The 285,056-nt window shown below is 42.4% G+C and overlaps 5 protein-coding genes and 2 pseudogenes across 9 annotated transcripts; 4 read left to right on the top strand and 3 right to left on the bottom strand.

Moving 5' to 3' along the window:
• Window positions 1–6,162: 6,162 nt before the first annotated feature.
• Window positions 6,163–36,561, bottom strand: MANBAL (mannosidase beta like). 3 transcript variants are annotated; one of them, XM_079784794.1, is made up of 3 exons: window positions 36,526–36,547; window positions 21,351–21,549; window positions 6,163–6,963 (listed from the first exon to the last, which is right to left on the bottom strand). In XM_079784794.1, exons 2-3 carry the CDS (start codon window positions 21,498–21,500, stop codon window positions 6,859–6,861), a joined length of 255 nt encoding a protein of 84 aa, XP_079640920.1. In that variant the 5' UTR covers window positions 21,501–21,549; window positions 36,526–36,547; the 3' UTR covers window positions 6,163–6,858. The 3 variants fall into 3 exon arrangements, with proteins under 3 accessions (XP_079640920.1, XP_079640919.1, XP_079640918.1); XM_079784793.1 differs by lacking the exon at window positions 36,526–36,547 and adding an exon at window positions 36,060–36,437 and having other exon boundaries at window positions 21,351–21,552; XM_079784792.1 differs by having other exon boundaries at window positions 6,164–6,963; window positions 21,351–21,552; window positions 36,526–36,561.
• A 30,330-nt stretch (window positions 36,562–66,891) lies between these two features.
• On the top strand, window positions 66,892–70,173 carry GHRH (growth hormone releasing hormone; the record flags this gene model as incomplete). Its single annotated transcript, XM_079784726.1, has 4 exons — window positions 66,892–66,971; window positions 67,277–67,381; window positions 68,777–68,896; window positions 70,134–70,173. The coding sequence occupies 4 exons, from the start codon at window positions 66,892–66,894 to the stop codon at window positions 70,171–70,173; spliced, it is 345 nt and encodes a 114-aa protein (XP_079640852.1).
• Window positions 70,174–81,358: 11,185 nt separating this feature from the next.
• RPN2 (ribophorin II) lies at window positions 81,359–143,436 on the bottom strand. Its single transcript, XM_079785020.1, has 17 exons — window positions 143,281–143,436; window positions 139,402–139,595; window positions 127,240–127,335; window positions 124,467–124,642; window positions 120,184–120,259; window positions 119,088–119,222; window positions 116,849–117,025; window positions 113,755–113,873; window positions 111,555–111,660; window positions 99,014–99,105; window positions 95,550–95,664; window positions 93,006–93,200; window positions 91,674–91,760; window positions 90,049–90,144; window positions 88,418–88,493; window positions 86,351–86,480; window positions 81,359–81,670 (listed from the first exon to the last, which is right to left on the bottom strand). Exons 1-17 carry the CDS (start codon window positions 143,291–143,293, stop codon window positions 81,658–81,660), a joined length of 1,896 nt encoding a protein of 631 aa, XP_079641146.1. The 5' UTR covers window positions 143,294–143,436; the 3' UTR covers window positions 81,359–81,657.
• On the top strand, window positions 143,411–187,080 carry MROH8 (maestro heat like repeat family member 8; the record flags this gene model as incomplete). The annotated part of the gene is made up of 21 exons (XM_079784725.1): window positions 143,411–143,427; window positions 146,073–146,191; window positions 149,897–149,994; window positions 152,638–152,760; window positions 159,050–159,129; window positions 159,911–160,055; window positions 160,922–161,017; window positions 162,166–162,270; window positions 165,013–165,148; window positions 165,921–166,039; window positions 167,016–167,168; window positions 169,263–169,423; window positions 172,965–173,100; window positions 175,694–175,884; window positions 176,736–176,873; window positions 177,140–177,254; window positions 177,587–177,727; window positions 179,091–179,255; window positions 181,241–181,396; window positions 183,999–184,121; window positions 186,949–187,080. The coding sequence occupies 21 exons, from the start codon at window positions 143,411–143,413 to the stop codon at window positions 187,078–187,080; spliced, it is 2,649 nt and encodes an 882-aa protein (XP_079640851.1).
• Window positions 152,222–154,621, top strand: LOC307107656 (histone H3.3A-like; annotated as a pseudogene). Its single transcript has one exon. The product of its transcript is annotated as a histone H3.3A-like (transcript).
• Window positions 187,081–201,307: 14,227 nt separating the features above from the next.
• On the top strand, window positions 201,308–284,660 carry RBL1 (RB transcriptional corepressor like 1). Its single transcript, XM_079785019.1, has 22 exons — window positions 201,308–201,607; window positions 207,908–208,041; window positions 217,645–217,845; window positions 218,221–218,285; window positions 218,385–218,513; window positions 218,623–218,783; window positions 220,925–220,974; window positions 221,768–221,954; window positions 223,259–223,425; window positions 228,918–229,030; window positions 229,659–229,762; window positions 238,000–238,137; window positions 242,695–242,859; window positions 243,615–243,747; window positions 249,562–249,828; window positions 250,605–250,816; window positions 257,452–257,628; window positions 259,052–259,123; window positions 260,944–261,034; window positions 280,055–280,203; window positions 281,737–281,901; window positions 283,365–284,660. Exons 1-22 carry the CDS (start codon window positions 201,452–201,454, stop codon window positions 283,533–283,535), a joined length of 3,207 nt encoding a protein of 1,068 aa, XP_079641145.1. The 5' UTR covers window positions 201,308–201,451; the 3' UTR covers window positions 283,536–284,660.
• LOC307106977 (E3 ubiquitin-protein ligase RLIM-like) lies at window positions 202,772–207,546 on the bottom strand (annotated as a pseudogene). The gene has a single exon. The product of its transcript is annotated as an E3 ubiquitin-protein ligase RLIM-like (transcript).
• Window positions 284,661–285,056: the final 396 nt, after the last annotated feature.

The following is a 285,056-nucleotide window of genomic DNA, read 5'->3' as shown; positions in this document are numbered from 1 at the left end:
TTCTCCTAGGTCAGCCTGATGTTGTCAGGGAGCCACAGGAGAGAAGACAGGGATAACAAAGTGTCCAGGGGATTGGACCACAGAGCGTCTAGAGCTGACTTCAGGCAGTGTGGTTAGGGCCCTCTCTGCATTCCCAAAGTCCCTCAGACAAAGAATCACCAGGCTTGCCACATCTCTTATCATCGACTGTGTGTCTACCTGACCCCACAGACTGAAGGAAGGGGCCATGTCTGATCCATTTCGGTGTCCCCCGTGCCCAGGTCAGGGTCTAGACAGAGCAGGGACTTGGGTGTGTTTGTTAAACCTCAACTGAAATGAGCTGCTTGATGCCTTGTGAAGGCCACAGGCCTTGATGCTTCTCTGGCTTGAGAGGCAAGGTACCACATTTCAGATTCGGCACTTCTACCAGGCAGCCGTATAGATGCACAGAGCCCCTAAATGATTAACAACCAGCAGGGACATCATTTTCCCTGCCCTCATTTTCCAGAGGAGGAAGTTGAAGCTCGGAGCAATGAAGGCACAATCCACGGGTCCACGACCAGTGGGGATGAATCGCGCTCACACACATGGCCCTGACTCTGCCTCATAGCTCCCCTTCCATAAATGCTAAGGCCTAGGTACCCTTATCTGCAAAACCAGGTTAGACCCAGCAGTCTCAGAAAGCTCAGCCATGGTCCCTTTCTATGAACTCACAGGCCACAGGCCACTGGCCCCACAGTGGGGGGTGAAGAGATCCCTCAAGAGGCTGTTTATCATCTTGTTGTACCCACCCCCACCCTTGAACTCTTGGAGCAAAACATTCCCAGAAACAGGGTGATTCATTCACAGCACTATTTGCCAGTTCCAGAGAAAAGACAGAACATGAAATACATTCTGCAACTTTAAAAAAAGGAGACAAAGAAATTTCAAGATGAAGTTTCCCTTTAGTGGACAGAGGCTGAGGGAGCTGGGACATACATATTTTTCCTTCCAGAGAGCAAGCTTTGGGGGGAGGAAAAGATCATGGTTTGAGCCAACTTCTCCCAAAACACAAGGTGGTACCCTCTAAGACCACCAAAGACAACAGTGTTTTTTTAAACAACATGATGGGCTGAACCTGGCAACCACTGTTAATGTTGACTGGATGTGAGTTAAAACCAAATTAGATTGGCTGTTTTTTATGCTAATCCATGCCAGAATTCCAACTGATTGCTCCTTTTAAATTAAGCAGAGGGAAGCTGCTGAATGTTGGAGGGTTTGGACATCTGGCTACCCAAGCAGGCATGGACAGAGGTTAACAGGTGAGTCTGGTGGGGTCTTGCGGGTAGAATTATAGGGAGAGTGACTGGTAAACTTCCACAATCCACAGAAAACCAACCCAGAATGACTGTAGCAGTACAAAGAGAGGTGGAAAGCTGTCTCTCATTTTGAAGGTACAGGATATCTGTGCCTCAAGTTTCGTCTCCTGAAACATGAATTTGTACTCAACTCTTTAAAAATTATATTTTTAGCTCCCAAACCCAATATGGGCAGAAGTAGGAGTGAGCTTGATCTCTTTGCACAAGTGAGAATGTGATATAATAAGAAAGCTCAAGAGATCTGGGTGCTAGTTTGATTCTGATTCCAAAGAGCTAAATGGTATTGAGCATGTTTCCAGCCCTCACTGGGACTCAGTTTCCCCATCTGTAAAATCTCAGGGAAGAGAATGTGTTGAGGAAGAAGGGATCCTTGAGGAATGGGCTTTCAGATCATACTGCCTGGGTTCTAATCTAATTTTCTAGCTGTGTGTCCTGAGGTAAGTTGATTAACCTTTCTGAGTTTTCTCATCTCTAAAGCAGAGACTATGATATCTACCTCATGGGATTTGCTGACAACTTAAATGACATAACGTGTACCAAGAGCATAGCGTAGTACCTGGCCCACAGGAATATTTTTGGTTAAGGTGTAATTTACACATAATGAAATGCTCAGATCTTAAAACATTCCATTTTGATGACTGCATATCAAGATAGAGAACATTGCAATTACCTCGGAAAGTTTTCTCATGCTCCTTCCTGGTCAATCCTCCCAGGAACAACCCCTGATCTTATTTCTATCACCCTAGGTTAGTCTTGTCTATTTTAGAATTCTCTATGAATAGGACCAGGCAGTATGCATTGTATTTGTGTTTGTGGGTATGTTTGGCCTTTTCCCCTTAAAACAATAGCTTTGAGGTTCATTCCTGTTATTGGGTGTATGAGTAGATCATTGCTTTTGGTGTGTAGCATTTCACCGCATAAACACACTGCAGTGTTTCCATTCTGTTGATCAGTATTTGAGCTATTTTCAGTTTTTGCCTATTATGATGAGAGTTGCTATGAACATTCTAGCTAGAATTTAGTACAAGACTTTCATGGATAAGTATTTTCATTTCACTTAAGTAAATACCTAGGAGTGGAATGCTGGATCAGAAGGGTAGATATATGCTGAACTTTGTAAAGAAACTCCCAAATGGTCGCTAACGTGGCTCATTTTACACTTCCACCGGCAATCTTTGAGAGTTCCAATCACTTCACAGACTCTGCAACATTTGCAGTGGTCAGTCTTTTTTATTTTCGTCATTCTGGTATCACATTGTGGTTTTCATTTGCATTTCCCTGATGACTAATGAACTCCTTTCGTGAGTTTATTTAGAATTTTTTTAAAGGTAGTTCCTCTCCCCTTTGCTACCATGTAGCTTTCAGCCTCCATGATTTGAAGGACTGTTGAATAAATGAGGAAGGGAAAACTGAAGACACAATCCACCAGAAATCGAAAGAGCTCTCCAACTACAAAAGCATGAGCTCAACCTGGGAACCTTTCTCTTAACTTTGGTTTCCCAGGACTGTGGGTAAGGACGTGCTCATCTTCTGAGGAAGCCAAGATCATGTTTTAATGACAATAATTTTGTCCTGGATTGAATAATCGTTTTCATTGCTCCCATTTATAAACTACTACTATGCTGTAGGCACCATATATGCACACAGTGTGTCTAATTTTTCAATAGCCCTGCAAGGTTGTTATATGATCTCCATTTAGTGAACTTTGAAAATCAGAGATGTGAATTCCTTTGCCTAACACCACATAGCTACATCTCCATAGAATCAGATTCAAAATATGACTGCTCCAAAATCACATTCACCAAGCTGCCTTACACACACACACAGGAATATTATTCAGCCATAAAAAGGAACAAAGTGCTCATATGATACATGAACCTCAGAAACATCATGCTAAGTGAAAGAAGCCAGACACAAAAGGTCACATATTGTGTGTGATGCCATTTATTCAAAATATCTAGAATGGGTAAATCTACACCTATCGACAGATAGTAAATTGATGGTTGCCAGAGGTTCAGGAGAGAGGAGAATGGGGGAAAACTACTTAATGGGGCCTTCTTTAGGGATGACAAAGTTAATTTGGAACTAGATGGGGTGGTGGTTACATAACATTGTGAATATAATAAATGTCATTAAATTGTACACTTTAAATAGTTCATTTTATGTTTGTTTACTTCAATAAGATTTTTTAACTCCACTCTAGGGCATAATTTTACCATTGGTGATTTAGTCCTTTGGGTAATGATGGCTCCAGAACCTGGGCCAATCTTTCCCCCCCACAGAGAGCCCTCCTTGAGAATTCCAGGGTGAAAAGGGAGGAGGCAGCAGGATGACTCAGAGAGTGGGGCCTGGAGTCAGGCTGCCTGAGTTCATTTCCAGGTACCTCCATGCCGTCAAGTGTAAAATGGGGATGATCATGTTACCATCCTCATGGGGTTGCTGTGAGGATGTAATCGTGTACACAGAGTGTCTGGGCACATGTAATGTTTATTCACTAAGCTATATTGCTAGGGCAGGCCACCTTCTCCTAATATCATCCATGCTGCAAATATTTATTGAGCATCTACAATGTGCCAGGCACTCTTCTAGGCCTTGGGGACTCATCTACAAGCAAGAACAATAAAATTCCTTTCTTCTTAGAGCTTACATTCCAATTGAGATATAAGAAAACACACCAAGTAAGTAAAATACATAGTATATTGGATGATGGTATATGCTCAGAAGAAACAATTTTAAATTGGGTTTGAGAAGGCTTCCCTGAATAATGATCTGAGGGAAGTAGGTATATTCATTTCCTATTGCTGCTGTAACAAGTACACAAACTTAGTGGCTTAAGACAACCCAAATGTAGTGTTTTACAGTTCTTAAGGTCAGGAGTCCAGAATGGGTCTTGCTGGGCTAAATTCAAGGCGTTGGCAGAGCTGTTTTCCTTCTGGGAGCTCTAGGGAAGGTCCATGCCTTGTCTCTTCCAGCTTCTAGAAGCCGCCCACATTCCTTGGCTCATGGCCCCACATTACTCCAACGTATGCTCCCATCATCCCATCACCTTCTCTTTGACTTTCCTGCCTTCCTCTTTTCCTTATAAGGACCCTTGTCATTTTATTGGGCCCACCTGGATAATCCAGAATAATCTCCCCATCTCAAGATCCTTAATTTAATCAGACCTGCAAAGTCCTTTTTGCCATGTAAGGTGATAGTCACCAGTCCTCACGACTAGGATGTGGACATCTTGGGGGGCCATTATTCTAGCACTTGGGGCGTAGTATCTAGAGAAAGTGGGAACAGCAAGTTCAAAGGTCCTAAGGCGGCAGTTGCCTGGCATGTTTGAAGAAGATGGCGGCCAGTGAGGACGCAGTAGAGTGGGCAAGGGAGGAGTGGTCTCTCACAAGGTCGGAAAGGTGAAGGAAGTGGAGTGGCACTTGCAGGACTTCAGCCTTTACTTGAAATGGGAGCATGTGAGGGACGCGATCTTACGGGTTTTAACAGCATCCCTCTGGCTGCTGTGTTGAGTACAGTCTATCATGAAGAGGTTGCTGCACTATCTGGGCAAGATGATGGTGGCTGGACCATGGTAGTAGAGGAAAGTGGTGACATAAGGTCTCATTCTAGATTCTGAAGGTCAAGTAACAAGGAACCACTTAAGGGTCAGAAGTGGAGTGTCACAGAATGAGGGGAGTCAAGGATGACTCCAAGGTATTAGGCCTGAGCAACTGGAAGAATTAAGATGCTCTTTAAGATGAGGAAGACCACAAAAAGATCGGACTTGGGACGGCTGGTGAGAGAGCTGGGATTTGCTTTGAGATGCATGTGAGTATCCAATGGAGATACTGAGTGGGAAGTCAGATATATGAGTCTGGAGTTTAGAAGAGAGGTCTGGAGGGATTTGTTTGGGAGACACGGTAGTATTTAAAGCCAGGAGCCTGGATGAGATAGTCAAGGGAGTGCATGCAGAGATAAGAGAACCACGGGCCCCTCTGAGGAGGAGAACCCAGTGATGTTGGAGGAAAACCAGGGGAGGGTGTGGTCCTAGAAGCCAAGAGCGCCAAACGTTAGGAACTGTCCAGAGTAAGTACGGAATGGGGCGGGTGCAGTAGAGGATGACCACCCTTGCTTTCCTAGGTCTGTTCTCTGGCAAACAGCCTCTCTGGGAGGTAATTTAAGGGAGACGGACCTGCTGTGGTGGAAAATCTTGCCAGGCCCACTGTAGCAGTGCAGGGACCCTCACGGCACCGAACCTACTGACACTCACTGAATATTTGTTAAATCCCGAGGAAAGGGCCATGGACTTGAGTTCTGGCACTCTCAAGAAGTCAGGGTTTCAGTTTCCCCTCTCTAAAATGGAGATGATACATGCTCACTCCTTAAGCTCCCCCTCATCAGCCATGACATTTGGGAAAGTGTTTGGCAAACTGTAAACCAGCTGGGCGAATCGGACTTAGGTCGAGGCTTTTCCTTGGCAGCTGACTCAAGGTACATGGCTGGACCTGTGTGACCCACCCCACGTCACGTGAGGCCTTTGACTTGATTTTTCTCAAGTCACTCTAAGGACAAGCAGCTCCTTCCTCAGGCAACAGGAACTGGGAATGAGTGGGACCTGGTCCCAGTGGAAACTCTAACACATACACGGACATTCACAAGTGTTTCCAATGACTAAAGACCACACAAAGCAGCTGGCTAAACCCTTCCTGAAAAGTTTTCCCAGGATGACTGCAGAGCTGCCCTCACCCCTGGCCATCCTCAGCCACAATGTCCCACCTCTCCAAGGGTGAGCCCTTCCTTCACCCCTAAGGCAGGAACCAGGCTCCCCCTTTCCCTCAGCAACAGACAGCACACAGGAGGTTCAGCATGCAGGCCAGTTTATTCACATTTACTTCCCCCAAAGACTTTTCCACACCGGTCAGGGAATGAAAGAATTGGGGGGTTAGGGAAGAGAGACATGGGATATTGTAGAGGTGGAAGCCAAAAGGCTCACCTTGAATGTGCTATAATGGGATGGAAAGACTTTGGTCTGAGAATGACAGGCCTGAAAACCAGGCAGTTTTCAGACCAGGCCATAGCACTACAGGCCGTGGTGTCTTGACCTAAACAAAACAGGTGAGGCCTGGCTCCACCTGCACAAGCGGAGGAGACAAAGGTGACTGATTAGCAGGTCTGCGGTGCACAAATAATGGGAGAGGGCGGTGCTTGTCAGCATTAGATAATGGCTCTGAAACATAGTATAAATCCACAAGGTGGGTAACAAAAGGCCAGACTCCATGATTAAGTAGAAAATATAATCTGACCGGACTTGTGAACAGACTTCTCAGACAGTCTCTGCTCACAGGGTATTTCAGTCTCCTTGACTCTAAACCACCAAGGAAGCAGGAGGAAGAGGAAGTGGTGGTCTGCCCAGCTGGGACCTGGGACTGTCATGATTGTCCAGATCTCTGAGCCTGGACGGAGTGCGGGAACAGGATGCTGAGTCCCCAGAGGGCCGCCTTCAAGGTCTCACCCCTCCCACCCGGCTCCACAGCCTCGTCTTCTAACGTTTCTTCTTGGCCTCCTTCTTGGGCCTCTTGTTTGTGGAAGGAGCAGCAGCCTTGGGCTTCCTCACTTCCCCACTTCTGGGCTCAGATGGTTCTGTCTCCTGCATGGTGATAAAACAAAGAGTCCTGCTTAGATTAATCAAGCCTGACATCAGCAAAATGAGATCATGTCTGAAGGGACTTTGCAGACAGAAGCATGCCACAGAAACACAAGGGATGGAAACCATGATGGCTGGGACCCAGGACGGATATGTGTGCAGGTTAGTCCCTGGGAGCTGGGCAGTTCTTAATAAAGAGAGGGGGAGGCCCTGAGGGCAGGACACAGTCTTTGGAGTCTCATAGGCCTGGGTAGAATCTAGGCTCCTTCATGTTCCAGCCAAGTGACCTTGTGGGCAATCCGCTTCCCTTTTCTGTGCCTTGGTTTACCCACCAATGAAATGGAAGTAGCGATGCACAGCTTGGAGGACTAATATAAGTAGGCAATAATGCATAAAACGCACCCAGTAAATGTAGTTGCACCCAGTGGCTGGCTGGTCACCCTGGGCAGGGTCTGGGCAGAATTTGGGTGAAGAGTCAGCTGTGGGGCAACACCACTATGGCCTGCTCTCCCTTCTGGCCCTGCTATTCTCCTCCTACCATTCAACCCACAGAATGCCAGGGCCACAGGGGTGGCGTGCTAGCAGGTAGGCAGCCATTGCACTGTTCTGTGGAACCTGGCAGAGGTACCCCATGGGGTGGGCAGAAGGCAGCTTCAGGGCAGAACTCCAGACTCTCGTGACGCCTGGAGGAGCTCTGGTTTTATCTGTCGTATACACTGTGATTTCTCCCCAATAAGACTTGGTTTAATCAAAGGTTCTGCGGCTTAAAAGAGGTTCAAACTGCCGATCCAACCCTGGCCTTTGTTGTGCTGATATAAAAAGGGGGCTGTGGGGAAGGGCCTCAGCCTCCCCAGCCACCCAGGCTCATGTCAGAAGTATCTGGAGAGGACTCAGTCCTGTCGAGTATCCCTTCCTCCCCTGGGTGATCAATCACAGTGCCACAGCCAGGCAAGACGTCAGCAAGTTCCATCCAGCTCAGAGAGCACTAACCACAGCTCCCAGCCTCATCTGGCCCACAGGCGAACTTCACTTGGCCTACGGAGTTTATTTTTAAGAATTTAAGCCAATTGGGAGATTTCCCATTCAATCCAGACCCATAGCTTTTTTGAAAACTTTAAACATCCGGTGACACTAGCCCCGAATCCCCTTGTGGAAGAAATGGGCTGAGCTGCAGCTGCCCCTTTATTCATGTGCCCATAGCCCCCACGACCCTGGTGCCCCCAACACTACAGAAAGAAAATGTTTCTCAGTACCTGTGTTCTTTTATTAAATAATTTAAAAACAACAAAAAAAAACAACTAAGAATATTAGGAGAGAACACACTTTTTCTGGAAGAGAAAAATATTTTTCCCTGTTTAATTGGACAACTCCCAGCTTCAGCTTGCTTAAGCTCTATCCTTCCAGCTCACCCACTGGCCCCTGGTCTAAGTCTCACCCTACAGAAGAGGCAGGACCTTGGCTGGGGAGGGGCAGTCCCCGCCAGAAGGCTCAGTCCAGAGGTCTGTCAGCTCCCTCTTATCAGCCAGTATTGTCTTCTCTCCACCCTGCCAGCTGAGACGTCAGATGTAAAGGCCCAGCCTCAACCCCAGGAACCTACAAGTGACCTTCTCAAGATAATAAGCAGGCCGGTCTCTCCTCTGGCCAAGTCTCTGATGACAACTCTGGACCTCCCCAGCTTGTCCCTCAGTGCTGACACTGTTGACGTAACTTGGCAAAAAAAAAAAAAAAAAAAAAAAAGTCCCATTATAAAAGCAAACAAAACCAAACTTCAGAGGAGCCAGTGTGTCAAGTGCACAGGCTGCGCAGGCTGCAGAGCTCAGCGGGAAGGCTACTGTTCAAGGCAAACCTCACAGGGCACAATGCCTCGGGAGACCTTGGGAGCAGTACTGGTCAGTCCCTGGAAACCAGTGGGTCCCTGAGTGCCCTGGGCAAACAGGCCCTGATTAGGCCAATGGTTTATGCACAGGGCACCTGCGGAGGCCTTCCCGGATCTCTAGGTGGAGCCCACTCTGAGCTTGAGTGCCTCCTCCGGTTTCAGAGGGGCCCAGTTTTGAATCCACAGAGAAGATGACATCCAGCTGCCGTCCCTTTTGATTCCTTCATCCACAGACCCTCTCTCAGGTGCCTCTCCCAGACCCTCCCCTGATCTAGCTGCCTGTCAGATGACTAAGACTGGAGTCTCCCAAGCACCTCCAACTCAGATGTCCTAGACCAAGCATGGTCCCTTCTCCAGCAGGCCAGGGCCTTCCCCTCTCCCTCCTCCAACCTGTAGGCAGAGCAACCAGAGTCCCAAGGAACCACTCTCTCCCTCCTCCACACCGTCCAGTTAGTCACCAAGTCCTTTGATTCAACCTTCCCTACCTCTTGACTCAGCCCCTCTTTAGCATCAGAGTCCCTACTTCAGTTCCCCCTCTGCTAACCAACCTCCCTGCTCTCTATGCCATTCCTTGTGTACCTGCCAAAGGAATTTTTTTTAAGTGCATATGCCCCCACCTTGAACCTTCCAGTGGCTTTCCATCACCCACAGTCTCATGTCCCACACCTGGGATGGCATCTAAGGAGACCACCTCTCCAGCTTCAACTGTGCTCTTCTCCACCACCACCCCGCACACACTGGGTCAGGCCCCAGATTCCCAACTGGTCACCCCTAACAAGAGGAGCACCCTTCTTTCCTTGGCCTCCCAGTAAAGCCCTCCCCATGGTTTGGTCCGGTAAGTAGAACACACTCCTACTCACAGTCTAATCTTCCTTCTCTACTCCTCTACTTGTAGCCAAGTACATCCCTCCTCCACCCCTACCCTGCAGGGCCCCAGGAACCTTTTAATGCCACTATTATCTTATCATATTTACATGTTCTCATGTTGGTCTCCCCTATTAGCTTGTGAGCTCCCAGGGACAACTTCAATTGTTGCTGAATGAATGAGTGAGTGAAATGAAAGAACAGGCAAGATCTCCCATAACCATGAGAGATGCCCATAACTTAAGACTAGGCATCACTCTTTCTATGGCACAGAGGACACAAGCAGATTTTAAACCCAATATACATAACCTGAAGCATGTATGACTAGACATAGCAACCAATAATAATAACAACAACAGCCACAAAAGCTGCTCATATTATTTACAACTAGTGACCCAGTGCACAAAATTCATGCCGGGGGTAGGGGTGGGGGTGGGAGCGTGACCCTCAGCTCAGCCTGCACCCTCTCCAATCTGGGACCCCCTCGGAGGATGTCCAACTGCCGGTTTAGGCCCGACCCACAGGACGTCCCTCTCACAATCTGGGACTGCTGGCTCCTAACCGCTCACCTGCCTGCCTGATTGCCCCTAACCACTCTGGCTGCTGGCCTGCTCGCCCCCAACTGCCCCCCCCCGCCAGCCTCCTCGCCCCCAACTGCCCCCCCTGCCAGCCTGATCGCCCCCAACTGTCCCCCGCTGCCGGCCTGCTCACCCCCAACTGCCCTCCCCTCCTGGCCTGATCACTTCTAACCACCTCTGCCTCGGACCCGCCACCATAGCTTTGTCCGGAAGGACATCTGGGAAGGTCTCCCAGAAGGTCTCCCAGTCTAATTAGCATATTACCCTTTTATTAGTATAGATATGCCTGTGTTCCATGGTTTGGACATATCTTATTTTAGCCTCACAAAGTGCCCTAATGAGCCCATTTTATAGATGAAAGAAGAGATACCCAGAGAGGTAATGTGACTTGACTAAGGTCTCAGTTGGTGAGCAGCAGAGCCAGGATTTGAACCTAAGCTCTTAATGGTTATATTCAGGATAGCCTCTCCAGCTTCCTAAGTGACCTCAGGGTTATAGAGACAGAGAATTTGAGTCAACTGTGAAATCTACTTTCACAAATTGACACGGACAACTGGTTCTAGATTCTGTCTGTCAATGGGTCATCCAGAACCCGTTTGTGACTAAAGTTCTGCAGGAGTCGGGAAAGTGGGTTAGTGCTCCTCGAGCCAGGCTTTACTTTCTACAGATGAAAGCAATTCTCTGTAGGTGTGTGTACATATTACAGTCATCGAGTCATCTGAATGTCTTACCTGTCTCCTCACCCAGACCTCCTCCTCCTTTTCCCATCTCAATTTCTGGCACTGTCACCCACCTAGTTACCCAAGCTAAAAAGCTCCAAGTCATTTCTGAGTTCTCATCATTCCCTGATGCCCCACATCCCACCTGTCCCCAGGTCCTGTCTACTCTGCCTTCCAATGGGCTCTCATTCTACCACCCCCTTTGGGCACATACTACTGTGCCAGATCAGACCCCGCAGCCTCCTGCCTGCCTCATTGTATGAGCCTCCCACAGATTTCCCTCACCACCTGCCACATTGCTTTCAGAATCTAAAACTGTTGTTTCAGGAGACCACGTCTGTTTTCTGCTTTAAAAGTGTCCCTGGCTCCCTCTCAATATAATTCCTAGAGCCTAAGCGTGGCCTCCAGGGCCCTGTCACTCTAGCCCCAACCCTATCTCAGGACACACCCCTTCATGCAGCCCACTCTGTCACTCTGGGTTACTGATCAAGCTAGCATCTCCCAGGTATTCAGCTCCATGCTCAGCACAGGCACTCCGCATTCATCACCCATCTGTCTCTGCCCAGTGTAAACAGGTTCTGTGCCGGGCACCATAGGGTAATGAAGAAGATAATGCATACTTAGTGATGTGCACCATGTGGGTACTTCACAAACATCAGCTCAGTGAGCCTCCCATCACCCTGACCAGCCAGCCACTGTAAGCTCCATTTTACAGGAGAGGAAACTAAGGCTCAGAGACTGGTCCACTGAGGCACAGCTGCCTTCCACACAAGCTGTGGGGAGCAAGGCAGCTATTACACACGATTCGGCTGCTGGGGCCCTGGCCACACTGAGCTGGAGCTCCAAGTCCTTGGCTGGCAAGAATGACTCTGAACGAATGGCTGACTTAATTTCTCTTCAACTGCATGTTGCTGGTACAAGCCTGGCAGGGGGCAGGTTCCAAAAGCTACAGCCCCACCTTTAAATCTTGGAACACCTCTCTTCCTCTGAAGCAAGTTTTAAGTTTCCTCGACAATCACACTACCGGGAGTAAAAGAAAATCTCTCCTGCCAGGAGGGCTCCTGGGTCTGCAGAGATGTCCTCTGTGGACAGAGGCCTCATCAATAATGAAGCAGCTCCACGACCGCTTACGAGGCCAGAAAATTGCTGCTATTCATCAGCTTCAAATAATCGAATCTGTGCCACAATGCATCAAATCCCTTCCAGCAGGGAAAGCGCCCAGAATTTTATGGTTTCCACTACACAGTTCAGTGCGGATTTGGTCCTATAAATCAGGACCAAATGTCATTCTGCACAGACTGAAACCATGCTTTCCTCTAAAATGGTCCAGGAAAGAAAACCACTGTGCTCAGCTCAGAAAACCCCACACACCTTATCTCACTTGATCCTCAAGAACTCTGTGGGCCGGGCATCCGTGCCCTCCTTTTACAGCTCAGCACACAGGCTCAGGGAGATGAGGGTGGGCCAGCACCCAGGCCAGGTGTGACTAGTGCTAAAGCTCCTGCTGCCCCACTGTGCACTCCTGCCCAGGCCCCTGGGCAGGTTGGGCACTGAGAAGACCTTGCAGAGATGGAACCAGCTCTGGCCTTGAGGAGAATAGGACTAGCTGAAACAGGGAGCAGGGGAGGCCGTCCATGTGGGCTCGACAAGGCAAACAGAGACATAGCGTCCAGGACGTGCTTGGCAGGCAAGGAGAACTGTGATTAGTGAGAATAGCCTTAGGAATTCATTCCAGACACAAGTCAGCACAACGCAGGCCCTTCCCACCGGCTGGTCTGTGGTTCCCTAAGTGTCCCACTGTCTCTCCCACAAGCAGGTATACATCTCGAGACCATGTTTATACTTTACGCTGCCCACCACACACCAATCTCTCAGAGACGACTCACTAAGTGGAAAAATACCTGCTGCCCATTTCAACTGCAAACGCCTCCTAAGCTTAAAAAAAGTACAGGGCAGAATTGCACAGTTGGTTCTGCAACCTGTCTCCTAAGGCCGTGGTCGGCAAACCGCGGCTCGCAAGACACATGAGCCTCTTTGGCCCCTTGAGTGTGGCTCTTCCACAAAATACCACGATTTTAGCAAAGGCCAGCTTAGGAGTACCCTAATTAAGTTAATAACAATGTACCTACCTATATAGTTTAAGTTTTAAAATTTTGGCTCTCAAAAGAAATTTCAGTCGTTGTACTGTTGATATTTGGCTCTGTTGACTAATGAGTTTGCCGACCACTGTCCTAAGGCATTGAGAATAGGAATACACTTGCCCAGGTTATTTACTAGGGCAGCCTTCACTGGCAATCGGGGGCCTACTATAAAATCAACACCCTCATGCAGAATTTCCCAGCAGGGTCCTGAACTTCTAGGCCACTGCCCCTAGGAGGATGCCATCCAAACACTGGTTCCAGGGCTCCAACACTGTAGGGTTTTCTGGCTGATAGTAAAGTCTACCTGGGCATTGCATTGAAAGCCATCACTCTTGTCATCAATTCTGGTGAGCTGCCCTCCCCTGGATCACAATGCTGGGCATAGATAGTCTTTGTCTGCCCAGCACCTCCTTTCGATTAGGGCCCTTCCCTTTCTCTATCCCGTGTGGTTCTGGGGCCTCTCAGTCACTGTGGACATAGGAATACTAGTAGACAGTTAAAGTTGCCTGGCAGAAATGGTACCCATTGCCCTTCCCACCTGTGAAGAAGGTGCAAGCATGAGTTTGGCCATGGGCTTAGAGAAATGGCCCCTCTTGCTTGTAAATAACGAGCAATTGGATGCAGACTGGGGCCGCTGCAGCCAACTTCCTGACACATGGCAAGGGCCTGAGAATGAAGTCAACACTTGCAGGAAAGCCTCCAGGAATGAAGACACCAAAGAACCCTATTGAGCCTCTGAACCCAGCTGTGCCTTGAAATTCCCAGTTCGAAGAGCCAATACCATTTTCTGGGGAAACTGCTGGAGCTGAGTTTCTGAACTTTCAACAGGAAGTGTCCCCATTAATACAAGAGACTGTGGCAATCCACAAAGACATCAGAGTGAAAATGAAGGCAGCGGGTGGCTGGGGGGATGTGACCTAAACATCTGAAGGTATTAGAACAGTCAGCATTTAATCTACTAGGAGAATTCGTGATTAACTGCCAGATGAACTATTACTACCTGCTGCATGAGTCGCTGAACTACGTACACACCCACTGGCTGAGGGCTGAGTGGATCCATATTGTGTGTAGAAACTGGTCCAAAGGAGGCTTGGGAGTCAGCTCAGGCAGGCTTTCAGGACGAGAGGGGAGAGAGCTCCCTACCTTCACTATCTTATTAGCTACTCTTGAAATTCCTGGATCTGGGCTCCTACCTCATTAAACTACAGCACTCAACTTTGAGAAAAGGTTTGGACTATCTTCCCAGAAAATGTGCATGAACATGAAAATGTCACATATTTGTACACGATTCTAGGGAGCTCACAGACTTCTAAAGCCTATCTAGGGACCCCTAGGGACTCAGGAACTCCCCATTAAGAACTCTGTTCTACTGAAACCAAACTGAAGGAGCAGCCTGAACACAGCATTGTCGTCAAACTGAGCAGCTTCTCCTCAATCACGCAATTGTTTTCATCACCCGGTCTCTGTGGGGACTGGGTTTTCCACATGCTCTCCTTGAACCACTGGGTGGTTTTCAGGGAGACCACAGTCTCCTGTTTGTCTGCCCACTGCTCAGCCCAGTCTCCTGAGAGAGTGAGAGGAATGCAGACCCCTGCTTTGTCTGCACAGCACTCCTGCTCCTTTGAGAAATGACCTTCCCCTCCGCTCCTAAAGGTCACGCCACAGGACCCTCACCTTCCCCCACACTGGCCACAGCTGTCCCAAGTTAGGCCAGCTACAGTTCCTTCTCTGGGGATTTGGAAATTGGGACCAAGCAGGAAGCAGCCTCCAGATGTTGCAGCTGAAGGACGTCAGCTCTGGGAGCTGTTAGTGGCCATGTTTCTTCTTAACCACAACGACAGCACACAGAGGAAGCAGGGCCCAGGTAAGAGAAGTGAAAGGCAGGAGACAGAGAGGAGAAGCCAAGGGGATGCAGATGGTGAGTGATGGGGTCCCAGGTTCCCACCCCTTCCAGAGGCCCAGCTGCATCCCTGCTTGGGCACAGTACCCCCATCTTTTCAGTACATCTACACTACACAGAAGCTACTTCAAGTAGTTCAGGCAATGCCTTAAGTTCAGGCCTCTCCTGAATTTTAATTTCCCTTGAAAGGCTTAACAATTCATTCTTAGGGTTTTAAGAAATAATGCTATGCTGATAAAATAATTCCCAGGTTTCTATTCCCAACTTCTCACTTGGATGTCTTGCTATCATTTCACGCCTAACACTTGTAGAACTGAACACCTCCTGTCCCGAAATTGGTTTATGCTTCAGGAAATGGTCTAAGGCAGTGGTTCTCAACCTTTCTAATGCTGCGACCCTTTAATACAGTTCCTCATGTTGTGGTGACCCCCAACCATAAAATTATTTTCGTTGCTACTTCATAACTGTAATTTTGCTGCTGTTAATGAATCGTAATGTAGGCGACCCTGCTAGCGATTCTCAACCTGTGGGTCACGACCCACAGGTTGAGAACCGCTGCTGTAGAGCCTAAGACCATCGGAAAACACAGATATTTACATTACGATTCACAACAGTAGCAAAATTACAGTTATGAAGTAGCAACGAAAATAATCTTATGGTTGGGGGTCACCACAACATGAGGAACTGTATTAAAGGGTCACGGCATTAGAAAGGTTGAGAACCACTGGTCTAAGGACTATTCCAATGACTACATAACAGAATCACCTGGGTATTTGAAGAAAATACTAAGCCAGGGCCTCAGAGAACAACTGAATCAAAATTCCTATGGGGGCAGCTCAGGCTCAAACAAATGTTTGTTTTCTTGGGTCTTAGTTTAATGAGGTGTCAATGAGGGGGGGTGGAAAAGTCCTCATTTGGCTTAGGATTCTAGGACCTTTAGTTTTGATTTTACCAATTGGTTCTTGCTCCTAATATGAAAAGGAAGGGGGTGGGGTGGGAAGTATTTGTATGTGTTCCTTTTTTCTTCCCTGATTACCCTCAAAAGAGCTTTCAAATAATCTCCTAAGTATTGAAGTACAGAAGTCATAAACTAGTTGCAAAAAATCAGCTTACTGGAACAACAGGAAAGACATTCTTTTGCTTTGCAAAGGCTTTCCCATCATCTGGAGCCAAAAATATTATCTTCTGACCCAAAAAGCTACTAATAAACCTTGTTTCTTTCTATAGGCCAAGCAAGAGAGATGATTTTGCCCTAAGCAACAAAGCAAAAAGAACAAGATTGTTCTCTGGATCCTCCCACCCCCACTCCTGCCCTCTCCCACCTCCAGCCACCCTCCACTTCCAGGTACCCCCCTCCTGCCCTTGGGCTGCCTGGAGTCCCACAAACTGTCCCCATTCCAACAGACTCCCTTCCTTCCTAAGATCTGCCTAGCCCCAAGTCAACCCCCGCCCCTATTTTTTCCCTCCCCATCCAAATTCCAAATCCCACTAGCGCGCTCGCTCTCTCTCTCTCTCTCTCTCTCTCTCTCTCTCTCTTTCTTTGTAAGATTGTTTATGCACAGAATATTGTGTTCCCTCTCCATTTCTTCAGTAGTCTGAGTGAGAGAAGGCTGCAATTATGGAGGCACACAGAGGAAAGCTGGCATAACTGGGGTCATTTGCTAGTGATGCACCAATAAGAAATTAAATAAATGGTACTGTATTTTTTGTTACTGATCCATTGGAATATTGGGGGTGGAGCTAAAACAGTAAGCTTCAGTTATGAAGACAATTCACTCATGTGAGCCTCACTCCTCCTAAATTGCAAAGATAATTAAAAATAAAACTTATGTACTATATTTATATTTTGAAAGATGAGACTGTTGTCCCAAATTAATCTCTAAATGGCAGGGTAAGTCAGGGGAGGGAGAATGGAGGCATACTGTAAACCCTTTGTCAACTTGTCAACTCCCTGCCTCAAAAGACCTCAATCAACTGCACCACTAAAAACCTCAGAGATCAGTAAAGGACACCCCTCTTTCTGAAAGTTTGCTAAACTGACCCAGGCCTCTGTGGCTAGCCTCGTAGGGTGAAGACACAAGCAGCAGCTCTCCAAAAGGCCACACACCTCTGACTTTACATCTCTGCCTATAGAACAAGAACATTTATCACCTCCCTCCTTTGGGACTCTTAGCTGGCTTCACCAGTGGCCAAGGACAATAAAAATGTTTATTATTTATAATGCCCAATAGTATGCCATGTCTGAGGACAAAGCCCAAAGCACAGGGATTATGTTTTTAGAATGTGATACAATTGGGGGTGGAAAAACTCCAATCACTACCTCCTTCTCAAAATACCAGAATAAGAAATAGAGATGGACAGAACAACCCAGAGGCCACGAGCCTGTCCATATTTACCAAGGTTCCCCTGCCCCCACACTGCTCCTCCCTGCCTGTTCCCTATGTGCTAGAGCTCCTCAAGGCCCCTCTTCTCCTCTCGCTCCATATTCTCTCCTTAGGAGACCTCATCCTCTCCTTTGGCTTCAGTTACAAGTCATCAATTCCCAAATGTTGATCAACCCTCAGCCCAGGTGATTCTCCTGATACAGACGTGTACATCTTAAAAGCACCTGTTTAAAACTGAACTCACCATGTTCCTTTTCCATCCTCATCTAAGCCTGCTCCTTCAACAGGTTCCCCACTGCATCCAGTAAATTCCCATCATCCTCCCAGTTATACAGCAGGCTCTCTGAGACACAGTCATCAACAGGGATCTCCAGAACATATTGTATTATGTTAAGCGAAAAAAGAAAGATGTGAAACTGTGTTTACTAGGTGTACCGGTTAATAATGTGGATTTTGTAATCAAAGAAAACATGATAATTTCAAGAGAAATATCAAAAGTGCTTTATTCAAAGTAATGTCCATCACTAGCTACACATTTCCCCCATCTTTCAGGTAATTTGTGGACACCGTCTCAATAGAACTTTTCTTGTTTTGAGGCAAACCATTCAGAGACCCAATTTTCCACTTCTTTGTATGTTTTGAAGTGCTGCTTAGAAAGTGCGTGTGCCATCGATCAGAACCAGGGGTAATCTGAAGGAGCAAGGTCTGGTGAATACGGCGGGTGGGTTAATACTTCCCAGGCAAGATCTTTTAACGTGTCTTTAACTGGTTTTGAAGGGTGTGATGATGCGTTATCATGAAGCAAAATTACTTTGCCGTGACTTCTGGCACATTCTGGTCATTTCATGATCAAAGCCTGGTTCAAATTGATTATTTGCTGTTGGTAGCGATCAGCATTAAGGTTTTCACCTGGTTTTAGAAGCTCATAATACACCATACCTTCCTGATCCCACCAAACGCAGAGCATTGTCTTCTTTCTGAAGAGATTTGGCCTTGCAGTCAATCTTGATGGCTGACCTGAATCAACCCATGATTTTGTGTGTTTGGGATTCTCAAAATAAATCCACTTTTCATCGCCACAATTCAATGGAAAAAAGACTTTCTTTCATGCCACCGAAGCAACATTTTACTGATAACTTTTCAGTTTTCCATTTGTCTTTCGTTCAGTTGATGTGGCACCCATTTTCCTTCCTTTAAAATCTTTCCCATTGCTTGTAAACGATCGGAAATTGTTTGTTGAGCAACGTTTAATCTTTCTGCAAGTTGTTTTTGAGTTTGACACGCATCTTCATCCAATAATGCTTGTAATTGTTGGTCTTCAAACTCTTTTGGTTGACCTGGACGCTCTTTGTCTTTCACATCGAAATTATCACTTTTAACCTTTTGCACTTGGATGTCGAGTGTGACTCGACATGGTTAGCATTAGAATAAAGGAATCAAGAAAAAAGCAAGCGAGTGCAAAGGGTTAAAGCATTTAAACCAGAATTCACAAGTATCTTGAGATGGAATATGTTCACCATAAGCTTCCCGAAGTATTCAGCAGCACTTTTCTTGAAAATAATGAATTAAAACTTCCCGCAAATGCTCTTTTTTTGGCACAAAATTAGACATTTTTAAGCATAAAAATAACTATGATGTTAACACCTTCAGAAAATTTGACATATGAAGTTTTGAAGCTTGTTGTCAGTACAGCAAAATAGCATACATATCAAATTGCATATATATAAACATATGTGTAACTTCATCTATTGAAAAAAATCCGCATTAACCGCTACATTAGTAATAGTATGCTACCTTGTGTGTATCAAAGAGGGAGTATACATATATATATATATATATATATATATATATTTATTTATGATATATAGATGTGAAATATACATATATCACAAATATGCATTTGTGTATGTTTTCAAAAAGAAACAAAGAAAGGATAAATCTAAATAATAAAAATGGTTACCTAGTTGGAGGAAGGATGGGAAAAGGGTGAAGAATACTGAGATTAAAGGAAACTTCTGTGACTGTATCTTATTATACAGTTTTGACTTTGGGAAATGCTATATATAAATGTTTTATATAATCTTAATTAAATCAAAAGAAAAAAAGCCCTAAAGATTAAAAACAAATTAAAGCAAATTAACCTAATTGTATGTCATGATGGAAGTACACTTATATGAAGAAAAGAATTACTAAACGCAGTACTCTAACCAGACATCCCTACTGGAACGTATCTGTAGGCCAAAATAGAACCACAAAGAAATCTTAAATTTCACTCTGAGTCTTACTATTAGTAGTGAAACCAATATAGTTATTTTAAAACTATAAAAAGTATATCGTAGGTGTGCAGAATAGAGTATCATTTAAAAAGCTGCTATCCTTAGAAAAGTCAGCTTGTAAGGTTGGCCCTTGGCTGGCATCTGGGAAACTGGATTTGGGGTGGTTCCCACCATTCCCAGAACTGGTAAGAGTGGCTCACTGTGTCTAAAAACTGTTTGTGCAAACAATAAGGTTTATGCTGAATACCTGCTTTCCTTCCGGAAGTCTGGAAGTTTAGTCTGTGCTAAGCTGAGGGTGCTTATGTGACCATCCCCAATAAAAACCCTAGGCAATGAGTCTCTAATGGCCTTCCCTGGTAGACAATATTTCACACAACTCAATGGAGCTCTCACTGAGACTATTTGAGCATTAAAAAAAAAAAAAAAACACCTAAAATTAATTAAAACATAACAAACATAAATATACAGTATATGTTCAAAATATATGAAAACCAAAGCTTCACTAGTTAAAATTGGAGACTGCTAAAGCCCAAACTCACTACTCTGAAAATTAATAAAGAGAAAGATCCAAGCATAAATCGTGCCTTTTAGTATGAACAGCATTTCAGAGTAACCACACAGACAATAAGGAAAAGGCCTTCTTCAATGAAGAATTCCAACAAATAAATGGAGAAAGAAATAATGGATCTAAGCAATGATCATCAATGAGTGCTAAAACCATCTAGGTGAAAGACTTATGGGATTTTATAATAGAGGGATCAGCTAGCTTCACCTTAACCCAATGATCAATCCTAGAATCTTTAAATGTGTAACAACCAGACACCATCTGCCTATTGATGACATAGGACAGGAAGTACACAGCACCAGCTATGAGGTGTTCTCACCAATAACCTGATCTGAATTGAAACAAGCCTCTATATCAAATTTTCTATTGATAGGAAATATGCGAAACAGAAAAACAGGGCAAGTGATACCACAGAGACGCAATCAGCCAAATCCTTGATGTGGATATCACAGATGACAATGACCTGCTTTCACCAAGATATTAATATCTTGAGAAAAGTAAGGGTGGTGGTGGTGGTGGTGGTGGTGGTGGTGGTGGTGGAAGGAGGGTGTATAACTATAGAATAAGAGTCAAAGCAACAAAAAAGCCAATCTGATCATGTCATTCTCTTACTTAAAACCCTCTGGGCTCTGCCGACTCTTCTGCACCTCTCTTATCATGTCCCCTCTGAGCTCTAACCTCCATCACCTGCATTCAGTTTCTTGAACTAGCCCCTCCTTTATTCCTCAGGTACTTTCCATGCAGTTCCCTCTCCCTTGGGGAGGAGAAGTGACTAGCCACTCAGGTCCCCTCTTGCCATACACCCTCATAACACCCTGTACTTCTCAGATGTGTATGTTTCACATCTGCCCTTGAGGACAGACACCACATCTTTTAGCAGAGTGTAACACTAAATAAAAATCTGCTTAACACACAGGTGAACAATAAAGTATTAATCACATGGCTCAATGCCACCAGGCAGAAAGTTGGGGACACATTATCAATAAAGCCCAGCATAGTCCCTGCAGATCTTCATTGCTATGATATCTATTTTACTACCCAGAACCCAGCCTGAGGAGCTGAGGGACACAGAGAAGGAAGGACTCACCGCCTCGTGGGACTTGGGAACAGGTATGATGATGGCCAGCACACAGATGAGCTGGAAGATGGCCCCCAGGAAGAGTCCATACCGTAGCAGGTTCTCCAGGAACGTGGGCTCAGGCACCTCAGGAGGTGAGAAGTCCAGGTCAGAGGCCATGGCTCCTGCTATCTGAGGTCTCCTCTGACTCACCACATTCCAGAGCCAACTTCTAAAGGCAAAGGGTAAGTGTCATTTTCTACAACTGACTTTTAAATGGTCCTATTACACAACACGCACACATATATATATGCAAGAATATATAAAACAATTGTGGTGAAATCAATTATTGAATCTAGGTGGAGTATATATGGATAGTCATTGAACCATTCTTTCAACATTTTGGTATGTTTGAATTTTTTCCATTTATAAAGTTAGGAAAAAATAAGTAAGTAAATGCAAACACTTCAACAAAAATCTCAAATTAACACACATTTACTGAAGGCTTGCTATGTTTCTTATGTGTTCATTTATTCATCTAGTCATTCATTCAACAAATACTTATTGAACACGAAGCATTGAAGAGTGAGCACAACAGACATATCTCTATTCTCGTGGGGTCTACATCTCAGGAAAGAGGCAAAAAACACATCCAGATGTGAAACACCAGCTATTTAAAACTGTTTAAAAAAAAAAACAAAACCTTAAGAATGGCATCATTTATTTTGTATAGAGTGACAGGAAGTGCTCTCTGAAGGAGAGATGGGAATAAAGTGGCAGAGATCTGAAATGTGCTAGTAAACCATAGGAACATCTCAGGGCACATATCCCAGGAAGAGAAAAAAGCAAGTGAGAGGCCCTGGGGTAAGAATATGAGTCCAAAAGGGCCAGAAAGGGGAGCTCAGGAGGGAGAGGGGAAAGAGGTAAGATCAGAGAGGAGTGGAAGCTGACCTTGCAGAACCCTCACACTTTTGATTTGATTAACATGTAAAGCCATGGAAGCACTTTGGGCAAAGAAGTGACATGACTTGACTTACACTAATGAGGGGAAGTGGGGTGCAGAGAGGACATGGAGATCAGTGAGGAGGCTATTGCCAGTAACTCAAATAAGAGATGCTGGAGACATGGATGACAGGGGCAGTGGTGGAAGGTCTGGCTTCAGCCCACCTCCAGCCTCTCCTTCTACCTGGGCACCCCACTCCTAATATGCTGGTCAAACTGAAAGAACTGCCTGTAATTCTCTAAGAGCACCAGGCTCTTCCTCCAAGGATGAGCTCTCAAGTGCCACCTCCCAGGCATATCTTTCTTATTGCCGCCTTCCTGACTGAACTACTCCCCCTCTACCACAGCACTCACAAGTGGCTTCCTTCTGCCCACCTCAACGAACAAGGGGCTAAATTACTTTGGAACCAGGCCCACCTGACTCCAAAGCCTTTTGTTTTTTCAGAGATTTGTGTCACAATGCAATTTTCTGTGAAATCTGAGCTAATATGGTGGCCAAGTGTCACATGTGGCTATTGAGAGTTGAACTATAGCTAGTCCAAGCTGAGAATGGCTGGTAAGTTAAATAGACACTCAAATTAGAAGATGGTATGAACATAAGAATGTAAAAGATCTCATTAATAATGTGTTATCTTGATTACATGTTGAAATGATATACTGGGTTAAATTGATTACATTATCAATTTCACCTGATTTTGAAAAGAAAGAACAAAGTTAGAGGATTCACTTTCTGATTTCAAAACTTGTTACAAAGCTACAATAATCAAAACAGTGTGGTACTGGTATAAGGATCTAGGCCAATGGAAGAGTGCCCAGAAATAAATCCTCACACATACAGCCAATTCATTTCCAAACAAGTGTTACAAGACCATTCAATGGGGAAAGGGCAGTCTTTTCAACAAATAGTGCTAGCAAAACTGGATATTCACATACAAAAGTATAAAGCTGGACCCCTACCTTATACCATATACAAAAATTAACTCAAAATGGATCAAAGATCTAAACTCAAGAGCTAAAATTATAAAACTTATGGAATAAAACATAGGGGAAACTTTGTGACATTGGATTTCTTGGATGTGACACCAAAAGCACTGGCATCAAAAGAAAAAAATAAAATGAACTTCATAATAATTAAATATCTTTTGTGCATCAGAGGACATTACCAAGAGAGTGAAAAGACAAACTGAAAAAGTTTGGTGATGTCTCAAAAAGGTAAACATAGAAATTACCATATGATCCAGCAATTCCACTCCTTGGTATATACCCAAAAGAATTGAAAGCAGTACTCAACCAGATACTTGTATATAAATATTCACAGCTGCATTATTCATAATATTCAAGAGATGGAAATAGTCAAGAGTCTATCAACAGATGAATGGATAAACAAAATGTGCTATATGCATTCAAAGAAATATTATTCAACTATTAAAAGGAATAAAATTCTGATACACAAATGAACCCTGAAAACATTATGCTAAATCAAATAAGTTAGACACAAAAGGATAAATGTTGTGTAATTCTACTTATATGAGGTACTGAGAGTAGGCAAATCCATAAAGACAGAAACTAGAATATAAGTTATCAGGGGATAAAGGAGAGGAGTGGGGAATTATTGTTTAACTAGAGGCCCGGTGCATGGATTCATGCACCGGTGGGGGTCCCTTGGCCTGGCCTGCGGGGAATCAGGTCAAAACCACCTCTCCAACATCCCCCCTCAGAGGGGTCCCAGATTGCGAGAAGGCGGTTCTCGGGTGGCATCCCAGAATCAGGCTCCCTCCTCTCTGGTTCCAGGTGTGTTACCTGAGAAATACAGCTGCCAAGTCACCGCAGCTCAGCAGCTCCTGTGTTGAGCGTCTGCCCCCTGGTGGTCAGTCTGCATCATAGCTACCAGAGTGTCTGCCCCCTGGTGGTCAGTATGCGTCACAGTTACCGGTTGGACAGTTGCTTAGTCTTTTATATATATAGACTAGAGGCCTGGTGCACAAAATTCATGCATGGCAGGGAGGGGTGTCCCTCAGCCCAGCCTGCACCCTCTCCAATCTGGGACCCCTCGAGGGATGTCTGACTGCCCTCTCACAATCCAGGACTGCTGGCTCCCAACTGCTCGCCTGCCTGCCTTCCTGATTGCCCCTAACCACTTCTGCCTGCCAGCCTGATCATCCCCTAACCACTCCCCTGCCAACCTGATTGATGCCTAACTGCTCCCCTGCCAGCCTGTTTGCCCCTAACTGCCCTCCCCTGCAGGCCTGGTCCCCCCCCCAACTGCTCTCCCCTGCAGGCCTGGTCCCCCCCCCCAACTGCCCTCCCTTGCAGGCCTGGTCCCTACCAACTTCCCTCCTCTGCTGGCCATCTTGTGGCAGCCATCTTGTGTCCACATGGGGCAGGATCTTTGACCACATAGGGGCAGCCATCTTGTGTGTCGGAGTGACAGTCAATTTGCAAATTACTGTTTTATTAGATAGGATAGAGGCCTGGTGCACAGGTGGGGGCCAGCTGTTTTGCCCTGAAGGGTGTCCCAGAACAGGGTGGGGGTTCCCTTGGGGCATGGGGCGGCCTGGGCGAGGGGCCTGTGGTGGTTTGCAGGCTGGCCACGCCCCCCAGCGACCCAAGCGGAGCCCTGGTATCTGGGATTTATTTATCTTCTATAAATGAAACTTTGTAGCCTGGAGCGGAGCCAAGCCTCCTGCTCACTCCATGGGCACAGCCATTTTTGTTGGGATTTATTTATCTTCTATAATTAAAACTTTGTAGCCTTGAGTGGAGCCAAGCCTCCTGCACTCTCCGTGGCTGCCACCATTTTTGTTGGGATTTATCTTCTATAATTGAAACTTCGTAGCCTTGAGCAGAGCCAAGCCTCCTGCTCGCTCTGTGGCTGCCGCCATTTTTGTTGGGATTTATTTATCTTCTATAATTAAAACTTTGTAGCCTTGAGTGGAGGCCTGGGCCTGCCAGGGTGTGTGGAAAGCTTGGCTTCCTCCATTGCTGGGGAAACCCAAGCCTCCTGCTCGCTCCGTGGCCGCAGCCATCTTAGTTGGGGTTAATTTGCATACTCACTCCTGATTGGCTGGTGGGTGTAGCTGAGTGGTGGTTAATTTGCATATTACTCTTTTATTAGATAGGATGGGTACAAAGTTTCAGTTTGGCATGATGAAAAAGTTCTGGAAATAGAGGATGGTGATGGTTATACAATATTGTGAATGCCACTGAATTGTATAGTTAAAATAAATTTTATGTTATGTATATTTTACCACAATAAAAAATAATTTTATCTGTTTCTTTTTACTTTTTAAATTTTGCTACTAGAAAATTTACAATTACACCGTGGCCTGCATTGTATTCCTATGGTATAGCTCTGGCTAAAGACTGTCCTAAGCCCTTCCTCCACTTTGGCTCCGCAGCTTATTACTTTGCAACATTTTCCAACATGAAAGAGGAGTGACTAAAGCATAACAAAAATGACCTTCTAACTAAAGAGACTGGGACTTATACAAATGTATATTGTATCTTTTTCAACCTGGTCCTATGCTGTGCCAACAAGGTGGCCACCTTTTCACAACACTTGTCTTCTTTGGGAATCGCCTTCAAAGCCTGAGCCCTCCTCCCCCTTTTTTTCCCCAAAGTTCTCAGAGCTGGCAGATCTTCATCCTCCCAGGAAGAATTTGATTTCTGGAAAGCACCCAACATCATCTGGATCCAAGTGTGGTGAATCAGGTGGGGCCGCAAGCTCAGGAATACCATTTTTGGTCAAATATAAGGTATGATGCTAAGACACCAGGCAGATTTTTTGGGGTGGCTCATAAACTGGCCCTGAAATGAATTCCAATGCAGCCTTGTGAGGAGAGCTTCACTGGAGGAAACCTACAACCCCAACAGGGCTGTATATACTATGCCATGTAAATAACAAGGTGTAAGAAAGGCCCCTCATTTCTTCATTTGCACCTTATAAACACATTTTTTTAAATGCCTCAGAAGCGCGCTCTCTCTCTCCCTCCCTCCCTCCCTCTCTCTCTCTCTCTCTCTCTTTCTCCCTTTCCCCATGCCCTCCCCCATGCTCATTTTCCTTGCCTCTTTCTCCTAACTCCAAGGGCTCATTTTCTTTTTTTTCTTTTCCCCCGGTAACTTATTTCCTGATCTCATTTCTTCTGCAGCTCACTTCTTCTAACTCTGTGATTTTCTAAATAAACTTTGGGGGGTGGGGGTGGGGAATGCGTTCAACCCCAAGCTTTACCCTTAAGGTTGTAACAAGCCTACTTGGCTTATCGATATTTAGATTTATTAGTGTTACCAACAACAACACTGTTTTATTTGCAGTACAATAAAAACATGGGCCCTAGCTGGTTTGGCTCAGTGGATAGAGCGTTGGCCTGTGAACTGATGGGCCCGGGGTTCGATTCTGGTCAAGGGCATGTACCTAACTGCAGGCTTGATCCCTGGCCCTGGTAGGGGCACATGCAAGAGGCAAGCAATTGATGTGTCTCACTCACATCGATGTTTCTCCCTTCTCTAAAAATCAATGGAAAAATATCCTCAAGTGAGGATCAACAACAACAATAAAAGACATGAGACCAGAAGTCAGGAATCCTGGGCACAAACCCTGACTCCATCAGCAATTAGCTACACTTTGGGCCCATCTCTTGACCTTCTATTCTCAGGAGTCAAACAACAATATCCATTCAAAGCCATAATGCATTTAGTCTTTTTTCTTTCTCATGGCAATTAGGCAATATATAACAAGAGCCATAAAAGTGATTATATCCTTTGACTGAATAACTCACTTCCTAGAATTTACAGTAAGGAAACAATTCAAAAGAAGAAACAGGCTTCAGGTATAAAAAAGTTCATGGCAGTGCTATTCATAATACTGAAAAACAGGAAGCAATGAAAGTGTCCAACAATAAAAAACCAGTTAACCCAATTATGGCACATCATGGCATATTCCCTCTTCACTAAAAAGACAAATATAAATGTGTATCAGGTCAGGGGAAAGTCTTTGCAAAATAACATTAACTGAAAAAAGAAAACAAAAATGGTGATGGAAGGAGACTTGATTTGGGATGGTGAACACACAATACAGTTTAAGATGATGTGTTGTGGAACTGTGTACTTGAAACCTATATAATTTTGTTAACCAGTGTCACCCAATAAAGATATAAAGCATATAAAAATACACAAATATGTCCCTCCCAAATAAAAAACTGTATTATAAAAAAAGAGAAGAAAAAAGTAAAACAATTACATAAACACTGAGATGGCAAACACGTAGAAACTGTGATTTCTTTGGCTAAAGATCAAGAGGCCATAGGAAAATGTAAATAGTTGCTGTTAAAGTGAAGGAGTCATTAGTTTCAATTTTTTGGAATAATATTGAAACAATGAATACAATTTACAAGGAAAATCCTGCCCTGGTCAGTATGGCTCAGTTGGTTGGAGCCTCATCCTGTATACTGAAAGGTTTTGGGTTTGATTTCCGATCAGGGCACATACCTAGGTTGTGTGTTCAATTCCTGGACATATATGAAGGCAACCAATCGTTCTCTCTCACACCTATGTTTCGCTCTCTCCCTTCCCCTCTAAAATCAATAAGAATATCCTCCAGTAAGAATTTTAAAAATAATAATTACAAAATTAAAAAAATAAAAGGAAAATCCATGCCCTATGTACTTCCTTCACAAGACTTTCACAGGTTTAATGAAGCACTGTCCAATAAAACTTTCTGCAAAGATGGAAATGTTCTATATTTGTGCTCGTTAATATGGTAGTCACCAGCAACACCAGCCTGCCTGCCAGTATTTCTGGGTTTCCTTTCCTGATTACACAAGTCACAAGAGTCCTACTCATCCTTTAGTTCTCAATTAGTAGCATTACCCTCAGGCTTCCTGTGACAGGCTTTGTTCACTTCCCATCCCCCCAACATACCCTGGCCACTGTCACAGCAGTAGCAGTGAAAAAAAAATCATTTTCCAGAGTACACACACACTCACCTCATTCACCTTACAACCAGTCTGGGAGGCAGGCATTACCAATGAGGATGAGGAAACCAGGGCTTAGAGAGCTTCCATGGCCCTGCCAGGGATTACTTGGCTGAGAAGTGGCAAAGTCAGGATTGAAACTGGCTCACTCCTCCAGACCCTGAACTCTCATCCACTAGATCAATGGTTTTCAAACAGCTGTGGGAACCATTTCCAAAGCTGTAACCAGCACTTTTTTCTTTTTAACTTTATTAGCCAGCACTTTAAATAAATGACAATATAGAGCAGTGGTTCTCAACCTTTCGCGACCCACAGGTTGAGAACCGCTAGCAGGGTCGCCTAAGACCATCAGAAAACACAGATATTTACATTACGATTCACAACAGTAGCAAAATTACAGTTATGAAGTAGCAACGAAAATAATTTTATGGTTGGGGGTCACCACAACATGAGGAACTGTATTAAAGAGTCACGGCATTAGAAAGGTTGAGAACCACTGATATAGAGGGATCATACCTCAACATAATAAAAGCCTTATATGACAAACCTACAGCCAACATCATACTCAAAGGGCAAAAACTAAAACAATTTCCCCTAAGAACAGGAACAAGACAGGGATGCCCACTTTTACCACTCCTGTTCAACATAGTACTGGAAGTGCTAGCCATAGCATTCAGACAAGAAGAAGAAATAAAAGGCATCCAAATTGGAAAAGAAGAAGTAAAACTCATTATTTGCAGATGACATGATATTGTACATAGAAAACCCTAAATACTCCATCAAAAAACTACTAGACTTAATAAATGAATTTGGCAATGTAGCAGGCAATGATACAAAATTAACACCCAGAAATCCATAGCTTTTTTATACACCAATAATGAACTCACAGAAAGAGAAACTAAAAAAACAATCCCATTTACCATTGCAACAAAAAAATTAAGATATCTAGGAATAAACTTAACTAAGGAGGTAAAAGACCTGTACTCGGAAAACTACAGGACGTTGAAAAAAAGATAGAGGAAAACAAAAACAAATGGAAGAATATACCGTGTTCATGGATTGGTAGAATCAACATAATTAAAATGTCCATACTACTCAAAGCAATCTATAGATTCAATGCAATCCCCATTAAAATACCAACATCATACATCACAGAGCTAGAACAAACCCTCCAAAAATTCATATGGAATAAAAAAAGACCCCAAATAGTCAAAGCAATTCTGAGAAAGAAGAACAAAGTTGGAAGGATCACAATACCAGATATCAAGCTATATTACAAAGCCACTCTTCTCAAAACTGCCTGGTACTGGCACAAGAACAGACATATAGACCAATGGAACAGAACAGAGAACCCAGAAATCGACCCAAGCCATTATACTCAATTAATATTTGACAACGAGGCAAGGAAGGATGGCAGGAAACCATAAAAATCTTAGAATAGCCCTGGCTGATTTGGCTCAGTGGATGGAGCATCGGCCTGCGGACTGAAGGGTCCCAGGTTCAATTCCGGTCAAGGGCACACGCCTGGGTTGTGGGCTTAATTCCCCATAGATAAGGTGACCAGATCGTCCCACTTTTGGAATCTTTCCAAAAATAGGGACTTTTTTAAAACGCCGTGGGACGCGGGACAAATTGTTAAAAATCGGAACTGTCCCGCCAAAAGTGGGACGATCTGGTCACCTTACCCATAGAGGGTGTGCAGAAGGCAGCCAATCAATGATTCTCTCTTATCATTGATGTTTCTATCTCCCTCTCCTTCTTCCTTCCTCTCTGAAATCAATAAAAATATGTTTTTAAAAAAATCTTAGAAGAATACATAGGCAGCAAAATAGCAGACATATGTTGTAGCAATATCTTTATCAATACAGCTCCTAGGACAATGGAAACTAAGGAGAAAATAAACAAATGAGACTACATCGAAATAAAAAGCTTCTGCACAGCAAAAGAAACCATCAACAAAACAACAAGAAAGCCCACCGCATGGGAGAACATATTTGCCAATGATACATCTGATAAGTGTTTAATCTCCAAAATTTATAGGGAACTCATACAACTTAACAAAAGGAAGATAAACAATCCAATCAAAAAATGGGCAAAGGACCTAAATATACACTTTTCAAAAGAGGACATACAGAAGGCCAAGGGACATATGAAAACATGCTCAAAGTCACTAATCATCCCAGAGATGCAAATCAAAATGACAATGAGGTACCATCTCACACCTGTCAGAATGGTTATCATCAACAAACAACAAGTGCTGGCAAGGATGTAGAGAAAAAGGAACCCTCGTGCAATGCTGGCGGGAATGCAGACTGGTGCAGCCACTGTGGAAAACAGTATGGAGTTTCCTCAAAAAATTAAAAATGCAACTGCCATTTGACCCAGTAATCCCATTTCGAGGAATATATCCCAAGAAATCAAAAACACCAATCAGAACGGATATTTCCGCCAAATTCTCACTCTGCCATCTGCATGATGCAACTGGAAATGTGATTCATCGGACCACATGACTTTTTTCCAATGCTCGACTGTCCAATCCTTGTGTTCCTGTGCGAATTGGAGACGTTTTATCTTAACTGCAGACAGCAAAGGTGTTCGAACAGGCCTTCGGGTTCCATATCCCATACGATGCAGTGTACGGCTAATTTGCCTACAAACGTCAGGTGGTCATAATAATCTGGCCACTCAGTGTATTGTTTGATAAATGCTACACTGAGTCTAAAGTTTTTTACTTGCTCCACTATAAGCTCCTGGACAACAGGGACCCTAGGTCCATCTTGAGTTTGTTCCTGGGCCTGACTGAAATATTTGATAAATAATAAAGCCTATGCCTGTTTTCCACCTTTAAAGCAAGAGCAGATGCCTCAACCAACTGCTTCATTTAACAGTGAGGAGGAGCTGAGAGGCATGGGTCTTGCTTAGGCTTTCCCAGTGAATCAGAGCAGAGATAAATATCCTGCAATCTCTCTAATCCTGTGGTGCTTAGACTTGCTAAAGAGCAAAGGGGCACCTAGTCAGCGTGGCTCAGTGGTTGAGCATCGACCCATGAACCTGGGCATGTGCCCTGAACAGGAATCGATCTAAGAGGTCACAGTTCAATTCCTGGTCAGGGCACATACCCAGGTTGTGGGCTCGATGTCCAGTGTGGGATGTGCAGGAGGCAGCCCATCAATGATTCTCTCCCATAACTGATGTTTCTCTCTCTCCCCCCTCCCTCTCTCTGAAATATATATATATACTAGTGGCCCAGTGCATGAAATTCGTGCATGGGTGGGGGAGGAGGGGAGTTTCCCTTAGCCCAGCCTGCACGTTCTCCAATCGGGGACCCCTTGGGGGATGTCCCACAGGGATTGGGCCTAAACTGGCTGTCAGACATCCCTCTCGCGATCTGGGACGGCTGGCTCCTAACCGCTTACCTGCCTGCCTGCTTGATCACCCTAACCCCTCTGCCTGCCTGCCTGATCGCCCCTAACCTCTCTGCCTTCCTGCCTGATTGCCCCTGTCTCTGCCTGCCTGATCGCCCCCAACTGCTCTCCCCTGCCGGCCTGATCTCAACCCCAACTGCCTCTGCCTGCCTGATCACCCTTAACTGCCCTCTCTTGCCAGCCTGATCTCACCCCTAACTGCCCTCCCCTGCCGGCCTGATCTTGCCCCCAACTGCCCTCCCCTGCCGGCCTGATCTCACTCACCCCCAACTGCCCTCCCCTGCCGGCCTGATCTCGCCCCCAACTGCCCTCCCCTGCCGGCCTGATCTCGCCCCCAACTGCCCTCCCCTGCCGGCCTGGTTGCCCCCAGATGCCCTCCCCTGCTGGCCTGATCTCGCCCCCAACTGCCCTCCCCTGCTGGCCTGATCACCCCATGCCTCTGCCTTGGCCCCTACCACCATGGCTTTGTCTGGAAGTAAGTTGGACGTCCGGAAGATGGCCGGTCAACCTGGTCTAATTAGCATATTACCCTTTTAGTAGTCTAGATAGATTATATAGGATAGGATTGCTTAAATGGAGGGGTGGGGGGAGCCTTTTTCATCAAGAGGAGATGCTCTTGGCAGACAAAAATACATAATCTCTGTATCTGGACTGATAGCCAGCCAAATGCACTATACTGCCAAACTGGTCATTAAAAAATTGAACCGCTTTCTTACACCTTACACCAAACAGCTGTTGCCCTTAAAACGCCTCCTCAGCCCCCACCTTAGGTTCTGCTTTCGCAGTTCACCCAGATTAGGTTATGATTGGTCGAATTCTATGCCAGTCAGCGTCAAAAGCTCCGCCTCCTAGGCAGCCATTGGCTCCTCGCACTTCACCCAGATTTGGTTCTGACTGGTTCATTTCTATGTCAGTCAGCATCAAAAGCTCCGCCTCCTAGGCAGCCAATGGCTCCTAGCACTTCACCCAGATTTGGTTCTGATTGGTCAGTTTCTATACCAGTCAGTGTCTCCAGGCCTATCAATGGGCCTGATCAGAGAGGCAGGGCTGATCAGCAGCCCCAGCGGAGGCCCCAGAGAAAGAGAGAGGCAAGTGCTGATCAACAGCTGCCATGGAGACTACAGATCAGACCCTGCTTCTCTCTCCTCCCGGGCCTCTCTTCAGGCCTAATCCGCAGCCCCTTTGGCAGTCAGTGCTGGGTCGCCACAGCCACCCAGCACTGACTTCCAGTCGGTCAAGCCTTCAGTCGTTTTGGATGTTACAACCCTGGGTTTTTATATATTAGGATGAGTAAAGGGGAAATTTCATACCCCTACCAGAATTTAATAAAAAGTGCATACTAATTTATTACCAAACATGGCAAATAATTTCATTACTAGACCCCTTGAGGTTCATTTCTGAATGCCAGACACTAGTAGTCAGAGGCATTCATTTCAATATTTATTGAAAACCTACTATGTACATTCTAGTTTTTGCCATGGAGTTTCCATCCAGTTAGTGGCACTCACACATATACACATATAATGTAATGTCAGGGTAAGTATTATAAGAAAATATAAAAAGAGTTTTTATATGGGGTGGTCAGGGAAGGGACTCCCTGAGAAGGTGACATTTCAGCAGAAGAAAGCAAAGGAACAAGTAATTAAAATACCTGTTAGGGAACCCCATGATGAAGGAACAGCAAGGGATAAGGTCCTGAGGCAGGAATGAACATGATGATCAAGAACAGTAGAGTAAGCAAACTGTGTAGGGTCAATAGGCCATTATAAGGACTTTGGTTTTTCCTCTAAGTGAAAGGGGAATCACTTGAAGGTTCTTAGAAATAATGATGATGATGATGATGATGATGATGATGGCATGGTCTGACTCATCTTAAAATGGTCCTTCTAGCTGTTGTGTGGAGAACAGACTGTAGGGGACAAGGAGATCAGTTAGGAGGTAACTATAATAGTCAAACAGTCACACTTGCACCAGGGTGGCAGCAGTGGAGGTGGGAAATTCTCAGGTTATAGATATATTTTGAAGAGAAAGCCAACATGATTGCTGAGGTGAAATCTGAGAGAAGTTAAAAATAATCCCTGAAGGTGAAACTATTTTGTATGCTACTATAATGGTGAATATAGGACCTTAAGCATTTGTCAAAACGCATAGAATTTTATAGCACAGAGTAAACTTTTGTGAGTGCAAATATTTTTTTAAAATATATTTTATTGATTTTTTTACAGAGAGGAAGAGAGATAGTTAGAAACATCGATGAGAGAGAAACATCCATCAGCTGCCTCCTGCACACCCCCCACTGGGGATGTGCCCGCAACCAAGGTACATGCCCTTGACCGGAATCGAACCTGGGACCTTTCAGTCCGCAGGCCGACGCTCTATCCACTGAGCCAAACCGGTTTCGGCAGTGCAAATATTTTTTAAAAAATCATTTAGGAGGTCAGGGTATCTCAGATGCAATACAGAATGTGATATTCTGAATCTAAATGTATACAAATGCATTAAAAAATTCACTGAAGGGGTCTGTAGAATCAAATACTGACCTCAGTAACTTCAGAAATGAGTCTATAAGACGAAAGGCAAAAGGAACAATACATGTGCACTATACTCCAGTCGATTAAGTTATTCCCACAGGGGATATACAGTAGGTTAATAATTCTGAAGCCACTATATATGAATACTGGAATTGAACAATTAAGTAAATGAATGGGAGATGGTGAAAGCTAGGTTTATCACTGTTGGAGTGGGAGGTTACAGATAACCCAGGAGACTAGAATGATTCACATGGAATGGGTAAGAGTTGCAGACACAAGTAGGAACTCATGTTCAGCTTAATATAGATACCAGTGGCTACGTATAGAAATATTTATAGATATGTAAGTATATACAGAGACACACACATATCTCTTGCTATCCACTGAGAGGGCTTTAGAAGCATGAGCATCCCAGTAGCAATGAGTACACCTAGTACCCAGATCTTGGTGTCTAATACCATTCTCCAGTAAAAGGAACCAGGACTCCGTGGAGAAATTATTAATTCTAGGGCTGAGGCAGAAAACATGCAAGATAATCCTGGAGCAGAAAGTAAGAAAGTGTTCAACAGAACAAAACATTGATTGGGGTATGTCAAAGGGACATAGGAGAAAATTGAAAGGGAGTAACTATTGTAGAAAAACTTGACTACTTCAAGCAAATCATTCAAATGACTATCAACAGTGATAACTTATATTTGGTAGTATGTGCCCTTGATGTGATGTGATGTGATGTGATAAGAATGGCACTTTATCTCTGTGGTCTTCCTCCCTATAGCTTATAACTCCAATCTAATCATGAGAAAACAGACAAACCCCAATTGAGGGCCATTTTATAAAATATCTGACTAGTAATAATCAAAACTGTCAAGCTTATCTAAAACAAGCAAAGTCTGAGAAACTATCATAGCCAAAGGAACCTAATAAGATATGACCACTAAAAGTAATGTTGCATCCTGAATGGAACATTAGGGGGGGAAATTGAGCAAATCTGAATAAAGCATAGACTTTAGTTAATAACTTACTAATATTGGTTCATTAATTGTGAAAAATGTACTTTACTTATGTAAGATGTTAATAGGGGAATTGGGTGTGGGGCATATGGGAACTCACTGCAGTATCTTCACAATAATTATGTAAATCTGAAATTGTTCTAAAATAAAAATTTATTGAAAAAGTCAACATTTCAAAATAAATAATCCCGGAGACGTTTATAGCTCTCCAGACTTAGCAAATAGAAAGAAATAAAATCTTCTCTAAGACTGAAAAACCCAGATTCCATGTGTGTTGGTAGGGGATTCTTGGCTTCTAATGAAGCCATTTTAAAATTCTGTTCTGAGCCGACAGGCGTAGCTCAGGTTACCGGAATTTGCCAGGTTTGTCCCCATTGTGGGACGTGCAGGAGGCAGCCGATCAATGATTCTCTCTCATCATTGATGTTTCTATCTCTCTCTCCCTCACTTCCTCTCTGAAAACAATAAAAAATATATATATTTTTTAAAGGCATGCCTCATTTTAAAAAATAATAAAAATTCTGTTTTGAGAAGTCAACTGAAACAGACTAGGGAATAGAAAATCAGTATCATGAGTTGGTCACTGTCCTATAGCAATGGGCTGTGTATAGCCAGACCCATCCCATTACAACAAATCCCCAAGAATGCTCCAAAGTGGGTTAAAGTTTTGCAAAATGTCATCTCCCAGAGCACAGTCAGACTGGAAGCCAGTAGGCTGAAACAGGGGTCCAGGGGTCCTGTAAAATGTAATTAACAAACTAGCATTTGTTACACCACTTAAAAAGTGTGAGGTTTCACATACTCGTTTCCCAGTTGCTCTGAAAAGAATTCACCCAACACGCACTGTGCACCTTCACCGACTGCTTTGCATTCACCATCTCATTTAACTCTCAGGTCAAGCCGAGGAAGCCAGAGATGGCCCGCGGGTACACACAGCACCACGGGGCACTCAGGCCTCGAACCCCGGAGTCTGGCTCCTTTCCTCGGTCGGAGGAAAGGTCCGGTCACGACCGCGAGGAACGCGGGGTTCTGGCCGGGACGGCACCAGGCGAGGCCTCCGCCTCCCGGGAACTCAACTTCCCTCCGCAAGTAACTTCCTAACGGCCCCTGAGAAGTTACGCTGGCCGCGCGCAGAGCCTGAAGCCAGCGGAACAGAGCCGCCGGGACCGCAGAGCCGCGGGCCCCACCCTAACCCGCGCTCCCGCCGCCGCTGCGACTCCGCCCCGCCCCAAGCCCCGCCGGGCCGGCAGCGCTGCCGCCGCACTCACCTCCCGCGCCGCCGGCGCCTCTCCCCCGGAAGTGGTTCTCTGCGACCGCGGTTACCGGAAGTGACGCGCCTGAGCAACCAGCGGGCTCAGCTCCGCCCGCGTTGCTAAGGCTGGTGGTTTGTTAGACTTTTGTCCCTACTCTGTGGGTGTGAGCCAGAGGGACAGGCCTGGGGAAGCAAGATCAAGACCCCCTCTCGCTTCTCCAAATCTATCACTCAGCCCGTGTCAGCAAACGTTTATAGATGTTTATAGAAGAAGCCTTAATTCTGTGCCAGGCCCTGAGCTAGGAACCTACAATGCAGAGGGGAGACAAACAAGCGCATTCCTATAATTCTAACAGAACCAAAATATTAGAATGTGTTCAGAACATTCACGGAGCACCAGCTCTATGCCTTGTGCTGGTTACCGGGGCTACAGTGCTAAAGAGAACAGGTGCAAACTCTGCCTTCATGGAGCTGACATTCTGGTGGAAGGAGATAGACTAAAATAATTAAATGAACATGTAATCATATAATGTGATAAGTATTTGAAAGCCAAAGGATAGGATTCTGTGACTGAGTATGGGTGGGCAAATAGGGGGGAAGGAGATCTAGTTTAGTGTGTGGTAACCAGCCTCCAGCATGGACCCCCATGATTCATGACTCCTAGTATCCATGCCCTTGGGTAGTCCCCTCCAACACTGAATAGAGCAGACCAGTATAACCAATAGGATATTGTGGGAATCATGGAGCATGAATTCCAAGATTAACACATAAAAGACATTGCTCTTCCTCTTTTTCTCTTTTGATGTCTCACGGGAAATTCCTGTTGTGAAGACAAGCAAGCAGCCCTAGAAAGAGGCTCCCCTGGGTAATAAATGAAGCCTTCTGCAAACAACAAGCTCTAACTTGCCAGCCATGTGTGTATGCTCGACCTTACGAGTGGATCCTCCAGCCCCAGTGAAACCTTCAGATGACTTGCAGCCCTGGCCAAAAATCATAAAATATAATCGCATGAGAGGCATTGAGCCAGAAACACTCAGCAAAGTCATACTTGAATTCCTATCCCACAGAAATTGTGAAATAATAAATGCTACTATTTTAAGCTCCTAAATTTCAGAGTAATTTGTTGTGCAGCATAGATAACTACTTTGTAGAAGATCAAGGAGGAGAGGGGGTTGAATGCTGAAGATTCAAAAAAGAATTAAGACCTAATCATATGCCCTCGCTGGTTTGGCTCAGTGGATAGAGCGTCCTCCTGCAGACTAAGGGGTCCCAGGCTCAATTTCAGTCAAGAGCATGCACCTTGGTTGCAGGCTCCTCCCCAGCCCAGGCCCTGGTCAGGACTAGTGCAGGAGGCAACCAATTGGTGTGTTTCTCTTACATCGATGTTTCTCTCTGTCTTTCCCTCTCTTCCACTCTCCCTAAAAATCAATGGGAAAATATCCTCTGGTGAGGATTAACAACAAAAGAGACCTAATCTTACCCTAAAAGAGCTCACTCTCTCTTGGAGGATACAGACAGAAATTATTATAATTCATTCAACATCCACTAATCCCATACTATGTGAGGTTAGTATGGAGGATCCATTCACTCATTCATTCATTCATTCATTCAACAAATATTTATGGAGTTTCTATTCTCAATCATGTGCTATGGAACTGAGAAGACAATGATGAGTAGGTGGGTCCCTACCGTCACTGTTCTTACAGACTAGTGACAGCTCCATTAATCAATCACACAGAGAAATATGTTCAAATGAACCATGAGGTGGGGGAAGAGGAAACCATGAGAATAAATGACATGGGCTATACCATCAAGAGAGGGTAATCAGGAAAGGCCTCTCTGTGGAGGTAACATGTAAGCTAAGAAGTGAAGAATGAGTTGGAGTTTTCCAGGCAAAGAGAAGAGCATGGTGGGAGGTGGAAAGGCTGTGGGAAATGCTTGGAGCATAAGAAGGCCTGAAAGATACAGATATTTAGTACAAGACTTGCTACTTGCCCAGAAGTGGTTAACTGTGGGGTGTAGATGAGGAGGGTCATAGGAGATAGAGATGTTTTAGGAGTTGAATTGTGGCCCCCAAAAAAGGATAGGTTGGAGTCCCAATCCCAGTACCTCAGAATGTGATCATATGGAAATAGGGAACCTATAGAGGCAATCAAGTTAAAATGAGGTCACTGGGGTGGGTCCTAATCCAATATAATTGGTGTCCTTAACAAATAAGGGAATTTGGTTACAGATGCACACATAGAGAGAATGCCATATGAAAATGGAGACAGGGATCAGGTGATGCTTCTACAAACCAAGGAATGCCAAAGATTGCCAGCAAACCACCACAAGCTAGGGGAAAGCCATGGAACAGAGTCTTCCCCACAGCCTCAGAAGGTGCTGACACACACCTTCATTCCAGACTCCTGGCCTCCAGAACTGTGAGAAAATAAGTATCTGTTGTGTAAGCCACCTACTTTGTGTTACCGCAGCCCTAGCAAACTAATACAGATGTGCAGGTGCTTTGAAAACTGTTACTCTCCGTATCCAAATGTGAACGATCCTCAGTGCGGCTGCTGCAGGCACAGCTACTTTCTCAAGCTTCTGAAGGGTTCCAGCTGAGTCTTGCTCATCTTTGAGCTATGCATGGCTCCATTAGCACCGCAGCACAATGGAGAGCTTTGTGGCATGCTTGTTTCTATCCATCATACCTACTCGAGGCACACTGCTTGCCCAATGAAAGAGAAGAGATTGAAAAAGGCATGGTCTCTGCTCTGAAAAAAATGCTAAACTAGATTAACACATGATGGGGTTACCCGGTTTGCAATTATTAATTATAGCTGCCATTTATGGAAGATTCACTAGGTGCCAAGCACTTTACATATGTTAATAGTTTCCCCACAGCCATCCGATATTGCAGGTGTTATTATTCCCATTTACAAGCGAAGAAACCTAGGGCTGGAGAAGGTAAGCAACGTCCCCAAGGCCTCACAGAAGCTGTGTCCGTAACCATTGTACTCCTCAGCCAACCTGTGCAAGTCAGATGAGCAATTCAGGCATGAGTGCTCCAGGAAGAGGGAAAGATCAGCAAGGGCTGAGGTATCTGGGAAGGCTTCATGAGGGAGGTGGCTTGATGTGGTTCCCAGATGCTTAGTCAGATTTGGATATGAAAAAGGAAAGTAGAGTAGAAAGATTTTGTTTTCCCACCTCCAAGCCGTTGCCTTCCTCAGTCTCTTTGCCTGGAATGCTCTTCTCTCCTGGATCTTCACAAGAAAGGCTGTTCTCATCCCTCAAAACTTAGCTCAGATACCACCTTTTCAGGAAGGGCTTCCTTTATCACCCTTTCTAGCTGATTGGGGTTTTTTTTTAAAGATGAAGCCATCCCATACGCTCTTCTACCACATGCCTACCTTCACCAATAGCATACCATGGAAGTCAGTCACCATGTAACAAGTGTGACTAGCCTGAGATCACTGAGCTGTGAGAAGCCCAAAGCACACGGGAGGAAGAGAATTCAAGAAGCAGGAGACACCTGATCCGGGAATGAAAAAGCCATCTTGGACAGGTGGAGAGATGCACAGGTATGCGATAAAGATGATATACTGTTAAGTGGAGAATCTGGGTGGTAGGTATAATGCTTCCTGTACAATTCTATCAACTCTTAATTATTTTGTATATTTGAAAAATTTCACTACAAAATTTGGGGCAAAATATAAACCATCTTGGAAGAGGATTCTCCAGCCCCAGGCACCTCAGCAAACACCACATGGAGCAGAGATGAACCTCCCAGCCCAGCCTTTCCCAAGTTCCTGATCCACAAAATCACAAGCTAAGTAAAAGTGCCGTAAGACTAAGTTTTGGGGTCCAGGTTACAGAAACTCTCTCTATATACTTACTTTCTTTCACAGCTTCCTGCCCATTTCTTTTATAGTATCATCACATCTGTAATTACTTTGTTTCCTTACTTATCATTAGTCTCTCCCCCAGTAGAATGTAATCGCCATCTCCTTTGTCCTAATACCTAGCACACTGCCTGGTACATGTGGGGACAATAACTGTTTGTTGAGTGATAAACTGGGACCAGGAGATGGGGCCCTTCTGAGGAGTAATGGGAGAGAATGTGGACTTCACAGAGTGGTGAGAAAGCTGGTTTTGGTCACTTGGGCTGCCAAACATCTGAGTCCCCATTTGTGGGAATCCCAAGAAGCAGGAAGAGGCAGCCCCCTTTCCCACTGTGGCGGTTGGATGGGTAGACACACCCTCTCTTCAATCCCTGCTAGAGGATGGATGCCGGGCCTAATCAGAAACCCCCACCCCAGACTCTGAATCTGGAAGCAGAAATGCCAGCTGCAAGGTTCAGTCAGAAACTGTGGTGAGCCCAGAGTCTGGGGTCTTGTTCAGAGCAGGTGGTTCTCGGGGCAGGATCTTGGCCACACCTCATCTTGGGTGGTTCCATCAACCCCTTAACCCCTTCTCTGCCTTAGGTTCAGCTCTGGGGTGGAACAAAGAATGCTGGACCAAAACAAGGGGCTGACTTCCTCCAGGCAACAGGGACACTTCTATGTGCCCAAAAAGGCCAGGGACACATTCCTCCTGGAGCCAGCAGAGCCCAAACAGCAATGGAGACTCATCATATTCTGGACCTCCAGGAACCTCACAGCAGATAACCAACTTTGATTGTTCAAGGCCTGTTCTTCTCTTGCTTTCTAAAGATGTGGACTCAGGGTTGGATTCCATTGTCAGGGGTCTATAAATACACAGTGCCCATTCTGCTACAATGGAGGAAAGGTTCACATTTCAACACTGGGCTCATTAGAAAGGTCATCAAACAGGATTTTCATCAGAAAATAGATTACATGTCAACACGACAGAGGGTCTGACCGTCTCAGGAAAATCCAAATGCCCTAACTGTTCTTGAGACCCAAAATCTCCCAGAGTTCTAAAACCTGAAAAGCTTTATTCAGCAGACATTCATTGAATGCCTACTGTATATCAGGTACATACTGAGGACAAGATCTTGGACCTTGGTTGTAGAGACACATAGAAACAAACTAATACAATAGGATATTATATTACAGAAGAACTACAAAAGAAGTGTGTGCATTGTGACATAAGAACACAGGAGATGCATCAGACTCTGCCTTTGGCAATCATGGAAGGCTTTCCAAAGTAGGTGATATTCAGTCTCCAGGAGGAGATTACAGCAGAAGCAAAGACCCAGGCCAGGGCTTTCACTTTCTGTTCCTCCTGAGGAGAAAGTCCAGAACATTATCTCTGAAATGCTTCAGTCATGGAAACAGCACAGACTTTATATGCATCCAGCATCTGGATGCTATTAATTACCTCCACGTTTATTAAGTGCTCCATTAAACTTGACTCTAACTAACAGCGCAGTTGGCTCCCTGGGTTAAATCCACACTAAATATTCAATTACACACAGCACAAGCAGAATCATATTTGGCAGGGATTACTTCACTTGTCTTGTGAAGGCACTGTTCCAGCTGAATAATAATGTTGCCTTTTAACTGAGTGGAATCTTCCTCTGGGGGGAGTTTAAGCCGGACCATCTCCCCAGAGGGAGACAGAAACTGGGTGTCATCATCTCCATTTTGTAGTTGAATGAACTCAGTAAAGCGTTCTGGCCCTAGCCACACAAGCTGGAATCTTACTCCTGCTTCAGGGCCCAGCTCAAATTGCCTCCTCTTTGAAGGTTTTACAGTTCCCCCATCAGAAGTTCCCAGCAGTACATGACAGTGAAAGAAGCTAAGGGAAATGGCTGAGCCCTCACTGTGATAGATACCTGACCTGCATTCTTGTATCCCAACCCAGTACCTCAGAATGTGATTATATGGAAATAGGGTCTTTCCGTGCCCTCTGATAGATACCTGGCCTGCATTCTCTCATTCCATCCTCCCAACAACCCTGAGGGAGCATTTCCATTTCACAGCTAAGAAAACTGAGGCATAGAGAATTTGAGTGCTGGGTCTTGGATTACACAATTAATAAGTGTTATAGTCAGGATTCAAACCCAGGCCTCCAAGCCCATTGTCTTAACCATACACACTTTTGGCCCATTCTTTCAGTGAACAAGTATTTACTGAGCACCTATTGTATACTCAGTACTTGCTAGGAATATAGTATTTGCTAGGGATGCAGTAGTTGGGAAAACATGGTCCCTGCCCTAATATAGATTATCATCTAGCAGGGTAGGCAGATAAAAAATATTTTCACAATTGCCTGCTTGGCATGGCTCAGTGGTTGAGAATCGACCTATAAACCAGGAGGTCACAGTTCAATTCCCAGTCAGGACATATGCCTGCGTTGGGGGCTCAGTCCCCAGTGTAGGGTGTGCAGGAGGCAACTGATCAATCATTCTCCCTCATCATTGATGTTTCTAACTCCCTTTCTCTCTGAAATCAATAAAAATATGTTAAAATATTTCCACAATTATTTAATTACATGTCAGGCAATATTAGCAGTATTTAACTGAACTAGATAAGACACTAATAAGGAGAGAGATGAAATCAGGTCTCTAAATGGCCCTTTCTTTTCTGGAATTCAGAAGTCAGTCAATTCTCCTTTCTTTTTTAGATTTTGTAGCAATGTCTATGGATGCCAACATTGTTTTGGAAATTGGCACATATCACTTCCCTCTCTGAATCACAGCTTTCCCAGCTGTAAAATGGAAATGAAAATAGCAAAAGACGAAGCAACCCAAATATCCATCAACAGGAACTGCTTAAATAAATAATGGCAAATCTACACCATGGAATATGCAACTATGAGAAAGCACAAAGCAACTCTAAATGCTGGAGAAAGGTTGCTAAGACATATTGAGTGAAAGGACAAGGTACAGAGTGTTGGGTATAGAATGCTGGCAATTGTGTAAATAAAAAAGGAGAAAGGATTTAAGAGAACTAAGATGGCAGCATAGGTGAACACCAGTAATCACCGCCTCCCACAACCACATCAAAATTACACAGCTAAAATACAGAACAACCATCATTCAGAACCACCTGAAATCTAGCTGAATGGAAGTTCTACAAGTAGAGAAGTAAAGAAGAAACCACATGGAGACTGGTAGGAGGGATGAAGGTTGGGAATGGGCTGGTCCGACACCCACGTGTGGCATTTTTTTAATTGGGAGGGATATCTCCAAGGCCTCCTGTGAAAAGCAGGGGATCCCAGCCCCATACCAGACCCCCAGACCATGGTTCCAGAGCTGGGAAGAGAAGTCCCCAAAACTTTAGGCTGCAAAAACCATTGGGGATTGTGGCTAAGTGTCACGGAGGCTGCGGGAGTCCCAGGTGTTCTTCTTAAAGGGCCCACACACAAACTTACATGGTCCTGATTTCCCTGAGCTCCCGCACTAGGTGGCAGATTTGGGGGAATCCAGGCACATAGGGGGAGGAGCTCGACTGTCTGGCATCAGGGCAGGAACTCAGGGGTAGCTTCCTCCCAAATAGGGGTGCTGGGACCTCCCCCATTGCAGAGCTGACTGGAAGCCATATCTGAGTTTCCATCAGCATGGCCCACACTGTTCACTCCACCCTGGTGATTCCCTGAGACCCTGTCCCATTCAATTTGCAGCCCCATCCAACCTGTGTGCAGCTGCTTTTCCATATTAATGGCCTGTCCTTGCTCAGACTTCAGACTTTGCTAAAACCTCTTAAACAAGCAGCAGCTGGAGTCAGTGTACCCTAAATCTATCAATAAAAGGCCCAAGACCCAGCACTAGCACCAGCCTGCCTTACCTCACAGCTGGGCCTTGCCTGGGCACCTCCTAGCCCAATACAAATAGCAGTCATCTGAAGATCTCTCTGTAGCTCCTGCTGGGTGGCCCCAGGCAGTGACTGACTTTGCAACTCCCAGGAGGCCCCAGAGCCAATGACCCAGTAGACAGCTTCAGACCATACCAGATTACAACTCTACACATCCACAAGCAACACACTCAAGGGGAAGACTCAGTGAGGACCAAAGCCCCACTGAAGCAAATCCTGCTCCATGGGGGTGTCTCCTACATAACATCTCTTCCATTGTAGATGCAGGTGGTCCTCACAGCCAATTGTCCTGGAGGCCAATTCCTCCCAGTGACGTCAATTAAGGTTCAACTACAACAAGACTGTGCACACAGCCCACACAGGAGTGCACCTACAGTGCCCACCTCGGGTGACTGGGGAGGTTGAGTCACTGGGCCCTACAGGACACCTATTATACAAGGCCACTCTATCAATTCCAGGAAACATAACAGCTCTACCTAATACATATAAACAAACACAGGGAAGCAAACAAAATTCGGAGGCAAAGAAACATGTTACAAATGAAAGAAATGGAAGCAAGCTACTGGATACAGATTTCAAAACAATGGTTATAAGATTACTCAAGGCTCTTAATGAGAGCTTCAAGGGACTTAGTGAGAGCTTCAAGGAACTTAGTGAGACTTTCAAGGATCTTAATGAAAATGTCAAAAACAAAAAATGACCAGTCAGAAATTAACTATACACTAACTGAAATAAAGAATAATTTACAGGGATTCAACAGTAGAATAGAGGATTCCGAGAATCAAAGCAACGATTTGGAATATGAGGAAGCAAAAAACATCTAGGCAGAAGAACAAAAAGAAAAAAATCCAAAAATATGAAGATAGTGTAAGGAGCCTCTGGGACAACTTCAATAATACCAACATTCGCATTATGGGGGTGCCAGAAGGAGAAGAGAGAGAGAGCAAGATATTGAAAATTTATTTGAAGAAATAATGACAGGAAACTTCCCCTACCTGGTGAAAGAAATAGACTTACAAGTCTAGGAAACACAGAGAGTTCCAAAAAAGATGAACCCAAAGAAGCCCACATCAAGACATCCTATCTAATAAAGAGGGAATATGCTAATTGACCCTCACACCATTGCAAAAGATGGCAGCGCCCACAGCCAATAAGGCGGGAATATGCTAATTGACTGCCCCACCCTTAAAGATGGCAGTGCCCACGGCCAATAAGGAGGGAATATGCTAATTGACTGTCCCGCCCTCAAAGATGGCAGTGCCCACAGCCAATAAGGAGGGAATATGCTAACTGACTGCCATGCCCTCAAAGATGGCAGTGCCCACAGCCACAAGATGGAGGCGCCCAGTCCCCTCAGCCCCACTGGGACAGCAGGTGCCTGGCCTTGCTGCGCACCTGCCTCCAGAATCCCCCAGTCCCCTCAGCCCCCCAGCCACCCAGGGCTGGCATGAGGCGCAGGCAAGCCTCAGATGGCGGCTACCCAGATGCCCAGGGCTGCCCGAGGCTCAGGTAACCAGGGCCGGCCGAGGCTTGCGCTGCCGGCAGTGGCAGCATCAGAGGTGTGATGGGGATGTCGCCTTCTCCTGATTGCCGGGTTGTCTCCTGCCCCTGAGGGCTCCTGGACTATGAGAGGGGGCAGGCCAGGCTGAGGGACCCCCCCCCCCCCTCGCTCCAGTGCATGAATTTTCATGCACCGGGCCTCTAGTATCATAATTAAAATGTCAAAGGTTAAAGACAAAGAGAGAATCTTAAAAGCAGTAAGATAAAAGCAGTTAGTTGCCTACAAGGGAGTGCCCATAAGACTGTCAGCTGATTTCTCAACAGAAACTTTGCAGGCCAGAAGGGAGTGGCAAGAAATATTCAAAGTGATGAATAGCAAGGACTACAATTAAGACTACTCTACCCAGCAAAGCTATCATTTAGAGCTGAAGGTCAGATAAAGAACTTCACAGACAAGAAAAAGCTAAAGGAGTTCATCACCACCAAACCAGTACTACATGAAATGTTGAAGGATATTCTTGAAGAAGGAAAAGGAGGAAGAGGAGGAGGAGGAAGAGGAGGAAAAGATAAAACTATGAACAATAAAATGGCAATAAATTCATATGTATCAACAATTGAATCTCAAAATAAACAAGAAATCTAATGAACAAAATAAACTGATGAATAAAATAGAATCAGAGGCAATGAAACAGACTCACGAATCTCAGAGGGAAGAGGGTTGAGGGAGTGGAAAGAGATTAACCAAATATCTTATATGCATATATGCACTACCTATGGACCTAGGTGGTGAAGGCCTAGGGTGGAGTGGGAACTAGGTGAAGGGGGGCAATGGGAGGGGAAAAAGGGACATCAGTAATACTCTCAACAATAAATATTTTAAAACATTTTTAAAAGGAGAAAGGACATAAAGGAACATGCTTATATATGCATGGGCTGTCTCAGCAAAGATGCACATGAAACAAGTAATGGAATACCCGCCTCCCGGAGGGTCCTAAACACTGAGGGTTATAGGGAGACTTGCTCTTAATGTGTGCCGTATTGTACCTTCTGAATTTTGCACCCTGTGCGTGTACCTTCTTGAAAGATAAGTCAATTAGTTCAAGAAAATTTTAACACAACATTTGATGAGGATAGAAATACAGTCAAACAGACCTGCTCACATCCACCCACCTCCTGGTGTTATTGTTAGTTTCAAAGAAGAGGCCAGATTTGGCAGCACTTGGAAAATCTAAAACAATTAGAACACATGTTGCTCTTAATGAGACTCAGGAGGAATAAGAGCCAGAGAAGAAAGGAGGAGAAAGGAAGAGAAAAAGAGAAGAGAGACAAGAGGCCATGCATAGATAGAATGACCTGCAGAGAGAAAATCCTCAATTACTTTAGTGCCACTGAGACCCCCAAGGCAATTGTGCTACCTGCTTTTTTTCTAGCCAGCTGTCAAGTTGCCGTGGTAATGCAATCGCCTGTGATAAGCTTATTTATGATCCTGAAAACATTAAAAAAGAAGAAAAAAAAACGAGCAAGCTGCTGATAGGCAGCAACGAGCAGAGAAGGTGCTAGTGAGTGTGAGAGGAGGCACCAGGGTGACCTTCCTGGAGCTTGAGGTGGCCTCTTAAAAACTGGATCCACCTAAAGCTGAGGGTTGAAAACCTGAGCATGTATCCAGTCACCTGGGGTGCTAGTTAAAACACAGATGGTTGTGCCCATCCCAGAGATTCTGATTCAATAGGTCTGAGGTGCAGCATTTCTTAAAACTTCCCAGGAGTTGTGGATACTGCAATTGGGGACCATATTTGGAGAACCACCATCACAAATTTTCTCTAAAGTCCTCTCCAAATCTGGATTCTGTGAGCTGCGAGCTTCAGATTCCACTTGCCCCGAGCACATCCATTCCCTCCATCAGCTCCTCTGTTAATTAAGCAACTACGACATCCTGACAGAGGGCCAAACATGAGCTCTAAGGTAGCCCAAAGCACCTGGTGGGCCAAGAGCTTAGAGGGCAGCTTCCAAGGCAAAGGCCAGTGCCTCATATAAGCAACTGCAGGAGAAGATTGGCCAGCATTCCAGCTGTCTGTGCCAGAAATCTCTTGTGGGACCAATTAACTGGGTGTGATGACCAACAGGTGCTACTGAGCCAGAAAAAGGCAGCTGCTAGTCAAGACTGGCAGAGCTGGCTGGGAAGGCTTTGAAAATGACAGAAGCCAAATCTTCAGGCACTATAATTTGCTGCAGTGGGATCCCGATTCCCCACAGAAATGGAGACAGGCAGACACGTCGGAACGTCCAACCCCATCCAATACACACTGCATGCTGAGTGAGAAAGCTCGGAGCTAGGGTAGAATGCAACATTGGTAACAAGTCTCTCCAAATTCAGGATTTCCTGTACATTCAACAAATATTTGTAAGAGCGCCAACTATCTACCAGTCACTGTGCCAGGGGGTGCACACATGGGGCAGGTAGCAAGAGTGGCTCCTGCTCTCACAGAGCCTGTGTTTAAGTAAAAGGAGACAGACGTTACTCAAAGAATCATACAGTTTAATCGTTCTGTGGTTATGTAAGTGAATGATCTTGTTCTTTGGAAACAATTTTTAAGTATTTAGGGGTAAAGGAGCAAGATGTCTGCAACTTGCCCTGGCCCGTGTGTCAGTGGTTAGAGTGTTGGCCCTCACACTGAAGGGTTGCAGGTTTGATTCCGGGTCAAGGGCATGTACCTCAGTTGCAGGTTTGTTCCGGGGCCCCAGCCAGGGCATGTTCAGGAGGCAGCCAATCAATGTGTCTCCCTCACATCGATGTTTCTCTCTCTCTCTCTCTCTCTCTCTCTCTCTCTCTCTCTCTCTCTCGCTCTCTCTCTCTCTCTCTCCTCCTCCTCCTCCTCCTCCTCTCCTTCTCCTTCCCTCCCTTCCACTTTTTCTACAAAAGCAATGGAAATATCCTCGGGTGAGGATTAAAAATATAAATTAAATAAATATAAATAAATTTAAAAGATGTCTGCAACTTATTCTCAAATAATTCCCCCCAAAATAACAATCTTATATCGTATTATATTACCTATATATGTATGCGTACATAAACTATATTACATATACGTCTGTATATATAGAGAGAATGTGACAACATGTTAACAATCGTTGAATTCTGGGCAGAGTATGTGGGAGTTTTTTGTATTATTCTTGCACCTTTTCTGAAAGCTTAAAATTATTTCAAATTACAAATTTAAAAAGTCACATAAATACATAAAAATTATGCCAGTGAGGAGTGCTATTTAAAAAAAATATTTAATTGTATAAGGACCTAAAAATGGAACGGTATGTCTTAGATAGGGAGGCCAAGGAGGGCTTCCTGGAGGTGGCAGGTTTGAGCTAAGGTCTGAGCAGAAGTTGACCAGAAGAAGGAGGTTGCCTTCCAGGCAGAAAACACAGCTCCAGAAAAAGCACTGTCATGGGAAAGAGCAGAGCACCTTAGAGGAACTGAAAAAAAGAAATCAGGGCAGCTGGAACTGAGAGCCACCGCATCCTCTCCTTCCTACGTGACGGCGAGGGGCTGGGTCAGGGGCACGGTTTGTGGGAAGGGCTGCTCGTCTCTTCTGGCCCAGGATGGGGTATGTTTTGTTTCTCCCCTACCTTTTCTGGTTCACATTCCTGTGTGTCTTCCTCTGGCTCCCCTCCAACCTCAGTGCTTGAGATTCTACTCAAATGCAGCACCCCAGGCCCAGGCCCAGGGTCCCAGCAACGTATGGACACGTGATCCATCAGCTTCTCACAGCCCCCATCCGTTTCAGCCCCAAATCCCTGGTTGCCATCAACCCCTTTACCTGCCATTGAACACACACACACACACACACACACACACACACACACACACACACACTGGGCTGTCATTTAAACTTATTTCTACAGTTTGCTTCCTGGGCCTCAGGCAACCTGCTCCATCTGGGAATGGCTCGCGCAGTTTCCATCTGCGCTCCATCCACGGCTGGTTTCCTGGGAGCTCACGTGGAGCTGCCGCTGGACCTCCTCCAGGGGTCCGGCCAAGTACAACCCAGGGTGACTCTGAAGCATGAACTTGCATAATAGACGTGGGGCATCTCCATGGCATCCTTCGTGGAGGTTATCCAAGCGTTCTGCAGACACCGGGTAACATCAAACGAAATCCTGGTAACACCGTGGAAACTCCAGACGATAAGCACCATTTCATTAGGTGTTCACTGAAGCAGGGAATTCAGAACTTAAGGGGACTTTGAGTTCGCGCGGCCTAATACTTTCATGTTGCAGATCAGCTCAGAGAGGTGAAATAACGTGACCACGGTCGCAAACAAGCGTGTAGAGGCACTGGACCTAGGAACCAGGCTGCCTGACGCTCCAGGGAAGGGCAGAGTCTAGTTAATAAACCAGGAAACTAACCGTCTAAACAGCAGTCATGTAACAGTCCTTATCTATGAAATAAGCAGTCTGGAAAGCCTTGGTGGGAGACGAGCCCCATAAATCTGTTTTATTGCATTTAACGTCTACTCATTGTGTTATTTTTATCCTTTTGGTTTCATTTTAGCCCTGGTTCCTCTGTCACAGTATGACTAAAGGCTGAGGGTGAGGAAAAGGGAAGTCGGAAAGAAGATTCTTTCCTTTTGTACTCTGCCAACCTTTCGGAGTGTTTCTTTCTTTCTTTCTTTCTTTATAACATTTCCTTTCCAGGGCCCCGACAAGCTTCTCAGAGCTCCTTCCTTTGCAATCCCCTGTTCACCATCACTGCAATTATCTTGGGAAAATTTAAATTCCTTATCATGGCCTTGTGACAATACCTGCTCAAGATAAGCCTGCCCGGCTTCCATTCTGAGCTCTTGTCAAATTGCCCTCAGATAGACTGACTTAATAGGAATGATTGTTAGATTTTTTTTAAGTGTGATAATGGTATTGTGACTGTGTTAAAGAAAGAGCCCATATCTTTTTGAGATACATACTGAAATATTTATGGGTAAAATGATGTGAAGTCTGGGATTTGCTTCAAAATATTCTGGGGGTGTGCAGGGAGGTAAAGAAAAATGTGCTCCCTTACCACACGTTCTCCACGGCCTTCCTCTTGCAAGTTCTTTTTGCTGCATCCTCCCCAGCCCCACCTTCCCACCCCAACTTAGGAATCTGTTGACTTTGTACCTGGGGATGGGGTTTGCCTCCTGGAGTCTCTGCAGAGACAAGAGTGTGGGGGCTGGAGCCAAATAGGCTTGGGTTCGAAATTTCAGCTTCACCCCGGCAAGCACAGTGACAGAGAACAAACCATTTACGTGTCTTGGCCCTAGTTTTCCCATCTGCAAAGTGGAGATGGGAAATTGGTAACAGACAGCCTGCTTTTCCACTTCGCTCTTCTTCCCCCCACCCCCGCCCTTTCCCGCCCCCCCTCGTTCTGCCTCCACCTGTCTTGAAAATGTGTCCTCTCCAAGGGTCCACCCACAGTTTCCCCACTTGCTCGGTGCCTTGGCCCAGACTGGACCCACTGTTTGTTAGCCACCTTCTCCTGGAGGTCCTGTGTGTCCTAAAACCCACCACATGCAAATCAGAGCTCATTGTTCCTCCTCCAACCTGTCCCCAACCGAAGTATCTGACCACTCCTTAAGGCCCCCACCTGGAAATGTCAGCTTGAGCTCAACATTTCCCCCTCCTCCACTGCCCTCGTCCATCTACCTCGGATCTGTGGTCCCATCTTCCAGAGCCCTCTCAAATCCACTCCCAAGTGTTCCTGCTACTTCCTTGGTTGACCTTGGCCCAGGCTGTCAGGGCCGTGGGTTTGGTCAGCTGTAAAAGCCTTGTAATAGGCCGCTCCCCGTTCCAGTACCCCTCCAGGTTGCTGGCAAAACTCTCCTTCCAAAATTGTTATTCTTGGGCTTGAAAGCCTCCTAGGCGCTATCTCCACTGAGGAAAAAAAGGTCCAAATTCCTTAGCACAGCATTTGACACCCTACACAGCTTGGCCTTCATATATTGTTCCAGAATCATCTTCTACATTTCCTGCCAGTAAAGCCCTAGGCCTGGATTCCTCAGACTATGATCTCTCACCCACATCAGAATCACCTGGGGTCTTGGTTAAAAATGCAGAACTCTGGACTCCGTCAAACTGAAAAGGTTTTGTGCAACAAAGGAAACCATCAACAAAATGAAAAGATAACCTACTCAATGGGAAAAGATATTCACCAAAGATACATTCCATAGGGGTTAATATCCAAAATTTATCAAGAACTCATATAATTCAACACCAATAAGACAAATAATTCAATTTGAAAAATGGGCAAAGGACCTAAATAGACACTTATCCAAAGACATACAGATGTGCCCCTGGGTCCGGGTGAAGCTGGATCCCGGGTCCGGGTGAGGCCGTGTGCCCCTGGATCCGGGTGAGGCTGGATCCCAGGTCCGGGTGAGGCCGCGCGCACCTGGGTCCAGGTGAGGCCACGCGCCCCCTGGGTCCGGGTGAGGCCACGTGCCCCTGAGTCCTGGTGAAGCCGTGCCCCTGGGTCCGGCCGAGACCAAACCAGAGGGAGTCGGACCTGCATTACCACCATTTGTCCACCATCCAGAGCTGAGGAGTCAGTGCCGACATGTACACATAAGGAACTGGTGGACATTGATATTGGGTCTCAAAAGAACTGTTGGTCCAGAAAGAAACTCACTACAGACTGATTCATTTGCCTGTCAGCATAACTATTATTGCTCATCTCACATTCAGTTCATATAAGTATATCTCTAGTGACACATGATCTCGCTCATCTAGGGGAAATGATGAACAACATAGACTGATGAACAAGAACAGAACCAGAAACAAGGAGGCATCGATCGAACTATCGGGCCTCAGAGGGAGGATAGGGGAGGGTGGGGGGAGGGGGGAGAGATCAACCAAAAGACTTGTGTGCATGCATATAAGCCTAACCAATGGTTAAGTTCAACAGGGGGTTGGGGCATCCGTGGGGAGGGGTGTGGGATGGGAATGGGGGGATGAGGACAAATATGTGATACCTTAATCAATAAAGAAATTAAAAAAAAAAAACAAAGACATACAGATGGCAAATAAACATATAAAAAGATGCTCAATGTCACTAATCATCAGAGAAATGCAAATTAAAACCACAATGAGATATCACCTCACACCTGTCAGAATGGCTGTCATCAATAAATCAATTAAAATAGGTATTGGCAAGGATTTGGAGAAAAGGGAATCTTAGTGCACTGTTGGTGGGAATGCAGACTGGTGCAGCCACTATGGAAAAACAAAAAATTAAAAATGGAACTGCCTATGACCCAGATATATTCCACTACTGGGTATATATCCTAAGAAACTCAAAAAGATATATGCACCCTTATGTCATTGCAGCAGTATTTATAATAGCCAAGATATGGAAGCAACACAAGTGCCCATAAATAGTTGAGTGAATAAAGAAGGTGTGGTACATTTACACAATGGGATATGTATTAAAAAGATTGGCCCTAACCGGTTTGGCTCAGTGGATAGAGCGTCGGCCTGCGGACTAAAGGATACCAGGTTCGATTCCGGTCAAGGGCATGTACCTTGGTTTTGGGCACATCCCCAGTAGGGGGTGTGCAGGAGGCAGCTGATCGATGTTTCTCTCTCATCGATGTTTCTAACTCTCTATCCCTCTCCCTTCCTCTCTGTAAAAAATCAATAAAATATATATTTTTAAAAAGATTGGAATCTTGCCATTTGTGACAACATGGATGGACCTAGAGGGTATTGTGCTAAGTAAAATAGGTCAGACAGAAACACAAATAGCATATGATTTCATTTATATTTGAAATCTAAAGAACAAAACAGAAACAGACTCATAGATGCAGAGAACGAACTGATGGTGGCCAGAGGAGAGGAGGTTAGGGAAATGGGTGAAAATGGTGAAGGGATTAAAAAGTACAATTGGTAGTTACAAAATAGTCACAAGGATGTAAAGTTCAGATAGGGAATATAGTCAATAATCCTATATAATAAAAGGCTAATACGCAAATTGACCGAACATCTGAACGACCGGTCACTATGATGTGCACTGACCACCAGGGGGCAGACGCTCAACACAGGAGCTGCCCCCTGGTGGTCAGTGCGCTCCCACAGGGGGAGCACCGCTCAGCCAGAAGCTGGGCTCACAGCTGGTGAGCACAGCGGGGGTGGCGGGAGCCTCTCCCGCCTCTGCAACAGCACTAAGGATGTCCGACTGATGGCTTAGGCCCTCTCCCTCCAGCCTAAGCCATCAGTCGGACATCCCCCGAGGGTTCCCAGACTGCGAGAGGGCACAGGCTGGGCTGAGGGACCCTCCCCCTCCCCCAGTGCACAAATTTCGTGCACCGGGCCTCTGATACTGTAATAACTATGTATAGTGCCAGGTGGGTACTAGACTTATCAACAGGATCACTTTAAGTTATATAATTATCTAACCACTACATTGTGTACATGAAACTAATATAAAATAATATTGAAAATCAACTGTGATTGGGGAAAAAAAGATTAGTAAATTAAATTTTAAAAATGCAGAAAACTGGGCCCTACCCCAGACAACTGAATCTAGGGGTCCAGGCCCGATGTACACAAAAGCCTGAGACCCTCAGTCTGGCCCCATGAAACACCTTGCCATGCACTGATTATGCCTCCAGGCCTCTGCTCATGCTGTATTAGCGTTTCCCCTTTCTTCAAGGCCCAGCTTAAATGTCATCTCCTCTGCAAAGCTTTTCCTGCTCCCTAGCAGAGCAAATGTTCCACCGACTCTGCTCCTACAGCACCTGGCGCACACCTCTGTTACAGAACATGTGTATTACTGTATGTAATTATCTGTTTGCTAGCATGCCTTCGTAGCTAGAATGACATCTCCGTCAAAGTAAATCCACAGACTGCCTGGAGTCCTCAGTCAGCACAGTGAATGGCACCCAGCAGGCACTTGATAAATACCAACTAATTTGAGTTGCATCTTACTATTTCTCAACTCCTGGATACTAAACATAGCGCTTGGCACCCAGCAGGTGTTATTCATTGATGTCCGATGGATGCATTATCTAAGGATAGACGAAAGTGTGACTGAATGATGAAATGAGTAAATAAATTAATGATGCATTTTCATCATCGACTAATAGTCTGGAATGCTTGTGCATGCCTGAGACCATCCCTAACCTGAAGGACGTGTGAATTGGGTCGGAGGTGAGCCTGGGACCTTGGGTTCCTGATCCACTGGTGGAATCACCAAAGTTCTGATGGTAATTAGAAATGTCATTATTGCCACGATGAGTGCATGTGAAAAGTACAGTGCCATCTTGCCACACAACTTCCCTGGCCTCGGCCATAGGAACTCCTCACTTATTACTTGTAACACTCCATCTTGTAAGGTCCACAGAGACCCTATGGTAGTGCTGAAAGGGGAATCTCACATCCGTTGTGAGGAGCTGGCTGAAATCAGCCTGAAGACACGGAGGCTATAAGCGGGTGGCACTGCTCCAGGGCAGTAGGGATTGTCCAGAGTCAGACAAGTGCCACTTCTACCCCTGGCTTTCCCTGTTCACTGTCTGCATGAGGCTAGACAAGCTACCCAATGGCTCCCACACTCAGCCTCTTGCCCTATAAGAGGAGATCACTTTGTGCTCCTCACCTTTATGGTTATTGAATGAGATCACAGATGTTATGTGACCTGCACATAGTAATCATCTAGGAATGTTACTGGTTTACTGCTGTGATCAGGACAACTAGAATCCTGAAAGCCAGTGGTCGGCAAACTCATTAGTCAACAGAGCCAAATATCAACAGTACAAGGATTGAAATTCCTTTTGAGAGCCAAATTTTTTAAACTTAAACTTCTTCTAACGCCACTTCTTCAAAATAGACTCGCCCAGGCCGTGGTATTTTGTGGAAGAGCCACACTCAAGGGGCCAAAGACCCACATGTGGCTCGCAAGCCGCAGTTTGCCGACCAGGGCTGTAAGCGATTGGGGGGTGCTGCGTGGGGCTGACCCAGGGGCTGGAGTGACACAAGTTAGGCAGAAGGCAGGGTCTCAGCCCTGAATTAGGGATGGATTCTGGGGTTTAGAGGAGAGTTCCACCTCCAAGGTTGGTGCTGAGCTTGGAAGCTGATCTTTACTCTGCTCTGTGGCCTGGGGGTTCCCAGACCAAACGATGCGGAGTGGGGAACAGCCCGGAGGATGTGGCTAGACTAGGAGCCTTGGCCCTGGAGGGAAACTCCAGTGACTTTGCTACGAGTTTGGAGTGAGGACTCTTTGGCCCTGACGCTGGAGCCCAGATTTGCTGCATCTGTAGGTAACGCAGCAGGCTTAACTGCACGATAGCCGCAGAGGGGAAGTGAAGCCATAACCTGGCCCCTGACACTGGGCTCCTGTTTCAGGCAGGAAACTGAAAACCAGAGTCCCACGCACCCTTTGGGGTTTTCCTGTAAGACATTCAAATAATGGGAACTTCCTCTCCCTGGGTCTGCAGGTCCTGTTATCACGAAGGTCCTCCAACTCAGACTCCACGTGGGAAGAGGAGCCTCCTCACCAGGCCGTGTTCTTGCCTGATGAGCTGGGCTACAGGCAGGCTCCATACACTGAGTTTTCTCTTAGGGATCCTGGGGCAGGAGCTGAGCTTAGGGATACACAGACTCCCCTATCTGGAAACATAGCTCAGAACCCAGGGCGGGAACTGGGCAGAGAAAGATGGGGGGCCGGTGGCGGAGGAGAGGGTGACCTGATAGTTGTAACTGGCCTGGGTCCCTCGGTGCTCCCAGGATTTCACAGCGAACAAAGCGGGGCACGTGGCGCCTCTGGCGTTCGTAGCAAAGCCTGGCATCGCCAATGTCTGGGAAGCAGCGACATCTGCCGGCTGCCTGCCTCCACGGCCGTCCTCCCAGGCAGAGACCCACAGGGCGTTCGGAGACCCGTCTCAGGTGCCCCACGCCTTGGGAACAGCGACTTTCAGCCCTCTTCATCTCGTGGCACACAGGAACTAATTATTAAAATTCTGTGGCACACAAAAACGTGTTTTTACCCATCTGACGAAATAATAGGTATAATTTTGATTCCTTCACGCCGAACAGCTATTTGTTGTGCTGGCTCTTGTCTTTTTTGTTTTTGTGGGTTGTTGTTGTTTTTTTAACAATCTAAGGGAAAAGAGATTAGTGCCCCTGACTAGTCAGGCATTGCATGTTTTAAAAATTCCTGCGGCTCACCGGCTGAAATCACTGCTTTGGAAGCCTGGAACAAAGAGGGTTTGGCCTCTGATTCAATTGGTCTGGGGTGGAGCCCGAGAGTCTGCATTTCTAACGAGCTTCCAGGTGATACTGATACTGCTAGTCTAGGGACCACACCTTGATTAGAAAGCTTTATGTATGTCCATGACATCTCACTAAAGCTGGGGGTGGGGGTGGGGAGAAAGTTTAGAGGCTCAGAGAGAAATCAGATCTGGTCTCAGATATCCCAAGAGTCTCAGGAAAAGAGACTCTTCCACGTATAAAATCCGTCAACCCCAGGCCAGGCCAGGTGACAGGAGTAGTGTGTGGGGATGCTCCTTGGAGAGGTGGGATCTAAAGGGATCTTTACCAGGGAAAGGTTGCTCTAAGGATAGGCTGGGGACAGCCTTCCTGTGCCAGCATGCCTGGCTCCTGCACCGCGTCTACCAACCCAGAAAAACAACCTGGTTAACATTGATCATGACTGACTCAGGGCAGCCCCGAAGATGCCAAGCAAGGTGACGGTTTAAAATAAGGGAGTAACACCCTCGCTGCTTTGACTCAGTGGAAAGAGCTTCAGCCTGTGGACTGAAGAGTCCCGGGTTCGATTCCGGTCAGGGCACATGCCCAGGTTGCGTGCTCAATCCCCAGTGGGGGCGTGCTGGAGGCAGCTGATCAATGATTCTCTCTCATCATTGATGTTTCTATCTCTCTCTCCCTCTCTCTTCCTCTCTGAAATTAATAAAAATATATTTTTAAAAATAATAAAATAAAAATTAAATAAAATAAGGGAGTAACATTTCCAATCAACCCGGAGTCACTTAATTGATTTACTAAGTACAATCAACTTCACCTCTTAAAAAGAGCTCTTCTAATGATCTTCGCAAATGCAGACCTTTCCAGAAAGAAATGGACTTCTGAATCACCACCCAATCACAGGCCCTTGTGCTTGGGTAGGATGTGAAGTAAGAGAAAGGAACCTCATTGGCCCCATTTTATAGAAGAGGAAACTGAGGCTCAGAGAAGTCAAATGGCTTTGCCTGAGGCTACCCAGTAAGACAGGGGTGGGGAATGTCCCGCCCGAGGTCCCTATAAGGCCCTATACAGCCCGAGAAATAATTTGGTCTGGCCCTGCCCATGGCCCAAGGCATTAAGGGTGATTTAATTGTTTGCTCAAATGTAGCAGGTTAATTTTTAAGTTGATAATTTTGTATGGCCCGAGAATGGTGTTGTAAAAATCCAAATGGCCCTTGGCAGAAAAGTGTCCCCACCCCCGCAGTAAGGCCAGCCACTGGGACCCTAGATCCTCACTCTACACAGCACGCCTGAGTACTCCTGTGATATGGGCTGCTGCTGAGCCCATAAAAACAGGCCTGGAAGGCGGGGTCACGGGAACCTGGGAGTCTGGGGTCCAGGCCCCCCTTCCCTGCACGGTGGCCTCAGGCTGGGAATGCTGCCAGCATCCAGGGAGGGTGGTGAAAGCAGCTTTCACAAAGCAGGGTCTGAGGCCCTCAGACAGGCCCCCTTTGTGGACTTCCTCTGCCCTCCCCACCCCCGTGCTTATGGCCTTTAGCATCATCCTCTTTGAATGGCTGGCTCCAACACACTGGAGATTTGCAACACAAATGCTCGGCTTGTCTCTCCCTGGAGCCCCACGGCCCTAGCCTTTTGGGGCCTTTTAAAGCCTGCCTTTCTCTGGAGCGCTTTCTTTCCACAGCTCAAGCCCCCAGCCCCTAGAAACAGGCACAATTGCTAATTAACGCTGGGTTAAACCTGCAAATAAAGCTTGTCACCCAAGATGGCTCCCAGCCCTCCTTCCCACTGGCTTCCAGAGCTCAGCGCTGACCATGAGAACTAGAGTAACACCTACCGTTTGCCAGATGTAGCAGACACTTTACATGCATATTTCTTTTTAAAAAAATATGTTTTTATTGATTTCAGAGATAGGAAGTGAGAAAGATAGAAACATCAACGATGAAAGAGAATTATTGATCGGCTGCCTCCTGCACGCCCCCTACTGGTGACTGAGCCTGCAACCCTGGCATGTGCCCTGACCGAGAATTGAACCATGACCTCCTGGTTCATGGGTCCACGTTCAACCACTGAGACACACTGGCCAGGCTACATGCATATTTCTGATCCTCACAATAACATGGGGAGACAGGTATTATCACCCCCATGTACAGATGTGGTAACAGAGGCTCAGAGAGATTAAACACCTTGCCATAATCAAACAGCTTGCAAATGACAGCTGAGTTTCAAATCCAAACCCATTTGCCACCCAAACTCCTGCCTCCTGTTTTAGGCTTTTCTCTGCTCCTGTCTAATGCTCTCCCAGCTTCACTGTCTTTGCCCTTCTCTCCATTCCTATGTCCCTCTCTGGGTGTACCTGCCCGAGGTAATTCCTCAGCTCCTCACATGCCGCCTCCTGAAGCGCTCTGAAACCAAGTGCTTGCCACTTTCCTCTTAGCACACAGGAAAATGCCACTCAGGGGAGAAAAGGCCCACCCACTCTCCTTACAGCAGAAATGAGACCAGGCCTCTGGAGATGGACTCTGTGTGAGCCTAAGTAGGCGCTTAATAGGTGTTTGCGGGAAGAGGAAATAAATGCTTATTTAAGAACTGGTGGGGTGGCTCTTCAGCACTATTTGTGGGGCATGTATATGGCACTGCCACTTTGGAAAATACTTTGGCTGTCTCTTAAAAGGTTAAATCTTCACTGACCCAGCAATTCCACTCCTAGGTACCTACCCAAAAGCAAAGAAAGCATATGTCCACCCAAAGTACATATATGTTCGTAGCATCATTATTCATAATAGCTTCAAACTAGAATCAACCTCAATGCCCAGCAGAGTGAATGGGTAAAAAACTGTGGTACATCCATACAACGGAATACTGCTCAGCCACCAAAAGGAACTGATTACTCACACATGAGTCAACATGGATGAACCTCAAAAAACATTAGGCTGAGTGAAAGAAGCCTAACACCAAAGAGGAGATGCTATGTAATTCCATTTCTGTGAACTCCCTAGCAAAGCAGAGACAAAAAGCAGATCAGTGGTTGCCTGAGACTGGAGACAGAAGTGAGAATTGACACCAAATTGGCTGAAGGGAACTTTTGGGGCGATGGGAGGTGTTCTAAAACAGGATTGTGGTGATGGTGGCACAGCTATGTAAACTTACGAGAATTCAATGAACCATAGCTTCAAACAGTGGCATAGTATGTGAATTACTCTTCAATAAAACTGTTAAAGTTCTTTAAAAAAAAAAAAAAGTAGCAAGAAGAATGGGTAAACCAAGGAAGGACCTTAGGAAATCATCAGGTTGGTATGGGACACTGAATTGTTTGAGTCCTGACTCTCCCACTGCCCAGCTGTGTGACTGTGGGTAAGTGGGTAACCTCTCTGTACTTCTGTTTCCTCATTTATAACAACAATAATAGCAGTGATAAGAGCTAGTTTATGAAACTGACTCTGAGCCAGGCTTATACTGTATGAACTGTTACATTTAATCTGCACTCAACAGCCCATTTCACAGATGAGAAAACTAAGATCAGGCATGAAGTCCTTAGTGTAATATCTGCCACATTGAATTCTGATTCCTATGGCAACTCCTTGTGTCCTACATCTGCACTCTGGCCTGGTGTCCATTCTGGCTCTATGTGGTCCCCACCTTGCATTTGCTGAGATAACGCCATACTTCCCAGCTATATAAGAGAGCCCACTGGCCTGGGGCCTCCCAACTATACCATCTGCCACCTGCTGCTGTGACCCATCAGCCCACTCTTAATCCCTGGGGATCTGGCCTGACCACTTCGTGTGCAGACTGGCAGTGTGACATGCCACTCAGTCCCTGATTCTATGGGGGAACAACCCATGTTTTCTCTGCACCAAAAACATGGCTCAGTGCAGGCTATAAAGCAGGACCATCAAATATCATTGCTAGGAGGTTCCTTCAGAAACCACTGGTTCTAACTGTGACCCAGAGGGGTGTCTTAGGTGCCGGCAAAGGGAGTCTCCACTCCTCCCTCTTGAACCAGAGCAGCCCAATTCATTTTTAAAATTTGTTTTCTATCTTGCGCCTCCATAGAAGATTTCCAAAGAAAGGGATGTGTTACTTTTTTTAAAGTTTGGGAGTTGCTGTTGTCTGCCACCTCTGGACTTTCCAGGTATAGAAACGGAGGCCTGGAGGGTAGAAATAACTTGCTCAGGTCACAGAGGTCGTGATTGACAGACACAGGCGGGTCAGCAGGTCTCTGTATTTGAAGCTGGGAGCCCTCCACAACAGCCAAAAGGGAAGACAGTGTGTCTGCCTTGCACACTTTTATGCCACTTTTTTCGAGGATCCTTTAGCTACAGGCTAGAGAAATCTGGAAGCACGACAACTCTCCCAGGATTTTCCATCCCTTTCCTCTCACTTCACACAGCTCTGAGGCAACTACCAACTTGGCTGCCTTGACACATGTCGATGGATGCTCCCCGGGCGAGCTGCCTCCACCAGCCTGGGACCACCGCGCGTGTAAGTCAAATAGAGGGAAATCTCGATAATTGGACGACAAGGGAGATGGCGAACAACTTTCCTACTAAGGAAAGAAAAACACTTAGCTATAATGTTGACTCCCCTAAAGTCAAATAAAGTTGCACACGGACAAAACAAAACTATACGAACTGTTTAAAAGGCACATTGATCTCAGAAGGTAAACGAGCCCTTGGTGTTTTCACCGTAAGGAGTACTCCAATTATTGGAGTAGCAGTACTAGACTCTCTGTTCTCCCTGGAATCATATTATAACTTTGCACGCTGTCCACTCACTCAGAGGATAAGGGAGAGTCCAATCTGAGTCTCAATTTGTAAGGGGCAAACCTCTTTCCCCTGTTAGGGCTTGTCAGTGTGATGCTAAAAATGGTCCTTTGGTTGACTTGTGAGTAATTGATTCTCTGACGCTGACAACACTTAGGAAAATGAAGGTATAAATGACGGCAGTGCTGCGCAGCCACCGAAGCAAACGCCGAGCTGAGGTCCGCGGAACTGGAGCAGCGCCTCATAGCAGAGGGAGACCTGCCACGTCGCAGGTGAGAGGGGGTTGTTCCTAGGGGCTGGGCTGGATGGGAGCAGGAAAGTTGACCTTCTCACCAACTCAGAAACACCAGGTCAAAGAGGCCTACCACCATGCTCTTTGCCGTGGTCGGGTGAGTACACTGAGGCCCCTCGTTAGGGGATGGGGAACATGCTTCTGATGGTTGGCACCATACTGAGGTTGCCTGGGATGTGCGGCACCTCCACCCATGGAGAAGTGGCGGGCGGACAGACGTCTTGAGGTGTCTGTGGAGGCGGTGAGGTCTCCTTTAAGTGTGTAGGCAGGCTTCTGGGGCAAGACGTGGGCTGGCTACATTCTCCTGTCAACGGGATTCCGTATGGGTCGGAAAGGAGCCAAGTGGCGGTGCAAATCAATACCGCGCATCGATCGCTCAGAACCGGTTCAACCTAATTGCCTGGAAATTGATAACATTTCGCTTTCTTGCTCAATTGCAGCCGCAATCATTCCTCTAGGTTTTAGACACAATTACCTGCCCTTGGAGTGCTCCATTACCCTCGTGCTTATTTCCCGATCTTTGCTTTAATGGTCTTGAAGTATTTGTGTCTTTCATCATAAGCCACCTCAAACGCTTTCTGAAAGGAGGTGGGGTGTCACTCTCTTGGGTGACAATTCTAGACAATTCCTCATGAAAAACGTAGATTTCCTAAGACTTGGAGCACTATGGGTGAAACAGTTTATAAACTGGACCAGGGTCCTTATAATACAAATATTAAGAAAGGTAAAAGGCCCTAGTTGGTTTCGCTCAGTGGATAGAGCATTGGCCTATAGGCTGGAGGGTCCTAGGTTTGATTCCCGTCAAGGGAACATGCCTGGATGTGGGTTCAATCCCCAGTGGGGGAGGGGGGCGTGCAGGAGGCAGCCCATCAGTGGTTCCCTCTCATCATTGGTGTTTCTGTCTCTCTCTCCCTCTCCATTCCACTCTGAAATCAATAAAAATATATTTTAAAAAAGAAAAAGAAAAGGAAAGGTAAAATATTTTCTCCTTAGATGTGGAAAAGTGGCCTTGCTAGTTTGGGCACTTGAGACCTGACGTCTGTCATTAGCTAAAGGCACTTCTGCAGAATTCTCACGGCATTTGTGGCATGAAGGCTGGCCAAAGGTAGCACCTGATGTAGATAAGTGCCCATTTACCTGAATCCAGACTACCTCACATATATCTAATCCCAGAATTCATTTGTAAGCAGTGCGGAAAGCTAACTGATCCTCATAATGACAAATAATAAACTCTAAAATGCTTTGGAGACATTAAGGAGTTGTCGATGATATTGTTGGATTCGTGCTACACTTAAATCAGTGAATTCTAGCTCTTTAGACTGATCATGTGGAATGTGTCTGTCAACAGCTATGTTATCCTTGGTGATGCAAGCTCTGTTCTACTCTTAGCATAAGCTGGATAATTCTTATTGTTTCCCATCTCTGTCCAATGGGATTTTCAACCCCATGGATTGGGTTCTCACAGCCCAAAGGGCACAGTGGTGTCTTGACCCACCCCTGGGGCACTTGGTTTATGGCAGATGCTGTGCCTCTTGATTGACCAGACTACCTAGTTGCTCATTCTGAATGAGCAAGGGGTTACTGTATTTACTATGACTTGTCCCACAAAGTCTGCCCTCTTACCAGGTTATTTTCTACTCCCTGAACCAGGGGTGGGGAACCTTTTTTCTGCCAAGGGCCATTTGGATATTTATAACATCACTCATGGGCCATACAAAATTATCAAGTTAAAAATTAGCCTTCTATATATATATATTTTAAATACATTTTTATTGATTTCAGAGAGGAAGGGAAAGGGAGAGATAGAAACATCAATGATGAGAGAGAATTATTGATTGGCTGCCTCCTGCGCACCCCCTACTGGGGATCGAGCCTGCAACTCAAACCCAGGTATGTGCCCTGACTAGGAATTGAACCTGGGACCTCTTGGTCCATGGGACAATGCTCTATCCACTGAGCCACCAGAGCTGAGCCTGCTATATTTGGTAAACATTTAATTAACTTACCCGTAATGCGTTGGCAGGGCCAGACCAAATGATCTTGTGGGCCTTTATGGCCCATGGGCCGGACAGTCCCCACCCCTGCCCTAAACCACTGAGTGTAAGCACAGGCCAACCAAGCAGGTGTTCCTGTTTGTCCCCCTTTCTTCCCCAGAGACCAGTGACAAAGAGCAAAAGCTTTCCGTTTCCTCAGACCGCTTTCCCACCTGCAGGTGATGAATTCTGAAGCGCCCCGTGAATGGGGAGCGCTGTGAATAGGGTATTGTATCTGGGAGGCTGCCCAGCGGAACAGGAGGAAATCAGGTGGCCTGGGAATTGCGAGGCCCATTCTGAAGTGCACACACCGAAACTAATTCGATGGAGAACCATAGGTAAAGGCCCTCTCCTCTCCGGGCTCATTTCCTCATTTTTTATAAAATGAAGATTGCCCCGAAGGAGAAGGTGAAGGTGGGCTGGGCAGGCCAGGAGGGCACAGGGGCTGAGAATCACTTGTGCCAGCGCCTGGAGAAGGGGCAGGAGGTGAGGAGGCCAAGGGAGGGATTTTGGCCCACCTTAGGCCAAAAGCAGGGATTTTGGCTTGTTCTGGAGGGAGTGGGGGGCGGGCAAAGACTTCTGTACAGGCGAGTGGGGTTGTTAGGGGCATAGATGTGCTCAGGTCTTTAAAAGATCAGCAAAAAGCCCAGCTGGCGTGCCTCCGTGGTTGAGCATCAAGCTATGAACCAAGAGGTCGTGGTTCAATACCGGGTGAGGGCACATGCCAGGGTTGCAGGCTCAATCCCCAGTGGGGGGCGTGCAGGAGGTGGCCAGTCAATGATTCTATGATCATTGATGTTTCTATCTCTCTCTCTCCCTCTCCTTTCCTCTCTGAAATCAATAAACAAGTATTTTAAAATATAAATAAATACATAAAATAAAAGATCCACAATGAAGAGGAAAGCCCAGGCTGAAGCTGGGAGACGGAAAAGGCCGTGGTTGTGTCCAGGGGCTCTCCTTGCCTCCAAAGGTCTGCCTGCTTAGGAAACTCTGGAGGTGGACTCAGGTTAGCAAAGGGCAGCCACACGGAAAGTGTGCTGAGGAGGACAGAAGACTGAAGGTCCTTGCTTTGGGGATCAAAGGCCTAAGTTAGATGCAAAACACATCCGAGGGGCTTGTCGCGTGGATGAAGGTGCAGGAGCTCTGGGTGGCATGGCAGGTGGATATCAAAGGGCAGCCCTCAGGGGCAGATGCCCTGTTCTCATCTTTTCTCTAGCCCAGTCCTTATCAGAAGCTTAGCAAGTATTTGCAGGATAAGGGAACTTGGACTTGACACCATGAGAAAAACTTCCTAACGAGAAGAGCCGCCTCGAAATAGGACAGACTTGCTTAGAGGCAGTGAGCTCCTGTCTCTCACTGAGTGTTTGAGCAGGAACTGGAGGGTTGTCTGTGGTGGGGTGGAGGGAGGGTACACATCAAGAAGGGGCTGAAGACAGGCCTGGATGGTGGCTCCCTCCAGCTCTGGAGGTGGGTGTGGGGATCCGCCCGCATTGAGCTACCCCATGCGTGCTCAGGACCCAGTGTCTGGGAGAAGGGGGATGATGCCCTGAGAGGGCAAGTGAGCCCAGGAAAGGAAGGTGGACCCTGCCGCTGCTGAACCTGCTGGTGTGAACTTGCTCTGAAGCAGGGCCAGGGAGGAAATCGAGCAATGTGGGGTAACCGTGGGAAAGGTGGGGTCCTGCCTTCTGGGGGGCAGGGGGGTGCTGGTGAGGCTTCTGGATGGGTCTGTATCCCCATGGAGTGGATATCCTACTGAAGTGGGGGGAGGGAGCCATGGGAGATGGAAAGACCCAATTCCTTGGTGACTGAGTCACACCAGGGCAGAACTGGGTTGACAGCAAAGGCACCTCCCCTCCCCCGCTCCCGCTGAAAAAGAGGAGGGTTCTTTCCCTGTTGACAGTTCTTCCTCTAATTGCAGAGTACCGTGTCAGCAGGCCCCAATTACGGGTAATTACGTGATCTATGAGATAATTCTGCTGCACAAGCTCCCCAGGCTCCTGGGTCTCTTTCAGGACTCAAACTTTTCAGTGACATCTAAGCTTCTAGAGCAAGATTTATAGACTTCCCTTCCCTCCAATTCCACACAAAAACAAAGCAGCCCATGCCTAACCAGACCACCTGAGCAGGTCTGATATTAGATCAGCTCAGCAAAAGTTTGTGGCGAATTCCCCACACTGCAGGGGCCTTGGTTCATCGAATGCTCACAAGGACCCTATGCAGTAGGTAGAGTTATCGATTCCATTTTATGGATAGGGAAGCTGAGCCCCAGAAAGGAGAAGTCACTTGTCCTGGGATGCACAGCTAGTGGTGGCAGAGCCTGAATATGGACTCAAATTTGTCTGACTCAGAGACTAAACTGTTAACCCGCTCAGTTCTGTCAGTGCCACACGGGGGGTGGGGAGTGACTTAGGAGAGACTAAGGGAAGGTAATTGCTCCTTCCCTATCCCTTGCTGAGGCTTGAATTCCATGTATAATGCCTTACAGGAAGGGGTAGTTCACCATTATTTTTAATTTTCTGTTCAACCCTATGAGGTCAGCAGGATAGCTTTATCATGCCCATTTTACAGATGGAGAAAATGAGGTCAGAACTTGTGACTGACTGGCAGAGGCATAACTTGAACCCAGGTCTGTCTGACTTCCAGAGTCTGGGTTCTTCATCCTACCCCACTCTTCCAAAGGACAAGGACCAAGGCTTGCACGAAGCCAAGTCTAGGGTTGGGCCCCGCCAGCAAAGGGCATCCCTGTGACTATGGCTACATCTGACCTCCCCTCCTATCGCTTTCCAGGTGCCACCACAAAGGTGAAGGATGCCGCTCTGGGTGTTCTTCCTCATGGTCCTAACCCTCAGTGGTGGCTGCCACTGCTCCTCACACTCCCCGACCCTCAGGTAAGCGGTCCTGCCAACAGGGCCTGGATTTCCGCCACCCCAAAACCACCTGCTGGAGGAGGGGTGCTTAGAGGATGCAGAATCCAGCCATCAGGTGGCCTCCGCCATCTCCTCGGGCAACCCCCACTGCCATCTCTGGGAGGGGGACAGACTCTGAGCTCCAAAGAGGTTGTCTAGCCCAGGTTCCAGCTCTCTCTGGGGATGAACAGGGGAAAGAGCAATACAGAGACCTAATGAATGCAGCCACCTCTGTCCCCACACCTGGGCCCACCACCACCCTTTGACCTTTGACTCCTCCCGCATAGGATGCCACGGTATGCAGATGCCATCTTCACCAACAGCTATCGGAAGGTGCTGGGCCAGCTGTCTGCCCGCAAGCTGCTCCAGGACATCATGAGCAGGCAGCAGGCGTAAGCAGAAGTTCTGGGAATTTCTTTCCACACTGTAACTGCATTAGAGTTTGGAGGGACTAAGTTTGGTTTCTTCCTCTGCAAAGCATCTGTCATTTCTGGACTAGCCACAGCAGAAGGACCCCAGTGTCAAATCTCAGCTTACCTCTAGCTATTAAATGACTGTCATGTGCTTCTCCCTATGCTGGGCTCCAACAGCAACAATACTGATGGTAGTTACCAGTAGATCGTTACTCTGTGCCAGAAACAAAGGCTGTGTTGGGATATTTACATGCACTTGGCACAGTGCTGGACACAGTAAGCCCTTGGAACTGTTAGCCATTATTCCTCATTTCTTATTTGCTCTAACAACCCTATAAAGTAGGACTCTTACCCTCATCATCTGGAGCCATTAATAGCTTCTAAAGGACACACACCAAAGAGTGGCAGATCTAGGACCCAAGCAGCCTAATTCCACAGCCCGTACATTTTTCAGTTTTCATTTTGAAAAAATTTCAAACTTACAGAGAAGTTGCATCAATGGTACAAAGGACTTCCACATACACTTCCCTATATTCAATGATTTCTAACATTTTTTATCATATTTGCTTACTCTATAGCTGTAGTTAGATATAGACCTATACATACACATGCAAACACACATTATTATTATTATTATTATTATTATTATTATTATTATTATTGCAGAACTACTTGAGAGTAAATTACAGTCATCATGACCCTTTACCCTTAAATACTACTATGGGGGTCTCCCAATATCTAATGAAAGAGCATTCTCTTACTTAATCACAGTATAATTATCACTTAGGGTCCCTATTCAAATGTCAGCAGTTATCCCAAAATGTCCTTTCAGGATCCAACCCAGGATCATGGGTTGTATTTAGTTGTCATAGCTCTTTAGTTTTTGTCATCAGGAACAGTTCCTGTCTTTTATGCCATTGACGAATTTGTTTAGTAAAGTCCAGTTGTTTATAGAATGCCTCTCATATTGGACTTGCCTGATGCTTCCTCATGATTAGGGTCAGAGTGTGCAACAGAAGTGAAGTGTCCTTCTCAGTGCATTGTCTCAGGAGACACTTGAGGTCCATTTCTCCCAGTATTGGTGATAACTGATCACATGGTGTCTGCTGGGAGAAAAGTTAATATTTTCCCTTTTGCAATTAATAAGTAATCTGTGGGTAGCTATTTTGCAAACGTCTATTTTGGAGTCTATACTCTTCACTACATGTATACTGCCTTCCTAAATGTTGCTACATCTAATTCAGTTGGATTAGATACCAGATATCAGAACAGGGACACACCCTGCTCTGCTCACTTTGCCCTGGCCCTTCCCAGGCCTCTCCACGTCCTACCCAAAGAGCAACCTCAGCTGTGTCTCTTTTTCTAATGGAATAGAGAGAGAAGCCAGGAGCAAGGAGCAAAGGTGTGGCTTAGGCGTCAGGTGGACAGCATGTGGGAAGACCGAAAGCAGACGGCATTGGAGAGCATCCTGGCGGCCCTGTCGCAGAAGCTCAGGTGGGAATACATGCATGTTTAAGTGTATGTATGGGTATGTGTATGTGTATGTGTGCATGCACATGTGTGTATATGTATATCTAGGGAGCTCCAAGGCTTCCTTCCCCAAGGGTCAGCAGGAAGAGGAAAGAATCTCCTCCTCTCCAAAAGCACGGGGCTCTGCCAAGCCCTCCTGACACACATCAGGAACTGGAGGAAGGGGAGAAAATGTGTGACAGCGACTGGATCTTATCCACTGCTGTGCCTCCTGTGTAGCAAGAGGCTGGGCTCAGCGTCTATGTCCAAAAACATAACTCACCCAGTCGTTCTGGGATAGGACCCAAGAACCTGAATATTAACAAGTGTCGGGGCGGTTCTGTTGGGCGTGATCTGAGAGTGTGCTCTGGGTTCCTTGCCAAGTTCACAAAACTATAAAGTCAAGGGAAGACCAGCCCCTCCCAACACCCTCAGGTAGACTAGTGTGTGCAGCACTCAAGCCGGGGAGAGATGGGAATGACACCCCATCTCACTGACCTTCACATTCCCACTGGGAGTCAGGGAAGATGAGGAATGAGCTTTCCCATTTTACAGAGGAGGAAAACTGAGGCAAAGGGGCAGCAGCTGGCTCCAAGTCAGGGTCTGGTAGGCCCAACCGAGACCTGCTGCTTCTTTTCAGTTCTTCACAAGAAGCCCACTTAGTGGACTGTTTCCCAAGAATGACACAACTGTTGGGAGAAACTCTGCTATATTTTTTAGTCTGATTTTCAACTGTGAGCACAAATGTGTCCCAGCATGACTTTGCCAGGCACTTCTGGACCTATTAAGCAAATCCAGTTCCCAACAGAACTCTCCATGTGCTCCCTTACCTTCCTTCCAACCTAATTAGACACCAAGAGCTCAGAGATCTCACCAACCTCAGTCCTGTGGAGATACAAGCAGCAGCAGGCTGATGGGCAGCGGCAGGAGGGGTGAGAACCAGGCCGGGAGGCAGGATGCACACCTGAGCCCCAGGTCTGGTTCGGCAGCCAATTCACTGTACACAGCAAGCTGGCTGCCTAGTTTCCTCCTCCGTGAAAGGAGGGGGTTAGCACCGACTACCTCTAAGGTCCCTAATGCCTCTAAGAATAATGCCTACCTTGTGCCTCTCATGCTGGGATTAGGTCATCATTCCCCTGCTTTATGGCTCCCACAAGGCCCAGTAGGGTGGAGTGGCCCCAAGGAGGGCCAAGTCCTAAGAATGCAGGCTTTGTTCCTGCAGGTTAAAAGCCAGAGGCTTCACAGAGCTCAAATTCACCTAGCAGCGGGAAGGGGCCTGGAGGCTGCTATGGCCATTGTTACCCCTCCAGCTCAACTGCTGCAAATACCAGGGTATCACTGGTGGGCCTGGGAAAACATAAAATAAGAGTAAGTTCTTCTACCTCGATAGTGCAGAGTCGAATGATTTGGCAGATGGCACACTTTTGCACCCACCACCCTTGCTGTCCACCTAACAGCCCTGTAAAGTAACTGAGGAGCAGATCTGTCTGTCCTCCTGGCCCGTAAAAACATCCAATGCCTTTCATGTGCCAGTCTCTGAGCTGAGTGAATAGCAGGGAATAGGACAGCAGTGGTCCCTGCTCTCATGGAATTCATAATGCAGTGAGACGGACAAAACTTAAGCAAGTACTTATACAGTGGATTATTTAATTTGTGATAAATGGTAAGAGACATAAGGGTGAATGTGTGTTCCGGAAGGTGTCTTCAAGGGAAGTGATCAGCCTGGGATCTCAGCGGAAGATCAGCAGAACTGGGGCTAACAATGAGGTTCTTTTTAACATTTACTTTACGGCATTTGTTTTTGTCTGTCTGACTTACTTTACTTAGTATAATACCTTCTAGGACCATCCATGTTGTTGCAAATGGTACTATTTCATTCTTTTTTATGGTTGAGTAATATTCCATTGTGTATATGTACCACCTCTTCTTTATCCAGTGGCCTACTGATGGGCACTCGGGTTGCTTCCATAGCTTGGCTTTTGTAAATAACGTTGCAATGAACATAGGAGTGTATATATCTTTTTGAATTCATTTTTTGGATTTCTTCAGGTAAAGACCCAGAAGGGGGATTGCTGAGTCATGGGGTAGCTCTATTTTTAATTTTTTGAGGACCCTCCATACTATTTTACATAGTGACTGCACCAATTTACTATCCTACCAACAGTGCACAAGGGCTCTCTTCTCAAGAATGAGGTCCTTTTGGGACCCAGACAGTCAGTCTTAACACTGGAACATCCATCACCCTGGTTTCAACCGGCCGTGCCCTAACCTGCCGTTTCTTCAGTCCCCATGATTGAGCTTTTTCTTTCTTCCTGCAGCAGGAATTCCCAAGGATGAAGATTCGGCCTGTGTTTTATGCTGCCTGGAGCCAAAACACAACTGCATCCAGTTCATCCTATTTAATTTTTGACCTACTTTTTCATTTATAAATACAATAAAATTCCCCTATCCTGGTCTGCAGTTCAATTTTCTTTAGTCTTCCACCTAATTTGTATGTGTTTTACATAGTTACGTTTCCCAAAGTGGTATTACATGGTATAATAAAAAAAATAACTAACTTTTACCAGACTGGGCAGTACCACCTGGGCAGCTGCATGCCTAGAATCTCATATGCTCCTCACACAGCCCAAAGGGAGGTATTGGCACCCTTCTCATTTCAGAGACAAGGAACCGAGGTACAGAAAGATTAATGGGATTGCTATGGTCACAGCCAACAAGGAGAGAGCTGGGATTTAAACCAAGGCAGTACAGCTCAGAACCAGCCCCTTAACCATATTCTTCTACTCTGGGCCAAACTCATCCTTCATTCATTTGATGACTTGTTCATCTATAAGCAGTATCATTTATTCATTCAACATATATTTATAGAGTACCTACTATGTGCCAGGCACTGGGAATGTAGTCACAAACAAACAGACAAAGCCCCTGAGTTTACATTCAAGTTAGAGTGTACATTCAAATTAGGGGAAGAATAACAAAAACAAGTAAATATAGAATGTCAGATAGTGGCAATTACAAAGGATAAATATTTAAGGGGATGGGAATGCTGGAGGGCATTATTTTATCTATAATGTATACCTGTGCTGTGTAGTGGTCAGGGAAGGCCTCATTGATAAGGTAACACTTGAGTAAAAAGGCCTGAAGGAAGCAGGGTGTTGGCCTTGTGAATATCTGGGTCAAGAACATTCCATACAGAGTGAAAATCCAACACAAAGGCCCTGAGGCAAGAGCGGGGAAGGAGGAAGAATAAGGAGGTTAGAGTGGCTAGAATGGAAAGAAGGTGTTAGAGGAAGGAAAGGAGGCCCAGATGGAGCAGGAGGCCAGATCATGAGGACCCTGCGAGGCATGGTAAGGACTTTGGACCTCACCCTTGGTGAGACTGGAGTCATCACAGAGTTCAAACAGAAGAATGACCTGATTGGACCTGCATTTAAAGTCGCTCTGAGATAGGGTCAAATTCTGAGTACATTTTCTTTTTCTTTTTCTTTTTCTTTTTTAAATATAATAAAAATCTTTATTGTTCAGATTATTACAATTGTTTCTCCTTTTTCCCCCCCATATCTCCCCTCCACCAGGTTCCCTCCCCCCCGTCCTTACCTCCCCCCCCCCCCCCCGCTGTCCTCATCCATAGGTGTATGATTTTTGTCCAGTCTCTTCCCGTACCCCCCACACAGACACCCCTTTCCCCCTGAGAATTATCAATCCACTCCCATTCTATGCCCCTGATGCTATTATATTCACCAGTTTATTCTGTTCCTCAGATTTTTAATTCACTTGACTTTTAGATTCACTTGTTGATAGATATGTATTTGTTGTTCATAATTTTTATCTTTACTTTTTTCTTCTTTTTCCTCTTTTTAAAGAATACCTTTCAGCATTTCATTTAATACTGGTTTGGTGGTGATGAACTCCTTTAGCTTTTTCTTATCTGTGAAGCTCTTTATCTGCTCTTCAATTCTGAATGATAACTTTGCTGGGTAGAGTAATCTTGGTTGTAGGTTCTTGCTATTCATCACTTTGAATATTTCTTGCCATTCCCATCTGGCCTGCATGGTTTCTGTTGAGAAATCAGCTGATAATCGTATGGGTGCTCCCTTGTAGGTAACTGTTTTTCTCTTGCTGCTTGTAAGATTCTCTCTTTGTCTTTTGCCCTTGGCATTTTAATTATGATGTGTCTTGGTGTGGTCATCTTTGGATTCCTTTTGTTTGGGGTTCTCTGCGCTTCCTGGACTTGTAAGTCTATTTCTTTCACCAGGTGGGGGAAGTTTTCAGTCATTATTTCTTCAAATAGGTTTTCAGTATCTTGCTCTCTCTCTTCTTCTGGCACCCCCATAATTCTGATGTTGGTACGTTTGAAGTTGTCCCAGAGGTTTCTTACACTATCTTCAACTTTCTGAATTCTCTTCTCTTATTGCTTCTCTGGAGGAGTGTTCTTTGCCTCTTTGTATTCCAAATCTTTGAGTTGATTCTTGCGTTCCTCTAGTCTGCTGTTGGGTCTCTGTATAATATTTTTTATTTCAGTCAGTGTATGTTTAATTTCTAGTTGGTCCTTTTCCATATCCTCGAGGGTCTCATTAAATTTATCGGCCTTTTCCAGGAAATTCTTGAAAAACCTTATAATCGTGGTTTTGAACTCTGTCCAGTCGTTTGTTCTCCTCCATTTCTTTTGTTTGTGATCTGTTTCCTTATCTCCTCATTTTCGCCATTTCCCTGAGTTGGTAGGGTAGCTTTGTGTACTATTTGTCCTATTGGTTCAATGGGTCAGCCTCCCAGTTACCTGAGGTGGACACTCTTGGTGCACCCCTTTGTGGCCTGTGTGTACAACCTTGTTGTAGTTAAGTCTTGATTGCTGTTGGTGTCACTGGGAGGAATTGACCTCCAGGCCAATTGGCTGTGAGGACCCGCTGTGTCTATAACGGAAGAATTGCTGTGCTGGAGACACGTTTATGGGGCAGGACTTGTTCCAGTAGGTCTTTGGTGCTCACTGAGTCTGCCTCTTGAATGTGTCCCTTATGAGAGTAGTTGAAATCTGGTGTCGTCTCACACCGACCACTAGATACACTAGTGTCTGGATCTCCAATGGGGTGCAGGTCAGCTACTGTCTGAGGCCACCCAGCAGGAGCTACAGCAAAAACTACAGTTTTCTCCTCTTTGCTTGGGGTTTGGCGGTTTTGGAGCAGTCTGACTGGAGCTGCAGTTTATTTGGTTAAGCTTCCACAGAACAGGCCATTTATATGCAAAAGCCGCTGTGTGGAGCCTGGGCGGGTTTGTAGAATGTGCGGGGCGGGGTCTCAGGGCAGGGCGAGGGGGGGGGTCTCAGGGCATCACTAGGCTAGGGCGTGGCAAACTGGCAATGGCTGCCGTCAGCCGTCTCTGCCTTTCCGCGTTTCCAAGTCCCCGCATCCCGCACTCCAGCGCAGTAAACAATGATTTCTGGGCACACTTCTGCAAAAAAGTCACTCTCACTTTCCGACCCAATGGCCTACAGTCCAGCTTCTCCCCATAGGCGTCTGGGTCCCCCGCGTGTCCCCAGAAACTGGATTTCAGAGTGATCAGGAGCTTGTCTCCCTTCGGGTTGAAAAAAAGCCGCGCGCCCTGTCACCCGCCACCAGCCAGATTCGCATGCCTCCATACCTCAGCTTTTCAGTGTTTGTGCTCCTTTCTCTTTCCTTCTTAGTTGTAAAACTTCCACTCAGCCAGCTTTCCCGTGGTTCTGGGTGGTAGACGTTTTGTCTTTTAGTTGTAGTTTTGAAATTGTTGTGCGAGGCGGCAGTTTAGTTGTTTACCTTTGCCGCCATCTTGGTTCTCCTCTCCTGAGTACTTTTTTAAAAATATATGTTTTTATTGATTTTAGAGAGGGAGAAAGGGACAGGAAGATAGGAACATTGATCCACTGCCTCCTGTACAGCCCGTACTGGGTATCAAGCTGGAAACCCGGGCATGTGCCCTGACCAGGAATAGAACTGACCACCTCTGGATGCGTGGGATTATGCTCAACCAACTGAGCCACACAGTCCAGGGCTCTGGATACATTTTTAGGGTAGAACTCATTTGCTGATGGATAGAGTATGGGGATTGGAGATGGGTCAAGAATGACTCCAAAATTTTTGGCTTGAGCAACTGAAGAATGGAGTTGCCATTTAGGAGCTTAGTGGGTGGGAGAAGAATTCAGAGATAGGTTAGACATGTGGAAGTCTAAGTGAGGATGTTGAGTAGGCACCTGGATATCCTGAGTCTGGAGACTGGAGTTAGGAGAGAGGTCTGGGCAGCTGGTTTGGTTTGGCAGCTGTCACATTTAGATGGTTTTTAAAATCAGGAAAGTGAGTTAGATCATTAAGGCAAAAGTACAGAAAGAGTAGAGAAGAGCTCCAAGAATTGAACCTGGGGCACCCCCACATTTAAAGTTTAGGAAAAAGATGAAGAACTAGCAAAGAAGACTGAGAAGGAGCAGGCAGTGAGCTACTGGGAAAACTACAAGAGAGAAATTTCAGAAGTCAACTGAAAAAAAGTGTTTCAAGAAGAGAGTGATCTGCTATACAAAGTGCTGCTGATGGGTCAGGTCAGTTGAGAACTGACCATGGAAGACATTAATGACCTTGGCAAGAACAAACTGGGTGGAATGGTGGAGGCAAAAGTCTGACATGAGGGGGTTCAAGAGCAAATGGTAGGAGAGGAATCAGAGCTCGCGAGTATAGACCTAGCTGTCCAATATGGCAGCTACTAGTCTCAGGTGGCTACTGAACACTTGAAATGTAGCTAGTATGAACGGAGACATGCATTAAGTGTAAAATAGACACTGGATTCCAAAGACAACATAAGAAAATAGCTCACTTTTTTTTTGGTATTGATTACATGTTAAAGTAATATTTTGGATATATTAGGTTAAATAACGTATTTTAAATTTTTCATCTGTTCCTTTTTTAGTTTGTTACTAAAAATTTTTTTAAAATCACCCACATGCCTTGCATTACATTTCTATTGGACAGCACCAGTAGAGATAATTCTTTTATTTTTGCTATAAAAGGAAGATGAGAACTGAAGTCACTGACCAGAGGTACTTATGTCAGTGATTGTTGCCGGTGGAAATGGTATTCTTTCACAGAGTCTTGAGAAAAGCATGGGAGGATGAGGTCTGGTGGTAAGATTTATTTGGGTGAAAATAGAAGGCTACCCCAGGTTCTCGGTGTCTCATCTCCATCCATCCCATCATGGAAAAAGTCCTACCTGGTCTTTATCAGGGCCAGAAATAGGGCCAGTGTCCAAACATTTTGTGCCATTGGTTTAGCCCATGTTAAAGCTGAGTCCATTCCAGTATTTGTTTGTCCCCATCCGGCTAGCATAGCCTGCTTCCAGCTGCACTTCGGCTGGTGCTGCTGTACCCAGGCTCACACTGTCTGCCATGGGCCCCAGGTGCCTGCTAGGGCCACATAGCTGCAATGGAGAGAAAACGCACAAGCCAACTGGGCAAGCACGTGTTACCAGGTGAGAGAGCACTTTGTTAAGCTTGGGTTATATTATCTCCGGCTTGGGGAGGACCAGGTGGGCTTTCAAACTAACCAATCAACTTCCCAATCATTTGGGGTTCTCTCCCTAACCAATACATTTCCTAAATCTTCCCTGGGGGTTTCTGTGTCCCTTATTCAATCCGACACTTTCCCCAGGCTGGACAGGCAGGCCTCTGTGGCTACCATCTTGGCTTTTACTGTGCATGCCTCATAGAAGCATCTCCCCTGTGCCATTTTGGTTTCTATTGGGCATGCGCCCAACAGAGGAATTTTCCCTTTATTAAAGTTCTACCTTTCCCCCCAGTAATCTTCAGGTAACTGCCCTTGGGACTGTGTGAAGCTATAGCTCTCTAGTGAAACCGGCCCAATATTGGATTCAGCTTTCCAGTTTATTAGGTTTAATAACGTTTGATTCCCATTGTTCCCTTCTTTTATTAATATCTAGCCACCTACACTAATATAGTACTCAACTTTTTCTATTTATGAATCATTTCACTTGGGCCAGATATTTCCACACAAAACCTGCCTCTTATTAGAATCTGTGAACTTTCTAGGGGGATCAATATGTTATACCGGTGTCTCAGAAGTAAAAATTCATTGAGCTGCACACTTAAGATTTGTACGTTTTACTATAAGTATATGAAATCTTTTTTTAAAAATGTGAAAAGTCTGGATGATGGGATGTAAGTTTGATTAAAAGTAGAAGAATCGCAGATTTTAGTTGGGGGAGGATTCAGAGATGAGCAATGCCACCCCCATCATTTTCCAGCTGGGAACACAGTCCCGTGAACTTCCCTGCCAGCACGAGAATAGAAACCCACCTTGGTTCTTCACAGCAGCGGTCACCAACCTTTTGGACTTCATGGACCACCAGTGGTCCGCGGACCACCGGTTGTCGACCGCTGCTTCACAGGGTTCAGACCACCTGCTCTCCCTGGAAGCCCAGTTTACCTTCCAAGAAAGGATGTGAATCGTGGCAAAGCCTCGGCAAGGGGCCACTATGGCAGAGGAGACAATACGAACAATGGAGAAACCAAAGCCCCCTCAAGAAAAAAAAAGGCTGGCATTGAGGTCGGGCGGTCCACTTCAATCAAGAGCGGCAGACAGCTGAGAACCTGCCAAGGAACAAAGGAGGGGACTGCTGAATAGGGGACAGCCCCACGCCCACTCCGTCCCCCAGACCCACCTGCTCATCTCTTTCCTCCTCCTGTCTCCACAGAAGCAAACACGGAGGGCTCTCTGAACTTCCACTTAGTTTTTCAAATGAAATCGTGACCATTTGGGACCCGCTGCTACTTGTGGTTTTCGAGGTGAATGCAATTATAAAGGCAGAAACCATGATGGCAACAATTCCGGTGCTTTATCACCATTAACAATGACACTAATGGAGTCTTAAAAGACTTAACCCCTCTCCACAGAGGTGCTGGGAGCTTCCCGTCCCATGGGGATCTACTTAAGACCAAGTGCTATCTTTCCCCCTAAAGAAATGCCCTAATCAATGGGGACTGGTTGCTTTCGATGATAATCCCTTATGGTTGTATTAAAGTTCACAAAGAGGTTTCCCAGGCATTACTTCATTTGCTCCCTACCACAGCCCTCTGGAGAAAGGCAGAGCAGGGTGCAGGCCTCACATGGAGGCCAGAGGAGCAAAGCCAGGAACTGATTCCTGATGCCAGGGTAGTGCTCTTTGTTGTTTCAAGACTCCCAGCCCTCAGGAAATGTAAGTTGGGCAACCAAGTGAAATAAAGAACAAACAAACATACATGGACCGAGTATAAACTGTTTCCTGGGCGCCGGCTAAAAGCACACAGGAAATAATAGTATCTACTCTAATCAGAGCAAACAGAGTCAATGCTAAGTGCCAGGCACTGTGGCATGTGCTTCAGGTGTGAGCTCAATTAATCCTTAGAAAGCCCTGAGAGGTATTATTCCCATTTTACTGATGGGAAACTGAGGCCCAGAAAGGTAAAAAAAAAAAAAAAAAATGTCTAAGGACACACAGAGTGGGTCAGTTGGACTCTAAACTGCTGTGCTTAGTACTCCTTAGAGAAGGCCCAGCATGACTGTGGTGTCAAAGAAAAACCAGAGATGCACAGTCGTAAAAATGTGGCTAAAATAGATTTTACTCAGGACTATTGCAACAGGGAAAAAGAGACCTCAGTATAGAACTTGACTCAATTCCAAATACTGCCTAGGCAAGTGAGAACTTATAGCCAAGGAGCAGCGTGGGGATCAGGGGGTGGAAACTTTAGGAGGAAATGCCAGGGGTCAGTGGGATTCTGGCTAAACCGACCTAACAGGATTCCTGAAGGCAGGTGAGCATGATCAGTTACCACTTGGGAAATGGTGGAGGAGGAACCAATCAGATATCAAGGTGATCAGATATTGAGTGTGGGGGTTTCTGGTTAAACTGACTCAGCAGGGTTCTCCCTAAAACTAGATTTTACAAGGAAGTGCACAGATGGGCCTCGGAGTAGATTTGGAAGCCTGACTAAAGGTTGGTCAAGCAAAGTATCTTTATCAGTAGTAATTTGGGCGACAAATCCAGTGGATTTCATTAGCTATAGCAATTAGCCTAGTGTCAGCTCCGGCCTTCCCAGATTCTCCCTGCAGCTTGCTCCAGGGCTGGGCGCCAAGAGCCCTTCAAAAAGCGTCACCAGGTGGGAAGCCAGAGAGCATGTGAGGGGCGTTTCTGCCTCTGCCATATCCCAGCATAAAACCCTTGTTCTCTAGAATGCATCGTTGGTCCTAAAATAAAATCTATTCCCTTCACCATGGCCCTTAAAAGCTGTATTTGACCCCGGCCACTGTGGCTGATGGTTGGAACATCTTCCTGTTCACAGAAGGGCCGCTGGTTCCATTCCCAGTCAGGGCACATACCCAGGTTTCAGGTTGGGTCCCCTGTCGGGGTGCATGAGGGAGGCAACAGATTGATGTTTCTCTCATATGGATGTTTCTTTCTCTCTCTTCCTTCCTCTCTAAAATCAGTAAAAGCATATTCTCGGGTTAGGATTTAAAAAAAAAGAAAGAAAGCAGGGAGCATTTTCCTAATCCTTTGAGGAAACTAGTCTCCTTGCTAACTGCGCCCTAATTGCACTGGCCTACTTTCAGCTCAAATATGCCAAGATCTTGCCTCAGAGCCTTTGCATTTGTTAATTCTCTGCCTAGAGTCTCTGCCCCAGCTCTGCAAAGGTTCCTTCTGGTCCTTCAGGGCAGTTTAGCTTTCCCAACCCCTCTAAATAAAACTGCTTCCTTTAAAGCCCTTCTCGTTTGTAATCCTTTTGCTCCCTTTCCCCGTACCTTCCAGGTTCTAAGTGGACCAAGGGCAGGGAATGTATGTCTTGCTCACTGCTGTAGTTCTGGGCAGAGCACCAAGCCTGGCACGGAACAAATGTGTGTGGTTGCTTGATTCTCCTCTGGGTCTGCAGGCCAGCCCTGCCTCTAGGAAGCCGTTTCCTGACTTCCTTTCTTCCAGCCACTGCACTTCTATCATCAGGCCCAGTTCCCTTTCTCCGTAACGCTGTCCATCAGGCCTCATCCGGTCTGTCTTCCAGAACTCTACAGGTCTGGTTACAGGAGTAACCAGCAGCCCGCCCAGCTCTCAGCTTTCATCCCTTCCACACCACTCTGAGCTGAGGTCCCTAAGGGACACCAGAAGCCACCCAACAGCAATGGGAGGTCAACATCACATTTCCCCTCAGGGTGGGATAAGCTAAAACTTTTTTTAAAAGCAAGGCTTCCAGTCCTTTGTCCACAGGAGTGAAGTGGCAGGTGGAACAGCACATTGTGCTGTGAGGACTGACACCTGTGAGGGACGGGGCTCTGGCACACTGGGGAGTGCTGGCCCCATCCATTGGGAGGAGCTGCTATTCAGTTCCAGCTGATTATTGCAACTCTGAAACCAAAACCCCAAACCTAGATTTTTACATGAATCTTCTCAATTTGTAAACGTTAGCTACTAATTCAATTAAAAAACCCCCACTATGGGTCAAATAAAACATATCTATGGGCCACCAGCTTACAACCTCTGGGAAGGTGAGGCCGCCTTCTTCCCATCTTAGAGGCATCCCTGTAATTGCCCACATGGCCCTCTTGTCTGCAGAATCTCATTCAGAGCTAGCCCAAAGTTCCAGGACCTCCTTTTGCTCTTTCCCAATCAATATCTCAATTTCCTCACTGTAATGAAGTCCAGCTTGGAAAGCAATCTGAATAAAAAACACTCTCTACCCCCAAATTCAATACTGATAGGATTAGCTGCATTTCAAAAGTTATCTAAATGTATTAGTTATGTTTCAATTAATAGAATTAGAAGCACTGAGCCAAAGTACATGACTTTGGGTCAGTTAGGAAAGATGCCAAGCACTGAGCCAAGTGCTTAAAATGCATGAAACTGCTTCAGTCAGATGAGGTTATTATCTTTTACTGAAGAAAAAAAGGAGGCTTGGAGAAGTTCAGGCCCTTGCCCAAAGTCCCTCACCCTAATAGTGGTAGCAGCAGGTCTGCCTGACACTGAAATCTATACACTTAACCACACTAATTCAATGTTACTTCTCCAAGTGGTATTATATAACCCCCATGTAATGGTGGTCCTGGGCACAACCTCACAAGGGATATTCTTGAGATGTGTGTGATCCTCTAAGAGCCTAAGATAATGCATGTGGACAGCCTTCTTTTGAGACAATGCCTCCCCTTCCCCATTGCAACTGACACCAAACTTTCAAGGCAAAAGCAAAGCCTTCAGATACCAACAGGGCCCCTGTGCAGACGGCTGGTACCCAGGGCTGCAGAAGAAAGGACACTGGCTTTTCCAGGTGAGAAGGACCAATGTGAAAGGGCCTGAAGAAGCGTCCAGGCTAGTGTGTCAACAACACTTTCCAACTAAGTCCTCGTGTGTGTGCCCCAGGAGTCCCACAGTCCAAAACTACTAGAATCAACTCTCAATCAAGCCTTTGTTCCCATTATTCCCTTTATTCCAAAACAATTTTATTTGGGTAAGTTAGGAATATTCACAGCATCCTGCTCGGGCATCATGCCAAAGAAACAGAATATCTGGGCTCACAGGAATCTGCTCTATGTTGGTTCAATTAAAAAAAAAAAAAAAAAAAAAAGTCTAACCACAATTTCAACTTATTTCTTTTTAAATAAAGTTTGTTTTTCATTCCTCTTTTCAAACTGAATTGTTCTTGACTCCTCTTCTTGACATTCATTTCAGGTTTCAGAGTTTCCTTTAGACTTCTGGAACTAATGTGCTGTTCTGAAAGAAAAGGGAGACAAATGCAAAATTACTGAAGGTTTCAATTTACTGCCATAGTTCCTAACCGGTGACAAGAGAGAGACCAAGGTACTCTCCCACTATAAGTTCCCATTAATAAAGGAATAGTCATTTTTCTATGAATTCTATTTACTTATGCCCCATCTCATTTCACAAGAGTAAAAGAGCTAGCTCAAACTAAAACTGATGGTAAGTTAAATAAAAATAATGAAACAAACCTGATAACTAAGAGAGTGATATGTGAAAATTTAAGAGGATGAGGTAATTCCAGGCACACCTCTCACAGTGCAAGGTCAAAAAGACAGTGCAATTTTTTAAAAGATTTTTTGAGTTTTAGAGAGAGAGGAAGGGAAAGGGAGAGAGAGAAACACTGACGTGAGAGCAAAACACTGATCAGCTGCCACACTGGCCAGGGCAAGACAGTATAAATTTTTATTATGTGAACAGAAAAGATGATTTACAGAATGCTCATCTTCAACTTCCCAGACTCCAGGTCCACCAACCAACATTTGGCCCGCATATAGCTAGGAAGACAACATTCTGACCACTCAGTACAGAATCCTGCCTCTGGTCAGAATCTAAATTTTAGAAAGAATGATTCTCAAAAATGGGACTCAGCTCACAGAAAAAACCGCTTGATCTCTTTATTCCTTCTTGCTGTAAGGCTGCCTGTCCCTAGACTCAAAGAAGTAATGGGGAAACACAAGAACAAAAATGACAATCTAGACAGACACGGTGCAACCAGGAGGGTGACAGCAGCAAGGAAGTGATTTGGTGGCTCTGGCAAGCATAGGCTGGGTGCTGACACACACACCGTCCTCAGCAGGCAGCTATATCCAGTGGTGAGGGCCGATGTGATGACACAATCTTGCAGAATGGCTGCCTTCTACTCAATTAATTAACAGTTCCAAGGGGCAGGTACAAGCACAGAACTAATCCTGAGGGCTGAAGTGAGTGCTCTTAACTCCCTACCAACACTCAGGTACTTTAAAATGTGTGCTCCAAATGTTCACGTGGAGAGGATTAGCACGAGTATGAAACGAGAACAGCTGGAAGGGCAGTGGCCCACAAGCCTTTATCCTGCCCCGATCACATCAATGTATGTCCTCAAATAAAAACCACCTAGCTACCAGGGACTTCCCTTTAAAATCCTAGGTCCCGCCCTAGCTGGTGCGTTCAGTGGTTAGAACGTCAGTCCTCACACAGAAGGGCCTCGGGTTAGGGTCAAGGGCACATACCTGGGCTGTATCTATCCCTGGCCCCAATTGGAGTGCATGGGGGAGGCAACCAATCACTGTTTCTTTCTTACATTGCTATTTCTCTCTCTCTCTCTCTCTCCTCCCCGCCTCCTTTCTACTCTCAAAGAAAATATCCTTGGGTGAGGATTAAAAAAAAAAATCCTAGGTCTCAACTTCAGAAAGTCCTAAACATCCAAATAATCAAGGATTATTGCCTCTCTTTCAAGCAGTATGATTTGGGGACAGTAGGGTGAGGGCAGGCTATCTAAAAATCAAGAAAGACAAAACGAATCTTTAAAGAATTAAAGAGCTCAGTATTTAGCAGAAAGGACCAGTTCTGAAAGCAAATCTCAGATAGAGCAAGTGTGTAATTTAGGGTAAAACCAAATGGAAATGGCCAAGGAATGAGGATGGGGAGGAGGGACTCAAGAAAAAGGGACACAGGGGCACTTTTTTGGAGTGTGGAAATAGGCTGTATCTTGATTGAGGTGGTGTTTACACTATTGTGTATGTGTTAGTCAAGATTCACAGAATTCTACACTAAAAAGGGTGAATTTTACTGTATATAAGTTAAACCTGAAAAAAAAAGTTTCTTTTTGTGTTGAGGATGAGATGTTTCAATTTATGGTCACACATCAGTGAAAAGGCTCTACAGTCTATGCTTTTGTTGATTTTTTTTATTTCCAGAGGATTAAAAATTAGATGGCTTCATTTCTCTGGCAGGAAAGCCATTTCCACAGAAAGGGATGAGAGGTAACATGACTAGAAAATTCAAATACTTCCCCCCTCTTTTTGATCTAGTACAGGGGTCAGCAAACTATGCCCCACGGGCCAAATCCAGCCCACGGCCTGTTTTTATAAGTAAAGTTTTATTGGAACACAGCCATGCTCATTTATTTTCATAGTCTGTAGCTGTTTTCACATTACAGTGGCAGAGCTGAGTAGTCCTAACAGAGACAGTATGGTCTTCGAAACCTAAAGTACTATCTGGCTCTTTCCAGCAAACTTTTGCCGATCCCTGGTCTAGAGGAGTTGATCAATGAATCATCAAACACTCTCTCCTCCTTGCTTCCACTTCATCTTTGTTCTAGGACTAATACCTGCATGGAGAATGGGTGATATTTCACACATTTCAGTCACACAGGGAGCAGCCCTGATCCATATCCTAAACTCTAGGAATCTGGGTTCTGATACTGGCTTTGCTCTGTGGCCATCAGTCCATAATTTAGAATCTCACCAAAACAACAGTTTGACCCAATCAAAAATTAGTGTTACAGAAAGGCCTAGAAACCATGACAAGGTGTGCCAGGACTTGTCATCAGACCATCATGTAATGAATTTAGATGTTCTGAATGGGGTTCCCTTTTAAAAAGTCCAAGGATGGACCTGTCTTATCTCAACTGTTCTCCTATAAACACAGAGAGAGGGACTATTATCTAAAAAGTACCCCATGAGCCCGGCCAGCACGGTTCAGTAGTTGAATGTCAACCTATAAACTAGGAGATCCCAGTTCAATTCCTGGTCAGGGCACATGCTCAGGTTGTGGGCTCAATCCCCAGTGTGGGGCATGCAAGAGGCAGCTGATCAATGATTCTCTCTCATCATTGATGTTTCTATCTCTCTATCCCTCTCCCTTCCTCTCTAAAATCAATACAAATATATATTTAAAAAAATAAAAAGTACCCCATGAGACATTAGGGAGGATGGAGTTATGTAGTTAAAGCCAGGTCAAGGTTGCTCTGCTGCAAAATTACCCCACCCACTGGGCTAACTCAAGGGGCAGTCACAACCTGGGCCAGAAAGTGGGAAAACGGCCTCAGGATTCAGCTTTGGTTTAGGGATGGGTGGGGAGGAATGAGTGGGCTGCAAACTAGATAAGTAACTGACATGCATGAGGCAGGCAAGGGGGAAAGGGGCCCTACTTCTGGATGAGACCGCCCTTCATCGTTACCGTAATGTCCTATATTTTGCCAATCTACTGCTCTGCTCTGCAGCGATCCTGCCAAAGGAAAGAGGGATTGAGAATCAAGAAAGGACAGTGAGAAGAGAAATAAGCCGAGGAAAGAAACGGCAAACACCCAACCAGAGCTTTCTTTAGGGTCATTGACTTTCCCATTGTTTGTTCTAGGACTCACACATGGCAACAAACCTTCTGTATGGGATGTGTGTGGGGCAGGGGATAAGAATCATAATCTCTTTCTCCAAAAAAATGTACACAATTTTAGGATTCCATATTAGGAACTCATGCTAAGTGGGATTTCAATAAAATGGTTTCCACCCTTATCTCCCCTTGATTTTGTTTGTCTTGTGGGGCAACTTCCAGAAATAAGAAAACTCAGCAGAGTATGGCCTTGAGCTCCCTGGGGCCTAGACTTCTTGCTGCAAGGTAACAGGGCTTAGAAAAAACAGCTGAGTCCCTGGCCCTTTCTCAGATGCAATGCATAGCTGCCAAGTGAAGGCTGCTGGAGGGGCAGCAAAATGAACAGCTGCCACTGCTGGTGCTAAGGGAAGCTCTAGTGGAATCTGGATTATTCAGGGCCGTCCAGGTGCATATCGGGGCTGGACCTCCACGGTGAGGCCCTAGAAAGCTCACAATGGAGACTCAGGCAGGGATGAGATGTGTGGCTCTCGCGCCCACTAATGATCTCTGAGAGGCCTCCCTGATCTGACCAACTTAATCAGCAGCCGTGTTGGAGGGCACACTACTGAATTACATTCTTCCAGCAAAAGTCCTGGAGAGGAGAAAGCAGGACATGTCTAAAAATGCTAACTTCCAAAGGTGAAAGCAAGTCTGACCTTCTTTTACTGACCTTTACATGGCTGACATCACCCAAGTTTAATAAAGTCAAATCAATGAGAAACACCTATGTGACATTTAAATGTGCCCCTAATCCAGGTTCAGAAGTCAAGATGCCATCACATGAGATCTGATCACTGTGTGAACCTAAGATTGTCTGGTTCTTGGGGACGTGGTATGGGCTACTGACCAGTGAGGCTGTTTCTGGGGGCGAAGAGCATGGACCTTCATGCTCAGGAGGAAAAGCTCCGGGAGCCTGTGGGGGTTACAGAGAAGTAACCCTCTGGGGCAAGGGAGGAGGTCAGGGTTCTCTGGGACAGAGAGAACATTTGTATATAGGCCAGCACATTAACAACCATCTTCTAATCCATTTTAACCTCCATAAAACAATTATTTTCTTCTCATGTTCTAATTTGTTAGGATATAAATGGCTGGGATTTTAAAACATTTAAAGTTGACCACCAAGGCCCTTTTCTGACTTAAAAAGGCTTCTGTATTGAGTTGGATTAACGTGCCACACTTGCCCCTAACGATATAAATGTTTTACCACATACCGTTGTTCAGAGAGTTGGGGGAACAGAGCTAACAAAACATTTCTAATGGACCGTGGCCCATCCCCATCCTTACCTTTTGATTGCCTGCTGGGCCAGCATCCGATTGCCAGCCAGAAATGTCACACTACCCAAGATGGCCAGGTACTTCAGGGTCTGGAACATGTTGAGCTGAGTCCAGTAGACATACATGAGCCCCAGCATAGCTACAAGAACAAGCACCGTGTTAGCCAATTAAATGAAATAGTGACAACAAACTAGGGCAGAGGACAGTGAGGAGGAGTAATTGCTAGATCCAAAAAAGGTCTGTATTTCTAGATCAGCTTGTTTTATTCCTTTTATCTGATACCAAAAAAAATAGATAACTCAATATACTTGCCTCTCAGCCTTCGCCATCAAGAAATCCAGAAGTAAAAACCAGACCTCAGCTACTGTATCTTATTCCACAGTCTGGCTCACATAGATTTTCTTTAATGTAGATTTTTTTTAAACATTATTGTTATACTTGGGTCATTTTGAAAATTCTGAATAAAAATATACAGGATTAAATAAATATATAAATCATTTCCTTTTTCTTAAGATTTTTAAAAATATATTTTTACTAATTTCAGAGAGGAAGGAAGAGAGAGAGAGAGAAACATCAATTATGAGAGAGAATCATTGATTGGCTGCCTCCTGCACGCCCCACACTGGGGATTGAGCCCACAACCTGGGCATGTGCCCTTGACCGGAATCGAACCTGGGATCCTTTAGTCCGCAGGTCGATGTTCTATCCATTGAGCCAAACCGGCTAGGGCAGGGGTCCTCAAACTTTTTAAACAGGGGGCCAATTCACTGTCCCTCAGACCGTTGGAGGGCTGGACTATAGTTTAAAAAAAACTATGAACAAATTCCTATGCACATTGCACATATCTTATTTTGAAGTAAAAAAAACCAAACGGCAAAAACACCCGCATGTGGCCTGCGGGCCGTAGTTTGAGGACGCCTGGGCTAGGGCCTTAAAATTTTTTTAAGGATAATTTGCCACTATGCCTAGGAGGACTGAGGAGGAAGGCTTAGTGAAAAGGGCTCAGGCCTGCACATTAAGAGTCCAGGGTTCTGGTCCAGGCCCTGCCCTTCCATCCACTTAATTTCTCTAAGCCTAAATTCCCACCTGTCAAATATGGATCATAATTCCTGCCCTGGTCACCCCCATCAGAATTGTGATGAGAATCAAATGAGGGGATGTGCACACAAAGCATTCTGGCAAGAAAAGTCATGGCTCTAAAAAAATTTATATTCAGGTTTTGTTCTCAACCTGACCCAGGAGGTTATCACTCAAATCCAGTATCTGGGCTGGAGAGAAAGGTCATCCTATCAATTTTGCCCGGAAGGATGATAAATGAACTACAGCAGGGGTTCTTAACCATTTTTGAGGTCATGGACCACTTTGAGAATCTGATAAAAGTTATAGACTCTCTCTTTCCCCAGAAAAGAATAGATACACATTTGCCTAGAATTTCAAGGGATTCCTCTGTGGACCCTTAAAGAACCCACGCACTATGGACACAGGAGGGTCTCCTGAAAGAGGCAAAGAAATTAGAAAAGAATATGAAAGTGAAATGCAAGGCAACACCGATCCAATGGTGTTGCAAGCCTTTGAAATGCTTAGCTGATTTGTGAATTGACAGTTTAGGTCCTAAGTTATCAAGAAAACAATGCAGGACAGGATGTCTGACTGTGGAAGAAACTGTTTTCTATTACTGTGCAGACACAGCTGCCAGCAAATGTGAAGATCGATACCTTGGGGAAAGATAACCTCTGGAAACTACATTAATGCTCTTTGTCCAGGAAGATGGCTCAATGTAAAGATACGATAAGTGAGTAATCTCTGGAAATGAACAGGGCTATTAAATGAGGGTAAATGGCCTGCCAACAGCAGCCTAGTACAATGAAACCCAATATAATGACAGCTGTTCTAAGCTGATGGCCCAAACAGGTTTATCATCATATTAACTGTCCTAAAAGGCCAGGCGGAAGAGGGAAATGTTATACTATTAAGTCATTATAGTTAATAGGTTGTGGGTCTACTTAACAGGGCGTTTGCGTGGGCAGGCTAAATGTCAGAGGAGGTTAAATGGAATTAGCAGCCGGGAGCACTTACCAGCATGTCCCAGGTGAAAGATAATCGTGCTAGGAGCAAAAGTAAAGTTGGATATATTGGCACCAATCCGGATCCACTAAACAATGGGGAGAAATAAATTAAAAAGACATTACAATTTGAAAGCGAGGCAACACATGGCATGTCAATGCTAGTCCAATGAACAATCCTAAGGGCTTACAAGTTCATGCATACTTAGACAGGGAATTTTTCCAAGTGACAATTACCCTATTCTAAGTCTTTAGGAAAAATTGTCCCCCCCTCCTTTTTTTTTTTTTTTTAGAAAGGCATTCCAACACCTGCACTCAAATGTGCTTGGTGTTGGAATGCCTAACCGGTTTGGCTCAGTGGAAAGAGCATCGGCCTGTGGACTGAAAGGTCCCAGATTCGGTTCTGGTCAAGGGCATGTGCCTTGGTTGTGGGCACATACCCTGTGTGGGTGTGCAGGAGGCAGCTGATTGATGTTTCTCTCTCATCAATGTTTCTAGCTCTCTATCCCTCTCCCTTCCTCTCTGTAAAAAATCAATAAAATATATTTTTAAAAAATGTGCTTGGGTAACTCAAACCTGAACATCATATATTGACAGCAAACTTTTCTATTTTAAAACAGGTGAAGCCATGAAGCTGAAAGGTCAGAAACTGAATTCATGATAAAGTAATTGGCACCCCTGCTATTTTCTCTAAGTATTGGTAAGATAAACCCCTGGCAGCTGGTAGGATGTGTGCTCTTGCTGTGGGTGCCTTGGCTTTTGAAATTCTGATCACTCAAATATGACAACAGGTACCCATATCCTAGGGTCTGGTTTCTGAAAGCTTGTGGCATGCCTTTCAGATTTATATTGACCAATAACTATTTTATTAATATCAATGAATGAATTAGGAACAGGCAATTTTCCAAAAGTAAGATCCAATGAGTTTCTAATTTTCTGAACTTTGATTATATGAATCTACGTTTATAATTTTTAAAAAGAAAAAAATTTAATTGGTAAAAAATTTTCAAATAGTACTTTAAAGTATAAAAGGTAAAAATTTCCTTTTTCAATACTCCTTAAAAAGATCTCTCCTTAGAGGTAACCCTATCCTAACCCCTTGCCTTCTTCACTCAGTAAGACATCCTAACAATCTTGTCATATCAGCATATAAACCTATCCATTCTTTTAATAAACTGCATATTATTCCACAGTATGGACATACCATAATTTATTTAACACTTGCTTTTATAAAGACTCTAGGTTGCTTATAGTTTTATGCTACAGTGCTGAAATGCACAGCCTCTGTACTCTATTTTTATATAGCTATAGGCATTGGGGCCTTGCTTTTTGTTTTGTTTTTTTCCACACTTACCTCATCTGAACATTCCTAGATAGAGCATCCCAGTCCATACACCTTTATCATTTTCAGTGGCCATTGGGTACTTTCTCATGCCCCTTATTAATGGAGTGGTTTATCTGGCTGCTTCCCCATAGTGGGGACTTTTAGTTATTCTAAAAGTTTTTGACCACTGGCGCAGGTCACAGCTGCTGAACCCCTTTGGAGCTGTGCTGAGGCCAGAGCACAAAGCCTCCTTTGGAACAGCTACATCTGCTAAGTCTGGCGCCAGACACATGCTGCCCATGCTAATTACAGCTACTTACCAGAGCAAAGAGCAGGAGCAAGGGCGAGAGGATCAGGGCAGTGAATGTATTAGACACCACTGTGGGGGGCCTCTTCTCAGGCTCACGGAACAGGTGCTGCCAAAATAAGTCACACCAAGAATATTTAAGAACATGCCCTTCCCAGTAGGAGCTGCCGTTTTTACCAGGGTCCAAAATGCCAATGACAGTCAAGATGAGGAACTGTTTCTCAGAGGCTAAAACCCCCTGGCAATGAATGGCCACTTGGCCTTTAGCCTCATCTCAATGCTGGCTTCTGATCCCAGAGGTCTCCTTCCAAAGACAATACACTAGTCTCAGCTCACTATTTGGCCAACCCTCTTTATCCCTTCAAAGACTCATTGCCATTTAGAGGTGGGGGAAATGCAATCCATCAAGTGGCATTTGCCTAGTATCAAAGAGGGAGCCCAGGCATATGAATGGCTTGAGCAACACACCCAAGGCAGGAATCTGGATTTTGTAATGCTCCTGGGTCCCCAGGGTGGGACTATCCATCATATGTTACTCCTCCACTTAAGTCAGCTAACTGGTGTTAACCTCATTCTCTTTATCAGTGTTAACCTCATTTTCTTTATCAGTGTCCTACTACTCTACCCTTGAGGCCCTTGTCTTTTTTTTTTTTAATAGTGAAATAAGAGTAGTCTGCTTGGAATGCTTCAACATTAATTTACACGTAGGTTTCCACATTACTAAGATCATTTCTCATGAATGCAAAATAATTCACTGAGTGGATCACTTGTTTTCTTAACCAGTGATGAAACTGTTGAACAATTCTTATGCTTATTTTGTAAAGTGTTTTAGAAACTTTTTAAAGCCTTTTTTGCCTTATCCATTTTCATTATCTGTTGGTTGTTTTGTTTTTTAAATCCTTACCCCAGGATATTTTTTCCATTGATTTTTATAGAGTGGAAGGGGAGGGGAGTTGAGAGGAAACATCAACATGAGACACATTCATTAGTTGCCTCCCGAATGAGCACTGACTGGGGCAGGGGATGGAACCTGCAACGGAGGTATGTGCCCTTGACCGGGAATCACACCCACGTCCCTTAGATCCAAGGGCTGATGCTCTAACCACTGAGAAAACCGGCCAGGGCTATCCATTATCTGTTTTGACCCTCACAGCAGTCTGTGAGCTGTGCTGGGCAGGGATGGCTAATATTTGTGTGCAAGGAAGGTGAATCCCAGAAGAGAGGAAGAATTTGCCTCGGGGAGGAAAGCCCTGTTGTCCCAGTTGAGTTTTCCACCAGTCAGCCCCATCAGCCCTGAGTTATGCAGGAGCAGACAGAAAGAAAGCCAAGCTCAGTTTTGCTATAGCTGTCAGGCAGTAATCTCAGGCTGTACTCCTGGATGTTTAAGAAAAATAGACTCGATTTCTGAGATTGTCTACAACTACCTGCTTTCTGGGAGCTGGTCACAGGGCTCTTTGAGTCTGTTTTGTCAGCTCTAGGACGCGACTGATATATGCTCTGCCTAATTCACAGGGTGGTGACGACCAAACTATACAGCATTATATAGACAGGTTAAAGAAGGGACCAGAGCCACCATCCAGAGGTCTGCTGCCATTTCACATTTCCTTGTGCTTAGTGGAGAAGCCTCTTGAAATATACCTGAATTTCCTGTTTGGGGGTGAAAAGGTTCTTGGATAGGACAGTCGATGGAGCATCTTCCTCAGGGAACTTGATGACCACATCAGCCTAAAAGAGTAAGAGCATCTTTAAAGTCACAGGGACAGAGAAGGGGGTAAGATTCACCAGCACAATAGTACTCCCTAACTCACATCCAGGACCATAACTGGAAAAAGCTCCAAGCAGTCCAATCACTTCTAAGTCAGCAAACTGAGGCAGTAAAAATTTCAAGAACAAAATAATAATTTGTTGAAAATGCATTTTAGAGCAAGAGTTCCAATTTTCTACCAGCCTGGTGAGTTGCTTAATATAAAAATCTCAGCTGGTACTCAGGCTGTTATAGCTGCAATCAGAAAACACTCAGTGTCCCTGGGAAGTGTGATTTAGTCACAGAAAAAAAAAAAAAAAAGAAAGAAAAGAAATGAAAATGTGCTCTCATACAAAAAGCAGCCCAAAGTCCAGGAGAAGAAAAAGAGCTTTGAATACAACACAAGAAACACAGCTGCTCCTTTGTCTTGCAAAGGGAGCCAACCACCATTCAAGGATGCAATTTGGCCTCGGTTACCTTTCCAACCTCTTTGTCTCCTGCTGCTGACCAGATTCATCAGGTGCTCCAGTAAAATAGATCAAACACATTGCAGTGAAAGTACCTCAGGCTTTTCTGCAGGCTGTTCCCCAGTGGTTAGCCCACAGCCTCATATACTATTCTGATAAACCCTTGCAATTCTTCAATACCTAGCTCAAACGCCATGTTTTTTAAGACGTTTTCTCTTATCAATTGAGATACACAGGTGAAAGGCACTATGTAAACAGTAACATGTTATGCAAATGTTGATTATTAGTTTATTAGCATTTTGAATATCCTATAATTCAATGTTCCACACCATTCTGAATTGTTACTGGAACTCAAATCTTACCCCAAACCCCATCCCACAAGGTATACCATATCTCAAAGGCCAAGCCCTTTATCTCTAGCATTTATGTATTCTACATAGTCCTTTGATGTAATATGAAAACCTTCTTCCAGTATAACTTTTATAGAAATTTGCTAGAACCCACAAGGGCAAATGTATACTTCATTCATTCACTCGATTATTATTTATTAAGCGCTTACTATGTGCCAGGCCATATCACGCCTCTAAGACTACTAATAGCAACAGCACACAGCCCCTCACCTCACAATGCATATTTGTTGCCCCGTGAGAGGCATAGGCAAGGTTAGGGTAAAAAACCCAGGCCCCTGAAAAGGAACTGTCTGTGTCTGACTGTGGCATAGCCACTCTTGCCTAGGTCAAGGTGCATTTAGGCACATACCACATTCCAAAGGATTGGGTTCTTCAAAGTGGCATCTCCGATGATCAAGTAGAGAGTGTAGATGCCAGATGCAGAGTCAAATTCGATCTTTCTCTCAGAAGTATCCAGTTCAAACTTGTACACATTCTTGCTGTCCGGCTCAGCAACAAACACTACTTCCTGGCCAGTCTTCTGGTTATGGAGTCGGACAAATGTCTGGATGAAACAATAATATTGTATCTGATAATTTAAAAACTCCCTCAGGGCCCCATATTGAATCAATGAGGTAGCAGACTGCTGGCTCTTTCAACACAGTGAGAGCTCCTGCCTGAGAGAGCGGACGGAGTGGCCAACCCACCCTGGTTCCTGGCTCAGAGATAACTTTTGCTAGTATAAGAAATTTAACTTAGGGATGCAGCCAATTCTTGACACTTGGAGGATTTATGCCCAGTTTGTGGATGATTTAGCGCTTTGCTGTTGCTTCAATTTCTTCTTCCTGCCAGCCTTTTGGCCACTTCACTGCCCAATTAACTTCTTCACCAGAGGATAAAAAGAAGGGAAATGAGGTGGAACTGTGAGAGGCCCATTTTCAATTTCCTACTGCCTCCAGCTAAAGATTCAGTAGTGCAGGCTTGGAGACTGATAGCAAGGCAGAGTTCTAATCAAGCAGAGCAGCCTGGTGTCACCGAGAGCGCCCAGGCTCTGAAGACAGACAGACTTGGATCCACTACTTATTAACAGAGCAGGTTACTTAACTTCCTTAGGCCTTGATTTCTTCATCTTTATGACAATAAGAAGATTAACTTCAACATGTGGTATATCTGTGTGAAGATTCCTGATAATGTATGCAAAGCATTTAGCACAGTACCTCATGTACTCTAGCATGTATGCAAAGCATTTAGCACAGTACCTCATGTACTCTAGCATGTATGCAAAGCATTTAGCACAGGACCTCATGTACTCTAGCTGGTCAACAACAAACAGCAGCCGATATCATCAATATGATGGTACCAGTCTAAAAACTTTATCCCCCCAATGCCATAAGAAACTAAGGTTTCTGCACATTATAACTGCAGCAAAACTTAGTATCCACTCAGAGCTTTTCTTCAAAATAAAGAATTCAACAAGGCAAGTAGACTTGTTCCATTTTACAGATCATAAGGCATGCGGATTAAATGAGTTTACACAGCTAATGCTGGATCCACAGAAAAAAATACAAATCCCAATTGTTACTCTATACCTGGGCAACGAACCCTCAAAAGTATTTAGGAAAAGGGTCCAGAGTTGTGAAGCATCCTGGCTAGTCTTGGCCAAGAATGGGTTTCAGGAGCTCAGATGCCTGATCTTCCTCCTGTCAGAGCCAAGTCAGCTGGCAGCCAGGCTTGTCTGCAAAATGCTATTATACCTGGGAGGTCTCTAAGCCATGGTTTTCAAACCAGAATCTTAGATGAAACAAGTATTCAGTTAAAGTTATATTTCCTCACTAACTTTCCTACCCTAACCCAAATTTCACCAATTTACTAGTCTTATAATTTCCTTTCTTCGTATTCTTTCTTTCCTTGTGCTGTTTGGTTCGTAAATATCATTCTGAGAAGAGCTGCGAAATGCTAAGAGGCTAAGTACTTAACAGCTGGTTAGCCATGGTCCTGATCAAGTACACAAACCAAGCTCTCTGGAGCCTGAGGGTGGAAGGGAGAGAGGAACAGAGAAGTGCTGGGATGATGTTCCTACGGGCAGTCACGCTGGGGGCTGGGCACAAGCGCAGCCACTGCAGCTACAGGAAACAGAAAGCAAAAGGTTTCCAAGTAAATTCACCCAACTCAGAGGTATGCTCTGAAGCTGCCCCTCCAGCATGGACACAAGTCTAGTGGCTCTTGCCAAAGCATTGCTTACAAAGCACCTAAATCAAGCCCATTAAGTCCCATACTCTTTCCTGTCTTTCAGTATTCAGAGTATTTATCTGAATTTTCCTTTACAATACAACCGTGGATGGGACAGGGCTGAGGGCAATTACTGCCAACTATAGGGGATGACAGAGGTGCCTGAGAGGACAGGAGGCCATATCTGATCCTCTAGGGAAAGGACTTGGTTTGAAATCTTTCAAAGAATATTATTACTTTATAAAACCGAAACCTATCGCTTTCATAATATGACCTAGGCACAAGTTAAAAAGAACTGTTCTTCAGATTCCCACAAATAGAAATCTGCTTTGGCCAGAACAAAACAAATGCTTGGGCCCATTGACTAGGTTTTCCTTTTTTCAAAATTATTTTAAGACATGGTTTTTGGCGGAGGTTTTTGTCAGAAAGAAAAAGCCTCAATTAAGTGCTAATCTGTCTTAAATATATCTTCTCAAAACCAGCTAATATTTTAAAAAGAAGAGTGTATGCCAGGTTCAGGGTTACAACCAATATGAGAAGGGGCAGAGTGTCATGTGGGAGAACCGGATGGACCTTCAGGGTGCAGAGTGAAGATCTGAAAGCAGGAATTTGGAATCTTCTCTAGCCAGTTATATAGTTGACTCTAATGTTCCAAGGCAAGAGAATGCCTGGGCTTTTTCCTGACCTGGTGAGGGGTGAGCTCAGCACCAGTATTCACATCTACCAGCTGGAAGAACAAAGCAAAGTTCTGGTGGCTGTCTGCGATGAACGTGCCCTTGGCCTTGGCTGGGTAGGTCACCCTGAAAGAGACATTTATACAGTAAATTTATAGAGAGGATCTGCACATATCTAAGAACAGAGTAAAGAATGCAAACTTCACTTCATTTTTAAACTTCCCGCTCTCATTGTTGTGGACAGACAGACATGGAGAACTGTTTGTGACCTGAGGGTTAACTGGATTGATAAAACCAGGCCCGAGAAAAGCACAGAATAAATTTTTAGCAGGGTCTGGAGAAATGCTATGTTATGTGTCCAGGCTTTCTTTCACTTCAAGGACCTAAGGACGTCAACCAAGTCAAGCTCGGATCCCGGCCGCCTGCAGCGCCGGTCAGGCCTGACTTCCGCAGCGGCCTGAGAAGTAGGCAAAGGACAGACCACTGAGGGTCTTATGCACGCGTCCTCAAACTACGGCCCGCAGGCCACATGCGGGTGTTTTTGCCGTTTTGTTTTTTTACTTCAAAATAAGATATGTGCAGTGTGCATAGGAATTTGTTCATAGTTTTTTTTAAACTATAGTCCGGCCCTCCAACGGTCTGAGGGACAGTGAATTGGCCCCCTGTTTAAAAAGTTTGAGGACCCCTGGTCTTATGTACCATAGCAGAGAACTTAGATTTTATTCCACAGAAGGAGGAAAAGTGAAGAATGTCAAGCATGGGAGCATCCTGGTCTTGCTTTCATTTTAAGTGAACCATTCTGGTGACTGTGGGAAGGATCACTTTAAATAGCTGCAGTGTTTTTGGGCCCAAGAAAAAGAGAGACTGATGTTGGGAACTAGGACTAGACAGAGGCAGTGGATAAGAGACATATTTATGAGGAAACCTGATGGAACTATTGGGCTGATTACACAGGGATGAAAGCAAACAAAGCAAATGGTATTAGCCCAGGTTTTCCAGTTTGGGCAACTTCGTTGAATGGGTGATTCTAATAATTGGGAGAAGGTATCGAGGAAAAGGAACAATGTAAGGGAGCTTGCTTAGTTCAGCAATAGCCAAACAATTAGGACAGAAGACAGACTTAGTGCTCTTTCTTTGCTGCAACGTTTGTTTTTCTGCCTTCAGCCACCACCATATAAGGCTAATTTGCCATCTTTTTTCCTAATCTAGGATATTATCTATCTACTACACATTCCTATCACCTAAATTAGCTTTCCTGCATGATCCCTTAAAAATACTTATCGAAGTCATTCAATGCTCTGTGAGTATGGGGCCTTTCAAGATGTGGGAACATTATGAGCCTATATATTGATCAAGAGATATTGGGTGCTCAATATTGGGAGGGCAGTTGGGGGTGACCAGGCTGGCAAGGGAGGGAAGTTAGGGGTTACTGGGCCGGCAGGGGAGGGCAGTTAGGGGTGACCAGGCTGGCAGGGGAGGGCAGTTAGGGGGGATCCAGGCCTGCAGGGGAGGGCAGTTGCGGGGGACCCAGGCCTGCAGGGGAGGGCAGTTGGGGGGGACCAGGCCTGCAGAGGAGGGCAGATGGGGGCAACCAGGCTGGCAAGGTTGGGCAGTTAGGGGCAATCGGGCCGGCAGGGGAGGGCAGTTAGGGGCGACCAGGCCGGCAGGGCAGGATAGTTAGGGGTGACCAGGTCGGCAGGGGAGGGCAGTTAGGGGTGACCAGGTCGGCAGGGGAGGGCAGTAAGGGGCAATCAGGAAGGCAGGCAGGCGAGTGGTTGGGAGCCAGCAGTCCTGGATTGTGAGAGGTATGTCCAACTGCCTGTTTAGGCCCGATCGGGCAGTCAAACATCCCTCGAGGGGTCCCAGATTGGAGAGGGTGCAGGCTGGGCTGAGGGACACACACACCCCTGTGCAAGAATTTCATGCACTGGGTCTCTAGTCCTATATAATCCTATATAATAAAAGTGTAATATGCAAATCGACCGAACAGTGAAACAACCGGTCAGTGGGGGGCAGGGCTGGTGAGCAGATGTCGCCAGGCCAGCCAAGGCACATGCCAGTGGACAGAGGGAGGCGACAGTGGGGGGTGGGAGGCAGCAGCAACCAGCGGCAGTGGGGCAACTGGGGCTGGCACCATCCCTTGATCGCCCTCCTGGTCACCTCCTGCAGAGGGAGGCCACGGGTGGCAGCAGCGGTGGGGCGATTCGGGTCAGGGCTGCCCAGCAGCATCCCCAGATAGGCCTGCTGGGGTTGCCTCCCACAGAGGGAGGCCACCAGTGGCCATAGCTCAATTGGGGGCAGGGCCGGCCGCTCACTGCCCACACCATCCCCATCGGCCCGCTGGTCACCTCCCGCAGAGGGAGGCCAGACTGCAGCTTAGGCCCACTCCTCGCTCCCCTAAGCCGTCAGTAGGACATCCCCTGAGGGCTCCCAGACTGTGAGAGGGGGCAGGCTGGGCTGAGGGACCCCCCCCTCCCCAGTGCACGAATTTCGTGCATCGGGCTTCTAGTATTTTATACTTGGGCTTTATATTTACTTATGAGTACTAAAACTCTTCATTTGTATAGAACATTAAACTTTGCAAAACACTCTCACAGATATTATTTCAGTGGTTTCTCAAAAGTGCTCTCATCTCCAGTGTCACTATGAAACTATCCAACCCAGAGGAAGAAGGGCCAGCACTTTCACAGGACTTAAAGGGTTTGCTTCTAGGTTCCAGCTAATATCCCATCTTCAAAATTGTCTTGAGGACTCATCTACTTTCTTTGGCATCGATATCCACCCAAGTTAAGATGGGGGTCTGACTATACCCAAAGGTATAGATGGCCCCCCAAAGTTAGGATCTATGAAAAGGCTGACAAATGGGCTTCATACAGTGTTCTGACTGAACCCTGATCAATTACTAATGGTTACTTAGAAGGCTGTGTTAAAAAAAGATTCTGAGTTCAGCAGGAACAAATGCTGTGACTGATCAATGATGTCTTTCATGAACTTGAGAAAGGGTATCATATCCCTACTGCTAGGTATGTTGCCATCTCAGTTCTAAGAACCTATGAGGCTTCCAACATTTTCCAGAGACACTGTGGGCCAAAGAGAGTTGCCATGAGGCCACTCAAAGCAACTTCAGGACTGTAAAGACAAAGAGATTACCCCAGAATATAAATTAATATACTGCTTCCTTCACTGAGAAAGTTTTTCTTTTTAAAATCACCATCTTAACTAAATAATGTGCTTTGTGATGTAGCTGACTCAGACTTACTCCTTATTTCATGGACCGGTTTGCTCAGACACTGATAGCTGGTACAGATATCTCCCCAAACTGCTTGGATGCCAAGCAGCACCCCTGGTGGTGTGCCAGCAGAACTACAGCCTCTTTAATTTGAAGTGCAAGCTGGATCACTGATGACAGAAATGACAACTAGAGGAGCTCAGTTCAAGCCTGAGCTCCCCTGTGCCCAGGAGGCATCCCACCTACCGTGTGGTTTTGGGTGCAATACTCTGATCCTTATCCACAGTGGAGAGATCAACATTTGTGATGCCAACTTCAGTGGAAATCTTGACCCTGAGCTAGAGTGAAACACAGAAGAAAATCGCCAAGTCAACGGGTAGATATGTCAGGAATTAACACACATACCCAAACTATGAACCAGGAGGTCACGTTTCAATTCCAGGTCTTTTCTTATGTCCTTTAAAATAAATAAGGGGGGAAATCCTTAAGCAGTACCCTTCAAATAATTTAAATCAAAATCAACAGGTACTCAATTCTAATGATAGCTAACGTTTATTGAGTGTTTACTATGTGAAAGACACTGACTTTACAAAGACTATCTCATTTAATCCTCACAACTCTGTAAGGCAGTGCTATTTCAGATGGGGAAACTGAATCCATGTTAGGCACCTTGCTATCCAGCTTCTCAGCAACACTTACTCTGTGCCAAGCAGACTAAGGCTGCCATGAAGACCTAAGAAGCCATGGCAGCCATCTGTACTGTTCATCAAGTACTTCTGGTTCTCCTGAGCATATGGTAGAACTGTATTTTCCTGCCCCTCTGGAGTAAAGCATAGCCATGTGACTTGCTTTGGCCAACGAAATGTGAGCAAAAGTGATGTGTGTCACTTCCAAATGAAAACTTTAAGAGTCAGTGTGTGATTCTTTTTCCCTCAGACATAGCAATTTACAGAGAAAGGTTTGCCCTTTCAGCCTGGGTCCTAGAATAAGGAAAACATGAAGCAGAGCCTCCAGTTGACAGATTAGACACCTAGCTTGGGCCAAAAAGAAACTCTTTTGTTTTAAGCCAGCGGTTGCCAACCTTTCGGTCCTCAGACCACTGGTTGGCGATCGCTGCTCCAAAGATTTCCTTAAACCAGCGGTTGCCAACCTTTTGGACCTCACAGACCACCACTGGTCCGCAACCTCAGGTTGGTGACCGCTGTTTTAAGCCACTGAAATTTTAGAGTTTATTATAAGCACAAACCAGTCCATCTTGACTCTTACCATGTTTGAATTCTACACTGAGTGGCCAGATTATTATGATCGCTGAATGCATAATAATCTGGCCACTCAGTGTATCCTATATAATAAAAGACTAATATGCAAATTGTCCCCTCAACCAGGAGTTCGACCAGTAGGCAGGCCGGCCAACCGCCCATGTCCCCATCCCCTGGTCAGGCTGGCAGGACCCCACCCATGCACGAATTCATGCACCAGGCCTCATACACACACACACACACACACACACACACACACTGAGTGGCCAGATTATTATGCATTCAGAAATCATAATAATCTGGCCACTCAGTGTATACATGCCTTATAAACATCTTCACAAAGAGGAGCTCACTGATGCCAGTACACAAATTTTTAAAAATTAAAATATAAAATTCCAAAAAAGATAGAAAATATGCTAACTGTCTATTCATGGAGAATTTTTTATTTAAAATCTAAATTCGAATGTGCAAATTATGCAAACACACCAAAGGCACTTATGTGCAAACATCTGTGAGACTTCCAAATATTTGATAAGCCTGAATGCAATACTTAAGGAAATCTTTGCCAAAATCCACTGGTTTATAGTCTAAGTCAGGATCAAGGAATAGAGATAGAGGACTGGATAAATAAATGAAGGATAGTTTCAGCATTTTTCTAAAATGTACTATCAAGGTGTGACAGCCTCAAATCAAGGACAAAGAAGAAAAATGAAAAAAGAATAAAGATAACTATCAAGTAATTCCTTTTAAAAGCCTTTTCTTCTGTCATCATAACTATTTTGTGACAAGAGCCTGCATTATAAGATTGAATAGGAGTGTTCTGTTTTGCTTAAAAAAAAAAAAAAGAAAAAGAAATCTGAATGTAAAAGATTTATTATCAGAAGCTGTAAGGCTATTACCTATTTTTTGAATACATAGCCACCTATTGGCAGAATTATATTTAGTATCACTGCTTGTCACTGAATCTAGGCAACTGGGTGAATTAGGCAGTGTGAGAAAACAGTCGGCCTTTAAGTTGAATAAACCCCCCAAGGACAGAGCTGGGAGCCTCTACTTTGACTCTTTGGGCTCTCTGCTGAGCAAACAGCTTCACAACTCGTACCGGGCTCAGAAATAGAAGGCTCTCTTTCTATATAAAGCTCAACCCAGAGACAGACTGACACTACTTCCATTTGAAGAAAAACTGGAGTGGAAGATTCATCTGGAGCACCTAGGCACAGGGGATATACAGAAATGGCAGATGCACTCCCTGTCCTAAAGCGAAGCATGTATGCAAAGCTAAATTATAAGAGACCAGGCTGCTTTAATGGAAGGATGAACAAAGTGCTACAAAAGCACAGAAGGACCATGACTCAAGTTGGCCTTGGGGTATTCCTGGCTGGGAAGTAGACAATATAAGGCAGGAGTTGTTTAGCAATACCCCATACTATTAAAAAAAAAAATCTGTCTTCATAGTAACTACTCTACAATCTTCATCAACATTAAATAAGTCCCTCTTCACGCCAGTGACTCATTCTCTTAAGGACTCACTCATTTAATTTGTAAATGTGATCTTGAAATCATCGTCCCACCTAAACGTACATAAACAGGAGACAAGTTAAGTAAATAATGGCACATGTATACTATGAATTACTATGGAGCAATTCAAAAGAACAAGGTAGATGTTCACGGACTCCTACTTTTGAATACACAGCCATCTATTGGAAGAACTTAACATCACTACCTGTCATCAAGTCTAAGCAACTGGGTGAATTATTGGGGGGGTTGGGGAAGGGAGAGGAGGCCATTAAGTTGAATAGACCCCCCAAGGAAAAAGCTGGGAGCCTCTACTTCGTGACAAAAACAAAGAATACAGCTGCTTATAGAATGAGCAAATACTGTAAGAAAGGCTATGCAGACATTCATTGATACATGCATCCTTCTTTTTCTTAAAGTGAACAGTTAACTGTTAATAATGGATTCTCAATAAGGAGAAGGACTGGATTGAGGGTTTGAGAGAAGGCTCTTATATTTCATTGTATATCTTTTGGTACCTTGAATTTTTTTAACTACATGCATATTTTACTATTTTTTTAAAAAAAGAGATTAGGAAAAACCAAGATGGTGGCATAGATAAACACGTGAAATTGCTGCCTCGTACAACCACTTCAAAACTACAACTAAAAGACAAAATGGACATCATCCAGAACCACAGGAAGGCTGGCTGAGTGGAAATTCTACAACTAGAAGGAAAGAGAAAAGCACACTGAGACTCAGAGGAGCTGCGGAAGTAAAGTACAGAGGTACAGAGACGCGCACGCGAAAAGGGCTAGCAACTGAGTACGTGGCTGTCTTTTTCAATCCAGAGGGAGACACAAGCTCCCGACTGCTCTGAACTCCAGTTCCGGGCGAGGCTCTGGGGACTCAGACTCATACGGGGAGAAACTAGACTGTCTGGCAGTGGGTGGAACTTGAGGGCGGCTTTCTCTCAGAGGTGCTTGCAGGGATTACCAAGGGACACTGAGACCTGGGAGCCTCTTAGGGCAGGGCTGACGAGAAGCCATTGCTGTTTGCTCCACCCTGAGACCTCACCCCACACAAGCTGTGTGCAGAGATTTTTGCATATGAATAGCCTGGTCCTTTGAAATCTAAAATTGCCTAACAAACTGCAGCTGAGTCAGAGAGACCCAGAACATCCAAAAGAAGGCCCAAGGCCCTGCACCAGCTTGCATTGCTTCTCAGCTGGGCCTCATCTGGGCACCTCCAAAACCCAAACAAAAAAGAGGAATCTGCAGATCTCTCCATAGCTCCTGCTGGGTGGCCTCTGGCAGAGGCTAAATTTGCACCTCCTTGGAGACCCAAGAGCCAGTGTACCCAGTGGTCAGAGTGGGACCATCCAGATTACAACTCCTCAGATCCATAAGGAACACACTCAGGGGGCAGACTCAGTGAGCACCAAAGCCCCACTGAAGCAAGTCTTGCCCCATAAGGGTGTCTTCAGCACAGAAGTTCTCCCATCACAGACACAACTGATCCTCACAGCCAATTGGCCTGAAGGTCAATTCCTCCCAGTGATACCAACAACAATCAAGGCTTAACTACAACAAGACTGTGCACACAGCCCACAAAGGGGTGCACCAAGAGTGTCCACCTCAGGTAACTGGGGAGGCTGAGCCAATGGGCCCTATAGGACACCTAGCACACAAAGCCACTCTATCAACACAGGGAAACAGCCAATATGCGGAGACAAAGAAACAGGTCACAAATGCAAGAAATGGAGGAAAGCAAACGACTGGATATAGAGTTCAAAACCACGGTTATAAGGTTTTTCAAGATTTTTTTAGAAACAGCCAATAAATTTAGTGACACCCTCGAGGACATGAAAAAGGACCAACTAGAAATTAAGCATACACTGACTGAAATAAAGAATAATATACAGAGATCCAACAGCAGACTAGAGGAACGCAAGAATCAAGTCAAAGATTTGAAATACAAAGGAGCAAAAAACACCCAACCGGAAAGGCAAAAAGAAAAAAGAATCCAAAAATATGAAGATAGTGTAAGGAGCCTCTGGGACAACTTCAAGCGTACCAACATCCGAATTATGGGGGTGCTAGAAGAAGAGAAGAGAGCAAGATACTGAAAACCTATTTGAAGAAATGACAGAAAACTTCCCCCATCTGGTGAAAGCAATAGACTTACAAGTCCAGGAAGCGCAGAGAATCCCAAACAAAAGGAATCCAAAGAGGACCACACCAAGACACATCATAATTAAAATGCCAAGAGCAAAAGATAAAGAGAGATTAAAAGCAGCAAGAGAAAAACAGTTAGTTACCTACAAGGGAGTACCCATACGATTGTCAGCTGATTTCTCAACAGAAACTATGCAGGCCAGAAGGGAGTGGCAAGAAATATTTAAAGTGATGAATAGCAAGAACCTACAACCAAGATTACCCTACCCAGCAAAGCTATCATTCAGAATTGAAGGTCAGATAAAGAGCTTCACAGCTAAGAAAAAGCTAAAGGAGTTCATCACCACCAAACCAATATTAAATGAAATGCTGAAAGGTATTCTTTAAGAAGAGGAAGAAGAAAAGGTAAAAATAAAAATTATGAACAACAAATACATATCTATCAACAAGTGAATCTCAAAATCAAGTGAATAAAACATCTGATGAACAGAATAAACTGGTGAATATAATAGAATCAGGGGCATAGAAAGGGAGTGGACCGACAATCCTAAGGGGAAAAGGGTGTGGGGGGGTGCGGGAAGAGACTGGACAAAAATCATACACCTATGGATGAGGACAGTGGGGGAGGGGGGGTAAGGACAGAGGGTGGGGTGGGAACCAGGTGGAGGGGAGCTATGGGTGGAAAAAAGAAGAACTGTAATAATCTAAACAATAAAGATTTATTTTAAAATATAGGGATTATTTGAGTAATAAGATTGCATGCCATATACCTTCTTTTTTAAAAAAAATACATTTTCATTGATTTTACAGAGAGGAATGGAGAGGGATAGAGAGTTAGATACATTCTATGCGAGAGAAACATCTATCAGCTGCCTCCTGCACCCCCTACTGGGGATAGAGCCTGCAACCAAGGTACATGCCCTTGACTGGAATCGAACCCGGGACCTTTAGTCCGGGCCAACGCTCTATCCACTGAGCCAAACCGAGTAGGGCTACCTTCTTCTTTATAAATGTTTTTGTATCAAAAGGCACCACCACCATCCCAAAAGTACCACCCAATATATATGATTTTTAAAATAATTACTCTCCTTTTCAGCGGATGGATATACACAAACTGATGTTTAAAGACTTGTGTAAGGCTCTTCAATGAATGCTAATTTTACTGACAAGGAAGCCATCAGGTTTTTGCTTAGATTCCCGGCTATAAACTTACAACAATAAGATGATCACTAAGGCCTACTAATCAAGATTCAATTGTGTTTGTTCTAAGAATATTATTATTCCCAGACAATACAGACACACAAATGACAAAAGGGCAAACTGCAGTGAACTAAAGCCAATTGGGGTTTGCTCTCAGCCCTAATTTTAAAAGGCACCCTAAGTTGCAGCTTTCTTTATTGTACATAAATACTGTAGGGCAGTTCTTAAATAGGGAAATTTTTGAAAAGTCCTTCTATTCCTAAAATCTTACTACAAATGGGTCTCTGAAAACACTGAAAAGAAAAGCATTTTTATGCTACTCTTTTAAAGCAAATTGAGAAATAAAAACCATCATAACTTTTTTCAAAGCCCTGTTATAAAGAGTTCAAAGTAGGATACTTGTTGGTTAGCTTCTTCCTCCTTTAACCAACCACTGCAAGACTAGTTTTTATAAGAGGGAGAGGATTTGTTTAGCCGCTTTAAATGCAGCTAAACCTGTTTTATGGTGAATCCTGCTAAGTCCTTTCTTTGACTGTGCTGCATGCCACATACACCTCAAAAAATGTTTTAACTCCAGGAAATGCGGTATTTATGCTGAGTAATAACCCCTCTGTTTAGCTCATTATTGTCAAAATTGATGGTGCATTAGGGGCAATTAATGCTAAAGACAGTTCTAAAACCGATGCTTCCTCTGACAGCAAGTCCAATGTCAGTGAGTGCTATTACAAGCCTTTCACATCAAACCACTGTAAATGCACTCTGACCAACATCAAGCATCCCTCAGAAGAGTAAATAGGACCTGCTGACCCACTCTAAGGCTATAAGTGTGACTATTACTGAAATTACAAAGTAAAGCCACCTATGCGACAGAAGTCAGAGCATGCACACACACAAATATGCACATATAAAGCTCTAATGTAATGAAAATGGAAAGAGGAGATTTTGAAATGTTTACCCCATCACTGTGAAGTAAAAGGACAGCAATGGCCTCAATGGGGGCTTATTTCATTGCACGAATAACAGCTATTAACAATTCTATTTCTGCTATTTTGTACTTCGATAATTTTCCCAACAACCACAGAAACACTTGGACAAACACCAAATTTGATGTTTGTATAAAATGCCAAGCTGTTACAGTAATCAAGACAGCACAGTATTGGTGGTATAAGGGTAAAAATACGGGCTAATGAAACCGAAGTGAAAGTTTAGAAATTAACTCTTAAATTTATGGTCAACTGATTTTTGACAAGGATGCCAAGGCAGTTTAATAGGAAAAGAAAAGTCCTTTCAACAACTGGTGCTGGGACAACTGGCTATCCACATGCAAAAGAAGAAAGTTAGACCCATACCTCAGACCATACATAAAAATTAACTCAAAATGGATCAGAAACCTAAATGTAAGAGCTAAAACTACAAAATTCTTATAAGAAAACAGAAGTAAATCTTCATGACCTTGCATTAAGCAATGTTTCTTAGGTATAACACTTAAAGCACAAGCAGTGAAAGAAAAATAAAGAAATTGGACTTCATCAAAATTAAAGTTCTTCATGCTTCAAAGGAAACAAGGGAAAAGAGGGCCTAAAGACTGTGAGAAAGTATCTGCAAATCATATATCTCATAAGGGACTTGTACCAGAACATAAAAAGTGCTGCAGCATGTAATAGTTCATGTGTACCATGAGATGAAAAAGGTTGAAAATCAATGCTCTAGATAAACAAGACATGCATAAGGAAACATGTACTAAGATGTTCATAGCAGCATTGTTTGTAATAGTGAAAATTTAAATGTCCAACAATAAGAAAATGAATTAATAAAACCTGATTTATTCACAAAATGATTACTTTTATAATTATCCCTATTTATGCATATAGCTCTACATGTATAAATATAGCTAACTGTCATAAAATTAATATTGAGTGAAAACAAGCAAATTACAAATGGAACATATAGTGTAATGCAATATATACATTTTGAGAAGATGCAAATCAATGCAATATATTGTTTAAAAATAAATACTTTAGTCCTGGCTGGTTTGGCTCAATGGATAGAGCATCTGCTTGCAGACTGAAAGGTCCCAGGTAAGATTCCAGTCAAGGGCACATGCCTGGGTTGCAGGCTCGATCCCCAGTAGGGGGCGTGCAGGAGGCAGCTGGTCAATGATTATCTCTCATCATTGATGTTTCTATTTCTCTCTCCCTCACCCTTCCTCTCTGAAATCAATAAAAATATATTTTAAAATAAAATAAATAAAAATACATACTCTACATCAGTGATGGGCAACCTTTTGAGCTTGGTGTGTCAAACTTTGCCAAAAAACTGAGCATAACTCGGGTAGTGTGTCACTTTGAGGAAAAAACTAACTCCAAGACTCTAGTCGCAAATGTTTCATCCTCAGGAGCAGCAAATGTTTCATCCTCGGCATGCGGCCGCATGTCATCAGAAATGGCTACGTGTGTCAATGCTGACACCCGTGTCATAGGTTCACCATCACTGCTCTACATGTAGCAGAAATGTAAAAACTGGGATTGGAACAATAAACCCCAAATCTGGGGAAAAAGAGAAGAAAAAGTGTTTGAGAAATACAGAGAGCTTGAATTTAATCCACAGGGGTTTTATTTCTTCCCAAAAAATGGAGCAAATACAGCAAAATGTTAGGGTTTGAAAAAGATGCATAGCTGGAAGTACATGGGAATTAATTGTATTATTCCCTGCTCCTTTCTGTGTATTTAAAATAGTACATACTGAAAAATAAAATTAAGTTCTATGGAAGCACGATGAAGGGGCAACATTCGCACTGAACCAGAATGAGTAGTTCAGCATGTGAGCAAGGAAAGGGAAGAGCACAAGAAAGGGAGGAAACAAGAGAAGTCCAAAGGCATGAGCATATTTGGGGATCAGTATGCAGTCAAAAGCAGCTAGAGCTGAGGCGATGGGGATGCACCCACACTGAAGTATGTGCATGTGCCTTGTCGAAGACCTTCTAAGTCATACTGAAGAGTCCAGACCTCACTCACAGACAACAGGAATCAATGAAATGTTTAAGCAGAAGAATAATGTGATTTTGCCATTCTAGTGGCACTTACGGAAAATTAAATAAAAGGACAGAAATCAATGACGATGAAACTAGTTAGAAACTATCTTATCAGTCTAGATAGAGAGTATAGGGCTCTACCCGACTAGGCACACTGCGACTGAAGAACAAAGGGCTCATGCAAAGGCCACTCAAAGGTGGGATCAACAGACTTGGTGTCAGAGTGGAAAGAAAGGAAGAGGTTAAGAATGACTGTGACGTACAGGTATGGCACTTAAACTGCGTATGTTATTATCAAGATTGTAAACGTAGAAGAGGTTACAGTCAAGAAAGAAAAAAAATTGCCTTTTAATGTGTTCACTTGCAAATAAGGCCCCTTAAGGAAGGAAACGAAATGGAAAGAATCTAGATTTTAAATGTTAAAGGTACACACTACAATAGTTCCTATCCAAATTTTGTGTTAGTGAATGGACTAAGATCAAATGCCTCATGCCCAAAAAGGTCAGGCATGAAGTTGAGAAAAGGCAGAGACTAGAGTTCCATAAAAATATCTTCCTTTCTGCCAAACTTTAAATATAAGTGTGTAATCTACCTATGTTAAGTAATGCCCCACTTTTGAAAGGTCAAACTTTCCAGCTGTCTTGTCCTACATTTAAAAAAAGGTGAGTGTCACAGAAGCCAACCTGAGAAGCTCTCCAAAGACCAAATCTGGGATATAAGCAACACAATAAATGACAGTAGAGGACCATAATCTATAGAGTAAAATAAATATTCACGAGTCCAAAGTGTTATAAATAATTGAATGAATAATTAAATTGGGGTGGGGTGAGGCATCCTTTTTTTTTTTTTTACCATAGAATTCCAATTAATAAATGTAAAAGAAATGAAAGGAAAAGAAAATCACCTTTTGGCAAGTACAATATTACTAATTGTTGCATGCAAGATTATAAGGACCGCCCTAACCGGTTTGGTTCAATGGAAAAAGCGTCATCCTGCGAACTGAAGGGTCCCAGGTTCGATTCCAGTCAAGGGCATGTACCTTGGTTGCAGCCACATCCCCAGTAGGGAGTGTGCAGAAGGCAGCTGATCGATGTTTCTCTTTCATCATGTTTCTAACTCTCTATCCCTCTCCCTCTCCCTTCCTCTCTGTAAAAAATCAATAAAATATATATTTTTAAAAAAGATTATAAAGACATTTGCAGAGTCTCAAGGTATCACTCCACCAGATACTAAATTACAAAGCAGAAAAGCAGCAACTTTACAGTGGAGAAACCTAGCAGACATTACCTTCACCAAGTGAAGCCAAGATTAGCACATCAATCTCATATACTTGTGTTTAACAAGATGCACTGACAAAGCCAGAGTGTCCCTTTTGGAGTATTCTTGCAAAAAATGCATGACCTAAATTTAATTATGAGGAAATTTCAGACAAACCCAAAGTGAGGGACATTTTGCAAAATAACTAGCCAGTATTCTTAAAAAGTGTCAAAGTCACAAAAGACAAACTATCTTAGATTGGAGAAGGCTAAAGGGATATGACAACTAAAGGATTATGTGATCCTAGATTGAATCCTGGATGAGAAAGGAACATTAGTGGGATAACTAGCAGAATTTTAAATAAAGCCTGTGGACTAGTTAATAGTATTATATCAGTATAAACTTCTTGGTATTGATAATTATTTTCATTATATAAGATGTTAATATTTGGGGAAGCTGAGTAAAGAGTATATGAGAATTCTTTGTACTATTTTTGCAACTTAAGATTGAAATTATTTTTAAATTTTTTAATTTAGAAGTGAGTATAGTCTGGCTATTGTGGCTCAGTGGTTGAGTGTTGATCCATGAACCAGGAGGTCATGGTTTGATTCCTGGTCAGGGTACAAGTTGGAGTTATGGGCTCAATCCCCAGTAAGGGGTGTGCAGGAGGCAGCTGATCTTGATGACTCTCTCTCATTGATATTTCTATCTCTCTCTCCCTCTCCCTTCCACTATCATAAATCAATAAATAAGTATTAAAAAAAAAAAAGAACTAGAGCTTTAAAAAAATACATTAAAAAAAGAAAAAAGTGAGTAGAAAATGATATTTGATAGTGAAGAAAAGAGTTGTCACAAACAGAATATATTTAACTGTTCAGGAAAGGTACAGTTCCTCTGACCCAATAGAGTACATGACAATGTAGTTGAGTAGAAGCAGCAAAGAACAGGGGCAGAAACATTGAGAAATTACACTTAAAAGGAGAAAGCAATATCATAAGGACGGTTGCTGGAGCTGCACAGGGCTCAGCCTCTAGACTAGCTCTCTATTTACCAGGGCACACTAACTAACCTGGTACTGCACAGGAGATCCACCCAAGTATAAGTTGGATGTCCTTAGACAAGTTACTCTACCCCTTTGAGCCTCATCTATGAAATGAAGGTGACTCCATCCATCTCTAGTGGTTGTCCTAAAAATAACATAATATACAAAGTACACAGAACTGTACTTCTCATGTCACATGCATTCAATAAAGGATTCATACACATGATCCTAATTCAGAGTAAGAAAAGGCTAACCCATATACCATAGTTTAAGAAAGTAGGAAAATGCATAATTCATTGTAAATGTCTATCCAAAAAGGTTAAAATGAAAGCCACAGTGCCTGAAAGGGTCAACTTCAATTAGCTTAGAAAACCACTAATGTGAAATACCTCATGCCCACAAAGCATCAGATAAATGAAGCATAGCTTTCCATCCCTAAAACCACTTGGATCTTCAACACAGCTAGAGTCAGATAAACATCTGAAGCACATTTGTAATAATAAAAGTGTAATATGCTAATTACACCAGTCGACTTTCTGGACGAAGCCAGGTCTGCAAGGGCCAAGGCAAGCCACTGTGGCTGCGAGGGCAGAGTTCCTTGCACGAATTTCGTGCTTTGGGCCTCTAGTTTCAATACAAAAGATTACCAATTTTGCCCTAGCCAGTTTTGTTCAGTGGTTAGAACACTGGACTGTGGACTGAAGGGTCTCAGGTTCAATTCCAGTCAAGGGCACGTACTTCGGTTGCAGGCACAAGCAGGAGGCAACCAATCTATGTGTCTCTCTCACATCGATGTTTCTCTCTCTCTGTCTCTTCCCCTCCCTTCCACTCTCTCTAAAAATCAATAGAAAAAATATCCTCGAGTGAGGATTAACAACAACAAAAAAAGATTACCAATTTTCTGTTGTACTTCACCCGGAGAGCTCACTACAGTGCTATCTATCACTTGATAATTTTCATTGCCCGATTAGCATCAAGTACTGTTCTAAATCTATCAAGGCCCACCACACAAAACATTTTAAGAATACTTATGCCTCAGTGGAGTTATGGGTGATTTTTATTTTTCTTACTTCCCAATTTTGTGTACATTTTTAGTAAGTTAAATGGAAAATGAATTAATTTATAAATAAAAGAAAACTTGCTATAATCATGTTCTTGGCTAATTCTGTCAAATAGAATATTTCAAACCTATCCCTCTTTTAATATAGTCACATTAACATGACCGTAAAGTGAAGTTAACATACCAGACAATCAATGCCGTGTGCCTATTCAGTCATTTCTTTGGATATATCAACATGGCAACGGGGATGACAAGAAAAGCACTTACCTCTAAACTATTTGCAATATAACGATTGTCACCTTCAACTTTGATAGAGAAGTCATAATAACCACTGGACAACTTGACATTCACAAAGTTTAGTTCAAAAATATTCCTGTTAAGAATGACAGCGGGGTTAGCAAGCACTCACATGGGAAAGTCATAAATATAACAAATGGGCTGCAAAGAGAGGCAGTTCTTGAGACAGTCCAGGGCTACACATTTTTTTGTTGTTATTGTTAATCCTCACCTGAGGCTATTTTTTCCCTTTGATTCTTAGAAGAAGGAAGGAGGTAGGGAGAGGGAAGAGAGAAGGAAAGAAACATCTATGTGAGAGAGACACATCAATTGGTTACCTCTTGCACATGCCCCGACAGGGACTGGGGATCAAACCTGTAACCCAGGTAAGTGCCCTTGATGCATGGGACAACATTCTAACCACTGATCAATAGTGCCCAGGGCCCAGGACTACACCACTTCTTCCCTTTTGATTATAATGTGAGAAAAACTTTAAAAACAATTAGAAAATCAACTCTTTCAAAAAAAATCCCACCTCTCTGGGGTATAGCCTTTCACAATGAAATGCCAAACAGGTGAATCTATAATATGATCCCTATTATGTTAAAAAAAAAAAAAAGAGTGAATGATTAACTCTAACTACATAGCAAAATCCTCATTGTCTTTTACATTCCACTGATCATCCCTAAAAATGACTATGCTTTTTTATTTCACATATAGCCTATATATCTTTATCACTAAGAAATGCATTTTCTAAAACTCAAAGTTCCTGATCTCATTAACTTACTAATTTAACATTTAACAAAGTTTCACATAAAATTGACCTTTAATGTTTAAAAATTTACATAACAATATGTAGCCATTAAACATAAGGCTATAAAAGAATATTTAATCCTACTGGGGAAATGGTCATGACACATTGTTTCAGATAAAGCATAATCTTAATTCAATTTTTAAAATATATTTATATGCATAGAAAAAAGCCTACAGAAGAAGATAGCAAAATGTTAATAGCAATTATCTCTAAGTTGTACAATTATGGGTGACTTATATTTTCTTTTTTGTGTTTTTCCATATTTTTTCCTATAATAAACATGTATTACACATCAGAAAAAAAAAATTAAATTTAAAACTGGCTAGTTATATAACAACTAGAGGCCCGGTACACGAAATTCTTGCACATATAGGTTTCCTAGGCATGGCCGCGATCAGGGCCAGGGCTAATCGGGGCCTCTGGCTGTCGGCCGACGGTCGGGGCCTTCGTTTGTTCCGCGCCACCCCCGCTGTTCAGTGCACATCATAGTGAGCAATCAAACTTCCGGTCTCCCTAACTCCCAAGGGGACAATTTGCCTATTAGGCTTACACACACACACACACACACACACACACACACACACACACACACACACACACACATTAGAGGGCCGGTGCATGAAATTCATGCACAGAGTGGGGGGGTCCTCTCAGCCCAGCCTGCACCCTCTCCAATCCAGGAATGTCTCCTCGGGGAATGTCTGACTGCCGGTTTTGGCCCGATCCAGGGAATCGGGCTTAAACCAGCAGTCGGACATCCCTCTCCCAATCCAGGACTGCTGGCTCCTAACTGCTCACCTGCCTGCCTGCCTGATCGCCCCTAACTGACACCCTGCCGGCCTGGTTGCCCCCAATGACCCCCCCACCCTCGCTGGCCTGGTCACCACTCACTGCCCCTCTGCTGGCCTGGTTGCCGCCAACTGCCCCTCTGCCGGCCTGGTTGCCCCTCACTGCCCTCCTCTGCCAGCCTGGTCGCCCGTCCCTGCCCCCCCTGCCGGCCTGGTCACCCCACACAGCCTGCTGTTCGGTCGTTTGGTCGCCCCTCACTAACCCCCCTGCCAGCCTGATTGCCCCATGCAGCCTGCTGTTTGGTCATTTGGTTGCCCCTCACTAACCCTCCTGCCAGCATGGTCACCCCACGCAGCCTGCTGTTCAGTCGTTTACATATTACCCTTTTATTAGTATAGATACAGATGACAAGACAGAGACAACTATAGAATTTTGATACCAGTAGGTCAAATTTACCTAACCAAAGATTAGGTAAATTTGGTTTTATGATCTTGGTAATAGCAGCATTAATCTGGATTATTTTTGCTGCAAGCTACTTTCCAAAACAAGTTTATTGGCGCAGCTGATAAAAATATGCTCAGAACTTACCCTACAGGGGTGAAAGAAGTCTTCTGTAGGACAGTGGCTCTGGAAGCAACCGATTTAGCATGTTCTAGTTTAACAGTGGCCTGAGTCAGAGGCTGGGACAGAACATTGGTGACCTGTAACTGGAAATAAATTTAAAAATTATCTGTAGCAACCAAGGGAGAGAGAACACAGAATTTTGTTCTGTGGTGCTTTACCTAAAGGGAGTGAGCTCTGCAGAAGAAACACCTTATTTTAAAAAATCTTCACTGACCTTTGGTCTACTGTCTATCAGAGATCAAATACAGAAAAACACAATTATATTGGGAATGGGATGGATTATAGAATGTTAAAGGTGGGGAGGATCTTAAAGATGATCTTGCCCAATGATCTCATTTTTCAAATAAGCAAACTAGAGGCCAGAGAAAGAGAATGACTGACCCCAGATCACAGTTATGTTACCTTCTTCTGTTCCCTGTTCTATCCACTCTACCAGAATATATTTTTAAAAATATATTAGCAAGAAAAATACTTCAGGAAAGTATGGGCAATGAGAAAACTAAAGAAATGTAGATAACATTAATATTTATCACTTGTTGAAAGTCAACTATTTGCCAGATACAAAACTAGGTCCTTTATCTTCCCATCAATCATCAGAAATAGATAGCTTAATCTCTATTTTAGAGATGAAGAAACTGAGGCCACAAAAGGTTAAGGGACTTCCAAAGGCGGAATTGCCCGTTAAATGACATATAGGACAGAGATTTTCAACCTTTTTCATTTCATGGTACACTAAACTAATTACTAAAATCTGCAGCACACCAAAAAATATTATTTTTTGCCAATCTGACAAAGGAATTGGCATAATTTTGAATCATTCACACTGGATGACTTTTGTTGTATTGGCTGTTGTCTTTTTTTTTTTTTAATTTGACAATCTAAGGGAAAAGAGGTCAGTGCCCCTAACTAAATAGTCAGGTAGCTCATGTTTTAAAAATTCTTGCTGCACACCGGATGAAAATCGCTGATCTAGGACTCAAACCCAAGCCCAGTTTGCAAGCCAGTATTTTTCTACTTTGCTCTCTTACCACTCTCTGTCTCATGGTGAACTATGTTAATTAGGTTACTTCTTATTCTAAGTAGGTTGTAAGTAGGGGCAGGAGGGGCAATTTTGAAGTACAGGGCACTTCCTCAGGAGAATATCTGTAGGAGCCACCAAAGTAGAACTGATGGGGCAGACAGAACTGTCCGATGTGGAACTCCCAAGGTTTAGATATAAAATGCTTCATTTTTTTTATGAAGATCTAATTTATCAGTGATTTCCAAACAACAGCAACAAAAGCTTCATTTGAGATAAAATCTCTAAGTGAATTCAATAATGGTGCATTTACTCTGTTCAGCGAGTTAACACAGTAGAGAAGTCTATGGTTACTGCTGAGTGAGAATGAGGGCCATACAATGAAGAGACAGAAAGATACACTGTCAACACCAGGAAGGAAGATACCTGATATTTATTTTAACAACTATAAGTACCAAAAGTACTCAGGAATCCTCTCTAATAAAATGGTAATATGCAAATTAACCATCACTCCGCTACATAAGCCACGCCCACCCGCCAAGCCACGCCCACCAGCCAATCAGGGCGAGTATGCAAATTAACCCCAATCCAAGATGGCTACAGCCACACAGAGCAAGGTTTCCCAGGTAACAGAGGAAGCCAAGCTTTCCATAGCTGTTGCAGGCCTAAGCCTCCACTCAAGCTACAAAGTTTCAATTATAGAAGGTAAACAAATTCAAACAAATGGCAGCAGAATGGAGCTTGAGAGAGCAGGCCAGGGTTGCTGGCGGCAACAGGGGAAGCAAAGCTTTCCGCACACCCTGGCCGGGCTCACCCGCTTAAGGCTACAAAGTTTCAATTGTAGAAGGTGAATTAACTGCCACAGAAATGGCTGCCGGAGCCCCAGGCTTGGCTCCGCCCCAGGCTACAAAGTTTCAGTTGTAGAAGGAAAATAAATTCCAGATACCAGGGCCTCCCCTTGGGTTGCCAGGGGGCATGGCCGGCCTGCAAACCATCACAGGCCCCTCGCTCAGGCCGCCCCACACCCCAAGGGAACCCCCACCCTTATCTGTGACACCTTTCAGGGCAAACCAGCTGACCCCCACCCGTGCACCAGGCCTCTATCCTATCTAATAAAAGAGTAATATACAGATTGATCATCACTGCAACACACAATATAGCTGCCCCCATGTGGTCAAAGATCCTGCCCCCATGTGGACACAAGATGGCCACCACAAGATGGCCAGCAGGAGAGGGCATTTGGGAGGCACCCGGCCTGCAAGGGAGGGCAGTTGAGAGGGACCAGGCCTGCAAGGGAGGGCAGTTGAGAGGGACCAGGCTTGCAAGGGAGGGCATTTGGAGGTGATCAACCCTGCAGGAGAGGGCAGTTAGGGGTGACCAGGCTGGCAGAGGAGGGAAGTTGGGGGCAAACAGGCTGGCAGGGGAGCAGTTAAGCATCAACCAGGCTGGCAGCAGAGTGGTTAGGGGGTGATCAGGCTGGCAGGCAGAAGCGGTTAGGGGCAATCAGGAAGGCAGGCAGGCAAGCAGTTGGGAGCCAGCAGTCCTGGATTGTGAGAGGGATGTCCGACTGCCCGTTTAGGCCCGATCCCACCAGGATCGGGCCTAAACGGGCAGTCGGACATCCCTCCAGGAGTCCCAGATTGGAGAGGGTACAGGCTGGGCTGAGGGACAACCCCCCGCCGTGCACGAATTTCGTGCACCGGGCTTCTAGTTTTAAAATAATGTATGTAGAAAGTTTTGGTGTAAAAAAATGTATTTTAGAAGCAAGACTTCTCTATACTTCTCTGGAGTTGAACCCAGAAATATAATTTTCTTGTACTTAATTTTTTTAAAGCCTTATTATTAAAAATCTCAGGGGTTTTCTGACAAGCTCACCCAGTAGTCATGTCCCATTTCCAGGCTAAGGGAACGAGCCTTGCTCTACATTACTGGGTAAGTGCTCATGGGTGACAACAGGCTGTGTAGCAGTCTTTAGATTTCTGAAAGCCTTACACTGGAAATGGCAATCAGGGCAGCATGTTTGGGGCATGGAGGTCATACCCGCAGGATCGCCTGTTCATGAGTGTCAGAAGGAGAGCCCTCGGATACAACCACAACTGGCACGTGGTAGCGATTCTGGGAGAGTGCAGCGGCAGCAGAGGCCACACTGAAGGCTTCTGAGAGTGAGTCAAAGTTCTTCTTGCTAAAGATCGCATTCATTAGCTGGATGACCTGATCCTGAAAGAAAAGGAAATGCAGCTCGAGATCTTCCTCTGGCAGGAAGGCAGGAGAACCAACTGTCCCTCCCCACTGACTCAAGTCATTCCTTATCTGTTGCTAGGTGTTCACATGGAAGGTCTTTTAGCCATTAATCCAAATTGGTAGATGGGGGAAAAGCAAATATTCTTCACTTAAGTTTAAAACTTAGATTTGGTTGTTTATTTTATACATCTTCCAGTACAAACTGAAATTCATGCATTTATTTGTCAACCATTTATTAAATGCTTACTAGACATATGCAAACTACTGAGATATGAAAGTATATTATAAAATACACAAAATAATAACCATTTGTTCAATGTCTATACGTGCCAGACACTGTTACAGGTGCTTTATGTGCATTAATTCAAATCTTGACAAAAACCTGGAAAAGACTAATATTATCAATGTTTTTCAAATAAGGAAACTGAGTCTAAAGGAGGTTAAGTAACTCCTACAAGTTATAACGAAAAAAAAAAAAAAAAGGACCAAAATTCACATGTAGGTCTGTTTGTCCCCAAAGTCCTTCCACAATAAAATTCATTCTTTCCTGATACCTCTCACCCTCCCAGCTAAGCTACCTCCCCTCACAGCCCACCTTTAAGCAGAACATGGCAGCCTAACAGACAAAATATACATTAGAAAGAAACTAAAATAACTCTACTATAAGAATTAATGGGCTGCTTAGAGGAGAAAACTGAAAGCATTTTTTTTAAAAAGTAGAACCTAAAAGGCATTATTAAAATTCTGGAGGTTGTTTACTTAGGAGGAAAAATTTTCCATTTCAATCAGTTTTGTTTTTTAAAATCTACCATCTAACAAAAAAGCTCTCTTGTTCCCGACAGTGTTATTCATAGTCGACATGAAATAATTTTCTTTAATTGACCAATTACATTTTTCCATCACTAGGCTGTTGACATGTTAAAATGGGTGACTGTTCACCAGAACGATTATGTCAAAAGCAGTGACAGCAAAATTACTCCATCCAAATACCTGATTACTAAAAGCTTGGGAATAAAGCAAGAAAAAGTTTAAGTTATATACAAAGAATATCACCAACTTATCTAACATATTGTGCATAAAAAAAGTCCTAAATGATTTGTATCCTAAGACCCACATTTCAGCACTTTAACTCAAAAACAAAAATTAAAAGACATTATGCTATCTCTAGACCTCCTACACTTAGGATGAAGGAAAAGACAACATAAGAATGCTAATACATGAATAAATGACTAGATCATGTCCTCTGTAGAAAATATGAAATTAATTCAAATTACCCAGGCAGATAATCATTTACTATTTACTTGAAAAGACTCAGCACAGAACTCCTAGTGCATAAAAGAAAGTTCTAACTTGAAACCCCAATCTCTCCTCCTAAAATTAAAACAGCAGCAGCTTATATTTTAAGCCCTTTAGATTAAGGGTGGTAATCTTCCCATAAATAAGGGGTACAAAGAGGGCCCTACTTCAAAAGACTTCCCACACACATCCCAACTAAAGGTTCTTTCAGGTTAACAAGCTCCTCTTGAAAAAGAAAAAAAGAATTAACTCTTGGTGGATGTCTAGTAGACACACAAGCCTCTCAGTGAACTATATCAATCAACAAAGATTAGCTAAGATTTAGCCACTGCTAAATGAGGGGGGAGGGAGAACAGGCAATTCTGAAGTACAAGGCACTTCTCAATAGAAAGAGGATTTGCATGGGCCACCAACATGGAAAGCATTCATGAGACAAGTGGGAGTTATTAGGAAGAAAAGGGAGGTGAAACAAGAGTAATACACTTGGCCTTCTTGTCACTACCTCATACGTTTGTACATTTGAAGCAAGTGTAACAAACTGTTTACATGTCTATCCCACTGACAACCAGTTTCTTGAGGACAGACATTACACTTTTCTATTTCTCATCCTCAATGCCTAACCCAAGACACTGAGTGACTACATCCAAGGCTACTGAACAGCTTTCTCTGAAAAAAGCTATCTGGAGCAGATAAAGTCAACAATCCCTTTGAGATTCACTCCTGAGAATTGTTAGACAGGCACCTCCTTAATGGATGGCTCGGTTCCCACATGGTCCATGAGCTTGTAGGTGGCAGCCACAAATAATGCTGTTGTTTCCAGTCCTTCTTCAAACTGAAGATATACACCTCCCAGTTCATCCAGGCGAGCAACAAGGTCCTGTCACAACAACATGGAAGCATGTTGGAAGTCAAGTGATAACAGAAACGAGAGTGCAAACAGTTTTGAGAAATCTCACTCTAAATCTGGAGACCACCTCAGTAACTTAGTATTTTTCAAAAAAAGGTGCTTAAGTGGAGAGTAAAGTATATTGTACAGGCATTTGAAGAGAACAGTATCTTCTGCAGCTCTATGAGTATACCTTCACTGACCCCTTGTACTCAAGTCTCAACCCAGGAGTCATGATACTGAAGGCACCACCTGCTCTGGGCAGAAGGCCAGTGGGTCAGGCTACCGTGCACCCAGGAAGCATCATGACACAGACGGATTCCATGACCATTCATTTGGATACAGCCTACAGAGTTGAACATTTCTCTTTCCTAGTCAATGCTCTAAGGATGAAGAGAGACATACTGCTTTCCTGGGCCACATGATGAGGCAGCTAATGTGCCTCTGGAGCACCTAGTGATGACACTGTCAGGCTGCCTGTCATCACTGACTGTGCAGTCCAGGAGCAGCAGGAGGTTCTGGGCACTGGAAAGCATAGAGTAATAATAAGAACCACAGTGACCACTTGCTGAGCACCTATTATGTACCAGGTACTTTAGCACCTCACTTGTTCCTACAACCACCATAAAAGGAAACGGAGGCTCAGACATCAAATAATTTGCCACAAAGTAGTAAGTGACAGAAAAGAAAATTTAATTTCAGGGTTTTTGGCTCTAAAAAATCTTGGACTATGAAACTATACCTACAAAAGACTGAAAAAGTAATTTTTTGCCTAACTGATGTGGTAACTATACTGGCCTAACAAATACTCCCTAGGACATTGCTGTGATACAAAGAACATAAGTGTGTCATGAATATGAAAAGGTAACTGGCTATAATAAATCATGCAAGGCTCTTCTAGAGAGTTTCAAAGACAGAAGCAGAGAAATTCCTTAGCAAAATAAATTCACACCTCAATCTCCTCCACGATGCTCCTCAGGTCAGCCTGCTGGGACAGGTGAGATGCTGTCTGCAGAGCCTGGACTGTTCTGGAAGGTAAAAAATAGAACCCTAATGAACAGCAAGTCTCCTTTCATCTACTCAGCCCTTCCTGTATTGAGACATCTTCATAAATATGCTACTCTTATTCTTTAGAAGGATAAGACAGTCTCAAACTTTAAGGAGCTTATTTACAATCTTGTTGTGAAAGATGTGACAAAGACCAGTACATTATACAGTTCATACAGCTAGAAAGAAGACAATCTGTACAATAGGACCCACAAGAAGTACTGTGGGCACAGAGAAGAGGGAGCACAGGTTCACCTCCCTCTGAAAATCTATTTTGTTCCTAATGGCATCACATACAGAATAATGAGACTAGATTAGGTTTAAAAGAGATAGACTCTTAGGAAGAACAGGATTCATTCAATTTGATCAAGATCAATTTGGCAGAAGTCGACTGCCTGTTAATTTTCTACTTTTCTTACTCCAAGACCAAAGAAATATTGTAGAGTCTACATATGTAGATTGCTGGGTAGAATTTGGAACAACTTTTCTGAAACCAACATGAGACAATTGTTCAGTAAACATGTGTTGAGTAACTTACTAATATATACATCTTTTCATGAGTACATATAAATGTACTTCATTTTTTAAGTAAGATTTTTTTTCACTGAATTTGAGAGAGAGAGAGAGAAACATCAATTCGAAAACAAAACATCAATCAGCTGCCTCCTTGCACACCCCCTACCAGGAATTAGGACCAAGCCTACAACTCAGGCATGTGCCCTGACTAGAATAGAACCGGAAACATTTTGGTGCACTGGACGACGCCCAACCAACTGAGCTACAACAGTCAGGGCAAATATACTTCATTCTTATTAGCAATAACATAGTATTTCACTGCTTAGATGCACTGTAATTATGTCTAATTGATACACTTAATGTCCAATTACCTAATGTCCAGTTGATAAACATTAAATGTTTTACTAGGTCATACAATGCTGTAATGATAACCCTTACTCATATAGATAGATATTTTTTTAAATCACTGAAGTTCACATAGCCATTTGAAAGTGAACAATTCAGTGGCATTTAGTATATTTCACAATGTTATGCAATCACTTCTATCTAGTTCCAAAATATTCCCATTAATCCCAATTAAAACCTTGTGCCTATTAAGCATTTTTACACACACACACACACACACACACACACACACACACACACACACTTTCTCCCTCTCTCTCTCTCTCTCTCTCTCGCTCTCTCTTCACTCCCACCCCAGCCCCTGCAACCACCAATCTGCGTTCTGTCTCTATAGATTTACCTGTTCTGGATATTTCATATAAGTGGATCATACAATATATGATCTTTCATGTCTGGCTTCTTTCACTTAGCATGTTTTTAAGGCTTATCCATGTTGTAGCATGTGTCAGTATTTCATTCTCTCTTTTTTTTAATGGCTAATTCATATATTTTTATGCACTTACGAGTATATTTCTGTAAGAAACTTTTTAAATTAAATTGGGGTGACACTGGTTAATATAATCTTTTTAAGGTAGAATGTGGTAGGTATGTGCACATCAGATTTTTTATTAGATTCTTCTATTACAGATAACTTGGAAAATATAAATGGTGCTTTTCTGAGTTGAATGGAAAAAAACTGAGGACCCTTGGTGGGTAAAGCAAACTGCTGCTCAACCTGGGACTGGCTTCCTAATTCCCAAGAGAGGATTGGGCCTTTGTGTAAAAGCACTATTTATTAAGTCAATGTGTTGGGGCATGTACAGTGAGAATTTGTCTGTTTTCATCAAGATCACAATTAAGATTCCCTCCATGGAAAACTAATTCCATTAAGATGACAAGTTGGAAAACATAGGAGTCACAATTCATGGAGAGGGAAGCTCCAGATTATTCAACAACTCCTATGGGACGACTGTTGCTATAAAGCATTTGAGAAAAACAACCTGAATTTTCAAACAAGATAAAATCCCACATCTGCCCATGATAAATGCTGAGCCCAGATAAGGCTGCCAAGATACCCTAGAAAGAATTTTTCAATTAAAATATAATTTTTCTCTTCTTTGGAATAAGTATCGTACAGGTAACAACCTCAGAAGTTTCTAGAATGAAATTAATCCACTTAGCATTTGAAAAGTTTTGTCACTGTGTTTAATTACTTATTCCCCAGGAAGCAATTTCTTTCCTTCTGGAGTTCTATATTCAAACACTAAGAAAACAGATCCTGTCTCAGCAGATGATTCAAAGAAATTGGGTTATGGAAGACCACAATGGCATCTTTTCAGATGGTTCACTGAAACCTACAAATTATTTTTCCCCCATTCTAGACAAGTTTATGATCATTCATTTCCTGGACTATGTCCACTTAAACGTAGAGGCCCATTTAGAAGAGTCCTCGTTTATATCAGATTTCATTAAACAGGACAAATTAGTAGTAATATTATACAAGGAATCCTCCTAGTTGGATCTTCACAATAATCCTATGAGACAGACATTATTTTCTCTGTTTTACATATAAAAACACTGAGGTTTGGGGGTGTTCAATAGCCTACTCCTGGTCACAGAGTTATTAAGGATAAGAGCCTGGATTTGAACACAGTTCTATCTGAGTACAAATGTGGGTTCTTCCTACCTGTAAGTTTTCTACAAGAGAATCGAAACACAAAAGTATAGTTTCAGCCTTTATTAACTCTTTATTGGACACCTACCATGTGCCAGGCTCTATGAGCACTGCAAATAAAGAAACTTACAATTTAATACATAACTACAATACAATCAAGGAAGTAATAGCTCACCAAGAAAGGGACCTAAGAAGGAAGTGCTCTTGAAGAAAAGGAATTTCATCTGTTGCATGCCCACGAAGAACCAGGTACTGCACTAGGTTCTTCATAGTATCTCATTTAATCCTGACCTTTGTTCTATGATGTAAGAATTACTGGTCTCATTTTATATATGAAGTTCTGAGAGGTTAGTAATTTGCCCAAAGTTACACAGCAAGGAAACAACAGAACTGGTGTTCAAACTCAAGCATAACTGACTCCAAAATGGATGTATTTTCTTTGTACTTTTTCCTGTTCTGGGGTTTTAGGAGGGAGATTTTCTTTTTTGCTCAGAGAGAAATGGAAAAATTTTTCTATAGAATGTGGCATCAAAGAGAGACACTGATATCATGGTATGAGATGGTGGTGATTGAGAAGACATTTCACAAGGAATTATGAGATCAAAAGAATGTAACCTGAAACCAAAGGACCACAAGGACCAAGCACTGGGCAAAATGTGTACAAATTGTGTACTGTGCCCTGGCCAAGCCTCAGCTCTGGGAAAAGGATCAGCCCAAAGTCACTGACTTAGAAACATTCTGGTTCTTAGCAAAATAATAATAATAATAATAATAATAATAATAATAAACCACACACACACACAAATATACTTGGAAAACAAACTATCCTGCAATAGAGAATTTGTGTCACAACCTCGTGCTAAACAGGAGTCCAGGTGTCCTACTTTCTTTTAGGAGTTGCATTAAATGGGGAACACACAGAAAACAAAAAATATATATACTGTTTTAAATGAAGAGCTTCAGTGTTTTAAAAACCTATATATACTATCACTTTTAAGTTTAGTAAATATCGTAAGTCAGTTACAATATTTAAATTTATAATAAACAGGAAAGCTGCTCAGAGTTCTTTTTCTATCAGCTGCTTCTGTTTCACCTAAGCCTTTTGGAAAGCAGCAGAATCTGATGTATAGAATACTCTCCCCTCTGAGCGCCCACTTTTCCCACCAGGTGCTGTCTATCACAACTTCAAGGATCCCATAAGCCCTCCTTCAGGGCAGATCCTCCACTGCCGACAGCTCACTGTGCCCTGGCCAAGCCTCAGCAAGAACAAGAGATGCACCCATGTGGCTCACTGGCCTTGCTCTCCACTCTCCCTGTCATCCCCTACACTTGCTTCAGCCTCTAATTTCAAAGGCAACTTTGTCTCTATGTGGTAATGTGCTTATGCTCTGACTCAGTACTTGCCTTTTGCCTGAGCAGCTTGGAGAAGACTATGTCTAGGTGAGCTGCATGAGGTCAGGAACCTTACCTTTCTTAGTGTAGTACTACACCTAGCAGAGCACCTGACACAATAGTAGATGCCCAGAAAATATTTGCTGAACCAATGGATGAATCCTCTCAGGATAGTATCCAACACAAATGAAGCCTGAGAAATACTTGAGATGATGACTCACGCTAGCACGGTCTCTTCCTTGCTGAGGCGAGCGGTAAGGGCACTGAGGGCTTCTTGGGAAGCCAAGGGAAGGCCAAAGCCGCTTAGGGCTGCAACGGCATGGTAGATCTGGGTAACAGACGAGTCTTCACTCACAGCTGCCAGAAGCAGATCTTTGGTCTCATTTGAAATAGAGATCTAAGAAAGGATTGGCAGACACAGAGTTTTAGAACAGTTGCTGTCAATTAGTGGCACATATGCCAAAGATGGCACACAGAGCAACTGCCAAAGTCACACCACCCACCTGGCACATGATCATTCCCCCTTGACTACCCAGATGGCAGAATTAAATGTTTTTAAAACCTTTACACAACACTTGAAAAAATTCTGCACACTTGTCTACTTATATGGTTCTTCTATGTTCAGTAACATGGATTTCCAGATTGGTGTGGGGCAGATTGGTGTGGGGCATTCTTTCTTTACTTTGAACATTTTTAAATGTTAAAAGGAGATGGAAAGAAAAATCAAGGCTTCCCAGGAGAAAGGCAACAATAGGAAAAAGTTATTTAAAAATAACAAAAAGTGAAAACTCGCGGGAAAAATAAACCACAGTCCCTTTAAAAAAAAAAAAATCACAAGAGCCAGCTGGTGTGGCTCAGTGGCTGAGCATCAATCTATGAACCAGGAGGTCATGGTTCAATTCCAGTCAAGGCACATGCCTGGGTGGTGGCTTCCATCCTCAGTGTGGGGTGTGGGCGTGTGGGAGGCAGCCAACCAATGATTCTCTCTTATCACTGATGTTTCTATCCTCTCTCTTTCCCTTCCTCTCTGAAATCAATAAAAATATATAAATAAAATCACAAAAATGGAATTCCAACCCTCACTAATGGATTTTTATTGTTTAAACTAGAGGCCCAGTGCACGGATTCATGCACCGGTGGGCTCCCTCAGCCTGGCCTGCGCCCTCTCACAATCTGGGACCCCTCAGGGGATGTCAGATAGCCTGTTTCAGCCCAATCCCCGCAGGCCTAATCCAGACAGGAGGGAGCCTGATCCTGTGCATTGAGCATTTGTTCCCTGGTGGTCAGTGTGCATCATAGTGACCGGTCATTCAGTCACTTAGGCTTTTATATATATATATACACAAGAGGCCTGGTGCACGAAATTCATGCACTGGGGGTGGGGGGGGAGGTGTCCCTCAGCCCAGCCTGCACCCTCTCCAATCAGGAACCCCTCAGGGGATGTCCGACTGCCGGTTTAAACCTGCAGTCGAACAGCCTTCCCACAATCCGGGACTGCTGTCTCCTAACTGCTTGCCTGCCTGCCTGCCTGATTGCCCCTATCCACTTCTGCCTGCCAGCCTGATCACCCCCTAACCACTCCCATGCCAGCCTGATTGATGCCTAACTGCTCCCCTGCCAGCCCGATCGCCCCCAACTGCCCTCCCTTGCCATCCCAGTCGCCTCTAACTGCCCTCCCCTGCAGGCCCAGTCGCCCCCAACTGCCCTCCTCTGCCGGTCAGTTGCCCCCAACTGCCCTCCCCTGCAGGCCTGGTCGCCTCCAACTGCCCTTGCCTGCTGGCCTGATTGCCCCCCAACTGCCCTCCCATGCTGGCCTGGTTACCCCCAACTGCCCTCCCCTGCCAGCCTGGTTGCCTCCAATTGCCCTCCCCTGCCGGCCTGGTTGCCCCAACTGCCCCCCCATGCCGGCCTGGTTGCCCCATGCAGCCTGCTGTTCAGTGGTTTGGTCGTCCCTCACTAACCCCCCGATGGCCTGGTCGCCCATGCATCTGTTCAGTCGTTTAGTCGTCCCTCACTAACCCCCCTGCCCGCGTTGTCGCCCCACGCAGCCTGCTGTTCGGCTGTCCGTGAGCTGTTTCAGTTGTGACGGCCCCTGGCTTTTATATATTAGGATAGACTAGAGACCCGATGCATGAAATTCGTGCAAAAGTAGGCCTTCCTTCCCCCAGCTGCTGGCACTGGCTTCCCTCTGGCACCTGGGACCCGGGCTTTCCTCTGGCTGCCGGCAGGAACCCGGGACATGGGCTTCCCTCTGGCCCCAGCTTTGTCCAGAAGGACATCTGAAATGACGTCTAGAATGTCTGGTCTAATTAGTATATTACCCTTTTATTATTATAGAAGATATATATATATATATATATATATATATATATATACACACACACACACACACACACACACATATACACATACATATATGTATAATATACATCTACACTAATAAAAGAGAAACATGCAAATTGACCATCACTTCGCAATAACCACCAGCCAATCAAGTGAGTATGAAAATTAACCCAGCAAAGATGGTGGCAGTCCCGCCCCCCCAGCCACTCGAGGCCTCTGGGCAGCATGCATGCAGGCCCAGAGCAGCCGGATGGGGTGGGATGCCTGCTATGAGGTGGAGGGTAGGGGGCAGAGGGAGCTATAAGAGCAGCGCTCTGACTGGAGCAAAGACTGAAGGCTCTGGCCGGAGTGAAGACTGAAGGCTCCGGCCAGAGCAAAGGCCTGAATCCTGGGTGCCAGAGGAAAACCGGTGCCGGCAGCCAGGGGAAGGAAGGCCTATTGCACAAATCTTTGTGCAACGGGCCTCTAGTGTGTGTGTATACACACACACACACACACACACACACACACACACCTATTGCACAAATCTTTGTGCAACGGGCCTCTAGTGTGTGTGTATACACACACACACACATATCTGACATGACCCTCCTTCTTTGAAAATAAACTTTATGATTCAAGGTAAATAAAAATGTAGGAAGCTGGACTCACCTCACAACCTGAGAGGACCTGGCTGGCCTGGGCAGCGTAGAACAGGGAATCCACATTGCTGGGATCAAGGTTTGATTTAATGAAGGTGCATGCTTTCTAAAAAGGGGAAAAAGTCAGTAAGTGGTGATATACAAGTGAGTGGGAAAAGCATCCATGTTTTTTGGATGACAAAATTCTAAGCAATCTATGATGGCACAAAGTATGAGTTACACAAGATTTCATTTTTTAAGTGCTTACTTTCCATAGAACACTGTATTACCCCAAATTGCTGACTTCAAAAAAGGAGTGACAAACCTGAAGGAACTCTATTCCTTGTGAATCCTAGAAAGGACAGAAAGAAACCACTTCCATCGATCACCTGCTCTGGTTATGACCTATGCTAGGTGTTTATGATGCTCTTCCTTTTAATAAACATAAGGACTCTGTGGTAGGTAGTATCATCCCCTTTAACAGAAAAAGAAACTGAGGCCTGGAATTGGTAAGTAATCTGATGAAGGCAACAGAGCTAATAAGTGGCAGAATGTATCCTTTGATTCCAACTGTACTGGAGTCTCCACTTAGATGTCTACAAAGCTAAGTCAAGTTGAACATACCTAAAATGAGCTTGAAACCTTCTATTTCTTCACCTGGACTTTCTAGCTCATGTATGGGCATCACTATGCACCCAGTTACCTAAAGCAGAAACCTGAGACTCAGTCTTGGACTTAGTCCCTTACCTCCCAGTCTATGGAGTCTATCTCCTCTTTGTTTCCCAAACCCAATCCCCACCCTCTGGTTCTATCATTGCCTTAATTTCAGGTTCTTGCCATTTCTCACCTAGATTGTTACAATCGTCTCCTAACTGGTCTCAAGCCATGCAATCTACTCTGCAAGCTGCTTCTATGTGATCTTTACAAAATACAAGTGTTACCATCTTACTTTGCTATTAAAACCCTTGTGTGGTTCCTTATGATTACCCTCAGAACAAGACAGAAAGTTTCTGATACAGCATAAAATGCGCTCATGACTGACCTTACTCTATATGCCAGCTTCATCACATCCCCACCTCCAACTCCAAAATCTTGCCACCAGCCTACTGCAGCTCCCCAGATATACTATGCTCTCGCCATTTATGTTTTTGACCCTGCTAGTTCCCCTGCCAGGAGTACCTATTTCTTGTCCTTCTTGTCTGCCAAACCTGGTCTTATCTTCATCTCTGCTCAGATGTCACCTCTTCCAATGATTCCAGAAAGCCTTCACTGACATTCATCCCAGAACAGGACAGTTGTCCTCCTCCCTAAGTGCTCCTCAAAGCACTTACCATACTGTACCAACCTCCCCCAGTGACTCGTTACCTGAGATCAGAAACTTGATGAACCCCCATCACAGTGCCGGGCACAGAGTAGGCACATAATAAAGCCCATGCTATTTCTACATAGCAAACTCCAAAAAATATTATTTAATAGTTATATTGCTAAATATTTTGGTTAAGGTAACAAAACTCAGCTATTCAAAATTAAATGGTAATAAAAAGTTAAAAGTAGGTGCACTGGGGAACAGGACAGGGAATAAGACAAGGTGAAGCATGCAATGGATTATTGTTTTTCATTAATAGCTGTTCTGCATTATCTGATATTTTACTGTGTGCATATGTTACTACAACCAAAACGCTTTTTAAAAAGATTTTATGAATAAGCTTTAAATAAAAGTCTCAAAACAAATGAGTTTCAACCAGAAGTTTGAAAGAAACCAGAAAAAGGAAAGAAAGAAAATATTCACACTGCACAAATCAGGGATCTGAAAGAGAAAATCTATTAGAGACCTTTTGGTAGAATTGTTGAGTAAGCTTAAGACTTGTGCTTTGCTGCCATCTGGTGCTAAACAGTGGAATAACAGCACTGAAGCTCCAAACAATGATTATGGTCACTGCTACCACTTTTCAAGCACCTAAAATGTGTCAAGCACTGTTCTAAGCGCTTTATGTGCATATCTAATTTATAGGTCCTCTTATTATCTTAAGTTTACAAAAAGAAAACTGAGTTCTTAATGGAGGATCTAGAAATCTAACTAACCCAGGCAGCCTGGTTCCAGAATTTGAACTATACAATTTCTACCTCTCAAGGGACCACTAAAAATAATCTGTTCTGAAGTAAAACCAACATCATGCCTACTCTAATTCATTGCACAGACAAATCAAGGTAAACAGTTCCAGCAGTCAGTGGCTTCAAAACCCACGATGTTGACAGCATGGTTGTTTCAACTGTAGCAGAAGTGGAGAAGACCTCACAAAACACACTCTGAACTCAATAAGCCCAACCAGGGCAGCTTCACTCCTCTCCCACACACTCTGTTCAACACAGCCCCCTTTCAGTCTCTCAAATGTAACCTGCTCCCTACCTGCTCAGGTCCTCTGCTCAGGTCCTTATACTCTCTGCCTGAATCCCTCCCTCTCATCCTCCAGTTAACTCCTACTTTCCGTTTGGAATTCAGATCAATCAATCATACCTTCCTTCATTTAACAAACAGCTACTGAGTACCTACCACATACCAGGTACTATTCTAGGCAATGGAGATCCACAACAAACAAAATGAACAAAATTCCTAACCTCAAGAAGTTGTAATTTAGGGGGATATAGAATAAGATTTAAGTTCAGGATTTCTTTGGGAAAGGATTCCCTGACTAGGTCAAAGTCCTCTATAGACGTCCCCTATTTATAACACCAGTAATCTCACCTTCATAAAACTTACCATTATTAACAAATATTCACGTATATATTTGATTACATGACTAATACCTATCTCCACTATTAGGGTATACATTCTAAGAGCAGAGGCTCTCTTTTGTTCAACACTGAATCCAGTGCCTACCACCAGGCCTAGTACATAGCAGAAACTCACAAACTGAACTGTTCAGCAGCCAGCAGAGATGGCAATTTGCCCTGTACAAAGCTGGGCTTATAAGGACATTTTCTTGGCAGGCAGGGTGAGTGAGCCACTCCTACTGATGGGCTTCCAGGGTACTTTCCACACACTACATGTGTCTCTTTGTACTCAGCACCTGGTCTCACTGGTCTCTACATGTGTCTCTTTGTACTCAGCACCTATCTCAGGGATTCACTGGTACCTATCTCTCACTAGATAATGAGCTCTTTGTCTTCTTTGCTCACAGCACAATGCCTGGCACATGCTGATGCTCCATAAATGATTACTGCCTGAAAAATTCTGATTATCTGCTATCCCAGCAACCAATCTAATACCTGGTCCTCAACAAGCACTCAGTTCTTACTGAATTGGAAATAAATATACTTACCTTTATATGCAATCACCATGTGACAGACAGAGCTAAGCACTTTATACCTATTACCTCATTTAATCATCACAACAACCCTATAAGGTAGATACTATTCTTATCCCCAGTTTACAGAAAGGGAAAGTGCTGGGTTGACTGACAGACAACCCGTGAACACTGTCTAATGCTTCCTGACTTCACTCGTGTAAATACTACCATCACAATTTTGCCATAGTATGTATCCCATTTACTTAGTATTTTCATTAACATAAATATAAAACAATCCCCATTATTTTTAAGTCTTATAAAAAAGCTAATAATATATATAAAACCACCATTCTCATGTGCTTATGTTTTTTATTATATATATATGTGTATACACACACACATATATATGTGTATATATACATATACACACACATATATAATAACTGACTATCAAAATAAAAAATGTTCACTCTTCATAACTCTCCACTCTTCAAGATGGATTTGACCCCAAGGGCCACAATTTGTCAACCCCTCTAAAATCAACTCTCATTCCACACTCTGCTATTCATAGAGCTGCTTGTTATTCTCATATTCTTATTAAGCCCCATTCCTCCCAATTTTGCTGCTAAAATCTTGTGACATAATAACTAAAATCTCCTCTAAGTATCTGTGAGAGCAACAACACAGTGTATCTAGCAGGGCTGAGTAAGTTTGCTCTACTCAGCTTATAGCAACAAGTAAGAGGACACATACCACTTTGTGGAAGTGGCAGTAATGGAGAGTTTCCATGAATGTATTTAGTGTGCACGTCTAATTAGGAAATTCAACAGCTCTGAAACATCCATACAACCCCCTTCCTTCTATTACTTACAATGTACACACATTGCATAATCACCACAGCACATTTCATAAGCGATTAGAAGAATGAAGTGCTTAATTACTTTTCTGAGTAAGAAGCACATTTAGAGAGCTTTCATTTCTATTAAGCTCAAGTTTACAATTCATTCATTTAACAAGTATTTGTTGAACATCCTCTATTCATCAGGCATTAACCAATGGAAATGACAGTTTGCAAAAATATAAAACGTCAATCAATGTACATTAACCACTACTCTATATAAAGTAATCTAATACTTTTTACATACTTACCACATATCATCACCAAGCTAGCTAACCTACATACATCAGCTGTGAGCGGAATACTATTATCTCCTTGTTACAGATGAGAAAACAAACATTCTGAAAGGTTTGGTAAGCTGCACAGGTCACCTGATTGTACAGCTGTGAAGTTAAGATCTTAAAGCCAAACAGCCTGACTTTATTTATTTATTTATTTATTTATTTATTTATTTATTTATTTACTAGAGGCCTGTTGCATGATATTCGTGCAAGAATAGGCCTTCCTTCCCCTGGCTTCACTCCCAGCCGCCGGGAGCCAGCAAGTCCTAGCTTCTGTCTGTGGCACTGCTCCAGTAGCTCCCTCCGCAGCCCCTCTTCTCCTCATAGCAGGCGTCACGCCCCTCCCCGCACTCCGTGCCTGCATATGCAAATTAACCTCGATCTTTGTTGGGTTAAGTTGCATACTCACTGATTGGCTGTGGGCGTGGCAGAGTGATGGTTAATTTGCATGTTTCTCTTTTATTAGGTAAGATTTTTATTAATTGATTTTAGAGAGGATGGGGAAAGAGAGGGGAAAGAGAGAGAGAGAGAGAGAGAGAGAGAGAGAGAGAGAGAGAGAGAGAGAGAGAAACCTTGATTTGTTGTTTCACTTATTTATGCATTTACTGGTTGATTCTTGTATGTGCCCTGACCGGGGATTGAACTCCCAACCCTGGCATACTGGAAGGATGCTAACTGACTGAGCTACCCAGCCAGGGTCAAACAGCCTGACTTTAGAGTCTGGATTATAAACACAAAGCCACAGCTGGCCTAATCACACAATTACCCCCAAATCACACTGCACTGCCACTGTTTGGATGGCTTCAATCTAAATCTTCAGCCCTGACAGACATATCCTCAATCTCATGACATTAGCAAAGAACACATTCAGGGGTATGTGTTCAATCTAAATCCATGTGGAATGAATTCCAAATCATGAGACAAATACAAAAGTGCTGCTTTGGTAAAGTAAGAGCGCTTCACTCCATGATCTCCCTAGACTGAATCCTATGGTGCTACAGAAGTTTGAAAATCACCAGCAGAAATTTCATCCAGCATTGAAATCTGCCAATATTTAACATTAACCTAATATTCTCATTTTATCTCCTATACCTTACAATATAAAGTCTCTACTAGTCAAGATTACGCCACTATCCCAATTTGTTATCTCTCTCCCCTAGGCATAATATGATTTCACTTTATCTTTACAATGATCCAGTGAGAAAATCATTATAACTCCCATTTTACAGAAAGGTGGCACCAGAAATAAAAACTTGGGCCGACTCTGATGCTTGTGTACTTGCTTTTGAGCTAAACTAATTTTATTAGGAGGTACATTCACCTATAAAGTTTACAAGAGTGTGATCATGAGGAAAAATCTGTTTCCTTAATACAGTCATGCAGAGGAAGCAAACATTGGGAAGAACAAGAGATAGCTGGCAGGAAGCAATCTGCATATGCATAAATCCCACACAGCAGGGTTTAGCAAATTTTCTGTAAGGAGCTAAATAGTAAATATTTTAGGCTTTTGGGAGTCAGACAAGTCTCTTTAGTAACTACTTACTCAACTGTACTAAAAGCCTGGCCAGTTGGCTCAGTGGTTGAGCTTTGACCTATGAACCAGGTCACGGTTTGCTTCCTGGTCAGGGCACGTGTCTGGGTTACGGGCTTGATCCGTGGTAGGGGGCACGCAGGAGGCAGATGATGGATGTTTCTCTCTCATAGATGTTTCTGTCTCCCTCTCTCTCTAAAATCAACAAAAACATTTTATTTTTTTTTTAAAGAGAGAGAAAGAGAAGCAAATACTCAAGGGAAGGCAGGCTAAACATTAAAAAAATAAAACAAAACAAAAAAATGCTCCAAACTGGACTTGATCTTGGAGGCCACAATTTGTCAACCCCTTTGCCATATGGTATTCAGATGATGGCTGGCAGACATTGGACAATTAATTTACTTAACCTCTCTGAGCTTCTATTTCCTCCTCTATTAAAGGATAATATTTCTAAGTATAGAGAATTAAGACAATTAATTCCAAGATAACATCCAGTGTACCTGGCATATAACAAAACATTTAATAAATAATAGCAATGACTTATTCTAGTCCGGGGCAGGAAATATAAAAGCTCAGGACATCAGAAACTCTCAAAGACTACTGCATCACATAAAAAATAAAAATAAAAAAATAAAAAGCCCAGCCGGCATGGCTCAGTGGTTGAGCAGTGACCTATGAACCAGGAGGTCACAGTTAAATTCCCGGTCAGGGCACATGCCCGAGTTGCAGGCTCAGTCCCCAGTGTGGGGCATGATTCTCTCTCATCATTGATGTTTCTCTCTCTCCTTCTCCCTTCCTCTCTGAAATCAATAAAAAATATTTTTAAAAACAAAAACAAACAACAACAACAAAAATAAACACATACACACAAAGACATTTTGGTCCACTAGCAAAAATGGGATATTTTGAGCATCAAAAAAAATTAACAACTGCAATGGGTTGAAAGACAGAAAAAATATACACAAGAGTTGCTGTTCTTTTAACTTCCACTAGACTGTAAGCTCTCTGAAGGCAGTGACTATGTGCCAAGGGCCTACCTAGCACAGGTGTTCAGTAAACTGCTCCATAAATAAGTTCATACTAACGTGGGCTAACTTGTCAATCGAGTGGATCAGGGTGCTCACCACTCCTCAGAAAAAAACAAAACCATTACTTTTTTAAAAAATCTTTATTGTTGCAAGTATTATTGATGTCCCTCTTTTCCCCCTCACTGACCCCCTCTACCAGGCACCCACCAGGATCAAAGGAGCTCAGGAGTTACCATTCACTAGAATGCATTCCTTATGTTAAGGTATGAACATACCTCAACATAATAAAAGCCGTATATGACAAACCCACAGCCAACATCATATTCAATGGGCAAAAACTACAAGCATTTCCCTTAAGATGGGGAACAAGACAGGAAGTCTACTTTCTTCACTCTTATTCAACAGAGTACTGGAAGTCTTAGCCACAGCAATCAGACAAGAAGAAGAAATAAAAGGCATCCAAGTTGGAAAGGAAGAAGTAAAACTGTCATTTGAAGACTAGTGGCCCCAGTGCACAAATTCGTGCACACTGAAAGGAAATTAATTAGAAGAAATATTTTAATATTGCTATTCACCCTTTCTCTGTAATAGAAGTGTCAGAGATGAAAGAAAATTAGTAACATGTATATGAAAATAATATATAAACTGATTAATAAACAATAACATGATATAACAACAAAGACATGATATAAAAAGAACAAAAACATGATATAAAAACATTGATAAAAACAATGACTGATAAATTGATTAAACTTATTCTAACACTGAGGCCACTATCAGACGGGGACAAATCAATTCTTACAATCAGAACAACAGATCCTATTAATACTTCAGCTGCAATTATGTTAGGTTGCAATCTTTTGATAATAAATCTAGTACCATTACAACGACGCCATTTACTATTAAGATTTCTCAGTAGCATGATGATTGCACCTACTTTCAATTCTAATTTTGACATGGCATTCCCAAAGGAGTAATACTTTTAAGAAATTGGATGGGAAAATTTTCCTTTTCAGCATCATCCATTGAATCTAACATTATTGTTGATTACACTGTCTTCTCTGAGTCGTAATGCAATATCCGTTCCCCAGTCTTTTCACCATGTGGGAAATAAATAGGATACGTCATTGCATCTAATGTAGGAAACAGGATACTGATTTGTTTCATTTTAGTGGCATTCGGATTATTGGGATCTGGTTTCCAATGAATAAGCAAGTCCCTTTCAAAAGGAGGTCCTCCATCTTCGTTTCTGAATATGATGGCAACTTCGGTTACATGGGGATAATTATATCTACCCAGATCACTGTTACGATCATATTTAATTGCCATTGTTTCTTCTGTGCAACGCTGACGCTTTCTTTCAGCTTCAGAATGTCAACAAAAACAACCAAATTCATGATCGACAATGACAGATCAAAACACACACATGCAAATGGCGCCACTGAGAGCTTTATATGTATACTGCATGCACAAGTCAACTTAGCCTTTTAAAAATATATATATATTCTTTATTGATTTCAGAGAGGAAGAGAGAAGGAGAGAGAGATAGAAACATCAATGATGAATCATTGATCAGCTGCCGCCTGCACACCCCCACTGGGGATTGAGCCCCAACCCAGGCATGTGCCCTTGGCCAGAATCAAACCTGGGACCCTTCAGTCCGCAGGCTGACGCTCTATCCACTGAGCCAAGCCGGCTAGGGCAACTTAGCTTTTTATAGAACAAACTTGCTTAATTAGACCTGCTTTCTAATGTAGTTAAACTTTTTCCAGCCCAGTGAAGTACCCCAACTTCTCTTTCAGGTAATTGTCAGCAACACAGCAGTAAATATCAACACGAAGCAGATTATTATTATAGATCACTCAGGGAGAACAAAGGGTAAAATATTTAACTGCAGCAGTGTTTGACTATATTGTGTGCAGTGAGAAAACCTGAAGTCATTTTCATGGTACACCATTTCTTACTTCCTTTCAGTCGGGTCAAGTTTCTAAGCTTTCTAAATCTCCGTTTTCCAGCTAATGAAAAGAAAATAGGATTCCACCAAGTCTCCTATCTATCTACTTCAGGACTTCTGTGAGGATCAAATGAGATGAGGCCTGGGAAAACGCTTCACAGACATCTGGTTACAATGTAAAGTGTTTCCACCTAAGGCTAGTCATCCCTAGGGAGAGAAAGCCAGGTATTCTACTTGATGTCATTACCCGGACAGTCAGACACTTAGCATATTAGCCTTTTATATAGATAGATGACATGATTCTGTATATAGAGAACACTAAAGATTCCACACAAAAATATTAGAACTGATAAATGAATTCAATAAAGTATCAGGATACAAAATAAATATCCAGAAATCAGTTGCACTTGTATATACCAATAATGAACTATCAAAAAGGGAAACTGATAAAACAATCTCATTCATAATTGCTTCAAAAAGAATAAAATTCCTAGGAACAAACTTAAACAATGTTGTAAAAGATCTACACTCAGAAAATTATAAGATACTAAAGAAAGACACTGGAGAAGATACAAGTTAAGTGGAAGCATATACCGTGTTCATGGATAGGAAGAATTAACATTATTAAAATGTCCATGCCACCCAAAGCAATCTAGATTCAACACAATTCCTATCAAGATAAAAACAGCATATTTCACAGAACTATAACAAATATTCCAAAATAAATAAAATGTATTCCTTCTCTGAAGAAGTATTATACTTCCCTGTCAACCCAGGTACGGCCATGTGACTTGCTTTAGGTAACAAAATTAGAAAGATAAAAGAAGTTCCACATATTTCTTCTGAGCAGAAGTTTTAAAAGCCATGTTTTCATTTGCCCTCTGCACAAACAGACAGAGACTGCTCCAGCATGCTACCAGTAAATCCTGGACTTAAGAAAGATGGAGCAAAACCCCAGCTGACCCATGATGGCCATACAGTCTGAGCAAAACATAAACTTTTGCCATAAGCCACTGAGATTTGGGGTCCTTTCTATGTTAATACAAGAAAGAATAGGCAGAATTCAAAAGATGCCATGTTTACATTTCCATCCACTAATTATTCTTTTAAATACTAATCTAAGAACTGCTCTGAAAGGATTTTGCAGGTGTAATTAAAACCCCAAGTCGGCTGACCTTAAAATTCAGAGACTATCCAGGCAGTCCTGACCCAAACAGGTAAGCCCTCTTTAATAGAAAGTTTCTCTGGCTGGTGGCAGAAGAGGAATTAGAGAAATTTGAAGAATAAGAACTCAACATGCCATCACTAAATTAAAAAGGGTGGGGGGGTCACATAAGAAATGTGGGTGATGCCCTAACCGGTTTGGCTCAGTGGATAGAGCGTTGGCCTGCGGACTCAAGGGTCCCAGGTTCAATTCCGGTCAAGGGCACATACCTTGGTTGTGGGCACATACCCAGTAGGGAGTGTGCAGGAGGTAGCTGATCAATGTTTCTCTCTCATCAATGTTTCTAACTCTCTATCCCTCTCTTCCTCTCTGTAAAAAATCAATAAAATATATTTAAAAAAAGAAAAAAAAGAAATGTGGGTGACATTGAGAAGCAGAGAGCAGTCCTTAGCTGAAAGCCAGCAAGAAAATGGGAACCTCAGACCTACAACCGCAAGGCAATAGATTCTGCCAACAACCTGAAGAAACTTGAAGCAGATTCTTCCCCAGAGCCTCCAAATAAGAGCCCAGCTAAGCATCCCTGGACTTCTGACCTACAGAACTAAGAGCTAATAAATGAGTATTGTTTTAAATTGCTAAGTGTATGGTAATTTGTTATGCGGTCATAGAAAATTAATACATAAAGCTTATATATGAGAAACCTGGCCCTAATTTCATACCCTAGCTATCAGTGCTACTATAATGAATAAAATGTGAATTCACGTAATATTGTTCCTAAATGCAAGAGAAGTTTTAGTCATGATGCATTTTCATCATCAAAGATTTATATCAAAATTGCCTGATGCAGCCCTAGTCAGTTTGGCTCAGTGGATAGAGCATCGGCCTGGAGACAGAAGGGTCCCAGGTTCGATTCTGGCCAAGGGCACATGCCCGGGTTGCGGGCTTGATCCCCAGTGGGGGGCGTACAGGAGGCAGCCAATCAACGATTCTCTTTCATCACTGATGTTTCTATCTCTCCCTCTCCCTTCCTCTCTGAAATCAATAAAATATATATATTTTTTAAAAATTGCCTGATGCAGTGACAGTGACTGTTTAATAAATCTGAATGCCCTCCCATCTTGAGATCCTTTATTATTTACTAGTGGCCTGGTACACGAAATTCATGCACGGGGGGTTGGGGGGTGTCCCTCAGCCCGGCCTGCACCCTCCCCAATCTGGAACCCCTTGAAGAATGTCCTACTGCCGGTTTACAGGCATCGGGCCTAAACTGGCAGTCGGACATCCCTCTCACAATCTGGGACTGCAGGCTCCTAACCGCTCACCTGCCTGCCTGCCTGATTGCCTCTAACCACTCTGCCTGCTGGCCTGCTTGCCCCCAACTGTCCCCTGCCGCTGGCTTCCTTGCCCCCAAATGCCCCCCCCCGCCAGCCTGATCACCCCTAATTCCCCCCCATGCCAGCGTGCTTGCCCCCAACTGGTCCCCCTGCTGGCCTGCTTACCCCAAACTGCCCCCCCGCTGTCTGATCACCCCCAACTGACCCCCCTGCTGGTCTGCTCACTCCCAACTGCCCCCACCCCCCTCACCGGCCTGATCACCCACAACTGCCATCCCATCCTGGCCTGATCACGCACAACTGCCCTCCCTTCTTGGCCTCTAACCGCCTCGACCTCAACCCCGCCACCATGGCTTTGTACATAAGAATGTCCAGAAGGTCTCCTGGAAGGTCTCCCAGTCTAATTAGCATATTACCCTTTTATTAGTATAGATTAGGCTCACATATAGGCACTTTATAAGTACATGTAGTATTATATAGGCCCACTCAGAGCTGCAGTAAAAGTTTATAGAAGATCTGACTTGCTCTTTTCTATATTCTGCTAAAAGATCTGACTAGATCCTAAATACACATTAGGCATTGAAAGAAAAAACTGTTCGACTGATATAAGCATTTATTATATTGTATTAACCTTGGTTATCCTCAAATGAGCAAAAGGTTGTGAAGTATACAAAAGGAAGATAGTAAAAGGATGAGGCCACCAAGGCAGCCTTACCTTTACATCTGACACCTGGGCACCAAGGCTGTTAAGTCCCACGATGGAGTAGAAAGCAGATTCTAAACTTGTGAAAGGGTGGTCCAGCGAAGCTTTCAGTCTCTCCACATCATGCTTGGTGAGGTAGTGAGTGGGCGTCAGAGCCTGGGCACTGGCTATGATTGTCAGGGCCAACAGGAAGACAGTGCTTGAACCTTGAGGAAAAATGACTATTAAACACATTCCACACTATTCCAAAGTCTATACAGTTTCAATGATGATGCCCACCAAGGTCTAGAACCAACTCATGTAAGGAAGGGAGGGAACTGGAAGGTTTACACTGGAGAGAAGCCTTGGGGAAGTGGTGGGCACTGTCTTCAACTATCTGAAGGACAGTCCTCCCAGCAGCCTCCACGTGTCCAAAGCACAGAACTCATCGCACCATTCCCATTTCAAGTACATTAGCAACTCCTACGCCTCTCAGGACAGACACAATCCTGGATCTTCATCATGGCCTTGCCTACCTCTCAACCAGATCTATTCCCTCTATCTGTGACTCTCTAGCCTCCTGTCTGTTTCTCCAAGGAGCCATGTTTTTCCCCACCCAGCACTTTTTCATGCATTCCAAACCTACTTACATTATGATTAATTTTTACATTTAGATTCCAGTTCAAGTATCTTTTCCTTAAGAAACCTCCCAATAGGTCTCCCTTGGATTAGGTCCCAGGTCGGTATGATAAAGTAGTGAAGAATATGGCAGGTGGAGCCAAGTTTAAATCCTAACTCTGCCATTTATTAGCCATGTCACTGTGGCAATTAAAGTGAGGCCAGCCTGTGCCTCATTGTCAAAAGGAATTAATAATAGTACCTACTCCTCAATGTTAAGAGCTTTACATGAGTTAATATTCAAAAATCTTAGAATAGTGATTGACATTTAACAAGGACTATCTAAATGTTAGCTAAATTGTTATTGTTGCCATATCCACTCATAGCAACCTGTACTTCTATATTTTTCACAACTATAACAGTGTAATGTCTGATGCCTCTGCTAAACTGTATGCTCCATGAGGACAGACTGTCTTGTTCATCTCAATATTTCCAAGTCTTGCACACTGTGTTGGACAAAGGAACACTGAATTAACATTTGCTAAATAAATGGAAATAAAATTAATCCTCAGCTATTATGCCCAGAAAACAGAAAGTTATAGGAGTGGTATAGTCTACTTGTCATTAACACACACACACACACACACACACACACACTCTTGAATGGGCTGTGTCATGAACTGTCTGCTATCCAAGTAACAGTGATCACAAGGGTAGCATTAATGGTCCTAAATTCTTTGTCTACAGTGTCAAACTTAGTTTGAATTAGAACCCTTTAAGAAAGGAAATATTATATCCATTTTACAAGTAAAAAATTGAGGACCAGAGTAGTTTACACATAGTTAATCTTGGACTCAAACCCAAGTCTAACTGTAGTGTCCATAATGCACTATGTTTTGGAAAATGTTACAGAAGAGATGCTTACCTTGGGGCATGAAGGTTAGTTCTACTTAATTCCTTGTGTGTATTAAATAATCTAGAGTGTAAAAACTCTTAAAAAAAAACAAACAAAAAAAACTGGAGCCTAGCTGGTGTGGGTCAGTGGTTGAGCGTCAACCTATATGAATCAGAAGGTCACTGTTCAATTCCTGATCAGGTCACATGCCTGGGTTTCGGGCTCAATCCCCAGTATGGGGCATGCAAGAGGTAACCGATCAATGATTCTCTCTCATCATGGATGCTTCCCTCTCTCCCTCTCCCTTACTCCTTGAAATCAATTAAAATATTTTTTAAATAAAAATTTAAAAAGCTAGAGATATCTATAATGTGGAGTATTCATTAATCAAATATTTACTGAATGCCTACTATGCACCAAGCATTGTTTTGGTGTTGAAGATACAGCAGGAAGCAGAGCAAACAAAAGCCTCCAACGTCATAGAGCTTACATTCTAATGGGAAAAGAAAAATATCTCGCTAAATAATTAAGGTTATTTAGCATTTAAAAAGGTGAAACGTGCTATGGAGAATAATACAACACAGAAGGGACACCTGAGAAGAACTTCAATTTTAAATATGATAGGCCAAGTAAGAAATAAAAAAATGTGGTAGACTTGAAGGAAAAGAAGGAGCAAATCATAAAGGTATTTGGAGGGAAACAAGCCCAAGAAGAAAAGCAAGTTCAAAGACCATGAATCAGGAGTGTATACGATATTTTTTTACATTAGTAAGGAGAACAGTATGACTAAAGAGAAGTAAGCAAAGGGTGATAAGTAAAGACAAGGTGACAGAGAGAGCAGAGGCTAAATCCAGAGGGTCTTATAAGCCACTGCAGGAAAACTTTGGCTTTTACTGAGCAAGATGGGAGCCACTAGAAAGTTTTGAGCAAAGGAGTGTTTTGACTTACATTTTAACAGAATAACTGTGTTGAGAATAAACAATACTATATTGAGACTATACAGGTCCAGGGACCTAAAGAGGGACACCAGTTAGGAGACTATTGCCATAATCCAAGTAAAAAGATGAGTGACCCAACCTGGGGACAGCAGTAGAGATGGTGAGAAGTGATCTGGCTAAAATTCATAGTTAATGCCGGAATTGCTAATGGATAGAAAGATATGAGAGAATGCGGAGTCAGGATACTAATGCTGAATGAATCCCCAGTGCCTTGTGTACATGCATATACTCAATATATTAAAATCTAGTAAATGGCTATGATCTATCCAGCATTTTCCCAGCTAGACTGTCAATCCCCCTAACACAGCATCCGTGTCAGAATCCTAATCTTCCCACCTCCCATTAATGATAATAATAACTCTCTTGGCTAAAATTTGCACACTTAACATGGGTCGGGTATGCCCATACTAAGCTAGGTACTTTGTATGCATTGAGTCATTAAATACTCAACATCCAAGAGAGTGCCCTTTAAAAAACAAGAAATTGAGACTCAGAAGTAGTTACCTGCCCTACCACACACAACTAGCTGAGGATCAAACTGCAGGCCGTTTGAATCCAAAGTTTGTTTTTAACACCTCTTTTACCTTCTTAAATAATGGAGCAGCAAGCCATTGGCATTCTCTCTTCCCTCTCGCCTGTCACGTGGAAATAACAATAGTACTCATTCCCCAAGCTGTGGTGGGACATCAGAGTCTATCCTGCCGTGACCACTCGTTAACTAGCAGTGCAGGTAACTTCACTGAGTGCTTACTTAGTGACTGGCACACACTGTTCTAAACTATGCACGGAGATGATCTCATTTAATACAGAGATTTAAGAGGCAGACAATGTGTAATCTGTTTTACAGATGAGAAACTGAGGTGCAGTGGGGGGTTAAGTAAACTGCGGTGGGGGTCACATAATAAATGCGTAGCGGCCTGCAAGTTTGCACCCGGAAAACCTAACTTCAGAACTCTAAACTCCCAGAGGGGTGATTTGCTTTGCCTCTTTCACTAAAAAGGAAACTATGGCCCAATGGATGATTTGTTGGCCAACGGCTAGCTCTTAGGCCGCCTGACCCGGGAGCCCACGCGAGTCCAATGAATGAGCGAAGCCCAGACCTGCGGTTAATCACGCCCCTCGGTGCCCGGCTGGTCCTCGGGGGTACCCGTAGCTCGGCCCCGCACTCCCCTCCCACCCCCCACCCCCTCCTCAGGTCCCGTGCAGTCCCACCCGCCCGCCAGTCCTCCGTCAGACTCTCGATCCAAGAGAGCCGGAGCCCATGCCCCAGTCCCGCCGAGGAAGGGGACCCCGCCTGGCCGGCTCCCGAGTGGCAAACACTAGCCTCCCGCGGGCGCCGGCCCAGTCGCCGAGGCGTGCCGTCCGCGGGGCCCCGCCATCGAGCCATGCGCAGCACCTTACCCGGCGGCGCCATTCCTCCGAGCCAGTCCCAGAAGGGTCCGCACCGCTGGCTGACTTCCGCTCAGGAAAGTGGCTCCAGGAGCGCGCCGGAGGGGACGCCGGGAACTCGCGGCAGGCTCCGCGTGCCGAGATGGACTCTAGGGACAGGTCAGTCCCCGACGTCCCGCTGGGCCGGGCTGCTCTCTGTAGCCACAGCCGGAATTCTGGTCCTCGTGCCCAAAGGACCTCGCGGTCCTCGCGTACAGGCCCGCTCCCCCCGGCACTCAGGTCCACTTGGTACCGGCCACCTTGCAACGGTCTTATTCCGGGCGCTACCACGACGCTATTGGGCAAGGCTTCAGGGCGGGCCCGAGACGGGGCCTCCTCTGATTGGTCGATCGCCTGTCACTCAGTCGTCTCTGCAGCCCGGCCAATTTTAAAGAAATGGGATGGGAAGGGTCAGGTGGGGGAGGGGGGTATTCGAGTGTTGTTTGTTTTTTTTATTACCCTTTGGTAAATTATGGCAATTTCCTCCAAAGATTGTTTCGGTTGTTAATAACTAACCTATGCGTGGCATTTTATCTGATTTGCAAAGCATTTGTCTTGACTCCCAATAATTCAGTGACTCCTCATTATTATGAGAAGCATTTAGCCAAGGTTACGAAGTAACAAGCTAAAAAATGGGAGTGAACTAAGAACTAATAATAATAACTAGTTCCACTTATTGACAGTTAACAGGATAGCCCGACAGTGTCTCTATGTACACTATTTCGTTTACTCCCTGTCACCACTGTGAGGTGTATAGTTATTCCATTTTATAGAGAAAGAAACAAAGATTTGAACCCAGGTAGTTTGACTCCGTAATCTGTGCTTTTTAGCTATTATGAACATACAAAGTATGCACAAAACGATAACTCTTTTTTGTTTTGTTAATCCTCACCAGAGGATATTTTTTCCATTGCTTTTCAAAGAGGATGAAAAGGAGGGAGAAGGGAGACAGAGAGACATCTACTAGTTGCCTCCTGCACATGCAGGGATGGGAAGAGATCCCGCAACCCAGGTATGTGCCCTTGACAAGGAACCCAACGAGAGACCCTTTGATGCTATAACCACTTAGCAACACCGGCCAGGGCACAATATGGTAACTTTTATTATCATTATTAGTGCCCCAGATATTACTACCCCAAATAGTGAGAGTCAGTTCTTGCTATGTTTGGTGCTGTGCTGTTTAGTGTGGTAGATACTAGCTATATGTAAATATTTAAATTTGAATTTAAATTAACGAAAAGTAAAAATTAGTTTGTACTAGCCACATTTTAAGTGCTCAATAGCCACGGGTGGCTAGTAGATATCATATGGACAGAGCAGAATTATACAACACTAGAGGCCCAGTGCACAAAAATTCATGCACTTGGGGGCGGGGGGGGGGGCCTCTCAGCTGGGCCTGCACCCTCTCGCAGTCCGGGACCCCTCGGGGGATGTCCACCTGTCAGCTTAGGCCCGCTCCCCAGGATGGCCCAAGTCAGACATCCCTCTGGCAGCCAAGGATCCCTTGAGGGATGTTCACTTGCCAGCTTAGACCTGCTCCCCGGAGGGAGCAAGTCTAAGGTGCAGTCAGACATCCTTAGCGCTGCCGAGGAGGCGGGAGAGGCTTCTACCACCGCCGCTGCTCTGGCAGCCATCAGCCTGGCTTGTGGCTGAGTGGAGCTCCCCACTGTGGGAGCACACTGACCACCAGGGGGCAGCTCCTGAGACGAACGTCTGCCCCCTGGCGGTCAGTGCACATCAGAGCGACCTGTAGTTCGCCGTCAATTTGCATATTAGCCTTTTATTATATAGGACTAGAGGCCTGGTGCATGAAATTCGTGCACGGGGGCGGGGGATGTCCCTCAGCCCAGCCTGCATCCTCTCCAATCTGGGACCCCTCAAGGGATGTCCGACTGCCCGTTTAGGCCCGATCCCGGGGATCGAGCCTAACCAGGCAGTTGGACATCCCTCTCACAATCCAGGACTGCTGGCTCCCAACTGCTCGCCTGCCTGCCTTCCTGATTGCCCCTAACCACTTCTGCCTGCCAGCCTGATCACCCCCTAACCACTCCCATGCCAGCCTGATTGATGTCTAACTGCTCCCCTGCCAGCCTGTTTGCCCCCAACTTCCCTCCTCTGCCAGCCTGGTCACCCCTAACTGCCCTCCCCTGCAGGGTTGATCGCCTCCAACTGCCCTCCCTTGCAGGCCTGGTGCCTCCCAACTGCCCTCCCCTGCTGGCCATCTTGTGGTGGCCATCTTGTGTCCACATGGGGGCAGGATCTTTGACCACATGGGGGCAACCATATTGTGTGTTGGAGTGATGGTCAATCTGCATATTACTCTTTTATTAGATAGGATAGAGGCCTGGTGAAAGGGTGAGGGCCAGCTGGTTTGCCCTGAAGGGTGTCCCGGATCAGGGTGGGGGTTCCCTTGGGGCGTGGGGCGGCCTGAGCGAGGGGCCTGTGGTGGTTTGCAGGCCAGCCACGCCCCCTGGCGACCCAATATACCCTGGTGCTGGTGTCTGGAATTTATTTACCTTCTACAATTGAAACTTTGTAGCCTGGAGCGGAGCCAAGCCTCCTGCTCGCACCGTGGCTGGCAGCCATTTCTGTTGGGGTTTGTGTATGAAAATATAAGAAAATAACTGTCGGACTGGGGTGGGGAGAGGCTGGTTAACCTAGATTGGTGATCAATAAACACCTCTGAAAAGTGACAATTAAGCTTGAATGATGAAACAGAAGCAGTCTTGAAAAACTAATTTTTCTAATCCCCTCTTTATTCCTAGGATCTGTAGTTGGGAAGTAGTGATCCCTTATGCTTCCGATAGTGATTCAGGAAGTGTGGATTTGCAGCTGAGGAACTTAGAGGATATTATAAAGGGCCCAAGTAGATTTGAATTTACAGGTAAAAGGGGGAAGGAATGGGGGGAAGGGCATCTCTTTTCAAGTCAAGTGGCTGAGTAACCAGCCCTTGACTAGACTTCAACAATGAATTTGGTCCCTGACTTTAAGAACTTGGAATATGATTGGAAAAATGAGATAAGATACATTACTCTAAACATACAGGACACTAACTTGGTCCTGAGACAAATAATTCTGCCTATTTGCACAGAGTCTACATGCTAGAAGGATTCTGAGAAGAGAAAGGTAAGTGTGGGTGGAATTTGGATTGGGCTACAAAATAACTATCATTTATTCTATAAATATTTGTTAAGTAGCAGTTGCTGGACATGCATCAGTGAACAAAACTAACATGGTCCCTGCCCTCACAGAATTTACATCATAGTGCTGAGACGAACTAAAATAAGTCAAGACACAGTAAATAAAGTAATTACAGTTATAGTAAACACTATGAAAGAATTAAACAAGGGCTGAGACAAAAAAAATAAAGGATGGGAACCTACTTTAAATCATGTTTGTCAGAGAGAACCTGTCTGAGACACTGCTGTTTAAACCTAAAGAGGGTCTCAAAGACATGAAAGAGCTACCCAGGTGAGAAGTAGAGGGAAGAGCATTCCAAGTAGGTGGAGCAATATTTGCATGAGACAGGAAAGTCTATGGTATGTTTGAGGAACTACATTCATTTATTTGTACATTCATTCAATAAATATTTATTGAAGCCCTGCTATACTCTAAACACTGATCTAGCTGCTGGAGATATAGCAGTGAACAGAACAAATACAGTATACTCATAGAGAAACAAAGAATTGGAACTCAGTATAATTTGTGACAGGGGATGGAGATAGGGGTAAGGAGCAAATATAGAGAGGTTTATTAGCAGCTAGTAGGATACTTAGCCAAAATGAGCAGAGGGGGTTCAGGAAAGGTATCCTGGAGCTGAGCCCTGAAGAATGACTAGGAGTCAGATATGCAACGAGAGATAAGGGAAAGTGGGAGAGAAGAAGGGGAAACATACAAGCAGAAGGAAAGCCTTTTCGAAGATAGCAGGTGAACAAGAACATGGCTTCTGCTGGATAACAAAGACGTGGCAGGGAGTGGGAGGAATTTGCAGAAGAGGCTATAATTCAGGAGACCAAAAGGAGTACAAAAATTGAGTGGTAGAAACCCTCAGATGATAGGTATGTTAAGGGGGAAATAGCCTGTTTGTCCAATAGGAACAGGGATTTGGTATTGAAAAATAGAGAAGGTAAAAGATGTAAACCTACATGATGCCACCATAATTATTGTCACTCAGTGAGCAAAGGAATAAGATTTGCCAACACTTTGGTGCCAGTTCTGTATAATCCAAATGAGGTAGATTCTATTTTGATCCCCATTTTGGAAATGAAGAAATAGGCCCAGAGAAAGTAAGGCCTCACAGGGTCAGAATGCTAGAAAAAAGCAGAGCAAGGACTCCCTACTCTGGAGCCTGTGCTTTTAACGTATATCTCAGGTCAGGAAGGAAATACCTCAAGCACTTACTACAACCTGGTCAATCAGGAAGAAAACAGCAAGGGGCTACTACTATACTATAAGCTCTTGTCACCACAGTCATAAGCTTTTGAATTTGAATAATATCTACTATTTAAGTCAGGCGTCCTCAAACTACGGCCCGCGGGCCACATGCGGGTGTTTTTGCCATTTTGTTTTTTTACTTCAAAATGAGATATGTGCAGTGTGCATAGGAATTTGTTCATAGTTTTTTTTTAAAACTATAGTCTGGCCCTCCAACGGTCTGAGGGACAGTGAACTGGCCCCCTGTTTAAAAAGTTTGAGGACCCCTGATTTAAGTGCTTACTGTTGGGCCACATACTGGGATAAGTGTTGTATGTATTTCCTCACTTAATCCTCATAATGGTCCTGTTTTACAAGTGAGGAAATTAAGGTTTCAACAGACAGACTAACTTGATAAAAGTCATAGAACTAGAGGAGGAACCAAGATGGCGGCATAGTTAAACGCCTGTACTTGCTGCCTCCCACAACCAAATCAGAATTACCACTAAAATACAGAACAACTATCATCCAGAACTGCAGGAAAGCTGGCTGAGTGGAAGTACTACAACTAGAGAGATAAAGAAGACAGCACTTAGAGATTGGTAGGAGGTGCGGAGGCATGGAATGGGCTGGTCCAGCACCTGGGTGTGCCGCTCTTTAAATCAGGAGGGAGATCACCTGTTTGGAGGCTGCCCAGAAGAACAAGGAGTCCCAGCCCCACACCAGACCCCAGCCCAGGGTCCCAGAGCTGGGGAAAGAAGTCCCTACAGGCAGTAAGAACTACGGACTGTAAAAACAAGTGCGGATTGGGGCTGAGTGACACAGGCTGATGGAGACCCAGCTGTTCTTCTTAAAAGGCGGCACAGCAAACTGAATTTACAAACTCCCGCTTGCTCTGAGTTCCAGTGCCGGGCGAGGCTCTGGGGGACCCAGACACATACAGGGAGAAACTGGACTGTCTGGCATCGGGGCAGAATCGCAGGGGCGGCTTTCTTCCAGACGAAGGTGTTCCCATGCTGGGGCTTCCTTGGTGCAGGGCTGACTGGCAGCCATTTCTGTTTGCTCTGCCCTGGAGATTCCCTGAAACCCCACCCCACCCAAGCTGTGCGCTGGGTTGGGAGCATGGCCTGAGGTCCCCCATCAAGCCCCGTCAGGTGGGGGTGCACCTTGAGGTCCCCCATCAAGCCCCACCGGGTGGGGGGAGTGGCCTCAGGTCCCCTAACCTGATGCCAGGGTAGGGGGTGCGGCCTGAGGCCCCCTGTCAAGCCCTGCCAGGTGGGGGATGTGGCCTGAGGCCCCCTGTCAAGCCCCATGGGGGCGGGGGAGGGTGTAGCCTCAGGTCCCTGCTGATTGCTCGTTAAGGCTTCTTATGGGAACTTGGCCTCTGCTGTGGGTGCAGCCATCTTTCTGATGGAGTGATGGTCAATTAGCACATTCCCTCTTTATTAGATAGTACGCTGAAGGATAGTCTTTAAAAAGAGGAGGAAGAAGAAAAAGGTAAAGATAAAAAGTTATGAACAACAAAGTGACAACAAATACAAATATTTTAAAAATCAAATGAATAAAAAATCGAATGAACAGAATAAACTGGTAAATGAAATAGAATCAGGGGCATTGAAATGGAACAGACTGATGATTCTCAGAGGGAAGGGGGTGTGGGGACTGCGGGAAGAGATTAGACAAATATCTTTTATGTATGGATTAGCTATGGACACAGACAATAGGGTGGGAAGGGCCTGGTTGGGGTGGGAACTAGGTGGAGGGGAGCTATGGGGGGGAAAAAGAGGGACATCTGTAATCTCAACAATAAAGATTAAAAGAAAAAAGGTCATAGAACTAATAAGTGGGAGAGCCAGGATTCCAGCTAGTCTGAAACTGAGATAAGGTTTGTGTTCTTAACCACTCTGATACAGTTCACTCCTATGTTTTTGTAGCTTAGGAGGCCCTTAGAGAACATTGAATTTGTAATTGAGAAAACTGAGACTGATAAAGAGGAAGGGCTTGGGCAGAGCAAACAGTGAAGGTGAGAACAGGAACTGTCTCTCCTGATGTCCGGTGGTTCTCCCACTAAACCGTATAACTTGACATAGTATGGGGGCATCATCTGATGTCTTTCTTTTGATATTAGACTCAGACATCTCTGTCATCTCTTGACTTCCTCTGGAATCCCTCACAGATAGTTTCAGATACCTGACCCACGACGACACCTTCAGTGAGGCCGATGTTGAGAACCTGATCGAGTCCATACAGGAGTTTTTTCATGGTGAGCTAAAGGTAGGCACAAGCAATTTTTTCAAGTTATCCATCTTATTCCTCCATTTTAACAAATATTTTAAACTCTATTTGTTATTTATTTTTATACAAATAATTTACAAGCTATAAAATTTATATTTATACTTTTTTATTTTTCTATTTATATATATTTATAACACTTATAAATTATATTTATAAAAATTACATCCCTATAAAAACAAAGAAAGTCATAATAAAAATTAAAGTTAATCTTCATTAATTCTACTGTCTTGAGATGACTGCTGTTAACATTTTATTATATATATTTTCAGACTTTTTTCTGTGTGTACCGATGAATGTAATTATAGAAAAATAAACATCAGAAATGGTGGGAGAAAAACATTTCTAAGTCACTAGCTATAATCTATATTATCTTGCCCTGGCTGGTTGTGGCTCTTTGGTTAAAGCTTGTGCCACATACTGAAGAGACTTGGGTTTGATTCCTGGTGGAGGGCAAGTACCTGGATTGTGGGTTTGATCCCTGGCCCTGGTCAGGGCAAGTGTGGAAGGCAACCAGTCAATGTGTCTCTCTCACATCGATGTTTCTCTCTCTTCCTCCCTCCCTCTCTCTCTCTCTCTCTCTCTCCCCCCTTCTCTCCCCCCCCCCCCCCCCCATTTTTCCTCTCCCTCATCTCTCCCTCTCTTCCACCCTCTCTAAAAACCAATGAAAAAATATCCTCGGTGAGGATTAACAACAACAACAAAAATCAATATTATCCTACTTAATACAGTAGTCCATTAAATTCATCCATTCACTTATTCATTCTATGAGAGTACATAACAGAAGAACTTATCATAACCTGGTAGTAAAAGAAGGCATTGCTGAGGAAGTAACCCTTAGCTTAGATCTGAGGAATGAATAGGTGAAAGTAGAAGTTAGAGTTGTAAGGAGTGTTCAGAAAAAGGAAATGGCGTGTTTGACAACTTTGTGGCAGAAAGGAGCAGTGAATCGGAAAAAGTCTGGGGTGTTTAAAGCATAGTGTGGAAGGTGTGTCATTTGTCAACAGACACTTAGGTTTCCATATTTTGCTCCTATGAATAATGATGCAATGAACAAGGAAGTGCAGACATCTCTTTGAGATCCAGATTTCATTTCCTTTGGATATATGTACATATACACAGATGTTTTTGGTTTGTGAAAAAAAGCTTTACATTTTTTTCTATGTATAATACCAGTAAAAATGTTTTTAAAACCAGAATGTTGGTCTTCACTTTTGACTCAGACTATTTCCCAAAGGCATCACAAACTCAACATATAAAAACTAAATGGCCATAGCCGGTTTGGCTCAGTGGATAGAGTGTCGGCCTGCGGACTGAAGGGTCCCAGGTTCGATTCCGGTCAAGGGCACATGCCAGGGTTGCAGGCTTGATCCCCAGTGGGGAATGTGCAGGGGTCAGCCAATCGATGGTTCTCTCTCATCATTGATGTTTCTTTTTTATACATATATATATATTTTATTAATTTTTTACAGAGAGGAAGAGAGAGGGTCAGAGAGCCAGAAATATCAATGAGAGAGAAATATCGATCAGCTGCGTCCTGCACACTCCCCACTGGGGATGTGCCCGCAACCAAGGTACATGCCCTTGACCGGAATCAAACCTGGGACCCTTGAGTCCGCAGGCCAATGCTCTATCCACTGAGCCAAACCGGTCAGGGCGTCATCATTGATGTTTCTATCTCTCTCCCTCTTCCTTCCTCTCTGAAATCAATAAAAATATATTTTAAATAAATAAATAAAATAAAAACTAAATGAATTTGAAGATATTAGCAAGGGTCCCTTTGGGAAGGGCCTTGACCTCCATGGGTGCTATTGAAAGATTTTTGATAGAAAGTCACCTGATCAAATTTGCATTTTTTAAACAATGAATCTGATGATGGGGGGAGTGGGGAATAGATCGGAGAGAGGCAAAACTAGAGCAGGCAAACCTAGTGTTGCATTGTTATACTAGTCCTAGTGAGAGATAATCAGGTCATAAAGTCACTTTCTTGCTATGTATTGCTACTTGCTTTCCAGAGAGCTTATACCAGTTTTATGCCATCTACATGTGTAGGGGAGGGGGATAGGGGGTAAGACAAGAAATTTTCTCCAGATTGTGGAATTATTGGTGTTTTATTTTCTTCTTTATACTTTATTTTTTCCAAGTTTCTATGGTAAATAGATAGTGCTTTCATATTTAGAAAAAGAGAATAATACAAAAGAGATTTTGTTCTTCAAATCAGAACTTGCATTTTAATAGGAAACAAAGACTCAAAATAATGACTATTTAATGGCATCAAGAGAGCTAGAAGTAACAGCATCAGAGGTCTCCTTTAGGAAGCTTAATCAGACAGCAGTATGCAAGGTTAGTAGATGAGGAAACAAAGACTAAAGGTGGGGAAAGCCATCAAGGAGCACTTAGAAATCTAGCTGAGAGGGAAAACCGAGATCACAAACTGAGGCAGGACCAGTGGACAAGAAATTCAGTCCTCTGTAATTTATTCATCCCTCATAATAAAAGACTGACATTGGATTGAATGAGATGTCCGTTGTTTAAAACATTCCAAGAAACTTCAAAAGCCCTCTATAATGACCAAGTGGGATGACAATGTATAATTGTGTTTTTATCATTTTTTCACAAATTCAGAGTGAACATGAGAAGCTGACATACCTAAGATCTTTGTCTTCTCTCAGCCGAACTTTACCTTATGATGAAACCACAGAATCATTTATTCACAGCCATATCGCAGACATTGTGCATAACCTATACGTAAGTATCATGACTTTATCACAAATTATTGGGGCCATGAAAATTCAGTGATCTGGCTAACAAATTTTTAGTGGCTTCACTTTTTTTTTTCCTGTTAATACTCACCTGAGGATATTTTTCCATTGATTTTTAGGGAGAGTAGAAGAGAGAGGGAAAGACAGAAAGAAACATCGATATGAGAGAAACACATCAATTGGTTGCCTCCTGCCCAGGCCGGAGAGGAGCCTGTAACCTAGGTATGTGCCCTTGACCAGAATCAAACCCAGGACCCTTTGATCCACAGGCTGACGCTCTATCCACTGAGCCAGACTGACTAGGGCTTCACTTTTATTATCGATCCCCTTATTCTTTTCTCATGTCAGTATCTCTGCATGGAGGAGAAATACTCAGGGATACTCCACAAATGTAATCACCCTTGACAAATCAATTGAAAAAGAAGTAGAAAGGAGAGGGATAACATTTACATTTCTCAGTAAAAACAATACTGTGTTCTCATTAATCAAGCAGTAGTTCTGAGGCAGACTCTATAATCCAGTACCTAGGTTCAAGGACCAGCTCTGCCTCTTTCTAGCTATGTGACTTTGGAAAACTACCAACTTCTCAGTGCCTCAGTTTCTTCATCTATAAAATAAGGATAGTTGTATCTACTTCACAAAGCCATTGAGAGCATTAAATAAGAAGTAAATGTAAGCCAGGTAGCATGGTACCTAACACATATTTTGCATTTAAGATACATGATTGTAGGTGTTCACAACTGCCCTTGCTCTCTAACCCCAGCTCCAGTCCAAGGAGAAGGGAGGTAAGTAAATAGGTCTCTATACCATGGCTCCTACAAAGCAGGCTGCCCACAAATCCACCAGTGGTAAAGCACCAAGGAAGCAACTGGCTACCAAAGCCCCTCACAAGAGTGGGGCCTCTACTGGAGGAGTGAAGAAACCTCATTGTTAAAGGCCTGGTACCGTGGCACTTTGTGAAATTAGATGTTATCAGAAGTCCACTGAACTAATTACCAAACTTAACTTCCAGTGTATGGTATGAGAAATTGCTCAGGATTTCAAAACAGATCTGTGCTTCCAGAGTGTAGTGATTGGTGCTTTGCAAGAGGCAAGTGAGGCCTATTGGGTTGGCCTTTTTGAAGACACCAACCTGTATGCTATCCATGCCAAACGTGTAACAGTTATGCCAAAAGACATCCAGCTAGCATGCCTCAGACACAGAGAACATGCTTAAGAATCCACTAGTATGGGAAACAGTTCATTCTTTTAAAAAATATTTTTTTTCTCTCCTTCCTATTATTGGTAGTTCTGAACATTAGATGTTTTTTCACCATGGGGTTAAAAGGTACCTAAGTATATGATTGCAAGTGGGAAATAGGGGCCAGGAATCAGGTATTGGCAGTTTTTCCATTTTCATTTGTGTATGAATTTTTTTTTAATATAAATGTGGAAACATAAAGCATTAACACAAGTCAATACGTTTCAGTAAACAAGTTTCAGCAGTTCAACTTCATAACAATATAAATAAACCCATTAAATTTTTCCTGGACAATGCCAGCATTTGGATTTTTTATTTTTTAAATATATTTTATTGATTTTTTTTACAGAGAGCAAGGGAGAGGGAGAGAGAGCTAGAAACATTGATGGAGGGAAACATCAATCAGCTGCCTCCTGCACACCTCCTACTGGGGATGTGCCCGCAACCAAGGTACATACCCTTGACCGGAATCGAACCTGAGACCCTTCAGTCCACAGGCCGATGCTCTATTCACTGAGCCAAACCAGTTAGGGCAGCATTTGGATTTTTTAAAAACAAGTAAAGTTCTTATTGATGGCAACTAAATGGTATTTGTAGCATTTTTATCATATAGTAGATTCTATCCATTCAGTATACCTTTCTGAGTTGTCCTACATGCAAGTACATGTTTTTAATGTTGTCTGTCTGCTGTGCTATTCCTATAAGTTTGCTATTAAAATACATTAAACTATTTTTAAAAAGAAACATGATTGTGTTCTTTTAATTATTATTTTTGTCCTATTTGTAATTAACTTAAGCCACACTCTGCCACAAACTCATTCATTCATTGCCTTATTGGGTGCCTGACCGTACCAGGCAGTGACCTGGAAATTGGGGCTTCAAAGACAAAGAAGACATAATAACCTGTTTCTGCAGCCAAGCAATGTGTACTCAGCTATCACAAGGACTGTGACAAAAGTTTAAATAGGTACAGTGAGGGCACAGAGGAGTGAGTGAGTGGTCAATTCCATGTCAAAGGATCCAGACTTTACAAAGGAGATAATGCACTTAAACAAGCACTTAACTTTTTGGTGCTTTAATTTTCTCATCCATGAAATGTCCCCTTCAGGTTTCCTAAAGCTCTAAAATTCTGAATCTGAGATTTCTTGTACACACCAGGAAAATGAGCAGTTCTTCCATCCACAGGTCTAAAGGCTGATTAGATTGATGATTAGCATTCAGAATTGAAGGCTAACCAGTTAACAGGTTTGTTCAGCAAGGATCTTCTATATCTAGGACACTCTGGTGCTTTGATAAAGGACACACCATTTCCTGAAAGTGTTGATTCATTTCTTCCAAGAGTTTACAATCCTTTTGGAAGTGACCACACCTTATAAATAGGTTGAGAACTATTCCCAACAATACATCAAGAAGAGCAGAATGCTGTAATGCAGATTTTAAGAATGGATGCATAGGGGCTGGGAGAAGGGGGGGTTAGGAAGGTGGGAAATGGGAGATATCTGTAATGCCATCAATAAAAAATATATTTTTAAAAAATTAAAAATTTAAATAATAAAAAAAAGAATGGATGCAGCTTTCTACTTGGCTATAGTCTATGGACAGAGGATTATAAGCAGCCATAGGACCCAGCCAAAATAGCATGACTCCAATGTCCAACTTTCACAAGAATTGGTAGCAGTGGGTTGCCGCATGTTTTAACCAACCAACTCAGAAGATCCACAAATACAAGTCACAGACAGCAAAAACACATTGAATTTCCCTGTGCTCTGCATCTGGATCTGTCCAGCCAGTAGCAAAATACCCACTGTCAAATAACAAGCAAAATGTGGCTGGCAGGGGTTCAGCCTAGAAGAGTTAAGGATAGTTGTGAGAGAATTGCATAGATTTTTGCATCATAATGTACGTCTACAAAGTCCCTGCAAGTCCATGTGCAGGGGCTAAGAGTACAGCTCCCAAAACCAAGAGGAGAGATGTCCGGGGAGAGGCAGTTCTGCTGAGGAACCTACAGGAGGAGAAAGCCAAGGTCATCATAAAGAAAGAATTTTAATGCATTTGCCAGTCTTACAACCCATGCCAATGCATGGCTCCTCAGTGTCCAAATAAAAAGAGCGAAGGAAGCTAAGAACAGATATGGAAAGGAATGGGGAAGGGGGGAAATATAACACTTTACCAAAGAAGATGTATAAATATGCACAGGAATCAATGCTACATTACTGTGATTAGGGAAAAGCAAACTAAACCCAAGGTGAGAGTCAACCATACACCCATTGGAATGGCTAAAATAAATAAGAAAGATAATACCAAATGTAGGTGAGATATGGTGCAACTGGAAATCTTATACATGCTGGTGGGAATTTTAAAATGGCACAACCACTTTGGAAAACAGTTTGGCAATTTCTTCAAAAGTTATGCTTACCATATGAACCAACCATTCCACTCCTAGGTAAAATGAAGGGTTTGGCTGGACAAAGGCAAGTATGCGGATATTCATAGCAGCTTTATTTGTAATAGCTAACTAAATAGCCCAAATGTCCATCAGCAGATGAATTGATAAATTTTGGAATACTACTCATCAATAAGAAGAAATGAACTCTCGATAACATGCTACAACTCTGGTGAATCTCAAAATAATTATGTTGAGTGAAAGAAGCCAGACAAAAGAGAGGATATACTACATGATACTATTTATATAAAATTCTACAAAATGCAAACTTATCTATGGTGACATCAGATCAATGGTTTCCTGGAGATGGAAGTAGAGTGGGAAGAGGCAGGAGAGGGAAATTACAAAGTAGCACAAGAAAACTTTTGGGATTGATCCATTTGTTCATAATCTTAATTGTGGAAATGTATACATATGCCTTTTAGGCCTATCTGCTTTAAAAAAAAGAAAATGAAAGCTTATTTCTGGCAGAAGTGGCCAAGTAGGTGGAAGTCAGAAGGGGATGCAGACCTGGTGGTTTAGCTAAGAGGGCACTGCCTTCATCCACATGTGAGGGTATGGCTGCAGGAATGGAGAATCAGAAACTGCAGAACAGGGAGTGACTGTTGTTGTGATTGGTTGGATGTGGGAAGTGAATAAAGGAGAAAAAAAGTAATAAATCATTTTTTATGAGCCCCAGGAAAGGGCACCATTGACAGCAATTGAAGACTAGTCGGGGTGGGGTGTCACTTTTTAACACCAAATTGCCAGGTTTTAGCTGTGAACTTAGTGGCAATGCCTCTAAGATAACTAGATTTGGGCAAGTGAGTCCTGGGAGACTGAAGGCAGAGCCTTATACTTTATCCTTCCAGACTATAAAACCATACAAATAAGCTTCTTGGGGAAATAAGGAAGAAGAGGATCAGGACTCCAGCAAGATCTGACCAGAGTTGGAAAGTGAGAAGAGAAAGAGAAAACTCAGAGGCAAGGAAGAGAACCCAGTAATATTTATTGAGCACTGCCTCCTGGGCACCAACCTAAGTTCCTAATGAGATGTTTTGGTGGCAAGTAAAAGTTCACTAAAAGCTACTGAAACACAAAAAGGGGTATTTGCTCTTAGAGCAACTGAGTCTTCCCAGAATCCTATGACAGGAAGAGCAGCCAGCTCCAGGAAGGGAATGAAACCAGAAAAGAAAAGGGGGGCGGGGGGGGGGGGGGGACAAAAACAAACAACCCACCTTTCACATACTCAGAACTTTCTATTTATTTTTTAATTTATTTTTATTTTGTTTTAAATGATTTTCATTCGTACATGTATTTTGTTGTTGTTCATCCTCATCTGAAGATATTTTTCCATTGATTTTTAGAGAGAGTGGAAGGAAGGGGGAGAGATACAGAGAGAAACATTGATGTGAGAGAACTACATCGATTGGTTGCCCCCCGCATGCACCCTGACGGGCTGGGGTTCAAGCCTGTAACCGAGGTACATGCCCTTGACCAGAATTGAACTCTGGACCCTTCAGTCCTCGGGCCAATGCTCTATCCACTGAGCCAAACCGGCTAGGGCTCTCCATTTATCTTTGCTCCTTTGTATGCATTTCTATTTCTCTCCCTCCGTTCCCCACCTGTCTTCCCTTCTCTTTCCAAAATTGGCTTTCTGTGCACTTGTCCATAGGGCCCAGTGCTCCCAAACTTGGAATTTTCTTCTTTTGGTAGATCAGCCAGACGAATTGAAGTTCTTTGTCTAAATTCCAGATTCCTGAGAAGGAGAGTCTCATTGACCCTGGTGTCTACTCCTGAAGAAAATGAGCTGTTGTTAGTGGGACAGAATGACTTAGATGAAACATGACTACGAGGCACCAATTCCTATGGGCTGGGGGCAGTTTCCAGAGAGACAATCCAAGAAGGTTTCCACTACAACCATTTACATTTGCTCTTCAATCAACTCCCTGAGATATGTTCTCATGTCCTCCATTTGGATAAGAAAACTCAGAGGGAAGTTCATACATCAAGTTCACACAATGAGTGAGTGGCAGAGCCAGTGCTCACTCCCAGGTGCTATCTAGCTCCAAAGCTTCTGTTATTTCCTCTCTATCACTTTGCTGATTTTTCCAGCAGAGCAAGGCACCTTTCCCTTTGCCAATATGGAATTTGTAAAGTTATTCCTTTTCTAAGACAAGTAACTTATAATTTTATTAGACACTATATTAGAGATGGCTGGTTTAGTAGAAAGAGGAGTTAGGATGTCTAGTAGTTATTGAGGGCTTCTGGGTATTATGAATTAGCTCATTTAGTGCTCACAACCACCCTATGAAGATAAGTAGTACTGTTATCTCATTCTACAGATGAGGAAACTGAGGTACAGGGAGGCTGAATAACTTGTGTCAGCTGAAAGAGCTAGTAAGAGGCGGAGCCAGGCCTCAGGGTCTGACTCTGGAGAATAAACTCCTAGCCTGGCCACTGTCCTGCTGCCAGTCCTGTGGAGCCGAGGAGCAGAGCCCTCTGAAGGACTTGCTCTTGTTCTTACATCTCTCACCCACATCTCTGATCTCTTGGCCTAATGACTTGGCATATTCTGGACTCCCTCCTAAAGCTCTTTTCCTCTCATTACAGATTCTGGTGGAGGAGGAACCCCTGCATTCTCTCTTCAGCCCTGTGCGCCAGGAGGTCTTTGTCACCATCACTGACCTCAGGTGACACCCACGTGCCCTGTACACATGCATCCTGGTTCTTCATTCAGGGCCAATAGCAAAGCCAACTGACATGTTCCATATTTTTAATTTCTCAAAACTATTTAGAGAAGTGGAAACCAAATCCATGTTTTGTATAAGAACTTTGATTTCACGTATGCTACCATTGGTATCTGAAAGACCTTATTGGAACCTCCTTTGAGTTCGGTTTTGTCCCAAGTATATTCAGTGGAAAGTTACTACCATGTCTGTTTCATGACAGAGTGCCACAGTGCAAGAAATTTGGAAGGGCTGTCTTCTGTTTACCTTTCTTGGAAGTTCGTACTGCACGCTATCTGATTAAAGGTCCCGAAAAGGCCCATAGTTAAAAAAGTTTTCAACTTGGTTTAACTTGCCCTTCCCCAAACTAACAAACCCTTGATAGAGCAGTACACTCTACTTGGCAGAACACACTTTGAAAAATCGTACTCTACTGTATTAGACTGTAGCAGGCTTCTCTTCCATGATTGAACTGAAGGAAAAGCCTTGAAGGATGTCACTCCAGCGACCTCCTGGGCAGGCAGGGAGGGTAAAGGGGAGAAGGATGGAGGCTCTGAGCCTGAAACTCTTTCTCTAACCTTTTGTAAGATGTATCTAAACAGACTGACAAGCAAGCCATTGATCTCTTTCATCAGAATGTTATACCAAACAGTCTATCCTTTCCTTTTGGATTACTTTAATCTCTGCTTATCAAGGTCAAGTCACACCCTCCCCAGTTTGCTATTCCCAAACTGTCTTTTTCTAGTTACCAAGATGTCCATTTGCTGTTTGGCTCTGAAGATCGAGTTGACTTGTTTAGTCTTATCACCAAAAGTATAATCACTCTGCCCTCTGAAAAGACCCTTACCCAGCTGCAGGAAATCATACCAAGTGGGTCCTACAAATCAGAGGTAACACACTTTGCTTTAATAATTTGCCATCCCCAGGGTCAGCTGATATTGGCCAATGGGAAGTGCATTTGATTTTTTTGGAACTAGCCAAAAACCATTTAAGCCAAGTCTGGTGAATAGAATAGGTGGTTAGATAGCTTTTTCTCTTTTTTTATTTTGTCTTCTTTTTTCCCTTGCTTTTGGCTTTAAAATAAGGTGGAGCATTCATATACTTAGCAGATATGTAGGGTTACCATGTGCTAAGCATCATGATAGGCGGCAGAAATAGAGCGGTACACTCTTCAGTCCAGGGAGCTTATATCCTAGTGCAGAGATACAAACCGCCAGTAAATATAATATCAGATGGTGAGTGCTATGAAAAATGAAAGAAGAGGATAAGGAGTACTGTGGGTGGGAGGCACGGGGGCTTTTTACATAGGGTGGTCAGGGAAAGCTTTCCTGATGAGGTGACAGTTGAAGAGAGTGTGTGGTATCTCTGGAGGAGAAGCTTTCGGGCAGAGCCAGGAGGAAGTGCAAAGGCCTTGATTTTCCTGCCACTAGTAAACTGGTTGGGAAAGCAATTGCTAAAGGGAACTTTATTCCCCTTTGTTTCAAGATGTCAGAAAGAGTCACAAGTCAAACTTTAAAAGTATTTTGATGCCCCTAAGTGATTCCCCAAATGTAGTTAGAATCAGTTAACTGTTTTCCCAGTAATGTTGAGATGTCCATGTAATATGAATATATATTGTTTCACAAACTGCCTCCCAACACGTTTACACTGGGTCTGCAATGTTAAGTAAAGTCTCAAGATAATGAGGAGAGCCTTAAAAGTGTGCAGTGCTGGGAAACTTCACATGGATGGCATCACTTACCCTGTGCCTACTCAGTGTCTCTACAGGCAGACGTTTCAGGTATTCTCTGAGATGCTCCAGAGTTTGGTGGTGAAAGACCCACATCTGGAAAATTTCGACATCATTTTGAAGGTAAACAGGATATCAGGAGAGAATGGGAAAGTTAATGGTTATATTAAATGGTGAAAGTGGAAGAAAATGTGGCAGGATTGAGTTTTAAGAGATAGCATAATCATTAAGAGTATTAGCTACCCATTTTGAGTCAGACTTGAGTTCAAATTCTGACTCTGCCATTCACTGGTTATAAATTCAGCAAGGAATGTGATTTTTCAAAGTCTCATTTCTTCACCTTTAAATGAGACAATAATTACTGTATTAAATAAATGGCTTTCAGTTTAAGTGGTTGCTGTATTCCTTAAATTATTATTGCTTACTACCACAGAAGGGTTTCAATCAGTGACCAGAGAATAGAGTCAGCCTCATGAATGAGCCAGGTGAGACTTAAATGTTATTAATACCTACCTGCCCTCACCTGTACCAGTCCCAGCAGATGCCATTCCATCATTAGAAATTTATTCATTGGAGTGCATTCACTGCATTCAAACATCTTGCTTTCTTGACCCTTTTCAAGATGCAGATATCCCAGAAAGGGGTAGCCCTTTAAACTATTATTAATCATATGTGCCTAAGTGCAGGTGGTCACTTATCATTGCCACAATCAACCTTAACATTATTTCTCATTTGTCTTATTTTTGTACAACAACACTGCAGCCACATTGGCTTTCTTTCCTTTACCCAGTTGTGCCTTAAACTTTCCTGCCTTGGCAACTTAATTCAAGCCATTTCTTCTTTATGAAGCTCCTACTCATGGATATTTATTTTCCATGAATCTGTCCCTGACTGTTGTAGGCAGATACAATTTCCCCATCTTTAGAGCTCTTTATTAGCATGTCATTCATTTCCTGTCTTTCCAAAACAGGTTTCAGGAAGTTGAAAACATACAGAAGAATAGAATAAATAATTGAAGAAAGTGGGATGAAGGGAAAACAAGTCTAGGAAATAAGCCCCTAAGGAAGCTGACCACCTGATCCCTAGGTCTTTGTGCTTCCTTTGTCATCCTGCCATTTTTATTTCCAAAACAAGTTTATAATTTAGGAAAATATTTTCAGACATAGTAGTGACATGTGGAACTTCTCTCTCAACATTTCCCCCCAAACAGAATAAAGGTGTTATCCCAGATCTTCCTGATAAATCATTTAGGCTCCCTTCATCTTTCATAGCACATGGACCCATGGCTACAATCAATTAAAGACCATGAGCGGGAAAGAGCCACAGCCAGCATTGCCCAAGTTCTAAAGTGCTTATGCATGCATCTCAACTTGAAGGTAAGCAGCCCTTCAGTGGCAGAGGAGGAAGAATCCAAAGCTATCCTATTACTGCCTATTTCCCCTCCTGTTTATGACTCCCAGACGTATGACTCCTTGGTGCTCATGCATTATTTACATATCTACCCCTCTCCTAAAATTCAAGCATCTTGAGGCCAGGCACTGTGTTTATTAATCTTGCATCCTCGTTGTTTGGCACAATATAGTAAATGTTTTTGAATGAGTAAATAAATGTAATCTAAAAATATCTGAGGGCCCATGTTAATAGCCACTGTTGACATTTTTTTATTTTTTATTTTTTTAATAAATCTTTATTGTTCATATTATTACAATTGTTTCTCCTTTTTTCCCCCATATCTCCCCACCACCCTGTTCCCACCCCCCTTCTGCTCTTACCTCCCCCCCCCCCCCGTTGTCCTTATCCATAGGTGTTGTTGACATTTCTTTAAATTCCTTCTGAGTATGTTGTGTATATGAGTGTGTTGGGATGGGGGCTTCTACTTCAGTTCCTTTCAGTTTGTTCTCTATGTGTAGCCAGAGTAATCTTCTTAAAACCCACGTCGCTTCTTTGATCCAATAATTTCCAACTGTTTTAGAATACAAGTCTTGTATGATATAGTGCCTGCCTTCCCACCTATACTCCTTGACTTACGCCAGCCACATTGACCTCCCTTACATTCTTTATCATATAAAGCTCTTCCTGTTTCATGGCCTTTGCACTTACTACATCCTCTGCTTGGAATGACCTTCCCTAACTCTTCACATAGCTAACTTCTCCTCAATCTTCAGTGCTCAGTTTAAATGTTTTCACCTCAAAAAGGCCTTTGCTTACAAATAGATGTACCCTTGCTCTCTTTCCTTCCTATGACTTCTTAGAATCAAAGGTTATCTTGTTTGATTATTTTTATTGGCCCAATAAAAATGGATTTATGGTCCATTTTCCTCTAATAGAATGTAAATTTCATCAGTGATTGTTTTCTTGTTTACCACAGCATCCCCAGTGCTTAGCACAGAACATGCTACATGTAGATGCTCAATTAAATATGTATTGGATAAATGTAGGTCAGCTCAGATTCCTTCTCTGGTCAGAACCCTCCAATGGCTTCCCAGCTCATACAGAATAAAATCCTTACAATATCCTCTAATTCTCTAAGTTGTTATGTGATCTGAGCCCATCTTCATCTACCTCCCATTTCTTTTGTTTCTCATTTACTCTGTTCCAGCCAACCTCGCCTACTTGCTCCTCAGAAACACCACATACTATCCCTTCTCTTTGCACTTGTTATTCTCTCTGTCTGGAATGTCTTTCTCCCAGATTTCTACATGGTGCAGTCCCTCATTTTAACATTAGTGAGATCTTCCCTGACCATTCTAAAATAGCAATTCCTATCATTATTCTCTACATTTTTCTTAATCATGGTATATATCACTATTTGATACATATACTTCATTTTTTCCTGCATATTATTCCAGTTAGAATATCATCTCCATGAGCAGGGGTATTATCTTTTGTTCTCTGTTTATATCCCCAGTGCCAATCATGGTGCCTTAGCCATAAGTGCCATAGTCATAACCAATTCCTGGCTTATAACTGACACATAGTGTTTGTTGATTGAGTGAATGGATCAAGGCGATAACAGCGAATGAGAGATATTATACAGTTTTATGTATGTGTTGCTGTGTTGACTGTAAATAAGTTGTAGAGGCTACTGTTCACAATATCTCAGTGTGTTTTTCTGAAGAGCCACCGAAGAAATTTCTTTCTGACTCAGTCCTAGAAACAGTTGTGTTTTCTCTCCATGGGGATTTGCTTTTTGTCTTACGGGCAGTTTGAATCATATTATATGGGACATTGCATTAGCCCTGAGAAAACTCAGCGCTGAACTCCAGTGCATAGCTTTATGGCCTATCTCAAGCAAATAATGACTAGCATTCTGCATACTAACCAAATTCTTAACTTTATTTATCTTTTCTACATTCATTTTTAAAATTTATCCCACTTTCTTTGCTATTTTAAATTACATTTCTTTTGCTGATATGGCTTTTGCCTGCTACTTTACCTTTTTTTTCATAATAAAGCAAACTATCAATAAATAAATTTTAAAGTAGTATTAAATGGTACACCTCAACTTTGTATCCAACCTTTTCACTTATTAGACTAGCAACACCTTATTATAAATTCCTAGGATACTTGATTTCTAATTATTATATTCAGAGTGGCTAAACAATCGTTCTCTTTGCTATTGGATAATTTTTTTCAATGTGGGGTCTTTAAAAACAGTGCTAGAATGAACATCTTTTTTTTTTTATTATTGATTTCAGGGAGGAAGGGAGAGAGATAGAAACATCAACGATGAGAATCATTGATCGGCTGCCTCCTGCACGCCCCCTACTAGAAATCAAGCCCGCAACCCAGAATCGAACCTGGGACCCTTCAGTCTGCAGTCTGACGCTCTATCCACTGAGCCAAACCAGCAGCTAGGGCTGAACATCTTTATATATAAACTTTTTTTATTTCAGATTTCTTACTTAGTTTAGAATTTACCATGTTTACTATCATTTGCTAGACATATTGTATCCACACATGTTAAATGTTAACCTTCAAGAGATCCAAGGGCTGAATGCAACTCTTGCACTTCTCTTGAATAGATGGTGAAAGTGGAATTACTTCTCAACACCTTAAATCTAAGGCACTAAATACACCTGTATTCTAATGGCATTTTTTTTCTTCTCCCTAACTAGCTTCCACTGCGATTCCAAAGACTTGGACACCTAGTGGCTCTGATGGTTCTACTGTGTGGAGACCCGCTGAAAGAGGTGGCTGAGGAGGCTGCAGAGGGCACGCACTACCTGCTGCACATCACCTTGCGGCTGAAGTGTAAGGCACTGCTGAAAGCAGCCAAGCCCTACATAAATGCTCCAGCACAACACAAGCACCAATCCTCCTGCGCCCTCACTCCCCACATCCTAGAAAGCCTTTTTGACAGTGGTTTGCAATGAGAAAGGTTCATAGTCCATAGGCCGAGGTGGAGGAACACTGACTTAATAATTAGAATCATAACACTGGATCAGACCCATCAGTGTCAGCCATGTACATGGCCATGGAGTTAAGAGTATCTAAACATGTAGCACTCTGGACATGCTGGAGTGATTAGTTTGGCCAGAAGTGGGAGAGGCTCTTGCCATCATAGATAAGTTTCTAGGGAACATGGGAAAAACATGCGAGGAAGTGCGAGGGAGTACTGGCAGACTCAACAATCAGCAAAACCATACACATAAAAAATTCTGATATCAGAATTATCAGATACAGTACAAAATTGTGCAACTTTTTTTGTGGTGACCTGAGTTTCATCGGGAGACCCCTCACAAGTCTTGTCTTGGTTGTACTCCTAACTCACTCAAAAGCTCTGCTCTTACAAAAAGCTCTTTTCTTTTTCTTTCAGCCCTTCTTGTATATTGTCCTATAACAGAGGGGAAACAAATCAACCTTCAGATTTACACACACTCCTTCCCCAGGCATTTTTATTCAAGTGAAAAAGACAGAAGAGTGATATCTTGGGATTCACTTCAATCTGAAAATCAACCAGACTTGCAAAATCGGAAGAAAGAAATAAGACAGGAAGTATCAATATTTCATATTTTCTTCTCAGATATCACTGAGGACAAGAAAAATCACCCAATCTTGAGAGGAGCAATGAAAAACTGTCGAGAACTCCTAGAATTCTACAGTATTAAACCGTTCTACACGAGTCCCTTCAAAATTGCCCAGGTAATCAGAATGGCAAAAATTATTAAGACAAACAACTTGAAGTGTTGGAGAGGATGGGAAACAATCAGAAGTCTCGTACATTTGTTCATGGGAATGTAAAATGGTAAAAATACTTTGGGAAAAGTTCTGGCAATTTATTATATGGGGCCAAAGTCACTGGATAGCTCTTCAGACAAGCTCTGCTCCCATTAATTGTCCCCCTAACCCTAGCCAGCCTCTTGCATGTATAAAACCTTGTCACAAAAAGGAGCTGTAAGAGAATGTAGTTGATCCAAAAAGCCATACACTTTTTAGTTAATGTATTTATTCATTATTCACCAAATATTTAAGCATCTGCTAGATACCAGGCACTATGTTAGGGAATATGAGGGAAAAGAAAACCTACAGATCTTGTTCATGTAGGGTCAAAGGTATCAGGTATTTTTAATTCTCTGTGCATCAGTTTCCTCATCTGTACAAGGAGGATCTGTAAAAATTAGGATCACTCAAATGCTTAAGGGTTAAATGAGATGCTTGTATGGAAAATGCCTTGCTTAGTGCCTGTCACATAGTAAGTGCCTAATCAATTATACTTACTAAAATCACGGGAAGGACTTTATACACTGGCAAGTGCAATGAGAAGCAGAATGACACATTCTTTTAATACATTGTCTCCAGACAAAGTATTTTAGCGATGCCTCGGACTCTGTCAGCTATATAGCACTAGGGCCTTTCCTTTAATTCTGTTCCTATAAAGTGTGACTCTTTCTGAGGATCTCAGTAATAAACCTTCTTACTAAAAGTCAGAGCTATAAAAGGCCATACACAGACCCAGCAGTGGACATTTGGGTTCCAATTTTTCACTTTTATAAACAAAATTGAAGTAAGCAGTGTTGTACATATTTAAACTCTTGTCTGATAACTTAGAATTGATTCCTTGTTCGGGGCTCTGTCATACCATATAACTTGCAAGTTCATTTTTCCCAAATCATTTCAGATCTTCGAAGTTTTTCTCGATTCAAATGAGCTAGGCCAGTTTGTATTGACTGTATTGGATGGCCTAAAAAATCTGAAACATTCCTGTACCCAGCAATTAGCCGGAAAATTGCTGATGTCATTGGTAGAAAATGCGGAGTTCCGGTTTGAGAAGGTAAAAAGCTCCATGACCATTTCCTGGGCTTGAAATATCAGCTAGAGCTCTCCTTCCTGCAGCTGCTGAGATCTCTTCTACTGCTTCTTTTCAGCTGAGAACCACTGAAGGAGACCAAGGCCAAGCTTTAGTTCATTTGGTCATTGTTGAATATTCATCCTTTCAACAAGTATATCATAAATGACCACTGTGTATGCAACTAGGGAGGGAATTTTTTTTTAATCTAAGGTGTAATCCATATTTTCCAGAAGAGTATTATTTTGCTGGGAAGATATAATTAACACATATGAGAATGGTAACTTCAATGTAGATCCTCATCCAGGTTAATTAATGGTGTCAAATTTTTATTTTTTTAAATATATTTTTATTGATTTGAGAGAGGAAGGAAGAAAGAGAGATAGAAACATCAATGATGAGAGAGAATCATTGATAGCTTGCCTCCTGCACGCCTCCTACTGGGGATCAAGCCCACAACCTGGGCATGTGCCCTGACCAGGAATTGAACCATGACCTCGTGGTTCCTAGGTTGACTCTCGGCCATTGAACCACGCTAATCAGGCAGTGGTGACAAATGTTTAAAAATTAAGCCATCAGTAATCCTAGAAGGGGGGCAATTAGTAAGTATAAAATCAAGAGAGTTTATTTAAATGTATCGAAAACTGAAACATCAAAAAATAACAATGTAATTATATCACTTAGAAATATGGAAGGACATATGGGAAGAGGTAAAAGTAGTTATCTCTGAGGAACAGACCTGGGGGATAGACAAGAGAGAGCCTCGAATACCACTGGACCTTTAAAATTGTGTGTACTTGGATAAAAATAAAAAGTAATTCTTAAATTGTGAAAACCCATTTTTAAAACTATTAAAGTAACAAAGATGCAAAAAGAACAATATAATGAGAGCACAATGAGATGGACACATATCAGTTGGGTACTTTCAGGTGTTAAAAAAATAAACTAAGAAGATTATACCAAGGATTTATCATTTCATATAATAAGAAGTCTGGAAGTAGAGTATATGTTCTAGGATTAATTTGGTGACTCAGCAGTGTTATCAGAGAGACAGGGGCTTTTGCATCTTTCCATTTTGCCTGTTCATATAGCCAGAAGGTACTTGCCACAGTTTCAGACTTTATGACCCAGCAAAAAAAAAAAAAAAAAAAAAGTTTTCCTTTTGTCCCTTTAATCAAAGAGGACATTCTTTCTCAATAGCCCCCAGTAGATTTCCCCTCATGTTTTACTGGCCAGGAATGACATCACCTGCCATCCTTAAACCAGTTTCTGGCAGCTGGTGATGATGACAGCCATTGTATCTGAGGTTGTTGCGGACTGCCTCTCTGAGATACTGACATTTCCACCGAGCGCTGAAGTCATAAGTCTGTGCGCAGGAAGCGTAGTTCAAGCAGAGAAATGGACCAAAGCCTGATGGCACGTATGACTCCTCTGCCAATCTCAGAGTCAAAGTGAAAAAAATCCCAGCTTTCTTGCAACACTAAATTTAGTAATTAATCTTATTATAAAATCAATACATAATCATTAAGGAAAAATTAGAAAAATATATGAGCAAAAGCCTGGTCGGCGTGGCTCAGTGGCTGAGCATTAACTTATAAATCAAGACATCATGGTTTGATTCCCAGTCAGGGCACATGCTCAGGTTGTGGGCTCGATCCCCAGTGGGGAGCATGCAGGAGGCAGCCAATCAATGATTTTCTCTCATCATTGGTGTTTCTATCTCTCCCTCTCCCTTCCTCTCTGAAATCAATAATATATATATAAGAAAAAATTAATATCACTCAAAGACACATTACTGACATCTTTGTATATATGTTCTTCCAAAAACTTTTATATGTATATACATACATACAGATAGGTTTTAAGGAGATTTGATAATAAACTTTTTTTTCTTTATTAAGGTATTACATATGTGTCCTTATCGCCCCATTGCCCGACCCCCAACCCCAATAAAAAAACTTTTTAAAAAATATTTTTTAAAAAGTCATCCCAGGACCTTTCAGAAATAACCACAATATTCTCAGTAACTATCAGTGTCCCACAGGATTAAGGTCTTAGTCATTTCTTTTCCCTCTTCAGGTACCAGAGATTGTGGGAGTTATCTGTGCCCAGCTATCCACAATCAGCCAGCCTAGTGTCCGCCAACAAGTCATAACTATCGTGAGTTTGTTTATCTCCAGGCCCAAGTACACAGATATAGTGATCAGCCACCTTCTGTATCATCCAGTACCATATGACAGGTAACAGAACCTGATACAGCCTCTGGGTGTGTGACACATGGTTGTAGTATTGTAGAACATAGTTGCCCTAAAAATTTTAACAATATCCTTATAGAGGAGATAAGTTATAAACAGATGCCTGCAATGTAAGTCAGAATATAATGCATAAACACAAATAAAGAATTCAACAAATCCAGAATAAAGAACATTTTACAAGATGGTTGGGCTGAACTCTTCAAAGAAGTTAATGTCACAAAAGAAAAAATGTTGCTGGGAGCACTGTTCTAGAATTTTGAAAAAGGAAAGAGACATAACCAAATGCAATATGTGACTTTTTTGGATCCTGGATAAAAAGCAAATGCTATGATAAAAATTTTTGAGAAAATTTAAATAGAAACTCTATGCTAGATTATTAAATAAATGTAATTTTCTGAGATGTGAAATGATAATATGATTATACAGAAGAATGTCCTTATTCTTAGGAGATAGATGTTGAAGTATTTAGGGATGAATGTCATGATGTCTGCAATGCACTTAAGAAAGAGTTAGCAAAAAACAGATATACATTTTTTAAAAGAATAGAATCATAGAGAGGAACAAACAAGATGTTTGTTTTGAGGTTGTTTTTTTAGATTAGTGATAGGTGGTTTTCGTAGTTGGAGGCCCCTGGGAAGTCCCAGGAGATGCCTTATGGGGAAGGCGGTGAGGCATCAGGAGAGGGCTCCAGGTGCCCCCATCCCCACTCCACTTTACCCAGAGTAGCACCCCTTTTATCTGCTTTATAGTATATTGTGATTCTGGGTAATTATTTAATTTGAAGAAAAGATTTCCCAGCTTTAAACTGTTCAAAAAACACTTTCAATGAATGGTTCCACAGAATATCTTGGTATAGTGCTGATGTTTTTATAAGCTAAACTTATACATTCTGCTACTTAATCAAATACAGGATGACTTTAACTCATCCAAAGGAAAAAATTAGTTCATACACATTTAAAAAAAATATTCTTACTTTTATATATTTCTATAATGCACTATTTTTAAATCTTTACTATTTGCTTCAGTTTAGCCACACTAGATTCTTATATAAAGCACATGACTTAGTACAAATATTAAATATATCTAGCTATTTTAAGTGCAATTTTAGCATTATTTTATTGTTTGTATGCGTTCTAGCTCTTGGATGAATTTGAGAAAGAACTACTGCTTTAGATCATATGAGAATGTGGATTCTGTTAGAAATGACGTAGGAAACTTCATTCTGATTATGTTTTTGGTCACTTACCTGAAGTCCATTAGTTTGTTTATAGATCAGCATAATTTTTCTTAGGAGTCTGTGTGCTGTTAGGCACTGGGGAAATAATGGACAGGACATGGACCCAGCCCTCTAGCAGCACACTATTTGGTAGCAGACATAGATGAGTAGCGGAGGATGCCAAAGCAAAATAAGAGAGTTCTGTGGAAACCCCTAGGAGGGAACTTAATTAGATAAAGAACTGGTAAAGGGTTTCTGAAAGAAGGGATGTCCCTAGCTGAGTTTTTAGTGTTAATGACCATGTAAATGGTAGGATGGGGGATGGGAAGAGACATTCTAGACAGAAGGTAGAGAGAAAATAAATACCAGGAAGGTATGAAACAGTTTAATGAATGCTCATTCCCAAATGATGGGCAAACAAAAACTATGTCACAGCTACAGAATCAGTATCAAGTGAGACCTGTTTCTTATTTTAAACTCCCAGATGATTTTTTTCACACTAAACTTTGAGAAGGCTCATAGGCCCATGCGTGTGCGTTCCTAATTCAAATGCATTCCCAGCACACTTATAGATGTGCAGAACCGAATGCATTTTGAAACACTTCTTTCACAATAAATAGCTTCTTCTTTTTTCAAATATGTTTTTATTGATTTGGATATAGGAAGGGACACAGAGAGAGAAACATCCATGAGAAAGAGAAATTTTGATCGGCTGCCTCCTGCATGGATCAATCCTGAAACTTGGGTATGTGCCCTGATTGGGAATCAAACCTTTGACTTTTTGGTGCAGAGACAACACTCAACCAACTGAGCCACACGGGCCAGGGCACAATAAATAGCTTCTTAAGTACTTCATCTACTCCCTCAGGAATTCAGAGGAAAAAAAATCAAGAGTAAGTAAATACAGGAATTTCTTAGTTTTACCCCAGAATGAATGTTAATATTCTATAATCTGTTTCCCCAGTCAAGAGCCTTTTCAATATCCCACACTGTATCTATCTTCCCTTCAGGAGTTCTTTAGAAACTTACTTTGTTTTATTCACAGATTAGTATTACCAAAGTAAGGAGTGGAGCCCTAACCGGTTTGGCTCAGTGGATAGAGCGTCAGCCTTCGGACTGAAGGGTACCGGGTTTGATTCCGGTCAAGGGCATGTACCTTGGTTGCGGGCACATCCCCAGTGGGGCGTGTGCAGGAGGCAGCTGATCGATGTTTCTCTCTCATTGATGTTTCTGGCTCTCTATCCCTCTCCCTTCCTTTCTGTAAAAATCAATAAAATATATTAAAAAAAAAAAAGTAAGGAGTGGAAATGTAGGAATAGTCTTGAAGCCTCTCAGTTTTTAGAGTGATTCTGAGCAGGTAGTTGGAAAACCATGCTTTACAAAAACACTGAGTCTAGCACACAAAGATACATAGGTAGATTTTAAAAAGAAAAGAATGGGTTAAAAGCATGAGTAACTCCCAATCTTCTCATCTTTCCCCGTAATGCTTCTCTTCAGTGTTTATATAAGTCAGGCCCTACCTTTGAGTCAGTGGTAGAAGAGAACTCATTATGGGCTACCTTTAAGAAGAGATACCTTCTAAGGAAGATCAAAGCTTTATTTCAGGGCTTGACCTTAGCCAAAATTTGAAGACCATATACTAGGTTAAATAAGTATGTCTTTGAATGCCTTCTGTAAGCTTGGCATTGTGCTAGGCCCTGAGGGATTCATAGAAGCCAGAGGTATTCCCTGCCTCCGAGGGAACAGGTAGACACACCTACAGAAAACTGACAATAGCACATTGAGACTGAGGCAACCTCTTTGACAAACAAATTTTTAAAGTGTTATGGGCACTCTCATGAGTTACATGGTGATGAAGCAGCAAAGGGTTCATAGAAAGGAGGACTTAGGAGCTGGACCTAGAAGGATTTTGATGGACAGAGGAGAGTTTTGGAAAGGGGCTTTCAGTTTAAGGAAATGACTTAAGCAAAGATGTAGGGTTTTCAAAGTTCATTGTTTATTTGGTGAAGGTGAATAGTTTGGGTAGCTAGAGCACAGAGTATGTGATAGGGAAGTTATGAGACTGAAAAGGTAAGTTAGGGCCAGTTTGTGAATGGTCTTGAAGTCCGTGCTGAAGCAATAGGAACTTTGGTTTATAAAACCTTGGGAATTACTGTTATGAAATCAGAGAGTAAGTGTTTTGCTACCCTGAAGAACTAAACAGCAGGAAACCTCTTATAGATTGGATTCCAAACAGACTCTAAACACGTTGTGATCATTATAGGCCTGGAATAAGCCATTTTCCTGAACCTTCTCACTCTGATTTTCTAGAAATCTGACTGAGATGTGGAGAACCCTGAAGGTGGAGGTGCCCAGCACAACTGGGATCCTGTCGAGGCTCCTGAGGATGCTGCAGACATGCCATAATGAGCCCACCCAGGAGAAGATGGCCTATTTGGCTGTTGCTGTAAGCCATTGAGCTGTGCCCCTCCAATTTTCAGCCCACCATGCTTCCCCCTTGGGATGACTGGCCCAACACCCTATCTGGAGAGTGTTCCTTTTGGTTCCTCTTAAAGTTTGCTTCTGTCATCTATTTATAAATCTACAGTGTCTCTACCAATGGATTGACATGGATGGGGCTGGGGAGAGTGAAGCAATCAGTATGGTTTATAAGTTTTAAACATTCTTTCCCTCAACCTTAAAAGATATATATCATCATAGTTAAAAGTAATACAAACTTGTGAAAAAATTTTTCAAATAATACAGAAGAATACAAATTAGAAAGCAAAGGTCCTCCTTAAACAGAGGTTTGCAAACCTTTTCTTTAAAGGACCAGATGGTAATATTTAAATAATAGCCATACCATCTCCCTAAAAATGAACTTTTTAGAAGTATTTATACATATATGAACTTTTTGTATACATATTTGGTGTATTTTTTTCCTTTTAAATAGACTTTTTTTTTAAAGATATTTTTATTGATTTCAAAGAGGAAGGGAAAGGGAGAGAGAGAGAGAAACATCAGTGATGAGAGAGAATCATTGATCAGCTGACTCCTGCACGCTTGGGATTGAGCCCACAGCCTGGGCATGTGCCCTGACTGGGAATTGAACCATGACCTCCTGGTTCATGAGTCAATGCTCAACCACTGAGCACACTGGTCAGCTAGACTTTATATTTTAAAGCAGTTTTAGGTTCACAGCAAAATTGAGCAGAAAGTACAGCGTTCCTATGTACTCCCTGTCCAGTATATGCACAGCCTCCCCCTCTTATCCACATGTACTTTTTACTTTATTTTCTTTCCTACCAGTTTATGGTTCAGCTTTCCCTGACCTAAGGTATCATCACACTTTTTTTTTTTAGCTTCCAAAAATATTTTGATATCTCTAGTCTGCTATTGTCTCCTCTCCTATTCTGGTTCTTGTAGATTTATGCCTTTTTAAAAATCCCTGTAATGCCATTTTAGTGCAATTTTAGGAGTTAGGACAGATAAAACTATTTAATTATATTAGTCTATAAAATTATTTGTGCATATACTAGTATTATATATATATATATATATATATATATATATATATATATAAAATCATAATACATGCTCTTTGATGACCTGCTGTTTTTATTTAACAATATATTACTACTTTCCATGTCAATATATGAGGCTCTCTGTTATCTTTTTCATGGTTGCATAGTAATTTATTTTCAAGTACTTTTTTTAAAAATAGGTAATACATGGTATTGAACCATTTATTTTATTATCAAGTTTCAGATTAGTGAATATTTTAACAATTTTTAAACTTTTGCCATTAAAACAGTACTGTAGCAGACATAAGTTTTGTTATACTGTACATACCAATTATTTAGGATAAAGTCTATTGGAGGGTAATTTTTAGGTCAAAGGGTGGGATTATTTAAACTTCTGATAATTTTCCCAGATGGTCCTCTAGAATGTTGCCCTCCTACCAGTCATGTACGAGAATGCCCATTTACCCACACTCTCACTATATTGAGTATTACCAATCTTTTTATTGTTGCCTAGCTGATAGTTTAAAAAGAAACATTTTGTTTTTACTTTTTAAATTTATCTTTTTTGTTTAAAGTATTACATATGACCCCTATTTCCCCCAGTAATCCCCTTCAAAAGGAACATGTTTTAATTATAATTTTGTTACTGGTGAGGTGGAACATTTGTATATATTCCTTTTTTAAATCCTCATCCAAGGATATGCCTTTCATTAATTTTCAGAGAGAAAGGAAGAGAGACAGAGAAACATATATGTGAGAAAGAAACATTGATCAGTTGCCTCCTGTTCACGCCCTGACTGAAACCAAACCCACAACCTAGGCATGTGCCCTGACCGGGAATCAAACCCACAACCTTTTGGTGTACAGCATGATGCTCCAACCCACTAGCCACCTGACCAGTGCTGTATATGTTTTTTAATAGGTTATGTATAATTCTTCTTTTGTAACTCACCTGCTCATGTCCTATATACCAGTGCATCTCAGTTTTAATATGCACACAAGCCACAGTCATCTAGAGATCTAATTGGAATACAGATTCTGATGCAGAAGGTCTGGGGTAGGGCTTTCGATTCTCCATTTCTAACCAGCTCCCATGCGATGCCAGTGCTAATGCTGTGTGTGGCCCACACTTAGAGTAGCAAGCCTTAACATTTTTTTTTCTTACTGATATGTGAGAGCATTTTATATATTAGGAATATCACATTGATGCAAATACTTTCCCAGGTGATTGTATTCCAACTTTGTTTATCATAAATTTTGCTTCGGCTTTTTATTTGCATGCAAATATGTTAATAGTTTCCTTGATAGTTTACTTCCGTGTTTCAGGACTTCCCCTCACTCTTTGACAAGTTTTAATGACCACTTTACTCCTCTTCCTTTACCCCCTCACTTTCATGTCCCTGCACTGAGTACCACTACTGTTCTGCCTATGAGATAGTAGAATCAGAAAACATGTTCTAGCACAAGCAGAAGTAAAGCAAGAATAACCATTAGGGCTAGCATGTTCAGCTCTGCTGTGTGCCTTTTCTACCACAGGCAACAGATGCCCTTTATGAGGTGTTTATGGGAAACAAGCTCCAAGAAGCTATGTTCCAACTCTTTCCTCAGCTTCTCATGACACTGCTCATCCAGATTCACCACAGCATCGGCCTCACCATGTCTGATGTCGCCATCCCATCTGGCCTGTACACAGGACAAGAAATGTCTTCAAAGGTTACTCCTTTGTGGTACTGCCCATTGTGATTTTATTGACCTTAGCTAACACTTGAAGCACTGGGCACTGTAGTAGACACAAGGATGGCCAAGATGTGGTCCCAACTGTAGGAGCGCTTATAGTCTACTAGCTTCATGAGACATCAAGATGAAATGCCCAGGAATTATTCTAGCTGTCATTGGTTGTCCTTGGTTTTATTGATGCCAAGATAAATTAGGCTATCTGGGTCCAGATGCCCTGCAAAATAATATGTGATATCATGCAAGTCTTTTTTGATAAATCAAGTAGAAACAGAGTCCAGCAAAACAACCTTAAACCCACCTCCAAAACCATACTGATCCATAATTGAATAATTCCCTATTTCTGCTTTATTGCATAGAGAGGTATTTTTAGTTTCCAATTAGGGTATCAGTAGATATTTTTTAAGTGTTTCTGTGGCACATGGATTTCTTTTGGTGATGTTACTAGTATGTCCAGGATACTAGTTCAATAAGTAATTTTTAAAAGTAATGGCGTAAAAAAAAAGTAATGGGGTAAATTTATGGGGTATAAATAAGTGGTATCTAAATAAAGCTTTTTTAAAAAGCCGTGGGCATCAGCTTAGCATCCCATATAATTTGTTTTATCATAGATTTCTTTCCAAATCTTAGGGAAACAAAATCTAGTTAGATTTCTTTATGCCTATAATTTGTGTGAGGGGACCTTTCGAGTTCTTAGAACATTCCAAGTTTTTTGGGGAATCTAGAAAGAAGAGAATTACAGTCTAGCAGCTATCAGTGCCTGCCCTCCTCAGTGAGAGCAGGATAATTGTGTGCTGTAAGTTGGAAGGGCCTGTTCTATTCACTTGTACTGTTTTTGTTTTAGCTTTGCCATACAGGCTACAAAGACACTCCTCCTCAGAACATTGTGCTTGCAGGAATTCAACATCATGGAAAAGAATGAAGGATGGACCCTCCTGGCAGGAAAAGATTGCCATCTTCAGGGAGTATCTCTCCTTGCCAAGTAAGGCTTCCTTGACATGCATACATGCTCTAAATCAGCATTGTTTTAAGGTTTTTTTTCCCCCTTTAGTTACCACAACAGCCAAGCTTAGATAACCTTTTCGTCATAGGGCGGGCAAATACCCATAATGCCAGGCAAATTTTTCAAAGGTCCTGGCCCTGCCATACCCTCCTGTCACCTGCAGCTGGGTAAACACTTCAGTGGGGAAAATGCTCTCTGTTTAGGAACATTTCTAAGAGCTGTTCTGTTGGTGTTCTGTTTTGCAGTGCATTGCTGAAAAGAAATCACGTCCTTGCACATAAGATCTTGTACTTGTTAGTCCCTCTTCTTAACCGAGGGAATGCTAAACATAAACTCACATCTGCAGGCTTTTTTGTGGAGGTAAGACTCCTTACTTAGAAGCTGGATTCAGGAAGCCTATAAAGTAGCAGGACCTGCCTTCCTAGGCCCTGTCCAACTTAGTAGCAGGTTATGATTCCTTTCAAACTTGGGATAGAAATAGTTTCAGATTCAAGCCTATTGAAATTTTTCTTTCCCCATATTCATCATTCAACATTCCTTATTTACCCACAGTGTAGGCATCACCTTGTGATGTATGTGCTGTATAGTAGAGGTTTTATAAGTATAGCATTTTAGAGTTAGTGTGAAGGTGGCTCCTCTCATGAAAAAGGACTCCAAGTTAACTTCTTTGGTTGATTTCTGGGTTCTTTCAGCTTCTCCAGAGTCCAGTGGCTAGGAGACTGCCCGGCATATACTCTATTGCCCGCTTGAAAGACTGGCTACATCATGGAAATAATATCTTTAAAATTCTCGCCCTGACGGGACTGTACTACATTATCAGACATCAGGAGATGGTAGGAGGGGCCCCTAGACCACCAATTCATAAGTCACAAATAAAACATACCCCAGAAAGACACACAAGAAACTGATAATAGCTGAGGGTGAAAATTGGGTAGTCTGGGCACATGGTGAGTGGGAGTACATACCTTTGTACCATTTGAAATGTATACCTAGAAAATACGCAAGTACAGACTATTAAGCATTTAATGAAATTTTAAAAAATTAAAACAGCTAAGACACACATTATATTCATAATACTTGAAACCTGCAGTTTGTGTACATTTCAAATCATTATCATCACAACGTGGGCAACATTTGTGTGTCTTTTTATGCCTTGTACTATATTGCCTTATCATCTAGGACAAGAGTCACTGACATTCATGTTGAAAGCTCATTTTCCACAGGCCTAACTAGATGCTAAGCCAGGTCAGAAGAGAAAATTAACCCCTGAGGCTTCAATTTTATCACTTTAATTCTATTTTCTTTTATTTCAAATACAGGGATGGGCAAAATAGGTTTACAGTTATGAGTACACAAAACACAGTTAATAAAGCTCTTTTAATCATTGTAACCTGCATGTCTTTCTCCATACAAACAACTGTAAACCTACTTTTGCCCATCCCTGTGTATAACTGAAATTCTGGTTGGATATATGAATATTTGTGGCTTATTCTATTTAATTTTTACATGTATATGTGGTTTTTAAAAACATATTTTTATTGATTTTCAAGAGGAAGGGAGAGGGAGAGGGAAAGAGAGATAGAAACATCAGTGATGAGAGAGAATCATTGATTGTCTCCCTCCTGCACGCCCCTACTGGGGATGGAGCCTGCAATCTGGGCATGTGCCCCTGACCAGAATTGAACCTGGGACCCTTCAGTCCACAGGCCGACACTCTATCCACTGAGTCAAACCAGCTAGGGCATAATTTTTACATGTATGTTTTAAATTTTAAAACCCTGAGAAGAACGCTTGTCAATTTCTGCTTGAATTCCTCCAAAGAATCTTTTAGCCTCTGTTTGAATACCTTTCATGATGGGTCCTTGCTGTGACATAAACTAGGCATTCCACTTTCTCTCATTGTTAGGTGAACTGTGCCTTACATTAAACCCAGTCCATTTCGCTTGACCTTCAAGTGGTCCCATTTCTGCCCTGTGGGGCAGCTCACAACAGCTCTGCTTCCATCTCTACATGTCAGCCCTATCAATGCTGACAGAGGGCAGTCATGCCTTCTTTAGTCTGTATTCTTGAGTATCCTGTGCTACCAAAAATTCAATAAGCACCAGGTACTGAGTAAAGGAGGGGAGCCCTACTTTGATACCAGATGGAGTGCTATCAGGAGAGGTGCTGATGCACTCCCTCCCTTTGGGCACACAGAGGGAAGACATCCAGAGCCTGTTGCCGTGCATCTTAGACCTGTTGTGGGAAACTGATGAGAAGATTGTTTTGTTGGCCATCCAGATACTCTTGCTGCTCGTTAGAACAATGGATTTCTCTACCCTGGCTGCTATGATGAGGACAGTCTTCTCCTTATTTGGTGATGTAAGACAATGAAGGATACTTTCCTTGGGGGAAGGTAATTGGTATAATATCAAATAGAAGTTGGGATAATAATAAATACACTCTATTTTGTATAGTACTTTTTATGTTCAGAGCACTTTCAAATCTCCTCTCGTAGGACCTTCCAGGTAACCTGTAATGTTGCTAGGGTTGGTGTTACTGTTTTTCACATTTAAAAAACCTTGAAACATAAAGACTTGCCAAGGTACTCCCCTGCTTCATGGGATGGGGAAGGAGTTTCTAAAAGGGAAAACATTATCTTTCCTTTCAAGTAACAATCAGGACTGGGTCAAGGTGGTAGATATATATCCCCACCCCAAATCATAAAGATTTTTCAAAAAGAAATACATGAAGCACAATGAACCACATCCTTGGAAGAGTCAAATATGCAAAGGTTGGGATTTTGAATTTCAGTAAAACAGCTATGGATGTTTACCAGGTGTACCGGTTAATAATGCAGATTTTTTCAATAGATGGAATTACACATATGTTGAAATATATGTGATTTGATATGTATGCTACTTTGTTGTATTGACAGCAAGCTTCAAAACTTCACATGTCAAATTTTCTGAAGGTGTTAACATCATAAATATTTTTTACACGCTTAAAAATGTCGAATTTCATGCCCCCCCCAAAAAAAGAGCATTTGCAGGAAGTTTTCATTCATTATTTTGAAGAAAAATGCGCTGAATACATCAGGAAGCTTATGGTGAACATGCTCCATCTCAAGATACTTGTGAACGCTGGTTTAAATGCTTTAAAAGTGATGATTTCGATGTGAAAGACAAAGAATATCCAGGTCAACCGAAAAAGTTTGAAGACCAACAGTTACAATCTTTATTGGATGAAGATGTGTGTCACACTCAAAAACAACTTGCAGAAAGATTAAACGTTGCTCAGCAAACAATTTTCAATTGTTTACAAGCAATGGGAAAGATTTTAAAGGAAGGAAAATGGGTGCCACATCAACTGAAAGAAAGACAAATGGAAAACCGAAAAGTCATCAGTAAAATGTTACTTCAATGGCACGAAAGAAAGTCTTTTTTGCATCAAATTGTGACTGACGATGAAAAGTGGATTTATTTTGAGAATCCCAAATGCACAAATCTTGGGTTGATCCAGGTCAACCATCAACATTGACTGCAAGGCCAAATTGCTTCAGAAAGATGACAATGCTCTGCGTTTGGTGGGCTCAGGAAGGTGTGGTGTATTATCAGCTTCTAAAACCAGGTGAAACTGTTAATACCGATCGCTGCCGACAACAAATAATCAATTTGAACCATGCTTTGATTGTAAAACGACAAGAATGGGCCAGAAGACACGGCAAAGTAATCTTGCTTCATGATGACGCACCATCACACACTTCAAAACCAGTTAAAGATATGTTAAAAGATCTTACCTGGGAAGTATTAACCCACCCGCTGTATTCACCAGACCTTGCTCCTTCAGATTACACTGGTTCTGATCGATGGCACACGCACTTTCTGAGCAGCAGTTCAAAACGTAAGAAGAAGTGGAAAATTGGCTCACTGAATAGTTTGCCTTAAAACAAGAAAAGTTATATTGGGACGGTATCCACAAATTACCTGAAAGATGGGGGAAATGTGTAGCTAGTGATGGACATTACTTTGAATAAAGCACTTTGGATGTTTCTCTTGAAATTATTGTGTTTTCTTTGATCACAAAATCTGCATTATTAACCAGTACACCTGGTAGTACCAGTATCAGGCACCAATGTGAGACTATAGGTGGAACTGTGACCATTTCTCAATTGTAAAATGAGAGAACAACAAGTAGTACAAAGCAGCAGGTCTTACTGTCTCCACATATATTTGATTTCTTGCCCTCAGTTACCTACAGCTAAATAGCTTCATGTTAGGACTGGCATTTCAACTAACCTAGAGCTCTTATAAGTTAAGCATGAACACTTTAAGTGAGTTGCTTCCCTTTGAATATTCCCTTCATAGGTGAGACCTGATGTTCATTGTTTCTCCATGACCCTCTTTGGAGCCTCTGTAAAGTCTGTGAAATACGCAGATAAGAAAGGTGTAGAGAACCAAGTCCTGAACAGCTTGCTCCCACTTCTTCTGTATTCTCAGGATGAAAATGATGCAGTAGCTGAGGTAATGTATAGTATCAACTTCTTTCTGGACTTTACTTCAAATCCAGAGCCAGATCTGCAAATAAATGTTCATATATTTGAAAGCAGGGATTTTTGTGGTACCATCTTTTTTCCCCATTTTTTCTGGTACAGGCTACCTTTTAATTATCTTGACTAAGTGAATTGTTTAAAAAGTACTACTATTTCTATGTAGCAAATTATGGTCCTTTGTGGGTAGCCCAACCCAAAATTCAGCCTAGCACAGAGTCCAAGATATAGTGCCCCATTCAACAAACTCTTTTTTAATTTAGATTTTTAAAATTGATTTGAAAAACAGAGAGAGAAAAACACATTGATGTGAGAGAGAAACATCAATCAGCTACCCCCTGCACATGCCCTGACCAGGGATCACGCCCTGTATGGGATAATGCTGTAACCAATTGAACTAAGGCAACAAACTTTTTTTATTGACAACATTAATAATATTCCCTTTCTTCTTTCATTCAAGAACTGCCTCTTAGCCTTGAGACAAAAAGACTTGTATTGAGGCAAAGTGAGAAACAGTAGCTTCTCTGACAATCTGGAGAAGCATTTGCCTCTCCTTAATCTTCTCAGAGCTTCTGCCATAAAAGTTCTGAGAAGGAAGTCATCATCTTTAGTACTTACTGTCCACATATCCAAAGTCCATTCCAACGTACTAACTATAACCACCAGTTACAGCAAAACAGGGAAGTAGGTTTATACTTCAAGGATTCTGGACAAATGCTGGTGCTCTCACCTACTTATGTTCCTTACAGAAGTGAAAGCAGGTTCAGAAAAAGGATTTAATATTATGGTAGATCTTAGCATCTTGTTATGGGGGAAGTTTTATGGCCTTGTGGCCATAAATATGAAATGTTTTAGACCTCAATAAAGTATAAAGCAAAGCTTCCCAACCACGTGATGAGAAAGTATGCCATGTAGGTATTACAGATATATGAAGGTACTGATACTCACCCACCCCCAACCTTGCCCAGGCAAGGCCTAGGGCAGTGAACACTCTGGGCTTATTTTTCTTCAAACCTTGAATAACCTCTAGTCCCCTCTTTAAGGCTTCTTAGTGGGTTAGCCTAAGCAGAGAGGAGGGATATAACATTATATGGGTTAGGAATCACTAATGCAGAAAACATAATAAACACCCATATATCTACCACTCATGCTAAGAAATTAATCAAGCACCTATTTCCAATCGAGTTTCCATAAGAACTATCATCCTGAATTTCATTTTTTTCCCCATTGACCTTCCCCCCTCCTCCCCTACCCTCAGTGTTGCATGCCCTCATCCCACCCCCCCAGTGTCTTGTGCTGAATTTCATTTTTATCATTTCTGTGGTAATATTTCTCATGTTTTAAAGCCTTATATGTAAAAATACTTTGTGTTGTATCATTTATATGTCAGCACCGTTTTGTTTAATATTATACTTATAAGATTTATCTATTGTATAGTTCTACTTCATTTATTTTTACTGCTATATAGAATTTTACCATGTGAATATCTTACGTCCCATTTTCCTATTCCTAGACATTCAGATTGTCAATTTTTCATTATTACATTGCTGCAATATTTTCTTGTGTACAGTCTGAGAGTTTCTTGAGGACATAAACCCAGAAGTAGACTATCTGGATATCTTTAACTTTACCAGATATTTACAAATTGCTAAACAAAGTAACTGAACTAATTTGTATTCCCATCAGTCCCCAAAAGGAATTTCAATGGCCCAAATATCTAGTGGACCTGGGACAAAATACTTGCTTGAAGTCATCAGAGGTGTTCTATGGTGCATAGGAGGCATTCTAAGAGCAATGCCTAGAGAAGAGGCCTACTTGTGAAATTTTGCTCAAGGAGTTGCATCAGGAAAGGATCAATACTCTCCAGAGTTCCTTCCAAGCCAGAGATCCCACAGGGACTCTGAGGAACTACACTTTCCTGTGCAGAGTGACAGACAAGTGATAACAGGAGCAATAAGTGGGTGTAGGAGCCCTATCTCTAGAGCATGGGGTAGTGGGAACTCCTACCTAAATCTCTGGTCTGGGTATTACACCTGATAGCTCTACTTTTGCCTTAGATCAGTGGTTTCTACATCCTCCCAAGAACCCCACAGGTTTTATGGATTCCTTTAGGTACTATGGGGAAGTTTGAGGGCAGTACTCTGGTTCCTTTCTACCCCTCCTCTTACTTCAACGGGGATAATTGTGAGCTTATCAGCTTTTCATATTGGACTTTAGTGTCAGTTTTGAGGAAAGGTCAAAAAATGTTTGAGCCCTGGCTGGTGTGGCTCAGTTGGTTGAGTGTCGTCCAGTGCACTGAAGGGTCACAGGTTTGGTTCCCAGTCATGGCAAATGCCCAGGTTGCAGGCTCGATCCCTGGTTGGGGAGCATGTGGGAGCAGCTGAGCCGATCAATGTTTCTCTCTCACATTGATGTTTTCTCTATCTCTCTCTCTCTCGCTGTCTCTCTCCGTCTCTCTCTCTCTCTCTCCCTTCCTCTCTAAAATCAATAACAACATTTTAATTCATTAAAGATGAAATTGTATTTTTTAAAAAAAAAAGTTAAAAAATACTGATCTCTGATAATCTTTTTCACAGGAGAGCAGGCGAACCCTAACTATATGTGCCCAGTTTCTTAAGTGGAAGCTGCCCCAACAAGTGTACTGCAAAGATCCCTGGTATATCCGCACTAGTGAAGTTGAAACAATCTGCAAATTCTTTGTATGTGAGAAATAATGGTTTTGTTAACTTTAATACACTGACCTTTTTTTCAGATTTTTAAAAAAATATATTTTTATTGATTTCAGAGAGGAAGGGAAAGGGAAAGAAAGATAGAGACATCAATGATGAGAGAGAATCACTGATCAGCCGTCCCCTACACGCCCCCAACTGGGGATTGAGCCTACAACCCAGGCACATGCCCTGACCAGGAATCAAACTGTGAAAACTGTGATCTCCTGGTTCATAGGTCGACGCTCAACCACTGAGCCACACCGGCTGGGCTCAGATGTCGTTTTTAATCATAAGTTTTTAATCTATGAACTGTTCTGTACTGTGAATCTATAGTTTCCTCCCAACTGAGTCACAAATACACTTTCTATTACCACCTTTCCTAATGGAAAAGACTGGTGAATTCTTGGGACCCCCACTATTACAGGTTAGGCTATGGTGTAAAGCTAATAGCACATACTCAAATAACTACTTGTGGAGTAAACTGAAATGGAGTTATGTATTGCCTTTACAATGATCTCTAATCATGCCCTTGGATTTGGTAGATTGTTTTACCCTCCATTAGAGCATGTTCAGGGAGCCCCAAGGAAGGCTGCCATACTGTTGTAGGCCATGCAGCATGATGACAGCATGCCAATGGCTCTGCCAGAACCCTGCTAGCATCCTTTCTCCCCACAAACTTGACAATCTTAGGGGTAGGTTTAAGCCAGAACAGCCTCAGGAGGCCGTCTTTTTTTTTTTTTTTCATTTGGTTGGAGCGTTGTCCCTTGCACCAAAATGTTGTGGGCTCAATTCCCAGTCAGGGCACATACCTAAGTTGCAGGTTCGTTACCTAGCCGGGTGCGTACAGGAGGCAACCAATCAATGTTTCCCTCTCACATTGATGTTTCTCTCTCTCTCCTTATAAAAAAAATTTAATAAATAAAAAACATATCCTTGGGTGAGGATTAAAAAAAAAAGACCATAGGACTGACTATTCCCAGAGATCTCCCATATGAGTAGTCTGTTTAGGTCCCAGCAAGGGCTTCCCTGATTGAACTTACAGGGCTAGCAAGCCCCACAGTACCCTTGTGTCAGGTTTTCCTTTAGGGCAGTGATGGCGAACTTATGACCCGCGTGTCAGCACTGACACGCGTAGCCATTTCTGATGACACGCGGCCGCATGCCGAGGATGAAACATTTGCGACTAGAGTCTTGGAGTTAGTTTTTTCCTCAAAGTGACATACTACCCGAGTTATGCTCAGTTTTTTGGCGAAGTTTGACACACCAAGCTCAAAAGGTTGCCCATCACTGCTTTAGGGATTATCTCTCTGACCTGCAGCCAGATTTATAACTGATGCACTGATGACAGTATTTACAGCAGGAAATTCAGTGCTCTCAGTGGATAAGACTACAGATTATCTATGTTAAATCATAAGTCCTATGAGAACCAATTCCTGTTCTTCTCCAATCCCCAAGATACCTATTCTTGTAAGAGATCCACTGAGAAGTGAACTCACTCATCCAATAAGCATAACACATCCAATGTGCAACAGACCCTGGAGAACCCAGAAATGTGCTAAGGATTAAAACTTCCTAAGGGGAGCTTGCAAGCTAGTAAAAGAGATAAAACCTCTGTGCGATATTGAATAGAAACTCAAGGTGGAAAATATGTGCCAAGAGAGGAGTACCTGCAAATGCTGAGTAGAGTTAGGTCAGGAAGGCAGGAGCTGTCAGGGAAGAGCTCATAGGGAGGCAGAACTCAAGGTGGAGTGTAGAGAACAAAGAAGACCTAGATACAGAGAAATGACAGATTTAGAGGCATTACAGGCACAACAAGCAGCATGAGTGGGTGTGAGCAAGGTGTATTCAGAGGATTTAACTCTGTCTAGGGCAGGGCTGGGGAACCTCTTTTCTGCCAAGGGCCATTTGAATATTTATAATGTCATTCGCAAGCCATACAACTGAAAAATTACGTTGCTATGAAAAAAGCTCCTAGATTTATTGAATTTTGAGTCCCACCTGTGGTTGCCTTGGCAGGGCCAGACCAAATATACAGCCAGATGTTCCTCACCCCTGGTCTAGGGGATTGTTGTGGCATATTATTTATTGAGCAACTGTAGTTATTTCAAGTACTGTACTATCCTATATAATAAAAGGGCAATATGCAAATTGACTGTCACTCCAACACACAAGATGGCTGCCCCCATGTGGTCAAAGATGGCCGTCCCCATGTGGACACAAGATGGCTACCACAAGATGGCCAGCAAGGGAGGGCAGTTGTGAGCAATGAGGCCAGCAGGGGAGGGCAGTTGGGAGGGACCAGGCCTGCAGGGGAAAGGGCAGTTAGGGGTGACTGGGCGAGCAGTTGGGGGGCGGGGACCAGGCCAGTAGGGGAGGGCAGTTGGGGGGGGGACCCAGGCCTGGAGGGGAGGGAAGTTGGGGGCAACCAGGCTGGCAGGGGAGGGCCGTTACGGGCAATCAGGCCAGCAAGGGAGCAGTTAAGTATCGATCAGGCTGGCAGGGGATTGGTTAGGGGGTGATCAGGCTGGCAAGCAGAAGTGGTTAGGGGCAATCAGGCAGGCAGGCAGGCAAGCAGTTGGGAGCCAGAAGTCCTGGATTGTGAGAGGGCAGTCGGGCATCCCTCAAGGGGTCCCAGATTGGAGATGGTGCAGGCTGGGCTGAGGGACACCCCCCCCCCCCGTGCATGAATTTTGTGCACCGGGCCTCTAGTATATGTATATCTGACCTAGTTCCTGACTATGGAATTTACAGTGAGGCTGATAAAAATAGTGCTGCTACTTCACTCCTTTACACTCTTACTTTTTCCCCCACTTAGGGAAAAAAATGCCAGGAGAAAGTTAACATCCTAGCCCAAGCTTTGACGTTCTCCAAGAATGCAAAACTTCCTATCAGAAGAGCAGCAGTCTTGTTTGTCGGTACAAAGAAAATCCTTTCATTACTACAGTAACGTCTATCCTGAACTTTCCCAAATTGTGTTGTTGAATATCCCCATTCTTTATGAAGACATTGAAAATATTTCTTTGGACAAAGGGGCTATTTTATCTATCGGTAATTATCTAGTAGTTGTAAATCCAGTTTTTAGAATCTAATTACCAAAAGCCAATTCTGCCAGCTTCTTAGAGCCAAAGCCAGATCACAGACTCACTGACTTTATTCTGCATTTAGGAATCTTTTCAAAGTACTTGGATCACAATGAGCTCAAAATGAAGGGTACTAAATGGATAGAGGATGGTGAGTAATATAACACACTTGGGTTTGGGGTGCCCCATCTTTTGGAAGGTATCTGCAGCAGTGACTGGGGAGGCACTGTGGCAGAGCTGAGACTGAGAACTAGAAAGCCTGACTTTTGTGGTAAGTGGAAGCCCTTGGAGGTTTCAGCTGAATGACAGTCTAACCCCAGCCCAATCCCCTCTTTAGGAAAGAACATGAACTTACTTGTCTGGGAACCAGCTTTGATGAATTGTCTCAGGGACAGTTCCTGAACTTTGTCAGGAAATAAGACATTAAATAGAAATACTATCTTTGTAAATTATGACGACACCTCACAAGTACCTCACAAGATGATTGCAGCACTATTTTCTATAAGCAGTTGTCCTGTAAGGTGGTAGGACTTGATAATAAAGATGTTTATAGTCATTTTAGGAAACCATCATGCAAATGGTTATCTGAATTGTTAGTGAAAAATGTCCATAATTGTACAGTTTTGAGGATTTAGCACTCAAAGAATTATTTATTCCCACTTTAGAAGTAGGCCTATAATTTAAAAATGCCATTGCTAACTCTCACAACCCCAAAGGATATACTTTGAGAACCAAATTAAAATCCTAGATAATTCACTGCTTTTAAAATAAAAACATACTAGTAGAGCCCTAATTAATTGGTTTTCTCAGTGGTTAGAGCATTGGCCCACAAACTGAAGGGTCCCAGGTTTGATTCCAGTCAAGGGCACATACCTCAGGTTTAGCTCGATCTGGTAGGAGCATGTGTGGGAGGCAACCAATGGTTGTGTCTCCTTTACATCGATGTTTTCCTCTGTCTCTCCCCCATTCTCTCTGAAAAATCAATGGGAAAAATGTCCTTGGGTGAGGATTAACAAAAAATAAAAATATATAGAACTGGTAAAATATCCAGAAGCTAAAGCTTATTTAGGAAAGATCATGCCACTTTTCTCTAAGGAATCTTAACTTCTGCACAGTTATCACAGAAGCAAAAAAAAAAAAATAGGAAGATCATGTAGATTATTTTATTCTATGAGGTAGGATTCTACATGGTTGATTATATTGAATTAAAAGCAAATTATGTTCTAATCTAAAACACTGAGGAATCAAAGTTGCTTTTCTATTCTAAAGTTATCTATATAGAAAATCTAAATTTGTATATAAGTATATGTATATATAAGGATGAACCATATAAATTTGCCATTTTGTAGGGCAAAAACAGTCCAATATCAGCAATCTCAACCTAATGGAATAACCCCATACTATTCCCTCCCTAACAGTGGCTAATCTGTTTTAGAAATAGGGTAGAACACCCTAGCACTCTTTTTGAATAAGCTTATGTCATTTACCACAGGCAGTTTTAAGCAAGTTTAAACAAAAATTAAAATTAATTTCAGGACAAAATAAGTTTCAGTTCCTTTGGATTCCAAAATAGATGCCTGTTTCCTCATGTGTTCTGTGGAACATGTAGACAGATCTTAATGCAGGAACTGAAAGAAACTAAAACCTAGTCAAGTATTCCATTTTAGAAATCAACATGACGAATTTAAAGGCTAAAATGGTACTTAAAAACAAAGAGCTCCTAGTTATGAAAAGGTCTTGAGCATTTTTGAGACCTTGGAGAGTTAGAAATTGGCTGGGTAGCTCAGTTGGTTAGAGCATGGTCCTGATATGCCAAGGTTGTGGGTTTGATCCCTGGTCAAGACATGTACAAGAATCAACCAGTGAATGCATAAATAAGTGGAACAGCAAATCAATGTTTCTCTCTCTCTCTCTCTCTCTCTCTCTCTCTCTCTCTCTCTCTCATCAATAAATAAAAAATTTTAAAAAGAGAATAACCTTTTCTAATATGATACAAACATAGATCCATAAAGTAAAAGAATGATAGATTTGTCTATGTAAACTTTTGTTTTTTATGTAAACTTTTTAAATACCAACTTTGAAACAAAAAATAACAGAAAGGGTATTAGGGGGATAAATAGTGATGGAAACAACTTTTTAAAAAATTTAACAGACAAAACTGAAAAATGAACAATGATATGGGAGATATATTTGCCATATAATAAAGGGTTAATATCCTTAAAACAAATCAGTACTTTCTCAAAAGAAAAGTGGCAAACAATATGAATAAGCAATTCATAGGAGAGAAATGGCCAACAAATATATAAAAATATTCAATATTACTAGTAAAGTTTATAAAACAAAATGATGAGATACCAGTATGTATTTTTCTGTCAACATGGCAAAGATTATTAATTAAATCTCAACATTGGTGAGTAAAGAGAAAACACATTATCATACATTGTGCTGGTATGAGTATAAATTGATACAACTTTTTTATAGGTAAGTTTGGTAATATGTATCAAAACCCTTTAAATAAGCACATACTTTCACTTATAAATCCCCGTTGAGAAATTTAACCTATGAAAATAAGCAGAAATCATTATAGGAATGTTCATTTCAGTGTTACTTAAGCAAAAATGGGAAACATCAAGATTAGAAACAAGTTAATTATAGAATATCCATATTGTACAATCATATGAAGCTGTGAAAAATATTGTAAAAAAAAAAGGGGGGGGAGCGGAATAATGATTTAAGAGTAACCTCTAGGACCAACAAGAACTTAGAAATTAATAGTATTAGACGGACCTAACCGGTTTGGCTCAGTGGATAGAGCGTCGGCCTGTGGACTCAAGGGTCCAAGGTTCAATTCCGGTCAAGGGCATGTACCTTGGCTGTTTGGTGTCTGGACCACTTACAATGTTCTTCACCTCCCGCCTGGGTTTTCTTGCACTTAGATCTGAGACAGCTGCTGCATGACCCTGAGCCCTCTCTGCACATCATTGTCTCTCAAGCCTTATTCCAAATCCAGAAGGTGGGGGCTGAACCACAACCTGAGCAGACAGTATGCGGATTGAGGAAGCTCATGTGTTGTCTTCCTACCTAGAAATGCAAGGCAAGCAACATCAGGTAAAAACTAATCCTTTCAGAAACCACAGAAGCAACTAGTGCTCCTTTTTGTCCCCTCACACTTAAAAAAAAAGCTGCCTCCACCCATTTAATTACCTCAGAATATATTTTTTTTCTGTCGAGACTTTTAAGGAATTAGAATATGTAAGAGAGCACAGTTCTTGGTTTGGCAGGTAGAGTGACAATGTACTGAATTTTTGAGGCATTCAGAGCATCCACAAAGTCCCAGTTTGATAAACATGTATAGGAGAGCTTCAAAAGAGATTCTAAATAAATGTTAATGTCGCAATGTTTTTATTTAATTTAATAAATCTTTATTGTTCAGATTATTACCATTGTTTCTCCTTTTTCCCCCCATATCTACCCTCCACCAGGTTCCCACTCCCCCTCTGCCCTTACCTCCCCCCCGCTGTCCTCATCCATAGGTGTATGATTTTTGTCCAGTCTCTTCCCATACCCCCCACCAGACACCCCTTTCCCCCTGAGAATTATCAATCCACTCCCATTCTATGCCCCTGTTTCTATTATATTCACCATTTTATTCTGTTCCTCAGATTTTTAATTCACTTGACTTTTAGATTCACTTGTTGATAGATATGTATTTGTTGTTCATAATTTTTATCTTTACTTTTTTCTTCTTTTTCCTCTTTTTAAAGAATATCTTTCAGCATTTCATATAATACTGGTTTGGTGGTGATGAACTCCTTTAGCTTTTTTTTATCTGTGAAGCTCTTTATCTGCCCTTCAATTCTGAATGATAATTTTGCTGGGTAGAGTAATTTTGGTTGTAGGTTCTTGCTATTCATCATTTAGAATATTTCTTGCCACTCCCGTCTGGCCTGCATGGTTTCTGTTGAGAAATCAGCTGATAATTGTATGGGTGCTCCCTTGTAGGTAACTAACTGTTTTTCTCTTGCTGATTGTAAGATTCTCTCTTTGTCTTTTGCCCTTGGCATTTTAATTATGATGTGTCTTGGTGTGGTCCTCTTTGGATTCCTTTTGTTTGGGGTTCTCTGTGCTTCCTGGACTTGTAAGTCTATTTCTTTCACCAGGTGGGGGAAGTTTTCAGTCATTATTTCTTCAAATAGGTTTTCAGTGTCTTGCTCTCTCTCTTCTTCTGGCACCCCCATAATTCTGATGTTGGTACATTTGAAGTTGTCCCAGAGGCTTCTTACACTATCTTCAACTTTCTGAATTCTCTTCTCTTCTTGCTTCTCTGGAGGAGTGTCCTTTACCTCTTTGTATTCCAAATCTTTGAGTTGATTCTTGCGTTCCTCTAGTCTGCTGTTGGGTCTCTGTATAATATTTTTTTATTTCAGTCAGTGTATGTTTAATTTCAAGTTGTTCCTTTTTCATATCCTCGGGGGTCTCATTAAATTTATTGGCCTTTTCCAGGAAATTCTTGAAAAACCTTATAACCGTGGTTTTGAACTCTATGTCCAGTCATTTGTTCTCCTCCATTTCTTTCGTTTGTGATCTGTTTCCTTGTCTCTTCATTTTTGCTGCTTCCCTGAGTTGGTAGGGTAGCTTTGTGTACTATTTGTCCTATTGGTTCAATGGGTCAGCCTCCCAGTTACCTGAGGTGGACACTCTTGGTGCACTCCTTTGTGGCCTGTGTGTACAGCCTAGTTGTAGTTAAGTCTTGATTGTTGTTGGTGTCACTGGGAGGAATTGACCTCCAGGCCAATTGGCTGTGAGGACCCGCTGTGTCTCAGCTTTTCAGCGTTTGTGCTCCTTTCTCTTTCCTTTTTAGTTGTAAAACTTCCACTCAGCCAGCTTTCCCGTGGTTCTGGGTGGTAGACATTTTGTCTTTTAGTTGTAGTTTTGAAATTGTTGTGCGAGGCGGCAGTTTAGTTGTTTACCTTTGCCGCCATCTTGGTTCTCCTAAAAAGTCCACAATGTTTTTATTGTTGGCTCTTTTGTCAAAATTCAGTCTACTTGTCAACAATCTAAGAATAACATCCAATTCTTATAGTTTAATATTAATTATTTATTTTTATAAAATTCCTATACCCTTTCTTCCTTTCCTTTTCCTTTAAAAACCTTCAAGCAAGAAAAAACTTCTGAAGTGGTGTAATGCTAAACCTATTCCAATATGTATGGTTTCCACTTCTTACTTCCCCTTTTTCATTTTTCTGATTCCTTCTCCTACACCTGTTGTCAGATTCTACTATTTGTTGGCTACCCACTGTCTGCTTAGGAGAAAATTTTCTTACAAACAGAAATCTTCTGAGAAAGAGATTAATTTGTATTTATCAATACTTTGATAAGCTACATGTAGAAATGGTCACTTTTGATCTAATTCCCAGGCTCTTGTTTGGTTGAGGAACATAAGCAAAGAACCAGGACTTAACTATTCATGGCAATGGAGAGGCCTCATAACATGGGAAAAGAAAAAGGAAATGAGGCAACTAGCATACGAAGAATAGATAGATTCAATGGTGAATTGCATTAAGTTTTTGTTGTAAAGTGAGCAATATGAATTTTTACCATCCTATCCCCACCACCTTTCACCCCCATCCCTCTGCCAAGACATTGCTAGGAATAAATTTTTTCATGATTCATGGTGAGTAAGATGTTTTGAGGGATGTGATAGTGTGCCAAATGTGGTTTCAAGGGGATCCCTGCCGAAGAGAGGTCTTGTTTGAAACTAGCAGTCAGGAGTTTGAGCTAAAATGCAGGCCCTGGCTGCTTGATGAACTAACTCTTCACCCTCAAGCAGAGCCACCTTGAGGGTGGTCACTGGATGCTAAATTTCAGTGCAGCAAGCCCATTTGACTTACATGTATCCCATGCTACTTCCTCTTTTGTCTCATAGCACTTACCCAACTCCACTCCACTCCATGCAACTCCACTATCCATTTTATGGATTATCCAATAAAAATGACTAAGGCTTATTGAATATTGACAATGAACCAGACTCTAACTATACTACATGATTAACTCTTTTAATCCTCATAACCACTCCATGTATTATCTCCATTTTGCAGATGGAGAAGCTGAGGAACAGAACATGAAAGGTACTTGCACAAGCTTGCACAACCTAGTAAATGCTAAACTCAAGTAGTCTGGCTCCAAAGCCCACATCCTTGATTGGTCTGCTCTGCTCCTCTACAATCTGGTCTTTCCCACTAATGTGAATAAATGTAGATTTATTCTACAATTAATCTCAGTTGCTGGACTCGTGCCCCAAATTCATATACTCAAATAATGTTATAAATTATGATTGAGCCTGGCTGGCATGGCTCAGTGGTTGAGCATTGACCTATGAACCAGGAGGTCACAGCTCGATTCTCAGTCAGGGCACGTGTCTGGGTTGCAGGCTCAGTCCCCAGTGTGGGGCGTGCAGAAGGCAGTTAATCAATGATTCCCTCTCATCATTGATGTTTCTATCTCCTAAGAGTTAGCATACCTCATTTTATTTGTTAATGGGATAGAATGCACATCCTATACTGAGGAAAATGGAGTTAGAACAAAAAGTGGTGGTTATTCTTGAGGAATTTTTTTTTGAGTCCTTGGTTGACTTCATGGTCTTTGTCTCACAGCAAAAAAACAGACCTCTAGGTTTAGGATGCAGTTTACTAGTAAATCTCCAATGACATATAAGAGGTTGAATGAATCCTTTCGCTCTACTCATATTTACACTGGAGTCTCTTTCCCTCCAGGCAGATTTTTCTTTTCTGAGTAATAATAACAGGGAGGAGCATGCACAACAATGCATATCTTATTTGTTTTATTGTGTTAAAATTCACAGAGAGAAGCATCCATTAAGAGACAGAGAGGACTGCTCTGTACTGAACTACCTCAGCAGTTTGGGAAGAGCTGAAGAAGTACTTAGTAGTGATTCTATTACCAAGTCTATTTATTCCAAATATCTCCATTATTTTCCTCAGAGATAGGCTTATGTTTTTATGGAATTTTTAAAATATACAAAACAACAATTTCTGGACATTTAATTTTGTTATAATACGTTGAAATAAAAGTTCAATATATTTGAATATTATTTTGGCTTTATTTTTAATACATACTATTAAAATTTATTATTCATTATCTATTACTGGCCCAGCTGTCTTTAAAAATTCAAGTATTGCTTTTCCTCCTTATACTGAGATACCTATTTTATAAGAAATACATTTTTTCTCTTATTGAAAAATTCAACTATCATGTAAGTAAAAGATGGGATTGGGTGAGGGGAGAATCTCTCAGGCATCGACCCTGGCAAATAAAACTGTACTAGGTACAAGTGTAAAATAAGTCAAATTGTTAGGGGAGGGAGAGAGAAATAGTGAGGACTAGCTATAGTTACAAGAAATATTAATCATGCTCTGTAAACCATGATTGTTTTGTTCTGATTAAAGAAAGCACAGTCTGACCTGGCTGGGACCTGGGAGTTAACCTCCAAACGTGGTCCATTCTCCTTATCAGAGAACTGCCTGTCATCATGGAAAGATTAACAACCTTATTGCCAAAACAATGGAGTCCTGGAGGAGAGCCTGCCATTTGCAAACCCAGCTCACATTGTCTGTAACGGGTAATCATTATACCTTCTTATTCCTTTTGTCTACTTACCCATGCCTATAATTCCCTTTGCCTACTTCCCATGTAATCTTTGTCCTTCTACCCAAAATAAGCAGCTAGCTTATGGTGGGGGGTGAGGCTGGCTGGAGGGGGTATAGAGCAGATATTTGTGGATAACCTGCTGTTCTCCCATGTTGTGGGCAATATTGAAAAATAAAGGCTCATACATAATTCAACCCTGTCTCTGCTTGATTGGCTGAAGTAGTGACAGGCAGCCCAGACCCATTCCTTGTCTGGTTTCAAAATCTCTCTGTCCCTTCGGGCACCTACTCCTTCCTTCTTCCAGTTTTTAAACTCCATGCTCCTTTTTCTCTCTCTCCTCTTAGGAAAGGATCTGGTGAACTCACTGTTAATGTGAGTGATTAATAATGCAACCTAACATACACCGATCACAATCCTCCAACTCAGTTTTAGCTAGCTCACCTTACTCTAGAAAATAGGACCTTCTAGCCTTACAAACAAATTCCTGACCTCCTAGCCAGGAACTGTAATTAGGAAACATCAAGAAATAAAACAGAACAAGCCCTGGCCAGTTGCTCAGTTGGTTGGAGCATCATCCTAATATGCCAAGGTTGTGGGTTCCATCCTTGGTCAGGTCACATAGAAGAAGCAACCAATGAATGCATAAATAAGAGCATAAATCTGTTTTTCTCTCTCCGTTCCTCTCTCTCTAAAAATCAATACAATTTTTTGTATAAAAGTAAGAAAACAGAATAAAAAAAAACAAAAAAGATAACAAATATATTTTAAAAGAAATTTTAAAAATATATAAAAATAAACTATGAAAAGTGGAATGACAAATTGCTATTTCTGTCTTCCTTCTCTAAAATCAATTTAAAAAAAAATGCTATTGCTATTCTGAAATATCTTCTTGTGACCAAAGAATGCCCTGGTCACTCTAGATTTTTATAGCTAAAGGCCTTCAAATGAGCAGTTTTAAGTTAAAATTGGTGTTTTCCGTCTTTCAGTTCTTTATACAAAGTCTAAAGGAGATACAAAAATCACTTAATTGTCCTTGTGAGTAGGGCTGGCACTACTTTTCATATAGGGACCCAGCTTAAGGATCACCACTTCAGTTTTTCCTTGAGGAACAACTTCTTACTAGAATGATGAGGTCAGCACTTGCCCCTCCCCCACAACTCTCAACTGCTGTTTTTGGACAGTTAGATGATTAGGGAGCAGTTTTTTCCTAAGAGGGGCGTGTGCTGATCAAACATCTACTTAAGGCGCATAGCAAAGCTGGAGGACAAAAAAATGTTTTTAAAAATATTTCAAAATGAAATAACCATTTTTGAGACAAATAATCAGAACTGAGTTATACTTTCTTACACTTACTTTGTGGTTTAGAATTGTTTATATTTTGAATATTTGGAAGAGTGTACATATAATCTTTTAGTCTTGGAGCTTCTAAAAGTCTTAATCAGGCTTTGGACACATACTCTGGAGAACTCTGAAATATTAAACCATAACAAGGAGGCTAATCATAGAAGCTATCACACAATGGGATCAGAATAGAAACAACCTTCATGATGTATCTGGATCAGAAATGAAGGCAGAATAAGTATTTTACTACTCATACTTCATTTTCTATTCAAAAAAGCTCAATATAGAGTTAAAAGGACATGCCACTGGATATTAAGAAAAAAAAATTTTTAAACCCTGATAAAAAGCAGGGTGAGCATTGGGTTAAGGGATTTAAAAAGAAAAAAAGCATTCAGATGAGGCTGGGTCTGATGGATATGTCCTCACTACTGCCTACATTTGATTCAAATGATAACAGTGAAGCTGTGAAGTACTGAGAAAGAAAGTGACATGATATAAAAACTAGACTAGTAACTAAATATAAAATGTATTGGAAGAGAAAAATATAAAATGTTGAGACAACTAGAAAACTGGTGGAGGAGGAATCCACAACCTTTTGTGAGTAGGTGTAGAGAATAAAGGAGCAGGGGACTCAGTGACTACAAAGAAGACAGCCATGGGCTAGGTTTTCTGGTGAGTATGGCAGTACTGTTTATTGACAACCAATGACAGTTTAGTTACTATCCAAAATAGGGGAGGAAAAGAGTACTGCTTAAATCTGCTTTATTTCATAAGGGAACTGAAGAGTATTTCCCTTTTATTTTGGCCTCATTTCCAAGGTCCGTACTTCCTAATAATTCAACTCAGGACAGTATGAGAATTACAACATAGAAAAAAGAAAAGTCATAGAAGTGAGTGATTGATTGGATGTAAAGTGACAAATCAGGTGAATCAAAAGATAGATGAAAATGAAAGGCTTTACACGGACAGGATATGACTTATTGACAGTCCAGGTTTAGCCCTGAAGAGGAGAAAGAAAAAAAAAGAATAATGTTTCTCAGTTTTTGTTTGATGGATGACCTTTGAGAAATGTTTCTTTTGTTCTTGGATCATTTTCAAGCTGGCAATGGCCCTCAGTTCAAGTCTGGATGATCTGAAAGTCACAGTAAAGGAAGGATCAGTATCTTGCACATAGAATGAAGAAATTAAGGTTTTTCAAGAGTTAATATGCATAAATTAGGAAAAGAACCAGGGGAATCTAATCTAATAGTAAAAAAGAAATGGGCTATGGTACATATGTTGCAACTCACTGAAAACCAAACTACTAAAAAGATGAAAAATGGGGCAATGAATCCCTGGTTTTGTTGGATTTCTGATTTCTGAGAGTTAACTGTTACCTTGCTATCTTTTTAAGGCCAGAATTACCCTCTACAGTTCAAATCGTTGGGGGGGGGGGGGGGGGGGCGGGGGGGGAGGGGAGAGGAAGAGATTGGTTAACTATGGCAAAGGCAAAAAACTTGAGGCTTCTTGGCTCTGGTTATCTTGTCCATGACCAGCTATGAAAGCCAGGATTCCATGGGGAAGACTTACTTTTACTCCATTTTTCCTCAAAAATTCCAATCACGAGGTTACAGTTTACAGACCCAGTGATATTTCTCAATTGTTCCAACCTTTTCCATTCTACTGCAAGTGGCTCTATTTTATACTCAGTAGAGCACCTGGCAGGTCTGCTGAATCTAGATGTCAGGTGATTACCTTCCAGACAGGAGCTATGAAGAGGAAGGCCAGGCTCTGAACTCCCAGCTTGACCACCTTTTCCAGGGCCTGGCCACATCAATGATCTCTCACTTTCTCTTTTTATCTTTAGACTTTCGCTACCTGTTTCTGTCCGTGATTATTCACATGCTTGGGTTTCCCCTATCCTAAAAAATATTCTTTATTTTGCCACTCCTCCACAACACTTCTTAAAGAGAACTTTTTACTTCCTACTTCAACTTTCTGACCTCCTATTGGCTTCTTGGCCATAGTAATATGGCTTCCACACCCACTGTGCTAGAGAACTGCTCTGGCAGAGGTCCCTAAAGCAAGAGTGCTCCTCCCTCTTGGGAGCATGCCTGAGTCTTTCCTTTCCCCTCTTCCTTCCCCCAAGGCATGTTACCTTTGCCCTTCTCTCTCCCAAGCTTCAAGGGCCCTTCTTCTGCCTCTGTAACTTGTTTCTTGAGCCTATGCAGCCCAGCTGGCACACTTAAAAACAAAACAAATATATGAATGCTAATATATAAGGCCATTGAATTCTTCATCTTATTTGAATTTTCTGCTGGACTCTGTGGAACACTTCTTTCCTGGCCTGTGAGATATTTGATCTTTGTTTTTTATACCTTTCTGGTCAGTTTTTGTTTTTTGTTTTGTTTTTTCATTCACTCCCCGAATTCTGACCATCTCTGAAGTGTTGGGTTTTCTAAAGTCTCTTCTCATAACAACACACTCCCTGCTATGAATCTCCTTCTTTAGCTTCAGGTACTGCATGAATATTCTCAAATCCTCATGTCCTGGCTGTGTTCCCATTCCTGGAGCTCTCTCTTTTTTGTTTTAAAACCAAACTTTATGTAAACTTTTGGGTTTTGAAGACTATAATAAATAGTGCACAGTCCACTTTCTCTCAGACTAACTGTTGGAGGTCAGAGTTATGAGCTGTTTCAGGGTCTGCAAGGAGTCCTGGCTACTGCTCTGAGAGGTAGGTGGGGGCTCCTCTCTGGAGCCAGAAAGCACTAAGTCTCTTACAGTGGGTAATAGAGCTCTCTCTTAAATAAGCACAGTAGTTTTATTAGAAAACAAATGAGCCACTACAAGATTACTTTCATCCATCTCACTTCCACTAATCCTGGCATTTCTTTGCTGACAAGAAAGGAAGTTAGGAGGAGGGATGATAAGCCCTGTTACAGACCCATTGGCACTAGAGATAGACTGTCCATAAGCAATCCTCCAAGTTAGTAAAAACTCGTGGGAAGAGTTTCTGTGCAGACACGATGTGCCAAGAGAATAATGAGATGATACTGAAGACAGCTGCAGCAGTAGCTTCTAGAAGGAAGCAGAGTAGGAAGTACCACATGGGGAGTTCAGTTTGAGTTTGAGTTTTTGGGGGCAGTTTGAGTTTTTGCTCATTTGAGACCTAGCTTGCAGCGGGTTCCCAAGTCCCAAAGGGCCACCTCCCAGGGTTCAGTAGCCTCCTCTTAAACTTCTGCAAGCATCCCAAACACAACAGTTTGAGAACTGATCTGATCCTTCTGCTTGTACTCCGATTCTAGTTAACAGCATCACCTTTCACCCTCTTGGCCCAGATGGAAACTTGCTATTGGGGACTGACTCATCCCTCTTTAGCAGTGCCCCCTTCAGTTCTAGGCCAGAGACCTCTCTCCAGGCTAACTCCTTCCTATAGTGGACCAGTCCTCTACCAGCTTCATACGGCTAGTCTCTACTCCATCCAATTTGTATGTCACGATGCAGCCAGAGAAACCTGTCCAAAACACATCCTAATCATCTGTCACCTTCTTTCATTAAAACCTCCACTGAGAATATCCAGGCTTTTAGTGAGGAGTCTGAGGTGCTTTACAAACTACCTTGACCTGTCTTCCATTTTCATCTCTGGTGATTCCTTCCCTCATCCAAGCAACAATGGACACTTGGTAATTTTTCAAACACACCAGGCTAAGTATGTGCTGAGTACCAACTCTGAACCAGGCACTAATCTAAATTTTGGAATATAGTGAACACGAAAGGAAGGCCCATGCTCTCATGCAACTCACATTTTAGTAGAAAGAGCCAGTGAATAAACAAGTGAGACAATTTCAGATAGTGATAAGGTGCTGTGAAGACAAATGGGGTGGAAGGTGAAATCAGTTATTTTAGATGCAGTGCTCAGGGATGGCCCAAGAAGGCAACATTTCATTGAACTTGAATGATGAGGAGCCAGACAAGCAAATATCTGGTGCAGAGTGTTTGGGGTCATTTGATCAGCATGTAGCAAAGGCCTTGAAGCAAGAACTAGCTTGGTAGCTTGGCATTTTGGAGTTTCCAAGACGAAGCAAATGAGGCTGAATGTTACTATATGTCTGGGGGATAGGAGTGGGATAGCAATGCCCTAAATAAGGTGGGGCCCGATCACAAGGTGCCTTGTAAGCCATGGAAAGGAGTTTGGATACTATTTTAAAGGCAAGAGGAAGGATTTTTAGTGAAGGAATGACATGTGGTCGCCAACCGGTGGTCCGCGGACCACTGGGGGTCCGTGAGGCCCGAAAGGCTGGCGACAGCTGCTCTGATTTACCTTTTAAAAGATCACTCTGGTTCTTCATGAAGCAGGGGTTTCTGGGGAGCAGAAGGTAAGTTTCAATGCCAGTGCCATGCTTTCAGGTTTATGCTCAGGCATTCCTCAGCCTAGAATGACAGTTCCCAGGGTCCAGGAAGCTGAAAAGAGGCCCCATTACTGCATTTCTCTGAATCCAGATCAAGCCTTGTTTAGCGATCAAGAAGATATGGGGAGGTGTCCCCTAATATCCTTGCTTCACCAACAATTCAGTCATTAAAAAGGCACACTCACTCACTTGGCGCAGGAGACACTGAGGAGAGTCCAACAAGGTCCTCCTCCCCACTCCATCCCATTCCCTCCCCTCTCCCCCTCCCGCTGTCAAGGGACCGCTTTTTTCTGTTTCCTCCACCATCTCCTAACTCAAGGGGCAAGTCTCAGATTATGTTTGGCGCCGGGGAGCAGTGACACACCATGCCCATGCGTAGGCGGGACGGAGGAGCCTTCTCCCTAAGGTGAACGAGCCCACCTCGCAAAAGACAGCCCAGCCGTACCCAGGCCAAAGAGCCGCTGAGACAAGGGCGTCGCCGCCGGCTTCAGGGCAGTATACGGACTACAACTCCCAGCAGACTCTGCGCGCAAAGTGCTGATCCCTCCGCTTCCAATTTGTCCAGTCCGCTGTGCCCACCGTTGCCCGCCAAGAGCCAAGTCCAGGTTTTTTTTCAGGACCCGAAGTCCGTCTTCTTATCCTATTTCCGAAGAGGGGCCGCTTGGAGCCCTGGAGGAGAAACGGACTTCTTTGAGGAGAAACGCGGATGCAGACCATCGAAGAGACGGCGCTCTGAAGCTGCGATTTTCGCGCGCTTTGGCGCAGGTGGTTGTGGGTAGCGCGCCCAGAAGGGAGAAAAGAGAGGGGGTTTGTGATCGTGCCGCCCGCAGGGCCTGCGAAGATGTTGGAAGACGAGTCCCACGCCGAGGGGGCGGCGGTGGTGGCCGCGGCCGGGGAGGCGCTGCAGGCCTTGTGCCAGGAGCTGAACCTGGACGAGGGGAGCGCCGCCGAAGCCCTGGACGACTTCACCGCCATCCGGGGCAACTACAGCCTAGAGGTGAGCGGCGGCAGGTGGGCTGCCGGATCCCACCCGCGCCAGGCCCCACCCCGGCTCCGCCCCTACCCTTCCCTGTGGGGCGGTGGGAGTTTCCCCACCCAGAAGGGTCGCCGCCCAGCCGGGCGCCGCCGAGTGCGAAATTGGAAGGGCGAGTAGAGATCAATCCGTCCATTTTTTTTATTTGAGGCGGGAAAGTGAAGTTCGGGAAAGGAGCTGTTTGTCCAAGATCACAAGTTCCTCAGAGATCCCCTAGACTCCAGACCAGACTTCCCTCCACCCCGCCAAACTCTGCAAACTTCTTGGCGCTGCCCTTATAGCTATTAAAAATGAATACTGTAATGGTAAAAGCTAAAGTGAATTGTGTGCCAAGACATGACTGCCCAGTGCTTTTAAGCGTGTCATCTCACTGAGTTCTCGCTACCACCCCTTGAACACCTGCTGTGATCCCCTTTCCGCAGGTGAGAGGCTGGGCCCCCAAGAGGTTAAGGAACTTACTTGCCTAAGGTCGCACTTGGCGGTGAAGCCAGACGAAGGAGTCGAAGGAGCCAAGGAGCCGGGGCCTTTCAGCCTCGCCACCCTTCCGCCTCCCTAGGGCGGGGTGTGGGTTGCTCGCTGTGTGGTACAGTCAGCGCTGCTCAGCAGTGAGATCAGAGGCAATGTTCATACATGCTCTCTCTCCGCTCCAGGTCCCTTCTCTCCCAGACGGGGGTACTTAGATTGTCCTGATGCTTTAGCACAGTGTGTCTGGCTATCATTATATAGGACAGAAAATAAAATAAATGTAGGCTGTCATTATTAGATTTTCCCCAGCCATTCTTGCATTTAATCCTCACAACAGCCCTGTGAGCATGGCAAAGCAGTGAGTCTTATACTGCCTGCTTTCCAGGTAATATCAAGGCCCAGAGGACTGCCTTGCCCTGGGTCATTCTCCTAATTACAGGAACGGAGGTAAGCACAGGCTCTGCAGAGGAGGTAGAATTGTGATGGAATGTATTTCAGTAATTACTCCAGTGGCTTTACAGGCAAAGGTTTTCATGACCCATGGGGCCTGGACTCACCCATAGAGTGCTCCAGTGGCTCACTCCCAGTGAAATAATTAGCTGTGCTGCATTTAAAGGCATAGAGTTGGACATTTGCAGTTGAGTGTAAGTGTCTGTGTATGTCTCCCGGGTAGGACTGGATAGACAGTAAAGGACATACCCCAGTATGCATCTGTGGGAGGCATGGCTGGAAAGCTGAGGAAAGAATAAGAAACTACGGGATATTATGAATTAAATCACACTGATTTTTTAAAATATTTTTAAAAAATGAAAACACACTGATTTTTTAAAATATTTTTTATTGATTTCAGAGAGGAAGGGGAAGGGAGAGAGAATCTTTGATCGGGCTGCTTCCTGCATGCCCCCCACTGGGAATCAAGCTTGCAACCCCAGCAACCAGGAATTGAATCTGGACCTCCTGGTTCATCACTTGATACTCAGGATTTTTAAAAGCCTGAGAAAGCATTTCTGACATATCAGGTCCACATTTGTTCTTAGTGAATAAGCACTTACTGAGTGCCAGCCATAGTCTAGGCATTAAACTAGGCACCTCTTGAATATGCTAAGTGTTCCCACTTATGTGCTTTCTCCGTGCCATTCCCTCCACCTGAAAACTTTCCCCGCACCCCCCATCCCAGGGAAAATTGAAGAGCTAGATCTCCAGTACGGCAGAGTTGATACAGACAATCTTAAATGTTTGATTTAGAAAGCATAGATGTGTGAATTAAGATTTCCTTTTTTTTTAATTAAGATTTTCTGAGTGTTTTTTTCTACCCGAAGTGTTTTATTTTCTTCTGTCTGTGTTTTTGGTGAAAGGCTCTTGAAATAGGCATTTTCATATATCTGCTGCTTCCTAAGAGCCCCTCTCCCCAGCCATACCTCTCTCTAATCCACCTACTGGTAACAAGCTCCTGCTTTCATTTTCCTCTATCATTTCTTCTTCTTCTTTTTTTTTTGTTTTGCTTTTTAAATATTTCCTTTTATTCTGGAACAGAAATTGGAGACAGGACAATTATTCATTCAGAAAGCAATGACTCAATTCAGGTTGCAACTTTCCAAGCACCACTCAAAAAGTGGACATAAAAAGCAAGTGATTCCTGTTTGCCCATCACTATATCAGGTACATAGCTGAGAGCTCAGACCTGACCTTAATTACACAACGCTTTCTCTGTTACCAGAAGCTAAGACTGCCCTGCGACAAATAGGACAAGTAGAATTTTCAGATAACCAGCGATCGATGCTGTGGACATGATACTCATGGGAACAGGGCAGTTTACGAAGTTTGTTGCCTTCTGTATATTCTGTAATGCAAACACTACAGGTTTTTAATGCATCATTTTCACCAAAACTTCTCATTGCCAAATTGTCAATCTGTTCTTTGGTGAGTCCTCTAGGTTGGTCATCATCATCCTCATTTAAGAGGAAAAATTGAGCCAGACTAAGGAAGGGCAAAGAGCCACTTTCATCAAATGTTACTGGGGCCCTGTGTCGAACCTCTCGCCTGCCACCTGATGAGCCTGATGATGAGCTTCCTTCATTACTACCTTCAAACACCTCTGAGCTAATCTCTGAACTTTCACCACTGGAACTAGAACTAGGACTGGAACTCGAACTGGAACCAGACTGCTACTACCACCAGAACCCCCTCTTCCATTCCATGACTCCGCCCTTTCCATATTTTGACTTGAGATTGAGCCACTAGGCTCTGAATCACTATCACTGTACATAAAGTAGCTTAATTCACCAAAACCTGTCATTATTTGCCTTAACATGGTCTGAATTGCTACAGATGTAGTCTCACTTAAACCAGTATTTAAGATTCTATGAATTGGAATTCTGATGGTACTGACATAGGTTCTCACACCTGCCCGCTCAGAACATGAAAATGTACGCCTAAAACCTCCTCGTTCACTTTCATAAGTGACTGTGTTGTTTGACGTCTGAGACCTTGACCGAGTTCTGCTAGCTATGCTGTCTCTCTGCCGATATTCTCCAGGATGGACTCTTCTTACTTGAAGATCAAGGACTATGGTTGGAGGTCTCTGTCCTGATCCTGTAGATTCACCATTACCAGTTGTGTCTGAAGAACCTGCTCCCTGTGAGGCATTTCTTATTCCGGAAGTTGCAAAAAGACCTCTACTTTAAAAAAAAAAAAAAAAAAAAAAAAGACCTCTACTTAGCAAGTCAGGTCCACTTATTTGCTGTCAGTGTCACATGGTGCCGGGTCAGTCTCATTTACTAAAGGATGCTCAAAAGTCTGAGATGAGATACTATGATGAGACCTTTGTGGAATTTCACTCATTGGATGCAGAGGTGACCTACTTCTTTCAGCTCTTGCTCATGTTCTCCGGTGGTCGGGGCTTCTACTTCTTGCTCTTCTTTGACCTCTAGTAGATGGGACTTCTGTTAATGCTTCAGTTGAATTGCGTTCTGATCTAGATGGCCCTGCAGATGATTCAGATCGTGGATTTCCCACTTGCCTTTGGCTGTTATCCATGTTTTCTCCATTAGGACGTCTTGCAGATGGCTCATTTTCATTCTCTGGGTTTTGACTCCCATTATTACGGTTTACATTGATCTCTAAGCTGAATCTGAAATCACCACTGTTTGGATTAGTCCAGCTCACTGCTCGCCAAGATTGGTTTCCTCTCTGACCACTTCTTGTTGTATTTCCAGTTTGTCTGACAGAATTAAGCCAGTCTATTATAGTCACCATTAGATACATCATCTGAAGATTCTCCACCTCTATTTTCATCTGAGTTTGTGGTGGTGGGCCCTCTAATTTGTTGTAATCTTCTCAGCAACTCTTCCTCAGTACTTTCACCTGGGGTGTCTAGCAAATTGTTATCCCTCATAAGCCTATAATCTTCTTCACTCAGGTTATTTACAAATTGATAGAAAGCTTCTTCCTGATCCAATCGGTCCATCTGACTTCTGCGCTGTGCTGCAGACTGATCACCACTTCCTTTATCGTTAGAATCTGAGCTTTCCATCTTGATGAACAAGTGGAAATTTATTCGGTTTTAATTGTTGGAATCTGAGTTTGTTGGTAAGGCCACCACTGCTGAGGCTCCTGCGCGCCTCTCTTTTCACCACTCTCAGACTGCCTCTGATAAATCACTGATTGAGACCCGCTTCTAGCCCAGCGCCCGCTCGGAAACGTTGCTCAGGCAGCCATTATCTCCCCCATTGTTACCAAGCAGCGACAGGAAACGACTATCATTTCTTCTTAATAGCATACTAGTGGCCCGGTGCATGAAATTCATGCAGGGGCGGGGCAGAAGAGGTCCCTGAGCTTGGCCTTCGCCCTCGCAGTCCAGGAGCCCTCAGGGGATGTCCTTAGTGCTGTTGTCGGATGACCTTAGCACTGCCGCTGAGGCAGGAGAGGCTCGCGCCACCTCCGCTACACTGACCAGCTATGAGCCCCATTTCTGGCTGAGTGGCACTCCCCCTGTGGGAGCACACTGACCACCAGGGGGCAGCTCCAGCATTGAGCGTCTGCCCCCTGGTGGTCAGTGCGTGTCATAGCAACAGGTTGTTCTGCCATTTAGTTGAATTACATATTAGCCTTTTATTATATAGAATATCTCATCAATTACAGATAATAATGTCTGTTTTTCTTAGCTCTAGACTTGGAGTTCCATGAGGTCAGAATCCATCTTTGTATTTCTAAAACCTAGCATCAAGGACTCAAAATAGATAATATAGGTGACTTTTTATTTTTAAGGGGGAAAAAATCAAAGCAGTAATTCTGGTACTTAAATTATTTTTAATCTTAATGGTGTTTTCATACAGTAGTCTGTATCCAAAGGCTCTATAACACTTTCTATTCCCAAATAATTCATTAATTAAGTCTTAAAAAAATATTCAACCTTAAACTTACCTCCCTCTTTTTTTTTTTTTTTAACCTTCCTCTTTTAATGCCTTGAACAAATAAGACTTTTTACTTTAGGGTAGGAACACTGAATTTTAGCTTTATTTGTGGCCACTCATTTCTTCCCACCCTTTTTGGATTACTGCAAGAAATCTATTTCTTTTTATCCTTCTAGAGCAGGAGTGAGGAACTTTTGTTTGTTTGTTTGTTTGTTTTGCTAAGGGGCCATTTGGATGTTTATAGCATCATCCGCAGGCCATACAAAATTATCAACTTAAAAATTAGCCTGCTAGCCCTAGCTGGTTTGGCTCAGTGGATAAGAGCGTCGGCCTGCGGACTGAAGGGTCCCGGGTTCGATTCCGGTCAAGGGCACATGCCTGGGTTGCGGCCTTGTTCCTCAGAGGGGGGGCGTGCAGGAAGCAGCTGATCAATGATTCTCTCTCATCATTGATGTTCCTATCTCTCTCTCTCCTTTTTCCTTCCTCTCTGAAATCAATAAAAATATATATTTTTTAAAATTAGCCTGCTATATTTAGTCAAACATTTAATGAACTCACCCCTAATGACTTGGCAGGGCCAGACCAAATGATTTTGCGGGACTTATACAGCCTGAGGGCCAGAAGTTCCCCACCCCTGTTCTCCAGTCTGGTCTTAAGATCTGCAAAACAGTGAATAGCAACAGTAGTATGTTGTGCTTTGAAATTTGTGTCTAACTCTTAACTTAAATTTCACATATAGATCATCAGTGAAGTCATGAAGTGATTCTAGCTTGGATATATGTCAAATCTACCTCAGAGAATTGTGTTGAATTCTCAAATGCCACCTTTTTTGTAGCATTGTAAATTGAGATATCTGCTAAAATAGAGAGCCGTACTTACTATTTTAAAGATTGGGATAAATAATTCCCCCAATTTTTACCTCACAAAAATGACAGTCTCCTTTATGTTGTTCAAGATAGATATTTTTATGTGTGATTCCCTTGTCATCTTTCTACTCTGTTCTTTCCTTGCTCTGCCAAACTATTAAAAAATGGTGGAAAGGAATTTTGGCATCATCAAAGCCATGACTGGTGTTTTAAAATTGAGAAAGCTAGTGCTGAGAAATTTTAAGAGAACTCTTTCAGAAATATTATATTTGAGGTGTAAGTGAGAGATCTAGCTTTGGATTAATACTGATTTAGCATGTTATGCAGGACTGAGAATAAGAAGTTTTATACCTATTATTGCAGCTAACTAAGCTTTGTGACCTTAGGCTGATACTTCCTTTCTCTGGCTGTTATATACAGAATGAATATTAGACTAGATAATTCAAAGATCTCTTCTGGTTCTAGAGTTCAAGCATTTTAACATAATAAATTCATTTTGCTATTTGTCTTTTGTCTGCCAGGGAGAAGTTATACACTGGTTGGCATGTTCATTATATGTTGCATGCCGCAAAAGCATTATTCCCACAGTTGGAAAGGGTATCATGGAAGGAAATTGTGTTTCACTTACCAGAATACTACGTTCAGCTAAATTAAGGTAACGCACTTTGATTTTTCAATCATTGTTTTATAAGACCTAAATTGGATTTTAGAATTTAATCTCTTTATTTTAAAACATTTAACTTCATTCTTTTTTTTTAAACTTCATTGTTTTATAAGCTTGTTATCATATAGATATTCTTTCCCAGTTCTCCTTCCATTGCCTTTCTTCCTCAAATTCTTACTTCAACTAAGGCTTATGTACTAAATCCTTTTTCTTCTATAATTTTTCATTAATTTTTAAAAATAATTTCAAGCACAAAGAATACCCATGTACCCTTGATCCAGATTCACCTATTATTAATATTTGCTGTATTATTTGATCTTTTTCTCTTAAGTAATATTTTTTCCTCAACCATTTCAAATTAAGTTGTGTACATTAGAGCCCTTTATACCTAAATACTTGAGTATGTGTTTCCTGAAATAACTACAGTACAGTTATCAACTCCAGCAAAGTTAACATTGATACAATAATTTTATATGATCTTTCATCTCTATTCTAGTTTTATTAGTTAAATCAATAATTTTTCTTTATAGCATTTTTTTTCTTTAGGTACAGTCTCCAGTCTAGAATCAAGCATTACATTCACTTATGTCTCTTTAATTTTCTTTAATCAGGAATATTTCCATAGCCTTTGTCTTTTATGACTTGACATTACTCTTTGCGTAATCCAAAGAATCATAAGTCATGCCAAAGCCGGTTGTCTTGCCACCATCAAAGTGGGTTCTGAATCCAAACACAAAGATGACATCTGGTGTGGTCTTAAACATTTTGGCTAGTTTTTCCTGAATTTCTGTCTTGGGTACTATTGCCTTCCCAAGGGTGAAGGACTTCGATGACCATTTGCTTCTGTTGAAGTAGTCTATTGGTCATGAACTTCCTGGTCCAGATAGCTACTGTGTCATTCATGATGAAGGTTCATCTTCAAGCAGCCACAGAGGGGAAAAGAGTGGTTTTTTAAATGTAGACTGATAATTTTTAAAAGTTTTAAATCTCACATTCTTTTTTTTTTTAATTCTCACCTGGGATATGTGTGTTTTTTTATTGATTTTGGAGAGAGAAAAACATCAATGTAAGAGAGAAACATGGATCAGTTGCTTCATGTATGTGCTCTGACTGGGGATCAAACCCACAACCTAGGTATGTGCCCTGACCTGAAATTAAACCCACAACCTTTTTGGATATGGGATGATGCTCCAACCAGCTGAGCCACCCAGCCAAGACAAGTGTCACATTTATTTTATTTTATTTTATTTTATTTTTATTGATTTTAGAGAGGAAGGGAGAGGGAGAAAGAGATAGAAACATCAATGATGAGAATCATTGCTTGGCTGCCTCCTGCACACCAGCCACCTGGGACCAAGCCCGCAACCCAGGCATATGCTCTGACTGGAAATTGACCATGACCTCTGTTTCATAGGTCGATGCTCAACGACTGAGTCACTCCAGCCGAACAAGCATCACATTCTTAATTGCTAAAAGGACAGTAGATCAACATAATCATGTTCATTTAGAAAAATGAAAAAGAATTGCAAGTGTTATTTGCATTGATTTATAATACTTTGGGCTATTGTCCAATTTTCCAACTTTAAATGATTATGTAGGTCTTTATAGTTTTGGGAAAATACCCATCAAATCTATAACAATAAAAGCCTAAGTGACCATCACAACTGAATGGACAACCGAACCGGCTGCGTGGGGCGACCAGGCCGGCAGGGGAGTTAGTGAGGGGCGACCAAACGACTGAATAACAGGCTGCGTGGGGTAATCAGGCCCACGGGGGGGCAGTTGGTGGTGACCAGGTTGGCAGGGGGGGGGGGGCCAGTGAGGGGCGACCAGGCCGGCAGGGGGGGCAGTTAGAGACGACCAGGCCAGCAGGGGGGGAGTAAGGGGCAACCAGGCCGGCGGGGGGGGGGGGGCAGTAAGGAGCAACTAGGACAGCAGGGAGGGCAGTTGGGGGTGACCAGGCCAGCAGGGGGAGCAGTTAGGGGTGATCAGGCAGGCTGGCAGGTGAGTAGTTAGGAGCCAGTGGTCCTGGATTGTGAGAGGGATGTCCGACTGCCAGTTTAAACCAGCAGTCGGACATCTCCCGAGGAGTCCCAGATTGGAGAGGGTGCAGGCTGGGCTGAGGGGACATTCCCCCCCCCCCCATGCACGAATTTCATGCACTGGGCCTCTAGTATTGTTAATAAATCATACTGCAAAACATTATACAGCAGAACTTCAGTTCTCGAACTTAATTTGTTCTGGAAGGCTGTTCAAGAAGCCATTTGTTTGAAAACGGAATCGTTTTTTTTCCCATTAGAAATAATGTAAATTGTAGTAATCTGTTCCAGACCCCTAAATTATTCCCTCTTTTAACTTTTGTTATATGCAATACATGTCTAATGTACTGTTTAATCTATAAACAAACAATTCTGGCCAGTGTAGCTACATGGTTAGAGCATCAGCCCGCATACTGAGGGTACCTGGTTTGCAGGTTTAATCCCCGCCCCATAGGGATTTGACCAATCCATGTGTCTCTCTCACATTGATCTCTCTCTCTCTTTTTCTCTTTCTTTTTCTTTCTCTCTCTCTTTCCTCCCCCCCCCCCCCCCCCCCCCCCCTTCCACCACCTTCCTCCCTCCTTTCTACTCTAAGAAAATCAGTGGAAAAGATATCCTTCGGTGAAGATTAACAAAGCAAAAAAACCCACATTGCTTAGCCCGGCGTGGGTTAGTAGTTGAGCCTCAACCTATGAACCAGGAGGTCACTGTTTGATTCCTGGTCAGGGCACATGCCGAGGTTGTCAGCTCCATCCCCAGTGCTGAAGGCAGCTAGTTAGTGATTCTCATCATTGATGTTTCTCTTTCTCCCTTTCCCTTCCTCTCTGAAAGCAATAAAAGTATATATTTAAAAAAAACAAAAACACCCCACATCTTTTCTTAAAGTTATCAAACCACCTCCCACAAAGACTTAAACACTTTTAGCATTGGTTCCAAGTGTAGCATCTTCGCTTTTTCACATATCATTTCCTCCAAAATGCTGTCATAGGCTAAGTGCTTTTCATTTATCCAAATCAAGAACAGTTTTTCTACCTCTTCAATATCCTGTGATCATTGTTTTGTGAGCACTTTCACACCCTTAGCAGCATCAGCACACCTGATGATGTCTTTATGCTTTAAAATTGTGCTAATGGTCCATTTCACCAGCAACAAAAGCAAAAAACAAAACAAAAACAAAAATTCACAGCACAATTTCCTGAGAGGTTAATAACATGAGGTTTAGCATTCTCTTATTTGTTTGTGGCCTGAGAGAGGCATTTTGCCATGCTGATGTATCAACATGAAAGGGTTGTCAGGTCAAGAATGAATTTTGTTAGAAAACGGACATTTTTTTCCATGAACTTGGTTGAGAACCGAATTGTTCGAGACAGATGTTCGAGAACTGAGTTTTGACTATAAATATAGATGCACATGTGAAACTAGAAAATTATTATTGAGTATTTATCTGTGTGCCAGGAACCACTTATGTTCTAAGGGTTTGCATGTCTTTAACCATTTAATCCTCACAGTTAATCCCATGAAATAAATCTTAAACTGAGTCACCAAGAGGTTAAATTATTTCCAAGTCCATGCTATATTACATATTTATCTACACACAAATATTATATTAGTATGTCTCTGTTGTGAACTTCATTTATATTCAGCTTCAGTTTGTAAAAAAAAATTAAAACAACTTCCAACTTTAAAAAAGTTTCATGTAAAAGTTTCTTTTGCTATTAAGTGTAGTATTAAGAAGTATTATCTGTTGTGCAATTTAAATTTTTTAAATATATTTTATTGATTTCAGAGAGGTAGGGAGAGGGAGACAGAGATAGAAACATCAGTAATGAGAGAGAATCATTGATCAGCTGCCTCCTGCATGCACCCTACTGGGGGGATCAAGCCCACAATCTGGGCATGTGCCCTGACTGGTAATCAAACCCAGGACCCTTTAGTTCACAGGCTGTCACTCTATCTACTGAGCCAAACCGACAAAGGCTGCAATTTAAATTTTTAATTCATTTTAAAATATAAAGACATTGTCTGTATCTCCTTTTTTAAGTATTGAAAAGTAATTCTTCTCATTCTTTCACAAGTTTTTTACTAACTTGTGATTTACTTTTTTAACTTGTGATTTAAACCAAGATTACTTTCATTTATTATTTTCATATTGTAGTAGAACCAGAATGAAAATTTAGTTCAAGAAAAATTACATTTTATACATTTTAATTGGAACATATATGATGTTCATTTTTTACAATGTAATTTTCTTTTTAATCTTTTGAGTGCAATTAAAATTCAGTAGTGTGCTGCTATTGACACATATGAGCCATATTTTTTATCTCTGCTCTATAAATTTGTTTTTCTTGTTTGTGGGTGATGAAATACACATAACGTAATTTAACTTTTAAAAATTTTTTTTGTTTTTTTAGAGAGAGAGAGAGAGAATCATCAATGTGAGAGAGAAATCGATCAGTTGCTTCCCAGAGGCGCCCCAACCAGGGATTGAACCTGCAATCTGGGTATGTGCTCTGATGTGGAATAGAACATGTCACCTTTTTATTTTTATTTATTTATTTATTTATCTATTTATTTATTTATTTATTTATTTTAAAATATATTTTACTGATTTTCTACAGAGAGGAAGGGAGAGGGACAGAGAGCCAGAAACATCAATGAGAGAGAAACATCAATCAGCTGCCTCCCGCACACCCCCCACTGGGGATGTGCCCGCAACCAAGGCACATGCCCTTGACTGGAACCGAACCCGGGACCCTTCAGTCCGCAGGCTGACGCTCTATCCACTGAGCCAAACCGGTTTCGGCTCCTGTCACCTTTTTAATATATTTTTATTGATTTCAGAGCGGAAGAAAGAAAGATAGAAACATCAATGATGAGAGTATCATTGATTGACTGCCTCCTGCATGCTCCCCACAAGGGACTGAGCCCACAACCCCTAGAATCAAACCCAGGACCCTTCAGTCTGCAGGCTGATGTCCTATCCACTGAGCCAAACCAGCTAGGGCGAACATGCCACCTTTTGGTGTACAGGACAGCACTCCAGCCAACTGAGCCATGTTGGCCAGGGCATAATTCATCATTTTAACCCCTTTTATTTTTCCTTAAAAAAACACTGTATGGCCTTGCAACAGGTAGTCAGTGCTAGGCTTCAGTTTCGTGTTTTTAAATCCTTATCCGAGGATATGTTTATTGATTTTTAGAGAGAGGAAGGGAGAGAGGGAGGAACATTGATATGAGAGAGAAATGTTGATCAGCCGCCTCCCATATGTACCCCAACTGGGGATCGAACCTGCAATCTAGCTAGGTATGTGCCCTGACCAGGAATCAAACCTGCAATCTGGTTTATGGGATGACACTCCAACCGAGCAACCAACCTGGGCAGGGCCCATTTTAACCACTTTAAGTGTAGAGTTCAGTGGCAATAAATGCATTTTTTTTCGTTGTGCAAACATCTCCAGAACTTTTTCATCTTCCCAAACTGAAACTTCATAACAATTAAACAATATCTTTCTTCTTTCCTCTCCTGCTAACTCTAGGTAACCTTCATTCTACTTCCTGTCTCTGTGAATTTCACTATTCTAGATATTTCATATAAATGGAATCAGACAGTATTTGCCCTTTTGTCTCTGGCTTATTTCACTTGGCATAACGCCTTTAAGGAAGGATACAGCATATGAATACTTAGCATAATGTCTTTACGAAAATGACTGACATAAAAGCTAGAGCAGACCTATATATATTTTTTCTCTTTTTAAAAAATTAAACGTATTACAATAATACTGGCTAATAACATAAATTTTAAGTGTACAACCTTGTAATACGGTATCTGTATACTCTATTGTGTGCTCACCACCTCAAGCCTAGTCTCTTTTTGTCACCATAATATCTGACCTTCTTTACCCTCTTCTACCTCCCCCCACCTCCTTTCCCCTCTGGTAACCACCATTCTGTTGTCTGTATCTATAACTTTGGTTTTTTGTTTGTTTGTTGCTTTTTTTTAATATCCCACATATAAGTTGAAACCATATACAGTTCTTATCCTTTTCTGACTTATTTCACATCGCATAATACACTCAAACTTATTTTTTCTAATGAACCTGGAATAGCTTATTATGCCAGAAAATAAGGGAGTGCTAAAAAAAAAATGTTGGGGACCTATCCAAGGGATATAGGAGCTAACTTGAAAATGTTTCCAGTAGTAGCCAAACCTGGGATAATTTGAGCATCAAAATGAATAGGGACAGTTATGCATTATAATTCACTGAAAGAATTTTATACTAATGACTAGAGGCCCGGTGCACGAAATTCGTGCACGGGGCGGGGTGACCCTCAGCCCAGCCTGCACCCTCTCCAATCTGGGACCCCTCGAGAGATGTCCCTCTCACAATCCAGGACTGCTGGCTTCCAACTGCTTGCCTGCCTGCCAGCCTGATCACCCCCTAACCACTCCCATGCCAGCCTGATTGATGTCTAACTGCTCCCCTGCCAGCCTGTTTGCCCCCAACTTCCCTCCTCTGCTGGCCTGGTCACCCCTAACTGCCCTCCCCTGCAGGGTTGATCGCCTCCAACTGCCCTCCCTTGCAGGCCTGGTCCCTCTCAACTGCCCTCCCTTGCAGGCCTGGTGCCTCCCAACTGCCCTCCCCTGCTGGCCATCTTGTGGTTGCCATCTTGTGTCCACATGGGGCAGGATCTTTGACCACATGGGGGCAGCTATATTGTGTGTTGGAGTGATGGTCAATCTGCCTATTACTCTTTTATTAGATAGGATAGAGGCCTGGTGCATGGGTGGGGGCCAGCTTGTTTGCCCTGGTGTCCCAGATCAGGGTGGGGGTTCCCTTGGGGTGTGGGGCGGCCTGAGCGAGGGGCCTGTGGTGGTTTGCAGGCCGGCCACACCCCCTGGAGGGCAGGGGAAAGCTTGGCTTCTTTTGTTACCAGGGAAACCCAAGCCTCCCTCCTACTTTCTCCGTGGCTGTAGCCATCTTGGTTGGGTTAATTTGCATACTTGCTCTGATTGGCTGGTGGGCATGGCTGGTGGGTGTGGCGGAGTTAGGGTCAATTTGCATATTACTCTTTTATTAGGTAGGATAAGTAGGGGGGAAAGGAAAGCTCTTTCCTGTATTAGAATGCCAATTAATAAATGTAGAAGAAATTATAGAGTTGGGGGGGTGGAAATCACCATTTCGCAACCTCATAGTAATGATTGAGGAAAAATCCTCAATGGGTGCTAAAACTAGGGAATAGAAATTTGATGAGAAGCAGAATATTTACATAATTCTAAAGATCCTCCTCAGTTACTAATTACAAAGGGAATGATATTATCTTGGAAGTGGAAAACTGGGCAGATCCTACCTAAATCAAGTAGAGTTATCAATAATAGGGCAGATGGATATGATCCACTGAGAAGGATATAACATCACTTGTATAGTACTCTGTTAAAAATACATGGCCTGAATCTAATGGGAGCATGAAACAAACACAAATTACAGACATACTACAAGGTAAGATCAGTAAAATGATAACAGTGCTATAAGTTTTGTGTTGTTTTTTTAAAAATTTTTATGCACTTTGTTCCAGGTTAGAATAGCCCTTTGGGGGATAGCAATAAATACAATAGATTTATAAGGGGATGTATTAGTCAAGGCTCTTGTTTATAAAAAAAAACAACAACTATCAATTCTGGCTAATTTAAGGAGAAAAGAAATTTACTAAAAGGATACTGGATAGTTGACAAAGTCTTGAGAATACCTGACAGAGTCTTAAGGATGACTTAAAGCATTAAACTGGAAAGAACAAAAGGAGGCTGGCTCCACAGCCAAAGAGCATATCACAGGATACATCTAATAGGGAGGGATACAGCTTGCATGGCCAACAGTGCCATTCCTGGACATTGCTACAGTATTTGCCCCTAAGAGCTGAATATTGTTATTGTTCCTACTATAAGAATTTACCACTTCCTCACTTCTCTGTACCACCAGGTTCTGATTCAAAATCCCAAACATATATCAAATCAAGGACCTCAGGTTTTGTGCCTTCACCCTAACTTCCAATGAAGCTGATGTATCTTGTAGAAGATAAACTCAAAAGTGGGGAATTACCCTAGCCCGTTTGGCTCAGTGGATAGAGTGTCAGCCTGCAGACTGAAGGGTCCCGGGTTCAATTGCGGTCAAGGACACATGCCCGGGTTGCAGGCTTGATCCCCACTAGGGGGCGTGCAAGAGACAGCCGATCAATGATTCTCGTTATTGATGTTTCTATGTCTCTTTCCCTCTCCCTTCTTCTCTGAAATCAATAGAAATATATATATATATATATATATATATATATATATTAATGGGGGAATTCCTCAGTCAAGGAAAGGATTTCACATGCTGAGCAAACCCCATCTCCAAAAACAAAGTCCTCCATAAAGGACTGTAATTTGTCAGTCAAAATATTTTAATAATCTGTCAATTTTATCTCACTACTCTTGTTAAGAATCGTTTAAAGAGACTTAGAGTCTCAGATTTCAGTCAGCAGGAGTGGAGTTTGAATATCTGTGGATAATTAGCTGATGATGTCTTTCATCACCTTTTTTAAAAAAATTTTTTTATATTTATTGATGTCAGAGAGAGGGAGAGAGAGAGAAACATCAATGATGAGAGAGAATCATTGATCAACTGCCTCCTGCATGCCCCCTACTGGGGCTTCCATCGCCTTTTAAAAAAAATTACAAGTATTGCCCAGCTGGTGTGACTCAGGGTTGAGCGTTGACCTATGAACCAGGAAGTCAGCGTTCAATTCCAATCTGGGTATATGCCTGGGTTGTGAGCTTGATCCCCAGTGGGGAGCGTGCAGGAGGCAGCTGATCAATGACTCTCATCATTGATGTTTCTGTCTCCCTCTCTCTGCCTCTCTCTCTCTAAAATTAATAAAAACATTTAAAAAATTACAAGTGCCATTCCATACACACACACACACATACACATACACAAACACTTAAATGCGCTTTAACACTACAGATTTTCAATCTGAGACCACGCTAACATAGACAAAAAATGTCCCCATAATTGAATAAACCAGAAAGGAAAAGGAATAATCTCTTATTTTCTGGGTATGTACTACCTTCTTAGTTTATATTTAATGATGGAACCACACATTGGAACATAAACACTTGAATTTTATTCTGAACCTGTAACTGTCTGGTACTTTGTGATCAACTTCTAGAATCCACAACTTGGGATAATCTGTCCTTCCCCAAACTAATTTTGTTAACTCATCTATCTGTTGACTAACATTAATTTATATTTGGATTATTTCTAGGTGCTGTAGGTAGATAGGTGTTGTCACTCCCTGTATATTAGAAGATATGGTATATAATGACCACTAATTCAAAATATAAATTCCCACGATGATTCTGGGAACCAAAGTAATAGCACTTGGGGAGTGAGGCTTTTTGTCTTTTTTTTTTAAAATAAATTCAAACTGTTTAATAAAGATTCGTAGGCATAAATAGAAGTTTCCTTTTCCGTCCATTATATGAACTCATTTTAAAGTTGTTGTTTTTCTGTTTGTTTAGTTTAATACAGTTTTTTAGTAAAATGAAGAAGTGGATGGACATGTCAAACCTGCCACAAGAATTTCGTGAACGTATAGAAAGATTAGAAAGAAATTTTGAAGTGTCTACTGTAATTTTCAAAAAATTTGAGCCAATTTTTTTAGATATATTTCAAAATCCATATGAAGAGCCACCAAAGTTACCAAGAAGCAGGAAGCAGAGGTGAGACCCTTAAACCTTACATCATTGACATAAAAAGTATGATATAAAGTCACTAGGGGTATTTGCATTTTTAAAACTCTTACTTTTAAAACTTAAGTTTCTATTAAAATCCATTTATAAGTACACATATTTGGAAATTCAGGATAATAATTTCACTTACTTTTTTATGTTCTGATTATTTTATGCATATTGGAGGCTTATTTAAGTTTGTTTAAATTAACCAGAGGTTGTCTGTCCTTTGTGAGTGGAATTTTATATGTAATTTAACTTTTACTATTTGTTATTTATATTTGCTGTTTCAGTTTAAATGGCAGCTGTGGAGTGATATTTAGCAAGTTAGTAATATAAAAAGTACATTTCCTCCCTTTTTTTTAGGAGGAGTCCTTGCAGTGTTAAGGATCTCTTTAATTTCTGTTGGACACTCTTTGTTTATACTAAGGGTAAGGTGATACTTTCAGTGGTTTTACATTTCTACTGTGGGAACTTGTTGCTGTTTGATGTTAGAGGTTTCTGGGTTTTGTGTCTCTTTTCTTACAAAGGTAATTTTCGTATGATTGGAGATGATTTAGTAAACTCTTATCATTTACTTCTGTGCTGCTTGGATCTGATTTTTGCCAATGCCATTATATGCCCAAATAGAGGAGACTTGCTAAATCCGTCATTTAAAGGTAAGACCTTATTTATTTTTCAAAACTGATTATCAGTTTTTAGAAAAAGAGTTTTAAAAATTGACCATATTCTTTCCCCCCTGTTGCTTTTCATACCCTGTCATACTAGGATTGCCATCTGATTTTCATACTGCTGACTTCAGGGCTCCTGAAGAGCCTCCCTGCATCATTGCTGTACTGTGTGAACTGCATGATGGACTTATAGTGGAAGCAAAAGGAATAAAGGAGCACTACTTTAAGCCATATATTTCAAAACTCTTTGACAGGAAGGTACTGTACTTAATAAATGATCAAGATTTTTAGGGGTTAGCAGCCGTAACCTCAAAGGAAGAAATAATGTTTTAAAGATTCAGAGTCAAGATTTCCAGGTTTCCGTCTCTGCCACGTTGCAGAATTGGCCTATAATGTGAGGAACAGCCGTTGAAGAATGTGACCAATTATATGTACTATCAAGTAAAAGTACACTGTCAGAGGTAACTATAGGAGGTTCTGATAAAAAATTATGAAAAACAGGAGGTCAGAGTAAGCTAATTTACTGCCACAATTTGAGTAATTTCTATTTACTAGAAGTAGGATGGCATATAACAACTATAGCTTTAATTCTTTATAAATAGAGCAGAAAATCCTGTATAGTTTTGTAGACACTTGCAGACTATTTGCATGCATTCTAGTTTGTTTTCCTCAAGAAATTTACTTAGCTATTTCTATATTTTTGAAGTGGCTTATTCCTTTGGGACTCAATTTTTCACTTCCTGAAAATTCAGCCTTTTAATCCAGCTAGACCTTGAGTTTTCTCTTTAGTAAAATAGGGGTTTGGATTAGGTCATCTTATGGTTCCTCTCTGCCAATATTATGAGATTTTTCTTCAAGCATAAAGTCTTTCCTAACTGGATTCAATTCTTTGTCTCTTATACACACTTTTGTATTTAGTTATATATTTCCTAAAATGTGTGTGTGTGTGTGTATCATGACTCCTTATATGTATGTTAAATATCTTCAGTAAACTTCTAAGGGAATTCAAGAGTTATGTCTGTTGTATTCTGCGGCCTCTGGGTATGTTGATTGTACATCTTGGTTTCTTTGGATTATTTGGCTTTGGGCTGTTGTCTTAGCACAGGGGTGGGAAGCCTTATTTCTGCCAAGGGCCATTTGGATATTTATAACATCATTTGAGGGCCATACAAAATTATCAGTTTAAAAATTAGCCGGCTATATTTGGTCAGCCATTTAATTAAATCACTCCTAATGCATTGGCAAGGCCAAATCAAATTATTTCCCACCGCTGTCTTAGCATCATTATTATAGCTTCTCCTTTCACCCTGAAACTATCCTAGTTTGGACAATGGTCCTCCTGCCCATGGGCCACAGGTGTTTTGCTTGGTCTTTGTAGTGTGTTATTTAGTTCATTTTGTTTTGTTCCATTTTTAATTTCCAGATACAGACCTTATATATAAAAACTTTTCAAAAATCAGAAGCTATAGCAATACTGGTTTGGAATTTCTACATGACTTTACATAGGTAACTGTTGTCAAGCTAAATGATGGTCACTTCTTTGAAGATGGGAAATACCCTTTCTGCTCTCATCATTTATGTATATTGACCCCTGATCCTTAGGGCATTTGAGTTTACAACTCCTGAAGTGTAGTAATCTTAAGTAGTGTGAATACACAGAAGTACTAACAACAATATAGTTTTCCTCTCACCAGTGATAGTACATATGTTTCCTTTGAATCTTCTGCTTGCCTAACACATTCAATATATGTTAGTTTCCTTTTACCATAGACAAGTGTTTAAAATTGGATAGCTTTCATCAGACTAACTACGGAAATTTGCTAAAAACACTGCCTCAGCCCAGGCCTTGAGTTCCATTCTTGCATTTTAAACAAGTTCTCTTAAGTGATTTGTGTATCACTAAAATTTGGAAACCTCTGCTATAAACTGATTTTAAAGTATTTTCAAAACTGACTTTAGCCTGGCTGGTGTGGCTCAGTTGGTTGAGTGTCATCTCATGCACCAAGAGGACACTCACTGGTTTGATTCCTGGTCAGGGCACATGCCTGGGTTGTGGGCTCAATCCCCAGTTGGGGGCGTGCAGGAGGCAGCTGATCGATGTTTCTATCTCCCTCTTCCTTCCTCTCTCTGAAACCAATAAAAACGTATTAAAATAATAATAATAAATTTTAAAAGGCAATTTTCTTTGTAAAAAAGAAAAAAAACCTTGACTTTAAATGGTTTTTAATATTTTATTTGCATGCTGATTTAATTTTACTGGTTTGAAAGAAATATTTAGTAATTTTGTTTTGTGTTTGTATGATTTATAACAACTACCAATGTGAAAATTTAGATAAAAATTTAGATAAATATGCTAATGCTCAATTTTATGATGTCACATAATGACTTTTTCCTCCTAGATTTTAAAAGGAGAATGCCTCCTGGACTTTTCCAATTTTACTGATAATAGGTAAGTATCTACCACTAATGGTATCTAATATAGTATAGACTGTCAATAATAATTTGTTGCAATTTATTAAGTGAAACATTATATTCAAGTTCCTACTGCTCTAGTGACATTGAGTGGGTGTTGTCACCGAGCTTTGTTGTCTTTACATTTATTTTGAGGAACCATTGGTACTTGACAGCTACTTTGCAGAGAAAGTCATAAACAGGCTCAAAGTCTTCTGTATTTGAGTTTTTATTAATCAAATGTTGGCAAATTCAGAATGTGTTCATATTTCAAAGCCACTATTGCCTCAGTAATCAGATCTTAATTAGGTTCAACTAGTTTTCAGATTAAGTATATATTCTCTTTCACTCACCTTTCAAAGTAATTTATTGCTTTGTATGTGAATATGAAGAATGGTCATCAGGTAGGAGCCTCTGATATCATTAGATGAGCAGACTTAATAAAAATGAGTGTGGCTCAGTTGGGTGGGCATTGTCATGCACCAAGGGGTTGCTGGTTGATTCCTGGTCAGGGCACAAGCCCAGATTGCAGGCTTGATCCCCAGTAGGGCATGTGCAGGCGGCAGCTGATAGATGTCTCGCTCTCGCATCAGTGTTTCTCTCTCCCTTTCTCTCTCTCTAAAAATCAGTAAAAAAAATATATTTTTAAAAAGCAACAACACTAGAAAGTCATCAGCTTTTCCAGACTGGAGTCTAAATTTATCTTCAAATCAAAATAAATCCATTGTGTTTTATTCTGTTACTTGGTTTTATTCTTGCAGCTTAAAGTTTTTTTTGTTTTTTTTTCTCAGCAAAGCAGTGAACAAGGAGTATGAAGAATATGTTTTAACTGTTGGTGATTTTGATGAGAGGATCTTTTTGGGAGCAGATGCAGATGAGGAAATTGGAACTCCTCGAAAGTTCACTGGTGACACCCCATTAGGGAAACTGACAGCACAGGCTAATGTGGAATGTAACCTTCAACAACACTTTGAAAAAGTAATATAACCTAGACTGGCCTCAGTCTTGAATGATCTTTTTCTCTCTGTGTATGATTCTACTAACAGCAGAAGCATCTTTCAAGCTAAATCTTGAGTTTCTTCTACTAATTCATATTTCCCATGAAAGCCTTAAAAGGTAATTTTTAAAAACTATGGCATTTAGTATTTTTACCACATTTCTTGCTATTTTTCATATTTTGGATATATTTCCCCAGAATATCTGGGTTTTTCAGTAGAGAATGTGTCTTGACATAAAGGATTTATGCTTTCTTCCTAATCTTTTTATCACTAGCCACTATTCCACTGCTTTAAAATTTAGTTTGCTTTCCTATCCATGACAAACTATGTGCTCTTTCTGTGCTTCGGCTATAAAACTCTGGACTTGATTATTAATAGCCAAGGCTTAATTCTGTATATAAGTGTAAAATGGATTGGAGGATAAGGTTTAATGGAAAAGTCACTAGTCTAAAACACTGATTTTCAACCTTTTTCGTCTCATGGCTCACATAAACTAATCAGTATAATTCTGTAGCACACCAAAGAAATATATTTTTGCCGGTCTGACCAAGAAATTAGTTATACTTCCGATTTACCAAAAAATGATAATAATTACCTACCCTTTTTGCTACAAAGTGGCTTTTTAAAAAAAAATCAGGTGCCTATACTTGTATATAAGGATTTCTAGTATAATTAACCAGTCAGATACAACCTTTTGTGATGTGGCCAATAACTTGAACTCTGTTATATAACCTATATATTTTTGGTTCTAGACAGGGCATTCACAATGGACAGTATTTGTTGTGTTGGCTGTTGTTAGTTTTTTTGGGGAGGGCCTGTTATAATTTTTTAATTTGACAATCTAAAGGAAAAAAGATCAGTGTCCCTGACTAAATAGTCAGGTATTGCATGCTTTAAAAATTCTTGCAGCACACTAGTTAAAAATCACTTATCTGGAAGATAGAAAACCTAAGTTTTAGTCCAAGCTCTGCCATTAACTTCATCAGTTTAAACAGGGTTTTTTAACTTCTCTGTGCCTGTTGTCTCATAAGTAAAATGAAAATGTATATGTTATTTTTAAGTGAATGTTAGGAAGAGAAAATGAAATTATGCTTTGAAAAAGTGTTACTCAAATTTAAGGATGTTAATAGCATGATATTGCTAAAAATTTGGTGGTAACCAGAAGAGGAGGGGGAAAAGTAGCTTACTAAATTTGAATAGAGAAGATGATATATATACCGAATTAAATACATAATGAGGGGGAAGGTAACTTTTTAACCTCACAGATTTTTCTTTTTTTGACAGAAAACATCATTTGCACCTTCAACCCCCCTGACAGGACGGCGATATTTACGAGAAAAAGAAGCAATCATTACTCCTGTTGCTTCAGCCACTCAAAGTGTGAGCCGGTTACAGAGTATTGTGACTGGACTGAAAAATGCACCAAGTGAACAACTTATAAATATTTTTGAGTAAGTTCAATACTATTATTTTTCTAAATGTCTCTTTTAAATTAGACTTTGTATTCCATTTTGTATTTAGTATATTCAGAATTCTTAAGATATTGGATATACATTGGGAAAGTTTTGCCATACCATTTCAATCACAAAGTGTGTTGACCTAATATCAGACAGAAGTACCTATTAAAAATTTCATATCAATATTCATATTATTATAGACTTTCAAGGTTAAATATATCTGAAAGGTTATCTAGCTAGGACATTCCATTCTGGTAACTATCCCTAAGTTATACATTATTGTTTTTCTTTTTGCTTTACTTTAAATGGGTTCAAGCTAAATGTTTATCAAATGGAGGAGTTACATATTGATGGTGCAGCCTTAAAATATATATTTTTTGCAATTGTTTAAAAAGAGACAATTGTAAGAACCTGGTGGGATTCCTGAAGATAAAACCCAGGAAAGTTTGGCCTCTTCCCCCACACCCTACCCCAAGACTGTAGCACCAGGAGACTCCCACTTCTCACACAGTAGTCCTCACTCAGCTTTTAGCAATTCATTAAAATGATCATTTAAGTATCCTTACAAATTTATGCTCGTTCTGCTTCTACTCCAGAAGTATGGAACAATGAGATAGCTTTCCTGATCAGCAGGAAGACACTGATAATTGGGAAGTTTGATGCTTGCTCAGTGATAGCTTTGCTACCTCTGGAATCCTAAAAATTACGCTGTCCTTCAAGAGCAACTGAAGCCCTTCAAAGATGCACTGATTGCCCTTTATCTCCTTGTGTTCATAATTCTCATACCTATCATCTGAATAGTGGTAAGAAATGAGTAAACTAGAGGAGTGTGTGTATAATGCATGAGCAGAAATTATGTCTGTGAAAGAAAAACAAGCACATTTGGAATAGGAAATAAAAGGAGAAGTGGAAAAAAAAAGGAGAAGTGAATCTCTCCCTCTCTGAAAACAATAAAAATAAACTAATAATAAAGAAGTGAAACTATTGAATAACATGACTAATGATCCCAGGCTGAAAGATTGGGAACATTCTCAGACATTGAAAAATACTACTTATATTCATGGTCCTCCTGGACACCCAGGTGAAAAGGAGAGAGAGATCTCACACTGGAAAAGATGGTCCATGATGCATTCCAGATCTAATAACAGGTCCTCCAGGTCCTAAAGGTGGTTGGAGAACAATTGGCTTTCCTGCAAGTCAAGGATTCTCAGGACTAGTGGAGAAGACTTGGAGACCAGGAAATCCTGGACAAAAAGGCCAGAAGGGGAAAAGAGGGAGAAGAAGCATGCTAAGACCAGTACGACTCCCTGATCATAGTAGGCAGAACCCTCTTAGGATCAGGTGGGTTGAGCAGGACATCTGCTACCATCTCATTAAAAGGCCCTTCACTTCTGGACAAATCAGCACAACTGATTCCAAGATCCCTTTGTGGTTCCTCCAAACAACCAGGTAGCCAAGCTTCCTCATGGCTTTCTCTCCCGGTCCTGGGTGCTGCTGCTGGGGCCTCTGCTCTCATGCTCAGACCTCTACCCACTCTGTACCCCTGCATCACTATCATCCCCTAACCTGGACAGCTTCCATTGGCTGTTCCAACCAGAGCCAGGCTAGAAGTCCACTGATACCCCCTTAACTAGTGTCTTGCTAAACCAGTTTAATCCATTGAGTTCTAGAAATTTTATAGGTACTTATGTGGGTTCATTAATTAAAAAACACTAAACCAACAAGAGGAATGACATAGAAAGAAAATTCATTCATCATATGTTCATTGTGAACCTCCTGAAGCTGGACTTGATAGCTAATAAGATAGCTATTGTGTCTGGCCTTACAGACCTAATTGTCCTGAAAAACATAGAAATGTAAATGACAATTATACAGAACAGCAGAGCTATATTGGAGGAAGAATAGGGCTCAATAGGTGCTTAGAGGAGATCAATATTTTTAAATTCCTTAGAATATTAAAAAGATAATTGATTTTGATTTGCATAGTTTACCTTCTTATCTTCTTAGGCTCCAAATTACAGCCTTTTTTTCAAATTTTATAGTGAGATAAATGGAGCTTGGACTGTTCATTCAACACATTTGAACCAAAAAACACCCAAAACTTGTTTTTTTAATTTCCTGCTAATTTCAAGCAAGAATTTTTTTATCAGGGTGGCTGCAAAAAGAAAGAAAGAAAGAGAGGAGGGTGGGAGAGAGAGAGAAAGAAAAGAAAAGAAAAACAGAATTTCATGAAAAAAATAAAGCTGATAATGTTTTTATTCTAAAAAGTATTTTAAGCTTTAATTATCCAGTGTAGGTCATGGAGGAAAAAGACATATTTCAGTAGCACTAGAGATACTTTGTGTAGGTAAAGAAAGGGCTAAAACAATGAAAAAGGAGAAAAGTTAAGAAAAGGCAGACAGCCCTAACCGGTTTGGCTCAGTGGATAGAGTGTTGGTCTGCGGACTGAAGTGTCCCAGATTCGATTCCGGTCAAGGGCATGTACCTTGGTTGCAGGCACATCCCCAGTAGGGAGTGTGCAGGAGGCAGCTGATCGATGTTTCTCTCTCATCGATGTTTCTAACTCTCTATCCCTCTTTCTTCCTCTCTGTAAAAACTTAATAAAAATATATTTTTTTTAAAAAAAAAGAAAAGAAAGACAAAAAAAGGAATAAGAGGGCTAGCACAAAGATGATGGCATAGGTAAATGCAGCATTCACCTTCTTTCACAACCACATTAAAATTACAACTAAACCACAGAACAACCATCATTCAGAACAGCCTGAAATCTGTTTGAACAGAAGCCCTACAACTAGAGAATTAAAGAAGGCACATTGAGACTCTAGGAAGAGCAGAAGCCAGAACAGGCTGGTCGGTCGAACATCCATGTGTGGCAGTTAAAAATCAGGAGGGATATCGTGGCAGCGGATCCCCACACCAGATCCTCAGCCCAGGATTCCAGTGCCAGAAAGAGTAGTCCCCATAACTTCAGGCTATAAAAACCAGTGGGTATTGTGGCTGAGTGGCACAGAGGCTGCTGAAGTCCCAGGCAGTTCCTCTTAAAGGACCTATGCACAGACTTACTCAGACTCACTCCCCCTGAGCTCCAGCACTGGGGCAAATTGAAAGGATCCAAGGACATACAGAGATGAACTAAATTGTCTGGCATCAGGACAAGAACTAGGGCCAGACAGAATTGCTGGCAGAGGTCATTGTTCCTTGCCTGAGACCTCCCCTACCACAGAGCCAACAGGCAGGAGCCATATCTGAGTCTCCATCAACCTGACCAACACTGTTCATCAGTCCTGGTGATACCTTGAGACCCCACCCCACCCAGTTTGCATCCCCACCCAAGCTGTTTGCAGTGGATTTTCCATATGAATGGCCTTTCCTGGCTCAGACTTCAGACTTTCCTAAAATCTCTTAAACAAGCAGCAGCTGGCCTCATCGTGGCCATATCTCTCGATAAGTGGCCACAGGCCCAACACTAGCAGCAGCTTTATAAGGTTCATATCTTGGCCTCCTGGTCACCTCCAAGCCTAACACAAGTAGAACCTATCTGCAGATCGTTCTGTAGCTCATGTTGGGTGGCCCCATGCAGGGCACAGGCAGCAGTTGACTTTGCACCTCTCAGGAGGCCCCAGAGCCAGTGTAGCTGGTAGTCAGCTTCAGACCACACCAGTTTTTCAACCCTACCACATCCATGAGCGACGCACTCAAGGGGAGGACTTGGTAAGCACCAAAGCCCCATTGACGTAAGTCCTGCCCTATAGGTGTATCTCCCACATAGCAGCTCTTCTGCTGTTGTCATAGCTGTTCCTCACAGCCAATTGGCCTGGGAGTCAACCCCTCCCAGTGACAACAATTAGGCTCAACTACAACAGGAAAGTGCAGACAGCCCACGTAGGGGCTCACATAGAAGTCCCAGCTCAGGTGTCTAGGAAGGCTGAGCCACTGGGCCCTATAGGACACCTATTACACAAGGTCACTGTACCAATTCCAGGAGACATGGCAGCTCTACCTACAGTGGTTCTCAACCTTTCTAATGCTTGACCCTTTAATATAGTTCCTCATGTTGTGGTGACCCCCAACCATAAAATTATTTTCGTTGCTACTTCATAAATGTAATTTTGCTACAGTTATGAATCGTAATGTAAATGTCTGTGTTTTCTGATGGTCTTGGGCAACCCTGCTAGCAGTTCTCAACCTGTGGGTCATGACCCACAGGTTGAGAACTGCTGCTGTAGAGCCTAAGACCATCGGAAAACACAGATGTTTACATTACGATTCATAACAGTAGCAAAATTACAGTTATGAAGTTTACATTATGATTATTATGAAGTTTACATTACAAAATTACAGTTATGTTTACATTACGATTCATAACAGTAGCAAAATTACAGTTATGAAGTAGCAATGAAAATAATTTTATGGTTGGGGGTCACCACAACATGAGGAACTGTATTAAAGGGTCGAGGTATTAGAAAGGTTGAGAACCACTGACCTAATATATAAAAACAAGCACAGGGACGCAGCCAAAATTCGGAGACAAACGTTACAAATGAAAGAAGTGGAAGCAAGCAAACTACTGGATACAGAATCAAAACAATGGTTATAAGATTACTCAGGACCTTAATGAGAGCTTCAAGGGACTTAGTAAGATTCTCAAGGATCTTAGTGAGAATGTCAAAGACATGGAAAAGGACCAGTCAGAAATTAACTAACTGAAATAAAGAATAATTTACAGGGATTCAACAGTAGAATAGAGGATTCCAAGAATCAAATCAACCATTTGGTATATAAGGAAGCAAAAACTGCCCAATCAGAAGATCAAAAAGAAAAAAGAATCCAAAATTATGAAAACAATGTAAGGAGCCTGTGGGACAACTTCAAATGTACTGATATTCGCATTATGGGGGTGCCAGAAGGAGAAGAGAAAGATCAAGATATTGGAAACCTACTTGAAGAAATAATGACAGAAAACTTCCCCTACCTGGTGAAAGAAATAGTTTTGTCTTTTCTAGAATATCATAAATATAATCATAATATAGCGGATGTTGATTCTTCCAAGATTGAAATTCCTAAACATAATGTCATATTATTTCATTTAGAGGCTGTAGACTTGTTTGAAATATGCTAGCTTATATATCTAAGTTGTAGGTCCTTGCTTTTTATCACTTTGAATATTTCTTGACACTCCCTTCTGTCCTACAAAGTTTCTGTTCAGAAATCAGCTGATAGTTATATGGTTGCTCCCTTGTAGGTAACTAACTGCTTTTCTCTTGCTACTTTTAAGATTTTCTCTTTGTCTTTAAACTTTAGCATTTTAATTATGATGTGTCTTGGTGTGGGCCTCTTTGGATTCATCTTATTTGGGACTCTTTAGGTATACAACTGAGACTAGAACTTTGATCATGAAAAACGAAGTTAATTCTTAAAAGAAGAAATGTTGGTAGGCTGGGTTGTTCTTTTTTTCCTGGTAATTGAGTTCCTGTTATATTTAATAGATCTTGTATGCGTAATCCTATGGAAAATATTATGAAAATAGTGAAAGAAATAGGAGAGGCTTTCTGTCAACACTATACTCAATCAACAGATGAACAACCAGGATCTCACATAGGTAAGAAGACAAAACTAAACTTAATACAGCAATAAAAATAGACAGATTGTCCCCCCAAAAAGTAGAAATTCAAGTTTTTTCCTTCCCTGCTATTCTTTTTTTAATTTCTTTATTGATTAATGTATCACATATTTGTCCTCATCCCCCCGTTCCCATCCCACACCCCTCCCCACACATGCCCCCACCCCCCTGTTGTCCTTAACCGCTGGTTAGGCTCATATGCTTGCACACAAGTCCTTTGGTTGATCTCTCCCCTTTACCCCCACCTTCCCTACCCTCCCTCTGAGGCCCGACCGTCTGATCCATGCCTTCTTGTTTCTGGGTCTGTTCTTGTTCAAGTGGAGGGGAGGGAGGAGGGTTGGGAAAGAGAGAAAGACATCAATGAGAGACACATTAATTGGTTATCTCCCATTCGTACCCCAACCTGGGCCGGGGATCAAACCTGCAACTCAGGTATATGCCCTTGACCTGGAATTGAATCCCTGACTCTTCGGGCTGTGGCTCTAACCAGTGAGCAACCAGCCAGGGTTCCCTACTTGCTTAATTTATTTGATTTAAGTTAATGTGTTTTGTTTTTAAGTCCTTAACAGCTGTTTCATTAACACTTTTTCCCTTTTTTCCCTCTAAGACTTTGCTGTAAACAGACTAAAGCTTGCAGAAATTTTGTATTATAAAATACTAGAGACTGTAATGGTTCAGGAAACACGAAGACTTCATGGAATGGACATGTCAGTAAGTAAATTGCCTCTCTCAGCCACTAGCAAGGTTCATAAATCTTAAGCCTGGCCCGGCTGGCGTGGCTCAGTGGTTGAGCATCAACCTATGATCAGGAGATCCTGGATTTAGTTCCTGGTCAGGGCACCTGCCCAGATTGCGGGCTAGATCCCCAGTAGGGGACATGCAGGAGGCAACCCATCAATGATTCTCATCATTGATATTTCTTTCTTTCTCTACCTTCCTCTCTGAAATCAATAAGTATATATAAGTGTGTATATATATATATGTGTGTGTGTGTGTGTGTGTGTGTGTGTGTGTGTGTGTGTATGTGTATATATATATATATATATATATATATCTCCTATCTAATAAAGAGGGGATATGCTAATTGACCCTCATGCCATCACAAAGATGGCAGCTCCCACAGCCAATAAGGAGGGAATGTGCTAATTGACTGTCACGCCCTCAAAGTTGGGGACACTCACAGCCAGTGAGGGAATATGCTAATCGAATGCCACGCCCTCAAAAATGGAGGTGCCGACAGCCAATAAGGAAGGAATATGCTAATTGACTAACATGTCCTCAAAGACGGTGGCACCCACAGCCACAAGATGGTGTGCCCAGTCCTCTCAGCCTGCCAGGGTGGCAGGTGCATGGCAAGGCGGGCCCATCCGCTCTGCGCGCCTGCCTCTGGAGTCCCCCAGTTCCCTCAGCCCCCAACTGCCCAGGAGCACGTAACCAGGGCTGGCTGAGGCTTGCGCTGCTGGCAGTGGCAGCAGCAGAGGTATGATGGGGGTGTCACTTTCCCCTGATCTCCAGATCACCTCCCACCCCTGAGGGCTCCCGGACTGTGAGAGGGGAAAGGCCGGGCTGAGGGATCCCTGCTCCAGTGCATGAATTTTCATGCACCAGGCCTCTAGTATTTATGTGTATATATATGTGTATATATTATGTGTATATATACATATTAGAACAGGGGTCCTCAGACTTTTTAAACAGGGGGCCAGTTGGCTGTCCCTCAGACTGTTGGAGGGCCGGAATATAGTTAAAAAAAAACTATGAACAAATTCCTATGCACACTGCACATATCTTTTTTTTTTTTTTAAATATATTTTATTGATTTTTTTCACAGAGAGGAAGGGAGAGGGATAGAGAGCTAGAAACATCGATGAGAGAGAAACATCGACCAGCTGCCTCCTGCACGCCCCCTACCGGGGATGTGCCCGCAACCAATGTACATGCCCTCGACCGGAATCGAACCTGGGACCTTCCAGTCCGCAGACCGACACTCTATCCACAGAGCCAAACCGGTTTCGGCTCATATCTTATTTTGAAGTAAAAAAACAACACGCCAAAAACACCCGCATGTGGTCCGTGGGCTGTAGTTTGAGGACGCCTGTATAGGAAGCCCAATGCATAAAGATTCGTGCTAGAATAGGCTTTCCTTTCCCTGGCTTCCGGCAACGCCTTTCCACTCCAGCCCAGCCCCTTTCTGCTCAGGCCCCAGAGCCGCCTCTTTCCTCTCTGGCCACGCTGCCCAGAGGCCCTGTGAGACTGGGGGTGGGACAGAACGCCATGGTGACGACGCAAGCATCCCTCCCCTCTCACTCGGCGCCTGTGTATGCTAATTAACCGCCATCTTCGTTGGGTTAATTTGCATATCACTCCTGATTGGCTGGTGGCATAGCGGAGGTATGGTCAATTTACATGTTTGTCTATTATATCTTAAGCCTGGAAGCAGTGTGTTATGAGGTTCTACAGTATAATGTATTGGGGGGGGCGGGGTCAGTGGTTAAGGGCAAACTTAGCCAAGATGACATATTAGTTAGTCTTAGTTATCTTTGGCACATCAAGAGCTAGTCACATCTAGGCAAGAATGTGAAATGCCTAAAGTTCGTCTTTGATGCACCATCAGTATCCTTTCCATTCAGGTATTGTTTTTTTATCCTTCATTCACAGTTAGCTAATAATAAACACCCTTCCCTCGAATAATAAAGCCAACTGATAATTAAGGTATTTGTCCATACCTCCCATGGATTTTAGAGGAATAAATTCTTGCATACTGGTTGTTTTTTTTCTCTCTCTTTATTTATTTATTTGTGTGTGTGTGTTTGTATTGATTTCAGAGAAGAAGGAAGAGGGAGAGAGAGAGAGAAACATCAATGATGAGAGAGAATCATTGATCGGCTACCTCCTACACGCACCACACTGGGATTTGAGCCAGAACCCAGGCATGTGTCCTGACTGGGAATTGAACCGTGACCTCCTGGTTCATAGGTCAGTGCTCAACCTCTGAGCCATGCCAGCTATGCTGCATATGCCCATAATGTTTTTTAGACTCACATTTGATTGTATTTAGAATTCTAGATTAACAGTCATTTTCCTTTGGCATTCAAGTCCAATGGCATTCTAATTCTTATTATTGGGAGGTGTCCTGTGTTTACTTTCTGGAATATTAGTATCCTGTTTTTGTTTTTGTTAATCCTCACCCAAGAATATTTTTTCCATTGATTTTTAGAATAGAAGGGAGAATTGCAGGGAGGGAGGGAGGGAGGGAGAGAGAGAAAAACATCAATGCCACGGAGACACATTGATTGGTTGCCCCCCATCCCTCATGCACCCTGAGTGGGGCGCAAGATCAAACCTGCAACTCAAAAAACAAAACAAAAAAAAACCCTGAAACCCAGATACATACTTTTAACTGGGAATTGAACCCACTACCCTTCATCTGTGGGCCGACGCTCTCACCACTGAGGACGCAGCCAGGGCAATATCCTCTCTCTTTTTCTTTAATTGATTTTACAGAGGAAGGGAGTGATATAGTTAGAAACATTGATGAGAGAGAAATATCAGTCAGCTGCCTCCTTCACACCCCCTACTGGGGATCGAGCCCGCAACCAAGGTACATGCCCTTGACCAGAATCAAACCTGGATCTCTTCAGTCCCTGTGCTGATGCTCTATCAACTGAGCCAAACCGGTTAGGGCAATACCCTCTTTTTATCCCTGATATACTGAGATTTATAATAAAGTGCCTTATTGTTGTGTCTTTTCATTCATTTGTTAGGCATTCTTATAAAGATGTTCTTTTTTTTTTTTAATATATATTTTTTACTGATTTTAGAGAGTAAGGGTATGGGAGAGAGAGATAGAAATATCAATGATGAGAGAGATCATTGACTGACTGACTCGTATATGCCCCCCACTGGGGATCGAGCTTGCAACCTGGGCATATGCCCTGACCGGGAATCAAACCGTGACCTGCTGGTTCATAGGTAGCCACTCAACAGCTGAGCAAAATTGTTCTTTTAATCCCAAAAATATATCCAGCAATTTGAGGTCATTTTATTGCATTATTTCTTATTTAAAATATTGCCCACTGATATATTTCACTGTAGATTTTATTTTTCAGATGAGGGATGTTCAGGATTTTCTTCTCTTGTTTTTCTTTTACTTTAAAAAATTATGTTTTTATTGATTTTTATAGAGAGGGGAAAGGAGAGGAAGAGATAGAAATATCAATTAGCTGCCTCCTGCATGCCCCCTACTGGGGATCAAGCCAGAAACCTAGGTATGTGGCCTGACTGGGAATCTAACCAGTGACCTCTTTGTGCGTGAATGACATTCAACCAATTGAGCCACACCACTGGCTCTCCTCTCTCTCTCTCTCTCTCTCTCTCTCTCTCTCTCTCTCTCTCTCTCTCTCTCTTTGTCTTTTAAAATAATTGTCAGGATATTTATTGAACTTTTCATCATTCAATCCTAATAAAGTTTTTTATTTTAGCTATATTTTAATTTCTAAGATCTCTTTCTGGGGTTATTAATTTAGATTTCTTTGAAGTTGTGTTCTGTTGCTTGAATTGTCTGTTTCCTTTGTTTCTTTTCTGTTTATTTTGATCTCTGTCTTTCAGTGGGAGGTTTTCCTCTAATGTTGGATCATTCTTGGATGTTTACTTTTACTTTTATTTGGATGAGGCACTAAAAATGAGACACTAATAAACCCTTATGTTGACAGGCAGTTTGATTCAAAAGCTCTGTATGCAAGAGTGGGAATAAAAGTCCACCAGCCTTACCCTCGCAGTGTAGTTCAGTTGGTTGAGCATTGTCCCGAAAGGTTTGATTCCCAGTCAGGGCATGTGCAGGAGGCAACCAATAGATGTTTGTCACATCAATGTTTCTCTCTCTCTCTCTCTCTCTCTCTCTCTCTCTCTCTCTCTCTCTCTCCTCTCTCCCTCTCTCCCTCCCTCCCTCCCTTCCTCCCTCCTTCCCTCCCTTCCTCCCTCCCTTCTTCCCTCTCTCCCTCCCTCCCTCCCCTTCTCCTCTCCTCTCTCTCTAAAATCAATAAAAAATATTTTAAAAATAAAATAAAAGCTCACCATCCTCAGGTGATTATGTAGAATTAGAGACCCTCAACTGTTTTGCTAATATTTTGGTTTCTCTAGAGAAGTATCTGCTAATCTTTTGCCTCACAGTTGCTGTGGTTGAGCAGAACAAGGAAGGGAAACTTGATGTCCCAATTTAGTCTGCAAATTTCTACCTAAAACCTCAATCTTCTATGCCTTGTGTTCTCCAATTTCAAGTCTCTCCAGTTTAGTTCTACAGAGAATAATTCTAAGGTTCTCTGTTGGAATAGACTAGAGGCCTATCTTCTGACTCCTTAGAGTGGGGGTTGGGTAGGTATAGTTCTAACTACAACATCTATCCATGTTGGCCCCTTGCCTAACCACTGCTTTCTATTCTGCCCGTGCCTTTGGTTGCTTTGTTTCTTCTCAGGTTGCATAGAGCAAATTTGTTTTTAGTGTGTCTCTTTAGGCTCTTATGTTTGACCATTTTACTTTATTCTTAGTAATTTGTCATCCTTCCATCTACTTCTAGTCTTTATAAATATACTAGAGGCCCAGTGCACAAATTCGTACACAGGTGGGGTCCAGCCGGCCCTGCCCCCGATCGGGGTAGGAGGGCCGATCTGGGGCATGGCCAGCTGGGGGGAGAGGCCTGGAGAAGACTCACTGAGCTGAGCATGGGCCCCAGGCTTTCCAGGGAGGATGGTCTTAGCAAGGAAACAGAAACCAGGAGAAGGCTCTGCAAACAGACCCTGAGCTCCCTTTGGCCAGGCCAGCTCAGAGCTGGAATCTCTGTGTGTACATTAGACACAGCCCGGCACTTGCCTTTATCTGTTGATCAAATCCATTGCATTGAAAAACTTGTTCCCCTTCTTCTCTTTGGGGCTTTACAACAAATACAGACCGATTGGAAGACACGGGCCCCAGTGGCAGAGCCAGGCCCCACAATCACCCTGAATTTAGGCCTAAAACAACCTGGTAGCAATCTCCATGAACAGAACACACTGTTTTAGAGTCTTAATTCTCCCCTAAAATGTACCCAGCTGCTCCTCTTTAGGTGGGATAGACTGAACTAAGGAACGAAAGACCGAGTTTCCTTTGAGGTAGGATCCATTGGGAGCTGGCTGGTGGCAAGGCATCTCACAGGCAGCTGTCTTTCCCCCAAGCTTGGTGTGCTCTGAGCTGGTCCATTTCTGGCAGTCCTGGGTCCTGAGCTTCTGGTCCAGCGGCAGATCCACAGGGTTTCTCTCCGCTGCCTTCCTGGCATCCCGAGTAGTACCCTCTAACCCAGGGCTCCAGGTGGCTGTCGCTAGAGCCAGGACTCAGGGAAGGAGCTGGCCCACGCCAAGAGGGACCTCCAGTTGGCCAGGCCATGCCCCATATCCCACTTCTCAGTCTCACTTTTGTGGATAGGGCCAAAGCCTGCTGCCTGAGACTGGCTTCACGTAGGGAGGGTCGCAGCAGGGAGAGGGGCATCCTGACCTGCCAGCCTTGGTGACGATCATCTTGGAGCCCAGCTGATTGAATTCATCCCCACAAAGCCTTCATCTCAAGCTGCATGCTCATACTGGCCACCTTCACGTTCTTTACCAGTACCTTGGTGGTGGCAGCGCAACTGGTCCCGGGGCCCTTGAGCTGCGCAGCGGTGCTGGTGGCAGCAACCAGTCGTTCCACCGTAACATTTGCTGGACTTTTATTATATAGACTAGAGGCCCGGTGCATGAAATTCATGCACAGGGGGGTGTCCCTTAGCCCAGCCTGTACCCTCTACAATCTGGGACCCCTTGAGTGATGTCTGACTGCCCGTTTAGGCCCAATCCTACCTGGGCCTAAAAGGGTAGTAGGACATCCCTCTCACAATCCAGGATTGCTGCCTCCCAACTGCTTGCCTGCCTGCCTTCCTGATTGCCCCTAACCACTTCTGCCTGCCAGCCTGATCACCCCCTAACGATTCCCCTGCCAGCCTGATTGATGCCTAACTGCTCCCCTGCCAGCCTGATGGCCCCTAACTGTCCTCTCCTGCAGGCCTGGTCACCCCTAACTGCCCTCCCCTGCAGGCCTGGCGCTTCCCCCCACCCCCCCTACTACTATCCTCTGCAGGCCTGGGTCCCCCCTCAACTGCCCTTCCCTGCAGGCCCGATCGCCCCCAACTTCCCTCCTCTGCTGGCCTGGTCACCCCTAACTGCCTTCCCCTGCAGGCTTGATCACCCCCAACTGCCCTCCCTTGCAGGCCTGGTCCCTCACAACTGCCCTCCCCTGCTGACCATCTTGTGGTGGCCATCTTGTGTCCACATTGGGGCAGGATATTTGACCACATGGGGGCAGCCATCTTGTGTGTTGGAGTGATGGTCAATTTGCATATTACTCTTTTATAAGATAGAGGCCTGGTGCATGGGAGGGGGCCAGCTGGTTTGCCCTGAAGGGTGTCCCGGATCAAGGTGGAGGTTCCCTTGGGGTGTGGGGCGGCCTGGGTGAGGGGCCTGTGGTGGTTTGCAGGCCGGCCATGCCCCCTGGCAACCCAAGCAGAGTCCCTGGTATCTGGGATTTATTTATCTTCTATAATTGAAACTTTGTAGCCTTGAGTGGAGGCCAAGCCGGGGCTGTGGAAGCTTGACTTCCTCCATCGCCAGGGGCAACTCAAGCCTCCTGCTCTCTCCAGCTCTGTGTCTGCCACCATTTTTGTTGAGATTTATTTATCTTCTATAATTGAAACTTTGTAGCCTTGAGTGTAGTCCACGGCCGGCTAGGGTATGCGGGAAGCTTGGCTTTCTCCATTGCCAGGGAAACCCAAGCCTCCTACTCGCTCTGTGGCTGCAGCCATCTTGGTTGGGTTAATTTGCATACTCACTCCTGACTGGCTAGTGCACTTGTGGGTGTGGCAGAGGTATGGTCAATTTGCATATTATTCTTATTAGATTAGTACTAGAGGCCCGATGCACGAAATTTGTGCAAGGTGTTTGGCCCTCACAGCCTTGACACTCAAAGCTCCTCGCAGCCTCGGCACTTGCAGCCCCTCACAGCCTCGGCTGGCCCTCGCAGCCCTGGCTTTGTCTGGAAGGTCATCCGGATGGTTGTCCAGAATGTCGTCTGGACGGTCGTTCGGCTGTTCGGTCTAATTATCATATTAGGTCTATTATATAGGATGGTTTGCAGTTACAGATGACTCCTAGTTTTCTACAGAATAGTTTCTGTTTCTTATTCTCTTTGTTGATTTGGAATGATATTTGAAAGAAGGATGGCAATAAATAGCCTGTTTAATACTAAAAACTGATGTTGAATCTTAAACTCAATGATGAAACAAGAATTTGTCTTAGTAAAATAACTCTTTCTCTGAACTTTTTAAAGTCTTAGCCATGATATTATTTTACAGAGAGGAAGGGAGAGGGATAGAGAGTTAGAGAGAAACATTGACCAGCTGCCTCCTGCACACCTCCTACTGGGGATGTGCCCACAACCAAGGTACATGCCCTTGACCGGAATCAAACCTGGGACCCTTCAGTCCGCAGGCCGACACTCTATCCACTGAGCCAAACCGGTTCCGGCCCCATGATATTATAATACCTTTGATTTTAGCATTTTTATTAATAAGCCCTTATGTTGACAAAACACTGGTAATAAAACCTATTAAAAAACTTCTGGTGCTTTTCTTTTAATGGGAATATTACTATTTTGTTATTTGCTCAATTTTCAAAGCAGGTTGTGATCTATGCCTCATTTAAATATATCTACCATAGAGCAGGATTATATAAGAAAACTCTTTCCCAGTTTGAGAATTCAAATTTTTATCTTTGATAATCTAGTATAATATAATGTGTAAAAGTGATTTTATCTTATTTCTATAGTCTTCGTTATAAAGTGACAAAGGCTGAAATTGTTAGAAATATTAAACTGTGGTCTTTCTCTTTTCCAAGGTTCTTTTAGAGCAAGATATATTCCATCGTTCCTTGATGGCCTGTTGTTTGGAAATTGTGCTCTTTGCTTATAGCTCACCTCGTACTTTTCCCTGGATTATTGAAGTTCTCAATTTGCAGCCATTTTATTTTTATAAGGTGAGATGAATACCTCACATATGGTGTACCTCACATAGAATTCTATCTTAATGCTGAGGAAACATGCTGTACTGATGTTTGGAAAATATTCCCAGAGGTATTCTGAAAACATATATTCCTTTTGGGTGGAATCAAGGACAAAGGGGAGAGAATGAAGGATATATGTAAATTAAGCCAATCTCACAGGTTTGGTTTTGTTTCTGTCACTGATTGGCAAATGCAACCAGAAACTAAGTAGTTAACTTTGAATTTTCCATATTTATGAATGAAAATCATAATCCTGCGCTTCCTCTCAAGATGGTAAGGTAGTTAAATGCAGTTCTCCCTTCCTCCCACAACCACATGAAAATGACAACTGAAGTACAGAACAACCATTATTCAGAACCACCTGAAGTCTGAACAGAAGTCCTATAACTAATGATATAAAAAAAAAAAAAAAAGAAGCTACATCAAGACTGGTAGTAGAGGCAGAGATGCAGCATAGGCTGGTCCCTCATAGTGGCAGTTAAAATTCAGGAGGGATAGCTCTGCTGCAGAGGTTCCCCATGAGGAGCAAGGGGCTCCAGTACCACACCAGGTACCCTAGCCCAGGGTTCTAATGCTGGGAAGAGAAGTCTCCATAACTTTGGCTGTGAAAACCAGTCTGGATTCTGACTGAGTGAGATGGAGTCCCAGGCAGTTCCTCTTAAATGGCCTATGTATGGACTCATTTGGATTCACCTCTCTGGATTCCATTGCTGGGGCAGCAGTTCAAAAAGCCCCAGGGACATATGGGAAAGAACTAAATTGTCTGGCTTTGGGATGATGGTTGGAAGGATGGTTTTCTTTCAAACAGAAGTGCTGTCAGAGACCATTTTTCTTTTGCTGAGCACTCCCCCCATAGAGCCAGCAGATAGGCTCCATATCTGCATCTTCATCAGCCTAGCTAATACTGTTCATCCCACTCTATTGATTCCCTGAGACTTCACCCATACAACTTTCAGACACACCAAAGCCATTTCCAGTGGCTTTTCCATACAAATAGCCTGTTTTGGCTCATGCCGCAGACTCTCCTAAAATTTCTCAAAGGTTCACAAACCCCCAAACAAGCAGTAGTCTGTCCTTGGCCTGCTTTGAACCTCTTGCTAAGTGGCCTAGGCTAAGCACTCACAGCACCAGCTGGCCTTGGTTCATAACTTGGTCTCTCCCAGGCACCTTGAAGCTCAACAAGTAGCAGCCATCTGCAGATCGCTCTGTTAGCTCATGCCTAGGAGACCTCAGGGACAGTGCAACCAGTAGATAGCTTCAGACCAGGCCAAAGCACCACCCAACCACTCCATGAGTGACACAATTAAGGAGTGGTCTCAATGGGCATCAGAGTCTTGATGAAATGAGTTTTGTTCCATAGGTTTGGCCCCTGCACAGCAACTCCTGTACTGTAGTCATGGCCATTCTTGCAGCCAATTGGCCTTGAGGTAAATCCCTCCCTTTAACATGCCAATAGCAATCAGGCTTAATTACAATAGGAGGGTGCATACAGCACTTAGGGAGGGGTGAACCTAGAGCCTGCAGCTTGGGTAACCAGGGAGACTGTGCCATTGGACCCTATAGGACACATACTGCATAAGTCCACTCTGGGAGGCATAGCAGCTCTACCCAATACATAGAAACAAACACAGGCAGCCAAAATGAGGAGACAAAGAAACATATCCCAAAACTCCAGAAAAAGAACTGAACAAAATGGAGATAAGCAATCTACCAGATCCAGAGTTAAAACCACTGGTTATAAGAATGCTCAATGAGCCCTACCCAGTTTGGCTCAGTGGATAGAGCATCGGCCTGCAGACCAAGGGGTCCCAGGTTCAATTCTGGTCAAAGGCCCATGTCCGGATTGTGGGCTCAATCCCCAGTAGGAGGCAGCCAATCAATGATTCTCTCTCATCATTGATGTTTCTGTCTCTCCCTCTCCCTTCCTCTCTGAAATCAATAAAAATAAAAAATATTTTTCAAAAAAGAATGCTCAATGAATGTAGGGGAAGAGTAGATGAACTTAGAACTTCAACAAATAGATAGGAAACATAAAAATGGAGAAAGAAAACAAAAAAGAACCAGTCAGAAAAGAATATAATTGCTGAAATGAAAACTACAGTATATGGAATCAACAGGAGGGTAAAGGAAGCAGGGAATCAAATTAGTGATTTGGAAGATAAGGCAGCACAATACATCCCATCAGAATAGCAAAAAGAAAAAAGAATCCCAAAAAATTAGGATAGTTTAAGGAGCCTCTAGGGCTTCAAATGTACCAACAATTCACCTCATGGGCATGCCAAAAAGAGAAGAGAAAGATCAAGGAATTGAAAGCCTATTTGAAAAAATGATTCCCTAACCTGGTAAAGGGAATAGACATTTAGTTCAGAAAGCACATTGGCCCAAACAAGATGAACCCAAAGAGGCCCACAGCAGGACATCATAATTAAAATACCAAAGATAAAAGATAAAAAGAATCTTAAAAGCAGTTATCCACAAGGGAGAACCCATAGACTGTCAGCTGATTTCTAAATAGAAACTTTGCAGGCCCAGAGAGATTGTCACAAAATATTCAAAGTCATGAAAAGCAAGGATCTACATGCTTGCATAGTGGTTGTGTATCAACCCATGAACCAAGAGGTCACACAAGTTCAATTCCCGTTAAGGGCATATGTCCTGGTTGCAGTTTCGATCCCCATTGGGGGGCTAGCAGGAAGCAGCCAATTGATGTGTCTCTCATCAATATTTCTAACTATCCCTCTCTGTTCCTTTCTCTTTAAAAAAAAACACACATAAAAACAAAACAAAAAAGAAAAGAAAAAGCAAGGACCTACAACCAAAATTATCCAACAAAGTTATCATTTGGAATGGAAGGGCAGATTAAGAGATTCTCCAACAAGAAAAAGCTAAAGGAGTTCACCACCACCAAACCAGTGTTACAATAATGTTAACCCTTTGCACTCGCTTGCTTTTTTCTCGATTCCTTTATTCTACTCTGGATTTAATTTTTTAAATACCCCAGATTTTACAAAGCGCGGCAGTAGAATAAAAAACTGGAGTTTCTTTTCATACAAACTTATTTATTTGGATTCTTCTATATTTCAAATTATTGATACATTCAAAGAGTAATTTGCACTCGACATCTGAGTGCAAAAGGCTAAAGGGTCTTCTTTAAGAAGAAAAAATTCAAAAATATGAATAATAGAATGGCAATAAATACATATCAACAATTAATATCAACAATTACTTTAATGCAAATAGATTAAATCCTTCAATCAAAAATATGGAGACTGGATAATAAAACAAGATCATTTCATATGCTATCTAAAAATGTAAATATTAAAATCACACATTAAAATTCTAATGATAAATAATCAGTATTAATACTTTGTGTATATACTTACATTATCCTAGATATTTACTCTGTTTGTTTGTTTGTTTTCTTAATCCTCACCTGAGGATATTTTTTAGAGAGTGCAGGAAGAAGGGAGGGGTGGGAAGGGGAGAGAAAAACATTGATGTAAGAGAAACATATTAATTAGTTGCATGTGCCAGGGATTGAACCTGCAACCCAGGTATGTGCCCTTGACTGGGAATTGAACCCTCCACCCTTTGGTGCGCAGGCCGATGCTCTAACAACTGTGCAACACTGGCCGATTTAATTTGTTTTTCCCATCACCATTTATGCCCTCTTCCTCTTCCACCCACCCTCCTTTCACCAGCATTCACCACACTGCTGTCATGTCCATGAGTTCTCTTCTTTTTCTTCTTTGCTCAATCCCTCCATAGATACTTACTCTTATTAAAATGTAATTATAGTATATAAAAACAAAGTTCTTTCCAAATACAGTATTATTCATTTTCTCCTTTTGAGCTATTAGGAAGAATAGTATGAATTCAAAATAGCAGTAAATTCAAAACAGCGATGGGCTGGGAACCCAAAGCCTGACTTCTACCAGTATTGGGCTGTTACCCAGTTTTCACCTATCATTGTCTTAATTTTCCATGTATAAAGAAAGCATGAAAAACAAATATATGTGAAAGTATTTTGAAGATCTTAAAAACTCCTTCAGCCCTGACTGGTGTGGCTTAGTTGGTTGTGCGTTGTCCCATGCACCGAGATGGCCCCAGTTCAATTCCTGGTCAGGAGGGCACATGCCCAGGCTCCATTCCCAATAGGGGGCTTGTAAGAGGCAGCTAATCAATGTTTCTCTCTCATAGATTTTCTCTCTCTCCCTCTCCCTTCCTCTCTAAAATCATAAAATCAATAAAAACATTAACCAAAGAAATTATATGCATAACCCAAGGATACAGACAATAGTGTGGTGAAGGCTTGGGGTGGGAGAAGGGGCAGGCTAGAAGGGATCAATGGGCAATAAAGGGTACATCTGTATAACTTTCAACAATAATGATAAATTTTAAAGAAACTACTTCAATGATATCCTTGATTTTGTGTCATTAATAACACAGAGCTATTCATACATGCAGGCCCACCCAGTCTAGAACTGATTGCTTGAGAGTACATTATCTGCTCAATTTTCTTATCACCAGGTTATTGAGGTGGTGATCCGCTCAGAGGAGGGACTTTCCAGGGACATGGTGAAACACCTGAACAGCATCGAAGAACAGATTTTGGAGAGTTTAGCATGGAATCACGATTCTGCACTGTGGGAGGCTCTCCAGGCTTCTGCAAACAAAGTTCCTACTTGTGAAGAAGTGAGTGAGTCAGGGAAAGGCCAATAGTCCTGTCATATTATAAAATAACTAGAAGCCCAATGCATGAAATTCGTGCACTGTCTCCCACCGCCCAGTACATGCCCTCACCTCCCTGCTGACTTTGTCCATTGGTTATGCTTATATGCATGCATACAAGTCCTTTGGTTGATCTTTTACCCCCTCCCATCCCCTGCCTTCTCTCTGAGGTTTGATGGTCTTTTCCCTAATCCAAACCTACTGAAGGAACTGTCCAAAACCAGGAAGAACTTAAAAGAAAATGGTTTCTTGAAATCTCTCTTCCATGTATCTTTTGTCTTTTGCAGCACTGTGATTAATGGGGCAATCTTTAGAATTCATCAATATTTCCATTATAGAATCCATTGGGAAAGTAAAAAAAAAGTTATGAATTTGAAAGAAATGGATTTTAGATAATGCTCTTGCTCTATTACTTTGTAGCAGTGTGTCCTTGGGCAATCACATTTGAGCCTCATTTTTCTCATCTCTAGGTGGAGAGTGATAGTGCCTACCTCATAGGTTTACTTCTAGTTGTCGATAAACTTACATAGATAGATGATAAGATTAAGTGTGATTAATTCTACAAACAATTTAACAATATTAACTATTGAGCAATTTTGTGAAGAAAAAAGGTAAGAGAAATTACATAAAGAAGTTAAGATTTTTCTCATTTTTTCTGTTACAAGTTTTCATCCATAGGTTTATCTGTATGTAAAGCAAAGGGCTTTTGTTTTCAACAGGTTATATTTCCAAATAACTTTGAAACAGGAAATGGTGGAAATATACAGGGTCATCTTCCCATGATGCCAATGTCTCCTCTAATGCATCCAAGGGTCAAAGAAGTTCGGACGGACAGTGGAAGTCTTCGAAGGGGTAGGTTCAACATTAGTAAAACAATGAAAAATAACAAATAATTTTTTCAGAGAAAATGTCAAGTCTTATTAATATATTTTTTATTTCTTCATTAGGATTTGAAAGAAGGATTAATGCTTATGTCAACCTCATAGTGTGGCTCATTTTATACTTTTTTAAGTTAAAGTAAAAGATTTCCAATCTGATTTTGAATATAATTATTTTTTGTAATTTCATTGTCAATTATTATGAAAATATATCTTGGCCTTTTAATAAACACATACACCTTTTCTAAATGATGGTGGAAAACTATTTCTTAATAAGCTAAATACCTAATTTTTAAATGTGACAAATTATATTCTCTGTGTCTATGCATGTCTCTATAGAAAGATAAGTATTTAAAGCAGAGCAGAGTACTCACTGGGATGCTAAAGTTTATCTAATGACTGACTTATTTATACTATGTTCTTAAAATAGTTCATTTGAACATTACTAATAGGAAGATTTTAGTGCATATTTCCTTATTTTCTCTTGTGATATAGCATACTGATGTGTACATTTTCTGGATTATTTAGCTCTTGCTTTATTTTTTCTTAAATCAGTTAAGAAAATCTTTTGACTACAGAATGTCTCTGAACAAACCTCAGATGAACAAAGTATTCAGTGTACATAGTAAAATAGCTCAAGATCCATTTTTGAACTATAGTTTTTTATGTGCGTGTGTGGGTGCATGCATGCATGCATGTGCAAGCTATAGATGTAGTACAAGATTATAAAAATGTGCAAGCTGTGCATATAAAATAATATTCATAAACAAGAGGAATAACTAGGATTGTTTTATAACCTTTAAAAATCTTGTCAAAACTAAAAATTATCAATTATTTGATTAGAGAAATGAACAAGAAGTAAAAATATTTACTTAGTACAGTATAATTAAAAACATTGAGGATAAAAGTGTTTTGTCTTTTTTTAAAACTTACAGAAAATAATTTAAACAGTGTTTGCTCCCTTCTCAGACTGAGTGGAGCATCCATTTTTGTGTCTTTTAAACTTATATTGGATCAGTTTTCAACATTTTATTTACTTATTTACTTTTGAGAATTTTTATAAGAGTTTATTTGAGCTGGAACCGAAGAGAGTGCCAAGAAGCAAGATATAAAATGCTCCCAGCTTTCAACATTTTATTCTTTGTGCTTTCAATGCTGTGAAATATCTGAGTTTCTCTGATGTTAAATTTTTGCCATCATTACTTCCTGTTGATATCATCTTTTTTGTCACAAAAACTTTTCTTTTATATCCATAAGTTTCATCTTTACAAAGTACTTCTAGCTTCATTTGTAAATCTCTTGAACAGTGGCAGTGTCAATAATATTCCCAGAGTCAGCTTTTCTTCTATAACTTCATTGACACTCCTATTTTAATTTCACTTTCAGCACTATCACTTTTTATTTCTTTGTTGCACTTACATCTTTTTTCTGATGATTCCCTCTTTCATTTGTCTGTTTATAAAATGTTGTGTGGGTTTACCACTGGGAGATAAGGGAAGCATAACTTGGTATATGTTTTGTTGTCTGCATGAATTGGATAACACCGTGGTCTGCAAACTGCAGCTCACGAGCCACATGCGGCTCTTTGGCCCCTTGAGTGTGGCTCTTTCCCAAAATACCACGGCCTGGGCGAGTCTGTTTTGAAGAAGTGGCATTAAAAGAAGTTTAAGTTTAAAAAATTTGGCTTTCAAAAGAAATTTCAATCGTTGTACTGTTGATATTTGGCTCTGTTGACTAATGAGTTTGCCGACCACTGGGATAACAGATGTGCCCTAACCAATCACCGACAGACAAAGAAGTTATTAATCACTGATCATGATGCACAACTATTATTATATAATGATTTATGGACTGAAGTTTTTAGTTTATACAGTTACCCACAGTTACTATACCTTGTCAACTGAAATTTGAAATTTGAACTGTTTTGCAAGGGCTGTTGTTAAGCTGCATGTTGGAACTATACAAAGCATGAAGTGTGTGTGTGTCTGTCTGTGAATGTATCTTTGACTATAATTTATATGTATACTAGAGGCCCAGCACATGAAATCATGCGGCCCCGCCCCCCTGCATTCGCCTTGCCACACCCACCCACCTGACAGCCTTGCTGCAATCAGAGCCTGTGGGCCGCAGGGGAGGGACCGAGAGGTGCTCCATGCACTTCATGATGACCGGTCGTTTCGGTCGTGACACCTCTGGCATTTTTTTTTCCATTTTTTTTATTAAGGTATTATATGTGTACATATCTTATCATTGCCCCCCCACCCCCCGCCGACCCCACTCCCATACATGCCCTCACCCCCAGTGTTTTGCATCCATTGGTTATGCTTATATGCATGCATACAACCTCTGGCATTTTATTATTATCCTATCTAATAATAGACAAATATGCAAATTGACCATACCTCTGACACACCCACAAGCCACGCCCACAACTCACACCCACCATCCAATCAGAGCGAGTATGCAAATTAACCCAAACCAAGATGGCTACAGCCATAGAGAGTAAGGTTTCCTAGGTAACAGAGGAAGCCAAGCTTTCTGCCAGCCGTTGCAGGCCTAAGCCTCCACTCAAGCTACAAAGTTTCAATTATAGAAGGTAAACAAATTCAAACAAATGGCGGCAGAATGGAGCTTGAGAGTGCAGGCCAGAGTTGCTGCCAGCAACAGGGGAAGCAAAGCTTTCCGCACACCCTGGCCGGGCCCACCCGCTTAAGGCAACAAAGTTTCCATTATAACCCCAACACAAATGGCTGCAGGCCTCGGAGGGAGCCCCAGGCTTGGCTCTGCTCCAGGCTACAAAGTTTCAATTATAGAAGGAAAATAAATTCCAGATACCAGGGCCTCCGCTTGCGTTGCCAGGGAGCGTGGCCCGCCTGCAAACCACCACAGGCCCCTCGCTCAGGCCGTCCCACGCCCCAAGGGAACCCCACCCTGATCAGGGACACCCTTCAGGGCAAACCACCTGGCCCCCACCCCTGTACCAGGCCTCTATCCTATCTAATAAAAGAGTACTATGCAGATTGATCATCACTGCAATACACAATATAGCTGCCCCCATGTGGACACAAGATGGCCACCACAAGATGGCCAGCAGGAGAGGGTAGTTGGGAGGCACCCGGCCTGCAAGGGAGGGCAGTTGGAGGTGATCAACCCTGCAGGAGAGGGCAGTTAGGGGTAACCAGGCCGGCAGAGGAGGGAAGTTGGGGGCAAACAGGCTGGCAGCAGAGTGGTTAGGGGGTGATCAGGCTGGCAGGCAGAAGCGGTTAGGGGCAATCAGGAAGGCAGGCAGGCAAGCAGTTGGGAGCCAGCAGTCCTGGATTGTGAGAGGGATGTCCGACTGCCCATTTAGGCCCGATCCCTGGGATCGGGCCTAAACGGGCAGTCGGACATCCCTTGAGGGGTCCCAGATTGGAGAGGGTACAGGCTGGGCTGAGGGACAACCCCCCTCCGTGCACGAATTTCGTGCACCGGGCCTCTAGTGAGTATATATAAGTGTGTGTGTATGTTTGCCACCCAGCTAGAGATCTGAAAAAATCATGAAGAATGGTCACCAAAATGTGATTCTTTCTAGGTGTAGGGATTTTGAGTGAGTGTTACTTTCTTCATTACAGTTTTTAGTATTGTTTGAATTGTTTTTTGGTGAATTTTTCAAACAGATATAATTCACATACCATAAAATTAACCCTTTAAAAGTATACAATTTAGTGGTTTTTAGAATATTCACCAGACTATACAATTATACCATTATCTAATTCCAGAATGTTTTCATTGCCCCCAAAAGAAATCCCATACCAATATCGGTCACTCTCCAGTTCTTTCTCCCCTAAGCCCTTGGAGCTACTTTCTGTCTCTATGGATTTGCCTATTCCGGTCATTTCATATAAATGGAGTTGTTTAATATGTGGTCTTTGTTATTGGCTTCCTTCAATTAGCATTTTTTCAAGATATATATATGTCACAACATGTACCACCACTTCATCTTTATGACTGAATAATGTTTTATTGTGTGGACATTGTGTATTCATTAGTTGATGGACATTGCGATTTTTTCCACTTGTTGGCTGTTATGAATAATACTGCTGTGAACTTTCAGGTCATACATTATTTTTATGATTAGAGGAAAAAGTTATTTTCTTGTAAAGATTTAGATGATGAGAATCAAATAATAGAAAAGCCTTAGAAAACAATAATATTGAGCCTTGACTCTGGAGAGATAAAACTACTTTACTTCTAACATTTGGCTTCTTTAATATAGGCAGAGGTTCAAGAAACCAGGAAGGTATGCTATCATTTTCACATTTTGTTGTAAGGACCTATTTCAGGCCTCTCTCTCCCACTAGACTTGATATGAGCTATATTGAACATACACTCAATAAAAACCTAATAGCATATTATTAAAATTTTATTAAGTGTCCACTATAGCTTTTCCAGTGCTGTGTAAGGAAAAGATTATTTCAAGGGGTTTGCAGCTAACTTCATGGCTATAGTATGAGTCCTCCTTTGAAATGTCAGCTTCGAAAATTCCTAGTCAGATTCAAGCCGGGATTTCTTAGATGTAAGACATCCAGGTAGAGTCCTGTTAAGGGGTAACAGGAGTAATAATAGAACTTTCCACTTGTTAACTGAGGACAGGAGTCAGAGCTGCTTTCATAACCCCCAGGATTATGGAGAGATATTTATTAAGCCATGACTATTTCCCCACTCCCTTCAGTAGTACAGAGAGCTGTCATTATTGCCAGAGGTAAGTTTTATACTTTTTAAGCATATTTTGAAAATAGATTACATGGCTGTCTGATTATCTAGTGAAAGTAAAAATAAATAATGACGAGCTTTTACTTTAGAAACGTATTATATACCTGTATAGAAACAATGGATTGGAGGAAGTGAGGAAGAATGTGGAAAAAGATGCACCTAGTGGATAGACATAGTTTATACCTTAACTTTCTTTTTAATCAACATACTACTACCAACCCTCAAATTAAGTCAAGTTAAGCAGAGTCTTATCACCTTTACTCATCTTCATCTTATCCTATCTAATAAAAGGGTAACATGTAAATTAACCATCACTCTGCCACAAAGATGGAGGCGCCCATAGCCACAAGATGGCTGCACCCAGTCCTCTCAGCCCCGCCGGAGTCCCCCAGTTCCAGGGGGGTGGGGGGCGGCTGCTGAGAGTGGGCAGCATGAGTGGCCTGGTGGAATGCTTGCTTCGTCGCCTGGCCACGGATGGGCCTCTGGGCAGTGGGCGCAGAGCAGCCAGGCCCCACAGAGAGCTACTGGCGCATGGATTCATGCGCAGGGCTACTAGTAAAATATGATTTTGTATCTACTAAACTAGAAAGTTACACATTGCCTTAAAGTTACAGCATTGCTAGAAGTGTGAGGGTATGGGAGGTGAAGGCAAAACTGTGAACCAAATAACTGATTTTTCTTTCTTAAGTGTTATTTATTAGATAAGATTGGGAGACAGAAGCTTATTGGACTACTACTTAAATTTAGGGGTCACCTCATTCTCCCTCTCAGCTTCTACTTTACCCTTAACATTTTGCTCCTTTAATATAGGCAAGGTTCAAGAAACCAGAGGGTGAGCTATCATTTTCACATTTTATTGTAAGGATTTATTTCAGGCCTCTTTCTCACTCTTGACTTGATATGAGGACAGATATCAAGATATATATCTATGTTACAGCATGTACCACCACTTCATCTTTATGACTGCATAATGAACCTGGTTCGTTATTTTAGAATACATATCAAACTGTTATAAATTTATTTTTCTCTTTATTAGATATACAACCATTGTCTCCAATTTCTGTCCATGAACGCTACAGTTCTCCTACCGCAGGGAGTGCTAAGAGAAGACTTTTTGGGGAGGACCCCCCAAAGGAAATGCTTATGGACAGGATCATAACAGAAGGAAAAAAATTGAAAATTGCTCCTTCTTCAAGCATTACTGCTGAAAATATATCAATTTCACCTGGGCAAAGTCTTTTAACAATGGCCACAGCCATAGTAACGGGGACAACAGGACATAAAGTTACAATCCCATTGCATGGTAACATTTCAATGAATTTATTTTATATTTTTTTCTGAGTTGGGTAAAATTTAAGAAATATCTTTACTGTATTAAATCACATAGCCTTGATAACCCAGTATTTTTTCTTGAACCTAAAGACTACTTTTTTTATTTTGATTTTTTAGAGCAGTTTTAGGTTTATAGCAAAATTGAGTGGAAGGTACAGAGATTTCCCATATACCCTCTGCCCCCTTCCCTTCACACAGACTCCCTCTCCATAACATTCCTGCACCAGAATAGTACATTTGTTACAATTGATGAACCTACACTGATATGTTATCATCATCCCAAGTCCAAAGTTCATATTAGGGTTTACTTGATATTATATATCCTATGGATTTTGACAAATATCTAATGATACATATCAACCATAATAGTATTATAAAGAATAGTTTCACTGCCCTAAAAATCCTGTGCTCCACTTTTTCTTTTGTTTTGAACCTGTACTTTTTTTTTAATTTTCACATTTTATAAATTTACTACTCTTCTTGTTAAGACTTATTTTCTTAGCTTTACAAATGAGTATATTGAGCAAGAATTTTCTTTTTAATTAAAAAGTCTCCTTAAGAGCTCAAAACAGAGCAGAAATAGAAAATAATGTTATAGACTAGAATTACTATTTTGTAGCTTTCCTCTTTTTTCTCCCTAACATATTTCTATGCTTATACACATAAATGGGTAGATATAATGGCAATTTTTCTGGAACATGTGCAGCTTTTGCTAAAAAAGAACTCTTGCTTGTATTGTACACTTAGGTATTGCAAATGATGCTGGAGAGATCACACTGATACCAATTTCCATGAACACAACTCGGGAGTCCAAAGTTGAGAGTCCTGTATCACTTACTGCTCAGTCATTAATTGGTGCTTCTCCAAAACAAACCTATCTGACTAAAGCACAAGAGGTACATCCAACTGGAATAAGCAGACCAAAGAGAACTGGGTCCTTAGCACTGTTTTATAGAAAGGTATGTGTTTTTATAGCATCTAAAAAGATCTCGTTTAGCCCAACTGGCATGGCTCTGTGGATGAGCATTGACCTATGAACCTGGAGGTCACGGTTCCATTCCCAGTTAGGGCATATGCCTGGGTTGCAGGTTCAATCCCTGGTATGGAGCATGCAGGAGGCAGCCGATCAATGATTCTCTCTCATCATTGATGTTTCTCTCTCCCTCTCCCTTCCTCTCTGAAATCAATTTAAAATATATATATATATCTTTTTTTAATAAAAATAGCCCTAGCCGGTTTGGCTCAGTGAATAGGGCGTCAGCCTGCGGACTAAAGGGTCCCAGGTTCGATTCCAGTCAAGGACACATGTCCTGGTTGTGGGCTTGATCTCCAGTAGTGGGTGTGAAGGAGGCAGCTGATCAAGAATTCTCTCTCATTGATATTTCTATCTCTCCCTTTCCCTTTCTCTCTGAAATCAATAAAACTATCTTTAAAAAATAAAAATGATCTTGTTTAATCAATGCAAGAAAGATTGAATAACACAGCAGCTTTAGCTTTCCTTTTTGTGTGTGTGGTAATATATATATATATATAAATAACATAAAATTTATGATTTTAACTATTTTTAAGTGTCATTAAGAGTACATTTACATTGTTGTGCCACTTTCACTACCATCCATCTCCAGAACATTTTTATCTTCCTGACCTGAAATTCTGTATCCATTAAACAGTAATTCGCATTCCTCTTTCTCTCCCTGCCCGCCCACCAAACCCTGGTAACCAACATTCTACTTTCTGTCTTTGTGAATTTGATTACTCTGGGTACCTCATATAAGTGGAATCATACAATATGTCCTTTTGTGACAGGCTCATTTCACTTAGCATAATGTCTTCAAGGTTCATCCATGTTGTACATGTGTCAGAATTCCCTGCCTTTTTAAGACTAAATAATATTCCATTTTTTATATATACATACATAGTATAATATTTTATTTATTCATTCATATATGCTTATTTGGGTTGTTTCTACCTTTTGAATATTGTAAATAACACTGCTGTGAACATTGGTGTACAAATACCTATTTAAATCTCTGCTTTCAGTTCTGGATATATACCCAAGAGTGGAATAATAATTCTAAATTTAATTTTTTGAAGAAATGCCATATTATTTTCCACAGTTACTGCACCATTTTATATTCCTGCCACATTACACAAAGATTCTAAGTTCTCCAAATTCTTGCCAACATTTATTTTCAGGGTTTTTAACAGCTATTCTAATGAGTATGAATCACGGTAGTTTTCATTTGTGTTTCCCTAGTGATTAGTGGTGTTGAGCATCTTTTCATGTCCTTATTGTCTCTGTATATCTTTTTTTAGAGAAATGTCTATTCAAGTCCATTGCTCCACCCCCCCCTTTTTGTTTTCTGTTAATCCTCACCAAAGGATATTTTTTCGTTGATTTTTAGAGAGTGGAAAGGAGGGGGAGAGAGAGAAAAAAATATTGATATGAGAGAGACACATCGATTGGTTGCATCCTGCATACACACCCGACCAGGGCCAAGGATCAAGCCTGCAACCCAGGTAACATGCCCTTGACCCTAATCAAACCCAGGACCCTTCAGTCCCAACACTCTATCCACTGAGCCAAACTGGCTAAGGCCCTTTGCCCATTTTTCTTTCTTTTTTTTTTCTTTCTTTTTTTTTTTCACTTTTTTTTAAAAATATATTTTATTGATTTTTTACAGAGAGGGATAGAGAGTTAGAAACATCGATGAGAGAGAAACATCGATCAGCTGCCTCTTGCACACCCCCTACTGGGGATGTGCCCGCAACCAAGGTACATGCCCTTGACCGGAATCGAACCTGGGACCCTTGAGTCCGCAGGCCAACGCTCTATCCACTGAGCCAAACCGGTTTTGGCTTGCCCATTTTTCATTTGAGATTTTTGTTGTTGACTTATAGAAGTTCTTTATATATTCTGAATAATAATCCCCCATTGATGGTTTGCAAATATGTTTTCCCATTCTGTAGGTTGCCTTTTCACTATGTTGGCCAGGTACTTTGATGCACAAAAGTTTTTTATTTTGATGAAGTCCAGTTTATCTGTTTGTTGTCTTGTGTTTTTGGTGTCATATTCAAGAAATTATTGCCCATATCTAAGTCATAAAGTTTTCCTCCTGTTTTTTTCTAGCAGTTTTATAGTTTTAGCAATTATATTTAGGTATTTGATCCATTTTAATTTTGTATATGGTGTATGGTAAGGATTCCTTTTCATTCTTTTGCATGTGGATATCCAGTTTTCTCAACACCATTTGTTGAAAAGACTGTTCTTTCCCCCATTGAATGATCTTGCACCCTTGTCAGTGCTCATTCAAATATATTTCGGGGCTATTCTGTTTATTGACCTCTTTATGTCTGTTTTATGCCAGTACCATACATTTAATTACTGTAACTTCATAGTAATTTATTAAATCAGGAAATGTGAGACCTCCAACTCTGTTTTTCTTTTTCAAGTTTATTAAAAATCAGGAAAGTTTTGAAATCAGGAAATGTAAGAGCTTCAACTTTGTTTTTCTTTTTCAAGATTATTTGAAATCAGGGAAGTTTTGAAATCAGGAAATGTGAGCCCTCCAACTTTGTTCTTCCTTTTTCCTTTTTTTTCCAAGATTATTTGGCTTTTCAGTAACTTGAGATTCCATGAATTTTAGGATAGATTTTTCAATTATTGCAAAAAATATCATTGGGGTTTTCATAGGGGTTGCATTGAATCTGTAGATTGCTTTGCGTAGTATTAACATCTTAACAATGTTAAGTCTTCCATCCATGAATATGGGATGTTTTTTCATTTATTTATGTTTCTTTTATATCTTTTAGTAATGTTTTGTAGTTTTCAGTGTATAAGTCTTTTGCCTACTTGGTTAAGTTTATTTTATTCTTTTTCATGCTATTATAAATGGAATCATTTTCTTAATTCCATTTTTTGGGTTGTTCATTGCTAGTGATGTAGGAATAAAAGTGATTTTTGTGTATTGATTTTGTATTATGCAATTTTGCTGATTTATTTATTTATTTTTAATATATTTTTATTTATTTCAGGGAGGAAGGGAGAGGGAGAGAGAGATAGAAACATCAATGATGAAAGAGAATCATTGATCGGCTGCTTCCTGCATGCCCCCTACTGGAGTTCTAGCCCATAGCCCGGGCATGTGCCTTGACTGGAATTGAATACGGGACCCTTTAGTCCACAGGCTAATGCTCTATCCACTGAACCAAACCAGCTAGGGCTGAATTTATTTTTTTCTAATAATTTTTAATGGACTTTTTCTTGCCTAATTGCTCTGACTAGAACTTCCATACTTGTTGAATGGAAGTGCTGAAATAGGGTATCCTTGTCTTGTTTCTTAGAGGAAAAGCTTTCATTTTTCACTTTGAGTATATTAGCTGTAGATTTTTCATATATTGCACTTCATACCTATATGGCATTTATTATGTTCTATTCCTTGTTTGTTGAGTGTTTTTATAACACAAGGGTGTTAAATGTTGTCAAATGCTTTTTCTGTTTTTCTTCATTCTAGTAATATAGTATATTACACTGATTTTCATGTTTTAAACTATCCTTATATTCCAGGAATAAATCCTACATGGTTAAAGTGTAAGATCCTTTTAGTGTTTACTGTTATATTCAGTTTGCCAGTATTTTGTTAAGGATTTTCACGTTACCATTCAAAGAGATATTGGTCTGTAGTTTCTTTTCTTATAGTGTCTTTGTGTAACATTGGTATCAGGTAATGTACCTTTAGTCTTTTTTAAAAAAATATATTTCTTTATTGGTTTCAGAGAGGAAGGGAGAAGAAGAGAGAGATAGAAACATCAATGATGAGAGAGAATCATTGATTGGCTGCCTCCTGCACGACCCCCACTGGGGATTGAGCCCGTAACCCAGGCATGTGCCCTTGGCTGAAATCGAACCTGGGACCCTTGAGTCGGCAGGCTGACGCTCTATCCACTGAGCCAAGCCGGCTAGGGCCCTTGAGTCTTTTTAAAAAACATATTTGAGCCCTAGCCAGTTTGGCTTAGTGGATAGAGTGTCGACCTGCAGACCAAAGGGTCCCGGGTGTGATTCCAGAAAAGGGCACATACCTTGGTTGCAGGCTCCTCCCCAGCCTGGGCCCTGGTCAGGGCGCATGCAGGAGGCAACCAATCGATGTGTTTCTCTCTCACTGATATTTCTCTCTGCCTTTTCCTCTGTCTTTCACTCTCTAAAAATCAGTGGAAAAATATCCTCGGGTGAGGATTAAAAAAAACACAACAGCAACATATATTTGGCCTCTTAAAGAGAACATTATGATCTTGGTGAGTTGTGTTTGGACTCATATTCATATGGTTTGATTTACTTTTCTGATATAACTTAATGTTTTCTGTCAGCTTGTGTCTTATGTAACTTTTTATATAACACTACAGGCCCGGTGCACAAAATTCGTGCATAGGGGGTATGTGTGTCCCTCAGCCCAGCCTGCACCCTCTCCAGTCTGGGACCCCTCAAAGGACATCCCTCTCACAATCCAGGACTGCTGGCTCCCAACCACTTGCCTGCCTGCCTGCCTGCCTGATTGCGCCTAACCGCTTCTGCCTGCCAGCCTGATCACCCGCTAACCACTCCCCTGCCAGCCTGATTGATGCCTAACTGCCCTCCCCTGCCGGCCTGGTCACCCCTAACTGCCCTCCCCTGCAGGCCTGGTGGCCCCCAACTGCCCTCCCCTGCCGGCCTGGTCACCCCTAACTGCCCACCCTTGCCAGCCTGGTCGCCCCTAACTGCCCTCCCCTGCCGACCCGATTGCCCCTATCTGCCCTCTCCTGCTGGATTGGTCACCCCTAACTGCCCTCCCCTGCTGGCCTGGTCCCCCCCAACTTCCCTCCCCTGCAGGCCTTGTCCCTCCCAAGTGCCCTTCCCTGCAGGCCTGGTCCCCGCACCCCCCAACTGCCCTCCCCTGCCAACCTGGTCCCCCCCTAACTGCTCTCCCCTGCTGGCCTGGTTCCCCCCAACTGCCCTCCCCTGCCAACCTGGTCCCCCCCTAACTGCTCTCCCCTGCTGGCCTGGTTCCCCCCAACTGCCCTCCCCTGCAGGCCTGGTCCCCCTCAATTGCCCTCCTCTGCGGGCCTGGGTCCCCACAACTGTCCTTCCCTGCAGGCCTGGTCGCCTCCAATTGCCCTCCTCTGCTGGCCCGGTCACCCCTAACTGCCTCCCCTGCAGGCCTGATCGCCCCCAACTGCCCTCCCTTGCAGGCCTGGTTCCTCTCATCTGCCCTCCCCTGCTGGCCATCTTGTGATGACCATCTTGTGTCCACATGGGGGTGATCATCTTGTGTGTTGGAGTGATGGTCAATTTGCATATTACCTCTTTATTATATAGGATAAGCAGTTGATCATCCTCTGGAATTTACTCAAATTCCAATGTGTTATGTTGTTTTAGATGGGAGTTTATTGTGGGTAAGTGATGCCTTACTCTTTTTCATGAACATTTAAATTTAAAAACTTAGTTCAAATGGAATAGTCTGGTTTAGGCATACCACAGCAGGGTTACCAATTCTTAAAACAATAAAACATAATGCTTCTAAGATTAGAAACCATTTTAGAATCTTGCAAGATCTTCTGGTCATTTGCATTAGTGTCAATTCATATAATGACTGTGTGTGTGTGTGTGTGTGTGTGTGTGTGTGTGTGTGTGTATGGTTCAGAGCATTGCACTGAATTTACTCTGACATACTTAAAAATAACAAAAAGGAAAAAGATTTCTCATTTAACATTCCTTTCATGTGTTCATAAAAACAATGTAGATTATATGGGAAATTCTTCAAATGGTTTTGCTTTCTGACTAATTTTTTAAGTCAAACATTGATTTTAGTTCTTTACTTTCTGACATTTTATGTTTTCTACCTGAACCAAAAAACAAACAAAAAAAACCAAACAGAGACTACTAAACACTTGAAAAATTATGTATTCATAATGCTTGTAATGCAGGTAAATTCTGCATTGTAGTGTTTCTTACTTTATAGATGGCAGCATAAAGCAGTAGAAGACATCTTTTCAAAAATAATTGTCAGGGTGCCCTGGTTGATGAGGCTCAGTTGGTAGGGCATTGCCCAATGCACCAAAAGGTTGCCAGTTCAGTTGCTGCTCAGGGCACATTCCCGGGTTATGGGCTTAATCCCTGGTGGGGGCATGTAGGAGGCAGCTGGTAGATGTTTTGTTCTCACATCAATGTTTCTCTCTCTCTCTCTCTCTCTCTCTCTCTCCCCCTCTCCCTCTCCCTCTCCATCTCCCTCCCCCTTCTTCCTACTTCCCTCTCCCTTCCTCTCTTTAAAAATCAATAAAAATTTTAAAAAATTGTTTAAATAAAAAATAAAGTAGGGTGGTTGCCATCTTATGATAATAATAATAATTTTAAAGGTAGTTTCTTAAAGAGGATTTTGTTTTCATCTCCTTCTGCCATAGCAGTGAACTAGTACTATAGAACAGAAATTTTATATAATTTAAGGTATCAACTGCCTAGGTACTCATTATTCTTGACATGAAAGCCCATGTTCATGGTAAGGCATAAATTTAAGAAATTATTTTTACTTGTTTTTTTGTATCAATGTGCTACCTTCCATCTTAGGTCTATCATTTGGCAAGTGTACGCTTACGTGATTTATGTTTAAAACTGGATGTTTCAAATGAGTTACGAAGGAAGATATGGACGTGTTTTGAATTTACTTTAGTTCACTGCCCTGACCTAATGAAAGACCGACATTTGGATCAGCTCCTCCTTTGTGCCTTTTACATCATGGCAAAGGTAATGTATACATTGGGGGAAGTTCTTGGCCCTAGTTGCATGATGTGAAACTCTATTGAACTTGATTCTTGGTTTACCTTAAGTGCTATAAGCTAACAGTGGCCATCATCATTGATTAAGTAGTAAATTCCAGTTACTATATCTATTCTCTGGATTCTCCATTTAGTTTTATAATAATCAGCCTTCCCACTTCATAAGTATACATTGGCTGTAAAGAAGTTGGGAAAGGTCTTAGAGACTATTTGTAGTAAAATAGCTCTCCCCATTGTTAATGTGGCAATACCATTTTCACGCCCACCCCTGTAATACCTTTAATCTGCTACTTTAAGGTAACATGATCTTTACATTGTAGATAAATAACTGAGACCCAGAGCTAAGCAAATTTACATAATAAATAGCAACCTAGGATCTCCTGATTCATAATTTAGTGTAAAATAGCTTCTATAACATTCCTTTCCAGTGACTTACTATGCCACCTCTGAAGAACATTTTACTCTAGTTGCTACATCATGTTTTAGGTTATGAAATCACATATCTTGTTTTTTAAATTTCTGATGTATCTGAAACAATCATCTATAACTTTGGTCTTGACCATATTGGCCACGCTGGCCATCTGAAGAGACATACGTAGTTAAGACCTCATTTTTAAGCTTTTTGAGGCAGAGGACATGTTTTTAAATTCCTTAGTGGCACCTGTTTCACAATGCCTCACAAAATAGGTATTAATAAATGTTATTAACAAATAATTTGTGTTTTTCAGAGAACTATCAGAGTTCAGGCTTTGCCATTTCTAGCTCAACATTATGGAGAACAGGTTAAGTGCTAATGCACAGTAAAGCAGAGGAAAAGAGCAATCTAAGTGAACTTGATTGATAACAAATAGACTAGAAGGTATTCCTTTATGGATCACTAATCCCTTTTCTTCCTTTTAGCCACAACTGTGTCTTTTCAGTGTAAGCATTAGAAACTATAGTCTGTCCTGACATATTAAAAGCCTAATCCTATGATAACCACTCATTTTTATTGTGAATCACCACAAGACACGTTCTATCATTTAGTATGTAGTTAATTTACTTTTAAATACTTAAAAACTAATAAAACTGGAGAGTGTAAGGGATTCAACAGATCTGAGTTTTCTTATATCATTCTTTTTACAAAGAAAGGCTATTTTCATTAAAGTTATACCATAGCAGTCTTGGTGCTTTTGATTAATGAAACTATTAGCTGAGTCCCCACAGGCCACAAAGCCTGAACTTTAAAGGTAGTAAAAATCATATATGGTAGTGGTTTTTAGTCATGGACTGGCCTGGGGTTAATGGCTTTCTGCAAGACTGCTCTCGGTCCCAGTGTATAATTGAAGTGTTTTTTCAGGGCCATTTTTCTTTTAGGAACAGTTGATAAATGCAGTTTTTCTTTTCCTTAGGTAACAAAAGAAGAAAGAACTTTTCAAGAAATAATGAAAAGTTATAGGAACCAGCCCCAAGCTAATAGTCATGTAAGTTACATTATTTTTCTTCTTGTCCAAAGATAGACTTGTACTATTTTTCTGATGAGAAGTCATATAAAAGGTAAGCTTCTTTTACAGTTTTACTGTATTTTAGGTTTTTCGGTTTAATGAATATCATTAAATTCAAGAGACAGTTTTGTAGAAGCTGGGAAATTGACTGTTCCTGACTCATGCATATATTTGTATATACTTCTCACATGATCTCTTATTCCATTTGTTAATCTGTTAAGTGGGGACATTTTTCACTAGAATATTTAGTGAAAAAAATATATATATACTTTAATTGTATGAGATTTGAATCTCTGATGATGTTTAAATTCAGTGAAATTTGAGGATTTATTTAAATTCAGCTTCTTTTGCCATCTGCTAAAAATCTTAATGTTTGTATCTTTGAATAGATATTAAGCATCTCTGATAATGTTATAATAGCGATGGGTGAGAATCCTGTACAACTTTTCAGTCATCCTATTAATAAAAGCCTATGTGTTGTGACGCCCCCAGCCATGACGCCCTCACACCGTAACGAGCGGTCACCAGGAGGCTGCGTGTGCAGCGGGTGTGTGAGGGTGCGTGGGAGCTTGATGCTGTGTGCATGGCAGAGGGGCAGGTCCCGAGACTCGGGCCTGCCTCTTTGGGGCAATGCATCGAGGAGCCCCAGGTGGATGGCTGGGGCATACCTCTTTGGGATGATCGATCGTGGAGCTCCCACACTGTGAGAGGGCACAGGCCAGGCTGGGGGACTCCCTCTCCTCCCAGTGCACAAATTTCATGCACCAGGCCTCTAGTGGAAATACAAAATGTTAGTGTAGTGGCCTGGCACATAGTGAGCATTAATGACTGTTAGATCCTTATTATTGTTGTTATTGTAGCTGACAACACAGGGTTGGTTTACCTTAAAGCCATTCAACAGCTTGGTTGCTCTGCTCTAAGGGAGCCTAATGGCCTCTTCTCTGGCCCCCATGATCTGCCATCTGAGAAAGAAAGGTGGTGGCTCAGATATCTCAGGCGGGAGTACTAGTAGTGACACCCCCTTCTAGGAGAGCCCCACCAGTAGTTTCACTTCTTAAGTCTTCAAAAGGATGAGTGTTTTAAAGATATTAGAAGAGCCAAGTACAGGTGTTTGTTATATACTATAACAGGCTAAGCATTTCTGGGCTTCTTGCGAAAAATCCCTCAGGAACAGAGCCAAAAGAGGTCCAAATTGTCTTTAAAGATCATTAAGATAAACTTACTGTGTGTCAAAATGAGCCAAGCCAGAGTTCCCTAAATGTCTTCTAAATACTAGTCCCCATGGCACGAAGGGGAAATGGATCATGCCTATCAGCTATCTTGGAGGTAGGAAAGAGTTTTGGGGCAGTAATGGAACAAATTTTCATGTGTCCATCTGAAAGGAGATGGGAATGGGATGGGAGCAGGAAAACAAGCCACAATGAGAGCAAATTGGTTCTCAGGTAAGGAGTTAAAAAGGAGGAGGAACAAGTTCAGATCTTAGAAGTTACTTTTATTTGGCAAAACCTGCTCATCAGTGTTTAGTTGCTATTTATGTACCTAACTCTTCTATTTACATTGTAAACTCTTACAAGGGCATATTTTAGATGTAGGCTCAAAATCTGCTTCAGTATTCCCTCTTCTAAGATGTTTGTCATAACCTGCATTTATCAGACTAATAACATCTTGCTCTTGATGATCACCCATACAGACAAATACTTTTTAATTGGCTTGATATTTTGTTGTTCTTATTTTGGTTTGACTTAACCTGTGCCTTTAGTTGTGACTTAGCAGACCTTTTCTTCCCCTCTGACCTATAGGTCTATAGAAGTGTACTGTTGAAAAGTATTCCAAAAGAAATTGTGGCTTATAATAAAAAAGTAAATGGTGATTTTGAAATGACGGATTGTGGTAAGTTGCCTAATTTAACATTCTATATATAATATATCTTTGATTACATTGTACATAATATAGCGAATGCCAGACAGCATGGATTCAATTATATAGGTGGGATAGATAATGCATATGTATTTTGGGAAGATATATAAATAAATTTGTGATAAGTATGAGTCAGGTGTCTTCTCCTAAGAGGTTGTGTATTGAAACCATTCATTTGTCCTGTATTCATTGTGTTTTATAAGAAGTTTTCTAGTCCATATATATTAATTAAAGGCACTTAAATTTTTATTTATTTATTTAATATATTTTTATTGATTTCAGAAAGGAAGGGAGAGAGAGATGGAAACATCAATGATGAGACAGAATCATCGATCGACTGCCTCCTGCACGCCCCCTACAGGGGATCAAGCCTGCAACCCAGGCATGTGCCCTTGACCAGAATCAAACCCAGGACCCTTCAGTCTGCAGGCCAATACTCTATACACTGAACCAAACCAGCTAGGCAAAGGCACTTAAATTTTTAAAATACAATAGTCCTCCCTTATCCATGGCTTTGCTTTTCTTCATTTCAGTTATAATCAGATAATGGAAATTTTCATATATGAGATTTAAATCTCTGATTATGTTTAAATCCAGTGAAATTTAAAGAGTGAGAGACCACATTCAAATTTTTATTATAGTATTTAGGTATAATTTTTCTATTTTATTATTAGTTATTGTTCATATTTTACTGTCCCTAATTTATAAGGTATGTATGTATAGGTCAAAAGAGTATATGTAGGGTTTGGTACCCTCTACTGTGTCAGGCATCCACAGGGGGTCTTAAAACATTCCCCTGTGGATAAGGAAGGACGGCTATAAGTCGGAATAACAGGGAAAGTAAGATAGCTGTCAGTGATCTGCCTGAGGAGACAATTAAGGAAATATCCTTTTTATTAAAAATTATACAGATACTTTGCCACCACTGGCATGGCTGCTACCTTGTTGCTACCAGCATGCTAAGACTTGAGGCACTAGTAATTTTTTTCAAAGAAAGGAAAATCATATTCTGTATTCATATGTTGATAAATTATGAAAATGCCTCCTCTCCCCATCTCCTTTTCCTGGTCTCCTTTTTCCATTTTCTTAATGTGTATATTCCGGGTGGGACAAAAGTAGGTTTACAGTTTTGAGTATGAAAAACATACTTTATTCTTTTATTATTTATTAATTACTAGAGGCCCGGTGCACGAAATTCTGGCATGGGGGAGTGTGTCCCTCAGCCCAGCCTGCACCCTCTCCAATCTGGGACCCCTCGAGGAATGTCTGACTGCCCGTTTAGGCCCAATCCTGCCCGGACCTAAACGGGTAGTTGGACATCCTCTCACAATCCAAGACTGCTGGCTCCCAACTGCTCGCCTGCCTGCCTTCCTGATTGCCCCTAACCGCTTCTGCCGGCCAGCGTGATGACCCCCTAACCGCTCCCCTGCCAGCCTGATTGATGCCTAACTGCTCCCCTGCCAGCCTGTTTGCCCCTAACTGCCCTCCCATGCATGCCTGGTCCCCACAACTGCTCTCCCCTGCAGGCCCGGTCACCCCCAACTTCCCTCCTCTGCCGGCCTGATCACCCCTAACTGCCTTCCCCTGCAGTGATCACCCACAACTGCCCTCCCTTGCAGGCCTGTTCCCTCACAACTGCCCTCCCCTGCTAGCCTGATCGCCCACAACTGCCTTCCCTTGCAGGCCTGGTCCCTCCCAAATGCCCTCCCCTGCTTGCCATCTTGTGGCGGCCATCTTGTGTCCACATGGGGGCAGCCATCTTTGACCACATTTGGGCAGCCTCTTGTGTGTTGGAGTGAAGATCAATTTGCATATTACTCTTATTAGATAGGGTTATATTATTTTCTATACAAACATCTGTAAACCTATTATATGTACTGTGATTTATTTACTTTTACAATGTGGGGCATTTAGACTGTTTCCAATTTTATACAGCTTTGTGAGGAAATCACTGTAGTTTGATCTTGTTACACATGCCTAGGATAAATTCTTAAGAGTAATCATCTGGGTCAAAGACTTTTTCTTTTTTTATTGTTTAAAGTATTACATACAGTAGTAGTACATATATCTCCTTTTTTTTCTCCCCATTGACCTTCCCCCAGCCTCCCCTACCCTCTGTCACATGCCCTCAACCCACCCCCCCACCCCCAGTGTCTTGTGTCCATTGGTTGTGCTTATATGCATGCATGCAAGTCCTTTGGTTGATCTCTTTCCCCCCCTCCCCAACACTCCCCAGCCTTTCCGCTGTAATTTGACAAGTCTGTTCAGTGTTGACTGTCTCTGTATCTATCTTTTTGTTCATCAGGTTATAATGTTCTTTATTTTCCATAAATGAGTGAGATCATGTGGTATTTTTCTTTCATTGCCTAGCTTATTTCACTTAACATAATGCTCTCCAGATCCATCCATACTGCTGCAAATGGTAAGAATTCCTTCTTTTTTATAGCAGCGTAGTATTCCATTGTGTAGATGTCCCATAGTTTTCTAATCCACTCATCTGCTGATGGGCATTTGGGCTGTTTCCAAATCTTAGCTATGGTGAATAGTGCTGCTATGAACATAGGGGTGTATATATTCTTTCTGATTGGTGTTTCTAGTTTCTTGGGATATATTCCTAGAAGTGGGATTACTGGGTCAAATGGGAGTTCCATTTTTAGTTTTTTGAGGAAACTCCATACTGTTCTCCACAGTGGCTGCACCAGTCTGCATTCCCACCAGCAGTGCATGTGGGTTCCTTTTTCTCCGCATCCTTGCCAGCACTTGTCATTTGTTGATTTGTTGATGATTGCCATTCTGACAGGTGTGAGATGGTACCGCATTGTTGTTTTGATTTGCATCTCTCGGAAAATTAGTGACTTTGAGCATGTTTTCATATGTCTCTTGGCCTTCCTTCTGATGTACTGCTGGATCCAATTTGCTAGAATTTTGTTGAGGATTTTGGTATCTATGTTCATGAGGGATATTGGCCTGTAATTCTATTTCATTGTGTTGTCTTTATCTGGTTTTGGTATTAGGGTGATGCTGGCTTCATAGAATAGCTTGGAAGTGTTCCTTCCTCTTGAATTTTTTGGAATAGTCTGAGGAGGATAGGTTTTAGTTCGTCCTTGAATGTTTGGTAAAACTCCCCTGTGAAGCCGTTTGGCCCTGGGCTTTTGTTTGCTAGAAGGTTCTTGATGACTGCTTCAATTTCTTCCATAGTTATTGGCCTATTGAGATGTTTAGATTCTTCCTGATTGAGTTTTGGAAGGTTGTATTTTTCTAGGAATATGTCCATTTCCTCCAGGTTGTCCAATTTGTTGGAATAGAGTTGTTCATAGTATTTTTTATCAATCCTTTGTATTTCGGTGGGGTCTGTTGTTATTTCACCTCTTTCATTTCTGATTTTGTTTATTTGGGTCCTCTCTCTTTGCTTCTTGGTGAGCCTGGCTAGAGGTTCATCAATCTTGTTTATCCTTTCAAAGAACCAGCTCTTGGTTTTGTTGATCTTTTGTATTGTTTTTTTTGTCTCTATGTTATCTCCGCTCTGATCTTTATTATTTCCTTCCTTCTGCTTACACTGGGCTTTTGTTGTTGCTCTCTTTCTAACTCTTTGAGTTGTAGGGTTAGGTAATTTATTACCATTGTTTCTTGTTTTTTGCAGCAGGCTTGTAATGCTATGAACTTCCCTCTCAAGACTGCTTTGGCTGTGTCCTGTAGATTTTGGATTGTTGTGTTTTCATTGTCGTTTGTTGCCATGATGTTTTTTTGTGTGTGTGTTGTTTTTTTTTTAATTTTTTAATATATTTTATTGATTTTTTACAGAGAGGAAGAGAGAGGGATAGAGAGTCAGAAACATCAATGAGAGAGAAACATCAATCAGCTGCCCCCTGCACACCCCCTACTGGGGATGTGCCCGCAACCACGGTACATGCCCTTGACCAGAATCGAACCTGGGACCTTACAGTTCGCAGGCCTACACTCTATCTACTGAGCCAACCCAGTTTCGGCTGCCATGATGTTTTTTATTTCTTCTCTAATCTCTCTGGTAACCCAGTCATTGTTTAATAGCATGCTGTTTAGTCTCCATGTGTTTGATTTTTTTGGATTGTTTTTATTGTAGTTGATTTCCAGTTTTATGCCACTGTGATCTGAGAAGATGCTTGATATGAATTCTATCTTCTTAAATTTGAAGAGCCTTTGCCTGTGACCCAATATATGGTCTATCTTTGAAAATTACCCATGTGCACTTGAGAAGAATGTATATTCTGTGGCTTTTGGATGAAATGTTATGAAGATGTCAATTAATTCCATCTGGTCTCTTGCGTCATTTAGGATTGATGTTTCTTTACTGCTTTTTGTTTAGAAGATTTGTCCAATGGTGATAGTGGGGTATTAAAGTCTCCTACTATGATTGTATTGCTGTCAATATCTCCCTTGATATCCTCCAGGAGTTTTTTATGTATTTGGGTGCTCCTGTATTGGGTGTGTATATGTTTACCAGAGTCATTTCTTCTTGTTGGATTTCTCCCTTTAGTATTATGAAGTGGCCTTCCTTATCTCTTGTTATGTACTTCACTTTGAGATCTAATTTGTCAGATATAAGTATTGCTACCCCAGCTTTTTTTTCATTTCCATTTGCCTGAAAAACCTTTTTCCATCCCTTCACCCTCAGTCTGTGTGTGTCTTTTTTTCTGAGGTGGGTTTCTTGTAGACTGCAGATATATCGGTGATGTTTTCTTATCCAATCCGTTACCCTATGTCTTTTGATTGGGCATTTAATCCATTTACATTTAAAGTTATTATTGACTAGAGGCCCGGTGCACGAAATTCGTTCACGGGGATGTGTGTCCCTCAGCCCAGCCTGCACCCTATCCAATCTGGAACCCCTCGAGAGATATCCGACTGCCCGTTTAAGCCTGATCCCGGTAGGATCAGGCCTAAATGGGCAGTCGGACATCTCTCTCACAGTCCAGGACTGCTGGCTTCCAACTGCTCGCCTACCAGCCTTCCTGATTGCCCCTAACTGCTTCTGCCTGCCAGCCTGATCATGCCCTAACCACTCCCATGCCAGCCTGATTGATGCCTAACTGCTCCCCTGCCAGCCTGTGTGCCCCTAACTACCCTCCCCTGCAGGCCTGGTCACCCCTAACGCCCTCCCCTGAAGGCCTGCTCACCCCTAACTGTCCTCCACTGCAGGCCTGTTTCCCCTCCAACTGCTCTCCTCTACAGACCTGGGACCTCCCCAACTGCCATTTCCTGTAGTCCCAGTCGCCCCCAACTTCTCTCCTCTGCCGGCCTTATCACCCCTAACTGCCCTGCCCAGCAGGCTTGATTGCCCCCAACTGCCCTCCCTTGCAGGCCTGGTCCCTCCCAAATACCCTCCCCTGCTGGCCATCTTATGGCGGCCATCTTGTGTCCACATGAGGGCAGCCATCTTTGACCACATGGGGGTAACCATCTTGTGTGTTGGAGTTATGGTCAATTTGCATATTACCCTTTTATTAGATAGGATAGAGGCCTGGTGCACGGGTCGGGGCCAGCTGGTTTGCCCTGAAAGGTGTCCCGGATCAGGGTGGAGGTTTCCTTTGGGTGTGGGGCAGCCTGGGCAAGGCGCCTGTGGTGGTTTTCAGGCTGGCCACGCCCCCCCCCCCCCAACAACTCAAGCGGAGGCCCTGGTATCTGGGATTTATTTATCTTCTATAATTGAAACTTTGTACCCTTGAGTGGAGGCCTGGGCTGGTGAGGGTGTGCGGAAAGCTTGGATTCCTCCATCGCCAGGGCCAACCCAAGTCTCCTGTTCATAGCCACCTTGGTTGGATTAATTTGCATACACGCTCCTGATTGGCTGGTGGGCGTGGTTTGTTAGTGTTGCAGAGTGGTGTTTAATTTGCATATTACTCTTTTATTACATAGGATAGGTACTTGTTTGTCGCCATTTTTTTATTGTTTATTTTTTAATTTAATAAATCTTTATTGTTCAGATTATTACAGTTGTTCCTCTTTTTCCCCCCGATAGCTTCCCTCCACCTGGTTCCCATCCCACCCTCTTCCCTTACCTCCCCCGCCACTGTCCTTATCTTAGGTGTACGATTTTTGTCCAGTCTCTTCCCGCACCCCCCACACCCCTTTACCCCTGAGAGTTGTCAGTCCACTCCCTTTCTATGCCCCTGATTCTATTATATTCACCAGTTTATTCTGTACATCAGATTTTTAATTCACTTGATTTTTAGATTCACTTGTTGATAGATATGTATTTGTTGTTCATAATTTTTATCTTTACCTTTTTCTTCTTCTCCTTTTTCTTAGAGAATACCTTTCAGCATTTCATATAATACTCGTTTGGTGTTGATGAACTCCTTTAGCTTTTTCTTATCTGTGAAGCTCTTTAGCTGACCTTCAATTCTGAATGTCAGCTTGGCTGGGTAGAGTACCCTTGGTTGTAGGTTCTTGCTATTCATCACTTTGAATATTTCTTGCCACTCCCGTCTGGCCTGCATAGTTTCTGTTGAGAAATCAGCTGACAATCGTATGGGTGCTCCCTTGTAGGTAATTAACTGTTTTTCTCTTGATGCTTTTAATATTCTCTCTTTGTCTTTTGCTCTTGGCATTTTAATTTTGATGTGTCTTGGTGTGGTCCTCTTTGGATTCCTTTTGTTTGGGGTTCTGTGTGCTTCCTGGACTTCTAAGTCTATTTCTTTCACCAGGTGGGGGAAGTTTTCAGTCATTATTTCTTCAAATAGGTTTTCAGTATCTTGCTCTCTCTCTTCTTCTGGCACCCCCATAATTCTGATGTTGGTACGCTTGAAGTTGTCCCAGAGGCTTCTTACACTATCTTCAATTTTTTGGATTCTTTTTTCTTTTAGCTATTCCAGTTGAGTGGCTTTTGCTTCTTTGTATTTCACATCTTTGACTTGATTCTTGCGTTCCTCTAGTTTGCTGTTGGGTGTCTGTATAATATTTTTTATTTCAGTCAGTGTATGTTTCATTTCTAGTTGGTCCTTTTCCATATCCTCGAGAGTCTCTCTCATATCCTCGAGGGTCTTGCTAAATTTATCAGCTTTTTCTAGGAAATTCTTGAAAAACCTTATAACCGTGGTTTTGAACTCTATCTCCAGTCATTTGTTTTCCTCCATTTCTTTCGTTTGTGATCTGTTTCTTTGTCTCTGCATTTTAGCTGCTTCCCTGAGTTGGTAGGGTAGCTTTGTGTGCTAGGTGTCCTATATGGGCCAGTGGCTTGGCCTCCCCAGTTACTTGAGGTGGACACTCTTGGTGCACCCCTTTGTGGACTATGTGTACAGCCTTGTTGTAGTTAAGTCTTGATTGTTGTTGGTATCAGTGGGAGGAGTTGACCTCCAGGCCAATTGGCTGTGAGGATCAGCTGTGTCTACGCTGGGTGACAGCCTTATTTGACTAGACTTGCAAAATTGCAAAAGCCTCTGTGCTCAACTTGGATGGGGCGGAGTTTCAGGGTGGAGCCGACAGCCTTGGCTTCCCGTCAGCCCCACCCTATGAGGTTCCTGAGTCACAGTGTCCCTCAGTGTCACTCGGTACTTGCTGCAAGCACCTCTGAGAGAAAGGCGCCCTCGAGTTTCGCCGCTGCCAGACAGTCTAGTCTATCCCCCAATGAATCTGGATTCCCAGATTCTCGCCTGGAACTGGGATTCAGTGCAGTCGGAACTGGGGTTCAGCGCAGTCCGGACCTTTTGTCTCCTTCCCTCTAGGACAATCCAGCAGCACAGTCAACAGTCCGTCCTCTGCACGCATTCACATGCGCGTCTCTGGACCTCTGCCTTTCGCCACTCCCCTGAGTTTCCGCCTTACAGCCCAGATTCCCCCAGTATGATGCTGGGTCCCCAGGGTCTTGCCCAGAACTGGAGTTCAGTGCATTCGGAACTGTGGTTCAGTGCAGTCCGGAGCCTTTATCTCCTTCCCGCTAGAGAACGCCAGCCAGGCACTCAGCCGCCTCGTCCTCTCCAGCTCCGTCCTCTCCGCACACGCACGCCGGTGTCTCCGTACCTCAGGCTTTTACAGCTCCTCTGATTTTCCTTGTGGTTTTCTCTTTTCTTCTAGTTGTAGGATTTCCAGTCAGCCAGCTTTCCTGTGGTTCTGGATGATGTCCGTTTTGTCTTTTAGTTGTATTTTTGAAATTGATGTGCAAGGCTGCTGTTTAGGTGTTTAACTATGCCGCCATCTTGGTTTCTCCCTTTGTCGCCATTTTTATTCTTTATCCCTGTGTTCCTTCTTCGCTTCCTATTTCTTTTTCTTTTTTTCTTTTTTTTTACAGCAGAAGCTTTTGCATTTCTTGCATTGCTGGTTTGGTGGTAATAAACTCCTTTAGTCCTTTTTTGTCTGTGAAGCTCCTGATTTCACCTTCAATTTTGATTGATAGCCTTACTGGGTACAATATTCTTGGATTCAGACCCTTCCTTTGCATGACTTTGTATATTTCATTCTATTCCCTTCTGGCCTGATGTGTTTCTGTTGAGAAATCAGTCACTAGTCTGGTGGGGGTTCCTTTGTAGGTAACTTTCTGTCTCTCTCTGGCCGCTTTTAAGATTCTTACTGTCTTTGGTGTTTGCCAGTTTAATTATAATGTGCCTTGGTGTCAGTCTTTTGGGGTTCATTTTGCTTGGGACTCTGTGAGCTTCTTGGGTTTGTGTGGGGTTTTTCTTCCCTATATCAGGGAAGTTTTCTGTCATTATTTCTTCAAACAGGTTTTCTATTCCTTGCTCAGTTTCCTCTCCTTCGGGCACTCTGATTATGTGGATGTTGTTTTGTTTCGTGTTGTCCCAAAGTTCGCTTAGGCCCATGGTTGGCAAACTGCGGCTCACTAGCCACATGCTGCTCTTTGGCCCCTTGAGAGTGGCTCTTCCACAAAATACCACGGCCTGAGCAAGTCTATTTTGAGGAAATGGCGTTAGAAGAAGTTTAAGTTTAAAAAATTTGGCTCTCAAAAGAAATTTCAATCATTGTACTGTTGATATTTGGCTCTGTTGACTAATGAGTTTGCCGACCACTGCCTTAGGCTCTCCTCCTGCTTTTTAATTTGTTTTCTAGAAGCTGCTCTACTTGGGTATTTTTTCTTACCTTGTCTTATAGCTCACTGATGCTGTCCTCTGCTTCTTCTAGTCTACTCTTGATGCTTTCTATTGAGTTCTTTACAGCCGCGATGTCATTTTTCATTTCTTCTTGGTTCTTACACATATTATCGAATTTGTTTTCCATTCTTTTCATCCACCTTATGACCATTTATCTGAATTCTTTCTCTGACAGGTTGCTTGCCTCCATATCGTTTACTTCCTTTTCTGGTGATTCCTGCTTTTCTTTCACATGCGGGCTGTTTCTTTGTCTCCCCGTGATCTCTCTTCTCCGGGTGTCTGGTTATGTAGTTCTCTCTCTCCTGTGTTGATTTAAAGGCATAAAATACAATACAACAATGTACAACGCACAAAGCACTGAACACAAATGTATTCACAATATTAATAACCCCAAATAAAGATGACCACCAGAGAAAGGCGAATTAGAGGGTAGGAGAGAAAGAAGAAGGGAAGAAGAAAAAAAAAAGGAGTGCAAAAATGAAATTGGGAAAAGGAAAAAAAAGTAAGAGAGAAAATGAAGAGAATAAGAAAGAAGAGGGGAATAAACTATATATATGGGGAGAAAACTCCTATAGAACAGCCACTAATCCCAACAAATGCCAGCAAAAAGTACCTGGAGATGAATGCAAACTACAAACAACAACTAATATCAAGCGAGGCGAGGGAAAACAGTAGCAAAAAACAAACCAAAAAGAAAAAGCAAAACAGTCTCACAAGCAAGCATAAAAAGTCTATATAATCAACAATCAAGCAAACAACAACAAAAGGACAGAGAGGAAAAAAATTTTTTTTGAATAGTGAAGAAAGAGAAGAGAGTTGTGTATGGACTTGGAGCAGGGGATTGGAAATTAGATATATAAGTAGGGTGAAATTTTAACAGGGTGTAAATAGAAGGAATAGGGAAAATCTAAAGCAGGAATAGGGTCAGAGAAACAGGACAACAAAAGGGGAAAAGTGAGGAAGATAGTGATGGCATAAAGGTAAAGTTGAGATAGAGTAAAATGATTGTAAAGGAAAGATGAAAATAGAATGGAGAACACTAATCCCAAAGTAAAATAAAATGACACTTTTTTAAAATAAAGGTAATAAAAAGGTAATTAAAAAGGTAAAATCAAGTGAGGATAAAAGAAAAAAATTTAGTTTCTTAATTAAAAGATGAAGAAAAAATTTAAAAATTGTGCAGTAGTGAAGATCATTCACTTCCTCTACTGTTGTTTGGCACGCCTGTTTCCTAGCCAGGACAGTATTGAAGTTCCCTGCGTTCCACTGCTCCTCAGTGTTGTAAGCCAGTCCTCATTTTTAAGCAGGCAGTACGTTTTATATTCCTTTATTTGTGTTTACACAAGAGTCAATTTGTGATTCAACCCCTGGGTGGCAGTTTTTCTGGATTGACCTCCGGGTCTATAGGTCCTCTCTAGCTAGTGTTTAGATTTTGTTTTCCCTGTGGCACTTAATACCGATTTTGTGGGCTGGGTTGCCCCAGAGCTGGTTCTCTGTTGGTTATTCCCCGTTCTGATCCCCAGGTTCCAGAAAAACAACTTTCCCCTGCAGTCCCTTAGAGTTTCCCCAATTGGGTGATCCTATGTTATTGGGTTAGTAATCAGAAGCAAAGATTTAAGGAGGGGGAAAAAAAAAGGGAAAGAGCCAGAGTAAGTGTGCAAACTCCCAGGCTGTGCGCAAATCTATGCAGTCTTTTTCCCCTTGGGTCTAAGCAGCTGGCACACTTTTAAAATGTTTTGGCTGTCCCTTTGCGCCCAGATCAAAATGGGTTGCTTTTTAGAGTTCCCTTCTGTTAGCAGCTCTGTGGACCCCCTTCCACATTCACGAATTACACCAGCCCCAACAGCCACGGATTTTTCTAGGCACAGACTTCCCCAGGTTCTCCAGCTCCCACCGTGCACATTTCTCTCTCCTGCCGGGACCACAGACCTCACCTTATCCCAGGCGAAATCTGACCTTTCCATGAGGGAGTGTAGAGCTCCTCTGAATCTGCTTGCTTGCACCACTTTGGACTGGTGTTCTCGGGTTCACAGCTGTTCAGTGGGTGCCGTAGTTGTAGATTCCCTGGGCTTTTCAGATTTCCAATAACATCCACTTTCCCTTTCAAGATGGCACAGTCTCCGCATCCGAGCTAATCGCTCCGGAGGGGGAACTTAGCAGCAGTGGGGGCTGCCCAGTCAGGGAAGCCCCATCCAACAATCCCCCAGTCTCCTGGAGTATAGCTGTCCCTCAACTCACCAGTAAACACTCCCCGTGCGACCACACACTCTCCCTTTGTTTTCTCACTCACACACTATCTTGCAGTCTGCCTTCACTCCCTCAAAGAGGTTTTTTTTTTTTTAATTACATAAATATTTATCATTATGGTATCTACTAGGATCTGAACATTTAAGATCTTATTTTAAAATCCTTTAATAATAATGACCTATAATCTAATCCTATTTAAGGATACATTTGTTTTTTAATTTTTTAATTTTAGGGAGAGAGGAAGGGAAAGGGATAGAAAGAAAGAAACGTTGATTGGTTTGGCTGTCTCCTGCATGCCCCCTACTGGGGATGGAGCCCACAAATGGGCATGTGCCTTGGACTGGACCAGTGACCTTTTGATTCATGGGTCTGTGCCTAACCACTGAACCACACTTTTTACATAAATATATTATTCCTGAGCCTTTCTTTCTTTAAAAATTGATTAATTTATTTAGTTTTAGAGAAAGGAAGGGAGAGAGAAACATCTATTTGTTGTTCCACTTATTTATTTATTCATTGGTTGTTTCTTATATGTGCCCTGACTAGGAATTGAACCCACAACCTTGGCATATCCGGATGACACTCTAACCAACTGAGCTACCCAGCCATGGCCTGAACCTTTTCAAGACAATGAGAAGTATATTAGCAAACCTGTCCAAAAAAAAACATTGTATTTTGTTACAAATTTGGTGGTTTTTCTGCCCCTGCAAAGCCAGGCATCAACCCTGGCCGGGTGGCTCAGTTGGTTGGAGTGTGGCCGATGCTTCAAAAAGTTATGGATTCAATCTCCAGTCTGGGTTAATACGGGAGGCAACCAATCAGTGTTTCTCTCTCACATGGATATTCCTCTTTCTTTCTATCTCCCTCCCTTCCTCTAAGAAAAATCAGTAATAGCACATATCCTCAGGTGAGCATTCAAAACAAAACAAAAAAACATAAATATTAGAGATTAAATATGGGAAACAATGTGCTCTATGAGAATCAAAGTAACTGCCAGCAACTATCTGGGATACAGGACCAGTGAAGTTCAAGACTATATAAGTAAGCAAAAGGAGATACATCATGGTTTCTTTTTTCCTTTTCTTTACTTTAAATTTTTTTTTTATTGATTTAAGATAGTGGAAGGAAGAGGGAGAGTTTAAAACATCAATGATGAAAAAAAAAAACACTGAGCCACACCAGCCAGCTTTTTAATTTATTGATTGGAGTGGGGGAGAAGACGAGAGAGAAAAACATCAAGTTGCTGTTCCACTTATTTATACACTAGAGGCCCGGTGCACGAAATTTGTGCATGGCAGTGGGGTGTCCCTCAGCCCAGCCTGCACCCTCTCCAATCTGGGATCCCTCTCACAATCCAGGACTGCTGGCTCTCAACTGCTCGTTTGCCTGCCTTCCTGATTGATGCCTAACTGCTCCCCTGCCAGCCTGTTTGCCCCTAACTGCCCTCCCTGCAGGCCTGGTTCCCCCCAACTGCTCTCCCCTGCAGGCCTGGGTCCCTCCCAACTGTCCTTCCCTGCAGGCCTGGTCACCCCAAAATTCCCTCCTCTGCCAGCTTGGTCACCCCTAACTGCCCTCTCCTGCAGGCTTGATTGCCCCCAACTGCCCTCCCTTGCAGGCCTGGTACCTCCCAACTGCCCTCCCCTGCTGACCATCTTGTGGTGGCCATCTTATGTCCACATTGGGTCAGGATCTTTGACCACATGGGGGCAGCCATCTTGTGTGTTGGAATGATGGTCAATCTGCATATTACTCTTTTATTAGATAGGATAGAGGCCTGGTGCATGGGTGAGGGCTGGCTGGTTTGCCCTGAAGGGTGTCCCAGATCAGGGTGGGGGTTCCCTTGGGGCGTGGGGCGGCCTGAGCGAGGGGCCTGTGGTGGTTTGCAGGCCGGCCACACCCCCTGGCCACCCAAGCGGAGGCCCTGGTATCTGGGGTTTATTTATCTTCTACAATTGAAACTTTGTAGCCTGGAGCGGAGCCAAGCCTCCTGCTTGCTCCGTGTCAGCAGCCATTTCTGTTGGGACTTATGTATCTTCTATAATTGAAACTTGTAGCCTTAAGCAGAGGCCTGGGCAAGCCAGGGTGTGCGGAAAGCTTGGCTTCCTCCGTTGCCGGGGGCAACCCTAGCCTCCTGCTCTTTCCAGCTCTGTGGCTTCTACCATTTCTATTTGGGTTTATGTATCTTCTATCATTGAAACTTTGTAGCCTTAAGTGGAGGCCTGGGCCAGCAAGGGCAGGCGGAAAGCTTGGCTTCCTCCATTGCTGGGGAAACCCAAGCCTCCCTCCTGCTCTATGTGGCTGTAGCCATCTTGGTTAGGTTTATTTGCATATTCACTCCTGATTGGCTGGCGGGTGTGGTTTGTGGGTATAGCAGGGTGATGGTTAATTTGCATATTACTCTTTTATTAGATAGGATTCTTTGATTGATTCTTGTATGTGCCCTGACCGGGGATCAAACCCTCAACCTTGATATATCAGAATGACATGCTAACCAACTAAGCTTAATCTAAATAACACAAACTGGCCAGGGCGCCCCCCCGCCCCCTTTCCCATTTCAGTTAGGTCTTCGAAAATTTCTAAAGTCAAAGATCCATGCTAAAAAATTCAGCATGTCTTTCTGGAACTCTGCAGCTATTATCTTCAGTCTCCTAAGGGCTTGTCTCATTTCACATTTTAATTACTTGACAATGTCATATGATAATCCAAAAAAAAGACATTCCTCTTATTCATGGGGGCAGTAGGGTAAATTATGAAATCATAGTTTATTGGGCAAGGAAAATCATGTATCTTGAAATTGGGTTTCTTTAAGACTATATTTTCTATGATGGGTTAGGAAAAATTAACTTATACTGATTGAAATAAGAAACATATCCTCATTTTTCAACTGTTGGCTATAGATAGTGAATTTAGCCTAATCAGGTCTCTTCCTGCCCAGAGATACTATAAATCCAAGAAGAAAAAAATTCAGTGTGACTAGAATACTAACCAGCATAGTCTGCCAATATTCTAATTTAGAGTCCTTTGGCAGTTGGAACAGTGAAGAAATCCTTAGGAAGTCACTGCTCTCACGTGACAGGAAAAGGTCTGGAGCCTAAATATTTGCAGTCTCACATTTCACACAATTAGTGGTACTAGGGAGGAGTTCCTGACTGAAAGGAATGAGGCAAGAATTGGAGCCCTTGGAAATCTGAGAAGTCAGAGACAGGGCATGAAGAATAGTAAAAGCAAAATGTCACAGACTGAGTACTGTGAAAAAGGAAAAACTGAGACCACTCTTCCAGTGTCTGGTTTGCATCAGTAATTCCACAAATTCTGATATGTTCAGAGCCTCCTGGGATAAACCTTTGCTTTATTAGGGATTATTTAGTTAGTACCAATAGTACTTTAGCTTTAGCTATAATTCTCAGAGTTTTACCTCTTCACAGAAGAGCCGAAAAGCATTTCTTTCTGAAACAGATGTTTAACGAATTGCTTTCTTTTTTTAAAAATTCATTTTAGAGAGAGAAAAACATCGATTTGCCCCACTTATTTATTCATTCTATGGTTGCTTTTTGTATGTGCCCGGAACTGCAACCTTGGCATTTTGGGACAATGCTCTAACCAACTGAGCTACCTGGCCCGGGTCCACAGGCTTTCTATATGAAGGCTTTATCAAACACAAACTGAGATATGACTTGACAGAAATCAAGAGTCAATTGTGTGTCTGAAATTCTAAGGTTATTAAATATTGACAGATAATCTATTGGTACTGAGTTGGCACAGGGCTTAGAAACAAGAGATTAAATTCAAGATTTAATTAAAGTCATGTGTTTACTCAATTGAAGATTACCCTCTCAGACACTCTGATGCTTCTCATCCACTAACCACTGACCACATGATCACAGAAAGTGACCACAACATTATTTGTAGAAAACTTTTCATGTAGTAGAATGACTCACTTTCTTGAAAAGATGCTGTTGTGATCTGCAGTCCTTGTATGTTCTGCTGTAGCTGATTCTGCATTGTGATGATCTTCTCCTTGGTGATGGAGACAATGGGACAACTTTGCACAACTGTCTATTCATCAAATATAGGAAAACAGGAAACAGACTTAGCAATAGCACAATACAGCTCATTTCTAGAGTCTCTGCTGCTCATTTCATCAGCCTCTGCTAGAGAAATGTATCTGAAGATGACAACCCCCAAGAATGAAATGAGAGAAAATGCCATGATTCTAGAATCTCACTTAATAATTTTATTGCATAGAAATTCATTCCTGAGACATAGTTCTTTCACAGAGTGGAGGAACTTCCTGCCTTCATTCTATTTCTCCAACCTCTGTGTGAACCACACTATCACCTGGTTTAAGGCAATCTTATAGGAAAGGTAGGTTTTATACAGAAAAAAAAAGTATCTTCAAATTTTGAAAAGACCACCACATGGGGATGAAAAATACAGCCTAGGGAATACAATCAATAATCCTATATAATAAAAGATTAATATGCAAATTGTCCCCTCAGGAGTTAGACCAGAGTTTGATCGCTCACTATAATGTGCGAGGGGTGGCGTGGAACATGGCGGGCAACCAACGGTGGCGGTGGGGTGCAAAGGGAACAAGGGAAAGGGGAGACCGGGAGGCAGGGAACCACGCAGTGGCAGTGTGCAGGCGGTGAGGGAAGGAGAAGGCAGGGAGGTGGGGAACCTGATCAGCCCTGATTGCCGGCCAGGCCTAGGGACCCTACCCATGCATGAATTTTGTGCACTGGGCCTCTAGTATTGTAATAACTATGTATGGTGTAAGGTGGGTACTAAAATTATTGGGGGGAGTCATTTCATAGGTTATATAAATGTCTAATCACTATGCTATGCACTTGAAACTAAATTTTCAACTGTAATTGAAAATTTTTGTTTTTTATTTAAATGTTCATTGGTTCATTTCACAAACATATTACCATGTGTCTCTAATTATATTAGGCAGAAGTTCCCTCCTACCCTCTGAGGGGAAATAGATTTGTAATAGTAATAGCACCAGTCAGGCAAACCTTTGATCTCATTCTCTCTCCCAATCTTAATGTATATGTGGTTAGATAGTCACCAGGCCCACTAAGGCTTTAATTTCAGAGTGCCAGTGTCCTTAAAGAGGCTATAAGGCAGAGTCTTTCTTCTGCATAAAGGATAACTGACATTTTGTTTTCTTTCTTTTAAATGGGAAAAAAATAAAAAACTAAGTAAAATCATGTTTAGTTAGAATTCAAGGTGCCAGACTTTTTTTTTCATTCTATATGTGTTTTTTTCTTTATTGATCAAGGTATTACATATGTATCCTTATCCCCCCCTTGCCCCCATACCCCTCATGCCCCCACTCATGCCCTCACCCCCCTGGTGTTTGTGTTCATTGGTTATGCTTTTACGCATGCATACAAGTCCTTTGGTTTATCTCTCCCCCTTAGCCCCACCCTCCCCTACCTTCCCTCTGAGGTTTGACGGTCTGATCAATGCTTCTCTGTCTCTGGATCTGTTTTTGTGCATCAGTTTATGTTGTTCATTATATTCCACAAATGAGTGAGATGTGATATTTATCTTTGACTGACTTATTTCGCTTAGCATAATGCTCTCCAAGTCCATCCATGATGTTGCAAATGGTAGGAGTTCCTTCCTTTTTACACCAGCATAGTATTCCATTGTGTAGATGTACCACAGTTTTTTAATCCACTCATCTGCTGATAAAGGTGGCAGACTTTTAAATGTTTGGTTCCTTCAAACTTAGTATAGCCCCTTATCTTATGTAAACATTAACAACTGGAATTGGGATGACAGAAATATGATGACTATATAGACTCTGCCTCCAGAAATTTCTAATCCAAGAACATTAAATAATTTTAATTGATCCATGAGAATACCATAACCTGCAATAACTATTACCCAGTATACCTTGGAACATTGTTCCCCAGGATGGTAATAAGTATTATGGGGAAGAGGGACTGTGCATTAAAAAAAAAAATTGATAAGTATGGAATTAAAGTGAACATGTGTGTTTTCCCAACTGAAAAAATTCTCAAAGCCTTTAATATACTAATATGTATTCTGAATTTCCAAGATGAGGATATAATATGCAGCATTTCCTCTACTTATTTGACCACATAGCTTTTTACCCCCTATTAAGATATTTCAAAAATAGCAAGAGTGCAAAAAAGGAAGAAGATAACAAGAGTGAAAAAGACATCCAAATTGGGACTCAGATGCCTATATCCCTGGGCTGCTTGGCCTATGGACCATATTTGAGTTTACTGGTTTTCCTAAGGTGGAAGCATGCGTCTATCCATGTTCTCAGTGTTTGCAGGCCAGTGTACTAAGAATGAGAACTTTTTTCTATATGCTGCATTATTTTTTTTAATATATTTTATTGATATTTTTACAGAGAGGAAGGGAGAGAGAGAGTTAGAAACATCGATGAGAGAGAAACATTGACCAGCTGCCTCCTGCACGCCCCCCACTGGGGATGTGCCCGCAACCAACTCACGTGCCCTTGACCGGGAATCGAACCCGGGACCCTTGAGTCCGCAGGCCGACGCTCTATCCACTGAGCCAAACCGGTTTTGGCTATATGCTGCATTATTTTTAATTGCCAGTGGTTTTCTTAACTCCTATAAGCAGATGACTTGTGTATGTACAAGTAAACAATGGTTTGTAATACTCTTCCCCCAAAAGAGTAAAGGTTTGCCTGTTGTCACAAGCTATCTCAGAGTTACACCAATAAATAGAAAAGTACCTTGGGGCAAGCTTTCATTTTACAACTAAGGATGCTAGCTATAAACTGAGCACTAAAGTTGCTGTTGTATATGGGAAAGTTGGCTCTTTGAACACCTGTCACCTGCCGTGTATCTGCACAAAAATAAACACAAGCAATTTATCATGCTTCTTAATTTATGAGGATATGCCTTACCTTTTAGAGTCTTCCACTCTGCAATATGAATATATGCAGGCCCTTTAGCTAAACCCCAACCCAAGGCTAGTGCTCCTCTAAGGACCACCAGTGACAGTGAGCTCAGACAGTTGGTTAGAGCATCATCGTAATACATCCAGGTTGTAGGTTCTATCCCTGGTCAGGGCACATACAAGAATCAACCAGTGAATGCATAAATAAGTGGAACAACCAAACATCATAAATTGCTTGATGTTTCTCTCTCTTAAATCAATAAAATTTTTTAATGTGTTTTATTGATTTCAGAGAGAAGAAGGGAGAGGGAGAGAGGGATAAAACATCAATGGTGAGAAATATTGATCAGTTGTTTCCTGTACGCTCCACCCTAGGGATCAATCCTGCAACCCAGGCATGTGCCCTGACCACGAATTGAACCGTGGCCCCCTGGTTCATGGGTCACGCTCAACCACTAAGTCACACCAGCTGGGCTCAAATCAATAAATTTTTTTTTTTAATTTTGTTAAGGTATCAAAAGAAAAAGGCATCTGGAGAAAAGAGTACCTACCGCCTTAAGTTTACATGTTTGTATTTCTCAAGATTTTAATTTATGCATAATATTTGTAGATTTCTGAACCTTTTCTGAAAACATTGATTGCTTTACATAAAGATTTATTTATCTGATATTTTTATGTTGTAGAGTTATAATTTAAATAATTGACTTACATATTAAAGTAGTATATCTATTACAACACTGAATTCTTTTAACAGAGTTGGAAGATGTTACAAAAACACCTGATTGTTCCAGTGCATCAGTGAGAGAGGAAAGGGGCGATCTTATCAAATTTTACAATACAGTATATGTAGGAAGAGTGAAGTCATTTGCATTGAAATATGACTTGTCAAATCAGGACCATATGGTATGTTTTATATTTTATGGCTTTATTAATATCATAGTCATAGTTAGATTTTTATGAGTTTATTTTGCTAGGTAAGTGTTTCAGTGTTAAAGCCTCACTGATGTATTATATAGGACAAAATATACTAGTAATCACAAAGTGATTAAGGCTATGATACAGCAGAGACCAGAGGAAATCATGGAAATTTAATCCATATTATCATTATGTTGCTAGAAATTATGTATACATATGGGCAAGGACTAGATGGAAACAGAAAAAAAATGTTTAATATGTTTTTATTGATTTCAGAGAGGAAGGGAGAAGGAGAGAGAGAGATAGAAACATCAGTGATGAGAATCATTGATCATCTGCCTCCTGCACGCCCCCTACTGGGGATCGAACCCCCAACCCGGGCACGTGCCCTTGACCAGAATCGAACCCAGGACTCTGCAGTCCTCAGGCCAACACTCTATTAACTGAGCCAAACTGCCTAGGGCAAAATAAAAAAAATTTTAATCTGGTAATTGTTCTCTTGTTTTTTATTTCTATTGTTATATTTATGAAATAAATGTGTTTTGCAAAATAAAGAGAAAAGGATATAGGTAGGCCTGAATTATAAATAGAGGCAGTGCTAAGAAATTTTTATGCAAATCCTAGCTTTAGCAGTCCAACCAGTTTGTGAAAGTAGTATTACCAGTATAAAAACCAAGTTGATTCCCAATAGATCAGACTTTAGTTTTAAGAAAGGGGGACATGGTAGAAGCTATAACCCAGCCAGTAGCCACATACATTTATCTGTGTGTCTCTTTCCATTTCTGTTCTTGTTCCTTCCAAGGAATATGCTCTCTATCTGTCCTCAGAGGCCATGACTACTCATCCTACTCCATCAGTTCTAGCTCCCATCATATGCTATGCTTTTGAATATCTCTATTGTCAGCCAATTGCAAATAATTTTATTAGCTTCAAGATGAAAATGAATAATAATTACGGAGCCATCTTTATTCTTGAGAAGGAAACATTGTAACAAATATTAAAGAAAAGTACAGACTCTGCTCACCAAACTTTTTTTTCTAACTCCATTTCTAAATCTTTTGTGTTTTATTATAAAGTTTTAACGTTTCATTAACAGATTTGTTCTATGTTGAACTGAGCCTGCTGGCTCATAGAATTCTCCGCCTCTCTTTTATGCTCTCTGCTATTGCTTTAGCTGTGGGTATGTGTGTGTTGAGAGAGATTTTTTTGTTATAAGTATTGATTAGGACATTGATTATTTTTTTGCCCCTACTTTCTGAGAATGGATGTGGGGTGTCTTACCCAGAATTCTTCAGTTTCCTGAAAGATCCAGGAAAATGAATTTTAGTTTCTCTCTTAGTAATTGTTGAAAAATAAGGGGTAATGGACCATTCATTTCTTTGCTTTTTTTCATCCATAAATAAGTTCTTACAATATAGCTGACTCCCACCTAGGAGATGCCAATAAGAATAAAAATATGATGGAATTCCAGAAAGAAAGAAAACTTTTATCTTAAAACAACTTACTTTTGGGTTATTTCAGATGGAAGCTCCACCACTCTCTCCTTTTCCACATATTAAGCAACAGCCCGGCTCACCACGACGAATTTCCCAACAGCACTCTGTTTATGTTTCCCCACACAAGAATGGGTCAGGCCTTACGCCAAGGACAGCTCTGCTGTATAAGTTCAACGGCAGCCCTTCTAAGGTAACGTACACACAAATTTTACTCCAGAACAACTTATGTACATTTGTTAAAAATTGGATTTCACATTACCAGTTAGTAATTTTTAATCTGCTCTCTGTGTTTTGAATAGTTACTACTCATAAATATGAACTGTTACTATGGCAAATTTTCTGTGATCAAGAGCATTGTATTCAGTTGAGGTAGTTTAATCCATTGCTATTGACATGGTATTGGAGGAGTTCAGTGCAAGAGTCTAGTGTGTCTTCCTGCTCAAGCTTAATCTTGAGAAGTAATGCAAAACCTGTTAGTGGTCAGATATAGGGAACATTAAGTTTAAAGAAAGGCCTTGAAAGTGAAAGCTCACTTGGTGGATGACAACAAGGATAGTAAAGAGTCTAAAAAGAGGCCTCTTTTTACACCGATAGCTCTGTTATCTATCTTTATCCTGTACCATGATGAAGATGTGACTGGGACATGATTGCTGTTTTTTTATATTTGAAGGGCTACCAAGGAGATATGTTCAGTATGTCTCCAGAAGCCAAAATCACTGCCAACTGGAAAAAATTGTACTGGGACAGATTGTAACTCAATCCAAATACAAGGGCAGCTCCTTAACTCATGACTTTCTCATTCAGTTCCACAAACATCTGTTGAGTTTTTACTATACTTAGCAAACAAAACACTGAGATAGAGCACCTCACAGATTTGCATTTCCTCTTCATAGAAGTCAATTTCCTATAAGGATGTTTAGAAGATGCATGAAATCAAAGATGGCACCAATTGATTTCTAAGGCAATGATTTCAAAACATGGGTCCGGATCACCTGGGGAGCTTGTTGAAGACAGGATGCCTGTCCCATAGACCTACTGAGTCACAAAACTCTGGCCTTTAGCTCTACACAATTGTGATGCGCAGTTTTTAGGAAACACTTCTGTAAGGCCTTGCTACTGAGAGTATGGATTACAGACCAGCAACATCAGCATCACTTTGGGAGCATTTTTAAAATGCAGACTCAGGCCTCACACTAGCCTTACTGAATCTGAGTCTGTATTTTTAACAAGATCCCAGATGATTAGTAGGTACATTAAAATTTCAAAAGCATTGTTCTAAGGAGGACCTCAAACTTTAGGGAGCATCAGAATCAACTGGAGGGGTGAAACAGATTGCTAGGCCCCAGCCCCAACATTTGAGTCAGTAGGTGTAGGATGAGGCATGAGAGTTTGCATTTCTAATACATTGCTAGATGCTTCTGCTGCATCTGTTCTATGTTCACACTGGGAACTACTGCTATAAGGTAAATTCATTTTTTAAAAAAACTCCTGAAAAGATTAGTTCTAATTACCCTTATTTAGTTAGCCTTGATTTAAAAAAAAATAATCTGTACCCCAGCAGAATAGAGGGCAGGAAAAAGCAGTTAGCTTAGTACTTTGGTGCTATTTCCCTTTTTTCCCCTTTGCTCATGCGTGTCCTCTATTTTTGCACAGAGTTTGAAAGATATCAACAACATGATAAGGGAAGGTGAACAAAGAACCAAGAAGCGAGCAATAGCCATTGATGGTGATGCAGAATCACCTGCCAAACGCCTCTGTCAAGAAAATGATGATGTTTTACTTAAAAGACTACAAGATGTTGTCAGTGAAAGAGCAAACCATTAGTGCCTTTCCTGTTTTTGTGATAAAAGCACTTTCAGGTTGTTTTGCATAAAGTTGGGGCTCTATCCTTCAGAACTTTCAACCTTGTATATGGTAAATATCACTGAATTATAAGAAAAATTACACGGAAATTATACGCTCTTTTTTTTTTTTTTTAACATTCATGCAAAATGTAGTTGACAAAGATGTATTTTGAGTTGAATTAGAAAGGAATGTTTTTGCCCTAGCTGATTTGGCTCAGTGGATAGAGTGTTGGCCTGGGGACTGAAGGGTCATGGGTTCGATTCCAGTCAAGGGCACATGCCTCATTTTCAAGCTTGATCCCCAATTGATGTATCTCTTTCATATCCATATTTCTCTCTCTGACTCTCTCCCTCCCTTCTACTCTCTCTAAAAATCAATGGAAAAATATCCTTGGGTGAGGATCAACAACAAAAAGGAAAGAAATGAATGTTTTAAGTGCCTTTACACATATTAATAGTCCTAGAATTTTTTTAATGTTTGTTCTTTGGGTTAGTTTTTAAGATGAAGTAAGGAGAAATCTAATTTTTTAGCTTTTTAAAATAATTAAATGTCTCCTCCTGTGCTTTGTAATATGAGGATCAGTAGTCTATTTTTGGTAAAAGTGCTTTGAAATATTTGTGTCCTCAATTTCATATTGAGTAGGGGTTGATTCCCATTGCAGTTGGGCCAGAGGATATTGCACCAGCCTGTTTCTGATGCACTGTGGTAACTCCACATCCAGTGCCACTGCTATTCTCGGTTCTCTAGATCACTTCCTCTCCTTGAGCATAAACAGATTTAACCTGAGCCCATGCATTACCCACACTTCTTGCTTTCCAACCCTAAGCCCTCTTAGCCTGGTGTCACAACCTAATGAAAAGGGTCTTGCTCCTTTTCTAAAACTACTCTTATTTTGCTTCTGAACCAATAATTTAACTATATATGATTATATTATATCATGTAATTCTCAAAACAGAAAGCTGCTTCTCAAACCAGTAAAATAAAATGCAGACAAGAGTTTTTAGAAACTAAATTTCCTATTTAGTGAGTTAGCACCCTGATAATGTGTGAAATACTATTTTTGAAGTCATCATAAGATGAGTCATTCTCATTGTCTAATTGATTCCCTAATAGTTAAATCTTTTTTTTTAAGATTTTTTATTTTTTATTTTAGAGAGGCGGCGGAGGGGGTGGGGGGGCGGGGACGGAAGAGAGACAGAGAGTGAAAGAGAAGCAATGATGTGAGTGAAACATTCATGGACTGCCTCCTGCATGTCTCCTACCTGGGATTAAGCCCTCAACCCAGGCATGTGCCCTAATTGGAAATTGAAGCTACCAACCATCTGAGCCACACCAGCCTGAGCTAGTTGAACCTTTTTCTAAACCACATTAATATCCTTTCATACCTTATACTAGGTGTACCAGTTAATAATGCTGATTTTTTTCAATAGATGGAGTTACACATATGTTGCTATATATGCGATTTGATATGTTTGCTATTTTGTTGTATTGACAGCAAGC

This window comes from Cnephaeus nilssonii, assembly GCF_951640355.1.
Source record: "Cnephaeus nilssonii genome assembly, chromosome: 11".
Taxonomy (NCBI): domain Eukaryota; kingdom Metazoa; phylum Chordata; class Mammalia; order Chiroptera; family Vespertilionidae; genus Cnephaeus; species Cnephaeus nilssonii.
Note: the sequence above shows the minus strand (reverse complement) of the source record. Positions and strands in the feature narration are given on the sequence as shown.

Coding starts and splice junctions, on each gene's coding strand:
- MANBAL (XM_079784792.1), bottom strand. CDS start 21,500: ATGGCCTCTGACCTGGACTTCTCACCTCCTGAGGTGCCTGAGCCCACG. Junction 6,964..21,350: donor TTCCCAAGTCCCACGAGGCG/GTGAGTCCTTCC, acceptor ATCACCATGCAG/GAGACAGAACCATCTGAGCC.
- RBL1 (XM_079785019.1), top strand. CDS start 201,452: ATGTTGGAAGACGAGTCCCACGCCGAGGGGGCGGCGGTGGTGGCCGCG. Junction 218,514..218,622: donor GCTAAATCCGTCATTTAAAG/GTAAGACCTTAT, acceptor CTGTCATACTAG/GATTGCCATCTGATTTTCAT. Junction 261,035..280,054: donor TTTTGAAATGACGGATTGTG/GTAAGTTGCCTA, acceptor TTCTTTTAACAG/AGTTGGAAGATGTTACAAAA.
- RPN2 (XM_079785020.1), bottom strand. Junction 117,026..119,087: donor CCGAGCCATCCATTAAGGAG/GTGCCTGTCTAA, acceptor CTTTTCTTTCAG/GATCAGGTCATCCAGCTAAT. Junction 90,145..91,673: donor CCCCCAAACAGGAAATTCAG/GTATATTTCAAG, acceptor TTATTTTGGCAG/CACCTGTTCCGTGAGCCTGA.